Source organism: Lithobates pipiens, unplaced genomic scaffold (genome assembly GCF_037356315.1).
Source record: "Lithobates pipiens isolate NorthernLeopardFrog02 unplaced genomic scaffold, aLitPip1_a1.2 Scaffold_19, whole genome shotgun sequence".
NCBI lineage: Eukaryota > Metazoa > Chordata > Amphibia > Anura > Ranidae > Lithobates > Lithobates pipiens.
The window spans coordinates 467,354,108-467,597,979 of record NW_027507764.1 but is presented as its reverse complement, the minus strand read 5'-3'; the positions used below and the strand labels follow the sequence as shown (position 1 = coordinate 467,597,979).

The following is a 243,872-nucleotide window of genomic DNA, read 5'->3' as shown; positions in this document are numbered from 1 at the left end:
GGACCCTCAATTATGTTCATGGAACGCCCTTAAAAATAGAATAGGATGTCTGGGGGAACGCAGTACAGTAAACCGAAATTATGTAATGCTTTTCTCTCAGGATAGAAGCTTTTCATCATTTTTATATCTGACTGTGTTTATAACAGCAAATAGTATGTGGCCAAGTTATGCTTGCTGTATATCAGGTGCCACATCCATAAATGATTTCCAACACGAAAAAAGCTTTAATGGGACTTTAAAGGCACTAAGGAACTACAAATATAAAAATGTTTATTGCAGATATTTGTAAAATCACAAATTATAAAAGCTGACAACACTAATTATTGCGTTCTGTTGTCAGAGAAGGCTACCCACCAGTAGAATACAATAGAGCTTTGGGAGAGATTCTCCCATCAACATAGTTAAGCAATTTTCTTTCCTTCCACCCATGGTGGAAATAGAGACAATTGAATAATCCATGGCCTGCCTTAGTCTGGCCATAGACGGTTCAAATCTCGGCCGGTTTAGCAGGAACCAGCCGAGATTCAAGCTATGTGTGGGCAGGCTGAATGTACCAAGTTGATCGATCTCTCAACTTTGGTACAACCAGCCTGTCAGATTGACTTGCGACTATCGCTAGCGGCTGCTATATCACTGTCTACTCCCCAGCGGAGATGGCTCCCCCCTTCCCCCGGAGCAGACAATAGCTCTGCAGGAGGGATTCCCTGGCCAGCCCCGTCTCTGTTGATGGGGGAATAGTGCACATTTCTTTCCTGCAACTCAAGGCTGCAGGAAAGAAATTTGCAGTGTCTATGGCCTGCCTTAGGCTGTCAGTGGGTAGTCTACTATAATAGAGAGTCACAACAGGTAGAGTTAATAATTACTCAGAAAACAGTGTCCAGAGAAAATCACTCAATGCAAAACAACCAATCAGTACTCCTCTTGATCTGGTGTTAATTTAAAGTGAATTCTGATCGATAGCTATAAGTTGCAGTACTTCTCAACTTTCTGAGAATGGAAAGAGGAACATTTTTTAGCATAAACCTTGTTGGCAAAGGACTCACTCCTGCCATGCCCCTTGTTATATGAGCACCAATAATTTTCACCACTTCCTTTATATTCAGAATAACAAATGCAATCATTTATAGGTTGGTCTAAAATGTTTAGTTGTGCTTGTTAAATTGTGAAAGACATCAGTGCAAAAAACATGGGCAGAGGGGTTTGATTTCAAAAGATGGTTGGTTCCTCAAAATATGGGACAGTAGGGAGGTATAGGTTATGGAATTTTTCTTTTAAGCCCTTTGCTCCTTGTAGTGATTCTTAAAGTGTTTCTAAACCCAGGAACAAAAATGAAATATAATGTAGTTCACCAGTCCTTAGTTGTGGTGGCTGTGTTAGTTTTCTTTTTTTCAGGATTTTTTTCCCTTTGATTTTATCAGGGGATTTTGCAAGTAACACTCTTCCTGTCCTAGGGTGACAATGTTCATTTAACATATTATATCTATAGGGTTGTCACTCTTTTAGGACTACAGAACTTCTAACATTTAAAATTATTCCTACTATAATCTAAAGACCACTCTCTTTATACATTTAGGTAGAATATTTTGTTTGGATATATAGTTTTCAAACCTCCACTGCCAAACATGTGAATTCAGTATGGGCTGCCCTATGAATTGCTATCATGGCTATTGTCAACACAGGAGGTCAGCTTATCATGCAGCCCCTCTTCAGAATTGTGTCTTGCCTAAAGCCAGGTACGCACTGTTTTGGACAGAGCCGATGTACTAACCATGCAAGGTTAGTTCAGCGATTCCCACTGAGCTGTTGTGTTCTAACAGGGAGACGGCCCCCGGCCAGAACACTCCGATCTTGAGAGCGCTTGGCTGAGAGATCTTGAGTCAGTCAGCTGCTGGTTTTCCATGACAGAAGCTAGACAGACTGACGTAAACATGGGCCAAATGTTGGCCGGATTTTTTTGAACCAGTCGTTGTCTCCCCACATTTGGCCTGTATGTACAGGGCTTAAGAGAGGGTGCGTGTCTGTTATCCCGCTCAACATTACTCATGCTAAAGATTGAACTAAGATAATAAAGTATATGTAGGCAGATTAACCAGATTGTCCATTTAATTTTCCCATACTCAGGTCTAGACCACATAGGTGAAAATGTATAACAACACAATTTTAAAGCTAACCTAACCTTCTCATTACTGGTAATCCAGAAGCAAGGACTTGTCTGCACACATTATTCAATGTCAGAATATTCTTTTTTTATTCCAATAGTCAGTGGTGCTTTATTGCTGCCTACCCGTTCCTGTAGTAAATCACTAATGTTCAGCAAGAATATTCACTGGGAGGTGCCTGCAAACAAGTCCTGCCACAACATGACTACCAATGAGAAGGCTACAGATTTTCCTTTATGGGACTCCATTTGTTTATTTTGTCTCATTGCAAAATTTGTAAATTAGTGTCTAGACACATACAAAGATGTAATCAATGTATGATTTAGAGAACTGTGTAGCCACAAAGGTCTGTAGATCTGGACAACACAAATAGTGGCCTTGAACATCACAGAACCGTGAAACATCTATGTCCATACTGCACTGGATACTAGAAAAAAACAATGTTGAAGCCATGGGATACATTAGCACAATAGACATATGTTTGAAGTTTCCAGTGAAGGATAGCAGATCTGTCTCATATGGCCTGTAGTAGGCATCTGATCTGTTACCAGTTAACAGCATAATGCATCTTTACCCCTATAATTTTAAGGCTAAACTACATCTTTCTTGGAAAATGGTAGGTAAAATCTGGTTGGTTGGAAACCCTTTTATACCTGGTATCATAGTTTAAAAAAAGTCCATCCTTTTGTCTATAAACTCACAGGATTGGGTTGTCATATTTTAAGAGTGAATAGGCAAAGCTTTTTAATTCAGAAGTCTCTCGGCATCCTTGGAGTGCAACTTCAGGCTCTAATCCTTCTACACCCTATCCAAAACCTGGGAAAAAAGGTTTGGCTTTAATAACCACTGGCTAGAAAATCTTAAAAGTCAGCATTTATTTATTTAAATTAAGAGCAATTACTGGAACTCGACTTTTAAGACATTAAAACTGTCTATGAGATTCTCCAAGCCAAACAGGCAGTGTTGCTGAAAGAATACAATATTTTAGAGTAGTTTTTTGTATTTTTATGCAAAGGAAAGGACATTAAACATAAAGAAATGAAAACTTGTTCACATTAGCTAGTTACTTTTTTTTTTTCCCTCGGTGCATCGTATTAGAAAAAAAGTGGACTCTGGATGTTATAGGCATCAGGTACAGTTCTCTCTTTATCTAATAATGTGTGCCCCATATACTATTCCTACTGTAGTCAGCAATCATTCTGTGTTAAAGCAAACCTCTACTAAAAGAAATAGGAGGCTGCCTTCACTGACCTCCTTTTGAATTTGCAAGTTTGGGTGGCCCTCTGGCTTCAACACTTTCTGAGCCAATGACCAGGAACATATTTTTAAATCAGTAAAGTCCTTGTACTGTGTACTCAGGGTAGTGACACAAAGTATTAAATGAAGAGTCAGGCAACTTGCAGTTTCAGAATAAAAAGTCAGCAATGGCAGCCTTTTTGATTCTCTTAGTAAAACTGTGTCCAAACAGTGGCTGATTGGTGTTTCTGCACCTTTAACCTCTTCCCACCTGGCAACTGCACATAAACGGCCGGGTGGGGGCTTCCTCCTTCTTAGTGGATGTTCCTGAACGTCCTTCAGAAGGAGAGGGATCGCGCGATCCGATGCGCACATGTCCCCGGACACGCCACATCTCGGATCGGCAAGAGGGCTCTGTGATTTGCTCTCCTGATCACATGATTGCTGTGTCTAATCACAGCCATCATGTGATGTAAACAATGAATACAAAAGAGAAAAATATTCCCACTTCCCCTATCTCAGCGCTATGGTGCTCCAAATCTTCATAACAAAAAAAATGATTAAATCAAAAATTTTAGCTAGAATTTTTTTTACCACTGATGTAAGTACCTTTTATGCTCCCACTGGCCATAGTCCAGCCCTCATAAAGTCTGAAGGGCAGTAAACTGGCCCTTTGTTTAGAAAGTTTGGAGACTGCTGCTCCAGGGCCTTCAATAATGTTATAGGTACTCAGGAAATGAAATGTGTAATTTATGCCTTTAGAATGCCTGACAGTACTACTTGGATGTTGGGCCTCTCTATGTTGGCAGGCTGTGTAAAAGTCTTACCCATGTGGTATTCCCATACTCAGGACAAGTAGCAGAATGTATTTTGGGGTGTAATTTTTGTTATGTACATGCTATGTGTTAGCAATATCTTATAAATTGATAACTTTGTGTAAAAAAAAAAACACATTTTCATTTTCTTTCCACATTTTCCAAAAACATGGCATGTTCAAAAGACTCATTATACCTCCTAGAATATACATTTGCTTTCTAAAATTGGGTCATTTTGTGTGTGTTTCTATTGTCCTGGTGCTCCAGGGCCTTCACAAATGTGATAGGTAGTCAGGAAACTAAATGTGTAATTTATGCTCCTAGAATGCCTGATGGTGCTCCTTGCATTTTGGGCCTCTCTATGTGACCAGGCTGTGAAAAAGTCTCACATGTGGTATCACTATACTCAGGAGGAGTAGCAGAATGTATTTTGGGGTGTAATTGCAAGTTTATCTATGCCATGTGTGAGAAATAACTTGTGAATTTGACGTTTTTGTGGGAAAAAAAATCTTCATTATCCAAACTGTTGTTGGCAAAAAAATTTTACTTAAAAAAACTCACTATGCCTCTTGCTAAATACCTTGGACTGTTATCTTTTAAAAGATCATTTGAGGGTATTTGTACTATCCTACCATTTTAGGGCCTCAAGAAATGAGCTAGGTGGTCAGTACATCAGGATTAATCAATTTTCAATGATACGTAGTATAGCTTGTAGACTCTATAACTTTCACACAGACCTATTATCATACATTTATCAGGATTTTTTTTTACCAAAGACTTATATCAGAATACATTCTGGCCTACATTTATGATGAAGTTTGATTTTGTTGGATTTATTTTAAAAAAGAAAGTAGAAAATATTGTTTTTTTTTCTCAAAATTTTAACTTTTTGTTTGCTTATATTGCAAAAAATAAAAAACACAGTAGTGAATAAATACCACCAAAAGAAAGCTCTATTTGTGTGAACAAAATGATAAAATGTAATTTGTATACAGTGTAGCATGACAGAGTAATTGTCATTAAAAAGTGCGAGAGCACCGAAAGCTGAAAATTGGTCTGGGAAGGAAAAGGGTGAAAGTGCCCATTATTGAGGTGGTATATTAAAATCTAATCAATTAAAGTAGCTTGGAGACAGCAGGAAAGGGCTAAAAACTCATCCATTTTTACTGTCTCTGTTCTGTTTCGTAGACTTCTTTCACTTCCTGGCCCAGAGACAGAACAGGAAGTGGGAGCATAGCTCTAAAAAGGAGGAGGATTTTCCCTCTTAAACGATTTAACAGAGGCTATACATACACTTTAAATTAATTTGAAAATGTTAAGAAGCCGTACAATGCGGTATTTGCTGTTTATTATCAAATGATGCTAATTATTACAACACCTTTGTCCCTATCAAGATTATAGTTGTATAATATATGCCTGCTTTATATATATATATATATATATATATATATATATATATATATAGAGAGAGAGAGAGAGAGAGAGAGAGAGAGAGAGAGAGAGAGAGAGAGAGAGAGAGAGAAGAGAGAGAGAGAGAGAGAGAGAGAGAGAGAGAGAAGAGAGAGAGAGAGAGAGAGAGAGAGAGAGAGAGAGAGAGAGAGAGAGAGAGAGAGAGAGAGAGAGAGAGAGAGAGAGAGAGAGAGAGAGAGAGAGAGAGAGAGAGAGAGAGAGAGAGAGAGAGAGAGAGAGAGAGAGAGAGAGAGAGAGAGAGAGAGAGAGAGAGAGAGAGAGAGAAATCAAAATTTCATTTTTCTCTGAAGTAAATAACACCAAATTAGATGAAAATATAAAAATTGGTGGAATGGCTTTATTTACTCAAGTTAATGTGCTATTGCATTGGCAGTCTCATGCATTATATAATTATCATTCAAAGATACCTAAATCACAGTAGACCAATTAAAGCTTGTATGGTAATTTTTGATTTTAATAACAAATATCTGATGACAAATAAATATTGTTTTAAGAGATAATTATGTATCCAGGTTGAGAGTCCAATCAATTCTTTTTAAAAGTGCTGCTTACAGATAAAACTGTAGGACAATAACATCTAACCTATTTATGGGGGCAAATAGTATGAATACAATTAGGATACGTAGATCGTTTTTTGTGGTCATCACATATTTAAAAAAAATAACAATATAAGATAAGGCATGGTTACTGAAGAATGTTGCATGAACAAACATGTATTGTGCTCATTTATTAATGAAAATTAAGTCATCATACTCCTGAATCTAAGTTAGATGTATATGTGCTAAATAGTTGGGCTATATTTATTAGTATTTCTCATGCACCAGTGTTAATATAGTTCTCTATTTTGTATAATATAATATATAGGCTAAGAAGTATGGAACATATCACTTAAAAAGTGAATAAGAACAAAATCGAATTGTAATGCATTCTGTGAAAATTTGCCATCTGCAGAGCTTTATGCTAAAGTAAGAGCAATATATTAATACTTTGAAAAGATTTTATAGCATTTAAATTGTCTACTTAATATACAGTGGAGGAAGTCATTTTTGTGAGATTCCCTTTCAGCCTAAAAATTCACTTGGAGCTGCAGAATTATTGTGGTTCTACCAATATATTTGTTGAACTAGCACATCTGTTTTTAATACACCAATATACTCAGGTTTCTTGGACAGCATTTGCAGGAATATTAATTTTGTTTCCGCATTGTGACAATGACCAGTCCACTTAACGTGACCTTGCATAAAATAGCATTTTAACAGTATAATTTACTGAACACTTTAGGATGAAATTCACCTCGGCACTGCCATGCTAATAAAACTAACATTGTGCAATTGTACTAGGTTGCTGATTATGTGATCTATAACCTTCAATAATGGTTTGATATATAATGTTTAAAAATCTTATCCACTTGAGTTACTTACATCTGTGCATCTGATGGCTTTGCAGGAAGGTGCATCTAAGAAGTGATCTTTGTCCTTGCTAAGACTACCCATTATTGTGGACCAAACAGTGGCACATGCTTTTATCATAATGCAATGTCTGCTTTAAGTGTGACTTATATAGTAGTGCCCGCTTGATACAACAGTTAGCTTTGAAACTATCTAAAAAAAAAAGTTATCTGCACTCAAGTAATAAAACCCTAATGATAAAGAAATAAAAGGTCAGATTATCTTGAGACCTGCACTCATAAAGAGGATGTAGGCCCCAGGGGGTCTGATTTTGTTAAAAGTATTGAAGATAATAATGGTTGTTACTTGATGTAGCCAATTATTGGCTAGATTTGACTACTACTGTGTTTTTAGCCATTGGTTTAGCTTAGAGGACAACTGTGGATGCACACATGGAAAATGTGATTAGCCAGGTTGGATTTTTCCAACTGTTACTAATGTTCATCTCAGTTCAGTATGGTCCGAGATGTATCTTGGCTAGATATATGCAGTACATTGGCCAGTATGAGTGTACTGTATGCAACTTTTTATAGTTGGTGTCCACATATCCTCCTCTCATTCTCTGGTCCAGCAGCTAGATGTATGCAGCTGATAATATAAACATCATGGTTTTATATGATAGTACACTTTCTAAGCATTCGATTTTAAATTTAAGGTTTAATTTGAGTCTCTAGACATACACATTTACCGTGATTGTAAATAGAAATTCCAGTGTTAAAATGAATAATTATCATCTTTTGCACAATCCATAGTGGCTAGATGGTTGTGCGGACCATCTGTGTCTCAGGCTGGGCTATGGGGTATTTCTACGTTGAGGTGGAATATTACAGGCCAAACATAACACAAAATGCAGACAATAAGCAGCATTTTTATAGCTAGGTTTTGTGTTGAATTCTTGTCTGAGTACTAGGATCACCCTTTAGGATCTATTTTTGTGCTTAGTTTTGAAAGCATATACTACCAGTCAGAATGGAGATTTCCACATGTACTAAATCTAGATGCTGGTGAAGGTAGATGATGTGTATGTATAGCTTTAGGCTGGGTTCACACTATTGCAAATTGGATGTGTGTCCCCCTAATCCAATCCGCAATAGCTGGAGATTTTGACTGGCTCTCTATTGAATTTGTACAGGAGCCCTGTGCATCTTTTGGTCTGTTTCAGGTCCGAATTCGGCCCAAAATTCTGAAAGACTGAAATCATAAACAGTGAACGAGGACAGACCGGACCCCTACTGTGAGCCACATGCGAAGATAGTGTGAACCCAGCCTTACTGTTTCATAAATAGTAAGAAAATTGTGTAACTATGCTATTTTCTACAACAAACTTGGTTTATCCGAATAATAAACAGATCCAATGATGATGTTGCTAGTTCCTAATGTTCCACTTATCCAGATTAGGTGAGCAAGTCCACACAAACCTAAATTGCCCATTATACAGTCAAGTTATCTGTATACTGTGGATGTACAGCTGTCACTTGAAGTCTGGTATTTCAATAGGAGATGGAGGGAATGTCCAAGAATGTACCACCATTGCACCTTGTCCATCAGTAGGGTCAAATGGTACATACTAGTTTTAAATAGTTGTATTCTAAAAATTGGTTTGTCAAAAAATGTATATTGTACAGATTAAATGGTTCATTATTGCATACCCAGATCCAAATGGTATACCAGTGTTTTCACACTTGAAATTATATCAATTTTTGGAAAGGTGTAAGTGAGGAGGGATTAAAACCACTTTCAGGTTTAATTGCCATTTGTATCCTACTGGGGAGATCCATTTTTACTGGGATAAAAAGTGATGGGAAATCCAATGTTTTTCAGATGTCACCAGAACAAGATATGAGGAACACATGTTCTGGAGGCATATCTGCATAGCGCATTTTGCCTTACTTTGAAACAATTTTCTCTCATTTTCCCTTGTGTCTCTGGGACAGGAAATGAAGTCAGATCTCCTGATGTGACGTAAACAAATAGCAAATAGCATAGGCCTGACTGGGGTTACCCCAGTAGATTTTTGGATTTATGGCATTATATAAGGCGTGACAATTTAATTCCCAGAACACTGATGGCGTAGCACTATAGTGGTCAGTCACACAACCAGAGAGAGTAATGTCACCAGCACACCAATATCTCCAAAATGGATCCAAAGCTTTAATTAACAATCATTATCTTTAAAGCTTAAAGCAACGTTTCAGAGCCATGCAGGACCCCTTCATCAGGCATGTGATAAATTGTGATACAGAACAAACAATATTTAAAGAACCATGCACCAATGAGTGAGCAAAAAAATGACCCCAGACCCGCCCCATGACATCATAATGACATCATATTCCTGCCATATGCATAAACTGTTATAAAATGACATACTAGCAATCCCAGCAATGTGTACCAGATTAGCAATGGCTCAGTCCCCATTCATTGTTCTCCTTTGATGCCGATGTCAGCGTCATACATTGCCATGACACCGTGGCTTGCTCTGTATAGCTTAGATGCCCCTGGGTGCATGCGCACAGCAGGACACTCCATTGGAGGCATGATACATGCCCCCTACATTATCTAGCAACGCTATTATCCTGTTTAGCCAGGAACAGCCTCCCGTCCGGCTGATGTGTTTAGGCTGCTGTCCCTTATAGACATTACTATTCATTTTAGGATGAACACATCACCATCAGATGTATTCACTTTGTGCTGTAGTTAACCTGATTGCTGTTTTACTAAGTTGGTACACATATGGGATTGCTGTTATGTAATTTTTTTAACAGGTTATGCAGATGGCGGGAATATAACATAATATGATGTCAGGGGGCAGATCTGGGTTTGTTTCCTTGCTCACTGATTGGTGGATGGTAATTTAAATATTGTTTGTTCTGTATCGCAATTTGGCACATGCCTGATGAAGGGATCCTGTATGGCTCTGAAACGTTGCTCACTGTGGTAACAATGTGATTGCTGATTAAAGCTTTGGACCCATTTAGGAGATCTTGGTGTTCTGGTGACATTTCTCTCTCGGATTATATACAGTTCTAGCTGGTGTTCGCTTCAGCACCCACTTACAAATACAGCCATCTCTATTGGAATGCGTGCAGTCACAAAGTCATTTGCACTAGAATGTGTTCTGACATCTTCCAACTTGTACTCGCCAGGGTTGCAGACCAGCTGACTCAGTCTTTACATAGTAGTAGAAGAAATAACACATGTGGGCATTGGACTGTTGGCTGAAAATGAGCACTAGGAATTCGGCGCAGCGGATCAACATCAAATTTTATATGAAAATTTCAAAAGTGCAAGTGAACTTTTAGTTCTGTTACAAGTGATCATTTCATGAAGAAATCAAGTGTTTTTGAATGGCATAGGCACTTTAAGGAGGAGCAGGAAGATGTCAACTATGATTCAAGAAGTGGGCAGCCAAAAACGTAAAGGACAGATGTAAATGTGGACATAATGTGAACCCTTGTACACTCAAGCTGGTGGGTTTTTTTTCTTGTTCAAATATTTTATTGAAGTTACAAGAAAATCACATACATTTTAATCCCAAGGAGATAGTTTACTATTACTACGATTACACTGTTACTTGGAAATTCTGAAAAGGTTTTGTGAATCTGTTCGGAGGAAAAGACTGGAACTCTGGCATGACAAGTGGAAGGGGATTCTCCACTATGACAATGCTCCTGCACAAACATTTTTTTACAGTCCATTCCGGGTTTTAAATTGTCACAACTCATATATGTAATGGGAGGGGGGAGGGATATTGTGCAATAACCCATAGTAAGTCATTATTTTAGAGTTCTGAAAATCGATATAACGTTTTTGCAGTAGACTAAACCATACAGGTTTTTTGCACTATATTATTGAATAAGCACACATTTGTTATCCATGAAACTAGACTTACAAGGCTGCCCTGGTAACTCTCTATAAAGAACAATATCAGGAACCTCTAATAAAAAGTTATTATATGCATGCACGACTGAGGTGATCAATCTGCTAGCCAGAATACCAAATGAAATGCCACATATAGTCTTTTGTTAACTAAATTTTTGAGGGGTTAATGGCACACTGATACCTGGAGCTTTATTACTAATACTAATTAAACATCTTTGAGCTAAAGTCTTTAATAAAATGCAGGGCAAACTGAACTGACATTCTGAAAGTCACAAGATGCCCACTGCTTAGATAATGGAGTTAAAAAAAAAGGACTTAATGTCAGTCGCTGAATGATTTTTATTTTATTTTTACTTTACTAGTAAATGATTGCAGTATCTGTAGTAATTTATATATGACTGAATGTGTGTGTAAATGGTATATGTAGGGACATAACTGCTGATGCATTTTTGCTCAGGCAATAAATGGCGCCAATCTGATTGTAGATCAGCATTGGGGAGTGTGTTGTTAAGAATGAATATTATTGTGGTACAGCATGAAGGGTCTTTGTATTAGTGTGTTTTACTTGTAGTGCAAGAGTAATGCAGCTCTTGGGTTTGCCGAATTTAGGTTTGTTGTTACTTGATATTTATTTTTATGACTACACAATCATTTTGAGCTAGGTCAAACTGGCTTATTCAATTGAAATCTTCTGAAAATGTTTGTTTACAATCCTTTCGATACTTGATATATGACAATAAAGGAGAAATTGTTCATAATGTGTGTCTCTCTACATGTGTATAAGTTTTAGTCAAAATTTGTCATGCACAGCACAAATACATGGATCCATCCTTTCGTGTGCTAGCAGTTGAGGAAACTATTAAAGATGTAATGTTGTTGAGAATACATTCTTGCCACACATTAGTTGAGCATCATTGTACTGCCAAAGTGTACCTTAGTATTGTTGCTGGCCATGTTCATCCCTTTATGGTCACAGTCCACCCATTTCCATGTTGTTTTCAGGAAAATAATGCATCTCTTCAAAAAGCATGCATCATTTAAATCCTTGTCCACTAACAGATCAGTGACATCAGTGTATTCTAAAGGATACCACAATCTACAACTCTTAATCCAATCAAGCCCCTTGAGTGGAGAAGCTGCGTAATGCTTTTGTCAGCGTGGATCAAAATCCATGTTTCCAACATCTTTGTGAACCCATGCTGCCAACTATTTACCCAGTAGGATTTATACCAGGTACTGTATACTGTAGTGTATATGCAATCTGTTTTACCAGCCAAAAGATTTGTAACAATACTAAACCAGTTGTGATCAAGGAACCTTTGCTAGATTGCATAGTTGTGTTGGTGACCTCTCTTTCTTTGTATTGCAGTTAGGTTATGGTCAATAAACCTCCCACAATTTGGTGATTGGACAGCGAAAGAGGAAAGAGCTGTCCTTATATGGTCATCATTTAACTGAATTAAATTGTGTTCATTTCTATCTACCTCAAATTCAGCCTTTCAGACAAGAACCTTTCCCTTTGTTCTCTTTTCTAGGTCACAACCTTCTGTGCTCAACATTTCAACATTGTGCTTGAGTTACTGGTTTCAGCAATGCTTAGGCTATGTGCTCTATGGGTTATAGTGCCACCTGCAGGAGTAGGACACTAAGTGTAAACAAATTTACAGCCCGGATGCAGCCCCTGCTGGTGGCCAACCCCCCCTCCCCCCCTGCAACAACAAAACTCAATAGTACACAGCATAGCCAGAAAAAAAGAGGGTGGGTGCGTTGTTCTTTAATGAATGCAGAGAAAAGGATTTTATGGTCGGTATAAAAATCCATCTATTCCTCTTGTCCTTATTGAAGGACCTGGACCTTTAGATCTTGACTGATGAGACGGTCCAAAGCACTGCAAGGTGTAAAGGGAAGGCCCAATAGAGAAACAACAACAGATAACATGGAACCACAACCCAGCAGAACATTCACAATGCTGCCTGCAATACCTTGTGGTCATAACTAGCATCTGCAAATGCAGAAAAAATGTATATCTTGGTATGAACTGATCACTTTCTTGCAAACTTGAGAGACAGAGGCATGTTGATGAAAAGCTCAGGATGAACTCAGAACCATAGTAGAGTGTGCAGTACTGGGTAAAGGTGATTCCTGGCCTGAACCTGCGTAAGCTTAAATCATAGTCTGGTGGATCCATCTGGAAATAGTCAATGATGAGGCAGCCTACTCCTTCCTATGACTATCCGTGACAAGAAAAAAAGAAAGTTAGTATTTTGGATAGAAGTGTTGGCTTTCAGGTAGACCCTAACTGCTCTAATTACATCTTGATAATAGAGAGCCACTTCTTTAGGATGGGAAGGATTGGAACAAAGGAAAGGTAAGAAAATGATCTCAGTCCAATGACCGGCTGATGCTACTTTTGTAAGAAAGGATAAACCAGAGAACTCTCTTCCACAATTGATGGTGTCAGCAGGAAGTTTGGATAGTTTTAAAAGACTTTTGGATGTGCATCTTAGCCAAAACAATATACGAGGATATGGGAGATAATTTCCTACACACACATACACACACACCAACACCGGTTAAACTGGATGCACTATTGTCTTAATTCAACCTTACCAGCTATATAACTATGTAAAGCCCATTGCTGCCATTCCATATATACTAGGATTACTGGAACGACCTCCAGCTCTATTCTGCACAACCAAGTGGGGCATAAATCAAAGTGGATTCCTCATTAGACTCCGTATAAGCAAATGGAGAGGGAGGGAGGGCTTCACACAAATCCCTCCATAGCTGTAGTGATGGAGTGCAAGGCGCCCAAAGCTTAGAGTCCAGAGTCTGAGAATGTGATAGATGCCTGCAGGACCAGAAGCATTTTAAAGGCAAGGCAATTGGGTAATTTGAGAAAGTGGCATCACATACCTTATAACTCACATAGGTCAACAAGATAGGGTCTGTCCCTCATGTCCCCAGTTGCCTGTTGACCAGTCCATCATGGTTGAGCCATGTCTCCGGAGTATCCTGCCACCACAGTGATGCAGATAGGGAAATGACCCCAACAGGGAAAACTTACTACACCCAGCACAACACATGCAAAAGAGCTGCAGATCCAGGCTGAGTTCACTGCATGCTCTCGGCAGAAGGAACTGCCTAAAGCCAGCACCCAGGCTCCTCTGTTTCCTGGTTGGAACAGCAGTAGTAGAGGCAGATGCTCAAAAAAAAAAAAGATCGTAGTGCAGTAGTACCACTAGCTCAAGTGGTCAGGGTTCCCTGGTGGCATCTGGCTGTGACAGCACAGTGCTCAGGGGCTGAGACTGGGCTGCCCACCACTCTCAACCAGGGCACCTGTCTGTCCCCAGAAGCCGGACAGGGCCCAACATCAAAGTGGTGGCTGCATCAAAAAGGCTGCAGGAGCAGCTACAATCAAAGCGATTTAAACCCTCATGGGCCACTGTGCCAATGCAAAGCCATTGCAGCTGGTCCCACTGTGGCAGGGAACTTGATGCACTCATGGACTCTCATAGTGGATCTATAAAATCTACCCTGTCACCCAACACAGCCGTTGATTGGAGAACAAGATTCCATTAAAAGGAACAAAAAAAACTGGACATAAAAGACCATAAAAACATAGGTCCCAACTCATAAAAAACAAAGTTGTGTATTGCAGATTGGGAGTTTAACAAAGGCCGAATATTGGCCTGTATCAGCTGCTTCAATAGGAACTGGCCGACATTTGGTCAGTGTGTACAGCTGTCATTTTGACAGAAGCCAGTCTGAGGACAGGCTTTTGTCGAAGGGACATGCTGGAAAACCAGCATCCAACCAATTAGGACTCACAGCCAATGGCTGTCAGGACTAGTCAGTATATTTTAGCAGGGGGTAGTACCCCTATCAGAACACAAAGGCACATCGGGGAAGATTGCTAATATTGCGTGTGTTAGTACAGCGATCTCTCTGATTTTTTTTCATTCAGCCTGCTGGATTGAAGGAACAAAAAACAAAAAAAACTTTACATGTGTACCAAGCGTAAAGCAGGGGCCACCCTTCGCACCCTACTCTTGCAGGTGGGGCTATACCCCATCAGTCGAGATCTAAAAATATAGCAGTGTCCTTTAATGAACAAAGAAAATAATATCTTAAGTGTTTTACTTCTGTCTGTCATTTGAGTTCCAGTGCCAACCCTAAATTTAGCTCTCCTGCAACAGACTGAAGATAAGGACTGCTGCAATCTGTAAATGCAACGGTCTATCTTTGGCTGCACATTACACCTTCTGTCTTGTCATATACAGCTAGCCAGCAAAACACAAATTTTCAGAGCAGTGTCAGACCACCAAAGATAGACTCAACAACCTGCCCAAAATGTAACTCCCCTGCAGCAGGCCTATAATTAGGACCTCTGTGCTCACACAAATATCAGTGGTCGTTATCCAGCAGACAGAAGTTTAACTTGAAACTGCATTTGGGCTTTAAACCTAAACTTGCCTATTTATTATTATTTTTTCGTTGCCTTATTAAGTATCAAAAAAGGAAGCTTAAAGGAGTTGTAAAGGCAGAAAGTTTTTAATCTTAATACATTCTATTCATTAAGATAAAAAACCTTCTGCGTGTAGCAGCCCCCCTAATACTTACTTAATCCCCATCTCTGTCCAGCGATGTACACGAGTCCCTCAGCCATCTGGAACTGTCTCTTTTGATCGGCTGAGACACAGCAGTGGCAATATTGACTCCCGCTGCTATCAATCAAAGTAAGTTAGCCAATCAGGAGAAAGAGGGGACAGGGCCAAACGGCAGCTCTGTGTCTTAATGGACACGCAGAGCTGCAGCTCGGCTCGGGTGCCCTCATAGCAAGCTGCTTGCTGTGGGGGCACTCAAGAGGAGGGAGGGGCCAGGAGCACAGAAGAGGGGCCCGAGAAGAGGAGGATCAGGGCTGCCCTGTGCAAAACCACTACACAGAGGAGGTAAGTATAACATGTTTGTTAGTTAAAAAAAATAGACTTTACAATCACTTTAAAATGAAATTAAACCGATACATATATAGGAAGATAGAATATTTAACAACATATGCATGTATCAATCATAAAACACAAAAGTAAAAGGCCACTTTAATAAACTTTAAGAATTGTAAAAGTAAAGCACATCTTTATTTCAAGAAATGATGCTTCGTGACTTTCCTGAAGTCCGAATTGTTCTATAAAAGTATAACATGATTAAAAAAAAAACACAGAACAAAGCCTATTAATCTTAAATCTATTTACAAAAAAAGAATACTTTCATAACCATAAATATGTTTGTCATGTCATCACATAAGGTGACGCGCATAGCAACAGTTTTTAGTATATGTACATAGACCACATTGGGACTGCTCGGAGAAGAGAAACATTCAAAATCCCTTGGAACAAATGTGGTGCTCATGTGCATTTCTGACATGGAATACCGAAGAAATATCTTGACAAAAAGGAAGAAAAATGTATTCCTACTAGGATATGTAAAAACATTGAGGTAATTTGTAAATGGATGTAACATTTACAACTTTAGTCAACGGTATACTTATGACTGTGTTTATGAATAGGTTATGTGCCATGTTTGCTGTTTTTTGATGCCTCTAGCTGGACCTTCTTGGTAACCCCCATGTGGAAAAATACATTTATAGTACATGAATGTTGCAGCCAACAAGTTGACAATGGACTTCAAGTGTAATTGAGCTTAACGTGCACAAATCCTTTTTAGACTTTGATGCCAATCCACAACAGCCCTTGAAAGTCATATACTTACTTGTTCCTGATTCACCTGCTTGGTGCTGCACAGCCTTTATTTAAAAATTCTTAATATCAAGGCCACATTTTTTCCATACATGTACACCACAATTTATATTCATTGCAATGGAAAGTCCTTACTCTGCTTATCCCTAGCAAAGTAAGGTCAGGTAAGTCTATGGCTATCAAGGGCTGCTGAATATAGACATAGGAGCCCAGTAAATGCAAGTGCACTTTTAAAGCTCCTGGAACTGGCAAAACTTGGAAACTTCCAAGTTACCAGACTGTTGAAAAAGAAGCAAATGGGGAACTTCCACTAAAATGGAAAGCTCTATTTACATTGTGCATAAATCAGTAGGTATGTCAAGAGAAGAAATAAAGATACATATCACTAGAATAAAGCTGGATTAATGTGTTCTAGATTGCTCCAGCATGCCAATCATAGAACAATGGGAGAAATAAACCAATGATTCACGATTATGGGATACAATCACATTAATATGATACAAGATAACTTATTGGGAAAACAACTCCTCTTTTCTCTGGATTGCACTTCCAAAATATTACCCTCTCTATAAATGAAGCAATATCCTCTTGTAAGTCACTGATTTAGTAGATTCTCACCAACAGATCTATCATTTATTGGTCTAACATATTTTTGACAGATTTGGTCATCAATGTACTTATCCAAATCTGACAAATGCAGCCATCAGGTACCTCAGTAAGGCTGCTTTCACACTGGGGCGGGAGCAGCGTCGGCGGTAAAGTGCCGCTATTTTTCGGTCTGCGGGCGCTAGCGGGGTGGTTTTAACCCCCGCTAGCGGCCGAAAAAGGGTTAAACCCGCCCGCAAAGCGCCGCTGCAGCGGCGCTTTGCCGGCGGTATTGCCGTGGTGTCCCATTGATTTCAATGGGTAGGAGCGGTTTAGGAGCGGTGAATACACCGCTCCTTCACCGCTCCAAAGATGCGGCTAGCAGGACTTTTTTCACCGTCCTGCCAGCGCATCGCTCCAGTGTGAAAGCCCTCCGGCTTTCACACTGGAGTGAAAGGGGCCGGTTTTTTTCAGGCGCTACACAGGCGCTATTTTTAGCGCTGTAACGCCTGAATACCGCCCCAGTGTGAAAGCAGCCTAAATGCCTAGGTTTAGTAGCTGGCAGGAAAATTGGTTGTGCAATAATAATACTTAGATGGATAAAGTCACCTAACACTGTCTAATCACTGCGGACTAGGTATTAATCAGATTTTCTTTGCCCCACAACACAAGGTGGATTTTTCTCCGGATTTTCCTTATCTGTCACCATAATCTCCTAACGAATCAACGGGGCAACACTGATTTCCAATTAGGCATTCATTATAAGATTTTGAATTTATAAAACAAAATTGTAAAAAGCACCTTTCTGCAAATTGTTTTTCTAATCACAACACAATGTTTAGAACTAAAAGTAAAAAGGGAAAAAAAACATGGTGGTCAAGCTTAAAAGCTTTATAAAAGTGCAAAATTAGTTTACTAATTCCAGTGGTTAGAAAATAAAATATATATTTAGTGGGGATATAATTGTCTGTGGTGTTTAAACATTTGACACATATGAGCCCAAATAGTGAAAAAAAATAAAACTGTGTGACTTTAAATTTCATTAAGTATTAATGTTAATTATCAAGTATCTTATTGGAGTGATGTTTGAAGACTTCGTTGTCCATATTGTGAAAGGCAAAAAAGCTGGATGCACTGGAATGTCAAGTGCCACAGTCACTGGTTAAATTTAGCTTTTGTTAAAGTAAATTTGTTCTAATCAGAAGAAAGCGAGAACGAGGCACTGCCTTCCATATCTAAGTTTGTATCTGTTTCTCCAGAAAAATCTTTTGTTGGCCGGGCTTTTGTACTTTTGTGGTCTTCAGAATCATCTAAGTGATCCACAGTGGAAATATTTTTTACCTGGGGAGCCATGGAGTCGATAGGAAGATACATCTGGTCTTGAAATATATCTTCACTTACAAGACGACGTTGCTGAATTTCTCTAGGTGTATGACTGAAAGTTTGCATGTCTAAATTAATTTTAGATTCTAACTCTGTGAGTCCATTTCCACTGAAGTCCACATCATAGGTGTCTAAAGAAACTTGATCTCTCTGTCTTTCAGTTTTGCTATAGCTCCAGTGTGCCTGGTTCTTTTGTTTCTCCTTGGGGAGATTGTTTTCAAGTTTTTTCTTGTGATTAAATATCACTGTGCTCAAATTAACTTCCATTTTAGGTTCCCTTTCTTCTGCAGCTACGCCACTAAATTCATCTTCAGAGTCAGCAGAGGACATTTCCATCAGAGCCGACGCATCGGAGGACGCGTAAGTTCGTACAACCACAGTCGAATTTGCTGTAACTTTTTTAGGGATATTGTTCAGCAGTGCAAAAACTCTATCTACATCCTTCAAGTAATTAGCCCAATCATCTGGACTAAGTCTATACTTGTTTCTGTAGCCATACAAGCTTTCATTAACGCTGTACAGATCTTCCAGTCCTTTCCAGTCAACATCCTCTGTGAAATTGGGCAGGTTAACCTTCCCATCCATCCCATAGTTGTCCCCTGTAAAAATACAGATTGTTTAGGTCATTGCATTCTGGCTTCAATACAATATTTCACTTCTTCACACACTGAATTTTTAAAATTCTATTTAAAATGGAAATGTGTTAAAATGAGGTTAAAGTGTGTTTTTGTGTCAATTATTGTCCACTCAGTAAACAGAATGAATATTTACAGTCTATTCAAATAAATCATAAGCACAGGGAACCCATCTCAGCAAAAAAAAAGTTATATGCTTAAAATATGCAATTTTTACCCAAATTCTGTGCATCTAAGATTTATCTAGGCAAGGAAAAGCTAAGTTTAATGGTGTCTCCACCTCATCATCCACTCACACTCTCACTGCATAATTCAGCCACCAGAAGCAGAAAGAGTTAGGACCATGTAAGCTCAAGTTGGAATTTACACAAGGCTCAGGACTCTTTTCTTCCATGTGTAACAGTGCTGGGTGCCTAAGGGGCCAATCACTGAGCATTAGAACTGTCAAATGGGAGGAAGGGGAGGGAGTCACATGCGCCCTCATACCCAGAAGTACCAGGACTTTCTTATGCCCCGTACACACGAGAGGGATTAAGTCTGACAGACCTCCAAAGGAGTTCCGCCGGAGTTCCGACGGAGTTCCGACGGAGTTCTGGCGGACTTTTCGACCGAACGGACTTGACCACACACCATCACACCAAACTCCGACGGAGTCGAACGTGATGACGTACGACTGGATTCGACGTAGGAAGTTCATAGACAGTAGCCAATAGCTGCCCTAGCGTCGGTTTTAGTCCGTCGGAGTAGCACACACACGAGCGAATTTTTCGAAGGGGACCTGGTCCGGCGGAGTTCCGTCGGGAAAATTTGAAGCATGCTTCATTTCTAAAGTCCGCCAGACTTTTGCGAAGCTAAAGTCCGTTGCAGCCCACACACGATCGGATAGTCTGACGGACTCGGTCTGACGGACTTTGGATGTTGAAAAGTCCGCTCGTGTGTACGGGGCTTTACACTCCAGAAGCCAACAGAGTGTGGAAAGGGGAGAAAAGGTGTGGCTGCCATTTTAGTGAATGTTTAGCCTTACCCTGCATGAAAAAAAACAAAGGGCACTTTAGGAACACTGCCCATCATGAATCTATTCATTTCAACGTATATTTTACAAAGCTTTGCTTATTACAGACTGCTCTTTTGAAATATCATTGTATTTGAATCTGATACAATGCAATTTTAACACTTTCATAAAGCTAAATTTAAATGCCCATTCCACTCAAAACAAGCATGTCTTGGCTCAAACAAGCTCAATAACACATTAGATGAATATATTTCCTAGGGACTCTGGTGATGAGATATGTCCAACATAATTTGTTTTCTATATAGTTCTATAAGACATAACAAGATAGTGGATAATATAACACATTGATCACACCCATAAAGGAATGGTCTATCTCATGTGACATTGGAAATATTTCTCTGCTCATAAACCATAGCAGTATGTATTTGTCATACAGTAGTATTTGTCTTGTACTTTATTATCTGCTTTGTGCACCATCATATATGTTGCAGCTTCTATAGCTGCCTGGTATAGAAAACTGGAAGTTGTGAATTGCCAAAAGAATGATAATACAATGATTTCATCCTGTAGATAAAATGGTATTGATTTTGTCAGCGTGATGTCACTGCTGCATAAGTCGCAAGCGTTATTTTCTGTAGTGAGGTAGATCTGTGTTCATGAAATGGATGTTTGAAGTGTGGACAGGTACACTTATTTTCACACTTTAGTTAGCCGGGCCCAGGTTTACTTCACACTATAGTAAATTCAGCTCATTGTGTCTCATCTGCTCTGGTTCAAGTCGCCTGAAAAAATCCCATTATTTATCAAAAATGTATTGTTAAAAACAGTAGGACGAGGTGAATTAGATGGCAACAAATTAAAAGTACCATTTGATTTTTAAATCTAAACCTTCCATTTTTTCCTTTTGTATAGAGCCCTTGTCAGTGTTTTTCTAAATCTGTATCCCAATGGGAAGACTTTCTTTTACACCTTGAGCAGAAGATAAAAGGAAGTGAGAGACAATCTCTTTAACATAAGGTAAATTCCCTCTTCCCTACTGGAAAATGTGATGTTGTGACAACTTAAAATCTTGGATTTCCCCTCACTTTAAGTCCTAATGACAAAGGTCACAGGACAATTAGATGAACATAATTTCCCCAATGAGGATACAGACAGCAAAAGACTGCCAAGGGTTCTACACCCTCAACAATCTATCTAAAAAATGGCTTTAGATAAACTTTTAAGGCTAAGTTCACCTCTTTTTATTTTTTCTAAATTCCAGCTCCCCTATGTACCAATATAGCATTCATGTACTTTTTTGGCAAAAATATCAAAGCTTTCCATAAAATCTACAGACACGTACCTTACTGTCCTCCATCCATGATTCCAAACGCATCTATTGCTTCTGTCTTATGTCCTTACAGACTGTATGTTATGACACAGGAAGGAGTTGACCAACTGACCTCATTAGCACACACCCTGCATCATCCACCCTCCCATTCCCAGCTGCACATTTTTTAAATGAAATGCAATCAATCAGTGATCACCCTTCTCACTAAATACACAATCAGATTGCATAGTGTATGGCCATCTTTATACAAGTACATAGAAGGGTCGTGTCTGTAGATTTTATGGAAAGCTTTGATATTTTTGCAATAGGGGAGCTGGAATTTAGAAAAAAAGGAGAACTTAGCCTTTAACCACGTCCCGCCTGCCAGCCGTCAAATGATGGCTGGGCGGCGTGGCTCTCGTTCTGGGTGGACATCATATGACGTCCCTCCAGAACAACCATTTTTGCGCGCCATTCTGCTAGGACACAGCGCAACCCCAATCTGTGAAAAGAGCCACGGCCATGTGGTAAGTATGGGATCGACTGTGTCCAATCATAGCCTGTCACATGTAAACACGCAGATGCTGGTAATCGGCGCTCCTCGCCTCACACTGACAGAGTGTGAGGAGAGGAGAGCCGATCAGCGGTATCTCCTCACAGGAAACAGCTAGGGATGTAATCAGGGCACTCATCATCAGTTCCCTGATTGCAATTAAGTGCCCACCAGTGGCAGAACTGTGTGTCCACCACTGCCAGCAATCAGTGCCAAACAGTGCCCACAATTTCCACAAATCTCTGCCCACAAATGCCAATCAGTGTCCACAAGTGCCAGCAATCAGTGGCCATTAGTGATGCCAGTCAGTGCTGGCTATCAGTGCTGCCCATCAATGTCCATCACTGCTGCCCATTGATGCTCATCACTGCTACTCATCAATTCCACCCATCAATGCCAATCAGTGCCACTCATCTGTACCACCTATCTGTGCCCACCAGTGCCGCCTATATGTGCCCACCAGTGCTGCATATCAGTGCCCACCAGTGCCACCCATCAGTGCCACCTATCAGTGCTCTTCAGTGCCACATATCAGTGCCACCTATCAGTGCCCATAAGTGTGGCATATTTGTGCTCATCAGTGCCACCTAATCTGTCCATAAGTGCCGCCTCATCAGTGCCCCTAAGTGCCACCTCATCAGTGCCCATCAGTGCAGCCTATCAGTGCCCATCAGTGCTGCCTCATCAGCGCCCATCAGTGAAGGAGAAAAATTACTTATTTACAAAATTTACTGACTTTAAAAAAAATTGTCTTTTTTTTTAGGAAAAAAATTTAAAAAACAAGAATAATTAAATACCACCAAAAGAAAGCACTATTTGTGTGAAGAAAATGATACACATTTCACATGGTTACAGTGTAGCATGACCACACAACTGTCATTCAAAGTGTGACAGCGCTGAAAAAGTTTGCTCACCCTGGCAGAAATTGTGACATTTTGGCATTTATATTGAAAATATGACTAATCATGCCAAAAAACTGTCTTTTACTGAAGGATAGTGATCACATGAAGCCATTTATTATCAAATAGTTTTTTGGTTCCTTTTAAAATCATAATGATAACAGAAATAATCCAAATGGCCCTGATCAAAAGTTTACACACCCTGGAATGTTTGGCCTTGGTACAGACGCAGAAGATGAAACACACAGGTTAAAATGGCTATTAAAGGTTAATTTCCCACATTTGTGGCTTTTTAAACCGCAATTAGAGGCCATGTATAAAAAGTCAATGAATTTGTTAGCTCTCACATGGATGCACTAAGAAGGCTATATACTAAGCCATGGGGAGCAGAAAAAAACTGTCAAAAGACCTGGGTAACAAGGTAATGAAACTTTACAAAGATGGAAAAGGATATAAAAAGGTATCCAAAGCCTTGAATATGCCAGTCAGTACTGTCCAATCATTAAATAAGAAGTGGAAAATTTGGGGATCTCTTGATACCAATCAAGGTCAGGTAGATCAAAAAAAGCTTTCAGCCACAACTGCCATAGGAATTGTTTGGGATACAAAGAAAAACCCACAGGTATCTTCAGGAGAAATACAGGCTGCACTGGAAAAAGATGGTGTCGTTTTTAAGGAGCACAATACGATGATACTTGAACAAAAAAGAGCTGCAAGATCACGTTGCCAGAAAGAAGCCTTTACTGTACAAGTGCCACAAAAAAAGCCTGGTTACAATATGCCCAACACCTTGACATGCCTCATTAGGCTTTTTTGTGGCATTGGCGCAGTAAATGCTTTCTTCTGGTAGCTCAACCATGCAGCTCTTTTTTTTTCCAAGTATCATTGAATTGTGCTCCTTAAAAACAACCACACCGTCTTTTGGAGAGCAGCCTGTATTTCTCCTGAGGTTACCTATGGGTTTTTCTTTGTATCCTGAGCAATTATTCTGCCAGTTTTGTCTGCAATCTTTCTTGGTCTATATGGCCTTGTCTTGGTATCAAAAGAGCCTCGAATTTTCCACTTCTTAATAAGGGATTAAACCGTACTGACTGGCATATTCAAGGATTTGGATATCCTTTTCCATCTTTATAAAGCTCCATTGCTTTGTCACGCAGGTCTTTTGACTGTTCTTTTCTACCTCCTCATGGCTGTGTCTAGCCTGCTTAGGGCATCCAAGTGGGAGCTAACAAACTCATTGACTATTTATACACAGACACTAATTGTGATTTAAAAAGCCACAAATGTGAGAAATTAACCTTTAATTGCCATTTTAACCTGTGTGTGCCACCTTTTGTGTCTGTACCAAGGCCAAACATTCCAAGGTATGTAAACCTTTGATCAGGGCCATTTGGGTGATTTCTGTTATCATTATGATTTTAAAATGGGCCAAAAAACGATGTGATAATAAATGACTTCATGTGATCCCTATCCTGAGCACAACTGTATATCTATGACACATATTTAATTTGTGTTTTGGATAGATTGCTTTTCTCTCCCACAAACATTAATTAAAGATGTGGGTGGTGACATCTCTTCCCCAGAACTCTGTCACAAACATGGCCCAAATAAAGATGTCTCACTTTTCCTGTTGGAGTTTTCAATTTATGTGGGGGAATGCTTAGCTCTTCTCTCCAGTGGAGTGATTTAAGTATGGGCTCATATAGATAGGCTCTGTTTACTGTCAGAGGTTTTCAGTTGGCTTTAAATTTAGCAGTGTGGATGAACTCTAGGACTCTGAGCTTGACATGTATTTCTTTAGATGCATTAGATCCTATTGTAATTATTTTTGGTTGAGACATAAGCAGGTCATATGAGGCTCCAGCACCAAAACACATGCATACATGTGCTACATTAAAGTGTAAAACCCAGTGGTTGAAAATAAATCTTTCTATACAATACATACAGTACCTTGAAAATGTATTCATACCCCTTCACATTTTCCACATTTTGTCATGTTACAACCAAAAACGTACATGTATTTTATTGGGATTTTATGTGATAGACCAACACAAAGTGGCATATAATTGTGAAGTGGAAGAAAAATGATAAATGTTTTTCAAATTTTTAACAAACAAATAACTGAAGTGTGGCGTGCATTTGTATTCAGCTCCCCTAAGTCAATACTTTGTAAAACCACCTTTCACTGCAATTACAGCTGCAATTCTTTTTGGGTATGTCTCTACCAGCTTTGCACATCTAGAGAGTGAAGTTTTTGCCCATTTTTCTCTGCAAAATAGCTCAAGCTCTGTCAGATTGGAGAGCGTCTGTGTACAGCAATGTTCATGTGTTGCCACATATTCTCAATTGGATTTAGGTCTGGACTTTGACTGGGCCATGAATCTGCTTTGATTTAAACCATTCCATTGTAGCTCTGGCTGTATGTTTAGGGTCGTTGTCCTGCTGGAAGGTGAACTTCCGCCCCAGTCTCAAGTCTTTTGCAGACTCTAATGTCGCGTACACACGACCAGACTTTCCGGCAGACTAGGTCCGACGGGATCAGTCTGTCGGAAACAATCCGATCGTGTGTGGACTAGTCCGACCATTTTTTATAAAAAAAAAAACAAATAGACCAAGAAATAGAAAATGTTTCAAATCTATCCAAAGAACTTAAGTCCGACGGACTAAAAAACTAGAAAAACGTTTGTCGACGCAAGGGCAACTATTGGCTACTGGGGCTATTGAACTTCATTGTTTAGTCCTGTCTTACGTCATCACGTTCAAAACTAAACTGACTTAGTCCGTTCATGTGTGGCCAAGTCCATTCGTTCAGAAAGTCTGTCGGGAAGACCATCGAAAAGTCTGGTCCTATGTACGCGGCATAACAGTTTTTCTTCTAAGAATGCCTTGTATTTGGCTCTATCCATCTTCCCATCAACTCTGGCCAGCTTTCCTGTTACTGCTGAAGAAAAGCACCCCCACAGCATGATGCTGATACCACCATGTGTCACTATGGGTATGGTGTGTTCAGGGTGATGTACAGTGTTCGTTTTCTGCCACACATAGCTTTTTACTTTTAGGCCAAAAAGTAAAATTTTGGTCTCACCTGACCAGAGAACCTTCTTTCACATATTTGCTGTGTCCTCCACATGGCTTCTTTCAAACTTATGGCTTTCTTTCAGCAATGGCTTTCTTCTTCCACTCTTTCAAATAGGCCAGATTTGTGGAGTGCATGACCAACAGTTGTCCTGTGGACAGATTCTCCCACCTGAGCTGTGGATCTCGGCAGCTCCACCAGAGTTGCCATGGGCTTCTTGGCTGCTTCTCTGATTAATGCTCTCCTAGCCTGTCAGTTTAGGTGGATGGCCATGTCTTGGTAGGTTTGCAGTTGTGCTATACTCTTTCCATTTTCAGATAATGGATTGAACACTCCGTGAAATGTTCAAAGCTTGGTTTATTTTTTTACAACCTTACCCTGCTTTAAACTTCTCCACAACTTTATACCTGACCTGTCTGGTGTGTTCATTGGTCTTCAGGATGCTGTTTGTTCACTAAGGTTCTCTAGCAAACCTCCGAGGGCTTCAAAGAACAGCTCTTTTTTTTATTGAGCTTAAATTACCTCAGGTTGACTGGATTTTATTTAGGGGTATCAGAGTAAAGGGGCATGAATACAAATGAGCGCCACACTTTTCAGATATTTATTTGTAAAACATTTTGAAAAACATTTATCATTTTCCTTCCACTTCACAATTATGTGCCACTTTGTGTTGGTCTATCACAATAAACATGACAAAATGTGGAAAATTTCAAGGCATATGAATACCTTTTCAAGGCACTGAAACATGTTTAATATTAGAGCATGTTAAGAATATTTTTAACAGAAACCTATCACAAGAAAAACATGGAGGTAGCCATGAACTAGCTGTTCAGTTTTTTCTGGAAATGTTAGTTGCCTGTCTATTATGGTAACCCCCTTGTTTAGATAACATTGAGTCAGTGATCCAAAGCAATTCTGGGGATAAAAATTCATAACACTCCTCAGAATTTCCCAATATGCAGAACTGTTTTGGGGTTTTGACTCAAGGTAGTTAAGCCAACAAAAAACAGGCAACTAGTATTTTCAGAAGAGAGTCAGCAATGGCTGCCCCAAACATTCCTATCATGGCTGCTTAATTTTAAGGAATGCTAGGCATAGAAAAATCCAGATATTAGCACACACCTACAGTGTCTTGCAAAATGATGTACCCCCCTTGGCATTTTTCGTGTTTTGTTGCCTCACAACCTGGAATTAACATGGATTGTTTGAGGATTTGCATCATTTAATTTACAGAACATGCCCACAACTTTGAAGGACAAATAGGACAAAATAACGGAAAAAGACAATGTGCATAACTATTCACCCCCCTAAAGTCAATACTTTGTAGAGCCACCTTTTCGCAGCTATCACTGCTCCAAGTCGCTTTGGATAAATCTCTATGAGCTTGTCGGATCTTACACTGGCATTTTTGCCCATTCCTCCTTGCAAAACTGCTCCAGCTCCTTCAAGTTTGATGGTTTGCGCTTGTGAACAGCAATCTTTAAGTTTGACCACATATTTTCAATTGGATTGTGGTCTGGGCTTTGACTAGGCCATTCCAACACATTTACATGTTTCCCCTTAAACCACTCAAGTGTTGCTTTAGCAGTGTGTTTGGGGTCATTGTCTTGCTGGAAGGTGAACCTCCATCCTACCCTCAAAGCACACACAGAGTGGTACAGGTTTTTCTCAAGTACTTAGCCCTGTACTTGGCACCATCCATCTTTCCCTCAACTCTGACCAGTTTCCCAGTCCCAATTGCTGAAAAACATGGGGTTCTTTGGGTGATGTGATGTGTTGGATTTGCCCCAGACATAGAATTTTCTTTGATGGTCAAAAAGTTCAATTTTAGTCTAATCGGACCAGAGAACCTTCCTCCATACATTTCAGGAGTTTCACATATGCCTTTTCGCAAACTCAAAACGCGCCATTTTGTTTTTTACTGAAAGTAATGGCTTTCTTCTGGCCACTCTGCCATAAAGCCCAACTCTATGGAGCATACGGCTTATTGTTGTCCTATGTACAGATACTCCAGTCTCTGCTGTGGAACTCTGCAGCTCCTCCAGGGTCACCTTAGGTCTCTGTGCTGCCTCTCTGATTAATGCCCTCCTTGCCTGGTCCGTGAGTTTTGGTGTGTGGCCGTATCTTGACAGGTTTGCTGTGGTGCCATGTTCTTTCCATTTGGTTATGATAGATTTGATGGTAATTCTATGGATCATCAAAGATTTGGATTCTTTTTATAACCTAACCTTGACATGTACTTCTCAACAACATGGTCCCTTACTTGTTTGGAGAGTTCCTTGGTCTTCAGGGCAGTGTTTGGTTAGTGGTGCCTCTTGCTTAGGTGTTGCAGCTTCTGGGGCCTTTCAAAAAGGTGTGCATATGTAATGACAGATCATGTGACACTTAGACTGTACACAGGTGGACATCATTTCACTAATTATGTGACTTCTGAAGGTAATTGGTTGCACCAGAGCTTTTTATGGGCTTCATAAGAAAGGGAGTGAATACATATGCACATGCCAATTATCAGTTTTTTATTTATGAAAAATTGTTTTCTGTATTTATTTTTCTAATTTTACTTCATAAATTTAGACTTTTGTGTTCTGCTCCATCACATATAATTCAGATTAAAAAAACATTGAACTAAAGGCTGTAATGTAACAAAATAGGAAAAAACCAGGGGGGTGAATACTTTTGAAAGGCACTTTATATTCATTCATAAATCATTCAGTTTGCCTCTCAATAATGTACCATTAACTAAACTGAATCGCATACTGAATTCCTCAGATCTTCTGCACATAACAAATCAGAGAGTGAGCCAGACTTTATTGAATTACACAAAATTGTTCAGGCAGCTCATGATTGGGAAAAGTACAGAGCCTCAGCAATACAATGCTTCCTATTCCAGCGATTGTTGGTAACACAGGAAGCTGCTTGTGACCGCGGTTTAACACTCCCAAGTTGGGACTCGCTAGTAGCGCTCTCTAATGCCTGCACCTACAGATGGAGGCTGCCGACGTGTGAAATCATCATTAAGGCAGCACTGTGACTTAGAAGTGAGCATCCTCTACTCCACGTTTGGTTAATTCTCCAGACCCCGGTATGGTCACAGTACAATGCTTGCTAATGTCTGCACTTACAGGCTGAAGTCACATGAAACAGTGTTAAGGCAGCACTCTAACGTAGAAGTGAGCATGTTCCTCTTGCACAGTTAACCCTTTGTGTATGTTTCACTTTACAGAACTTCTCCCAATGGATGTAGCAATTCCACATGCCACCTAACTCCCAATAACACCATACGACTTTTCCCTGACACACAGAGATAATCTCTTCACATGTTCCTGAGCTTCTCCATTCCCGCTGCCTCTTACTTTTCTTCCGTAACATCTTAGGCTAGGTACCTGGGATACCACGTTCCAGGATGTTGGTCCCTGTATGTGGGGCACCAATTGCTAGGAAGGCAGACAAGCTCTCAAACCTTCTCACTGCCAAGACCCTCCGTCACCCATTCCATGTCACCAAGACACCCGTTGGCTGGCTACTTAAGTACCCGACACCCTAGCAATGACACTCCAGTTGCCCGGAGCAACCACAACATACCCTCTTTGGCTTCCACTGCAGGTTAGACTTTTCTATTGTGTCTGCACTAACTTCTCTTCACCCTCTTCTAAGCCCTCTTCTTTGATATGCTATGCATGCACCCCTTTTGTGACTTCAGACCAGGCAGATTGGCTTAACAATAAAGTACTTTACTGAAGTAGTTGAATATAACATGTGGACAGTTCTCAGCAACATCGTTCATGCACATTCCTATACATAGGCCTCTAAGTGCCCTTTTAGTGTGTCCCTGGTGCTCCCTTGTGCCTCATGAGTTGGTCATACCTTCATTAGGTAAGAATGTCCTAAAAGTAGAGATTACAACCTCAGCATCACTCTCCTTTTCGTCCCATGTGAGAGCAGCGAACAAGACCTCTGACCTAGATAGAGTTCCCCTTTTTATATTCTTTGTCCAGCAGACATTAATTGAATAATGCAACTCACACATTAGAAAATACATTTAACCCAGAAAATAATGAGCACAACTAACACAGCAATACCTCTATAAGCATCTGCTTACATGCTTAGCTATAGATATTGAACAGAGGTGTCCCCTTCTCACTACATTGTATGGAAGGGTTGTGTGAATTATAAGTGTGGTTGAACAGAATTAAAGATACTTAGTCAGGTAAACGATTCACAGATGTATATTTCATGTGTGTGCGTTGGTATGGCTGCAGTTTCGCCCTAAATCTTTTTTTAATTAATTTAATAACAAAAACAAAGAAAGGATCTCTGGCAGCTCAGTCAGTCTAAGGTCCTCTGGGTAAGTAAATCTGTATTAAACTTAAGTGGCAGGCGGAATGCATACAATGCAAAAAATGTTGTCTGCGTACAGGGCAAACCTCTACAGTGCGTCATAACCACAATAATGCTGCTTTCCAGGCAGATGTTTTGTGATTTTCCTATCAAAGTGTCAAACTTCAGACAAACAGATTTTCACAGAGTAGATACTGGAAGTGCAGAGCTTTAAAAAATGTAGCCTGGAGCAAACTCATAATGGATATTATTATGCAAGTGTCTCATCTGAAAATCCTATGACGATCACTGCAAACACCTTTAAAGAGCCAGATAAAAAAGTATTAGCAATGAACACTGTCATAAGACAAAGGCAAATGATTATTACATACTGTGCTCCCCAACATTCTACTGGCATAAAGATGTCGTGGAAACCTTCATAAAACTGCATTTATGCTTGAAGATAAAATAGGCCACAGAGGTCTACTGTCTTCTGATTTCACTGAATTGAGGTCTACTGTTCCCTAAACTCACTGGATTGAGGTCTACTGTCCTCTGATCTCACTGGATTGAGGGCTACTGTTCCCTAATTTCACTCGATTGAGGTCTACTGTTCCCTAATTTCACTGGATTAAGGTCTACTGTCCTCTGATCTCACTGGATTGAGGGCTACTGTACCCTAATCTCACTGGACCTGAGTCCACTGTTCTCTGCTCTCACTAGATTGGGGGAAGATTTTCGTCTCTACAGGTAACTTTAGATGAACTAAGGTTGAGTGGTATTTTCTGGGCAATTGTTACTCGGCTACTGGTCATGTAAAGTGACGTTTCCAATATATATAGATTGACAGCTAGACAGAAGTTAGCTGTGTGCAGGTCTGCAAAGCAGTGGCAGTAACCATCTGACCCACATCTAGAATAAATGGGCCCCTAAGTTTAAAGGGACTTTGTACAGCCACTCATTATGCACACATAGTATGCCTGCCCCTGCTTTTCACAATGCTTGGCTGCTCTTCTACTCCTCTCTTCTGTACACATGAACACGTTCCCTTTAAAGTTACCATTATCCATGTATTGTGAAATATTGTATGAAAAACTGTTCAGCACATAAGTTCCACCCACTAGCTTACGCTAATATTGGCCATTCACAAATGGTTTAAGCTACCATTCAGTCAATAAATAGCAAATTTTATCTCTCTTTTATCTCAATCTTTTATGCAGAATTTTGTTAAAAGAAAACAGATAAAAAATCTTTCTTCTAATACCATTGCAAGGAATGTCACTATGCTAAATTGGTCTCTCAGACAGTTTTATTGCATGTCATAATAACATGCTTCTGGCTGAATCAACAGCTCTTTTACAGAATGGGCAGTTTCTAGATCTTCTGCTATAAAGGTCAACCTATGGTCACATCTAAATGTCAACTTATGGTACATCAGTCACATTTTCTGCAGGAGTTGTAAAGTCTCATGGTTTTTCACCTTAATGCATTCTATGCATTAGAGTGATTGAAAATTCTCTTTTTTTTTTTTTTTACATTTTTTAAAATAACAAACATTTTATACTTACCTCCTCTGTGCAGTGGTTTTGCACAGAGCAGCTTGGATCATCCTCTTCTCGGGTCCCTCTTTGCTGCTCCTGGCCCCTCCCTCCTAGGTAGTGCCCCCACAGTCAGTAGCTTCCTATGGAGGCACTGGAGTCGACTCATAGCTCCGTGTGTCCATTCAGACACAGAGCCCCAACCTGGGCTCGTCCCCTCTCTCCCCTGATTGGCTGATTGACAGCCGCGGGAGCCAAAGAGGAGGAGTGTCCCGGGCGGCTTAGACATTCGTGAACATCGCTGTAGAGAGATGGGGCTCAGGTAATTAATTAGGAGGGTGCTGGGGGGGACTGATACACGCAAAATATATTTTATCTTAATGGATAGAATGCATTAAGATAAAAAAAACCTTCTGCCTTTACAACCCCTTTAAAGTGAAAAACCTTCTGTGCTGAAGCTCCCCTCCAGAGTTTCCCTTTTACGTACCTGAACCCAATCTTTCCAGTGACGAGAATGAGCCCAGCAGCTCCAGGCGTTGTCTCAGGTCCTCATAGGATAGATTGATAGGAGCACGAGCTCCCGCTGCTGTCAATAAAATTGGGGGCGGGGCCGAGTCCTGCTGTCTGTGTCAATGAACGCAGCAGCAGGACTAAGGAGCGCACCTGCACGAGTAACCCTATGGATTCCGGCTCTCTGTGGGGACACTCAATGCACAGGAGGAGCCAGGAGCGCCACCAGGGGACTCCAGAAGAGGAGGGTCAGGGCGCTCTGTGCAAAACCCTTGCACAGAGGAGGCAAGTATAACATATTTGTTATTTAAAAAAAAAAAAAAACCTTTGCAATCACTTTAAGGCTTCAAACACACTGGATGTTTTACAGCTGCTTCTAGGGGCATTTGGCGTTTTTTTTCTGGCTCAAAATGCCCCTCCATGTTAGCCTATGGGGTTGATTTACTAAAGGCAAATCCACAGTGCACTACAAGTTCACTGTAGATCTGAGGGGACAATCTGAAGTGAAGGGAAGCTCTGCTGATTTCTATCATCCAATCACGTGCAAGCAAAAATGCTGTTTGTTATTCTTTTTGCATGTCCCCCTCTACAGCGATCTACAGCGACTGCACTTCCAAGTGTACTTGTAGGGCACAGTGGATTTGCCTTTAGTAAATAAACCCCTATGTGTCCATGTACACATAGGCTTTTAGCAGCGTTTAGTGACAGGAAAAAAAAAACCTCTGCCAGTGCGACCACGAGCAGCAGAGTTTGGGCAAAAAAAAAAAACGCTTGACGCTACTAAAAGAAGCTAAAAGCTGCTAAATGCGCCTAAATGCCAGTGCTTGAGCATTAACTAATTTCAATGGCCAGAACAAATTATTTATTCTGGCCAATGAAATGAATTAACGCCAAAGAGCTTGACGCCTGTAAAAGCTCCTAAAAGCCCCTAAAAGCTTGTACAAGCTTTAGACACTTTTACAAGCTTCAGGCATTGTTTCTGAAAAACTGTTGCTGGCTTCCAGGAGAGTTAAATAAACGTCCTCTGTGCGTGAGGCCTTAGCTCTGTGTGTCGCTGCCCTGTCATTTGCCTGCCCTTGCACACTGTCTGCCAACTCCTGTTAGTGCATAACAATGTAAACAAAGCCTTGTAGTATAAGAGAATAAACAACTAAAGGATTCTGTTATTTGACATTGCTGGGCATTCTGTGTAGCTGGGTGATAGCGTGTGAGGTCATATTGTTGACAGGCAGCATCTGTAAGGCCGCGTACACACGGGCGGACTGTCTGTCCAACTTAGTCCGCTGAAACACATTTCAGCGGACAGTCCGCTCGTGTGTGGGCTTCAGCTGACTTTTTCAGCGGACAGTCTGGCGGACTAAGTCTTTCGGAATTTCCGTAATATTGTCCGTCCAACTTTGGTTTCAGCGGACAGTCCGCTCGTGAGTAGGCAAGTTGGACGGACTAAGTATGGCGCATGCTCAGAAAGGATTTACACGGCCGAAGGTTGCATAGCAGTGTATTGGACGTTGTATTTCTAGTCCCGTCGTACGTGCTGTACACGTCATCACGCAAGCTTTCAACGGACTGTCTGTTCATCGTGTGTGGTCAAGTCCGTTCATTCAAAAGTAGGACGGACTGTCTGTCGGATTGTCTGACGGACTTAGTTGGCCAGACAGTCCGCCCGTGTGTACGCGGCTTAAGACGTCAGCTTACCTCTGACCTCCTGACGCCATATGCCCTACTGTGATAGGTTGTTTTAAAAGGGCTACTTGTCCAACCTCTAAATATATACCTGAAATATATATACCTGAAATACGTACATTTAACTGTTTTACAGTGCCTTGAAAAAGTATTCACACCCCTTGAAATTGTCTACATTTTGCCATGTTACAATCAAATATGTAAATGTATTTTATTGGGATTTTATGTGATAGACCAACATAAAGTGGCACATAATTGTGACGTGGAAGGGAAATAATAATTGTTTTACAAATAAATATCTGAAAAGTGTGGCGTGCATTTGTATTCAGCCCTCTTTATTATTATTATTATTATACAGGTTTTATATAGCGCCAACAGTTTGCGCAGCGCTTTACAACACGAGGGCAGAGATTACAGTTACATTACAGTTTGGTACAAGAGGAATCAGAGGGCCCTGCTTGTTAGAGCTTACAATCTAAAAAGGAAGGGATTGATACAAATTGATACAAAAGGTAATAGCTGTGGGGGGATGAGCTGATGAAGAAAGTATGAAGGAAGTATGAAGTATGATGAAGGAAGTATTTAGGGGTATTTACTCTGATACCCCTAAAAGCTAGTGGAACCAATTGTCTTCAGAAGTCACGTAATTAGTGTCCACCTGTGTCTTACTTATTCTTAGTATAAGTACAACTGTTCTATGAAGCCCTCAGAGGTTTGTTAGAAAATCATAGTGCACAAACAGCATTGTGAAGGCCAAGGAACACACCAGGCAGGTCAGGGATAAAGTTGTGGAGAAGTTTAAGGTTAGCTTAAAAAAATATATCCCAATCTTTGAGCATCTCACATAGCACTGTTCAATCCAGCAAGAAGTGAATCAGAGAAGCAGCCAAGAGGCCTATGGCAACTCTGGGGGAGCTGCAGAGATCCACAGCTCAGGTGGGAGAAACTATTAGTCATGTACTCCACAAATCTGGCCTTTATGGAAGAGTGGCAAGAAGAAAGCCTTTATTGAAAGAAAGCCATAAGAAGTCCTGCTTGCAGTTTTCAAGAAGCCATGTGGGGGACACAGCAAACATGTGGAAGAAGGTACTCCGGTCAGACGAGACCAAAATTGAACTTTATGGCCTAAAAGCAAACCGCTATGTGTGGCGGATAACTAACACTGCACATCACCCTGAACACACCATCCCCACCGTGGAGCATGGTGGTGGCAGCATCATGTTGTGCAATGCTTTTCTTCTGCACGGACAGGGAAGCTGGTCAGAGTTGATGGGAAGTTGGATGGAGCCAAATACTGGCCAATCTTAGGAGAAAACCTGTTATGCCCCATACACACGGTTGGACTTTCCGACGACAAAATCTGTCTGATTTTTTCAGACGGATTTTGGCCCAAACTTGTCTTGCATACACACGGTTGCACAAAGTTGTCAGAAAATCCGGTCATTCCAAAACGCGTTTATGTACAAAACATACAACAGGAGTATAAACAGGCCAGTAGCCAAAAGCTTTCGTCTCATAATTTTATGAGCATGCTAGGCACTTTGTCGGAATTGTCTACTCACAATCGGAATTTAAATGATCGGATTTTGTTGTTGGAAAATTTTAGCTCCAGCTCTCAAACTTTGTGTGTTGGAATCCGATCGAGCCCACACACGATCGGATTTTCCGATGACATGATCCGATTGCACATTTTCCGTCGGAAAGTCCGACCATGTGTCCAGGGCATTAGAGTCTGCAAAAGACTTGAGACTAGGGTGGAGGTTCACCTTCCAGCAGGACAACAACACTAAACATACAGCCAGAACTACAATGGAATGGTTTAGAGCACAGCATATCCATGTGTTAGAATGGCCCAGTCAAAGTCCAGACCAAAATCGAATTGAGAATTTGTGGCAAGACTTGAAAATTGCTGTTCAGACGCTCTCCATCCAATCTGACAGAGCTTGAGCTGTTTTGCAAAGAATAATGGGCAAAAATGTCTCTCTCCAGATGTGCAAAGCTGGTAGAGACATCCCCAAAAAGACTTGTGACTGTAAGTGCAGCGAAAGGTGGTTCTACAAAGTATTGACTTAGGGGGGCTGAACACAAATACATGTCAAACTTTTCACATATTTATTTGTAAAAATTTTTGAAAACCATTTATAATTTTCCTTCCACTTCACAATTATGTGCCACTTTGTGTTGCTCTATCGCATAAAATCCCAATAAAATACATTTACGTTTTTGGTTGTAACATGACAAAATGTGGAAAATTTCAACGGGTATGAATACTTTTACAAGGCACTGTATCTATATGGGGGCATGTCATAAACAGGGTGACAATAAAGCAATACAGTGACATTGATATATCTTGTTTTTCAGTGGTAAATTATAATTTGCTTATTATTGGCTAACCTAAAAAGTACACCTGTGAAATACATGAAGGGTTGAAAAACCCACAATTTACTCTAAAATACAAAGGTATACTTCTGTACATTGTTTCATGCATTTTGCAAAGCATAAAATGGTAATACACATATACAACTTTATATAAATATATGGAGATGCAAAATAATAGTGTACACACAACACAGAGAAAACACAATGCACAGGCTTTCTTATCAGTGGCACATTAACCTAAACATTGTGTGAATTGAATGTTGAAAAATCAACAAGTCGCAAGCATGAAATGAGATGTATGAGCTCTTGCTGGGAAGATGAGATGGAGTGAATCATGGTAGCCGGAGACCATTGACCAATATGAGGAAACCATGGTTAGAATTTGCATGCACCAAAAGCTATGTCATGGGCCACATGACAGAATACACAAATTAGTCGGAATGGGCTGGATCATGCAATTATTTGGGAAGAAGCCGCTGGAAAGGATAAATAAGAAAAAGGACATATACCTGTGTGGATCATAGGTTCGTCCATCTTTACTCCCTGATATAGGAAAATACAAGAGTAATGGTTGTTAACTTCTAGAAGAGAAATCATTCACCAAATACCAGATTGCCAACTCTCCTTAAAGATGGTTAAGGTGTACCCATCATTGAAATTAATAACTCAGCAGCTATTCTAATATTTAATATCGGGCACCTGAAAGGGACAGTCCAACCAAAACCGATGTTTCAGCTTTTGGTAGATGCTAGAGAGCTAAAGTAGACAGATTCTTTTATTTCTGGGGCACTCTCATGGTGAAATTAGTGCAGCCATTATTTGCAGTTGCCACCGTCCCTGCTGGATTTTTAATTTATTTATACCATGGAGAATGGACAGGAGTTGCTGGGGCAGGAAAAGGTGGGTGAGAAAACCCAAACTCACATGTGGACAGGGACAGAGTCAAGAGTTAGGTAGGGAGATCATTCTTCTGGAGTATCCCAGGGCATAAAATAAGGCATGGACTGACTCGGCCCATCTAGCTCCATCTATAACATCACTTTTGGGTGAGCTAGGCTTTTTTTTTTTTTGATAATATGTAATGGGGCTTAGTTACTATATTGTCTAAAAATAAAAACTGTGTTGCTAATCAGACTGAGCTTTCATAATTTTGTCTCTACAGGACAACAAAGACAATTTTGGTTTTAAAAAATTTGATATATGAGGGATAGTGTAAGGATAGTATAATAATTGTGGCTATACCCTTGACCTGAGCCAGCACTGTCTGGCCCTTCTGCTGAGCTGGAATTTTTGCCTATTGTCGCCATTTAGTTTTCATGATGTTATCCAGATGGTGCTCCTTAGCAGTGGTTTTAAACCGCTTTTCAACTACATTTGGCAGATTTCCCCATTGAGAATCATTGGTATACTAATATCTAACTTGGCTAGAAAGAGCAAGCATGTTAGAGTTTACCACAAAATAGGCACCACCACTGTATGAAAGCAATGCTATATATTTGAAAATCACTTTAATGCATGGGTTTTTATAGCTTGTAGACTATAGAAACAAAATAAAGTAGTGTCAATCAAAATACTCATATTAATTGGTCTTAAATTAAATTAGCTAAAAATATGCAACACCAGCAAACATAAAATTAGTGACCCGCAAACTCTCTTTTACTAGGTACGGCTGATATTAGAAGGGGCACGGGCTGTGTAAGGGGTAAGCAGGTTAGTTAGCAGCCCCTGGCTAGAGACAGTCTAGCAGTTGTTAGCTCTGAAGCCAATGCTGTAAATAAGCTTTGCGGTCCATGTCGACCTGTTATTATTAAACCTGCAAGAAAGAATTGGTCAGGCCAGCAAGTTTTTTTTTTTTTAGCATGTAGGCATTTTTATAATCCAACTGCTGTAAATAAATAGGATGGCATAGCAACGTTTTACACTTAGAGCATATTAAAATGTCTTTAAAAAACCTTATATTTACTGAACATTTACCTGTTTCTAACCCTTTCGGCCTTAGGTTGCACTGTCGGTGACCCTGACAGCTTCTTAGCTCCATCAACTGTACATGAAGCTGATTCAAAACTCCTCTCTCCACAGTATGTACAGCATTTGTGAGCTGTGGGAAAAACAGCAATGCACATGAATACATTGTTAGTAATGGTTCAAAGGGCTGAAACTAATGAGCAAACTGTAGAAACTGTTGCTATTTACATTTTGTATAAAAATAATAATTTACTCTTGTCTTGACGATTGCAACTCCTTCCTAATCGGCCTGCCATTACACAGGCTATCCTCCCTTCAGTCTATCATGACTGCTGCTTCCAGACCATCCACCTTACTCGACTCATTTTTGTCTGCTCCCCTTCTCTACCAATCCCTCCATTGGCTTCCAGTGACCCAACAACATACAAAGTCACCCACAACTCTGCCCTCAGTAATACCACAAAACTTGTCCCACTATATCACCCAGACCATCCACTCTACTCTTCCCAAGTCCCCCTGCTTCCAAGACTTCTCAAGAGCTACTACCATCCTCTAGCACTCCCTACCCCAATCTGTCTGGTTGTCTCTTACTTTCTGCCTTTAGGTGATCCATAAAAACTTAACTCCTTTATTGCATACTTTCATAGTTTCAGCTTGGACCTATGTAAGTATACCTAGCTCATCATTGAGGGGAAGCTAACAATTACGGTTTCATAATTACTGATAGGTTGTTTCTTGAAGAATCATTTCCATTGTTTGGTATTATTGGAACATGACTGGGGCTCCTAAGAATAACTGCACTGTCTCTAAATATTTAAATACATTTGTGTGTTTACCTGGTAGGGGTCAATGTTCATATCGAAGTATTCCAAGAAACCCGTGGCAAATTCACAAAACAGAAAATTGTGAGTCTCGTTGACTGTTCTCAAACACCAATATGTGTTATTATTGGAACTGGTACAGGCACAGAAAGACCCCACTGTAAAGAAAGAGGAAATCCAGATTGCATTTTAATACTTTCTAAGCATTAAATTACAAGAAAAAAAATTGGATTTTAATAATAAGACACATGTGCACGTATAAGGCCTATGCTTTGATATGGTCATCATGTCAAACATACATCAGTTAATAAGGTCAGCACCATAATTGCAACAGTCATAAGTATCAGCACTCCAAATTAGAACCTGAGCAGAGTTTACATCACAAACGTGCAGGAAAAGAACATAGACTGGATATTCGCCCCCCATCTACATCACCAAACTCATCTACAGATATCGGCCAAATCATCCCCTCCGCTCCTCCCAGGACCTCCTGCTCTCTAGCTCCCTTGTTACCTCCTCCCATGTTCACCTTCAAGACTTCTCCAGAGCCTCTCTCATCCTCTGGAACTCCCTACCCAGTATATCTGACCAGCCCCTACCCTATCCACCTTTAGGAGATCCCTGAAAACTAATTTATTCAGTGAAGCCTATCCCACACCCACCTAACTGACCCCAAGCCACCCCCATCAAATCATTCTCTGCAGCTATTACCTTTTGTGCCACCACCCACTCCCTTTAGAATGTAAGCTCTACGAGCAGGCCCCTCCTGTACCTTTTGTATTGAACTGTACTGTAATTGGGTTGTCCCCCCTATACATTGTAAAGCTCTGCGTAAGCTGTTGGCGCTATATAAATCATGTATAATAATAATAATATTCCATTGGGGATATAAAATGCTGTTATATAGTGATGGCGGACTTTGCCTTCTACATTTGTCCCCTTTCCTCCTCAAAAAATAATTAAATTATTACAACAGGAGGTCTTTGACTTGTTTCTGTTTAAGGCAGGATTTAAAAAAATGCCACCACTGGATTGTGGCACCCACATCCACCATGTTATTTTACCAAGGGGTTCAATGAAGAGAAAAGCATCCAAAAGCCACTGGGACTTTGATGTGAGTTCATACAAAGTAGTGAGAGGACATACAAACTTTAGAGAACTCACTGGCTCAGGTTAGGCTGCTCACAACAGACTCTCCAGTGGGTACACCAGCAGGGTACCAGTAAAAAAAAGTTTGCACTAATGGAAGGAGTGCCAGACCAAATGATAAACAAGTCCAAATACATTTATTAGTTTATACTAATGAAGTAAAGTTGCACTTTGCATAATAATACCCTTAGCTTGAATATGGTGAAATGTGGTAAAATTTCACATTGCAAGGAATACCCAATCCTCTGCAAGGAAAATCAAGAAACAGCATTTTTGCTTGCACATGATTGGATGATGGAAGTCAGCAGAGCTTCACCTCCTTCATTAAACTCTGTGGGAAATTATTCAGGAAAGTGAATGATCTATTTACCTTTAGTTAATTCAACTCACTGACTCAGTACTTTCCACATGATCAATCTGGTCCTAGTGTAACAATCAAGAATACTGACTTTGGTGACAGCATTTGTTAGTGACTTAGACAGTCCCGAAGCTAGAGACAGCCAAGCAACTAGAATTGAAAATGAAAGCAACTGCAGCCTCTGCATTTTACTCAGTACAACTTTCCTTTAAATTGTTAATGTTGTACTGGAGTGGCTTTTACTTTTATATACTGTACTTGTGTTTCTCATGCTGACAGTCGCACTGATAATATAAATGTAAGGTTTTCATTCTATCTACATAGAATGAGAACCTCAAATACTGAAAAAGTATTCATACCCCTTGACATTTTCCACATTTTGTCATGTTACAACCAAAAATTTAAATGTATTTTATTGGGATTTGATCTGATAGACCAACACAAAGTGGCACATAATTGTGAAGTGGAAAGAAAATGGTTTTCATTTTTTTTTATTAGAGAGCCTTAGTGAACAGCATCATGAAAGCCAAGGAACACACCAGACAGGTCAGGGATAAAGTTGTGGAGAAGTTTAAAGCAAGGTTAGGTTATAAAAAAATATCCCAAGCTTTGAAAATCTCACGGAGCACTGCTCAATCCATCATCCGAAAATGGAAGGAGTATGGCACAACTGCAAACCTACAAAGACATGGCCGCCCACCTAAACTGGCAGGCCGGGCAAGGAGAGCATTAATCAGAGAAGCAGTCAAGAGGCCTATGGTAACTCTGGAGGAGCTTGCAGAGAACCAAAGCTCAGGTGGGAGAATCTGTCCACAGGACAACTATTAATCGCGCACTCCACAAATCTGGCCTTTATGGAAGAGTGGCGAGAAGAAAGTCATTGTTGAAAGACATAAGAAGTCCCATTTGCAGTTTGCGAGAAGCCATGTGGGGGACACAGCAAACATGGAAGAAGGACCAAAATTGAACTTTTTGGCTTAAAGGAAAAACGCTATGTGTGGCGGAAACCTAACACTGCACATCACCGTGAACATCATGTTGTGGGGATGCTTTTCTTCAGCAGGGACAGGGAAGCTGGTCAGAGTTGATGGGAAGGTGGATGGAGCCAAATACAGGGCAATCTTAGAAGAAAACCTGTTATGCCGCATGCACACGACCATTTTTTTTTTTCGACGGACTAGGTCCGACGGAATGAATCCTTTGGATATTAAGATCGTGTATGGGCTTCAGCTGACTTTTTTTTCCTGAAAGTCCCATGGACATAGAAATAAAACATGTTTCAAATCTTTCCGATGGACTCGAGTCCGGTCGAAAAATCAGTTCATCTGTATTCTAGTCCGACGGACGAAAACTGACGCCAGGGCAGCTATTGGCTTCTGGCTATGAACTTCCTTATTCTAGTCCGGTCGTCGTCATCACATTCAAATCCGTCTGACTTTGGTGTGCTTGTGTGTGGCCAAGTCCATTCGTTCGGAAAGTCCGTTGGAACTCCGCCGAAAGTCCGGTCGTGTTTACATGGCATTAGAGTCTGCAAAAGACTTGAGACTGAGGCTGAGGTTCACGTTCCAGCAGGACAACAACCCTAAGTATACAGCCAGAGCTACAATGGAATGCTTTAGCTCAAAGCATATTCATGTATTAGAATGGCCCAGTCAAAGCCCAGACCTAAGTCCAATTGAGGATCGGTGGCAAGACTTGAAAACTGCTGACAGAGCTTGAGTTATTTTGCAAAGAAGAATGGGCAAAAATGTCACTCTGTAGATGTGCAAAGCTGATAGAGACATTCCCAAAAAGACCTGCCGCTGTAATTGTAGTGAAAGGTAATTCTAGAAAGTACTGACTCAAACTTTTCACATATTTATTTGTAAAAAATGTTTAAAACCATTTATCACTTTCCTTCCACTTCACAATTATGTGCCACTTTGTGTTAATAAATACACTTAAGTTTTTGGCTGTAACATGACAAAACATTTTGAGGGGTATGAATATTTTTTCAAGGCTCCGTATAGATACAGTATCTACACATTATATTACACATGCACATGACCATAATCCTGTTAGTTAATTGCAGAAATATTTTTACTCTGATTATCCAAGTCATATTTACTTTGGCATTACATTTAGTAATAGTACGGCCTTCATTTCCCTCATTTATTTTTTTAATTAAGTCCATGTAAAGTACACACACTCTGTACAACCTGATTTCTGGAAAAGTTTATCACAAGACGTTTTAATCCCAGCAGTTGTACTGTGTTTAATTAAAGAAGGGTTTAAGCAACAAACCCCATGAACTGTGTAACAAAAAGCTGAACTTTGCAGCTAGAACTACATCCAGACCTTACAATGTATCTATACACACAACTTTTTTTTAGTTGTTGATAGATTGGGGAAAGCAAAGAACCCCTGTCACCTTTATCTGGGGTTTGGGACAACTTTTTTTACTAAACAAGACGTGAAGGAATCTTTTCAAGCAGAAGAAAAAGGCAAACAGGAAGGCAAGACATCTTTATTGCAGGAGCAACATATAATATCTCTTCTGCAATTAAAGAAAAAAAAAGAGAAAACAAAAAACAAAACGCAGCTATAGATCTACTTCAGGAAACCGTGATAAGGTAAGCCGAAAGCATGTTCAAGTTATCAAAACCATATGTTTAAAGGAAGTCACTACCAGAACATAGTAGACCTTTTAGGGCTGAACCGGTTTTAGAAAATACATCCTCTACACCCACAGAAGAGTCCTCCATGGACTGATGGTCTTTGGTAGGTGAATTATTTTTTAACCTGATCACTGTTACTAACAAAACATATATATCCCTAATGTATATATCAGTGATGTTTTAAATTGTAACTGAAAACTGATACAAAATAGAATATTATTTATATAAAAAAAAGGAGGAAAGCGAAGGCATTGCCTATAGCTGTCAAGTAGGCCTCATTCACACAGGAATACTTAAGTGTATACCTGTGCGAGGATCATGTTTGCCCCCACACGGATATCAAATAGGGTGTAGCTGCCATATGATATGAATAGGACTATATTCATGCCAATTTACAGGAACACTTATGCATCCTGTGTGGGTAAACAGGGGCCTCACATGGGTGTACGCTTAAGTATGCCCATGCGAACGTGGCCTGCGATTTTCAATATATGTACAGTACAGGTTTATGTTTTTTTTAATGTTTTTGTTCTTTTACAGCTGGGTCTTTGCTAAGCATGATGAAAGGTGTAATTTTAGAGCATTAATGAACATGTTCTTACAGTTCCAGAATGGTGCCGTCTGCCAGTGGTTGTTGTCATGAGTAAAGCAGGTGAGTCCAGGAAGGCTGCATTCTTCTCCTTTCCTTTGTCGTTTCTTCTCCTTTTTTTCCTTCTTTCTTCTTCGGTTGTCTTTAAAGATTTGCAACTTGTTGTCAACCTCCTGAGCACCTTCCCTATGTGGAGAAGTAATTTAAAACAAAAATCAGGAACTAAAGCCTAAATCAATCAAAATACAGCATAGGTTGCATGCCAATCATCATGAAGATCTATCAACTTTCTAAATAAACCTAATTTGATTTCATAATAGTTCATACAAACCCTATTAAAATGTTAGAGCTGAAGTTTAATCTGCTTATATTTTGCCTTCCCTAGTTCCTCCTTCATCAACATGCAAAAAAAAAATGTTTAAATAAAACCTTTTGGTTTTTCAAGACAGACTTTATTTTTGACCCACTGATACTATCGCTGGGTCTTTAGGCAATGCAGGCAGATCATGGCTGGTAAAAACCTTTAAGAGCCCTTAGCCATGATGCAAACAGCAGGCTGGCTCTTGGGAGGAGATATACAAATATAAAAATGCTTTATTGGGTGGCTGTCAGCCTGAAGAAGAGGGTATTCTACGCAGGATGCCTTAGCATGCACACTGACTTAAGCCGGGTACACGGATCAACTGTTGGGAGACATCGACTGGTTAAAAAAAAAAGGCAGACATTCTGGACATGTGTATGTCGGTCGGTCTGTCTGACAGAGGCCAGCCATTTCTGTTCGAAAATCATCCTGGAAAACCAGCAGCCGAACAACTCCTGATCATCACTCTCAGCCAAACGCTGATTAGAGCGTTCTTGTGGGGGGGCCGTACCCCTGTCAGAACACAACAACTTAGCAGGGGAGAATGCTGCACTAACCTTGAATAGTTAGTACAGCAGCTCCGACCGGAGATGACAGTTCGCTGGGTGGAATGAAAAAAGACTCATATTGTACACCAGGCTTTAGTTAATGTTAACACGTGATACGAAACCTATATGACTGAATGAACTAAAATCCAATTTGTTAAAAGGACAGGACAGGGACATCTCTAGGGTTGGGAAGGAAGGGGCTAGATAATGCTGGACATCCTAATGAGTGGAAATAAGGTAGATTCTATTTGACTTGCTGCAGCTTCTAATGCACACTGTGAGAACTTCACAGCATGCAAAGAAATCAGTGTAAGTTATTTCAGTACAGGTGGAGCGCCTGTCCAACTGTGCAAGACTAAAGGTAAGGCTGGAGTTAAGCTTTGCACAGGTACAATAATCTGAGCTTTTTGTGATACTTTTATAATATCTGTTATGGAACCAAAGAGAAAGTGGAAGCTAGTTTGGACCTTTTTGTAAAATCCTAAAATTACTGAGGTCCATCCCTCAGCAAGGAAAACCAGGTTCCCTCTTCACAATCCATGTCCTTGTATTATATGCATAAACATATAGCTATTTGTTATTAATTATTTGGGAACAATTTGAATTTCTTCATCAAAATTATTGCTATAGCATTCCCAAGATAAGTCATGTCTGAAAGATGGTGGGACCTTGTGTCTTGTGGTCCATGAATAACTTGGACCTTGTTACCTGCATGGGACCCTGTCCTGACATTAGAGACCCCTTTCACTTCTGGAGCCTGTTGGTGCAATGACGTCTTTTCGATGCAGTTATTTCACTGCACCGAACTTGATGATATCACCAAAGCTTCCTAAATTAAGTCATGTTGTTGCAGCTACAAGCATTGAAGCTCTGCACTAGGGACCATATAGATCACTTGTCACAGATGACCCCTGCAACCCACTTTTTCTATGACTGTGTTTACTATTTGTAAAATATGATCATCAGCATATATTTAGCAGTCTCAAATAAAACATAAAAATGTACTGAGAAATTCTAATCCTAAATACACAACTAAAGCTGAAAAAGAGCATTGCCAATTCTTTGATTGTTACACTTTTGAGTAGGAGAAATGTGTTTGGAAATATTTTACATAATCAAAGAAAGTAGAATAAACTGTTTTACTTGAATGGGTGAATATGACTCTTTATCTTGTCTTGAACCTTCACACCTTTATCTTTCTTGTAAAATCTGGAAAACAAGTGAATAGCATGTAACAAAAAATATACAAACATATATAAATGTAATTTGGTGCTGGGTCAGTGATTAAAGGATAAGTTATCCTTTGTAAAAAAAAAAATAATACATGCACATCTTCGCATGTTCATTTGTTATTTTTCATATTAGGAGCCTGTAAAGTATTGCATAATAAATAAATAATTATTTTGTACTTTTTTATAGTTTTCGATCATGTATGTCCCCTTTTTACCTTTTTGTCCTAAACCGTGTTGTAAACCCTTATACCAGGGGTCTCCAAACCTTCTAAGCAAAGGACCAGTTTACAGTCCTTCAGGCTTTAGGGGGCCAAACTGTGGGCAGTAGGAGTAAACCATGCGCCATCATTGGTTTTAATGGGAGGAATAGTACCCCATTGTTGGTATCAGTGGAAGGAGTAGTGTCCCATCAATTGTGTTAGTGGAAGGAATGCTGGCCCATCATTGATGTCAGTTGGAGGAATAGTGCCCCAAGGGCCACATACAGACAAGCAAAAGGCCACATCTGGTCCCTGGGCCACAGTTTGGAGACCACTGCTTTATACTATTACACCTGTATTGCAAATTACACTTTGCATGCCAGTTACATGCTGTTTTGGGTGTACAGTTAATGGTATCTCCCGTTTCCACACTAAATGTGACGTGTGTCAAATGCAGCTGAATGAATTGGGGCCAATTGTCATGACAGGTAAAATGCACAACGTGACTGTTTCAAGGATCTCCTCATCTATCGCAGCACCACCTCCATGTTCTCCTTGCATATTTACTCCACACCAGAGACAATAAAAATCCTTGAAATAACACCCAACATTATGTGTCACTCACCCAGGTTTGCTGCAGTCACATTCATCAGGTTTCCTCCTTTTCAAATGTCCTCTTACTTCTCTTAAATTCTTAATTTTGTCTTGTAGAGCTTCAATCTGAAATGCAGAAGCGTGCATTCATATCAATATTTGTATACCTCAAACTGGGTCTGTTGTGACAGTTAAATGGACAAGCCCTTTATAATGTCAGTGGCAGATGGGAACCGTTGACAGGGAGCATCGAGCATCAGTTTTGGATGGGCATTTATAAATGTTAACCACATTCCATCACATAAAAGAAGATGTTCTTATAATCACCTCCTGGCACAATCTGATTGGCCGAGAGGAGTATCACAGACACTTTCCTTCTGTCAATTGCTATCATTATCTCATGTAACGTTAAATTATTGTCTTGTACACACATAGCAGGAGAGCCAGCAGTGATCAGATTACCTCCTTGTCAATATAAGCTTTGTGGTCCTTCCAGGCTCTGCTTGAATGGTATAATTCCCTCTCACAGTGCACCGAGTCATTGGTCAGAATATAACACCTGAGCCAGAAAAAAAGATTCAATGACCATTTTACCTACTTAGCCAACATTTATTACAGAAATAAACTAAATTATACAAAACCTTTACTGTACTGTATCACCACTGTAATAAATGTGTCAATTACATACTGATTTTAAGATAACTAGAAGAAATATAACAAGGCCATTGAGAGCCGGTCATAATCTCCTGACATGCGAATTGGATTCGGCGAAAGCCACATCCAATTCGCAATAGTGTGAAACCAGCCTTAAACCTGGAAAACATCAAATCTGGCAAGACCCAAATTTGTGTGTCCTTGAATGATGACTTTAGAAATCATTACTGAAATCCTGTTTCATGGTTAGAAGGGTATGTACCTATTAGGAGTTTGATGACATTGCTAATAATTGTGGAACAGTTGCTAGCAAGCTACACTTTTGCACAATGAGACCTGCTAACCACAACAGGCGCAAACAAACTGGAACTCCATGTCTATCTGGTTATTAATACATGCACAGTTTTAGCAGTTAGCTACTAGAGCTGGCAATTCTGTAGCTAGAGTCACATTTTAAAAGTCAAATGTTCAAGCTACAAAGTGTTTAGAGTTCCTGTGACACAGAGCTATCATGAACTACAATGCATTTTTCCTAGCAACAAAAAAAGCTAAGGTGAAGGTACTACAAATTACTGTTACATAACCGCTACAAAGCAATCATATACTCTCAATAACTATGCAGGTTGTCTTGTATTTCACAACTAACATTAACACGGAGATCATCGATAACCATTTTCATTTCCCACCTTCTCTTTGATAACTGGCAACTCAGACTAAAAATTCAAATTACAAACATCTCATTTCAAGAGACAGATGAACTGAGAACAAGGTTATTCTAAAATGTGTGGAAATATCCTTATAGCAAGACATAATGATGTTAATTTTTTAAATCTGCTAATGCTGCCAAAACGAAGTCCACCAGATGCTTACTTATGCGTGACTTTCACAGATGCAGAGTGACTGATCCCCATCACGCCATCAGCCAACATTACATCATCATCCTCATTTGGGGAAGTAAATGTTTCATCCTCCTCTTCTTCATCATCATCAATATCCTCTCCCACTTCTTCTTCAGAGGCGTAATGTCTCTTGGCGATGACTCTTGTCTGTGGGGGCTCCACATTTTCTTCATCTTCTAAATTGATGTCATAAACTTCTCCTTCAAACTCAACAGCCAGGGAGCGGGCTTGTCTGGTGTGAACAAAACGGGGGTTGAATTCTGCAGAAACAGGAAAAAAAAACAGAGAACTCGTAAAAAGGATTACGGTTATACTGTATTAACATCATACGTTATAAAAGTACTGTGGATAAGAACACTTAATGTTCATTTAAATTCATAAAAACTATAAAAAAAGCAAACTACACTGTCCCACCTTTCCCAGCAGGCAGCAACGAAGGAACCACTACTTAGACGGTTCGAATTTTGGCCGGTTCATCAGGTACCGGGCAAGATTTGAACCACATATGGGCAGACTGAATGTACGAAGTTATTTCTAATGGCTGGGAGAATACAATTCCATGGTTGCAGGAAAGAAATTTGCTCAGTGCGTGGCCTGCATTAATCTTGCGCTGTTTTATCAATTATGAAGTTATAAGCCAACTCTAATGTTCTAAATAATAGCGTCAACCCATCCTAAAGTACTTCCGATGTACAAATCTGCCTCAACAACTGTAAGAAGGATTAAAAGTCTTAAAACTCTATGATATTTATAGTCACCGATTAAGCACTGTGGATAATTTATACTCTGGGGGGGAATTTACTTGTGCACACAGAATTTGGTGCAGCTGTGCATAGTAACCAATCAGCTTCTAGATTTTAGGCCCCTTTTACACAAGAGATCCAATCGGGTCCGGGTGTCCGCTTTTCAGTTGGACCCGATCGGATCCTTCATTCGCCTCTATGGAACATCAGATGTAAATAGACTTGTGTCCGTTTACACCTGGCTACCTCAGGGTCCATTCTGCCATCTGCTCACTCCGCTTAGTTTGGCAGGGGATCAGCGGGCGGATCCCCTGCTGAGCAAAAATGGATCCAGCTCATGTGAAAGGGGCCTTATTGTCAAAGCTTATTTGAAATAGCTGAAGTTAGAAGCTGATTAGTTACTTTGCACAACTGCACCAGATTCTAAGTGCACCAGTTTTAGTAAGCATAGTAAGCTATGCTACCCATGAAAAATAGATGAAACCTATACGTTCCTTGAACAGTGCAAACTCGAAAACAGCAGTGGCAGTACATAGAACAGTTCAACAATTTTAAACTTTCTTGTTAATACACACAGTGTAGGTTTTAATCAATGAAAATTAAGGGCATTAAATTATAAAGATACATAGATTCTTAATAGGATTGGCAATACTAATGTCAAAGAACAGTTTAATTAGCCTCATATTCCTCTGCTACCACTAATTAGGAATAAGAAAAATCTATAAAAAACAAATTAAAAATGCAAATATAAATTGGACACAGAAATAAAGTGAACAGACATCTGGTAACAGAGCTACACCCATGATACTAATAGGGACTATATTTTACTACACTGTACACATTTGACAAGCTAGGGAGATAAAAGCCAAATCCATTAACTAGCTCAATAACACTGTGTCTGAAAATAATTTGAAACAATAATTTTCCATAACGCTTATTATATTTAAAAAAATGTGCAATACATTCTCAAATCACAAATGAAACAATAGCACATGCCATTATAAGGTTTATGGACAAATTGCTATAATACTGATTATAATACTGATTATATTGAAAAAAACAATATGGGCAATAAACATTTAAATATCAAATGAAACATTAATTTAGTGTATAAGGGCTATAGAGAAATAATGCCCTGTACACACGACCGGGTTTTCCCATCAGAATAAACTCTGAAGGTTTTTCCAATGGAGTTCCGACAGAATTCTGCTGAAACTGTCTTGCGTACACACAATCACACCAAAGTCTGACTGTTAAGAACATGAGGCCTTAGGCACAACACTTGTTTCATTGGATTCAAAGTGAGATTAAAGGAGAAGTACAGCTAAAGCTTGTTTGTACTTTGTACTTCTATGGATCACATTAGTGCACTCCTGTGACCCATTTTCAACAGACAGCAGGCTGAAGTTCGCTGCCGGCTGATGTTGCAGAGCCAGTCCAGACTCGGAAAAGATTGCGACCATATGGTTGGAATCCGCCCACATGCCTGGACTGGCACCCAGCTCAGCCTCTCAGTGAGCTGCTGAGTTCCTGAGCCTCTCCCGCTCCCACCACAGCCCAGCGCTCCAGTGAGCGAAAGGGGACAGAGCAAAGAGCCGGTGACTGACAGTCACCGGCTCTCTGCTCAGGGAGCTATGAGAACTGAGTGATCCGTAGGGGTTTGATCGCTCAGATCTCAGCCTTAGAGCCAGCGGTGGACACCCCCCTAGGTAAGTATGATTCCAAACAAAAAAATTCCCATACTTCTCTTTTAAAATCACTTCCAGACCGCCCACTGTATATATACGTTGGCACTTTAAAGATGGATATCTCGGTAACGGATGCAGCTGCTGTCATAACTGAGATATCCATCTCTTCGGTGGGCGCTCCGGTTTACGATAATGGTGGGCTCTGTGGTGGATTCACTGTGAGATCACCGTTATCGGGGACATGAGAGGGTCCACCCTCCTACCCCTCTCCCACGCCCTCTGCCGCTTACCAAAGCCGTCGGTAGAGGCAGAGGCGATCTTCCTAGCGTTAGTGTTAGTGTTCAATAGGAGTTCAGTCATTTCTCAGGTTGCCAGTAAAAAATGTGCTCCGCCATTAAATTTTTCTATGTTTTGTCAGTAAAAAATGCTGCAGGAGGTTGGCAACCCTGCTGGGTATGGATACGAGTGAGGGTAAGATGGCCCCCACCTCGTCTCCGTACCGTAAAAGGGCGGAAGCGATGTCAAAACTTCACTTCCGCCCATACATCTTAAAGGGACAATTTTTTATTTGTAATTTTTTCAAATGACAATTTTTTTTATTGCATTTAAGTCCAAATATGAGATCTGAGGTCTTTTTGACCCCAGATCTCATATTTAAGAGGACCTGTCATGCTTTTTTCTATTACAAGGGGTGTTTACATTCCTTTTAATAGGAATAAAAGCAACCCAATTTAAAAAAAAAAAAACAGTTTTAAAATCAATAAAATAAAGTAAAATAAATAAGAATTTTTTTTTTTAAAGGGCCCGTACCAACGAGCTCACGCACAAAAGTAAACGAATACGTGAGCAGCGCCCGAAAAAACAAACAGTGTTCAAACCACACATGTGAGGTATTGCTGCAATCATTAAAGCAAGAACAATAATTATAGCCCTAGACCTCCTCTGTACCTCAAAACATGCAACCTGTAGACTTTTTTAAATATCGCCTATGGAGATTTTTAAGGGTAAAAGTTTGACGCCATTGCACGATCAGGCTCAATTTTTGCAGTGTGACACATTGGGTTTCAATTTACTCTGCATAACATTATCTTTCACAATATAAAAAAAAATTGGGCTAACTTTACTGTTGTCTTATTTTTTTAATTAAAAAAAGTGATTTTTTTACCAACAAAAGTGCACTTGTAAGACTTCTGCGCAAATACGGTGTGACAAAAAGTATTGCAATGACCTTCATTTTATTTTCTAGGGTGTTCAAAAAAAATTATAATGTTTGGGGGTTCTGAGTAATTTTCTAGCAAACAAAACTTGTTTTTAACTTGTAAACACTGAGTCTGAAAAACAGGCTCGGTCCTTAAGTGATTAAAAAAACAAATTTCCTGCTCAGTGATATAGTAAAGTGGAGCTCCACCCAAAAGAGAAAGCTTCACTTGTTCGCACTCTCCCTCTCTCCACTGCCACATTTGGCTCTTTTTGAGGAGGAGGGGGGATTGGGTACCTGGTTTTGACAATTACCCGCTCCCACTCCTAGGTAAGATCACCGATCAATGATCTATGACACTTCCGGCCTCTCCCCCCCACTGCCTTCTGGGACACACACAGGTCCCAGAAGATGGCGGGACCACTCAGAAAGTGCAGCGCAACTCGTGCATGCACAGTAAGAAACTGTCTGTGAAGCCTGGAGGCTTCACTGACAGTTTCCCTTACTTACAATGCCGGTGCCTGTCTCCGAAGCTGCTTGACCTATTGGCTCAGGATGCTGACATCGCAGGATTCCTGGATAGGTAAGTGTCCTTATATTAAAAGTTAACAGCTGCAGTATTTGTAACTGCTGACCTTTAATTGTTTTTTTACAGACTGGAGCTCCTCTTTAAAAAATAAATTACTGGCGTGCTGGTCACTAGGCTGATGTATGAATCTAACATCCACATTTAATTCAGACATTCCATACTTCCCTCCAAAAAGCAGGGTGAGTTCAACATGGGTAGGAATGGCTGTTTTTGCACAGTATATTCCCCATTGAAGGGGTAGCAAGCCAGATGAGGCAGGTGGAGAACTCCAACATGACTTTCTGGTCGGAGGAGTCTATAAGCACTATGCTATGAATGGTATAGTGTACATCTTTGAAAAATGTTATTTTCCAAGAAATACCTCCATGTTCCAAATAAAACTAGACTTGCAAATATATGATCCTTTCTTGCTGTCATATACATATACCTGGGTCAGGTTCCTCTAAGAACCAGAACAAGTCCATATCATTTATTAGTGTTTCCATCTGCCTGATTTTGCTATCTTTTCACATACAGGCCAGCTGCATATATATAAATCACATAGAACATCTGTTTCACTTTCAACAGCCATCAGAAAGGCCAATTATACTAATTGAAAAACAGCTTCAATAAAACAATTGTGTTTGTCCAAATTAAAGACCTCCAGTGATTTATGGTGTCAGCTGTATGAAGAAAGATAAACATACTTTAGGGAAGTGTGGAGTTATTATACAGGATGATGGTTACAAGTTCACTGCTGCCCAATGCCCACCTTCAGAGGAATAAATTAGGCCACAAGTACAAGCCACGACAGAAATATCTCTGCTGATTTTTTTTTTTTTTTGGAACACGTTGGCAGAGGTAAATATAATCAATAGGACACTGATCTTTTTCGATGAAGCAGAAATTTTTGCAAAAATGGATAATAGATAATTATGGATTTTTCACATGTAGTAAAGACAAACTAAAGAAAAAAAAAACACAAATGCCCAAAGCCTAATATTCAGTGAATTATAATTTTTATACACAGATATTAAAATAAAATGTTAACATTCTGCATTCTGATATGTGAACTGTCAACGTCCACTAGGGGTCACTGTGGCACAGTAGGATAGCGCTGGCACAATGACCCTGAATTGTGTGATCCGTTCTTTAATTCCAGATTTCATTAATTTAATTAAAAGCTCTAGAACAGTGATGATTAAGGATTCTCAGAGAATTTAAGATTATTTGGTCTTTTATGTAATAAAATCTTGGAAACTAAATTTATAGGATTTAAAGAGAGCATTTTTGGGGACCTAGCAGTAAAGCCGGTATAAGAGAAATTATAATTGCGGCTTATTTTTATGCCTGTACATCTGTAATTCATTTTAAACACTGGCTACTGGTTATTAAATACTAAACAAGGAACCTAGTTCTAAACCTTTTTAGTTTTGGGTGTATTGGTGCGTTGTTTGATTCTCTTTCTGTATTTTATTGCTTCCTTGGAGATGAGATCTAACCTTAGCGCTGGCTCTTAACCGAAGACCAGAGACTGTAGACTGGAGTGTATTTTCCACCATCATGGTGTTACTGGCCCTTTAGTGTCCTTTCCACCATAATATTTTTTATTAATTCTGCCATTAAAGCCTACATTTCAATAGTCAATATGCAAAGAAGCACAAGACATTTTTCCTATTTTCTGATGTTTCATTGAATTTTATTGTGGCCCTTTGAACTAATCCTTGTCCCTGATATAATATGTGATAGGATTTTTTTTCCTGTAAGGATTGGACAAAAGTAGAGGATCAAACCCACTCCCCACTGCCTAAACTAAAAAAGAAAACATTCTGCTTTAAATTAGATAACGATGTACAATATTGTGTTAAAAAAATCTAAATAAAAAAATGTTGCAGGTATAAAATGCAGGCAGAATGCAACCAACAAAGATCTTAGTAAACTAGTTGCTATAAAGCTCCCTATTATCTCTCATTTGGAGGGCTGTCCCTCTTTTTAGCCCTTGTACACTCTGTCGGATTTTGTCCGATGGATTTTGTCCGACGGATTTTGTCCGAAACTGTTGCATACACACAGTCGGACAAAGTTGTCAGAAAATCCGATCGTACTTAACGTGATGACGTTATTTCGTTAGGAAGGGACTACGTTCAGGCTAGTAGCCAATAGCTTTGGTCTAGGAATTTGATCTGAGCATGCGTGGCACTTTGTACGATCAGAATTCTCTACACATGATCGGACAAAGTCTGATCGGATCATGATGTCGGAAACTTTTATAGCCCAGCTAGAAAACTTGGTCCGTCGGATACTCCGACGGAAACAGTCCGATGGAGCCCACACACTGTCGGATTATCCGATAACACGGTCCTATCGGACATTGTCCATCGGAATGTCCGACCGTGTGTACAAGGGCTTAGACCAAGTCCCTCTGTCCCTCGTGCAGCGCCAGTTGTCCCTCTGTTTTTGCTCTGATAGGGTCATCTCTATACAAAATGTACAAATTTACTACCAAAAGTGTTCTGCTGCCCTAAACCTTTTATCCCACCTTGATATTACTACATTTATTATTTTTAAATAATCAATATAATGGAAAAATAGAGGTAAAAAAAGCACTAGCGTGGTTTAGCCAATTCATTTTTTTGCATATTAGATGTACCGGTATGTGGTCCATGGGATGTGGCAGGAACATGTCTTTTTTGTTGTTGTTTTTTTTTTTCAAATTGAAAGCTGGGGACAATTTTGACATTTGGACTAGACAAATTAAGTTTATATGCCAGGCGTAAAGAATGACACCATTATTTAAGAAATCAAAAAGTCAGTACACTTGTAATAGGCAGGACTAATGACCAAAAGATGCCTTCTCTTATGTTGATAGCCCTGCCAACTTTGTAAAAAATGTAAAACCCCTTGCCATGACAGTGCTTGTGCCTTGTGACTGATGGCTCAGGCAACCCATGTAATGCATTGTGGGAGGTAGGAGGTGGAGATGAATGGGATGCTTAGTATTACTAATTACTTAGTATTACTAATACTTAGTATTGCCAAGACTGTTTAGTTACATCCCCGCCATTACAGATCGACTTGTCAGTGTCAGTTGTTGTATGATCAGTTAAGGTGTTGTATTAAGGACTAACATAGTCAGTGGGAAGAGCAATAATCTACAGTTACAAAAGGTTACTGATACCAACTAATCCGACACCAGTTGCATTTTTTACTGATTGACGTAAATAGTTTTATTAATTGAGAAAACATAGAAAAAATATTTTCATTAACTTTATGTGACTGTGATAAAAAAAGCTTTTTCCAGGGGCCAGTTCACACCACATGCAGTCCAGTGCCTTTTTTTTCTGCATCCAAAACGCATGGATAATAGGCTATATGATTTTCAATGGCATAGTTCACACCAGTGCAGTCAGTTCCAGTGCTTTACAGTTCCAGAACATGCTGCATTTTGTCTGCACTGGACTGTACTGGAATGCGGTAAAACACACCAAAATGCACTGGACCACACGTTCTTATTTAAGGTTAAGAAAAAAGAGGGGGAAAAATCCACTGGACCGCATCAAAAATGCATTGGAACGCATCAGAAACGCACATGCAGAAAAGCATCCGGAACACATCCAGACTACATTTCTATGGTGTGAACTGGCCCTAAGTTTGTATGTACTGCAGCAATCTGAGGCCTATGCACTAACATGGAATTAAAGGGAACCTCTTAGCAGTGAACTCATCTTAAACTGGAAATTTATGCTAGGAATTGAAGATGGGCGAACAGGCAGAGCAAACAGGCAGGATCTATAATGCAGAAAATAAATTCTTTGTCTCTTCTGCATTAAAGCTACTTACCTACCTGTCTGCCCCCGTAAAGTAAGCTCACTGCATATATTTAGCAATGCAGGACTTCCGTGCATGCGTGGGAGTGATGTCAGCTCAGCCTGGCCAATAACAGTGGCCGAAGATTAAGACCCAGATGCCAGCTGCCTGAAGATGTCAGCGGCAAGTGCAGAGTTCCAGGATGGCACATCACTGGATTGAAGGTAAGTTTAGTTCAGCTTTAACTTTCTCAACAAATGTACCTCAAAGATTTGGTGTATAGTATAGTTTCTATTATGAAAATACTTTGAAAAAAATGGGCAGAGATTAGAGGATTCATGTAGCATTTACTCCCTGGAATCCATCTACCCTTAGTTCAGGTATACAGACAGGAGGGTGTGCTGAGCTGAGAAAGCCCCCCTCTCCATGAAAGAAAAAAAAATGCCCATGAAGACTTCGTATGACATCATTTTGGCCTAGGCCAGAAACCAGGAAGCAACTGAAGAAATGTAAAAAAAAGAGAAAGTTTATTTCTGCTTTACACAGGCATTTGTCATTAACATCCACTTGTCACTTACTTTTAGCATTGGCTGGTCTTAGGAAAATCCTCTGCTTTTTCCTGGGGTTCCTATGTGGCCTGTAGTCTGTTTCAGGACACACACAATCTCTGCTCCCATAGCCCTTTGAATTTATACTCCGTGCCCTTTTCTTCAGTGGTACAACATCTGCAGATCCTTTACACTTATGAATCCGAAGTTTACCAGACACATCTTCAATGCACTGCCATTTCTACGAGGAAATGCAAAACATTGTAGGATTAGTATTAGGTTTTTATTGATCAATCCACCTTCACATTCTAATGACTGAATATTGCTGTAACCTACTTATCCAGGCCCAAACACAGAAGTCACGTTCCAATCACGGCAGTTTAGCTTGTCTACACAGCTTGTATGTTTTTTTTCAAAGCCTCAGTTTAGGAAAAAATACAGCACAAGGGACTGAAAATTTAATTTGTTCCTTGTGCTGGTGTCCGATCTCAAAGTGGAAATCTTCAGTTTTCTGCCCTGCCCACATCCACAATGTTACAGTGCTGCAGTTTACCTGTTACAGACACACATCAAGAGTAACGATTATGCCGATCTTTTCCAACCCTTCCTTTGTTCACAAAAGTTGTACTATAGCTAAACGAAAAAGTGATCTATGAAGGAAGAAGTGGATGGAAAGAGTGAGCATAGTCAGCAATCTTAATGACAGCCTGTGACGAGTCCAGCTTTGGTATTAACCCCCAGAGTATCGGATGATTAACGCTGTAGGGGTGTGGGGGGCAAAAGATTGAAGGTTTCCACTATAACAGCCAAAAACAGCCCAAGGTACACTTTACATTAAATTAAAGTAATGTTCCTTTTGCTGATTTATACTTAAAAAAATATACAAATACCCACAAAAATTTTTTTACAATGGTTTTTAGAAAAAGGAGTGATAAAAAAATTTACTAGACTTACCTGAGACATCCAAACAAAACAAATATTCAATGCACATCTAAAATGTACATATTGAACACACATGATTATACTGTATGCATATTCTGAACATGCATTGCTATCAATAAGCCCATAGTCCAGAGTTTCTCTACCATGGAACAGCGTTTCCATGGAACTCAACTTCAGAGGTTGCTGGGGGTTCCTTGAGCAATAAGCAATTTCTGCCTCTCAGATAAGTTCCCACTGTTTTTTTTAGCTATCTGTAAGGAGGTAATTCTTCCCAATGACCACCATTTTTGCTGCAGCCGCAAAGCACATATACAGCCCTGAGGGATGCATGCTCTTTAGTTGGTTGGTCAAGGGGCAGTAACACCTCCTTTTATCAAACCCCTGGCCATTCATGTGAACAAGTTTTTATGGAGCCCCTGGATAGCAGTAAAAACCCAACAGGAGTTTGAATCCTTCCATACTCTATTTACAACACATTATACAGTTTATGGCTGAGATGTTTACATCAATTCTTACTCTTAAAGAAGTGTACATACTAAGGATGCTGCTAGAAAACTCTGTCTGCCTAATATCCCCAAAAACCTTCATAAGTGAAAGGGAAGGCAGGATCTATCTTCCTTACAGACTTCCTTAGCAGCATATCGTTTTCTCCAACCCTACAAGCGCTGTTAATGTAGGAATGTAAAATGAGATTCAGTAGTCATTTCACACTCCATAGCTGGCGTGCCAGTCTTCAAATGTTTCCTAAATAGAGGAGACTGCAAAGCACTGTTTATGTACACTGGACCAGATCAAATGTCTTCACGTTTAGCATCACATTACTACGAAGGGATCAAGTAATGCTTGCTCATGATATATTTATGTAGGGTGCTTCGGACAGGAACAGTCAACAGCTGATACATTTTTTTTGAAGGACAATCCAGCACACAACATTCTGTCTGCAGTGAATGAGCTGTTAATGGGAATTTTTCTCCTTCAGATTTCCAATTAGCAGCAGAGATTGATTAGAGCTGAAACAAAATTGGTTTTGTGGAAACTGACTAAAGGTATCTATATCCGTTACGGTTTTCTTGAAAAAGACGTCAGCATCTAGTAAACAGATGTTGAAGAGGAGGTGAAAGTGACTCAGCTTGGGAATCTTCATTCTCTATGTTTAATATACAACCTAACTTCCTTCCAGCTTACCAGAAGTGAGTGTAAACCAGGCACCGCACAGGAAGTGGTACAGCTTGTCTAAACTCAGCCCACCATGCGTCATGAAGAGACTTTTGTTTATAAAGCTTTAATAGATGAGTCTACAGTAATGATAAACAGTGAAACCTCTGACCTATTCATAGATAATGTAGAAAAAAAAATCAAACACCAGCAGTAATAGCTGTCCACACAGCTGTGTTGCAAGGAGGCACCTTGTTATCCACCAGTTTCTGTTGGCAACTTACTCTCTCACTGTCCTCATTTATAAGGTTTTTCCATTTTTAGCAAAGATAAAACTATTGAATGCAGCTATTCTTATTCACATTAGATAAAGTGATCTGGAATGGAAAGTCCGGAGGTGGTGTCAATACAACATGTGTAAAGCTCGAAAATACAGAAAATAATATAAGGATAACGGTATATTGCATCAAGGAGATATTTCCATGTGTACAACTTGGCCAATGCTTCCACCCTTTCAATGAGGAGTAAGAAAGACGATCAATGACAGGTAAAAAGGGATTTCTAAAGGGTTTGTTTAAAATGTCTTCTTGCATAAGTTAAGCTCAAGGCAAATACCTGCTTTGCCTATTTTAAGTCTATTAACAACTCCTCTCCTTGCACCCTGTTGATGGATCAATCACACTTCTGCAAGTGGGCCCTGGAGGTTTGGGCCCTGATGGTATTCACTCCAGAGTTCTAAGAGAACTTCGAGGTATTGTTGTTGGACTATTAACAGATCTTTTTAATCACTCGTATTATTATTATTATACGGGATTTATATAGCGCCGACAGTTTACGCAGCGCTTTACAACACTGGGGTAGACATTACAATACAATACAATTCAAGACAGGGGGGATCAGAGGGCCCTGCTCGTTAGAGCTTACAATATAGGTACTCTTCTAACAGAGAAGTTCCTCATTAATGGTGGACAGCTAATATTGTACCTATCCATAATAAGTACAGCAAGTACAGCAAGGTAGAAGCTGGCAATTACAGTCCAAGTTAATGGGATCACTACTACAAAGAAGGGTCGTAGATCACTTAAAGTGGTTGTAAACCCTCCCCCACAACTTTGTCCCATGTAAATCAGCATAAAAAACCCTAATGAACACTGCTTGTAGATATCTCCTTACTTGCTTAGTATTGTTGTAATCCTTGTTGTTCTGTAGAATGAAGTCACTGAGCATGCCCAGATCTCCCCTGATTTATGGCACACTCTGCTAATCACTCAGAGCTTCCTCCTACACACCATGTGATTATGTGACATGACATACAGTCTAAACTTGGCCATTACTGCAGTCTTATCAGCTGAAGCTGATGAGTCTGACAATGGGAAACATTAGACATCGGCACAAGTAAATACTATGAAATAAACAAGTCAGCTATGAACAGGGAGGCAGGGTTGCCATAGAAATGTTGGATTGAGAAGGAGGCTTGGTTAACAGTACAGGAAGTGCTCAATGTAAGGGCGGAAATACACTCCACTGTGGACTCAGAAAACAATACTTAAGATGGCGCTGCCTAACCCCTGGAAACAAGTTTTTTTAAAGTTTCTTTAAACAGTAAGTAATATGCGATTTGGGCTGGATTACAGTGGCTATAGTCTGATAATGACTTATTATAAAGAACTAAATGAAAAGAAGCATCAGAGTGGGAGAGTTTACTTCCTCTTTAAAAACACACAACTTGCTGGACCCAAAGCAGTATGGCTTTATTAGGGGCAAATCATGTCAGACTAATCTGACTGAATTTCTTTTTCTATTTTACTAAAGTTTTAGACCAGAGTGGTGTTTCGGACATAGACTATGTTGATTTCAACAAAACATTTGACATAGTTCCAAATAATAGTCTAATAAAAAAATGTGTTTAAGCTAGAACTTAACCTTTGGATGGTTCAGTGGATATGCAGTTGGCTAAAGCATAAATACCAGAGTGTGGTTGTAAACGGGGTTCATTTAGAATAGAGACCTGTCACTAGTGGTGTACAACAAGGCTCTGTACTAGGTCCTGTTCTATTTAATCTATATATAAGTGATATAGCTGAAGGGTTGGTGAATAAGATATTGCTGATGGCACAAAGGTGATATCCCTGGAGGGGTCTGTAACACGGAAATAAATTTGGCAGAGGAAAAAGATTTAGGATTACTTTTTCAGATGATTGCAAAATGAGCAAACAATGTGGCCAGGCAATGGGAAAAGTAAATAGAATTTTAGGATGCATCACTAGCGGGTTCTCCGACAGAAGAAAGGAGGTCCTGATTCTTCTATATAGATCTACAGTGTGCAATTCCGGAGAACCTCACTTACAAAAAAAAAATATTGATAAGACAGATCAAGTCCAGAGATGGGTAACAAAAATGGTGAAAGGTTTGGGGGATAAAACATATCAAGAGAGACTTCAGGAGCTCAATATGTACAGTCTGTAGGAAAGAAGGGAAAGGTGAGACATGACTGAAACATTTAAAACATTTAAGGTCCAAATCACCACAATGGTACACCAGGAAGAGGATCAATATTTTCAAATAAGTGACAATTAAATTTGTCTAAATCCAATAAAATTTGGATGAAAATAAAGATTCTTATTCTTGAGATAAAGCTTTGTGAATTGAGTCTAAAGTGTTATATTTTGTTTAAAAAAATTTCATAAATTATCAAAAATTATGCCAGTAGTTTGGATCAAAGTCATCATTATAACAGAAAAAACATTTGTCTAGTATTTGACTGTCAATATCTAGATCTCCATCTGACACCTCCAGCTCCCAGTCCCAGACATGTGTGGTTTTATTCAAAATCCACAGCTGGTCATAGACTGGAAGTTTACAAATGTATGGTCGAAAAATGTTTATTTTATGAGAAAAGTAGATGGCTGAGCCAAACCAGACTACATTAACTTTCATCTGAATTATTAGAAAGGCTGATTTTCTCTGCTTACGTGAAATTTGACATAGTAACTATTAGCAGCCTTATGTTATACAATTTTTTTCTCAAAAGGCAACCTAGGTCTGATATTAGCCATACATAAGAACTCAGAAAAATGTAGTCAGGTCCTTGTTTTTTTAATTTGACATGCATGAGTAGTACACCTTGAGTGAGATCTCCATAAAGTAGTACAAGTAGCCTACAGCATAAGTTAAGAAAAACAAAGAAACACATATTTTGTACATCTCTGGAATACATGCACATTTCCCATGTTTTTTCTGTTTCCTTTTTTAAATGTGACCAGAGCTTAGCTTTAACAGATCGTTCCTAAGTTTCAACAATCTAAAATGGCAAGCAAGGGTCCATCGGAGGTCTGTTACAGCATATCTGATTCCTACTTAGGCCCCACGTACACAGGACATTTTTTTCCTCCCTTGAACGCCTATGCTCCAGGGGAGGAAAAAGCAGTGTTAAAAACACATCTAAAGCCACATTTTGCAAACGCGTTAAGGCATTTCATGCACTTAAGCATTCATTCATTCCGTTGTCCAAAGTATTAATTTATTATGGTCATTGGAATGCATGTCTAGAACATGTCTAGATGGGTTTGCATGTGTTTAGACACGTCAAGCATTTTTGGAGGCTTGAAAACTCCTCTCCTGAACGTGCCTGTTTTTTTTTTTTTCTCCCAGTAAATGCTTCTGCCTCTAAACACCTGTAAATGCCTTTGTGTGCAAGGACATATAGGCTAACATTGAGAGGCATTTACAGAAGAGAAAAAAAATACATTCTATGCTGATCTTTAGAATATTTTTAATCCATACATTTTATACACAACATTCCAAAACACAATTTTCCAATTCTGAAAAGGGTAGCACAAAGAAAAAAAAGTCTTAAAAATACTACCCGTAGTGCTTTGTGTAAAAACCATTGCAGTTTAATGTTATATCCAAAATAAATTCCAGTGTCCATAAGGGTCAGTCATAAGGAGTGATTATGCAGCAGATCTCAGGGGAAACCTGAACTGGGTACAGCTCACATACATCACTCAGGTTCAAGGAGAACAGTCCAGGATGCACTTTCACACAGATTAACAACTAATCGCTTATGTGGCAAATAGGAAATTCTTTGCAGGGAGATTTGCGCTGTGCAATAGGCTTACAACTGGCCACTGGAATGCAATCCCATGTTAATCCGTATTGGAATTTATAAGAACAAGGAAAAATTGGATATATTAATAAAGGTATATGTCAGATGATACAAGCTTGAAATAAGGCACTGCCGTTGCCAACTCTTTCCAGTAAGTCATTTTTAATTTTTTATAGGCTAGAGAGCTCTAAGATTGAAAGATAATTAAAAGACTATTGTAACATCTTTTATAGAAACAGGATTTGCCGAAAAAACAACTTAGGAACCTAATGTACATTGTCCTTATTCAGTTGCTGTATAAAGGTTTAAACTATAAACTATAAACTATAAGTCAAATAGCACAGATAAGTTTAAAGGTAGAATGATAACCACAGTAAAAGTAATAACTATAAACTTTAAAGGGCATGTACACAATGTCAGGTTACACATAATTATTAAAATTTTTGTTCATCTTGAGCTAAGGATGCTCGGATCGGTGATCAGGCGAGTCTCATAGACTCGCCAATCACAGATCGCGCCGCGCGTGCCCCTCAGGGGGCGCGCAGGCCGCTCGTGCACAGGAGGAGGCAAAGGAGGTCAGCGATGTAGCCGTCATTCGGCTATAGCACGGGTCTCAAGTGGTTAAGCATTATTAAAATCACTGCTCCTGAAAAAACTTCAGTTTTTAAAACTTTTTTTGCATTGATACATGTCCCCTGGGGCAGGAGCGGGTCCAGAAACACTTTTTATGACAATAACTTGCATATAAGCCTTTTAAATTAGCATTTTTCATGTTCGTGTCCCATAGACTTTAATGGTGTTCAAGTGTTTGTCCAAATTTTTTGCCTGTTCGCATGTTCTAGTGCGAACCGAACCGGGGGGTGGCTGAGGTGATGCTACTGTTTGAAAATCTAAAGATCGCTATTTTTGCATAGGTGACAAGTGAAAACATAGAGTAGTAAAATAAGGGCTTACTATTACTGTAGAGATTTTCAGCCATGTTTGTAAAATTGCTGGGATGGATAAAGACCTTCTTCATGCTATGTTGATAAATTGTACTGATCCCTGATTACAGTGATTATAAAGTCTTATTTTTTTCCAATAAAAATAATAAATATGTTATACTTACCTCTGCTGTGCAGTGGATTTGCACAGAGCAGCCCCAATCCTCCTCTTTTCGGGTGCCTCTTCAATGCTCCTGGCCCCTCCCATCTGTTGAGTGCCCCGACAGAAATCAGCTTGCTATGGGTGCACCCAAGCTGAGTCACAGCTCCCTGTGTCCATTCAGACATGGAGATGTGGTTTGGCCCTGCCCCCTCTCTCTCCTGATTCGCTAACCAACTTTGATTGACAGCAGCAGGAGCCAATGGTACCGCTGCTGTGTCTCAGCCAATGAGGAGGTAGAGTCCCGGAGGGCTCAGGTAAGTGTTAGGGGGTGCTGGGGTGGCTGCTGCACACAGAAGGCATTTTATCTTAATGTATAGAATGCATTAAGATAAAAAATCTTTTGACTTTACAACTCCTTTAAGCATCCCACAAACAATCAATAAGTCCACATTGAGCTAAACAAAACACTACAAATGTCAAGAGTTGGCAAGTGGACTCTCACGATGCTATATCCTGAGCATGCCAATGGCCGCCCATTTTTATATTGCTTACCCTAAAAAGCTTCACTGTTAGCCCTTGTACACACGGTCGGACATACCGACAACCAAATCCGTCTGATTTTGTCCGACGGATTTTGTCCAAAACTGGTGTTGCATACACACGGTCGGTCAAAGTTGTCGGAAAATCCGATTGTTCAGAACGTGATGACGTAATTTAGTTACGATGGGACTACGTTCAGGCTAGTAGCCAATAGCTTTGATCTAATAATGTGATCTGCGCATGTGTGGCACTTTGTCCGATCGGAATTCTCTACAAACGATCGGACTTTGTCCGATCGGATCATGTTGTCGGAAAATTTTATAGCCCCGCTCTAAAACTTTGTCGGTCGGATATTCTGATGGAAACAGTCCGATGGAGCCCACACAATGCGGTCCGATCGGACATTTTCCATCGGACTGTCCGACCGTGTGTACAAGGGCTTAGACTAATACAACAAAACAGGTCATGCAAGAAACACATTATAAGTGAGGATTTAGCATAGACTTATGTTATTGCATGTATAGAGATACCAACACCAATATCACATTTGTTGTGCAGTGACCTGATCCTTCCATGGAAACATTGCCAGGTGCAGACTTATGCCCCATAAACATGATTGGACTTTCCGAGCATAAAACCGTGGATTTTTGATCGAAGGGTGTTGGCTTCAACTTGTCTTGCATACACATAGTCACACAAATGTTGGCCAACAATTACGGATGTGGTGACATACAAGATGTACAATAAGCCGATAAAAAGAAAGTTCAATAGTCATGTGATATCTCCATTACGAACGCTAGTTTTTCAAGACCGATCGCTTCTGGCTCGTACTTGATTCGGAGCATGCGTGGACTTTTGTGTGATTGACTTGTGTACACATGATCGGAAAGTCTGTCAACAAAAATTTGTTGCCGGAAAATTTGAGAACCTGCTAGCCAACATTTGTTTGATGGAGCATACACACGGTCAGACTTTCTGCCAACAAGCTCACATCCAATATTTGTTGTCGGAAAATCTGATTGTGTGTACATGGCATTATTCTTTACAAGGCTATTACATGTGGCCATAAATGCAAAGCAAGTCATTGATGTGTCCAGATCTATTTTTGGTGTGTTCTAGGACCTACTTTGAAAAAATAAAGATACATCTATATGTGGCCACTACATAGCATTGTTTCCTCCTAAAATGAGAATAACCACTGTGCTAAAATTTACAGAAAAACATCTTCCAAAATTGTAAATATGAAATGGGAGATCTGAGCATGTGTCATGCTGTCATGAGCATGTGTTAATAAAATCTAACTTGCTTGTAACCATAGAATACAGTACTAAAATATTGTAGATTGCTAAATACGCAAAACAAATTAAACATCAATCAATCCAAATGTAATTCTTTATGATTCTAATGCCTTGTACAAATGGTCGGACATTCTGACCACAAAATCCGTCTGATTTTTTTCCAATGGATTTTGACCGAAACTGGTGTTGCATACACACGGTCGGACAAAGTTGACGGAAAATCCGATCGTTCGGAACGTGGTGATGTTCGTTGCGTACGATGGGACTACGTAGAGGCTAGTAGCCAACAGCTTTGGTCTCGTAATTTGATCTGAGCATGTGTGGCACTTTGTCCGTCGGAATTCTCTACAAACGATCAGAAAAAGTCAGATCGGATTTTTTTGTCTGAAAATTTTAGATCCTGCCATCAGAATTTCCGACGGAAAAAATTTGATAGAGCCCACGCGCGATCAGATTTTCAGACAACATAATCCGATCGGACCTTTTCCGTCTGAATTTCCTACCGTGTGTACAGGGCATAATTCTACACTAATAAGTCCAACAAAGAACAGTTCTCAGTTCTGAGTCAACATTCGCCGGTGTCATTTACCATATCAGTAAAAGACAGAAAGCAGAGTTCCTATAAATAACTGCTCCAGCAATGAAGGAGATTCTTCGCATATTGTAATAAGATAGAGGATTAAGCCTCCATAATCCCCTTCATTGTTTTAGCATTGCTGTCCTCAGCAGTTCAAGTAGTGAGAAGAAAATTTATGCTCTACAGAGGTGATCCCAAAAAGGATGATTAGCAGTTGAGATTCTACTAACTAGTCACTACTTTTACTGTAAAGCGATATGGAAAAAAATATTGGCAACAATTATAAAACTATGGCAAGTTAGAGGCCACCACTGGAGAGGAAGGGGGGGTGCACAAAAGGGGAAATGCTGAGGCAGATGAGAGAAGAAATTCCTATGTGAGGGAGCGTGACTGCCAATATCTAGAGTCTGCAGAGTGGGAGGATCTAAACACACATAAATAACAACAAACTACCAATATATAAAATACATGCATCTACCCCTCCAGGGAGCATCATAAACCTAAAGCCCTATGTTTCAGGAGATTGTTTTAATCTAGTAAATGGCCACTAATAGACCACAAATAGACCGTTCACTTTACAAGGGATGTTGCACTGTGCAAGGGAATTTGCTCCAGAGCTTAGTGAATGAGGTGAAGCTCTGCTGACTTCCGTCATTCAATCATGTGCAAGCAAAAATGCATTTTTTTTTCATTTTCCCTTGCATGTGATTGGGTATTCTTTTAAAAGTGAAACTCCACCACTATCCCAAGCTCTGGGGAAAAAGTACCTTGCATTGTGCAACTTCGCTTGAAATTAAACAGTCAATTTGTCTATAGTAAATCAACCCCACTACGTCCAATGTCAACAAATATAAAGTGAGAGGGCCTACCTGACCAGATACAGCTTATCATGTTTAATTGTAATGTCTTGAAGGTTTTATTCCATTCCTGGAAGTGCAGTTTTAGGTTTGGAGAAATATATTGACGTGAATACAGTTGTTAAAAATGAATAGCTCAAGAATCTGTAGCAGATACATTTTCATATAACTAGCTGAACTCCAAAAGACACCAAATAACCAAACTAATTCAGCTCTATACAGAAACAAACGTTTGGCAGCTAAAAGAGATGCCTTATATGTATAAGGAACACTTTGAAAACACGTCAGATCTCAATGGGGAAAAATATCATGCTGGATATCTACACTGATATGGACTGGGTAATGTGTTAGGAATGAAAGGATGCCACATCGTTTGATGGAAATTAAAGTAATCAACCTACAGAGGGCTGAATTCAAAGACCCCCTGAAAATCAAAGTGAAAAAATTATGCAGAAAACTAGTCCATTTTGCTTAAATTTCATTGCAGCAACTCAAAAAGGTACTCAGTAGTTTGTATAGCTCCCACGCACTTGTATACATAAACTGATTTACAACCTCCTCTGCCCCTTAACTGACCAGATCAATATCCCAGGAATTTAACTGAACTTGATGCTATACTCTGATTAAAAAGTTTTAAATTTTTTTTGGAGCAGTGTATTTAGCTGCTAGAATTATCCTTTAAAATGTAAGGCCACCCTAACACTAAAATCCCTGCATCTACAGACATCCACGATCTAACACTAACCTATCTAGCCCGATAAAGAAGAAATCGCTATACATACTTTTTTTGAAGCCGATCTGATCCGGTCTCCAGCAGGGAAGCTCTGCAGAGGACACAGCCGACAACTGCTGTGAACTAACTGGAGTGTGACATCACCCATAGAGTTACTATGGGGCTTCCGTTGTCGAACCTGTCCTCTGCACAGCGAAGTTGCAGCTGACAGCTGATTTTTTTTATTTACAGGGCTAGATAGGTTAGTGTTAAATCGTGGATGTCTGTAGATGCAGGGATTTTAGTGTTAGGGTGAACTTCTACTTTAAGTATTAGATTTTTTAGATGACTCAGTAAAAAATATATACATATGTCCTACAATACAGAAATACAGCTTTTCATGCAAGGTTAACATTCATACCTGAGAAGTATCTGTACACATATAGTATGTAATTCATCCCTGCAAACTCCAGCTACATCATACAAAGGACAAGAATAAAAAATGGACACCTGCAAAATGAATTCAGTTTCCAGTGAATGGCCCTCATGGGAATCAGCTAACATGGCGTTAGAGTAGCTTCCGCAAAATACTGCATAGTTGCTCTTGATACCTAGCGAGGTATTTTGTTTGATGTTTAACTCTGATGAAAAGAAACAGATGTTTTCCTTACCTGTCCTGGCTGCTCACAAGCGGTCTGGTATCTGGCTTGCTGGCAAAGCTCCTTCACCCGCTCATATTTTGGCAAATGGTTAGACTGTGGTGCACTTTTGTTTGGCTCCTCTTTTTTTCTGATGAATTTTCTGGTAAGAGAGATGTTTAGGTGTTTAAGACAAATAGCGTTATTGAATAAAGGATTCAAGCATGAAGGTACTAATTATTAAGTGCAGCCAAAATTAAAAAAACAAAAAAAAAAACCCACAGAAGTCAGCACAAGGGACATAACTTACAGACAGTAGGACATGTCCCTTGTGTTGAGCCCCTGCTGCATCAGAAGAACACATAAATGTGGTAGTAACTGTAAGCGCAATACAAAAGATGCATACAATAATTGGACAATTATAGCTGACTGAGTATTAAGTCCATGGTGCTCAAGCTGGCAGTCCAATGGTTAAAATTTTATCTGGCAGTTCAGGGGTTTAAAACAAAGTATAATGGCTGATCAGAAAGGCGGCTGCTGTCCTCAGAGAGCTGGCTCTGTAGTAAGCATGAGAAGGGTAAAAAGGGAAGCGCCACCTGAGTACAGTATTAAAATGTATGTTTTAATGACACGATGTATGGTTACACTTACAGGACAACAAACATAAAAAGGCTCATCTGTTATTCAGTGGTCCATGGAGACTTCCTCAATTCCCAATCCAAGGCGTCCAGGCCTGTTGAAGGAGCAGCTCTTCCGAGCATGTAGCCTATCCGCCCATCCAGCACCAGCTTGTCTACTTGTTGGAAGCCCTCCCCCGGTAGTGTTCCATGCCGGCCCCAGCATCTTCCTGATGGCCACAGGAAGTACTCTCTGCCGATAACCATCTATCTGCAGCTCCACATCTCTGCAGCGTCACCCGGATTGGGAATTGAGGAAATCTCCATGGACCACTGAATAACAGATGAGCCTTTTTATCTTTGTTGTCCTGTAAGTGTAATCATACGTTGTGTCATTAAAACATACAATTTAATACTGCACTCAGGTGGTGCTTCCCTTTTTACCCTTATCTTGCATCAGAACACAGTGGTGTTGATGGAGGGGGCATAGACAGAGGAGGATTTCACCTAAAAGAAGAGACATCATCACAAGGGACACATCCTATTGACTTGTAAGTTATGTCCCTTGTGCTGATCTTGTGTTAGGCTTGCTAACTGCAATAACTTATAGAAATCAATCTAAATCAATGTACTGTTGGACTTTATGAGTGAATTCTATGGCTCCTATAGGTTATGGAACTTGAAAATTAACAGTTTGCTTTAAATATTTAGTCAAATTGGCTGCAATTCGTGACTATGTTAATCTGCTGTGTAATATGTTTGTGCTACTATATAAATAGCAGATTATATGCAATATTTTAGTCACTGAATTAACAAAGGCTAAAATGCAAGTGCTTGGTAAAACCTTAATAGTATGTATATAATGTAATGTAATTTAGAGTTCACACATAGTTTGGTGTGGAAAAACTTGAGCGGCTAAAGAGCTCTCATCTCAAAACACTTGAGATTGCAAACCAGGTCTTCTTGTCCAAAGTCATTACCTAATGTCACAAATGCTCTTTTTGCTAAATGTGTTCAAATTCCCACAGACATACACTAAATCCCCTGGAAAGCTTTCCTAGAAAAGTGGGGGTTGTTATAGCTGCAAAAGGGAGGGGGCAACTTCTTGATGTTCATGGTTTTGGAATAAGATGTCCAACATAGATGTTCACAAACTCTTGGCATATAGTGCATAGCAAATATCAGTAATTTTTTTCTAGCTCCACTGCAAATAATAAGCAACTCTAGTCTAAACAGCATTATTTATAAAAATTCAGTGCCACCATAAAGATAGTACAGTGCCTTAAAAAAGTATTCATACCCCTTGAAATTTTCCACATTTTATCGTGTTACAACGAAAATAGTAAATGTATTTTATTGGGATTTTATGCGATAGACCAACACAAAGTGGCACATAATTGTGAAGTGGAAGGAAAATGATAAATGTTTTACAAATTTCTTTACAAATAAATATGTTAAAAGTGTGGCGTGCATTTGTATTCAGCCCCCCTGAGTCAATACTTTGTAGAACCACCTTTTGCTGCAATTATAGCTGCAAGTCTTTTTGGGGATGTCTCTACCAGCTTTGCACATCGAGAGAGCGAAATTTAATTTTTCTTTGCAAAATAGCTCAAGCTCTGTCAGATTGGATGGAGAGTGTCTGTGAAAAGCAATTTTCAAGTCTTGCCACAAATTCTCAATTGGATTTAGGTCTAGGCTTTGACTGGGCCATTCTAGCACACGAATATGCTTTAATCTAAACCATTCCATTGTAGCTCTTGCTGTATGTTTAAGGTTGTTGTCCTGCTGGAAGGTGAACCCCCTCCCCAGTTTTTTGCAGACTCAAACAGGTTTGTCTTCTAAGACTGCCCTGTATTTGGCTCCATCCATCTTCCCATCAACTCTGACCAGCTTCCTTGTCTCTGCTGAAAAAAAGCATCCCCACAACATGATGCTGCTACCACCATGTTTAATGGTGGGGATGGTGTGTTCAGGATGATGTGCAGTGTTAGTTTTCCACCACACATTGCGTTTTGCTTTTAGGCCAAAAAGGTAAATTTTTGTCTCACCTGACCAGAGTAACTTCTTCCTCCTGTTTGCTGTGTCCCCCACAAGGCTTCTCACAAACTGCAAACAGGACTTACTATGCCTTTATTTCAACAATGGCTTTTTTCTTGACACTCTTCCATAAAGGCCAGATTTATGGAGTAAATTACTAATAGTTGTCTTGTAGACACATTCTCCCATCTGAGCTGTGGATGTCTGCAGCTCCCCCAGAGTTACCATGGGCCTTTTGGCTGCTTCTCTGATTAATGCTCTCCTTGCCCGGCCTGTCAGTTTAGGGGGACAGCCATGTCTTGGTAGGTTTGCAGTTGTGCCATATTCTTTCCATTTTTGGTAATGGATTGAACAGTGTCTGTGAAATGTTCAAAGCTTGGAATATTTTTTCATAACCTAACCCTACTTTAAACTTCTCCACAACTTTATCCCTGACCTGTCTGGTGTGTTCCTTGGCCTTTGTGATGCTGTTTGTTCACTAAGGTTCTCCAGCAAACTTGGGCGCTTTACAAAATAGCTGTATTTATACTAAGATTAAATTACACACAGGTGGACTCTATTTACTAATTAGGTGACTTCTAAAGGCAATTGGTTCCACTAGATTTTAGTTAGTGGTATTCGAGTAAAGTGGGCTGAATACAAATGCACACCATACTTTTCAGATAATTTATTTGTAAACAATTTGGAAAACCATTTATCATTTTCCTTTCACTGCACAATTATGTGCCACTTTATGTTGGTCTATCACATAAAATCCCAATAAAATACATTTACGTTTTTGGCTGTAACATGACAAAATGTGGAAAATGGGGTATGAATACTTTTTCAAGGCACTGCAAGTTATAACCACTGCTATTAAGATCACCTCTTTATCATGGCTGTTTAATTCCAAAGGGAAACTTCCCCTGGGTTTAGCCATGAAATATCACAGATCACTTAACCATAAGATATGTGGAGAAGAATCACTGCACAAGCCATTAGCAAATTATCTTCCCTGTCACCAGGGATCTTCTTCTGGCACCTCACTCTGTGCATGGCCTAATTATAATTTGAGCCTTTTAATTTTGCATGGTAGGAAGTGCACTTGGGGTTTGGCTCAGATCCCTGCACCGGTGTTGTCAAATTTTGGTGCTCACAAACCACACATTAATGACAATTCAATAGTTATTTATGGAAATAATAAGATCCCAGTGCTGCCCAACCTATATACTATGCCAGGAACTTTAAGTTCCCCTTGGGTTACAAAACTAGCTCTGCCATCACCTGATGACCCCCATTCAGCTGGACTCTTTATTTAATATACATTACAAAGACCACACAGTAGTTGTTAAACCATACTGCTTCACGTTCCTACACACAAAAAAATCAACATATAATTAATATTGAAGTTGTAAAAGTCCCTTGTATACCTTTAATTGCACTGAGCATACTAAACAGCTATGACCTTACAACATATCACTAGGTCTTATTTTGTACAGTATATTTTATATATTATAAGCTAGAAATTGAACCTTCTATTCCAGCCTGGTAGTTTTCTACTGGTTTTTGCTTCGGGGCTCTCTGGCATAAAGTCAGAAAAATATTCCACTGGAGAAGTACAGTAACCTCCTCTCCAATCTTGTGCCAGATGTAATTTTAAATCATGACACATGTTTATATTGTCGAGACATGTAAAATGAAGTTCAGTCATTGTATGAAATAATAAATGTAGCCTGTTACCCTCTTTCCACCAAGAATGTATCTCTCCAGATCTTGTTTTTTTTATTGGTCCGTAATCTGGAATAAAAGGAAGGAGAAGGAGTCTGAGTGAGAACCAGCTGTGTAAAAGTAGGCCTCACGTTAAAACAAAAGAGTCAAAAGTTTGCATTGCCCTTAGCAACGGGAAGTTTGCATTTTTTTTTTTAGCCAGTCCTACAAAGTGACAGAAGAAGCTTGCTTTATCACGAACTGAATCATTTTCTTTGCTCCAGTTTTATGGATGATGACTGATTACTAAAATCCTAGTAGCTTGTTCTTTTTATTTGAGATCATTTCAGTGTTTTTTTTTTTTGTTTCCTTAGTAAATGTCAGTTCACTGAAGGTTGAAATAAGAGTTGGTAAACTTAAAACATCTGTATGTCGGCTGCATAAATGACTCTATAATTTTAAGCTTCATCTGTGCTATACACCAGCCATTCTGGATGTGCATATGATTCCAGTGGTGTAATAGAATGGCTTGTATGTCTCTGCCCACTATGTAATCCCTCTTAAAATAGCCAGACAGAAATATGGGAACTGCCATTGCAGACATGTTTTACAGTGGTGCGTACCCATCACCCACTACTTGGTGGCGGTACTGATCTAAAAACAAGATTATACATATCTGGTGCCCCAACAATTTGCATATGCATACTTGCTCTGGGTCAATGACTCACTAAATAGTGAAGCAAGAATAGATATGACAGTCCAAGCTTGGACCCTTACTATACAAATGGGAAGAATCTTTGGGTGCCATATGAGATCATCATTGTTTTCAGTTAGCAATGGCAGCTTCCATTTTGCTTTTCTGACCGTTTTCTTTTAAACCCCTTTTTTCTGGACTGGTGATATATCCTGAAATATCGATAACATTGATGAAACAATCGTTCAATGCTTTACTACAGGGGGTAGGCAACCTCGGCACTCCAGCTGTGGTGAAACTACAAATCTCATCATGCCTCTGCCTCTAGGAGTCATGCCTGTGATTGTCAGGGTCTTGCAATGTCTCACGAGACTGTAATTTCACCATAGCTGGAGGGCCGAGGTTGCCTACCCCTGCATTACTACAAAAGGATTTTAGTTGCCAGCTGTCTATTTTATCATTACCTTAATCTGATATAAAAGTGCTGCTAGAAATTTAAACGATCAAATTTGTTTTCTTTCTTGAGAGTATAGCGGTGAGAACTCTGTAGTTGTGTCTCTAGGTCTTCATACCTGTCATGCCGTTACAAGGGATGTCTCTATCTTACAATAATAATATAGAAGGGAACTATGACAAGGAGATTTCACTGCTAGTGTCACTGTAACATATAAGAAACCAGTAAGGCCCGTTTCAGACTTGTGCGACTTCTCCTGCGACTTGGGACTGCAAAGTTGCATGACAAGTTGTTCCCCATGCTTTCCAATGAGTACCATTCATATCGGGGCGACTTCAAGTCCCACCGACTTCAAAGTAGTCCCTGTACTACTTTGGTCTGACTTTGATGCGAGTTGAGGTCCATAGACCTCAAGTTTATACAGGTATTCCCTGAAATCGTGGCAAAATCATGTCAAAATTGCGGCTGCAAAATCAAGCGACTTTCCAGTCACGGCAGTGTGAAAGGGGCCTAGCTGACACTGTCCATAAGAATCCATAAACAAACGAAAAAGGTGCCAATCTGTGTGATGTTTTCAGGGTTTTTGATGGTGTCAGTTCAATCATTTATATTAATTGGTAAATATGATTTAAAAAAAAGACACCTTATTAACTTTATTAACATTCTATCCCAGTGCTCAGAGCATTTTAAAAAGAGCACACAGGTATGCAACAATAGCCAAAATGCTAAAAATGTTATGAGGCCAAAATCATGTAATTTTTAAAGAATTATCCTGCCGATACACTTTTCACAAACAATTATGTAGTGTATGTATATCCAAAACTTTTTTTTTATTAAAGTAGGGAAAGAATGGGAGCTCTGTTAAGTTTTTACTGCTGCCTATGTCCCTGTTACCCTGTTTCCCCAAAAATAAGACCTAGCGCGATTGTCGGTGATGGCTGCAATATAATCCCTAGTCCTTGTAGGTCTTTTTTTTTAAGGTAGGGCTTATTTTCGGGGGAAACAGGATACGGCTTATTTGGGAGATAGAGCTTATATTGCAGCCATCACCAACAATCACGCTAGGTCTTATTTTCGGGAAAACAGGGTAGGTAGATTCACCCTCTGTATGTGTTCTGGTGACCACTGACAGGCATTGATGAGAAATTCAGCTTTTAACAAGCGTTCTCAGAATAAGAGGTGATCAGATACCTTTCAATAAGGACACCTGTTCCAGTGGAAACTGAAGATTTTTTGTTTACTTTGTAGAGATCCCATTATTATTACCTTATCCAGTGAACAGAAAAAACAGAGCTATATTCAGTCACTGTTTTTTCCAAGATGACTACTCCTCTCTGCAGAGATCACCATTAACAGGTTTCATTCAGAGTGAAAACATCACAGGCTCCACCTTTACTCATTACGTCCAACAGGATTCCCTCAGCAGGACTTCCTTCTGAGTTCTGTTGGATATAATGCATAAAGGTAGAGCCTATGATGTGTGATCTCTGCAGAGAGGAGTAGTAATCTCGGAACATATAGTGGTTGCATACAGCTCTGGTTTATCTGTTCACTGGATGCTTTAACACACTGCTTGTTTTACCTTTTTGTACGTTTTGAGTGCAGATTGCGCTCTAAGTGGCTGTAATAAATACTAGCAGTGAGCACTATTATATGGTTTCCGCTCCCTTCCATGAAGTGCTTACCACTGGCAGTGTTGTGAGATCAACCCATTACTACCATGTTTGTTACTACATCTGAACTATGCTGTGGACGTTGTTAACACTTTATATATCAAGCAATATTAGAACACCTATGCTTAAGGGGTCTATGCAGTTTGATTGCACGAGGTGGAGTCGGGAGAGCACCTGTTTTGAGCACAGCAAGAGTGTTTTTAGAAAGATCACGTGTTTTTGACACAGAAATTTTAATAAGAAGACCACTGTGTGAGGATTGTGATTGTATTCATACATGATCTTGGAATTTGGTCTTAACCCTGCTTCACACCAATGAGGCTTTGAAATTGTGCTACTTCAGTGTGAATTCAAAACTGCAGATCAGTGCGATTTGCACCTCCAATTTCATTGCTGCTTCATTTAGCAAAAGTCTATGGAAGTCGAAATGAAATCCCGAAAAAGTAGTCCAAGAACCTTTTTGTTTTTTATGATACCAAAACGCCAATGACCGTTTCCTTTTTTGCTTTAGGCAGTTATACTTTCTCTTCTATTTTCAGATACACTGCATACAAACAATATGTAAAGACAAAGACTGGCAAACCTGTTCCCTGGTCTCTCAATATCCATCAGGGGGAGAACAGACTTCCCATCCATGTCAGGTGGAGTATCCAAACCCGCAATATCCAGTATAGTTGGAGCAATATCCAAGTTCAGCACAATCTGAGGCACACTGCAAAACACAACCATACAGAGTTACAGATCTAATGTAACAGAAAGGTATCTGCATTCATTTTGAATATGATGAGGTTAATGACATACATTCCAATTAACAATTTGCTTTTGTATTCTATAAAAATTTAAAAAGAGTATTACAGCAGCATAATTTGATTCCTGAATGATAACACAAGACAGATTTTCCTTATCGTTTACTTCAGATATATTTACAAAAAGTAACTCTGAATTATGAAAAAGAAGAATTAGTGTATTGTGCTTCAGTATTTTGGTTCCCACTTGCCTTATTCGCTAATTCTGAAAATTAAAGTTTCTAAATCAATGATACTACAAGTACATACGTATACATCATACTAAAGTGTATACCTATTTACAGTATATCTCAGAACTGCAGATTTGAATTCCTTTTCTATCACCCCAATTGGTTCTAGGAGACCCAGTGGTTCTAAAAGACCAGACGTTGATAAGAGAAGCATGAACACTATTTTGCAATTTGCGGAAAATCATGTGGACAGCACTAACAGATGATCATCATTAGTGTTGCACATACTGAATCAATACAGCAGTCTATAGATGTTGCACATAACAGCACATCAATCCATAGCTTATATAAACGTTATATAACAGTGGAAGACATTCTGGTCATTCATCCCTATTTAGGATTATTTGCATTGAATACATCAGACACAAACATGCCTATATATGTACAGATGATACCCCCACACACACAATGTTTGGTCCGTAGCCAACTGGAAAAGCAGACAATATAATGTATATTCTAGTCACTGGAAATGTAGTTACAACCAAAAGTCATTACTCTGAAGACCATCGTTGGTCATTTAACCATATTTGTATGATATGGTGTTCTCATCCATCCATGTGTTGATAAAGAGAACCAGACAACAACTGCGGCAAAAACACAGAACAAAGCAGATTGAGTAAACTCCCAGACAGTTTTGTTTATAGTATTTGCTGCTGGTAACATGGCCTTAAGAAGAGTAATGATATTCTTAGCCCAAACAAAGCAGTTAGTGGCTGATGAAGGCCAGGACAGCTAGTCCAAGTGAGTATAAAATCATGTTACAATTTGGAAACTCAACAGATATAACAGTTTTGAACTAGACAAGAGAACATACACTGATCCTTGCTCCACATTTGGCCCACGCACAAAGAAAGGGACTCGGATATCAAAGTCATAAGGCATAGACTTCCCTTTGACCAGCCCAAACTGTCCTACATGGTAGCCATGGTCTGCTGTGTAAATGATGTACGTGTTGTCCAATTCTCCTGTTTCCACCAGCATGTTGTACAGCTACCGAAAGATACAAAATAAAATCCATAAACATATTATATTAAAACAGCAGTTATATTGTTTTACATATAAACAGAAAATATGGGAAAAGTAAAATATTAAGTTCAATGAAGCTTTCATCTTAAATCTGCTAAATACTGTCATTTCGAGGAGCATCAAAGCAAAAGAAGTGAAAAGTGTTAGCCCTTGTACACACGGTCGGACATTCCGACAACAAAATCCGTCGGATTTTGTCCGACGAATTATGTCCGAAACTTGTGTTGCATACACACAGTCGGACAAAGTTGTCAGAAAATCCAATCGTTCGTAACGTGATGACGTTATTTCGTTACGACGGGACTACGTTCAGGCTAGTAGCCAATAGCTTTGGTCTAGGAATCTGATCTGAGCATGCGTGGCACTTTGTCCGATCGGAATTCTCTACAAACGATAGGACAAAGTCCCATCGGACCATGTTGTCGGAAAATTTTATAGCCCAGCTCTAAAACTTTGTCGGTCGGATATTCCGACGGAAAAAGTCAGATGGAGTCCACACACGGTCGGATTATCCGACAACACAGTCCGATCGGACGTTTTCCATCGGAAGGTCCAACCGTGTGTACAAGGGCTAAGTGTTTGTTTTATTAAAAAAAAGACACATCCTGAGTAGGAAAGTTTGTCCCCCTGCCAGCACATGAAGGGAAGCCACCCTCATGGAAGTAGTGGTCTCGTGGTTTGCCCAATGCAGTGACTTTTTTGATTATAAACGCTTCATCTGGCCCTGTAATGGGGTATTTGGTACATTCAGTGTAATACTGAATGTAGCTGATATGCATAAAGCATACAACATTATCTATGCTTCAAATGAAGCAGAGAGGGAAAACCTACAGTATATTAAATTTGTACAGTATTAGTGATATTTTTACTAAAAATAGAGGACAAGACTATTTCAGTTAAAACATCTGAAAGACCATGCATTTAGTTTAATCATTATCATCGGGGAAAATAAAAGATAAACATAAAACAAAAATATACCTTTTCCATTGAATCGTCCACAGACATAAGTGTCTGCAACCTTTTCCTGTGCAGCACATTTGTAAACTCCATGTGTATAGGTAACATGGCCCCCGTGTACTGCATGATCCAATGCTTGTCCATGTTTGGTGCATAATTGTAGCTGGGAGTTCTGATTCAAGAAAGCAGAAAACACACAACTGTTAATACAGCTATGCATACAGCACGACCTACATAAACCTAATTTAATTTATAAATACCAATAAACTAAACGCAAGTTTGAACTTGACTATTTTTTTGTAAGCCTGTTAAGCCAATCTAGTCATCACTAAAACCCCTGCCAGACAGCACAGTCAGGTGCTGGACCTTTCTGGAGACAACACTACAGTCTAATGCCTGTGGAAAGCAAAATAGAATGTTAATGAGTTATCTTTTGCAAATCCCTTTCCGTAACAATGAGCACAAACTAAAGCCTAATACACACTACTAGTTTTTTTTCATTCAACCCAGCAGGGCTGAACGACAAAAAAAAACCGACAGCTCAGGAGCTGCTGTACTAACTATTCACTAAAAGTGATTGCAAAGTCTCGTTTTTTTTTTTCTTTTTAAATAACAAACATATTCTAATGCTCCATTGCAGTGGTTTTTCACATGGCAGCCCAGATCCTCCTCTTCTCGGGTCCCTCTTTTCTGCTTCTGGCCCCTCCCACCTGTTGAGTGTCCCCATCGCAAGCAGCTTATGATGTGGGAACCCAAGCTGAGTTGCAACTCTGTGTGTCCATTCAGACATGGAGCAGCCATTCGGCCCTATCCTTCTCTCTCCTAAATGGCTAACTGACTTTGATTGACAGCAGCAGGAGTCCCTGGCGCTGCTGCTGCTGTGTCTCAACCAATCAGGAGGGGGTGTCCTGGATGTCTGAAGGTCTTGTGGACATGACTGCACAGGGAGGGGGCTCAGGTAAGTATTAGGGGGAGCTGGGGCGGGTGCTACACACAGAAGGTTTTTTTTATCTTAATGCAAAGAATGCATTAGAAAAAAAAACTTTGACTTAAGGGTCGGTTCACACTGAGGCAGCATGACTTGCAGCGCGACTGCCTCAGGCGACCTGCATCCGACTTCAGCGGTGGCTTGCAAAATTACTTCTGTATAGAAGTCAATGCAAGTCGCCTTAAGTTGTCCCAAAAGTAGTACAAGAACCTTTTTCTAAGTCGGAGCGACTTGTGTGGCTCCTATTAGAATGGCTCCATTGTACAGAATGGAGCGCGACTTGTCAGGCGGCTAATTCGCCTGACAAGTTGTCCCAGTGTGAACCGAGTCTTACAACCCCTTTAAGCTGCAATACATTACATTTTTATTTTTAGGTTTAATACTGCTTTAATTTCTCATTTTATAAAATGAATGCAATATCTGTAGGATGGCCCCAACAGTTTCTGGGTAGTAATGATTTCTACATGAAAGGGAAGCAAGGCAGGTGAGCTCTGAACGTTATATAACCATGTTCATTAGATCAATGTTCATTCATTAAGTTGATGAAGGGGATGGAAAAGGCCTGCCACCAACACGAATATGAAAGCCAAAAATAAAATATACATCAAAAAATAAAGTCTGATGAAGATAATTTTTCTTGGAAGGTTTTGAGAGCCGAATATATCCACTTAACTTGAAACTATTTTAGCAAGCTTTATAAATTGGGCAAAGAGTGGCAGGCATCCAATAGCAACAACCGGAAAATGAGGCAAAGGTAAATCTTCCAATTGGTACTGGTGACAGCTATCTAAGACAGGAATTTCACTTACGTTTTTAACCCTTCCCTACTTTATGAGACAAAGCACACTGGACACAATCCCATTTTTGCAGTCATAATGAATAATGAATATTTAAAAAGGACTCGTGAAACCTATGTGTGCTTTTTTCACAACCACATTTTCTTTATACTGGCCTTTCAAAATAACACATGAAATGATTTAAACTCTGGAAGTTTAAAAAGTTAAAAAGAACATTTTTAAAAAAAGGTTTTAACATCAGACCTAAAAGCGGAAAAGAGGCATTGGTTCCAAAAGAGGGACATTACATCTAAATGAGGGATAGCTGGGAGATATGCATACAAAAGTAGTTAGGTGCAGAGTAATTGTGACTTCTTAATGCTCAAATTTGCTTTAAATTAATTATTTCAAATATTCTGGATTATTAGTAAAATCAAATGAAATTGAGAGGAACCTGCAGAACAAACGAGAGCTTAGGCTTGTCTGTGTTTTACCAATCCAGTGGGAACATCTCTTGGAAGGCAGTGCAGGTTACACCCCTGTAAAGTATCCCAAGTATATTATCACTTGGACAAATGTTCTTGGAAAGGCTCCTTACTTTTTTCTTTCCTGTTATTTTGAGCCAACGACACTTGAAATGTTTTTATTTTATAAAAAAAAAATAATAATACAGGAATGGGACTGAGAACATTTTTTCCGGCTCACATGGAAGGGCGGATAATATAATTAAAAGTAAAAAACAAATAACACTGAATGACTCATTCAGTTAAATGATTTTCAATAAGCAAAAAAAGTATTTAGGAATGATTCAACATACTTTGTTTAGAAATGTTATTAATGACTTAATGAGCTTTATGTTACCAAGTAAGCCTAAAGGCACTGATTCAGGCAAGCTAAGTAGTACAATCAGAAATATACACCCTTCGTCAAAAGTAAATAAAATTGAATTGCATTTTACTGTAAAGAGAAAAATGCTAGTGAAATTTGAACAGACACCAAGTTTAGTAATCTGTAAGTGATTGTAAGGCTAGCCATACAAGGTTCATTATCATTTGAATGAGAAAATCTGATACATTACAGTTCTTCAGGCCATAACAAAACACATAATTAACCACTACGTCCCACTTCCTAACAACCAGTACAATGAAGTTTCAACCTGGTGGGCTTTTCCCATTTTCACACCAAGTAGTAGCGCAAGCTTGGACTTTGTTAACCACTTTACATCACCATACAGTGGGGAAAATAATTATTTGATCCCCTGCAGATTTTGTAAGTTTGCCCACTAGCAAAGAAATGAAAGGTCTATAATTTTTTATCATAGGTGTATTTTAAATGATAGAGACCGAATATCAACCAAAAAAAAAACATAAAACAAAAAAACACATGATACAAATGTTATAAATTGAGTTGCAGTTCAGTGAGTAAACTAAGTATTCGATCCCCAAGCAAAACATGACTTGGTGGAGAAACCCAAGCACAGAGGTAAGACGTTTCTTGTAGTTAGTGACCAGGTTTGCACACATCTCAGGAGGGATTTTGGTCCACTCTTTTTTTACAGATCTTCTCTAAATTGGTTGAATTAACTTATTTTAGTGAAAGGTCAGTATATGAATTATCATCAATTGAGTTCACTAGGAACGAGTTTTATGTCATGACATTACCAACTAGAAATATTACTTAAACATTGTGTATAAAACGGAGAAGATCATTTTCAATACTGTGGTTTTAAGTTTTAAGTTGTTTTTAGCAAATCTGATGAAATCATCACTTCTCGGCCACTAACATGTACTATAAGTGTTTAGGATAATAGAAGTTAAAGCGGGAGTCCGCCGTTTTTTTTTTAAAAGCCAGGAGCTACAAATACTGCAGCTGCTGACTTTTAAAATAATGACACTTACCCGCCCAGCGCGCCCGCGATGTCGGCACCCGAAGCCGATCTCTCGATCGTCTCTTGGGTGCTGCCGCCGCCATCTTGGGTGTGGGAATCAGGAAGTTTCCCAGTTCCCTACTGCGCATGCGCAAGTCGCGCTGCGCAATAAGGATGTTTCTGGGATCCGTGTGTTTCCCAGCAGGCAGCGGGGGACCTTCGGAAAGGGGCATAGATTCTGCGGAAAAGGGCGTACCTTCTGCAGAATCTACGCCGGAAGTGGGTGCAGATACCTGTACTGTACAGGTACCTGCACCCCCCTCCCCCCTGAAAGGTGCCAATTGTGGCGCCGGAGGGGGGGAGGGTTCCAATGAGCGGAAGGTCCACTTAAGGGTTAGAACTCCTGTTGTGTTTGTCCTAGTGACAGAGAAGTGAGAGAGAATTCAAAATGTTAAGCTTCCAGTGGTGACACTTTTTGGGGGGGCAACTTCCCATTATGTCTACAGTATAGAACATAAAAGAAATCTTCCTAATGGTACAGAGCTAGTAAACAATCCATATTCCATTCGAAATGTAAAAAAAAGGTTATGGCTTCAAATATCATTTTCAGTGTAAAGTAGCACCCCTTCTTATATTAAAGGGGTGTTCCAGTGGAAAATGTTTTTTTTTAAAAGTCAGTAGCTACAAACACTGTAGCTGCTGACTTTTAATAAGGACACTTACCTGTCCAGGGCACCCACGATGTCGGCCCCGCTGAGGCGATACATCCCTCGTATCGTGTCCCGGCGCCGCCATCCTCACTAAGGGAGACAGGCAGTGGAGCCTTGCAGCTTCACTGCTCGTTTCCTACTGTGCATGCGTGAGTCAGGCACCGATTTGTGAATGGGGTGTGCTGTATTCTGGGACACACACATTTCCCAGGACACAGTGTGCCTTATTCCACAGAAGACAATGCGGGGAGGAGAGAAGACTGAAGATCACCGTGGAGTGGGAAGAGGCAGATTCGGAAGACTGCCTAGCAACAGGGGTTTCTGAAAAGTTAAACTTTTTTTTTTTTCAAATTATTATTTTTTTTTTTCAAGAATATTAATGCTATTTTTTTTTTTTTTAGGGTGGCCCTCCACTTTAAACTGCTTGGCATATCAAACTGGTCAAAACTACAAGGGTAACCCCCCACCCCCCACACACACATTTGATTAACATTTCCGTGCAAGCAATTATAGCATTTCTGTGAAAAGTCCAAAAAGGATCAATAGCTATGTTCCAGAAAACAAATTCCCAATGTTATCTGCACTGGATATAGTACTAAGTATTCTACTTACATATGCTGGGAAGCATTAGGGAACAGTTCTGAAAACTGTGGTGCAGAATCCTCAGGACCATGTGGTGCGGCGTGACTGATCACCATCATTATTGGTCGATGGGGGTATATGTTCTTTGAGTGTTTAAAATAACTAATGCTGTCATTGGTAATAAGATCTGTGAAATAGTCCTGAAATAAAGAAAAAATGAAACAATGTTTAAAAAATATTCCCCATAGTACAACATATAAAGAAAAAAGTGCGTACAGTCCAAACTTAAATTTATAGTTCTGAACAGCATAGAGCATACTAAACCCACAACAGTAAAATCAGTCTGTGTATGCAGTAATTCTTGCCTGTTATACCTAAGGGGTTAATCCTCCTCATTATGTAAAAAGACAGTTTGATCCTGTCTTTTCTGATCTTCCCCTTTTTCCACAGTCCCCAATCCATCTCCTGATAGAACAGAGCCTTGAGGGCAAGCTGCACATGCTTAGTTTGGTGTGTATCGCTAGAGAGTTTTTTTCTTTCTTGGCAGAGTGCAAGTGATCAGTACAGGGCCAATCAGCACTGTCCAGACAGAGGGTGGGGTCTTGCAGCCTCATAGGACAATCAGGGGAGAATTAAACTCCTCCTACAAGCTTTAACCAGACACTGATAGAAGTCATAGGACTGCTCTAACTGCAAACAAAAAAGGTATTTGGCAGTTTATATTTTCTAAAACTATTGCATTTCCATGTTCTGTGTACTGTGGGAGACCAGATATAGTGCATGCAGGGTTCTGGGTTTAGTAACAATTTAAAGCCTCATATGACATAGCTAATTTGGCGGGACACTAAACTAAAAATCCTAAAAAGTATACTATTAAAAAAAAGTAGCATTTTTTTTCAGCTGAAAAGTCTGCCTAAGTCTAATTTGCTGTCTGCACCCCATTGGGGAGATTTCACTTCCCCGGAGATGCAACAGGAATTAAGAGGAAATCTCCCAAAGTGAAAAGAGTGCCTCTCTTATATCGTTGTCTACAGTGCCCCAGCAAATTTACACTGTTATTATACAAGCTGTACAGTCACTACTGGTTCACTTCAAGCTGCAAGGTTGAAACATGCAAGCCGGTCTCATTCTTAACCCAATGTTTTAGGATTTTAACCCCATGTTTCAATCAAGCCTTCATAAATGTATTTGATTCCTCTTGTGTTTTGACTTTTGCTGGACTTTCACTTCAAGCCTCTGTCTTCTATCCCGGTGACCTGCTGCATGAATTAATGCCTCTGGCAATGCTAGTAGGATCCAAATGCAATCACGGACAGTTGTAAAGCAGATGCCAACAGTGAAAAAAGGAGATCCAAAAATTATAACACATTTCTGGCAATAATGTTGATGCTTAGCAGTCAACTGGAAGTGTTCCGATATTTTGCCTGTACAGCCCTTTTATGCAATTTACTGAAAGGTCACATCAATCCAATATGTAAGATTATGGAAATGTTTGACCTTTTAATTCCACTTTATATAATCTAGTAAAAGTGGAACAGACACATTTTAGTCAAATGAGAATAACATATCAGTACAGGGGGAAGGATATATGCCACTCTGATGCTTTCCAGATACCTTTCCCGACAAAACCTACATAATGTGCCAAGTCAAAGCTTTGATATCCTGGAAAGCATAAAGAAGGCTTAAAAGGCTATCAGTGTATTGTATCCTACTTGATTAATGGGTGACATGGCTAGTCTTTTATTTGCTTTTACTTTCTAAATTCCTTTTTTATCAAGGTACTCAGAGTCTAAAAAAGCTGGAACATTATGATCTCCAGAAATAAAGTTTAATTTAGAGTAGTGACAACTTCAACATATTATGCATATTAGGCTGCCGGAGGTTATTGCATATTTGCAATTTAACATGCAGGAAGAATTATTAATTGCAAGTAGACACCCAATCTGTTTCCACTTTTATAAATGAAAACTAACAAAGTAAGACACAAATAAAGCAAATTAAAAAAAAAATACTGAGGCTCATGCTAAATTAAAGGGAACTGGTGTCCAGAATTTGCATACTGAATATTAATATATTCTGAACAAGTGGTAAAAGCACTTAAAACAAGGCCTTGCTTCTATCGCTGTGGGCATTGTGGATAAATTCATTTTCAAAGTTCACAACACATGAAATTAAAGATCAGCTTTTTTTTTTATATGAGAGTAGATCTTTGCAGCCTGCTAACCCTCTAATGTAAACACACAGCAGGTGTTAGAGACCAACTGAAACACAACTTAAGAGTCTTTGTTGTGATCTTTGGTGATTTTTGAGAATTAATAATTTGATATGAAAAGGAGCTAGAAAGATGAATGAAAGTTTGTTGTACTGCTGCTTGTTATTAATATGTAAATAGTTTCATGTCCATAGTCTCAGGCCTCGGTACAGGTGCACTTTAAAGCAGAACTAAACCCTCCTATTCTTTACAACCAAGGAAGCTGCCATCTAAGCCTTTGTTTGATCTCCATTGCAAGAGTGATGCACATGAGATTAGCTATGACACCAGCCATTTGATGACTTGACAGTTTGGATAGCTAACATAAGTGCACTAGCAACTTTAAGGCCCCTTGCATACTAGGGTGTGTAACCCCTCTGTGTTAAATCCTAGAATTTTAGTGGCGCTGGTATTTAGATGCCCTATGAGTTCAGGGCATTCTTTCCTGAAAGCATAAAGCCCTAAAATGCCAGTATCACTCTATTCAGGTTTCAGCCCCATCCAGCGACAGCATGCATTATCCCGTCATTGACTCTGATAGGCTGCAGGTTGCAGGGCTGGATGCCACCTGCCACCTTGGCAAAACCCTGGGATTGAATGTACATGGACTAGACACACCAGTGCACAAGGGGAATAACAGTTGTCATTTAAGGCATGCCTTAAATGTTTTGGGAAACAGTTAAATCAGTGGGCTTAGTTCTTCTTTAAGGCATAAAGAAATCTGAAATGTTACACTAACCAATCAGATGTTTTTTTTCACTGCTCTAATCTTCATACATAGAAAACTGTTGGTTTCATATGAGTTACTGCATATTTCTCCCACTTCTTAGGAGGGGACATTTGGGAGAGGGGAGGATTTGCACTTGGAGGGGAAATTTGAAGGGTGTGGATGTTTGCTAACATGGTGCTTTTTTAGGGAGGGATAATTGTACTAGCATGGAATGTATGGCAAGAGAGAGGATTTGAGCTTAGAGAGAGGATGGGGAAAATATTTGTGCTGGGAGGGTGGATTTCAGCAGGGAGAGATTTGTATTGGGGGAGGGGGAATTTTGGCTTCAAGAGGGAATTTATGCTTAGGGCTAAGTATGCCGATTAGTGCTCAAACATTTTTTTTTTGAAGGGGGGGGAGGATTTTTGCTAACACATGATGCTCACACATCTTGTGTTTGGGGGGGGGGGGGGGGGCGCAGTTTGGCATCATCGCTCTGGGTGCTGAGTCTATTTGCCTTTAGTAAATCAACCCCTATGCCTCTTCTGCAATATCACACATTTGCCTGTCTGTTTTGCAGTCTTCTATTGAATGCACACTGAGCTGCGAATGCACAGCTCAGTATACATTCCCGGTGTTCTATCAAAAGAGCCAACTCGCTGCCTTGGAGGCGGCCATCTTGTTGGTTACTAGCAGGCGGACAAACAATGTTCACTCATTATATCGTATACCATAGGGCAGTGATGGTGAACCTTGGCACCCCAGATGTTTTGGAACTACATTTCCCATGATGCCCTGGCACTCTGCAGTGTAATTGAGCATCATGGGAAACCTAGTTCCAAAACATCTGGGGTGCCAAGGTTCGCCATCACTGCCATAGGGTATACGTTGCCGGTGTTCCGTGAAAACAGCCAAGTTGTCAAAATCTGCAATTGCTGCTGCTGGAGAGTCCCAGGAGGTTACGTAATTGGAGATTTTGACAAGCTGTTTTTTTTGACAGAACACTGGCACACTCCAGCTGCGCCAGAAAGACTGGCTAGTTCAGCTTCGAAAGTGAACACTATGCAAATATAAAAGACACAAATGAATGCACCTCTGTAATCATGATATACATTGAATCTTTGGACTGAAGGTAAATGATGCAGCAAAAGGTGATTTTGTTATTTGATCTTTTAATGGGGTAGCCATTTTTAGCTTGTTATTTTTGGCTAGAGTTCTGCTTTTTAAATATTACTGAAATAGCAATGCTTGTGTGTGATTTGTGAAGCACTTTATTAAGGCACACTGGAACATCTGGAACTGATAGAATAATAGCTATACAACATATTGTGAGATGTGTTTATAAAGCAACATCATTACAAATTTCACAGACATACTGAGGATAATCTACTAGGAATGATGATCGCTGTACTTAGGGAGTGAATGTTCTCTAAGTTTAGTAAATAAGATGAAGCTGTGTTCACTTCAATAAATGAATCATGATCAACAAAAATTCTGGTGTTTATTTTAACTTCCCTAATCATGATTAGGTGTTCAAATTGAACACAAGATTACCCTATTTATTATCTTACAATATTGAAAGCAAATGGACAGTTTTCAAACTGAACAATCTTTTACTGAATAGTAAATCTACCCTACTGTGTAATTTTAGAAGACTGCAATATATATATATATATATATATATATATATATATATATATATATATATATATATATATATATATATATATACATATCTGTCCCCTGCAGATGTTTAAAAGAGATCTGTCAGGACAGAAATCTAGGAGTTGCCAATGCTGACACGTAGAAGATAGAAACTCTAGGCTACTCATCCTGTTCCTTGCTTCACTACCCAGAGACTCACCCCAAACATGTGGATATATCAAGTATCACTGCACCTGACAGGCACATACTTGTTTCAGGTCAGGAACTCTTCAAGCAGTGAGGTCAATATAATGATGACATCCTGGGAGCATGCAACTTAAAAATAAAGTCAGCAATCCCATATTCCTACCGTTGCGATTCCTGGGGTGCATTTAGGAAATCAGTCATATTTTAGGCTCATTTACCCCAACCGCTTCCCCATAAGCTACAAAGACAGTGGACTAGGGTGTACATGTCACAGTCGTGATGATTTGCTTCTCTGCAAAAATGAAACCCTACATTGGCCAAACACAACCCATCAAATGAAGGGGGCCAGGTCGCAACCGCATGAAACATACATTTTAGCTAAGAGGTGGTATGGGCTTTTAGGGGTTAAAGCAGGAGATAAGGAAGCCCCTGTAAAAAACAATACACCGGGGATTGCTCTTCAGAACGATAAGGCTAGTCTAAGCTAGCCCTTAAGCCTAGCACACACAATCAGAAAATCGGACGAAAAATACAGCTTTCGAAGTGGACATATGATAATCTAATCGGTAGTACACAGCTTTTGAGAGCCGATCACGACAGTTCATCCGAAATTATCCAGGGACAAACACAAACATTTTGCTTGTACGATTTTAATTTAATCAGTACAGTTTTCTTCTGAGAAAAAAAATTTGAAGCACAAGACCACACATGCTTGGACGCTCAAGAATAAATTACAATACAATACAACACATTACATCACTTCTGAAGTTGTAAAATTTTCGTAAGTTGAGTAACCTCTTCATTTTCGATAAAAGACTAGCATGCAAAAAGAAAATGGACCATCATTTATCTGATAGTCTCATTGTGTGTACGAGGCTTTAAAGTTAGGGCTTGTTCATTATCTTCATTGAGCTGTGTTGATCTACAAACACCAATGCAGACACAACAAAAGGACACATAGAAAACAATGTTTTTTTTCATGTGCCCTGTTCACATCACAATGCTGTGTCAAGGTGGGTTGTCAAGGGCTTATAAAAGATTAGAATACTAAATGTGCTCTTTACCTTGGCATGATCATTGGGAAGTGTAAGTAGTGTTAAAAGTTAAAACCATTAAAGAGGTCGTAATAACTACGATCCTGCAGCTGTCGACATTTAAGAGAAATGTAACTTGCAAACAAGTAGGCTTAACCTATAGGCAAAATGGTTGCGGAAATTGTGCTTCTCAGGAAAGCCGAGGAAATTAAACAAAAGCAGAGGGGGGGCTAAGGATGAAGATGAATTTTTAAATTAAACCACCTGCCACCAGGAGCAGCCTGTAGTCTCTAGCCGAAACCACTAGTAAGCCGTGTAGGGACAAGAGGTGATCACATGACCCATAGAGCTCAGAACAGATGCGAGGGGGGGGGAGAGAAGCTGTGCTCTACTCCTCCAATAAAACAAATGAATGAAGTGTAACCCCAGCTTTATTTATAACACATAAGACAGCCACTGTTTCTATTCAGACAGAAGTGGGGTGTACGGATTGGAATGATTTATTTTATGAGCACCGTGGAATCATTGAGCAAATCCATGCAGCAACAAAAAATAAAACTGCTAATGCTTGACAAGAAAAACTGGATAGTAGATAAACCCTAGAAACACGGTTCTTACATGTGCTTCTGGGTAAGACCGCGGTCTCCTGTCTTTACAGTGCAACTATTCTCTCATGCTGCAGTTTGTGTGTGTGAAGGGTGCAGTGGGCAGTGCTGAGACAAAGTCCTCTAGGATCCAAGGCATGGATGCAAATGTGTCTTTAATCAGCAAGTTAAAGCAAGGCCAGGTTTCCAAAACGATTATCAAAAGCCATAACTTGTTCTTCCATCTGGGAACAAAGTGGTTTACTCACTCAACAAAAATGCTAATTATATTCTGAAATTTTCCCCTTTTATAAATGGTACTAGAATTATGTTTCTTGCACATGGCATTTTTTTATTGCAGTACTACAAAAGAAACACACGCAAATTTACCAAATGAACATATGAGCAGCAAATACATTAGCTCAAGGGAAGAAGGGGAGCAAGGTGTTCTGTTAAAAAATAAAATGCTGTCAGCATTCCTGATACAGTCTAACTTGAAGGATTGAACTGTCATTTTTACAGCTCAGTCCTGCACAGTGCAGTAGATGGCTGGGGCGATGCAGAGGCAGGAGAGGCCATAATCCAGATGTGTGCCCCCCCCTCCCAGCAACACAGAACTCAAGGTTTCTTTGCATTACTCTAGCTCTGGCAGTAAACTTAGAAAAAGGTACATGAACCAGCAACTACTCAGGGTTAAAGGATTCAGAAAACGACATGCGGATGAGGTCACAGTCAGCTGTAGATTTGGCAAGCAGGACAGTTGGGTAGAAAAGTCATTTTTTGTACTGCCACTCTGCAACTGGGGGTGTACAGCCTTTCTTATGAGTAGGAGAATAAGTGACTTTTAAGCCACTATGTAATTTGAAGTACAATCAGCACAGCTTTAGAATTGAGAAACTATATAAATTTGGGATTTCAAGTAACAATTCAGAATTGGTACCTCAGGAGATATATAGAAGCTGATTTACTAAAACTGGCAAGGGCAAAATCTAGTGCAGCGGTGCAAGGTAGGCAATCATCTTGAATTTTTTTTTTCTTGGTCACAGTTTAAGTCCCCTTGGAGACGGGGTGGACTCCTTCAAACGCATCTGCCTGCTCAGAGGGGGATCTGTCCGCTGAGCAGGCAGATGACAGGTCCATGTCCGCTCCACTGTTCTCTATGGGGTGGTCAGATAGAAACAGACTATCATGCGATCCGATCTGCCAAACAGATGGGGAACAAATCCCCACCCGTCTGTTTTTAGTGGACCAGATCGGATGCCGGCAGGTGTCAGCTGCTCCATAGAGAGCAATCACCATTGGCTCCCGCTGCTGTCAATCAAAGTCAGTGAGCCAATGAGGAGAGAGAAAGGGCAGGGCCAAGCCAAATTTCTGTGTTTGAATAGACACAAAGAACGGTGGCTCGGCTTGGGTGCCCCATAGCAATCTGCTTGCTGTGGGGGCACTTAACAGAAGGAAGGGGCCAGGAGCGCCAGCGAGGGACCCAAGAAGGGGAGGATCGAGGCTACTCTGTGCAAAACCACTACACAGAGCAGGTAAGTATAACATGTTTGTTATTTTTAAACAAAAGTAAACCAATACTTTAATATCACTTTAAGTCTAGGTTAACACTGGCCATCATGCTAAAACACCAGGTTTTACTGTGCTGGCAGCTATCATGTGCATTTCAATATACTGCATTCTTTTTTTGTAGTGGGGGGGTTTAACTTTATTTGAAGTGTCATTACATAGCAGCACAGGGTACTGTATTGCTGTGCGGTGACCTATGGTCGGAAATGCGGAAAATGCAGACATGCTGAATTATGCACATCACACCAGCATTGTAGTGTGGATGGGGTACATAGAAACAATGGTTTTCTATATGCCCTAGAGGTGACCTGCGATTTTCCAGCATTGAAACATGCAGGTCACTGCACATACTGTCAACAAGCCCTTTACTGTCTTTATGTCATTCACCTCATCCCTTGTTTAAGCTATAAGTGGTAAGGCTCCATTCAAACCTATGCAGGTGTAATGTGCACATGAGTATGTGCAATTTTGTGTGTCGCATTTAGGGAAGCTGGCTGCCTTACATGTGAAAAATCACAAAAAAGAACCACTGTAAAAAAGGATCATACATAGTCAATTTGGTACACAAAGAGGAAAAAATTTGCCTACACAATTGTTACAAATCAGTAAAAATAGTCATTGAAATCGGTTTATATTAAAGTGATTCTGCAAATCCTATAGAAGTCACAAATCTGCCAAAGCTTAAGGAATAAAATATATCAAGGAACACTGAAGGATGGTTACGGTGAATTAATTTGACGCCGTATATCTTCCAGGACCTAAGGGGATGAGCACCATTAAGCTTGTAATCTTATGTGCAATCCTATTACATGGGTCAAATGCCATAACTGGAACATCTGTGTCACTGTCTGAAGAAAACCCAGCATGCGGCAGGCATGTTGAAAAGGCTCATGGTTTGCAGCAGTTAGCAGCTCTGTGAAATCTCACGGCTGTAGGCAAGTCACCTTGGCACACTTTCCGAGCTTTTTGTTAGGATTGAAGTCTTCATTTCAGAAATCTTCCCAGAACCTTGTTATTTCTCACATATCCATTCCAATTGTACTGCCCTGAGACTCAACAGCACATTTTTTTCCAAAGCGTAATGAAAACAGCATGGACAGAGGTCCTGTTTGTGGGTTTTATAGATGGAAATACATGGTAACATCATTTATCGTAACATTACAGATCCCAGGAACGCCACATGTTGCCCCTTCCTCTCTTGCCTGATTGAAGTTTCACAGGATTAAACCTTTTCTTTTATCCAGATGTCACCATCAGTTGAACTTTCACATGCAAAAATAACTAATTTTGTGATAACAAACACACTAAAAATATCACATTCCAAGTAGACATCTATGACGTTGATTAGGAAAAAAAAAATTGGCGAAAATCTATAGCGGAGGAGGGTGACATCAGGAAGAGGTCAAAGCTTGCAATACCAAAAGTAGTTTATGAATCAGCATTACGGTTAGTAAGTCATAGGCTATCCAGACCTCCATGATTACAATTTCCAGGAAGATTTATTATCATCTGTTCTAAATATCTTTAACAGATTCTCTGTTTAGATTAAATATTTATCTAACGTGTCCCTAGGTTAATTAATGTAAAAGTAGTCATAGATTTTAGATATTTTGTCAGATAAATAAACCAATGGAAGAAATAGCTATCTACCTTCTGACCTATAAGCATGCATTATATGACTTTAAGACACCTCAAATGCCCCAAGGATGTGAAAACCACAACTCTAATAGGGTAAAAATCTGTTGGCCATATTGAAATTATTTGGTTGAGAAACTTTGCTGGGCATTGCTGGTAAAATTGCACATATGCCTGACACATTGACTATTATTTGATTCTACTCAATATATCCATATCAGAAGAAAAAGCATGTAACAGCTGCGTGTACCTACACTACGTTGACTTTTTTACTATGGAATGTACTGGTAACATGCGTCACTGTAAAGCTTAAATAATAGTAACCTCTAATGCTCCTTATATAACTTAGGAGACACATGCAACAGCAAAGGTTCACCTAATCTCATTCATTTGTCATCCTTTGTTGTGGTGCAACACTACTGGTAAACTGTATTGGAATTGGCAAGCTCGGCTTCACCCATAAATAAAGTGCACCTGTGCCCAGACTTTGGACATTCAACTATTTACATATTGAACAAGCAGTACAACAATTAAACTAAACCACCCCTAATCTTTTAATGTAAAATTATTCCATCTTAAAGATAAAAGGCTCTAGAGTTGAGCTGTTAAGCTGATAGACTGCCAAGATACTGATCTTACAGAATATTCGCAAATATTTCAGAGAAATTTGAAAATACAATTCTCCCCAAATCTATTGTATACAGAGATTAATGGGGTTTTCACTGCTCTACTTGCTCGGAATATGTAAATGATTATTATTATTTAAGGTACTTATATAGCATTTTCAATTTACGCAGCGCTTTACATATACATTGTACATTCAGCTCAGTCCCTACCCTTAAGGAGCTTATACATTAGTAGACATAGCCTGGGCACTCTTTCACTTTAACATAAGGGTCATTGGAGTCATTGTAATACCATGGCAGGCTGTAGCTGGGACATTATGGAAACCCTTAAAGCAGGGGTAGGCAACCTCTGCCCTCCAGCTCTTTTAAAACTACAAGTCAAATGAGACATTGCAAGACCCTGACAATCACAGGCATGACTCCTAGAAGCAGAGGCATGATGGGATTTGTAGTTTCACAACAACTGGAGGGCCGAGTTTGCCTCTCCCTGCCTTAAAGGATAACAAATTTTGCATTTAATATTCAGTCACTGGGTAATCTGCATATTACGTGGTTATATGGTGAATTTTCTGAAAGACCACTAATGATAGTTTATAAAAGAGACACAATTAAGTGGCCATGTATAGCTATTTTTGATATAAAATTATAGTCTTTTATTACCTTTTTATTAGTAATATAAATGATCAACTTAATGTAAACCGCATAATTTATATAAAGTATGTTAATAGTTTAAAACCTTGTTTCTATGTATAGCCTGTAATTATATATTTAGAAGTGGCAGCCACTTGTACATATGCACAATAATATGTAGTTTCTGCTTCTTCCTTTGTATTGGTGAACAAAGGCTATACCATGCTGATGCTGTTTTCACACTGCCAGTCTACTAGGTAGATGTCAGTTTAAAAATAATAGACTCTCGGCAGTCTCCAAATATCTAAAAATACCCACGATTCTCTTGGTAACCAGAGATCATGTGATCATTTCCTAGACTTTAGGTCAAACAAGCAAAATTGGGAACAGCAGTTCAAAGCAAAAGGGGTCTAGAAATAATAACACCATTTGGCAATGCTAGCGTGTACCCTGTTGTATTATGCAACATGGGGATGTTAATAATAGGTCTACTTAGCAATCTGACTAACAAGCAGTTGTTTATATGCTATTAGTGCAGAATGTCCCTGACAGGTGCAATAAAAGCTCTGTCCCTCAAACAATAGATTTATTTCTATCAATAGCTCAGTAGAGTATCATATGAACACATTCAGAGATACAATCATTATTGACAGTAATGGCCTTGTTCAAGAAACATTTCTTATTTGTAAGTGCCAATTCTTAAAGTGTATGCTAGGGTAAAGAACAAACATATGCAGTACATCTCAGCACTGCATGACCATTTGCACACGTTTTATGCTCTTAAATACCCTGCAAGTCTCAATATAATTTAGTTTAAACTACAATTCACGGTTTCCTGCAGTTTGGAACAAACTAATTATTTGCATGCCAAAACAGACTGGCTGCTGCTTAGTCTGTAATATATAACAGTAGGGTGTGCTATGTACAGTAAGCAATGCTGTGTTCCGGCAGCAGTATGAAGACACTTCCCCTCTGTTGATGTATTTAAAGAGAGTTGGTCTTGGAGCACCTCCACCATTTAGGACAAGCCTTATATTTTTTCAATGTATACAGGGCTTCCTCTAACTTGCCGAGGTACAGAGGACATCACAATCTACATCTTGGCCAATCAGACTAAGCCTTCTATTCATTAAAAAATACAACTGAATGGTGGAGATGCAGTACAACTGACTTTCTCAATATCCAGCAGAAGAGGGGAAGCCTCTAGTACTGCTGTCACAACAACATGCCACGGTGTGTAACCCTACTACAGTATATTAGAACCTAAGCAGCAGATAGTCTCTTCTGGCATGCAAATAGTTTGTTGAGTCCACGCTGGACCCAACAAATTATTTAAATTGTCAGGAAACTGTTCTGGTCTAAATCAGCTACACATATACAATATGCTTTAAAAAAAAAAAAAGTACGTAAAGTCTTAGCCCTTGTACACACGGTCGGACATTCTGACAACCAAATCCGTTGGATTTTGTCCGATGGATTTTGTCCGAAACTGTTGCATACACACGGTTGGACAAAGTTGTCAGAAAATCCGATTGTACATAACGTGATGACGTTATTTCGTTACGATGGGACTACGTTCAGGCTAGTAGCCAATAGCTTTGGTCTAGGAATTTTATCTGAGCATGCGTGGCACTTTGTCTGTCGGAGTAGGCTACACATGATCGGAGTATGTCCGATCAGAGCATTTTGACTGAAAATTTTACGGACAAGTTGGAAAACTTGGTCTGTCGGATACTCAGACGGAAACAGTCCGATGGAGACCACACACAGTCAGATTATCCGACAAAACGGTCCGATAGGACACATTACGTCAGAATCTCTGACCATGTGTACAAGGGCTTACAGTTTGATTTCTTTAGAAAATAGTCAAACAAAGCCCATCGCTTGCCAGCATGCTGTAGAGCCCTGGTGCTGAACTTGCAGTCACTTGACATATTGTGCAGCCTTTGGGGCCCCTTACAACAGTAGCCTGTGTTTACCTTACCAAAGGATTTTTTTTCTTGAATGAACAAATTTTGAACAGTCCATGTAGTTTTCAATCAGGAAAGATCATAGTACTAGCTTTACTCAGCCCAGCTCTATTAATAAATGGCTTGATTTCTTTCTTTCACACTACCTTAGTATCTGCTGTGCTGCCCATCCCTTTTCTCTTTCTAGGTTTCCTTTTTGACAGAAATGGCATGGCAGTGGCTCCTAGCATTATCATGTAATGTGTCTCCAGTCTATATCAGTCTCCTAAAGCTTAGACTCAGTCTCCAACAACACTCCAATAGCATGTCTGCAGGCCTTGTCCATCTCCTGTGGTATGCCCATAGTTTCTAATCATCTCATCTCATGTCTGCAGTCTACTAGAGCTTTCTGTAGCTTTAAATTCACTGAAAATGTATGTGTGGTCCGTTGGTGCTGTCACAAGCCCCCTCTATCAAGAAAGGTAACCACCACTGCTGTAGAGAAAAACCCTTGCTCTTTTTGTGGGAGCAGTGGTTCGAAACGCCCTACTCTTTAGACCAAGGGTTTCTAAACTATGGTACAGGGCCTACTGCATGTATAGTACAATTTTTTTCAGGTACAGTCTCCACTCTGATGGGGACCCCAAAGACTCCGATGTAAGGGAGGGGGGCTGTGATGAAAGGGGGGGGGGCTCTTATGGGAACCCGAATTCAAAGGGAACTGAAATAAGAAAGGTGCAGACTAAACATATTTTTGTTCACCCTGAAGGCCTCAGGCACATTGAACGGTTGCTGTTTTGGGCTCCGGGTGTTTTTTTCTGCAGCCAGTAAACTCCCCAGCATGTTATCCTATGTGTCCATACACACATGGTCTTTTATCTGCATTTTCTGTCTGGAACCATAAGCCATAAGTTTTTGTGGGAGTACAGTCTTGCTAAAAAAAAAGCTAAATAAGGCTACTACAAAACTGCAAATTCTACAGCTACAGCTTACGCTACTGGCTTTTTTTATAATGTCCTGTGTGCATGAAGCCTTAATAATGGCTCAAGCTTATTGTGAATTCCTTGGCTCTGTTTTACTGAAGTCTTTTACTTTCTCTGGTGTTCTGAATCATATTATACTGATTACAAAAAGAGCTCCAAATAAATTGTATTCATTCATTTATTGGAGAATATTTTTAACATTTTTTGCTGCCCATGAATATTTGTACAATTTAAATTTACGATGTAACCCTTGTACTGAACAATTTGGAGAGCCCTGCTCCAAACTGCTGTATATCACTACCCCTACCTCATGATATTAAAAGAACCTGAGGCTGTTCTTAGAAAACATTAGAAACATACCTTTTCATATTCAAATCCATGCTTTTCCTTGTATCCATTCCTGCACATAGTATAATTGTAGAAGCGTGAGTTCTTAATTAGTCCTAGCCATTCTCTCCATCCAGGGGGGATATAACTTCCATTGTATTCATTGAGGTACTTTCCAAAAAATGCTACCGAGAAGAACAAAAGACACTATAAACAAGTTGTTATAACGTGTTCATTTTTACACTGCTCAACTAAAAGCCAATTCAAGACAAACATATGAAAAAAATATGACACAGCAAAGTTATATTATACATACCGTAAACCTGGAGCAAGGCTTTTTAGTTTTTGATAGATAAGAGTTAGAACCTCTTTCCAATTTTTCTCTCTGCTAGAGAGAGATTTTTCCTCACTTCCTGTCACATTACCAAGAGAGGAAGTGAAGGAAGATCTGTATAAGGGGCACGGGGGGGAGCAGCTGACAGGGGATCTACTGAAAAAAGCATTTTTATTTCTGTTTGTGTCCCTGTTACAGATTTTTACCTCACTTCCTGTCTGGTGAAACCATTGGCACTGTAACATTTAGTGAGGAACAACCTGTCTATAGGAAGCCTAGTTATTCTTATATTACACATACAGTATATTATATATTTCCTGTGACTTTCTTTCTCCTTACTTAAGATGCATTTTTCAGTCTTTATTTTTCCATCTCCCGTTTGATGATTTCTGAGGAAAAGAAAATAATTAAGCTGTTGGCTTGGTGTGTACGGTTGGCTGCAGTGACAAAATGACTAATTTGCATGTCTTTTCCCCTAATTCCTCGAGGAATTTGTATGAAAGCAGATCACCTTTTGATAGCTGTTCCTCTGCTGAAACTTACAGGAGATTCCCTCTTTTTTTTAGCCCCACATTGACACTGAAGCCTAGTACACACAGGCCAAATGTCGGGTGACATGGGGAGGTTCAATAAAAACCAACCAACATTCAGCCTGTGTGTATGGCAGCCTGGAAAAAAAGCAGCCAACCGGCAGCCAAAAACGTATTTGATTTTATTGGGATTTTATGTGATAGACCAACACAAAGTGGCAGATAAGTGTGAAGTGGAAGGAAAATTATAAATGGTTTTTAATTTTTTTTTTACAAATAAATATGTGAAAAGTGTGCTGTGCATTTGTATTCAGCCCCCCTGAGTCAATACTTTGTAGAACCACCTTTTGCTGCAATTAGAGCTGCAAGTCTTTTTGGGAATGTCTCTACCAGCTTTGTGCATTTAGAGAGTGCCATTTTTGCCCATTCCACTTTGCAAAATAGACTCAAGCTCTGTCAGATTGGATGGAGAGCGTCTGTGAACAGCAATTTTCAAGTCTTGCCACAGATTCTCAATTGGATTTAGGTCTGGACTTTGACTGGGCCATTCTAACGCAGGAATATGCTTTGATCTAAACCATTCCATTGTAGCTCTGGCTGTATGTTTAGGGTCGTTGTCCTGCTGAAAGGTAAACCTGGACCCCAGTCTCAAGTCTTTTGCAAACTCTACCAGGTTTTCTTCTAAGATTGCCCTGTATTTGGCTCCATCCATCTTCCCTTAAACTCTGAACAGCTTCTCTGTCCCTGCTGAAGAAAAACATCCCCACAACATGATGCTGCCACCACCACATTTCATGGTGGGGATGGTGTGTTCAAGGTGATGTACAGAGTTAGTTTTCCGCCACACAATGTTTAGTTTTTAGGCTAAAAAGGTCAATTTTGGTCCCATCTGACCAGAGAACCTTCTTTCACGTTTGCTGTGTTGCCTACATGACTTCTCATAAACTGCAAATGGGACTTCTTATGACTTTCTTTCAACAATGGCTTTCTTCTTGCCACTATCCCATAAAGGCCAGACTTGTGGAGTGCACGACTAATAGTTAATAGTTGTCCTGTGGGCAGATTCTCCCACCTGACCTGTGGGTCTCTGCAGCTCCTCCAGAGTTACCAAGGGCCTCTGATTAATGTTCTACTTGCTCGGCCTGCCAGTTTAAGTGGATGGCCATGTTTTGGTAGGTTTGCAGTTATACTATACTCTTTCCATTTTCGGATGATGGATTGAACAGTGCTCTGTGAGATGTTCAAAGCTTTGGAAATTTTTTTGTAACCTAACCCTGCTTTAAACTTCTCCACAACTTTATCCCTGACCTGTCTGGTGTGTTCCTTGGCCATCATGATGCTGTTTGTTCACTAAGGTTCTCTAACAAACCTCTGAGTTTGTTAGCTGTATTTATACTGAGATTAAATTACACACAGGTGGAGTCTATTTACTAAGTAGGTGACTTCTGAAGGCAATTAGTTCCACTAGTTTTTAGTTAGGGATATTAGAGTTAAGAGGGTTGAATAGAAATGCACACCACACTTTTCATATATTTATTTGTAAAAAAAATTATAAATCATTCATCATTTTCCTTTCAGTTCACAATTATGTGCCACTTTGTGATGGTCTATCACATAAAATCCCAATAAAATACATTTACATTTTTGGTTGTAATATGACAAAATGTGGAAAATTTCAAGGGGTATGAATACTTTTTCAAGGCACTGTAAATGGAAGCTCTTGAAAAACGCATGTTAACAAGCGTTTTTCACTTACTCCTAATAAAATTTATGGGGCTTAAAAAAACATGAATCTGCCCCAAAGAAACCCATCAACTTGTTTGTGCTTTACATGACAGGAGACACAACAATCAAGTGTAAATGGGCTCATTGAAAATAAGGTAATTTTTACCTTGAGTTTTGGAAATTACGTGCAAGTGTGAATTGGGACTTAGTATTTTTTGATTGACTGTCTCAGTTAACAAGCCACTAAGCAGGAGACAAAATCAGTAAAATTGCTATTGTGTACTGTGGCATGCACTTGTTTCAATAGAGTTTATTTACATCTGGGCAGATAAACCCTTAAAATACTATGTACAGTTGTGCTCATAAGTTTACATACCCCGGCAGAACTGATGATTTCTTGCCCATTTTTCAGAGAATATGAATGACAACACAAAAAAACACAGGTGATTGATAATAAATGGCTTCAGCCAAACACTAACCATGAGTGAAAGAAAAGTTTTCGTGTTATCATTCATATTCTCTGAAAAATGGGCAAGAAATCATAAATTCTGCCAGGGTATGTAAACTTATGAGCACAACTGTATATTGTTTATGGTGAACAGTTTTTTTTATTGTACAAAGTAAAGCTGGCTATACACTAGTAGATTTTAAAATGAACATTTGTATGAAAATTCTTTGTATATTAAATGACTGGATGAATGTAATTTAAAAGTACTACAAAATGTTGTTTTCTTTTAACATTTGTTTTTGGAATAATTTCCCGAAGGAAAAACACATACATTGTCTGAAATACATTTGTTAAAGAAAAAATGTCTATCCTGCTCCTTAGAATTTTCTCATTACTGTGGTCAAAAGCAAACATAAATTTGACCCCACTAACAACTAGAAAATTGGATGAAGGTTCCTAAGTCCCACCCCATTGCCAGCAATTGAACCGTTCATATCACCGCGACTCATGTCGCGTCGATTATGAAAAAGGTTCATGCGCTACTTTTTACTGATTTTGTTGCAACTTGGCGTCTTCCCCCATAACAGATTTACTGCTACAGGGTGGCTCTCCTGTGCAAGATCATATATATATGGATGTGGACATGGATATAGGGATGCGCGTGCCGCCAGCAGGCTGCTTTTGCTGAAATTATTAACAGCAGAAGCCGATCTGCGGGTGCCAGGCACTGAATGTCCTCTGGCACCCGCTGATCATCAGTAGAAACACAAAGAACTGGGATCTGTCTATGTAAACAAGGCAGATCTCCATTCTGACAGGGGGAGAAGGGATGGATTTTGTGCTCCTTCAAAGCAGGGAATAAAATCCATCTCTTCCCCTAGTAACACACCTCATACAGTACACAAAAACACTGGCTAGGCAGAACGTTAACCCTTTGATCGCCTTAGACGTTTAACCCCCCTCACAGCCAGTGTCATTAGTACTGTGACAATGCATATTTTTAGCACTTATCACTGTATTAGTGTCACTGGTTCCCGTAAAGTGTCAAAAGTGTCAGTGTCTGATTGTCTGTTGCAATATCTCAGTCCCGCCATAAATCACCGCCACTACTAGTATAAAAAAATAAATTCCATAAATATATACCATAGTTTGTAGACGCTATAACATTCACTTACACGATTGCGTTTTTTTTTTTTTACCAAACAAGTGGTAGCAGAATACAAATTGGTCTGAGTTGATGAAGAAATTAGATTTGTTTTGTTGGATGGGTTTTATAGCAGAAAGTCAAAAATATTGTCTTTTTTTTCAACATTATTGGCATTTTTTTGTTTAAAGTGCAAAAAAAAACAAAAAACAAAAAAACGCAAAAACGCAGTGGTGATCAAATACCACCAAAAGAAATCTCTATTTGTAAGGAAAAAAATGACATCAAGTTTATTTGGATACAGTGTCACATGACCATGCAATTGTCAGTTAAATTAATGCAGTGCTGTATGGCAAAAAATGGCCTGGTCATGAAGGGGGGCACATCTTCCGTAGGTCAAATGGTTAAATAAACTCGCACGCAGCAATGAAATCAGCAGTGAAAATCACACTGATATGCGGCTTTGAAATCCCGCTGCTTCGGTGTGAACCAGGGCTAAAATGAAAAATTTTAAACAAAATTTTACTAGTGTATAGGTTGCTTTAGTTGTATAAATGGTAAGTGGATTAATAGCCCTGCTCCATCTGCTTTGCTACAAATTAATTATCCTAATATACCCAGAACACAAATGAACATACGCAGTAAAATATTATGTTTCCAATTCTATAAGCCCTGTATAGAATAGCTGTCACAATGCTATTACCTGTCCGGTATCCTGTATTATTGAGGTACACTGCAAATGTACGAGGTTCATGTATAGCTTGCCAAGATGGAGAGGAGCAGTTCTCATTGTTGGTATAAATATTGTGGTTGTGGACATATTTCCCAGTCAGCATAGATGAGCGCGAGGGACAACACATGGGAGTGGTCACAAAGGCATTTATAAAATTCGCACCTCCTTCCTCCATTATTTTTCTGGTCTTGTTCATCACCTGCAACGAACCTGAAATAAATAAAATTCTTTGCTAATGTATAAACCATTTATGTGCCATACCAGCTTCAAGGACAATCGTAACACAGTTCTAACTTCAAACAAGGATACTCTAGGTCCACTAATTGCATATCCCTGCTCTAGGGGCACGTAATATAGCCCTTTGAGAGAATCACTGTTGGTTCTCTTAGCCTTTAAAACTCCATCCCAAACCAAATCTGCACTCAGCTATTATCAATAATGAAACCCAAGATAAAAGTTAGTGGTGGCTGACATCACTGCATCCTTCCCCTTCTCTTTCGATTGAGACAAACCTGCATGATCGGCAAAACCATGCATACAAGTTTATGAAGCCATTATGAAAGTTATTTATTTTTCTTAAAATAAAAAAAGAGGTTATACTTACCTGCTTTGCACAAAAATATTGCACATAGCAGTCTCTTACCTCTTCTTCAGCAGTCCCCCCACTGGCACTGTTCGCTTCTTTTCCTTCGGGTGCCTTCTTAGCAAGCTACGTGTTATGGGACATTTCAAGGTGGGATCCATAGACACACACAGCGCCAGTCACACCCCTGCACCCTCCTCACAGGAGTTTGTATGACAGCAGCAGGAGTCTATGGTTCACGCTGCTCTCAGTGTCCCCTACGAGACCAGGAAGAGGAGAAGTGATGCTGCAGTGAGGGACAGTGCTGGAGCAGTGAGAGGAGTGAGGTAGGTGTTTATATATGCGGGTAGGTAGGGCAAATAATGGGGAGTTTTTTTACCTTAAAGGCGGAAGGTTTTTTATCTTAATGCATTCTATGCATTAGGATAAAGAACCTTCTATGTGTAGCAGCCTCCCCAGCACCCCCTAATTACTTATCTGAGCTCCATCTCTCTCCAGAGATGTCCACAAATGTCTAACCCGTCTGGGACACTTCTGACTGTGAGAACTATGTGATTGATCAGGATGTAATTAAGTAGGGGTAAGGTTCCGTTCACACTTGTGCGCCTTTGGACACACAAAGTAGTAGCCCATTTATTTAAATGAAAGCCATTCAAAAGACTTTAAAAGGGTCCCTGCCCTACTTTGATTCAACTTTGAGTGCCATAGACTGCAATGTATACTCTCAAAAAGTCACGTGAATTTTGCATCTTAATGTTATCAATGCGACAGATGTGCAACAGTAAAGGCCAAAGTCACACCAATGAAAGTTACATCAAAGTCACAATGAAAATCGCATGACTTTGGAGTCGCACAAGTGTGAATGGAGCCTTACACCTCTATTTTTAATGCAAAATTGTTAGACAGCGTACTTTGTTTTTTAGTGTTAATTTTTTTGGCTGCCTTTCTCTAGATAGATATAAATGGGGGTGGTTGCCACACATCGGGTTGAATGGAAAAACCCCCCCACTAATCAAGAAAAACTATTTCCAACTTATCCTCTCCACAGAAGTCACTTAAACCCTGATGGACTTCTGTAGGGCAAGGATAGCCACACACTGATCAAAATTCGAGCAGAGGCTTATTTTGATCACTGTATGGGTCGCTTTACTCTTGTTCTAAAGTACTAAAGAAAGAAAACTCTCTAAATTTTAAGAAAAACATGTATCAGTAATGCAGTTCACAAATGTAGTGCTGAAATCCAGTACACAACAAGGGTGGTTACAATGTAGCCTGTACTTCTTTGATCACAACACAAACAGCAATGTCAATTTATATAGAATGGGCAAAATATTGTGTATAAAAGGTCCTCACCTAACTCTACATCCTGGTCATCAGTCAGAACTAGAATAATATTCGGCCTGATATTCTTCCTGTCTGCTGGCAGACGTCCTCTAAGTCTTCCCGCTTTCAACGTTGAAGCGTGGCTTGCTGGAAGCTCCATATCCAGCATCATGAAAAGAAGTGCAAGACAGTAATACTTCATTGTAGAGGTGACGGTGGCTCTGCTGTGACCAGATGATGCTGAATGTCCCTTCTGCTATTTGGAGGCAATCTTTTGGCTGCAATGCAATTAATAAAAAGTCATTTTATGCCTGAATATGCCCAATTATATCAGCATAAATTTACATGAATTAAGATGTGACATAAATGATCTCCTGGCCAGACCAAGAAATAGTTTTCTGCGATGATTAGCTAAGGGAATAGCTAAAGCACTTGGGAGAGCAAAGTGTAAACTGCGCTCATTACAATAGGTAGACAACATAACATACCTGTATGATTACACATTTATAGATGGAGCTCCATGTAAGTTAGCTAAAGCATAGCCATGTATTTTTCTGTTTATATTCAGTGATAAAATATTCCTAGAACATCTTCACAATAGATAGATTTACACTAAAGCCCCGTAATACACCATTCATCCGAAAATACAAGACAAAACATCACTTCCAAAGTTTTATTCTGTCATACGAGAGTTTTCATACTTTAGTAAGCTATTTCGTTTTTGACATGAGACTAGCATGGGAAAAAAAAAAAAAAAAAACGGACGATCATTCTTCCGATAATCTCGTCATGTGTACTAAGCTTAATAGGCTTATTCCAAAAGAGTTTGCAGAGAACAATAATAAGTTGCAGCCCTCCTCAACCAATGAAGTTTAGGCCTGTAGTGTTTTGATGCTATTTTATGTTAAAATTTACTGAAAAATATGCAATTGCAATAGGACCCTGGCAAATATTGCCATTTATACTAAGCAATAAAAAAAGCTTCGTATAAAAAAGCTTTAAGGGGTGCATTTATCAAAACAATTTTCATAGCTAATCATCCTGTGAAACTGCATATACAGTTCTGTGTGAATGGGGCAAAAACAAATATTATTAGGCTTTTTTCTCCCCATGTCAAATGATATTCTTTGCACAGAATACAGTGAATATGAATATTATACTTGTACCAAAATTCAGTCCAACAGAAAGAGCAGGGAGCTTGTAGACACTGCTACTCCAGCAATCGTCCAAGCCATGGGACTGACCTCCTATGTTCAGAATGTTAAAAGTGGGCAAAAGCATTGGGGCCCGCTTTCTCTGGACTGGGGCCACCTGGCTCCCCTTTTAGGTAGTAAGGGGTTAAGTTAGGTATGGGTAAGGGTAGGTGGTGCTGTCCCTTTAATTAGCTCAGGTACAGGTGGGGGCTATCCAATGGGGATCCAGGGAAGGTTCTGGTTCCCCAGGGGAAGCTATTTAAAGGCTGCAGAGGGTCCAGGACGTCCTCTGCAGCGGTCCAGGAAGAAGAAAGAAGAACTCCCTCCCTCGCTTCCTGTCATGGCATCTTATGTGGTAGGGTCACCCCGGAATCCGGGGGAGACATATTCGGCATTGTTACAGTGAAGCTGCCCGAGTTCCAAAAACTGGGCAGAGATTTTGTGGTGATTTATGGTGTTATTATAAAAGTGTTTTAGTTATATATGGTTGTATAAATATGTGGTAAACCAATAAAGTGCAGCGACCATTTCTACCAAATAAATTTGGTTTGGTGTTTGATGTGTGGGTTGTATCTGGGGAATAGGTGGGGGCGGGTGTGGCCTACAGTCCCATGCAGTAGGGCAGGTAATCGACGCAGGACCCGGAAAACAAGTGGAGATCACTAGAGTAGTAGTGTCTGCTTCAGAGATTTCCAGTTTCCAGGGGCATCAGCCAGGTATGGAAACTATGTATTTAATATCCATATCTGGAATTCCTCTTTAAAATATTGATAGCAAAGACAGCTAAGCAAAAAGCATTTTCAGAAACCAGTCAGCAGTGGTAGCCTAGGTATTAAACTCAGTGCAGTCTTTGCTTCAAGATATGCAAAGGTATAACAAGGTAACTTGACAAAGGAAATCCTTTCTCCTAAACGCAGTTAAAGAGGGTAAGTAATTGTCCTATTATCCACATCTGATGTCTTCATGACAGGTTTCAAAGAGCAATGTGAATGTGCATACAAACAAGCAATCCAAAATCAGTAATCTGACTACTAATGATTAATGATGAACATATAACAGTTATCCCTTGGTGGTTGATATGTATAACTGACAGTTCATCACTGCACTTTGTACTCTTTGATGGAATAAATCTCAATCTAATGAATGTGCACAACCCCTGTCATGGTAAAGGGTAAGTTTCATTAGATGGACTCTGGGGCAAAACAGTTGCTTGATGATGTGATCTGAGATGAAATACTGTCGGCCACACACTGATTGACAGCACTGATAATCACCATTTACACTACAGAAACCCACGAACTTTCAGAGCTGTCACTCATCTGTCAAGATTGGCAGAAACTCCAGCCTATACATAACCCACAGAGCCCCAGACCATCCCATTATGTTCTGCATACAAACCCACAATTTTCTCTGCATGCCTCCTTGCTGCTTGTCACTCTGGAAGGCGTATAACAAATTGTGCTCAATGGGAAACTAACTTAAAAGTAAGGGAGCTGTTAAAAAAGTTTTTTTTTTTTTAATTACCTAATATAAAATAAAGAATCTAATAGATGTGAAATAAATCTATTCCAATGAATCTCATCTATGTTACATGGGTAAAAGTTGTGGGGAGTAGCCTACCTAGGAGCTGGCCGGGATTCATTACATGATCAGCACTTCAGCACCTGAGACATTCTGCAAAGCAGTGTTTTGACATGCAACATTAACCCGAATCAGACAAGCAAGCAGAACTAATTAAGTGAGAAATATCCATCGTTGGAATACTGAGGGGGTTTGGGATCATTGTAGATGAGTCCTGTCAGTCAGGTAAAAAAAAAAAAAAAACACCCTTCCTTAAATTTCCAAACCCCAAATTAAGTTTTAATAGAGTGCTATTTGGCTGTTTGCATTAATCAGTGATGACCATAAATCCAGGCCAACAGGCAGATATAAAAAAACATAATTCATTAGAAAATGTGTTTTTATCTATAACTATCATAAATACTCAAATCTGTCTTAAAGCTGAACTCCAGCCACAAAAAAAACATTATTTAAATATATTCTCCAATAGCCGCAAATGATATAAATCTACTTTGTGATTACCAAATGCCTTTGTTCATGTATTACGCTGTAAAAGTAGCAGTGACATCCTGTATACAACCTGTGTAGACAGCAGAGCTGTGGGAGGGACCCAGCATGCCCCACCCACTACAGGCTGACTGTAGAAAACTACAGGAAGGGGCAGAGACTAGACCAGTCACTCTGCACAAGGAAAAAGAGCGTTAGTGACTGGTCTTTATCACAGGAAGCTCCTGCACAGAGACATATTTTCATGCAAGATTACTGAACAGCTCTGAAATAAATACACAAAGTACACACAATTCATCTAATGCTACATATGCCTCTTGTAATTAGACAGTATATGTGTTTGTCCTGGAGTCATCTTTAAAATCAGTTTCCAGTGCTCACGGTTCTGGACAGTCCAATACTGAAAACATGCTTACAGACAGTGGAAGCAGAGGAAATACTTAATCAATTTACAGCTGTTTTTTTTTTTTGTTTTGTTTACAGTAATAGGCTTGGGCAGGTTGTTGTTCACGAGAAGATAAAAAGCCCATCAAATCATAACTCCAGCATGGAGGATAACATAATAGGGATTATTTACTAAAGGAAAATCCACTTTGCACTGCAAGTGAAGTGCACTTGGAAGTAAAGTCACTGTAGATCTGAGGGGGACATGCAAGGAAAATAAAAACCAGCATTTTAGCTCGCACATGATTGGATGATGATAAAATCAGCAGAGCTTCCCCTCATTTCAGAGCTACCCCTTAGATTTAGAGTGACTGCACTTCCAAGTGCACTTGCAGTGCAAAGTGGATTTGCCTTTCGTAAATGACCCCCAATGTCTGCGATTGAAAAGTTGACGCATTTCAGGAGACAAGCCCCTTTCCTCAAAATGTGGATTAGCACTGAGGAAGGGGGCTTGTCTCCCGAAATGAGTCAGATTTTCAATCACAGACACCAGGTTATCCTCCATGCTGGAGTTATAATTCGATGGGCTTTGTATCTTCTCGTGTTTGTATTTTTTGGCTTTTTAATAAATTGATTGGTGTTAAAGGTAATGCACTATGCATTTGCTCCCTCCTTTTTTATTTGTAGTATTTTGGAGTTTCCCCACTTGAAGCATTGCCACAGTATTGTATGTAGGACATAATGAGTACTGAGGGTCGACTGTCATTCTTAACTGTTGTGTAGTCTGCAGGACTTGGACCTGGCTATCCTATCTGGCAGGATGTGTGAACCACAAGACCAACTGAATAGAAGGAGGATAAGTAAATCCCTCAATATGTCCTGGCTATTGTTTTTATTCTCACGATGAATTAAAGTTAAACTGGACTGAACATACATCTGTTCCTTTCTTCATTCTAAATACCAGGGTTCTTCAAAATGTTTCTGCATTTTTTCAAACTAAGTCATATATATATAAAAGTACGGAAACTTTTTGAAGACCCGTCGTATATAAAGAGATGACAAAGGGTACTATTTACAAAATGAGAATCAATAAATATTCACATCTTATATGCAGTCTATTTTCCTCCCTCCACTATATTATCCTGATTAATTGCTGATTGATAATAAAAGCTCCATTAAATAATAGGAACAAACTATATTTTTTGGCTCAAATCTTCTCTGTAAATGACATGCTAAGGAAATAGAGTAGTAAAGCACTGGTCCTAATTTTTTTAAATTCCTGTTCATAGACAATGACATACATGTGTGTGTTTAAGTGACATTTCTAAACACGTATAAGTACACATAATGATTTAAATTGTATAGGTCTCATTATGTGTTAACTTGAGTTTAGGTGCATTCGGTCTAACTGCATTTAGAGAAGATGGAATTCTGTATGCCCAGGGGCGGACTAGATACTCTGAACACATGTAGACGAAGGTACATTTAATTGTAGGAGAAAATGATCTGGGAAGTATAAAGTTTGTTCCCAGATCAATTCTCCTGCATTTAAATAAAATAAACCCATGTGAATGTAGACAGAAGCATGGGAAACTGGTTTACAGTAGAATGCTTATAGAAAAAAAAGCTGCAAAGCTTTGTAACAGTCTTAATTCTTTGCAATGTCTAGTGTAAGGTTGGTTTCTCCAATGACCCTAATAAGAGCAATAAGGAAATATATATTCTTATGCTCCATTCACAGTGTCATCATCACCAAAACCAGATTCACTCAGTCTTCCAAATTTTAAGAGTTTTCTTTTTTTCAATGAAGGCTTCTAGTTTTATTGAAACTGATCTCGGGCAATGTTTTATGACATAGGGGGTTATTTACGAAAGGCAAATTCCCTTTGCATTACAAGTGTAAACTACAAGTGCAAAGCTCACTTGAAATTGCACTGAAAGTGCACTTGGAAGTGCAGTCGCTGTAGATCCGAGGGAGACATGTAAAAAAAAAAAAAAGCAGCATTTTAGCTTGCACATGATTGGATGATAAAATCAGCAGAGCTTCCCCTCATTTCAGATCTACCTCTCAGATTTACAGCGACTGCACTTCCAAGTGCACTTTGCACTTGTAGTTTGCACTTGTAGTGCAAGGTGGATTTGCCTTTCGTAAATAACCCCCTATGTCTTTCAGAATATTATTACATGGGATTTTCAAGCCAAGTAAATTTTTACTTACCAGAAATATTATTTTATTGCACAATAACATCTACAAACAGGCATATTTTAATGCATATCATACAATGGCAATTATTAAAAGAGCAACAAAAAAGTAAGTGAATTTACATACAGTAGTAGTGACAGCATTTAAAAACTTAAAGTACACAGTATTTAAGGGAAAGGTGTAAGGATATAAACATGGAAGCTACCGTTTTCAACTCCAAAACTATCATCCATGCTTACTACCAAATTACTTTTTTGCCTGTCACTGTTGCTAATAAGCTGAAATTTCATGGTCTGAAGCCAGCAATAGACGGTGCCATTTTCTTTCCTGCGAAGGGTTGCAGTGGGAAAAATTGATTGATTCCCCCAATAACACAGTCAGTATTGAGGGAGGAATCCCTCCCACTGTGCTATTGTGTTCTCCAGGCAAGAGGTCAGCGAAAGCCATCCCAGACCGTAGAACACACAGTGATTGTTCCTAGAGGCTACAGCCAATGGCAATAATAGCATGAAAAAACAAGCTGGTTATTTGCAAGTTGATTGATCAACTTAGGTACAATCAGCCTCCCATACATGGTTCCAATCTTGGCCAGTCCTCGCTGATCCAGCTGAGATTCAAACCGTCTATGGCCAGCTTAAATCTTTTGTATAAATCTTACCTAGAAAATGTACTTTGTATGATGGTTTTTGAATTAATTTACCTTGCCTCAGGAACAAAGGTTCCATACAAACAGCCCTGATGCAGGGGTCACTGTAATTGTCCTGAAATGTGTTGGGCATACAATTCTAGGAAAAATAAACATATCTGTTTTCAAGACTGATATGCCTGCCTCTTGTCATTGGGGTCCTCTGACATGGAGTTAAGTGCTGGTTATACAGATTTTTAATGCACTACTTAAGACAGCCATACATGGATTGAAATTTGTTCGGTTCAGCAGGGACTGGTCAAATTTGGTCCATGTATGAGGTATTGATCAACGTGTATTGATCTATCGATCGACTTGTGTACAACCAACCTGTTGTTTTTTTCCCCAAATGATCAGTATTTCCTGGCTATAGCCAGCAACACTAATCATTGTATTCTGTGAGTGGGGGAATAGCACTGTTGGGAATAGCACTGCTGAAGTCAGTACCTTTTTATTTTAATTCAACCCACCGGATGAATGAAAAAATGTATAATGAATGGCCTGCCTGTGACAAGTGTGCAGGTTAGAAATTCAGACTTCACATTAGGGTAATATCACAAACAGCAGCATTAACCTTGAAAAACAACTCAGCAATAACAGCTCCCATATTTCAGTCCTGACAATTTCCCCCAAAATGCCGTTTTATCCTCATTTTACATAGCATATTGTATTTTTTTGCACTCAGGAAGGTGCAGTACTTTGCTAATTCTGGCAAAGTGTCTGTTGTATTACAGAGTATGAGTTTGGCTGGATATGCAATGAACACGATACCAATTTTTATTATAAAGTGTTAGGAGATGAGCACTGTCCACTTGTGTTATGGAGTACATTGTACTATTTAAAACTGAATTTCAGTAATCTGCACTACTACAGTGACAGCAGTGATCCTCTGGGTTCTCTACTTAGCGGCTTCCTCTCTGCACACTGACCACAGGGGATTGCTCTCACAGCACTGACAGCATTCACAAAAGTCCTTGTATATTTCTCAATAAACACAAAGCGTTCTAATTAGAGATGATGATCATGACATCACTGCCTTTTTATTTTACACCTCATCCAATCAAAAAATGCCTTGCATTTATTGAAAAATTTCCAAGGTGTACTGTGATTGGTGATGGTGCCAAGCAAGGGACTTGCTGAGGTGAGTGTGACCAGTGTAAGGCCAGTTCACAAATAGGATATCGAGGAACTGGAGAAATTGTAGAGAAGGGCAACCAAACTGATAAGAGGCATGGAGGAGCTCAGCTATGAGGAAAGATTAGAGGAACTGAATTGATTCTCTCTTGAGAAGAGGAGATTAAGGAGGAATATGAGCAACGTGTACAAATACATAAGTGGTCCATATAGTGAACTTGGTGTAGAGTTATTCATTGTAAGGCCATCACAGAGGATAAGGAGACACACTTTATGTCTGGAGGAAAGGAGATTTAATCTCAAAACACGGAAAGGTTTATTCAAAGTAAGAGCTGTGAAAATGTGGAATAGACACCCTCCAGAGGTGGTTCTATCCATCTCAGTAGATTGTTTTTTTTTTTTTTTTAAGGCCTGGATTCTTTCCTAAATGTATATAATGTTCATAATATAACTGGATACTAACATTTAGAGGTAGAGTTGATCCAGGGAACATCTAATTGCCTCTTGCAGAATCAGGAAGGATTTTTTCCCCTGCTGGAGCAAATTGGATCATGCTTTGCTCTTTTTTTTTCCTTCCTCTGGATCAACTGTGGGTATGGGATTATTTATATAGGATTGTAAAAATAAAATGATGTTGTTATTTTTCCCCTTTTTATGGGTTGAACTAGATGGACCTGTGTCTTTTTTCAAACAGACTAACTATGTGTAACTATGTAACTATGTGTGCAGAGGTGAAGCTACTCAACACAGGACCCAGAAGATCGTGGCTATCACTGTAGTAGAGCTGGCTACTACAGTGATTGTCAGTTTCTCTAACAGTCCCTTAGGTAAGAAACATGCATACTTACATGGGTCCAAGCTGGACCCATGTAAGTATGCAATAAATATCATACCTGGGGTTTAGCTTTAACATTGGCAGACATTTCAGACTAGAGTGGAGAAACCAATGTCTTTTATCTAGATTACTTCATGGGAAGTCATTCATGCTTAGAAATTACACCCCTCTCCCCAGAACCACAAAATCTGCTCCAAAATCTTCTCACTGCCTCGGGTAAAAGGTTTTAAAAAGTGAATGTTGTTTGAAGCGCTTTATTTAATGGAACTTGTTCTTTGATTGTATTTGTCTTTTTTAAGGTAAAATACCTGTACAGACAGTGGTAGTCGGTACTGTAATAAAGATCCCTTGTAATTAACTTTTGTCTAGAAAAATAAAGATACATAAAGACATGATGGGTCTATTTGATTTTGTTTTAAAGCTGTAATTTCTGCTAAAAGCCCTGTCAAATAACAGAGCATGAGCTTATGAAGGATAATACAGGAGGATTTAATTACATTTTTCTCATAATCTCAGTGAGAGAAGGTGGGGAGGCCCTCGGGGCAGACAGGTCAGTCTTGTAAAACTGGACACATATGAGATACAATACTCACAGTGCTGCCGGCAGCACAAATACTTCAGGAACATGCCTTCAATATGCTACACTAGAACGCAAAGTCACATAGGTAAATTTACTTTCTTAGAGAATAAGTTCCTTGCACATTTTTTTTTTTTTGCCGCAGTCAGGATCAGACATTTTCAGAAATCGCAAACTGATCTTTTAGTCATTACCTGAACGGAACTGGTTTTTCTGCATACAGCCTACAGAACACATTTGGCAAAGTCTAGGCACATTTATTGCCTATTTTTTTCTAACCCTGCACATTTGTGGAAGTTTTAAACTCTCCCAGTTCTTGGTGTAAGGATAAAATTCTCATTAGCAGGGTAGCAAATGTCCAGAGAATGTGTGCAGTGGGGAGTAAGTGAACATCAGTTGGCACATCAATAATAAAATCAATGATTCGTCATCCTAAAATAGTGAACGTTAAAAATAGGCTGGGGTCAGCAGCTGCACCATTCATTGTATTATTTCTTGTGCTGGCAAGCAGAATGTGAAAAAGATCATGGGCTTGTGGTGAGGTTCAAGTGGCCCTTGAGTTATAAATAAGTTTGTATGTGGCATACACAGCACCCTCATCACTGCGATTCAAGTTTATGGCATGAGTTGCAAGACTGTTCCTTGGTTTTTGTTTTTTTCATAATGACCAAATGTACCATCAAATCTCTATTTTTCTGCATGTCAGATCTAATTTGTCACTTACTAATGTTCCTTGACATTTAATCTGTAGTGAATGCCAGGCAATAAAATGCAAAACAAAGCATTTCCATTACAATTTCCACTTTCAGGTATAAAATGTTACATGGCCCTTCTGCCAAAATAAAAATAAAAAGTTAAAGTTGGCTACTTTAACTTGACAGCTCCAACTACTTGGCCAACCAAAACTTTTCATTTTACATTGTGTGGGTGTGGATGGGTGCAGCATGGTGCAGAAGCAATAATACGCACACAGTCCAAGTGCAATTAGTAGAACTTGTATTGTAGTAAAGGCAAAACAGTTCACCACAAACACGGTGGTACAAAGCCCAACTGGGAACACTCACTCACAAATGACAACAGCATGTAGCGGAGTAGATATCAGCCAAACTGACAGCGTCTGTCTGGAGATGAAAAATGCGATCTGGCTGTCTCTTACCCAAATAGGAAGATGTCCAAGGAGATTGGGAGCCCTAAGCTTTCCCTTCTCATCTGGAACCTTGGATGGGTGACCTGTCCCTACAGCACCCACATGTGAATGTGCACCAAAACCAGGGGCAGGGACTTATAAGCAATCTGCTAACCCAAAGGTGGCTGCCAGGGGTCACCTGGATGCATCGTAGCCAGCTGGAACGCTGCCTCCAGGAACAAGGGAACCACAGAGAACCCGAGCCCACCTACAGTGGAGGAAGCAGACTGTACCTGCCTACATGGGGAAGGGTTAGAACTGCCACAGTTAAATACTTTCTGTGTCCCATTGACATGATTTTTCTCTGTCAAATTTGAAGGCTGTATGTGCCCCCATAGAAAAGAGCTCTCTTCTTACACCTCTGAAATAGAAATCCCCCAAATGGGGACACAGAGAGCAAAAATAAAGGATTAGTTCATGTTTACAATAAAATCACCCATGCACTATGGAGCCCCTATATTTCAAAATATTTCTTAGGTTTAATAAATGCAGCGCCCCCCCTCCCATCCTGTCTACATGTCAGGACAGGAAGACTGTCACAGGGCAAATCCAGCATTGCAGGTATAAGTGCTCAGGCTTGTTTGAGTCCCATGCATGCACAGTGCGATCTATCTGCATTGTTCAATAAAGAAGGGGCACTTTGCTCATGTTGAACTTCAACAAGCCATACCAAGTCCTAAAGTGCTGGGAGTATGACTGCAATGATCGCCCCATCCTGCCATCTAGACAGGACAAGATGAGATCACCTACTTTTTTTGAGAAAGGCTTATGAGACTACGAACAGCCTACAGTTTTGACATTTAAAAAGTACCTTCATTTATCAAACCAGTGTTTTGTACTGGGGACACTGGAGTGCAATTTTATTGTCAAGCTGAACTAACTCTTTAAGACATTATAGAGGATCTAAGCCTTTTGAAAAAAAATGGCTAAAGTTGGGCTTTAAAGATTAGTCGGACTAGTGGCTGTGAGAAACTTCTTAATTCTGATATTTTATTTACTTCAGTAAATGAGAAAAACAAAGGGTCTGCAGTGGTTGAGTTTGTGAATAGCTCTCCTGTACGACACTCAGGGTTCTCAGCTCCCCCGATTACTGAAAAATAGGGTGGACTGGTGTCCTACAGTGATGCTTGGATGAAGAAGTGAAGGGCTGAGCAGATAGGCTGAACTCCCAGAAATGCTTCATTCGGGGGGCACCATTAACTCAGAAATGTTATTTTTCAAAGCTTTGCTCCAAACAAACAATCCCCGACATTCCTGTAAAAAAAACATAAAACTTCCTTTTCTGGTAACCACAAAAATTTCCATATGTGAAGAATGCCTCCAGGAAAGTAAACTGAATTAATAGAGAATGTTATAAGAAGACTGCTATTAAAGCAAAGGTTTCACTCAACATAAAGCCAGGTTTCACTCACTGAAAGGAGATAATCCCTTCAAACTGCTTGGCCATGAAATGCAAATATCAATAAACCTCCCACTGCCTCATCTAATCCCAGGGAGAGCTGCGGCATTGTCATTTCAGGAGCTGATCAGAATCCAAGGGAAATGGATTCATTCATAATGCAATGGTGCTGTAAAAGAAACTGTACTGAGAGAAATGAGTACTCTGACATGGATGACCTTCTTCTGAAAATGGAAAGTGCCTGGTTGCCCCAACTTCATCACTTCCTTAGGCACTGATCTAGAACAAATATGCAGAAAGTGAAATTAGTCTGACCTGCTCTGTGTACATGCTCTAGATCAGTGACTCAGAAAATGTTGAAGACACTGCATTAGCATAACAGGTAGGCAACTAATATTTTCATGAAGTGTAGTCAGGAATAGCAGCCAGTACAGGCTTCCTTTAAAGTGTATTAATCATATAATAATATTCACTAAAATACAGCATATACAATCAGTATATCAGTAACCCAATAAAAAGTATCATACCAGAGCTATATCTAGGAAATAGGACCTGAAATGGCAGTAATTGGTAAGTGTAATGTGTTAATAACAACTATCTCTTTGCCCTTTCCCAGATTCAGCTTTTCCTAAAACTGTGCCTGGAATATATTACTATCTTTAAGCTAGCTATAAACTTCTATATTTCTCTCAGACTGAACAAGAGAAAATCAATAACATGAGTACTGCATCAATGCTAAGCAGCTTGGATGGAGGAATCTGTAATGTCGGCTATTGTATTCAGATACCCACAGTACAAGTGGCTGCCTGCATACCCAGTGACTGCATCGGATAGGGTGCAGTCACTGTTTGAAGGATAATTCTCCACCTAGCCCAGTTGATTTTGAAAAGTGTTGTTGCCAGGTAGTGCCCAGGGGACCACCAACAGCTCGAATTTAGCCAGTTCATCAGGGCTTGGCAGAAACTGGGCCATGTATGGCTAGCTTTATGTCAAAGCTTCATGCACTTTATGCTCTAGTCTCTATTTTATGAATCACTATTTTATGGGGGAAAAAAAAATAATCACTGCAAAAATCATCCCTATAGACTTCTATTGACATGACTAATTAACTTCATAAAAATTGCAGAGTTCAAGTAGAAAGCACATGGTATTGAGGTAATGGTCCAGTTTTTGGATGTCATGTTAATTTCCTAATCTGTATGCTCCAGGTAAGTATCAAAGTCAAAGCCAGGCTGGAACCAAACATTAGAAGGGGGTCCGCAATGGCAACTAACGTCTTTTGCTTACTACAGGTTCCCTTTAAAGTATACAAGCATTTGTAGTGCACTTTTCCCTTTCCTTTTCTGAAGACTAACTAAAAATGATTAAACATAATGTTTTGGAAGGGAAATCAGCTGGGTAAGCTTTGCGGCTTAGGCAAGGCATTCAATTACACATCTGAGTGCTGCACTGCCAAGACATGGGTATGAAAAGAAAAAAAATAGGTAATGGTAATACAGAAAATTATTTTTTTCGACAAATTGGGGCTTCTACTTAAAAACATGAACAATAGCGCCTATTGTGTTAAATCCACACCAGAGCCTGTTAGGTTCAAATGCTTTTACATTAAAATTCAAAAGTATGCTTCAGCAACTGGTTTCTTATTGTCTTTATACTTCTAGGATAAAATAAGTAAGTACTCTTGGACTCTATAACCTGTGGTACTCTTATTTTCTCTACACTTTTCAGAGTTCCCCTGAAACATCCATGAGACCCCTTTGAAAGCTGCATAGGCAGACCTTGTATCCTACAGTAGAGACTTACCTTTACACTGAGAAACCAATCCAATTTTGGATCCAGCACCTTCTACCTCCATCCTTTTGAGGTTTTCATAGCTGTCTATATCTTCCAAGTACACCCTCACTTTCTGTCCAGATGACACCCTGTGCGTCAGAGCATGAAGGTGTGTCTGCCTGAAGAAGGGGTCGTTAGTGGCCTCAAAATATCGCTTCTTTTTCTGTTGGTGAAGTGCAGTTAATAAATACTGCAGCAAGGGGGCTTTGGTTAGCTCTGAGGAAGAGGACATCACCCTTGAAAAGTATAAGCTGCACCCTGTTGGGTGGCCGCTTTTACAGCATTGGGACTGCATCATGTTACATGCACTTTTTCTACGGTGCACCTTCTTCTTTGTTTACATTTCAATTTTGGTTTCCCCGATCTGAAGGGGGCAGAAAGGCCAGTGTGGTTCTGGGCTCCCAGTGGTGGTGGTCTACTCTTTGCAACAAGATTAAAGAGGTGCTTGCTCTGGACCTACACTTTGACTAATTTTTTGAAAACCTCTTTCACTTGTAGTGCTGATAAGATTGTTTGTACACAGCAAGAAAAACCTGGCCAAAGTTCCTATCCTTTCCTGCTTCATATTCTCAATAGAAGGGTTGGGCAACTTAAAAAATCTCCTGGGTGTATTTCAAAAAAGCACTATTTTTTAGGTTAATCTTAAACAAACACCCGCATGTGCAAACCAAGGTAAATCAACTTTTTTTTCATACCCTTTTTGTCACTTTTTCTAATTTCTGAGTCTGATCCGTACAGCAAATTAAAGAGGAGAATTCACAAAATGACCAACATAAACTGTACATTAAAATTAGCATTTACTATATTTTTGTGTGGATGCAGGCCAGTAAAATGGAATTCTGTATCATATATTTCTAATTAACTAGCAGCATGTTTTGCGCTATCATACATTCTCGCTCCCAGTTGAGGAGGTACAAAGACATGTAAAGACCCATACACACTATCAGATTTTCTGCACATTTTTTCCTTCGGATTTACCAAAACCATGTAGTGCAAGGGCCTGCCCGATTGCATGCAAATTGAAACCCCTAAGGTTTGACCTCATATTATATGGTTTTGGTAAATCCGAAGGAAAAAACTCTGCAGAAAATCTGATAGTGTGTATGGGGCTTTAGACATGTTATATATGCAACAAAACTGCTTTGATGTTCTATAAAATAGTATGAAGATCACATAATATAACAAAAGTAAGGCTTTGCACAGAAAAATTAATAAGCCTCTCCCACAGTACTGCGCTTATTTAAAATAAACATCATTGTATATTATTCCCACAGGAAAAGTTAGGAGTTTAACTCACCTCTGTAAAATTGCATGTGAAATATCCCACAGTGTTTTCTGTTATGAAGTTTAGAGGAACGTTTTAGACAATGTTGACCCAGAAAGTGCAGCCATCCTGACTGCATTGAGCAAACATTGGCAGGCAAGTGTTTGAATAACCCCCATAGCTGACAACTACACCTCTGTGTTAATAAAATTCACACCCTTACACCGTACTAAACACCACTACAAAGCCCCTTTTTCTTTATAATGCAATCAATTCCATACTAATTGCACTTCTATGTTTCCTTTATATGCATAGTCTTAAGTATAATGTAATGTAATTATGTAAAATATGCTAATAGGAGTGCAACAACGTTGTTGAATCTACTTGCATATTGATTAAACAGTGATGTTTAGGACTGATTAATAAGAAAGTGAAAAGAGCAATGATCAAGCTCATTAACTATGACAATCAGTAAGCTTACTAAAATAATACTTTTGATTGGCTGGCATTGTTATTATACGTTGCTTACCATTATTGCTTTCTGAGCTGCCTAAAGCTAGCCATACATAGCTTAAATTTTGCTCCAATTCTGAGTGGGGGTGGCCCTGTCAGTGCCAGCTCAACAAAAGTTGATTGAAAGTATATGTAAACCCCCCTATCGTTTTCAGCAAAGGAAGCTACCATCTTTGCCTCTGTTTAATCTACAACTGCCATGATGCTGCACATGTGATTAGTTATGACACCAGCTATTGGAGGGGCTGACAGTTTGGTTGAGAGCACAACCAATGGGAGTGATACATTTCCGTCAAGAATATGAAACTGTTTTATGGATGGATTTTACGTCTGCTTTAAAGGAGATGTTGGGGTTCCTAAAAAAACTAATATCTGTGCTGCCGAAGTCCCTCCGCTGGCTCTAAGACCAAGAACTGAGCGATCATATGACCACTGGTGGCTCAGGTTTTAGACAGCTCTGAATAGAGAGCCGTAACTGTCAGTCACTGTTTTCTGCTCTGCATCTCCAGCACTCACTAGAGTGCCAGGACTGGAGAAGGGGTGGGCACAGTTGGTTTTGGCTCTTAGCCATGTACTGAGCATCGGAGCCATCTGCCAATCAGGTGGCTGGGGGGATCCAGACAATATAGTTAGGATCCTTCCAGAGCCTGGAGTGACTCTATGACATGCTGATTCTGGGTCACAGGAGAGCACAAGAAAATGTGGCCAAAAAGTCTACTGAGCTGAGTGGAAAATTGTTGGCCAAGCACTAACTACATTCTAAGCAGTGACTGTTCAAGTATTCAGAGCACTGTGGGTGTAGCATCTGCACGAAAAAAATAGCTTGCAAACGTGATTCCTCCATCCACACTGTTTTGAAGGCTGAACAAGAGAAATATAAGTGTTTATGGCTATCCTTTCTGAATGAGGCAGTGCACTTGTATCTTTGTATGCTTTACTGAGCCATGTGTGGACCATATTCATCAATACTGAAACTTATATCAAAATGGCGGTAAAAAGCACTGAGAAGTATTACCAGTAGTGCTTTTTTTTATTTTAATTCCACAGGACTGCCCACCTTCCAGCCATCAGTACCTAACATGGGCAGGGGGGGGTGTTCTCTTCTTTCTGAGTAATTTATGGATTGTACATGCATATGATGCCGCCAAGACTAAGCCAACAGCCAACAGTAGGACCAAGGTACATATACCATTATTTAGTGCACTTTATGAGCACTTTATGAGCAGGGTTGAATTCTGCATAGGCAACACTAGCAGTAGCCTAGGGTAGCACATGCCGCCACCCACACGTTTTCTCAACCATCTGTAATTTGTTACATACGTGGTAAATGGTTACCGACTGCTGCCCTGCCTACATGTTGAGGTCATCTAAGTCCTTGCTGCTACCCTGCACAACTTGGGCATTTTTATTGCTGGATTATTGCTCTGTAAACCTGTAGTTTAGCCACTCTCGATCATGTTATAGCTGAATTGCTAGCAAAGTATTGTGATAGTTTGCCTTTCTCTTCTAGCCAGTGTCTCCAGGTGTTCTAATGCTGAGAGGGCAAACTGTGTACATGTTGGAGGTTGCAGGAAGTGTTTCTACAATAAGTTGTGTATAAGGAATGCTATAAAATTTACTTTATTTTTAGCAAAAAAAACACTGCAATCTTTATTATGGGAAATATTAATTCTTCTGTCAAAAATAGGAAAAATAAAGTCACAGAAGACATCATCTAGGTTAATATTACGAGGTCATAAAGATAAACATAGATAATAAAGATAAGCATAGCTACAGTATGTAATCTAAACAATGAGACACCCCAGCTAACTGCCTTCTGGGGTTATTCAGATGAATTCCATACTCATCTACTGTATGTCTGACATCTTTCTATCATCTAAAAAAAATTCTGTGAACAAGGGAATAGAGCAAGAGGGAGTGCTGCTACTAGTGAGTAAACTTTTCAGTCGCACTCTCCTATCAATGCTCCTTCATAAACTTTACTGTAGAACCTCTAGTGCACTTAGTCACTGAATTGTGGTCAATGACTAAGCACACCAGCATGAAATCTGAGTCTGTGTCTGAGTGTCAGTGGTTCTACAAAAAAAGTTTATTAAAGGATCTTGACTGGTGAGTGTTAAATTGCTGATACTAAGGAAGACTTAAACTTACAAGTCAGCATAGCTTTCTCACACTAAAGTAGGTGGATCGCTTTAAGAGGCTTTTATGATATGAAGTGATGCTACTACTACTATGTAATGTTTGAGAAGATAGCTAACAAGCTATATAAAAGATTCACATGCATTAATGTCAAAGTGAATTTTGAAATCTTTATGCTAAAACATAAATTGGGAAATAAAATATACAAGTTCTAAGCAGCTTCCACAAAATATATACTTATAATTAGGAAGGTTTTGCTTGCAGTTCCAGATTATATGTACTTTGTACATTCCTGCATTTTCCTGCTTAGTTTTAGTCTATCAGATTTTCAGCAGATTTTTGTCTTCAGACTTACCAAAACCATGTAGTGCAAGGGCCTGCATGATTGCATACACATTGAAACTCCTAAGGTTTGACCTCATATTATATGGGTTTGGTAAATCTGAAGGAAATAATCAGCAGAAAATCTGATAGTGTGTATGGGGCTTTAGTCTTTAAATAAAATGGTCATGTCAACCAACAGACCAAATATTTAGGGACTGCTATAGCAACGATTACATTCTAAGATTAGGGTTATTCCCTCTTCACAGCCAATCGGATTCACACTTTCAGGGCAGACTTGAATCTGTTTAGTGGATGGAAGACAAAAAAGGCCAGTCCTTAATGAAAAAACTTGGATAATTTAGGTCTTAAACACCAATTTCAGGCAAATAAAGGCAATCAGTAAACTTTTTACACAATCCAGTTCACCTAATTTCTCATTATTTGAGTTTTGTGTTGTCAGAATCCAGAGAGCAACTCAAATTGTCACTATGAGTGTACTTCCTGAACCTCCCTTCCTTAAGCCTACATCGTGTAATGTCCTCTTTTTGCTTCATATATCACCAATCACATTCTAAGCAAGAATGAGTTTGACTGGTGACTTTGAGACACTTCTTTGTACCTGAATTTTTTTTACTATGCTTTTTGTTTGGAAAAGTTAGCCATGAACCTGCAGTGGAAGTGTTTGGGAATAGGTCTTCTCCCCACATGTAGGGGTTCTCAAGTCATCGGACAACTAACAAAAGGTAGTAGGATGATATTGAGCACTACAGCAATGAGGAAAAAACTGAAGTATTGACCAAGTAGGCACTACCCTCTGTATGCTGGCTTGATTTTCCATTTTGATTGGAATGTTCTTTTATGTCAGCTAATGTACTCTACTCCTACATCTTTATCCAGTCAAAACAAGACCTGGCACCATAGGTATAAATCCCAGTATAAAAATAAACATATTATGATTTAATCAACACTGCGCTTATCTCTATCCTGACCCGACGTAAAAATAATGAAAGTAGCTGAGCTGGATCCAAAAGTGGGGAGTGTGTAGGAGGCTTTAGGATGCACTTCAGTGGAAGTGAAAGCAGAGATTTACTTATACACCCATGGAAACCTTTTCTTTCTTGAGCAGAGATTTCCTATGGAACATGCTTTATACATGATAAAATGAGAGATTGTACATTGGTACACTGCTTATTCTTAAAGTAATTGTAAAGTCTATTTTTTTTTCCCTACAAAAAGAACAAATATGTTATCCTTACCTGCTCTGTTGCAGTGGATTTGCACAGAACAGCCTACATCTTGCTCTTCTCGGGTCCCTCTGCTGTGATCCTGGCCCCTCTCTCTTATTCAGTGCCACCACAGCAAGCAGCTTGCTATGGAGTCACCTGACCTGAGTCACAGCTCCCTGTGCCCATTCAGATACAGAGCCCCTTGACCCAGCCCCGCTTCCTCTCTCCCCTGATTGGCTAGCTGACTTTGATTGACAGCAGCGGGAGCTAATGGCCCCACTGCGGTGTATCAGCCATTCAAAAATGGCTGAGACACATGTTAACATCGCTAGACAGAGAGAGACCTCAGGTAAGTATTAGGGGGGCTGAGGGGGGCTACTGCACACAGATGTTTTTTTATCTTAATGCATAGAATGCATTAAGATAAAAAAAAAAAACATTCTGTCTTTACAACTACTTTAAGGCAAAGAAAATTAGAACACAGAAAAAAACCGTCATATATGTCTTCACACAGCCACACTGCACTCTTTGGGGCTAATTTTCTAAAGGCAAATAAGACTGCTCACTTTTGCAAAGTAAATTGCACTTTGCAAGGGAATTTGCCCCAGGGCTAAGAGAATGTGGTGCAGTTTCACTTTGCATAAAATACCCTGTCGCGTGCAAGGGAAAAAAAACTGCTGTTTTACTTGCACACGGTTGGTGAATTGAAGTCAGTAGAGATTCACTTAATTTACTAAGCTCTGGGGAGAATTCCTCTGCAAAGTGAACAGCCAATTTGCCCTTAGTGAACCCATTTTTTGTCCAATATGATTGTTGTAAAACTATGCACAGGGTGATATCACATAATCTTAAATATTTTAGAAGAGTCTATTTTACTTTTTTACTTAGCATTGATTACACAGCTCTGCTTATTGACACCAGTCTCTACTGCAAAGCAGCTTACAGTCACATATAACAGTGAGAGTTTATTTAGATGCAGAAGAACCTCCTAGTATATTTTGTTATATATATATATATAGTGGAAGAAAACTGAAAATCTGCAGAAACAGAAAGACAATATACAAACTCCATGCAGTCACATTCATGTGTACAGATCAGTTATGACTTCAAAGAAATTTGTGGGACTGGTATTGCTGCTTTAAGGACTCCAACAGCTGTGAGATCCTTTGCAGTTATTCATTTCATAACACCATGGAGCAGTGCCAAACAGGCAGTAATAATGAGATTCCATGACATGGTGTATATGAATGTTGTGTGAAGGAAGGTTGAAAAAAATCTATTTGTTTTCAAGCTGACAATACACTACTAAAACATGTGTACAAACAATGATAATTCTTTGTACATTCAATGACTGGATGAATGTTAGTCGAAAGTACCTCAAAATATTGTTTGCTTTTAACATTCAATTTTGGAATGAATGTAATTTCCAGAACAAAAACCGCATTCGCTGTTAGAAATTCATTCATTTGAAAGATTTACATCCTGCTCCTTCGAATTTTCTTGTCACTGTGGTTAAAAAATAAAACATTGCCCACTAACAAAAATTCTTATAAAAATAAAAATAATTTGGAATAAAATTCTGCTATTGTATGGCCAGCTTTCAGACCCCCTTTCACACTGGGGCGGTGCGGGCGTTAGCAGTAAAGTGCTTTGCAGGCGCTTTGGGCGGGGGGCGGTGGAAGAGCGGTGTATATAAAGATGCTACTTGCAGGACCTTTTTTCACATCCTGCAAGCACGCTTGAGAGGCGCTTTACAGGCGCTATTATTAGCGCTAAAACGCCTGAAAAGTGCCCCAGTGTGAAAGGGGTCTAAAGTTATCAGAACCCCCTTAATGTGCAAAATTCTAATGTCCAGGAAAGGACTGATTCTTGCTAATGGATTTGCAAAAGACAAATTGAGCACATCTAGGAACATTGGACAATTTCAATGTTTTTCAACATTATTAACACTGTGATGTCAAATTCATGACCTGTATACATTTTTTTATAACTTATGATGCATGCTAAATAATGAATATTATTAAAAAGGATCTATATAGCACCAACAGTTTGCACAACACTTTACAAAATAAAGGGTGACAGAACAGTTACAATAAAAACAAGACAAAAGGGTTAAGCTGGCCATAGATAATTCTTTTTTTTTTTTTGGATCAGCCAGAGGGCTAATCGAAAAAACAAAAACAAAAACAAAAAACAAAAAAACAGGTTCCCCATCCCCACACTCAAGGATGGGGGAATCCTCCCCGCTGTGCTATTGTATTCTGACAGTGGAGACCTTCCATGTCAGAATATACAGTTCAGTAAAATTTTCACTGACTGGCTGCAGCTGCTGATCAAATTTTAACCACTTCCCGACCGCCGCACGACGATGTACGTCGACAGAATGGCACGGGCAGGCATAAGGGCGTACATGTACGTCCCTGCCTTCCCACGGGTCGGGGGCCCGATCGGTGCCTGCGGCGGTCGGTATTCGTTCGGGAGCGATCCCGGACGAGGGGGCGGCCATTCATTCATGGCCACCCCCTTGCGATCGCTCCCGACGAATAGAAATCGTTCGTGACATCACTTCCTCTCCTGTAATGTAAACACAGGAGAGGAAGTGATGTAATCTCTCCTCCGTGTCGGTATTTTTCGTTCCGACACCAAGGAGAGAGGATCAGTGAGTTGCACCAACACGACACTACACAGTAGAACATGCCAGGCACACTCACACCCCCCGATCACCCCCCCAATTACACCTGCCACCCAGTCACAGTGACACCAATGTCATTTTTTTTTTTTTTGCATTGGTGTCATTTGTGACTGTAATAACTGTTAGGGCAGTTAGGGTTAGCCCCCTTTAGTTCTAATGTACCCCCCTAACCCCCTCAATAAAGGTTTAACCCCGTGATCACCCCCCGTCGCCAGTGTCACTAAGGCTGGGTTCACATTGCAGCGGTTTATGAGAACGAATGTGATTCGCACCGCACTGCAGTGCAAATCACATCCGATCTCTGTGCGATTCGAGTTCAGCCATACAGATAGTAAGGCTGAATTCGCATCGCACCCGCCGCACCCGCCGCAAATTCGCACGGGACCCTTTTTTTGGCCCGCAGCAGAATCGGATCGCATGGGTGTTCACACCATGCGATCCGAGTTTGCAGATCACACTGCGATATGCAAACTGATCTGAGGGTGTCATTAACATTTCACTGACACTCCCAGCAGTTCGCATAGGGCAGTGTGAACTGCCGCCGGGAGGCATGCGATGCGGGAACCCGCCGCGGATTCGTGGCGTTCCCGCATCGCTCCAGTGTGAACCCAGCCTAATAAGCGATCATTTTTCTGATTGCTGTATTAGTGTCACAGGTGACGCTAGTTAGGCAGGTAGGTATTTAGGTTCGCCGCAGCTTTTTATAGCGCCAGGGACCCCCATATACTACCGCATAAAGCCCCCTGATTGCCCCCTAGTTAACCCTTTCACCAGTGATCACCATATAACTGTTACAGGTGACGCTGGTTGGTTAGTTATTTTTTTTATAGTTTCAGGGCACCCGCCATTTATTACCTAATAAAGGTTTAACCCCCTGATCACCCGGCGGGTGTCATTTGTGACTGTAATAACTGTTAGGGCAGTTAGGGTTAGCCCCCTTTAGTTCTAAGGTACCCCCCTAACCCCCCCAATAAAGGTTTAACCCCGTGATCACCCCCCGTCGCCAGTGTCACTAAGGCTGGGTTCACATTGCAGCGGTTTATGAGAACGGATGTGATTCGCACCGCACTGCAGTGCAAATCACATCCGATCTCTGTGCGATTCGAGTTCAGCCATACAGATAGTATGGCTGAATTCGCGTCGCACCCGCACGGGACCCTTTTTTTGGTCCGCAGCAGAATCGGATCGCATGGGTGTTCACACCATGCGATCCAAGTTTGCAGATCGCACTGCGAAATGCGAACTGATCTGGGGGTGTCATTAACATTTCACTGACACTCCCAGCAGTTCGCATAGGGCAGTGTGAACTGCCGCCGGGAGGCATGCGATGCGGGAACCCGCCGCGGATTCGTGGCGTTCCCGCATCGCTCCAGTGTGAACCCAGCCTAATAAGCGATCGTTTTTCTGATCGCTGTATTAGTGTCACAGGTGACACTAGTTAGGCAGGTAGGTATTTAGGTTCGCCGCAGCTTTTTATAGCGCCAGGGACCCCCATATACTACCGCATAAAGCCCCCTGATTGCCCCCTAGTTAACCCTTTCACCAGTGATCACCATATAACTGTTACAGGTGACGCTGGTTGGTTAGTTATTTTTTTATAGTTTCAGGGCACCCGCCATTTATTACCTAGTCTCACTAGTGTACCCCTAAATTTAGGGGTGTCTACTTTCCAAAATGGGGTCATTTGGGGGGGGGGGGGGTTTGTGCCATCTTGGCATTTTATGGCCTTCAAAACTGTAATAGGTAGTGAGAAGTGAACTCAAAAATTTACGCCCTTAGAAAGCCTGAAGGCGGTGCTTGGTTTTCGGGGCCCCGTACGTGGCTAGGCTCCCAAAAAGTCCCACATATGTGGTATCCCCGTACTCAGAAGAAGCAGCAGAATTTATTTTGGGGTGTCATTTCACATATGCCCATGGCATGCGTGAGCAATATATCATTTAGTGACAACTTTGTGAAAAAAAAAAAAAAAAGTTTGTAATTTTCCCGCAACTTGTGGCAAAATATAAAATATTCCATGGACTCAACATGCCTCTCAGCAAATAGCTTGGGGTGTCTACTTTCTAAAATGGGGTCATTTGTGGGGGTTTTGTGCCATCTTGGCATTTTATGGCCTTCAAAACTGTAATAGGTAGTGAGAAGTGAACTCAAAAATTTACGCCCTTAGAAAGCCTGAAGGCGGTGCTTGGTTTTCGGGGCCCCGTACGCGGCTAGGCTCCCAAAAAGTCCCACATATGTGGTATCCCCGTACTCAGGAGAAGCAGCAGAATTTATTTTGGGGTGTCATTTCACATATGCCCATAGCATGTGTGAGCAATATATCATTTAGTGACAACTTTGTGTAAAAAAAAAAAATATATATTTTTTTTGTCATTATTCAATCGCTTGAGGCAAAAAAATAAAATATTCAATGGGCTCAACATGCCACTTATCAATTTCCTTAGAGGGTCTACTTTCCAAAATGGGGTCATTTGGGGGGGTTTTGTACTGCCCTGCCATTTTAGCACCTCAAGAAATGAGATAGGCAGTCGTAAACTAAAAGCTGCGTAAATTCCAGAAAACGTACCTTAGTTTGTAGATGTGACAACTTTTGCGCAAACCAATAAATATACAATTATTGACTTTTTTTTTACCAAAGACATGTGGCTGAATAAATTTTGGCCTAAATGTATGACTAAAATTGAGTTTATTGGATTTTTCTAATAACAAAAAGTAGAAAATATAATTTTTTTTCCAAATTTGCGGTCTTTTTACGTTTATATCGCAAAAAATAAAAATCGCAGAGGCAATCAAATACCATCAAAAGAAAGCTCTATTTGTGGGAAGAAAAGGACGCAAATTTTGTTTGGGTACAACATTGCATGACCGCGCAATTACCAGTTAAAGCAGCGCAGTGCCAAATTGTAAAAAGACCTCTGGTCATTGACCAGCAAAATGGTCCGGTCTGAAAGTGGTTAATTTTACAACATTCTGTTTGGCAAAAGTCAATCATTAGATCAACTTCTGTCAAGCAGGAACAGTCATAGATGGATCAAAATTTGGTCGGTTCCTGCCAAACCAGGCAAATTTTGATCCATCCATGGCGATCCATGGCCAGCCCTACTTGTTGCAGCTTACAATCTAATGTTAGTACAATAAAGATAAAAAATCTGCTCTCATAGCAATTTGCTAATTCATAACCCTACAATCCAAATTTTCATCTTGAAATCTAACAATCTGATTCTTGGATTTCTGCATGTGGTCATGAAGAGGCTCTTCATGTCTGCCAAAAACCTTTTTTTTTAAAGTAGCAGGTCCACCTCACTACTTTTTATAGTGTTTGTCAGATATATAAGGTAACTCAATCCGCACATTCATTTCACATTTCATCACATTTCATACTGAAATAAGGAAGCACAAACAGAGGCAAATTATTGGAACAACTTAGATAAACAGCATCGCTTAAAGTGGTTGTAAACCCTTACAAACCACTTTGACCTACATGTAAGCCTAGATTAAGGCTTACCTGTAGGTCCAAGAAATATCTCCCAAACCTATACGGTTTAGGAGATATTTACAAAAAGACAGCCACCGATGTCTACCGCTCATGCGGCGCGCAGGCGCACTGGGCAGGCCACAGATCGCGGCGACATGCCGCGAGTGTCGGCTCCTCTGCGCATGCGCAGGAGTGACGCCATCGCTGCTCCGGCAAATCACAGCGCCGGAGCAGCGAGACCCAGAAGTCACTCCGGGATCCATGGCAGCGGCAGACATGAAGACGGAGGACCGCTTCTGGGGCTTCGTTTTCAGGTAAGTTATTCATATGGAGCTGGTATGCTATGCATACTAGCTTATTATGCCTTTGCCTTGCAGGTTGCTTTTTTTTTTTTTCCCCATGGGTTTACAACCACTTTAAATGACACATGGCTATGCCTACTTCATATAAACCTACAGATGTAAGTGCAGCTCCCAGCATCACTTTTTATGCTCCTCCAAGGAAGGACTGCGATCCTTGGGGAATTTGCATCCATGTCAGATTTTAAACTCAATTCTTACACAGATTTGGCTGAGTCTTAAATATGTTCTAAATTTAATTATGTTAATCATGATGCAATTCCAAGAACTGCATAAATTCTCCCTCAATGCTCTATTCACTTCTAGTGTGACTCTGAGTTACGATATCCAAGGAAAGGAAAAGAGGCATAAAGCACTTCTTGATGATTTAGACAATAATGTAACACTGGCTCCGCAATATGAGCAGAACCCAACAATATCCTTGGAAACAAGACAGGAATTAATGAAACTTCAGAATGCAGCCTGAAAATTCAGAAAAATACTTTTTGAGATTTAGTGAGGTGATGCACAGCAGATAAGCAAACAAAGTGACTTTCATAAATCTTCAGTCCTAGGAATTCATAAAACATACATATGTAAGTATTTGTGTCTGTTTCATTACTACTTTCTTAAAAGTTTTTAATATGGCCATACATACTTCAAGATAGTATACATACTGTAAGGAGTGACATTTTGTAGAGATCTATTCTAAATAGCAAGACAATACTACATTTAAGCCAAAAGTGTGTTGTCCCTGTTATGGTCATACAATATAAATATGTTAAAGTGGTTGTAAATCCTTACAGACCACTTTGTACTACAGGTAAGGCTATAATAAAGCTTACCTGTAGCTACCCAGGATATCTCCTAAACATGCACGGTTTAGGAGATATCCCCTGTATTTGCATGTGCCGACTTCATCGCCACATGCACACTGACACGCACTGAAGCAATGGCAGGTATGTGCTGTTGCTTCAGTGAGTGTGCTGTTACCGCGAGCATGCACGGGAGTGATGTCATCCGGCCAATCACAGCGTCAGAACCGCGATACCCGGAAGTAACCCCTGGGAGTGATGTCAGGCGCTGGAGCGGTGTACGGGCACCACAGCGAGGGCTTGGATCTCAGGTGAGTATTAGATAATGAGCTAGTATGCTATGCATACTAGCTCATTATGCCTTTGTCTTGCAGGTGTTAGTTTTTTTTTTTTTTAAAGTGGGTGTATAACCACTTTAAGAAGTACAAGTATTATGCATAAACGCTCAACTCCAGCCTTACCTTCAATCCTGCACAGCTGTATATGTTCCTCTCTGGTACTAATATTATATAATTACATGGTTAGTCTAGTTGAAAAAAAGACACAAGTCCATCTAGTTTAACCAATAAAAGGGAAACAAACATTTTATATACACAATCCTATGCCCACAGTTGATCCAAAAAACCCAGCAAGTATGATCCAATTTGTTCCAGCAGGGGGAAAAAGGCATTCCTGTTCCCCCGAGAGGTAATTGGATTTTCCCTGGATCAACTTTACCTATAAATGTCAGTACCCAGTTCAGTTATATAATGTACATTTAGGAAAGGTTCCAGAACTTTTTTAAAGCAATCTATTGAGCTTACCAGAACCACCTTTGGAGGGAGTCTATTCCACATTTTCACAGCTCTTACTGTGAAGAAACCTTTCTGTATTTGGAGATGAAATCTTTTTTTCCTCCAGACATAAAGAGTGTCCCCTTGTCCTCTGTGATGACCCTAAAGTGAATAACTCTACACCAAGTTCACTATATGGACCACTTATGTATTTATATATGTTTATCATATCCCCCCCCCCCCCTTAATCTTCTCTTCTCCAGAGAGAATAAATTCAGTTCCTCTAATCTTTTCTCATAGCTGAGCTTTCTCCAGTTCCCCGTTATCCTTTTTGTGAACTGGTGCCCAAAACTGAACTGCATATTCCAAATGAGGTCTTACTAATGATTTGTACAGGGGCAAAATGATCTCTCTCTCTCTGTTGTCCATAACTCTCTTAATACAAGAAAGGATTACTTACTCTGATTTTACAGCACCCTGTGAGCATCTCACAGTGTGTATTTGAAACAAGTCAGATAGAGCATTTCCTGCCACCATCATCTAGCCCATTCCTCCCCAATTGTACTGTCCCTTTCAATTATTGGTTTTCACTTCATCCAATCACGGAGGCTCAGCTTCACATGTGTTTACTGAGGATGGTCTGCATCCAAATAAAGCCTGGCTATAAACAACCACTTTTCCACACTGATGTCCGTCAAACAAGGCATTTTGAAAATTGCATAACTTTTTATCTACTGCTTTTTTTTGTAAATCAAAACATACATAATGTACATAAAACTCCAATGTTGGGCACTGGCATGCTGAACAAGCCAAACCTTTCCTATATTTAGGATTTTAATATTGAAGAATGATTGTGAATGCATTTTTTTTCAAGCCATGCAATTTTTTTATATTCCTTCATTTTGAAGAAACTCTCCTAATTTGGCAAACCATGTATGAGCTCGTATTACCAAAAAATTTGAGTATTGAAGAAGATGAATTTAAGTTAAAATCAAAAATGATGTAGTTTATAATTAAAATGGATGGATGGCTTTCCTCTTCATCTAAACTAGGAGCACAGAGCTGTTATTAAATCTGTTTTAGAAAAACATCTCACATGAAAAAGAATTCCTAATCAAAGAAAGAAATACTGGAACAATATCAATGGATAGTCCGGGACACATGACTTACGTCAATTTATCTTGAGTGTAGAGACAGTAAAATGTGACATGCAAGTGCCAGGTGTGAGAATGCATTTCTCTGATCTGCTCCATATGTAAAAGTGCTGACACAAGTTTATTTCCTATTGACTAGACCACAGGAGATTAAGGATGGTCTTGAGAACATCAAAAATAATGGAAACAAATCCCAGTTCAATTTCCGGGAGGATTTCTAGATGGAGTGCAGAAGGACAGAGAGAACAGTAACTGTACTAAAACCACAAACCTTTCCTCCCATGAGACACTGTCCTCAGATCTGAGTATGCTGCTTGTAAAGTGCATAGAAAACCTAAGCACCCATTAATGCTTGTAGTACTGGTATAGGCAAACTCTAATGTCAACTAACAAACTAACCTATCTATTCATTCTGATGTTCACTGAAATGGTAAAGTTTTTCTTAACAGTAAAACACAACACCCAGGGTAAGCTAAACCTCCCAACAAATTACTGCATCGTTCAGGTACATTAAAGCTGATTTCCAGGTATGGATATAGGTATATAGATATACAGTACAGGAATGGATATTTTTGCATAGTTACATTGGTCCAGGTTAGACCAGTAAGACCAGTATATGCATGTATGTTCCATACCTGGCTAATCCTTTTGAAATCTGGAAATCACTGTAATGGGCACTGCTACTACAGCAATCTGTGCTGCTTAGTAGACACGGGGTCACTCGTTCGGCAAGGGCATCAATCAGCAAACACTTTGTCTTTCCTCAATGAAAGATGATGAAAGTGATTGTAATTTCACAGCCCCACCCTGTCCAATCAGATAATGCTTTTCATTCACTGAGAAAATGCTAAGTATTCTCTGAATTACTTGCTTTTTGAGCAAGCAATTTCCTGTGATCAGTAGGCCGCAGAACAGCCACTCAGCATGAGACCCAGATCCAGAAGGATTGGCTAGGTACGGAACATGCATACTTACATTGGTCCAAGCTATCAATGTCAAAAGATCCATCCATGCCTAAATTTCAGCTTTAAAACAAAAACAAAAAAAACCCTACACCTAACATCCTAGCTTTACATTGTTTTACAACTCTCACTCTGCTTATTAGATGCTCCTTTCACTTAAAGTGGAACTTCACCCAAAAGGAAGTTCGGCCCCCTGCAGCCTTCTGAGACACGTCACAGAAGACTACAGGACCATTTACGAAGCGAGCAGGACTCACACATGCACAGTAGGAAAACAGCCGTGAAGCTGCAAGACAAGAGTTTCCCTAACTTATGATGGCAGCGCCTGCACTCAAAGCAAATTCAATTGGCTCTGGTGAGGACATTGCTGGTTTCCTGGACAGGTAAGTGCCCTTATATTAAAATTCAGCAGCTACAGTATTTGTAGCTGCTGATTTTTCATCTTTTTTGGGGAGCTTGGAACTCCACTGTAATATTACAGAAAATACATCAGTAATACAGAGACCTCTCTGCTATAGTAGAAGAAGCAAGTATCCAGTGTTGGGGGAGGGGGGGGACTGGAACTATGATGGCACCACTTCACAAAAGGTGGTTAGCGAGAAAATTTGTCAGCATTACCCAAAAAACTGAAACATCTGTTACCAAAGGATTGATCATTTTCTACATAGTCGAAGATAAATGTATGTATGTAAAATCAATATTTTTATCTCTCAAATATTATAATTATAAGATAAAGCCTTAAGCATAGCATGTTGCATTCTTCTGGTGATATGGATGATACAAAGGGGTGTATTCAGAAAATATAAATAGGGCTAACACTGTCAAGACTGAATAGCCTGCAACCTTACAGCTGTAATTTTATTACACTTAAATGGCATTATTATGACTCATGCCTCAACAGATTTCAAAAGATTGCTATTTAGATACTAAGCTCAACTCAACTATGACCCAACAGTGTGAGCTTGGAAATCGGTTTCTTTTAATGGATTTAAATATTTTTTTTTCCTTACAAGTAATAAAATATAAACTGCTCTTTTTACAGGAATAGTACAGGATAAAAACATAAACAGCACAAATTTGATTGATCAGAAAATGTGTTTGTTTTTGTTACTTGGGCCATTTTACAATAGATTTAGTAAATAAAAAAAATCCTAATTCATTAGACATTCACAATACATATAATACACAATGATAACTATTAAATGGAAGGTAGGACTCAATCATAATATAACTGGATACTAATGTTTATAGCTAAAGTTGATCCAGGGATTGCCTCTTAAGGGATCAGGAAATAATTTTTTCCCTGCTGGAGCAAATTGGATCATGCTTTATTGTTTTTTTTTTTGCCTTCCTTTGGATCAACTGTTAGTATAGGATTGCGTTTATATGATTGTATACTTTCCCTTCTATTGATTGAATTGGATGGACTTGTGTCTTTTTCCAACCAGACTAACTATGTATACACTCAAAACCTTTTTAAGCTTTAAGCTTTATGCTCCATTCATACTTAAGTGTTTTAAGGGGATTTGAGGAATTCTTTTTTATAAATTGTACACGTTTTTGGGGAATTTTCAGGCTTAAATGTTTTATTTTTGCAAATGTAGTGGTAGTTACTAGGAGGAAGAGAGGCAAGAAAAAACATGAAAAATGCACATGAAGTACATTTTCCCGCCTTTTTCAGGCGCTTCCATTGAAGTCTACAGGAGCCAAAATTGACTCTGATCCAAAGAAGCTCATTTACCTTTTCTAGCTTTAAGTGGCCAGCTTCAAGGGACAAGTTGCTCAGGTGTGAACAGGTACAATCAAATATAATGGGAATCTTGATGTTGAGCATTGAACATGCTTCAAATCGCTCAGGTGTAAATAGGGTCTCACAAAGAACAGGATAACTAAAAATCCAAGGGCTAATTTTAAAGGGGACCCTTTGTCAGTGACAGAAGACCCCTAATGCTTTACATGTGGCATATTTTGGTTCTACTTTGTCAAGAATGGTTCCAATTCCCCATCTTCTATTATTATTATACACGATTTATATAGTGCCAACAATTTACACAGCACTTTACAATGTATAGGGGGGATCTTCTAAGGCTAAGCTCAACCACTCAGGCTAAACTCCAGTGGTGAGACCTTGTTCTGTATAGGCTGGTCATTTGTTATTACAATAGGGTTTCATTATTTTAAAGGACTTTTCATTTATTTTTCATTTATTTCAGATGCAGTAAAACTGAGAAACCAAGGCATGGTAGAACAGTGCTGGGTTCTCCAGAGGACACACCTTGCCAGCGGCGTTTAGACAAAATCCAATGATTCGTTCCTCAAAAAGTCCACACATAAGTTAAACATCAGTTTTTCATAAACTGACCCTTTAATATTAGGTAAACAAACTTAGTGCAGAGCTAAGTCCTTCTTCCACCGAGAGCATAATATGCACACCAGATTTGCTTGCACCGTTTTCCTGCAATATGTTGTGGCCTTCGTTTTCTCTTCACCGCTCATTTTGTGCTAAAAATAAACTTGTCACACAAAGCAGGCTGATATAATTAAACCAGATGATTTGTCGCTGAAGTAAAATCAGCCATTCATGAATGCTGGTCACCAGAGGCCATTTCAAACAATGCATATTTCAGAGGAATCTGAGGTAATCCTTGCTCTGGACTGATTTGGTTTCCTGGCTGTCTGAGGCACATGTGGCCCACAAACAGATGCTTATTGAACCCTGATGGTTTACAGAAGATTATAAGAACTTTGAGTTCTGCTGTAATTTCAGACTGAAATATTACTGCCTCGGTAGTGAACTTTAACGAGCACTTCACAGCAATCGTGCCAATGTTCACTGGGAATCCTGGCAGTTACTGAAAGATAAATTTGTATGTTACAGTCATACTAAAGTAATATTCAAAATACATGATCAGAACAACATTCTGAGGGGAAGGAGACAAAGGGTTTAATTTACTAAAACTGAAGAGTGCAAAATCTGGTGCAGCTGTGCATGGTAGCTAATCAGCTTATACATGCAGCTTGTACAATAAAGCTTTGACAAAAAAAAAAAAACTGGAAGCTGATTGGTTTCTATGCAGAGCTGCACCAGATCTTGCACTCTCCAGTTTTAACAACCCCCAATGCATACAAGCAGTTAGTTTGTCTGTCGGCAGGGTGAAATAGATGACAGGCATGGCGATCTCTGGTAGGACATGGCAGCAACCCCATGTGAACCCCATTGGGAAAGCCCCAAGAACAATAACATATATAATTCAGAAGTTCTGTGTGCACTGTTTCTATATAAATGTTTTAAAAGCCATTATGAATTAAAAGAGACATATGGGATTTAGAAAAAATATATATACTCAACTAGGTGGATGCAGTTTCGATCCAATGCTGCATCTGTACCCCACCGACTCTGCACTGAGAACTGAGCGATCAAACACCACTGATCGCTCAGTTCTCAGCATTCTGTGAGTCACTGGCTCTCTGTTCTGCCCCTCCAGCACTCACTGGAACGTGGATCACCGAGAGGCTGAACCAGCTCTAGTCCAGACTTCTGAACAGATCCTGACAATAAGGCCAGATTTTTTTCAGAGCCTGGACCAGCTCTGTGATGTCAGCCGACAGCGGGCTGCACTCCTGTGACCTATCGGATGAGTATAGACAAATAGCTTTAGCTATACTGCTCATGTAAACAGTAGTTATGTTATCCATCTCTCTTTACTAATGTTAAAGCTTAACTCCAGAGGAGACAGAAAATTACTAATGCATGCAGGGGGTTACCCCTGACTGCTTAAGGCTTACATTAAAGTCACAAGGACGCTCCTTATGTCTTAGATTTTATTTAGCAATAAAGCACAGCATTGCTGAAGTTATGAACATTGTTTCCTGTCAATGGGAGATGCTCTTCCAATCTTCCGGATGAATCAAGGTCTTGTGCAACCCTAGCCTGTAACTTGAAGACAATTCAATATTGAGTATACAGTGTTAACCTTGTATGAAAAAAAGAGGAAAAACTGGGTTCACATGTGGGCTTTAACACAGTTTTAAACCTGTAGGTCTTCATTCAATCCTAACATGTTATAAAAGCCAAAGACAAAAATGTATTATTGCTGTAGTACAGTACAGTGTACTGTACAGTGTACCATTTTTTAGATGTGAGGGCTGCATTCATTTTCTTTTTTAGGCTTTTTTCTTTATTTTCACCTAGTTATCCTGGCATTATGTTATTTTTCCTTTACGAGACCAAGATGTTCAGCAAAAGTGGCAGTTAGACGGTTGATAGAAATCATTTGCCACTGACAAGCATGCTTTTAATGGTAAGCTCTTATTCGTTTAAGTAACATTTTTATTCTAAAAGGGATAACTGCTTAAAAAAGTGTTAGTCAATTCCATCTAAAACTGATAGTACATCTAGAGCTATCTTGTGCACAGGGTGACAATGCTGCTGTCCAATGGTGTCTCTATTGCTCCTTTATCCAGAGTATAGCCCCCCTAAAGCTAGCCATAGATGATTCCTCCATCCACACAAATGAGGTGGATGGAGGAATCCTTTACGCTGGGACATTGTATTCTGACAGCAGGACTCTGCTGATCAACAAAAGTTTTCCAACTTGTTAACAAACTGCTTCTGTTGAACAGGGAGGGCCACACACTAATTGAAATTCGCCTGGTCCCTGCTGAGTTGGCTGAATATCGATCCACCTATGACCATCTTAAGAAAGAGAGTGTATTACTGGCCAGATCACCTGGTAAAAATAAAGGAAAAAAAGCCTAAAAATAAAAAAAGCAAATGCAGCACCCACATCTATTGGTTGATAAGCTGCAATATATTACATTTTTGTGTTAGGGATTTAGTGCCACTGTATCATGGCAAAGTCACTTATTTTTACTTGTATGATGGTGGAGCTGCTAAATGCAGTTTAATATGGTGGGAGGGAAGAGTAAAGCAACCCATAGAATAGATGATGGGAAAAAAAATAGATTCCTCCAGCCACATATTCAATGGAGAGGCTTTCCCACCATCAGAAAACACTGATCAGTGCTACTGGCTGTAGCCTGTGCCACTGATCGAGCAGGGGTACCCCTGACAAAGTGTCCATACATGGATCAAATGTGTGATGTGTCCAGTTCAACAGGAATTTAGATCCATATATGGCCAACTTAAAGTAGAAGTACAGTCAAAGGTCATTTGGCTGTACTTCTGTGGATCACAGGAGTGTAGTTCATTCTGCACTCCTGTGACCCGTTTTTAGCAGGCAGCAAGCTTAAGCCCACTGTCGGTTGATGTCACAGAGCCTGTCCAGGCTTGGGCAAGATTGGGACAATGAAGTCAGAATCTGCCTTGACCAGCACCAGGCTCAGCCTCTCAGCAAGTTGCTGAGAGGCTGAGCCAGCCTCTCCTGCCCCCTGCACAGCCCAGTGCTCCAGGTGAGTGGGAGTGGTGTTGAGGTAGTGACATGAGCTCTCTGCTGTGAGAACCAAGTGATCGGTAGTGTTTGATCGCTCAGTTCTCAGTATTAGAGTCAGCGGGGGGACCGGTGCTGCATCCAACTGGGTAAGTGTCATTCAAACATAAAAAACAACCCCATACTTCTCTCTTAACACTTATGTCTAGTACACATGGGCTCAATGTCGGAAGACATCGGTTGTTTCAATAAAATCCGGCTAACATTCGGGCCATGTGTATGACAGCTGGTCTGACTGTCGAATGAGTATATGGGAAAACCAGCAGCTGACTGGCTCCCAGTCAGCGCTCTCAGCCAATGGCATCCCCCTGTCAGAACACAACAGCTCAGTGGGGGAGATCACTGTACTTATGTGGGACTGTTAGTACAGCATCTCTGACCAGAGCTGTCAGTCTTAGTGTGTACCAGGCTTCAATCCTCCTCTAAAGCAGTGTTATCAGCCCAGCATGATGAATTGAGACCATGTCATAAGATTAGGGCTGACTGAGAGGTTTCTACACCAGCATGTTTATTCCTGTGATCCTGGTCAGATGAGACATGACTGTCTTCAGAAATAAGCTGGGTGTCTGACAGGATCAGAGTAATCAGAGATCAACTCACAGAGGAATTTTCACACTATCAATTAGGAAAAGTCATTGTCCTAAAGTGCTCTTGTGTGACCTTTTCTTAGAGGACACCTATCAAGAGAGGAATTTGTCACTGCAGACCTCTCCTTCTGACAATGCAAGTTAAGCAGCCCATACAGTTAGCCCATACACAAAGCAAATTTATTTCCTGCAAACACGGGCTGCAGGAAAGAAATTGGCTCGATTCCCCCATCAACACAGACAGTGTTGACATGGGAATCCCTTCGGCCGAGCCATTGTATTCTCCTGGCGGGGGGTGGAGGGAGTGGGGGAAGCTGTACCCGCTAAGAGAATACAGTAATTATTGCTAGCAGCTATGCTATCCGTTAGAGATAAACAATCCGGCTGGCTGGTTGTACCCAAGTTGATCGATAGATCAACTTGGTACATTCAGCTTGCCCATATATGGTTTGAATCTTGGCCTGTTTCTGCCAAGATTCAAACCGTCTATGGCCAGCCTTATACTGACCCAGTGGCTTCAACTCTTTTGAGTCAATTCCGTGAAAGATTCCCAGAAACTACAAGTGGGTCAGTATAGAAACCAAACAACTAGCAGAAAGAGGTCAGCAATGGTAGCCTTGTATTTCTCTCATGATATGCTTATCTTAGAACTGAAATAGATTTAAAGTATATCTCAAGCCAAAAATTTTTCATTTCACATTTTGGATAAAAACTTAATCGTGAACCAACCCTGTCAGTTTTTTCCCCATTGCCCCATTTCAGGGATTTTCCTTAATTTCCTGTCCGCCTGACACAACAGGAAGTGAAAAAAAAATCTTTGCACAGGGAATAAAATCCCCCCTTAGAAAGTTGTCACTGCAACAAGTGTCCCCAATGGAAGATTTCCCATCTATTCCTGTTTCCCCTTTCTTTCAGTCACCATGACCAACAGCGACAGTGAATCTCCCCAACTGGAACATAGAGCACATTTCACAAATGAGAATATCAACGACTCAACTCAAATATTTGTGGCCACGGCTAGTTTATTTGCTGGTTTTTATGTTGTATATACACCTTTGTTGGAAAAACATTTTTGTTGAAATATACTGTAAAACAAATTGAAATAGATTTTTGCAGACTCAAAGCCAAAAAAGTGATCTGCCATTCATAAAACACATCTATGTATAAAGTAGCCCAGCTGTCTGTACGGTCTGTATGCTTCATGAGGGTCATCTCTGCACAAGGCTGGCGCCCAACTAATGCATAAAAATAAGTCAGCCAAAACAAAAAACTGCAGGCTGATGTAACAAGGAAGACATTAACATGTTTCTTAAAGCCAAATGCGCCCACATTTGTTTTCTTTTCCCCTTTCCACAGATCCTGACACGATGAAAGCATGTAATTCAGTAGGCCAACATGCTGCCTGGTGTACACTGATGAGCCACTTGCTAACTGAGCATGTCAGCAATTCATTACACCCGCTCAGGAAACCCTGGGGGTTTCCAAACAAACCTTTTCACTCGGAACATGTTTACAGTGTACACTAAAAAGTGTCAGGAACTGGAAAGAGCGCGTTAATTAGCAGCCCCCCCCCCGTCCTGGTATGTCATTTAACAATAACATGAAATGGAAAAGAATTTGGATTCACGGGATTGTTTTCAAAGGGCTTGTTAGAGGCTGTGCTTTCTAATTCTGATCTTACAGTGAATAGAACTATATATTGTATACAGTATTTTATACCAGATAAAATGTACTGTATGGAAATATTGCTCGAGATCTATTCCAAAGTTGAACTCAGGTAGCGAAAAACAATGTTAAAATACATCTAGTTACCAAAGGGCTTGTATTCTTATTCATCGAGTCATAAAATTGACAGCCCCATTACACAGAACAGCTAGATGGATGATACCACCTACAGTAGGGGCCCATTCACACTATGTGCGGTTCCAGACCAGACCAATACCAGTCACTCAAACAATTGATTTCTATGTACTCTGATCACTCTGCAATGCTGCATTCAGGGGGTTGCAATTTTTTACTTTGCATTTGCACTTTTTGGAGGTTTGACAAAGGAGCTGATTGGCGTTTTGAAACACATTACCATACATAGACACGGCTGATGTTACATTACAGGCGTTCCTTCTTGTGGATTTATGTGAGTGCACATTTAGCTGGCTAATCAAACACTGTTTTTGTTTATGCAATGTATTGCTTTATGCAATATCATGGACTTCTTAAAGCGGAGTTCAACCCAAAAATGGAATCTCCGCTTATCAGCCACCTTCCCCCTCTGGTGCATTTCGCACCGTTCGGGAGGGAAGGGGGATGGGTACCTCAGCACCCCTCCTTCTTCCCCCGTCACACAGTAGGGAACCGGTTGTGAAGCCATTACTACGAATGGCAGTGGTACACCCGAGAGCTGATGGAAACATCGGTTGGAGTGTCAACATAGCTGGATTCCAGGACAAGTAGCTGCTGACTTTTCATTTTTTGCTGGGGGGGGTGGTGTGGAACTCCTCTTTAATTTGTATAGCACCTTTCTATACTGAGGGTTACTGTGTTTGTGTGCATCTGTGATTGCGCAGTATACCTTGTGGTTCACACTGCAATGTTGCCTTTAGGTGGGTTGCAATTTTTCACTTTGCATGAATTGCATAGATTTTTTTTTTTTGCAACGCACCAAAGCTCACCTGGTGTCAGCTCTGCTAACTACACTGTGGTAAACCTTGTCTTGCTTTGTTACAACACTCCCTACTGCAGGTGAAGAATGCGTGAAAGAACCCCTTAAGGCTGAGTTCACATCTATGCATGTATGGTTGATGCAGTTTTGAGGCACATTTTCTGGAGCATCCAGCGTTTTTCATGCATTTTGCATTTTTTTGATGTGTTATTGTTGCTAGGAGATTGTGTCTGTCCAAAAAACACACAGGTGGAAACTGCATAGATGCACGTGTCCCATAGGAACTATTGTTAATTAGACTGTAAACAAAATGCAAAACGCATAGGTGTGCACCTAGCCTTAAATACAATCCTCTTTCCAACCCCAGCCTGATGACCAGACAGTAAACAATTAGCAGAAGGCTGATGAGTTCATCCGTCTGCTCACTCTCCTCCAATCAACATGCTTCTTTCCAACATATCTGCATGAAGGACACCCAATTGGTTCCCAGTCCAACTCGCCATTTCTATCAGCTTTTAAACAGAGCAACCTGCCACCCGCCATTACAATTGTTTTGTAACAATTGAATCTAGTGTGAAAATAGACTGAAGGGAATTTATTTATTTTAAGGACTAATGGGATGCTCAACAATTACTCACAAGATAGCCAAGTGTATGCAGTATTTGGCTTTGGCTCATATGGGCAGAGACCTCATATGTATGACAGCTGGGGAGGATCCTGCCACACTTTGAACAGTGCAGAGACTTTTGGGAATTATATCATGTGACACCCAAATAGACATCCTTTCTTCTCTTGGTCCCATTGTGCATGCATTACAAATTGTAATATTTCTGAAATTGTGAATGGGTTGTTTCAATGTAGAAAGGTCCACTTAGTGATCATCCTTATGTAGTTCACTATAAAGTATGTAGCACACACGGTGAATGGCTCTTATTGCATTCTTTACGAAGAATCACAACTTTGTCATGGCCTGCTGTGAATATTCTAATCAAGCTGCAGTAAATTAAAGGATATCTAAACCCAAGCACATAATATATTGCAGCTTACTAGTCCTTAGATACGATGGCTGATTTCCTTTTTCAGGGCAAAAACACTTTCTGAAAATAAATATAAATACCCATTGATTTATCAATAATTGTCCTTTTAACTCCCTGTGGACTATACAGATATCTCAAACAATGTTCAGGTTTTACAGTACACTTCCTTTCTATTTATTGGAGACGAGGAGATGTTTCTAGTTGAAATCAGGGTAGCAGCCTGGAGTGAGAACGCTGCTCCTCAATAGATACAGTACGGTGAGGGGGAGTTGTCACCTTAGGACAGTAAGTGTGTTAGTGGTAGAATCACCAGGTGAAAATAAAGGGGAAAAAAAAAGGAGGAAAAAGGAAAATGAATGTAACCACCACGTCTATGGACTGACAAGATGCAATTGATCAAATTTAGATGCACTTTAAAAAACTCAGGCTGCGTTCACATCTATGTGTTCCAGGATTACACGAAAAAATATGAGTTTAGCTTAAAGTGCCATTCATTTTTAAGGGCACCCCAAACATGGCCTGCAGACAAACGTTTTCCCATGCAGAAAAACACACAAAGCTCTATGCCCAAAAAGGTACAGGAGCTTCTTATGTTACACGTAGGGAAGCCCACTCAAGTGAATGGGCTGCCCTTTGCCAATCGGGTAAAAACACACAAAAAACTAGCAACCCCCCCCCCCCACTCATAAAAATGCATGTTAATGGGAAGATGTGTAAATTGGCATGAGGGTTTATTATCACTTTAATACAATCCGAAAAAATTGGAGACAAACACTAAGGCCGCGTACACACGCGGGGACTGTTCGCCCAACTTTGTCCGCTGAAGAGTGTTTCGGCAAACAGTCCGCTCGTGTGTGGGCTTTCAGCGGACAGTTTCAGCGAACAGTCCGCTGAACAAGGTTTTTCGGAATTTCCGAAAAACTGTCCGCTGAAACCTTGTTTCAGCGAACAGTTCCCTCGTGTGTAGGCTTGTTCGACAAACTAAGTTCCGCGCATGCTCAGAAAGGCTTTACACGCCGAAAGTTATAATGCAGTGTATAGGACGTCGTATTTTTCGTCCCGGCGTACGTGCCGTTCACGTCATCGCGCACGGTTTCAGCAAACTGTTCGTACGTCGTGTGTGGCCATGTCCGTCCATGCTAATTTTGAGCGGACTGTTTGCTGAAACTGTTTGACGGACAAAGTTGGGCGAACAGTCCCCGCGTGTGTACGCGGCCTAAGAAAAGGGAAAAACAATAAAATAAGGCCTCATAGTGTTTCTTTTCCCCATAAACCTCAACACAATAAATCTATATAACTATATCATGGAATTTGTAAATAAACGCCAACTAGACATCACATTAGGTCTATATAATCAACATTAATATCATTATGTTCCATACTTGTCATCTGAGTCGGCAGGAACCAAAGTGTTCCTATATGTCGGCTGCTAAAGAGCCTTTTCTGCTACTTAGCCAACAGCAGGCAAAATTCCTCCCAGGGTTTGAGCTAAATGAAGCTATAGACTTGAGCCTGCTGGTTACACAAACCTCCTGAGCAGAATACTCTGAGGGATACTACATCTCAGACACACAGAGCAGTTTGCCAGCTTTACTGAATGAATGCTAAAAAGACCCCGACTCAACAGAGGGGCAACTTGTCATTTATGTACTGCCAGGGTCTGCAGCCATGGGACCTTTGCTGCTGCTGAATAGTACCTTACAAGCCCAAAACTCCACTAATGTACTTTCAGCAGAATCCTTCTGACACAAGCATTAATCCAGAACTCACAGAATCCGTTCAATCATAAATGCCTTCTTGTAGTCTCCGGCAGATTAATCCTTCCATTTATGCATAAGAAACCTTTTAACCTCATGAAAAGTAATACTAAGATGTTAACCTAACTCAATGCACAGATTGCTTGTATTAAAAAAGATTTGACTGTAATCCAAACGCTATGTAAATAATGCATTACAAATTGACCTAAAAGTTAACTACAATTCTCCAACTTTGCACAGCAAGTTTAAAGATCTCTATCCTAAGAGTACTTATGTTCAAGTCATTTATTCCATATGAGGCAGATAATTGATGTATCACTGTATTACATGGAGAAAGGTCACTTATTATTTCAATTCCACCTCCTGATTCCAGTAACACTAATTCTTATTATATCAACTAGTATGAAAATCATCAACCCTGAATGGCAAACAGCTAAATAATAGATTGCACCGTTCAATTCATTTTGGGAGTCATGTAGAAGTTCAGGAGAATTAGAAATAGGGGAATTTTCAAGGGTAAGCACAACCGATGGGTTATTGTTAACACTGTACTCAACTGAAGTAGGGAAGTATAGATGTTAACACAGGAGGTTGTTTATGGATTAGTCTATTCTCCTGTCCTCATCTATGGCCATACATTTTGAGATTAAATAAAAAAGATTAAAATCCAATGAAAAAATAAAAAAATCCAAGTGATAGGAGTTAGGCTTCTCCAGTGATGTGCATCTTTTGCTCCTCATTCTACAAAAATGCTGGACCTACACCTGCGGAATTTTGTTCAGATGATAAGGTATAAAAAAAAATAGCTGGTCTGGCTTTTCAATGGTGCCTCCCTAGAATCAACTAATTTCAAACATCTTTTCATTCAAGTACCATGTCAATTCAGTGATTTTCATAGAACGAATGTTCTACTTCTGGATTATCTTTGACAAGTGCACAAAACTAGTTATGATTTCATTTGGATGGGAGCAAGTTCAATGATTAGAAATGTGTTTGTTTTCATTTGATTCGACAAAAATTTGCCATTCTTGTTCTTTGATTTTTCACTCACTTTGGTCTAAAACTTATAATTGAATTGTCTCTTTAAATCAGTGATGGCAAATATTGGCACCCCAGATGTTTTGAAACTACATTTCCTATGATGCTCAACTATATTGTAGAGTGCATGAGCATCATGGGAAATGTAGTTCCAAAACATCTGGGGTGCTTCATTGTTTTTAACTCTTACATAATCAAATGAATGTTCTGAAATTGACAACTTTTTAATGAAATTCTACCGGTGTAAGGCCAGCTTATGACATTTAGCAAACTCCAAAGCCTGTAAAGATGAGTTGTTCTACTAGAGTTTATACATGGGTAGGGGACCTGGGACATACCTCAAAAACACTGAAAAATATATATCTAACATCTGGCCTCGAAACTATTACTGGAATACTTAAAATGCTGGACTATTTATGGAATAATTTAAATATACAACCAGGCAGAATAATCACGGTTAACCAGTACAGCTTGACTTACCAATTTTAAAATCCATTCTCTGCCAATATACGTTTCAGACAAAGATGGCTTCTAGCTTTTGGTGTAGTGTTTGCTATGCTAGTGATTCTACAAAATAAGCCAATGTCTATAAATATACCTATAAAACAAGTAAACTATTTGTTTGGTGACATATATTGAAATGATCTGTCCTTTTTTATCTCTTTCAGGCAAAAAAGAAGTGCTGTAACCCATAGAGCCACCAGTGGCGTAACTAGAACCTTCAGGGCCCCGATGCAAGAAACCATGAAGGCCCCCCCCCTGAACCCCAGCCAGGGCCCTTCCCTCCGAGTCCGGTGGTGGAACTCCAGGGCGTGGTCACAGGTATGCCCTTTGTGAGCCCTGTAGTTCCACCACTGGTATCAGTAGTTTTTTTTTATTTTTATTTTTAGGTGTCCCATTGGGGGACTGTCCCTAGGCAGGATGGGGTCCCCGTCCCCAGAAGAGATGAGATCCTTTTCTCCAGGGCAGATGAAGTTACTGCCCCCGGGTGAGAAGGGGTCCCTGTCCCCAGGGGAGGTGGGGTTCCCTGTCCCCACGTGAGAAGGGGTCCCTGTCCCCAGGGGGAGATGGAGGGGGTATGTAATGGTGTGTGGGGGATGGGGTCCTCTCACTCACCATGACCAAGCTGTAGGCCGTGCACTCGTCCATGTTGGCCTGGGCTCCATCCAGTGTGCTCGACGGGCAATCAGCATATCTCCCAGAAAGACCTTTCATCATCTGTGTATGACGGGGGAGGAGGGGGGGCTGGCAGACAAGCCTGCAGTGTCCTCCGGGGAGCCGGCTCTCATAGGGCTGCACTGCATCTGTGTGCTTAAAGTTTGTTTACCAGGGAGAAGTATGCAGTGCAGTGTGGGCCGGACTCGGGGTGGGCGGGACTCTGGCTGGGGAGAACAGACATCGGACTGAGCGGCAATGCATGGAGCAGGAGAGGGGTACTCTGAAGAGCCGGCTGAGGACACAGGTCATGCGGGTAATGCACAACTAAAGAGCAGCCATATGTAGAGGGGGCTGCATGGGCCCCCTGCATCACAGGGCCTGGTTGCGGTCGCAACTGCTGCACCCCCTATAGTTACGCCCCTGAGGGCCACTCAAAATTCTTGTGAGCAAACTACCTTCAACCCATCCCACCTTCTCTCCTGAAATGGTCGCTAGAAATATAAATATTAATGGCAAAAAATACTGCTCTTAAATATTTTAGTCCCCCTTCATATTAATTGTGCACAGCATATAGCGAAACTGCTACTTGCTACTTAGAATTCGTAAATGTTTAGAGCCATTAGGCTTAATATTACTTATCAAATGAACAAGGGGGGCACTGGCAAAGGCATAAGAAATGCTTCCTTTTAAATGTGAGTGCCTGGCTTAAATACCACATTATGCCATGTACATAAAGCTTATTGTGACTACACATTTGCCCTTAAATGGCTTCAGGGTGTTGCACAATCACTAATTGCTTCCTAATTACAGAACTACAGTACACCATGTAACAAGTCAATGAATGGAAGATATTCTTAACCAGAGCACACGGGCTATTCAGCTGAGTCACAAGCACCAAACCGACTTGTCAATTTGATGAAAACTCTGTGTTTTAACTACTATCAAAGCATATGGAGAGATAATCGTGAGACAGCAGCAAAACCTTTGAAACACTTTTACAAACAATAACCTTCTGTCACCGGAGGTGAATGGATAAAAATGATAACATTAAAGCTATTAGTGAAGTTTTTTTTAGTAACTATAGAAAAAAAGAAGCTTGTTTAAGCTGACGGAACCTTTTTAAACTTTGTTATACAAAAATCCATTTGCACAGTTTATACTTGGTCGTTGCACAATCCAGACCTTTTTAATAGGTTATTATGACATGGATGTTTAAATGCTCCATAGATTTATGTAGGGCCATTTTTTTTTAAAATAACAGGATTATGTAAATTGTTTCTTCTGTAGTTTTTTGTTCTCTTGTACAAAGGAAGGTAATTCTACTTGTCTTGTAAAAATATAACATTTCTCACGCATACAACATGATGAAGCATGGAAATGCTGGGCTTTATAAGGTAGAAGTTAATGTTTGCTAATAATTACAGTGAATACATATAATGGCAAACTTTTTTATTTTTTTGGTTAGAGTATGGAAGTATACAGTATAATCCCACGTCAATTCTTTTTGTAATTGTTTTTACATATGTTTTTACAGTGTATCTAAACCTGATAACAAAAATTAAAAAATATTACAGTTTCTTAAAGCAGAGTTTCAGGCAAAAAGAGAACTCTGTCTCAAACAATTGAGTACCCCATCCTGCCTTTTTTTGGATATCATTTTTTTTATTCTGTTACCTTTTTTTGTATTTTTCTTTCAGGGCTTCCTCCTTATGTCGCTGCGATACGTCACTTTTGAAGTTGCATCTGGCCCTCCCCCCGACTGCCTTCTGGGGCCTGTGTGTTTCCCAGAAGACAACAGGACCATTCAGAAAGCACCACGTGACTCGTGCATGCGCAGTAGCAAACCGGCTGTGAAGCCTCAAGACTTCACTGCTAGTTTCTCTTACTTGCAATGCCGGCACCTGCACCAGAACCCAATGGTTCAATTGGCTTGGGATGCTGACATTGCGGGCTGCCTGGATAGGTAAGTGTCCTTATATTAAAAGTCAGCAGCTACAGTATTTGTAGCTGCAGACTTGATTTTTTCTTTCCCCGGGCTGGAACTCTGATTTAAATGAGGTGGATACATCAGTTTTAGGCAGATTTTCTCTTGCCAATCTTGTGAATAACACTCATTTCTGTTGTCTATGTGTCTACACTAAGCCCCAGTTCACACTAAGTATAGGCTCGGAGCTTAGGGGCAGCATAAGCATAGGGCCTACATGATGAGGCCTGTTCTGTTAGTGTCATCATGGTTGTCATTGCATGTTGTCATAGCAGCAGGCAGAGGTCGTAGGGTTTTTGAACAACAATGGGTTGGGCCCATCTCTTGTATGGGTGTATCTGCCCTAATAAGGGCGGAAATAATAGTTGGCTGTATCGGCTGGTGAATTTGCCAAACAATTGTCCCAGAGCTGGCATAAGTTACAGCTGAGGGCCGTGGAAAGGTAAGGTGGTGCCAGAAACAGCTAGTTTGATCAGTCAAGGGTGCTTTCAAAAATCCTATCCTATTCAGTCAGGTTATGGTATATTTTTTGCTGTTTATTACTGTTTTTTTTATTATGTAATAAAGTGTTTCTATGGTGAGTTTATTGTAATAAAGTGCTGCTATGGCCATTTAAACCCAAAGAAGTTGTCCGACTTTAATTACTTAAATAAGGTAAGGTTGTATTTGGGTAAGTGGTATATCAGCCGGTACTTGGGCAATACCCCAGACATGCAGTGCGGGGAACTGCATGTGATTTTGAACAGGAATTGCACCACATTCCTGTTCAAATCACATATACAATACAATTTGAGACATTATTCTGTATGGCTGAAACTACACAGAATTCTCACCAAGAATGGATTGCCTGGGTGTTCTGCATTTTGCAAACCGATTTTTGGATGTCGTTAAGTTTACATACACACCTGCATCGATTGGCATGAACAGGGTGCGATTTGCATGCGGTGCAGAATCTGCACAGAACTCGCTGCAAATTTGCAGTTCACAAGTATGAAAGGGGCAAATTCCCAAATACTACTACGATAAAATAAAAACCTTGGTTTAGTCCCAACCTCCACTACTATTTTAATTGTAGCCACAACCTCTATGGGCTGGTAAGCTGCAATATATAGTTTTGTTCTTGGGTTAGATATCCTAGATTAAAAATGTATGTTATTGTGTATTAAGTTTCATGTACATGAGCATATTTAAAATGCTTGCTTAGGTGCGTAATTACATGTGTTTGTGCGAGTTTACAGGTGTATGTCATTTATAAGGGTATGAGTGCACGCTCATTCTACTGGCCAGAATATTAATCTGTTCTAGCCAATAGAATAAATGTATGTGCATTAACATATGTTTAGGTGTGTTAATGTGCATACCCATGTGAATTATGCTCATAAACTCCTCTCCAAATGCAGCCTTTGAGCATTTTTTGATGCCCCTAAATGCTGCTCTTTAAATTTGGATCTAAGCTCCTAATGTGAATGGGAACATAAGTTAACATTGAACTGCATTTAGAGGCATAAAATAATTCTGGACACCTGTAAACGCAGCATTTTTATGATCCCTAAAAATATAGATTAACAGTCCTTCTATATATATATTTTATAAATATACATATGAATGTACAGTGCTGAGGTATTTACTCATTACATCCAGTGCTACACAATATTTGTGCTTTGCTGCTCCTTCAAACGATATAGATTGTATGAAAACAATGCACTCCTTGTGGGGCTTACTGCTTATTTCAATGGTAGTTTAAGAGGCTGCTTCAAGCTTTTAGTAAATTAACCCCACTGTCACCGTTTGAAGGGGTATATGCATAATTTACTTTATATCAGGAGTTTAAATAAGGCTAAGCTTTTGATGAATCTGCAAATCTCTGTATTTAATAACAAACTATGGCAGATAAAGCATTAGAATGAACATTGCAATAATAACTAACAATATGTGCTCACTGAAAACAATTTACGATTTCCCTTTAAATAATAATCCTGGATCCAGGCATTATGACTGGGTAGTCTTGTCTGAAGACCAGGTCCCATACAAGTACTGCACACATATGTTTTACATTAACAATTAATTAAAACCAGAAGCTGCAGCACAGACACCTGAGCTTGTTCTAGCTTTGTGGCAGGCCAAGTTGCACAGTCCCTATGACTAAGCTCTTTTGGCTAAAATAAAAGCATGTCTGGCAGGCACCAAGACTCCTATAAAAAGAGAAATACTGGTGTTTCCCATAACAACCAATCAGATGTGTTTTCAATGATTTCATGTGAACTGCCCTTTAAGCCCACGTTCACATGGAGCCGATTTGACATGCCAAATCGGAGCCTATTGCCTGCAATGACAAAGGGGTGATTGCAATAGACATCTGTGCATGAATCCGCACAGATATTTGTCAAATTGCCCCCCTAAGTCGGACTGAAATGACGGTTTGAAATCGTGCAAGTTCAGCTGAACTCGCACAATTTCAAATCCCTCATTGTAACGAAGTTCGCCATAGACAATGGTGGTGAATTTTATTTTGTGCTTGTTTTAAAAGGAAATGGAGGTCTTTTCAAGACTTTTATTTCTTAGATAGAAAAATGAAAGTGATCAGCCTAATGTAAAATCTTATCATTATGGGTTAATATTTTACAAAATGGTGTTTAGTGTACAATTAGATACAGTATCTACCTAGAAATCTTTTTTTTCTTTCTATAGTTTCAAATGATATGCTGCATGTCCTTGAGGACCTTCTATCTTTTAATTGTTTGTATTTGTGAACCTTTTTTTTTTAGATTGTAATTATATACTGGATGTACTTCAGGACCTTCTTCCCCTTCATAGTTTATATTTGGTAATTGTTTTTTTCTATAGTTTTTTCTATAGTTTTCATTTGGGACTTTGTATATTTGTATGGTTTGCAATTATATACAGTATATACTGTACATGAGGACCTTATTTTCTACTTTGATTTATATTTTGGAGACCTTCTTTTCTTGATCCTCTCTCTTTCTCTTTCTCAGTGGAAGTGTTTTTGGCAGTCCCAGTTGAAAACAACATAACTCTCTATGTGATTGAGGTCATTCATCTTTTTATACTCTCAATACCGATGCATAGAGGCTGTTGTATGCTATTTATTGCTCCCTCTCTATTGTCACATCAATTCCTAAATAGCAGCTGTGAAACTCAGTGTAAAAACTGAGCCTTAACCTTAAGCAATCAAATAACAAAAGAGGTCAGTGAAGTACTGATTCAATAATCAGTGATTTATGTAGGATCAGTCACAAATCCATCGCATACACAGCTAATATCTATAAAAATTTTACACCAACAGGTAATTACCAATAAAGCAGCCCTGGATTTGGTGTGGATGTAGAGTTGCCACCTTTTCCCCAAGCCAAGCGGTGCATTGCTACTTATTAGTATTAGTATTGTATTGCTACTTCCTAAACCTCTTTTCTTATTTGATTGTATTGGTGGCCTTGGGCATTGCTGAGGCTTTCGAGAGCAGCTTAATGCAGCTAGAGCTTGAATCCCTGGTATCAGTGGCATCATTTGGTGTATATGTCTAGGTCAGAAGTACCCAACTGGGACTATTCAAAATATCCTTAGTACATTATCTTTCAACTAGTAATTAAAAAAGGTCCAGATTTGATACTTTAATTCAATGCTCTGATTAAGTTATGGGGCTCATAGAAAGGAAAAAGTATGTCCTTAATAAAATCATATTTCTTACAACCGACTTTTCATCCACTCCTTACAATTGGCAGAACTAGCTATATTGGGAATAGTATGGGTTAAAGCCAAGAAGAAAAGTTCCCATAACTCATGCTAACCTAACAGGGGTTTTATGTTTAAAAGGCCGTCATTTATCCTATTTTAACAGTTTAGCCATTTAGACCTGAACATTCACAAACTGGTTTAAAAAACAACTCATTCTGACTCTACTAACTTATGTGCAGAGCCCAAACAAGTCTATTGCCCTGAACACATGGTCGGATTTTTTCAGATTTTGTCGATAAATTCCGAGCGTGTGTAGGCTCCATCAGACATTTTCCATTGGAATTTCCAGCACACAAAATTTGAGATCTGGTTCTCAAATTTTCTGACAAAATCCGTTGTCGGAAATTCCGATCGTGTGTGTACACAATTCCAACGCACAAAATTCCAGTACCACGCATGCTCGGAATCAAGCAGAATAGCCATGGCTATTGAACTTCATTTTTCTCGGCTCGTCATACGCGTTGTACGTCTCCGCGTTCTTGATGTTCTCAATTTCTGACCAACTTTGTGTGACCGTGTGTATGTAAGACAAGTTTGAGCCAACATCCGTCTGAAAAAATCCATGGATTTTGTTGTCGGAATGTCCAATCAATGTTCAATCATGTGTATAGGGCATTGGTCATAGAAGATAGCCAATATTGAAAAAGAAATGTGTCACTTTAGCCATTTGCCCTATTGCAGTGTATCAGCACATGCCTGTTAATGGACATTATGCAGTGGGATAGCATGCATTGAGGTAAGCCTAATACCAAAATGCCCTAAAAAGCTGCATGTAGTATTTCTGGCAGAGCACTTTAATATACATACGCATTGCTGCCCATTGTGTGGAGCTACAGCCAGCACATGTCTGTTGGGATTCGATTCAGAAAGAAAGGCACTGCAATGCACAATTGCAGGTAACATGCTTTGCATTGCAGTTGTGTGAATGGGCCAGGTAATTTGTAAGTTTCTTGGCAGTAAGTGGGTTAAATTATTAATACCTCTCAGATGTGCCTTATACATGAAGAGTTTTGGGTTCAAATAACTTTTTCATGCTGATTGACTGCTGCTGAAAATATTTGAGCAGGGTGGAACACATAAAATATGCCTAAAATTTTTGTAGATTATTAAGACATCTTTTTTTTACATTCAAATGTGTCTTAGTTTGTGTTTAAGGCCTCATGCACACGGACGTTTTTACAGCCACTTTTTTGAGCTTTTTTTGCAGCTTAAAAACGGCTGTCCATGTTAGTCTATGGCTTCATGCCCACCTAGGCGTTTTTGAGCTGCAAATGGCATAGGCGTTTTTAAGCTGTAAAAAAAACCCAGGACCAGTGCGTTCCGTGGCGTGGAGCTAGAGCTGTAAAAACGCGAATCGCGGGAAAACGCGCAAAAACGCGCATAAACGCGCAACATATTTTCTTTGTTTTCTGAGTGCTATAGCCAAGAGATGTGTTTCTTAAAAAACGCTACTTAACGCTAACGCTAAAAAACGCGCAAAAACGCCAATGCAAAACGTGGTAAAAATCACGTTTTTAACAACGATTTTTCCAGGCATCGGAGCTAGCTTTGCAGCCAGTTTTTTAAAACGTCCGTGTGCATGAGCACTAAGAGTAGCGTGGGCTTTAGTAGTGTTTTTTTTTGGTATATCTATACACAAATGTTTTGCCTCATTTCTTTTTTAAAGTGAATTTTTTTTTTACAAGGTTATGGTTTACAATCACTTTAAGTGGGGAAAATTATATCAATAGCTTGAAATTTACTGGCCCTTCTGTAGTCATACAAATGTCATTCACCCATCTCAAAGACAAAAATTACTGAAGAGCCAATAAAGTGATTCTGTACATTTACCACCCATCACCATCAAATGAAACAAAAGATGCTGAGGCAAGTAAAACAATATGGCATGATCCAGAAAAAAAGGATCAGGAGGTATAAAGTATGCAGGCAATTGTTAGTCAGGTTTGGGTTATTGGACACCTCTATTTCTGGGACTACAGATAAAAGAAAAAAAAGGGGGCACAAATTACAGTGTCATGGAAAATAACTTAAAAGGGGGTAGCTGATACTGGTTGGGAGGTCAGCTGGGGCCAAGATCAGAACCAGAATATCAAGCAGAGATCAGAAAAAAAATTACGAACCCAGTTGTAGGAAGATGACCTGGAACCCAAGTGTGGTTAAAGCAGTATTAAACCCAAAAACAAAAAAATTATTATATTGCAGCTTACCAATCTTTAGATATGGTGGCTACATTGGTTTTTGTTCTTTAGGCTTTTCCCTTTATCTTCACCTAGTGATCTGGCCAGTAAGTCTGATATTTTTCCATTTTCTTTTAACAGACCAAGCTGTCCATCAAAAGTGGCAGCTAGAGGATTGATACAAACCATTTAACGGTGAGAAAAGAGCTTACAGTGATCTGTTTTTATTCATTGATGTAAAACCTTTATCTCAAAAGTAAAAAAAAAAAAAAAAAAAAAAAAAAAGAAGCTGTACCTGCTTAAAAGTGTTAGCTGTAATTTGGCTTTAATTTTTTAGTCAATTTAATCAAAATCTGCTAGTAAATCTAAATCTGGCCATATACGTATCCGTTTTTCTTTTTTAAAGGGTAGGGCCAGCTGAAAAATAGTTTTTTAAAAGTCAGCAGCTGCCAACACTGTAGCTGCTGACTTTTAATAAGCAGACTTACCTGTCCAGGGTGCCCATGATGTCGGCCGCCCGAGGCCGATCCGTCCCTCGGCTCTCGGGTCCTGGCGCCGCCATTCTATCTAAGTGAAACAGGCAGTGGAGCCTTGCGGCTTCACTGCCCATTTCCTGCTGCTCATGCGCGAGTTCCCAGAACACACAGCACCCCATTACCCAGAAGACAACGAGAGGAGGAGAGAAGACTGATGATCACAGCGGAGTAGAAAGAGGGAGATCAGGACGATATGACTAGCAACAGGCATTACTGGTAAGTTAAAAAAAAATATGTCTTCCTTTTTTTTTTCAGATTTTTTGCAACACTTTAATGTAGTTTTGTTTTTCAGGGTGGCCCTCCACTTTAAATCACAGACAGCAAGATGATAAAAAAAATTTTTTTTAAATGAACCAATTCCCCCATCCACACATTCAGGCTGGGTTCAAACTTTTGCGAATTGAATGTGACTTTCACCGCATCCAATTTGCTTGTCAACAGATTGTGACCAGCTCTCAATGGAGCCGGTTCACACATCTCCGGAGCCGCTTCTGTGTGAATTGCACAATGAATTGCAATCCTGTGTGTATTCTAGTCTGTTTCTGGTCTGAATTCAGCTGAAAATTTTAACTAAAATCAGACCTAAATTGGTGAACAAGGAAGCACCGGACCTGTGCTGTGAGCCGCTACATACGGCAGTGTAAGCCAAGCCTCGGGTGGATGGGGGAATCCTCCCGGCTGGGTCATTGTATTCTGACAGCAGAATTCCTCCACAGCCAGAACACATTTATCAACATTTTTCAACCAGCCAGTTTGAGAGCAGTTAGTCTTTAGATTGACTGCTCCTGAACAGGAATGGCCATAGATGGATCAAAATTTAGCCTGTCCCTGACAAATTTGAATCCATCTGTGGCCAGCCTAACACTAGCCTTTCCACATGCTGATGATGCTGCTGTCCATTGGTGTCCCTATTGTTCTTCCATCCAGAGTGGAGACTTCCTAACACAGGGAGTGTATTACTGGCTGGATCACCAGGTGAAAATAAAGGAAATAAAAGACTAACAATAGAAAACTAATACAACCACCACATTTAAAGCCTACGTGCAGCCACAATCAAAAACAAGTAGGATGTGTCCCTTGTGCTGATGGATCTTCTTTAAGTGGAAATCCTCCCCTATGAAATAGATTTATTTTGATTTTTATTAACAAAACCAGAGTTTCATTTGAACTTTGCTGTGATACGTTTAATCTGCAATGGACTAATGCTGCCATAAATTATAAATCACAACAGTTTAAATGTTTATTAGTTCTGTACAGTTATCACTAGGATTATGCCTTGACATGCAATAGATGGCAATTGCTTCTGTACATGAATAGCTTCCCTCTTTTATCTCTTAGACTAAAAGCAACGTCTCTCCACTTATCAATACTTCTGCTTTTTTTGTCAGCTTCCTTCCTTTTTTTTTTTTAAAACTTGACTGACCTATAGCTTTCTCTACGTGACAAAAGACTACAAAAGACTACAAAGAATAGGTGCATAGGTCATTCTCAAGTAATTCATCATTATGTCTTCCTGTTGCTACAACACACATTAACACATAAAACATTTAAACTTGTGTTCACACAACTGTGATGCGATTTTGCGTCAGTTTTCAGTTTGATCATTTAGTGCAACTTTGATGTGACTTGACTGCATTTTTGCATATTCTATGGTGCCAAGCTGCACTAATCACACCAAAGTAGCACAGGAAATGCAGTCGCTGTAAATCTGAGGGGTAGATCTGAAATGAGGGGAAGCTTTACTGATTTTATTATCCAATCATGTGCAAAAATGCTGTTTTTTATTTTCCTTGCGTGCCTCCCTCGGATTTACAGCGACTGCACTTCCAAGTGCACTTTCAGTGCAATTTCAAGTACACTTTGCACTTGTAGTGCAAAGTGGATTTTCCTTTCGTAAATAACCCCCAGTGTGTTGGTTTGCATTGCTGAGAACGGGCACCACTGATTATAATATTTTGTTTGTCATGCGATTCTATGCATCTCATACCGCATCAGAAATCACACTAGTGTGAACCAGCACGGACCTGAGTAGCTCTAACTTAACAGAGCACCGAAACCCCCCCTAAAATCTTTAGGCTTTAAGGGTAAGCTGTTTGCTTAAATGATCTATTAACCCCCCTTCTTGCTCACTGCACCAATTCCAATAGCTGTCTAACACGCATGCTAGACATATAGCTGCAGTCGCTCAGCAGAATCATTGGCTGACCCTGCCTGAATGTCACCCTTTGACACCATCCATGTGCCCCTCCTCCACGGCTGTGCTCCTTTGTTGGCAGCTGAACAAAGTTTGGAGCTGCTGTTAGGTAAATGTTAGACAGCTGTGACCATCAGAATACATGGTAGGGCATCAATGTGGGAATTTTAAAATAGATTATCTTTAGAATATAATTAAGGCATTAAACAACCCTTAGCAAAAAAAAAAAAAAAAAAGATATATACAAAAAACTCAATTATTCCTGCCAGAAGAGGCACCAACTTGAGATCCATTAAAGATGAGCATCTGCCATGGCTTGGGGTTTTAAAGAAAAGCTTATACTCTGTGTGCAGTACAGCAGATGCTGGTGAGTACTCATCACCCGTTCTTGTAAGGGCTGGTGCTTTTGTTTCTCTGATAGGGTCATTTTTGGCTCAGTACCTCTGTTAACATGATGAATCATAAGCATGTGATAAGTGGGGACAATGCTTAACAGGTAACTCCTGTTTATGTATTGGACAATCAGGCTTTTTTTTTTTTTAAAGCCTGTTCAAAAAGTTATGACCAATGGCAACCCACAAGAGTTCTGCCTACTGCATACATTACTTATTTCCAAGCTTGGCTAGAGCCACTGGCATTTGACATACCCTGGTGTGGGATTATGCTTCCATACGTCCCTGAGACACAGTGAGTGGTCACTGGTGCTAGGTGGTTACTAGAGCTCAGTGAATAAAAATCCCATTGCGCCAATCAACACCATACAGGTGACCTCACTGCAACTTTTTCATAATAGTTTGCACCCTGTTGCATTTGCTAGTGACGAAGTACGGGTGTCTCTGTACACAAAACCAATCTTATTCAATTTATATTGTTTGCAACGGAACCTTTATTAACCAGTCAGAACCCATTTAATACTGGTCTGAATTCAAATTCTGATAGGGTGCTACAAGTTGCTGCATTAGATATGGGAATGAGCAAAATGGAGAGTTTTAATTTACCAGCAATTTTCCTAAATGGATTGAAGTCAGTAAGGAAGGCAATTTTTTTTTTTTTTGTGGTTGTTAAGTGTGCAGTTGACTTTAAATGGATTCTGAGGGTTAGAGAAGCTTCTTTTAACTATCCTGTACCTGTTCTTGTGTCCAAAAATGGCTACTCATTAGCCTTGTGAGAGTACATAAATACAAATACACAAAAAATAAAATAAAATTCAAATCACCCCAACCAAAAAAGAAAAATGTTTAAAAACTATTTTGCCTAAGCAAATTGTAGCTTTAACGTGACAGTGAAGCCTTGAGAAAAAATCAGATTATGCGCTTTGGCGAAATCTCAGTATTGAGTAGACAGAAATTCTTAATTGACTAATGCCGCGTACACACGAACGCACATTTCGACAACAAACGGATGTTGGCTCAAACTTGTCTTGCATACACATGGTCACACAATGTTGGAAATTCTGAACGTCAAGAACGTGGTGACGTATGACAAGCTGAGAAAATTGAAGTTCAATAGCCAGTGCAGCTCTTCTGATCTCAAATTTTGTGTGTCGGAAATTCCGATGGCAAATGTCCAATGGAGCCTACACACGGTCGGAATTTCCGACAACAAGCTACCATCGAACATTTTCCATTGGGAAATCCGACCACATGTATGTGGCATTAGGCTGCTAATTTTGCAGTGCAATGGGGCAAAAATAGATTGTATAAACACAGATCGACAATGTCAATACCCAACAACAAAACACACTGTACTTGTTAAATACAACATAAAGCAGCACTTACCTCGCTAGAGGTGTCTTTTGACTGGCAAGTTCTTTAGGAAAAGCATGATGTTGGCATTAATAAACAGCGTTTTCCTAAGGGGAAAAAATGGTTTTCATTAAAAATATAAAAAAAGACAGAAATTGTCAATTGCAAATGTTATGTCTTTATCTAGAAAATGTGTTTTATTAATGCCCTCAGTTTCAATACATTTCTGGATAAAGGTGAAATGAAATTTTGAATGCACAAACCAATGTACCTTTAAAGTGTATTTTTATTTAATTTTAATATAATTGAATACCAGATAATGGAACTGGTCAAATAAAAATCAGAGCACATATTGATTAAACTTCAGTAATCCAGCCCACAGATAATACTCAGTGGCTGCCACATATGAGCATTTCAGCTTTTTCACTAACCCCTTTCCACTTTTTTATATAGTAGATAGCACTTATGCTTTGCAGAACTGGGATCCATGGTTTGCATCTTGGCCAGGACCCTACCTGCACGGAATTTGCTTGTTCTCCCTTTTCCTCCCACAACCAAAGACTGAGGGTGAATTGGCTCCTGTATAAAGTGGCCCTATTGTGTGAATACAAATTGGTTATGAATAAGTTATTAAATTCTGCATGCCAGTCACAATCTGAGCTATATGGAAGGGTTGAGAAAAAACCTGATGATTTATTTTGTAAAAATGATATGGAAAATAGCTTTCAAGCGTATCAGGCACGGTGCCCAGCTGGCCCACAGAATTGAATGGATATATACTTGCATACATAAAAACCCCTCTTTTTCATGCATGCATAGGGATTTAGACCTGTGTCTCATTCAAAGTCCCAACCTTTCTTCTATAACTCCTTCCATACATACGTATATAGTTTTCAGCATATGAGCTGCCCTACTACTTCTTTTTATTATTATTATACAGGATTTATATAGCACCAACAGTTTGCGTAGCGCTTACTTTTCTAGGGGTGGTATGGTTGTGTGATCTGCGGGTTTTTGATTTTCTATAGCCTGCTGTCAATCAGAAACCATCAGTTCTCCAAACACACCCAACCTATGTGTACACATACTGAGAAAAGGAGACGGTGACTGCTCACCCTTTCGCTTCATAGTGATGTCTAGTAACTTGTATGCTGTGTATGCTTTTAGTATCCCTGGAAAAAAAAAAGTCACGAGTGACTTCTGTGCCAGGGGTATACAAATAGTAAATATTTACCCATGACTGAACACTTATACGGGAATGTCGAATGGATCTGAGATTTACACCAATAAAATTGGAACCATTGTGTTCTCCCTGCCCCACAGTAATTACTGCTAGAGGATATAATAGACGATAGGAATAATCACATGTAAAATCCGACAGGCTGGTTGTACTCAAGTTGATCGATTGATCAACTTGGGTACAATCAGCCTGCCCATACATGGTTTGAATCACGGCCGGTTCAGAGTTCAACCATCTATGGACAGCTTAAGAGGGGCATTTTTTCCAATGACCCCCGATGAACTGGTTTTATCTGGTATACTCCAAAACCTGAAAATTATTTGTAAGGGTTCCTCTAGGGTAAAAAGGTTGAAAAGGGCTGGCCTAAATAAAATTATTTTATATTTATTTTTAATGATCGTTGCACAATAATTACAAGATAACAGTGAGCATTAAATATATAAACCAGAGTTTACATGGAGCATTAGATGTATCATAACAAGCACTGCACAAGCCAAGAAAGTAGCTACGAATAATAAAACCTTCTGGTTTTCTAGATAATAATTTTATTCCAATGTAAGATCAAATGGAAGCCAGCACGTTTTGGTTGCCAGACCTCACCCCTTTCATCATGGTTTAAAGTGAAATTAAAGGCAAAACCTAACTAACCACTAAACCTACTGCCACCCCCAATCTAAGTCTAATCTATCTAACCCTGTAAAGGAAAGATTGCTATATTTACCAATTCTGAAGCCACTCCAGTCCGGTCTCCAACGGTGCTTTCTGTGTGCAGGAGAAAGGCGACAATGACTGGGAAATGCCTGGGAAGTAAAGTCACCCATAGACTTACTATGGTGCTTCCATTGTCGGCTGACTCTCCTACACACTAGGATAAGAAAATGCTGTTCCAAGTAAGTGATGGAACCCAGTAGGCTGGGGAAAAGGACTCCTCCCAAGGGTACTAGCCTCGGCTCGCCGGCCGCGCAATATGGATAAAAGGAATGGATGGATGCACACCAAGGTAGTGATGGATCTCTTTATTGTAAAATACGTAACATGAATAACATCACAGGACAGGCAAACAGGTACAGGTAGACGCGTTTCGCACAGCGACGTTGCACTTATTCATTACCAAGCGCAGCATCGCTGTGTGAAACTCGTCTACCTGTACCTGTTTGCCTATCCTGTCATGTTATTCATGTTATGGGTTTTACAATAAAGAGATTCATCACTACCTTGGTGTGCAGCCATCCATTCCTTCTCTCCTACACACTGAAGCCGCTGCTGACAGCTCGCCCTGGGTCTGGACCAGAGTGACTTCAGAATAGGTAAGTATAGCAATCTTTCCTTTACAGGGCTAGGTATATTGAGCTTAGGATGGGAGTAAGTGTAGGTTTAGAGTTAGGCTGGCCGTACATTATACAATTTTCTTATTCATTTTCCTTTAGATTTACCTTAAAATATGTAGTACAAGGACTTGCCTGTTTGCATACAAATTGAAGGTGTTTAGGTTTGACCTCATATTATATGGTTTTGGTAAATCTAAAGGAAAATTGAAATATAAAATTGTAAAATGTATGGCCAGTCGTTAAGTTTTGCCTTTACTTCCACTTTTAGGATGGGACATATTGTAAACAGACTGGACTGAATTAAAGGATACAATATATGTGGTACAAATAATAAAAAAACTATTTATCAGCAGTCAGCTGGAGCACCAAATAGTAAATCAGTATTATTTCTCAGATATACAGTAAAATGGCATAGTTCTGAATGATCGAAAGGCAGTGCCCTGAGGCTAAGATGGTGATTCTCTTTAAGATTGTACTGTTCTAGCTTTTAGAATATCATTCCAACAGATATATTTTAGCTTAAATTTGATTATATTTTTGCTCAATTTTCTTAAAATATTTTACTTGCATGTGTGTACACAGCCTCTTTAAATTTACATAGCATCTTTAGTTGTGGCCACCATAAAATTCTGCCTGAAAGCCATCAGTCTTGGCCGCTCATTACTGTGTGCTTGTGAATTCCCTAGTGATTGGTGTAACTAAACCATTTGCCACATTATCACATTACACCTAACACAAGTTTAGGAATAATTATAGGCGTCGAAACATTAAAAAGTTGTTAGAAGTAATCACACTATCACTTAGCTCACTACTTAATTACAAGGTAGATTTAATATCCTGAAATTAGGATTTTGTCTGCATTTAAGGAAATAAAAGCGAAATAAAGCTGAATCAGGTAATTGCAGAGAAAAGAAAAATACATTTATACAGATGTTCTAATATTAGAGGAGAAAGCCTAAACCTTTCAATCGTAATCATCTTTATATACTTTTCTGGATAAGATGATGTTCTAAACCAAATCAGAAAAAAATAGCTTTATAATTAAAATTGACTACATATTATGTTCAATTATGTACAGAAAGAGTTTTGAAGTTTCAGCTGTGCCAACTGAGAATATTGAAATTTTATTTGCTGCCGTGCAGTAATTCTAAAAGTAATGAATGCAAGGCTCTGTAAATGTAAACATTTCAGAGTTTAAAGGGTTAGATCACCTTTTCATAAAACTTGAAAAGGAGAACTAACTCACAACACCCTCGCCATAGTCCCTGTCTCCGCTGCACTTACCTCTATGGATGAATATGTTCTGCCACCCATACCTGCCGGTGTAGCGGTCCGGGTATTTGAAAAACTATCTCTTCTGCACCCAACTTTCTTGTGTAACACCATCCTGGAGGAAAGAGGGCTCTTATTGGTCTGCAAGGCCATGTGGCGGCCCTTGTTAATGCCCACAAACCACTGGGAGCATTATGATACTACACAGCCACCGGCTGTATACTGCATTTTTTAATTGTCTTGACCACTACACCAGCAGACATGGGTGGCAGAAGATAATCATCCAAGAAGGTAAATGCATCAGGGACCGGGGGTGTAAGATGGGTGTTGTAAGGTAGTTCTTCTTGTGTTGTTGTTTTGTGAAAAGGTGAAGTAACCCTTTATATATGTTAAGCCTTGGAGAAAAAAAGGGGGATAAATATTGTAGTCCTATTTTAGGATGACAACACTCCCGCCCCAGCCCCCCCTCCCCCATAGATATAGTACAGTGTGGGAGCGTTATCGCCCTATTTCTCTTTGGGAAGCAAAAAAGGATGTAAAATTGAGAAAACAGCATTTTACTGAAAAACATGGCAATTGTTTTACTAGTTGTTATACGGTTAGGGTTTACATCCACTTTAAAGCTCAACAATTCCACATCCTCCTCCCACCCCACAGTAAGCGTTAAATGCTTGTAAAGTCTAGGGTTTTGCAAACGAGGCTGTATTACCTACCTGACTTCCCGCACCAGCATGCTCTGATGCTCTCCTCCTCCTCTCCTCAAAGATCCGGCCTGTGGGTGGAGCCTTGGTATTACTATGTACAGTGCAGGAGCTGAGGAATCTCTACCGGGTCTTTATCATTGATCCTAGGATAATGGCTGCCCTACCTTGGGGTTTTATTGTTGCCCATGTTATATGCTATTACCATGTGAACATTTCAAGTTAGTTTCCGGAAAAAGATCCTTGGCTTCCCATGTGAAATCTCTTAAGTGGTTTCTTCAGCAGTTCATTCAATATAATTTTTAGCATTTGGATGATTTTATATTTATGAATCTGTTCCCCCTATGGCCTACCTAGTTGGGGCCAGATCCATTGGTGCATGAACCTCAGTGACTCCCTGTTGAATGCTGTTTATTCAATTTTTGAATATCAATGTTGTGACAATATATATAATTCTTTATGGCTCCTGAAGAAGCCGACTGTTGAAACTTGTCGAACAAAGAGCATTTGTCAACAACATAAGAATCTGTATTCAATATTCTTTGTTTGTTTTTAATATCCATTTGTACTTACATATTTTAATGTTACAGTATAATAAACAAATATTTTTATAACTTGTGTGTTATGGCAGTTTTAAAGTCCCCTCTTTACTGTTTCTAAAAATGTACAGTGAAGAGCTAATAACCCTGCATTATACCTGGTGGAGGATGGAGTGCGGCAGACCAGTCAGACGGCAGATAAATAGAAGAAGCAGTGGGTCAGGTAAGTAATAGAGCATCTTCTCCAATGCCCTAGGCTTAGAAGCATTTAACATTTAATGTGGGGGGGGGGGCGGGGGAGGGGGCACTGCAGGTTTTTTTTTTGCCCACAGTTGGGCTTTAAGCATTGCAACAAATAAGTGTATTCCACCAAAAAACAAGAAGTGTCTGGATTTTAATTATACGAATCTGTTTACATTTCTCTCAGCTGCTTGGTGAGGAAGAGTGGCCAAACTAAATATTTAACTAATGTTTATAGGTCACACTTAGCAATTTTCCTTGAAATATATACCTCCTACAAGGAAGCACACACTGTAGATACAGTGACCTACAGAGTTTGTCACACAAATTATTTTGGGGTTGATTTACTGAAGGGGCATACATTATACTGAATCTCAGTGAGCTTGTGTTCTCTATAAACATCATGTCAGGTTAAGCAACATTTAAACTTGCCTCAAAGCGAACCTATCAAATAAGATGCAAGATCCCAGCCTTGTACTGCCGACAGAAACTATGGAAAAACCTTCTTTCTTTAAAGTTTAAGTAAGCCCAAAATTTATTTTTCAGTATGTTTGAAATCATCTCTCAATGTATACCATTTTCTTAAGCAAATCCCTTTTTTGTGACTCAATTTCAGGATTTCTTGTTTGGAGATCCAGTAACAACATTTGATGACAACACTAAGCTGCTGCCTTCCAATAAGCAGTAGCATTGTCAGCTCCGTGTGAGCTCCTTCAGTTGGCCCTGGGGCTGCCTTTAAGGTTTATCAGATAGGCAGCACAATGGCCAACTGAAGGAGCTTAAATGGCAGGCTGACAACGCCACCACTGATTGTAGAGCGGTGGCTTAGCGTGGTCAGCCTGCTACAGGAAGTGTTGTTACTGACAGAATCTCCAGATAATTTAAAACATATTCACAAAATTTTTTAAATGTTAAACATACTGAAAAATAGATTTAGGTTTACATGCATATAAACGTATGTTTTTTCAATGCAGAATAGGGAGCCTTCCCTTTGTTCCTTTTTACCTGTTGCCAAGCGAATGTGCACAGTTTAGTAAATAAATTGAAGCTGTGTTCATTTCAATCATCTAATTATGCAAAAGCAAAAAATTCAGCTGCTTTCATTTTCTTTGCATATCAGCTTTACCAAGCTTTGCTAAGTTATGTTACCACTAAAGTTTAGGGACCAATTTTTTTTGCATAGGTCCAGCTTGATCAGTTTATTAAGAGCTTCTTCAGTGATAACAGCAGTCTTCTGTGTCCTGTGCCGAGTGGCTGCCCTTTTACATGGTGGGGGGTCGCCCACTAGGCACTGCCTCTATTAAGAGAATGCCTTATATTTCCTTCAATAAATATATATATTTATATATATATTTAAATATATATATATATATATATATATATATATATAGGCATTCCCTGGTTGAGTGAGGTAGAGAGGTGACGTCACAAATGACACCTTATCCAGTTATAGAACACCTTCATTCAGTATTGATTGAAAGAAATAAAAGGCATTCTGTGAAGGGTAGCAGTGCTACGTGAGCAACCCCCTGTAGCTACTATGCAGAAGGGCAGCACTTGCCACTGGACCCAGAAGACTACTACTATCACTGTAGTAGCGCTGACTACTACAGGCATTGCACAGGTATGATTACATTGGTCCAAGCTGTACTAATGTAAATGTACATGAAAATGTATGCCTATGCTTCAGGTTTAACATTTGCTTTGAGAGACAACCTTTACTACTCCTTTGGTAACTCAACCCCAATAAGAGAAAGTAGCATAGAGATAGCAGCTCTGATCATTCTGCAGGTTGTCACTGATAAAGATGGAAAACAGTTTGCCACAACTTCCAAAAAAATCCCCAAAACTCAAAATAAATCCCCCCCAAAAAATAGCAAAAACATGCCACTTGAGCAGAGATTGATTAAGGTCAAATTTGGCTATAAGCAAGGTAGCAGCTTTGGTCCTCCCCATCCCTCTGATTGACAGCATAAGGACTGCAATAGGTACAAAGAACCCCTCCCCATTTGCATTGTCTACACTGGCATGTCCTCATCTGACACCAACTGCCTACAAGTAAATCCTCCTTTGTGAAGTGACAGACAGATGTGCAGCTTTTACCAATTGTGCCATCCACCTGGTCTACTACAGGAGCAAGAGAGATGTAACTGGGTCCCCTGGACATCCACTAGGCCCTATGCGTCTGCCTAGATTGCCTTGTAGATAGCAGGCTCCATACTTGTTTTAACATGCAAGAACTTCTTCAGGTCAAAGTACACTATTCTTCATGACAGATCCCCTTTAGAGTCACACATCATAAATATAATGAATATATCAATACTGGTCTCTAATTTGTACATAATGATTCCCAGATACAGATCTTGACATATTTCACATTATTCTGACATTGGAGTAACATTTGTAACTAAAACAACCATTTTTATAAATGTTATTGTCCTTGACCTTGTGGAAGCAAAGTAACAGAGTATAACAAAATCTCTCCTGGTAGCTAGTAATACATAATACATATATTCAGTTCTGAGAAGCTTCTCATTTCTTATTTATACAACCAGTGTGTACTTTTGGTTTATTCTGACTTTAATTTGACTGGACAGCCTGTGTTTTAGGCCAAAACTCCAGCCAAAACTTTTTCTTTGTTGTTTTAGTTGGTGTGAAGGTTTTTATTGCTGCCTTTGTCACTGTTGAAGAAGTGTCTATTAACTTCCTGTACCAAAGACAGGGTGTCACAGGAATAAAGTAATTTTCTGCAATAAAGGCAGAGTAAAATTTAAAAGCACCATATTAATGTAGCCTTAAAGGATTAGTCCATTGCTAAAATTTTATTTTTAAACAGGATTGAGTGAGACAACAAAGCCACGTATGAACAAGCCCCAAACACCCACCAGTTCTCCTGAAGAAAGCAAGAGCTACCTGTTCACTGGTCTAGTCTAGAGGTAAGATAGTCTGCCGCACTGCCGCTGCTAAATGTGGGCTTTTGTAACGCTCCAAGCTTCAAAGCTTGAAAAATAGCTCTTGCAAGAAGAGCATTCCAAATTTTCTCCACATTGTACCTCCCTGCTCCACTCTAGGACTAAACTATTTTAAGTGGTATTAAAAGTTCAGCTTTAAAAAAATAAAAATAAAAATACTTATCTGCTCTGTGTAATGGTTTTGCACAGTGCAGCCCTGATCCTTACCATATGGCCTGGAAATGCGCATCAATATGAGCCTTTTGGTCTGAGGTCACTAACTTTACCAGTATGATTCTACAGCTCCTCAATATATGTAACCTATTACTTTGCTTATTAGATTATGTGGAAAATGACACTCTCCCTAATGGAATGAAAACAATTCTATGTTTACTATTTTTCTATGCTAAGAAATGAATAATGTTGCATTGGAAATCTACCGTCCTCCCCTCACTATCTTTATGGTTTGCTTGTTAAAAGGGCAATTCCCATTGACATTTGAGTCGAGGGGATGCCCTAAGAAGTTTGGTCCCCCTGGATAGATTCCCAAGATACGGTTACTCCAGAATAGTGTCCTATGCCTACATGTAAATAATTACTTACTCACATTGGCTCTGAGGTCATTTGATATACCTATGCCTTCAAAACTTTTGTAATGATATATTTCCTGTGCTGTGTTTCTGTATCAGGACACAGGTATTTGGTCCTTTTCATTAATCATTGCACTAGTATGTATGGATATGCTCTTGTTTTGTAAACTGCTGAGCAATGTCTTGGTTTAGAATTTTTGTTGGTTTTGTTCACTTTCTTTTGTATGTTAAAAAAACATGAGAACATTTCAATATAATTTACCCTTTAAAAATAATAAAAGAGGTAAGATAGACTTTAGGTACAGTATGTCCTAATACCTGTGACCTACACATGTCCATTCACATGCCTTCACACCTTTGCTTGTGCTTCAATACTTGTGCTCTTGGACTGATTAGTCATTTTTGGAGGTAACAAAGCACTAAAAAAGAAGTTGCACGTACTCTACACACATACTATCTAACGGGAAAAAACGATATACCAGATTCTAGCAGGTGGTGTAGCGGTAATAGAGTGTATCGCTTTCCAAGGTGCAGCTAAGTTAATGAGGTGTCAGAATTCAAATAGTTTCAAGAGTAAGTACACTCTGCAGATATTTTTTTTTTGTATACTCAGATCAATTTATCTTTTTAAAATCCTATATAATCATATGATAATGTAAATAATAGCCTTCTCCAACAATTGTTTTTCTCCAAGAAATTTTTTTTTGCTAACACAACAAACTGATGTGTTTGGAAAACTAAACAGAGCCTACCGCTAGAGCTAAATCACAAAAAGATAGACCCTATCATATGAATTCACTAAGACAATGCAAAGAGCAGTAACACAGGGCTAAGTATTAGTTTACCATTACTATAGTCAGATTAGTGGAAGGTAAAATCTGCATGGTAGTGTGTAGACCACTACTCTTTGCACATTCATTTTTACACATTGTCCGGCTTTATACTAAGCCAGTATTTTTGAAGGCCTTTCAAGTTAATGTTTAATGTTTTTTTATCCTCTTCACAGTGTAAAGATAAAACTTCCACACTCTGCAGAATGCTGCTAATTCTTGTATTTGCACATTATAACTGACTCCTCTTCCAGAGTTTCATTCTTCCTGCATATGGGAGAACAGATCAAGCACTTCAGAGTTCTTCCAACCTTGACCCTAGGGAAAAGCCAGTAGAAACTCTATCTATAATAATATTACATCTGACCCAATAGCAATAAGTGTGACTGCTGTGGTGGGTGACATTCATATCGGTATGCAGGCTCGCACCAAAGGTTTGTAATGCGAATCTTGAAGACCACAACAAATGGGTTACAAATGTATACTTTATATTTGACTTTTTGTGCAATATGTGGTAGCCCCCACATTCTCATGCCACATAAAAGCACCATGGAGAATTAAAGCTTACTACAGATCATTCATTCACCCTCTCTATTGATGGACAGAATTTTTGCAATCCGAAAGTCACCCACATTTATCCTATCTTATTTGGAATGGCAATGTCAATTGCCCCAACACTATTCAATTCAACCAACTTCTGTCATCTGAGGGCTGGGGGTGTTTGGATGACTTTTGAAGGTGGACACAAACAAAAGGACTGTTGTTTGATCTGGCCAGGTGTGCAATAAGCATGTAAATGTCTATTGTAGTACAGTATTTTGATAAAAGATAATGTTCCAACATGGGAATTTGTTTTATGCATTAACATCAATGGGAAATAGTGAGGGCAATGTGCTGCACTTGTGCACCCTCTACCATTGCATTATCCTCACTAACCTGGAAATCATGGGAAGGCAAGGCCCCTATGTTTGTAAGGATGGGTTTTGTTTTCTGATTTAGTCCTTCTCAGCTGTAGCATGACACACGTGATTGTACGTGTACCCACCCATTGCTTTTATGAATTTTCAATAAGGAAATCTTATCTTAATTTTTGTGTGGGTGTGCAGCCAATCCAAAGTCTTCCATTCCATATTCACTGCTGCAGTGGCAGGGCGTGTACCCCACCTCATGGGATTCATCTTGGATCAGTAGCCGATAACTACTCACCTGGAGCAGGGATCTTTTTTCATTTATTCACTCAGATTTCACTTTGGCTCAGTGAATAGTTGGCTCATTGTATATATTCCAAATTTCCATGTAGACAACATGAGCATTTCTTCGGATGTGGTTAGTAACATAACAGGGGAAAGATATAGCAGGACTTTGAGCACAGCACATGAGAATCCTCTGCAAACAGCGGCCAGCCAAAGTCTGCACACCATTGTGGATGATGGGATGGGTTCTCTTAAGTTTTTGTTCCGTAAAATGGAAAGCCTCATGGTTAAAGAGATGAAATAATTTTGGGACAAAAACACATTGAATGAATACCTGTCTCTTTAGCAAGTTCCTCTGGGTCTTAGAATTAAGAAGTTCCTGACTTTTGAACTTACAGATGAGGACTTAAAGAAATCATGGGCTGATGCTTTTACGACATACTCTTTGTAACTCATGAGAATTATTGTTAAATCCAAATCTAACAAGATTGAGAGACTGCAACAAGAGATCTCAGACATCAAAAAATTATTCGTGCCATTTAAAGATCTGGATCTGATATTGAGAGAAAAGTTGGGCCGTATAGAGAGAGGAATCATTGAAATAAAAAAGAGAAATTACTGAGAGATCGGTTTGATTATGAGTCCAACATTGTTTATGTTTGGAAAAGACCCCACTTCCAGTACAGACACAGGAAATGATTCACAGAGGGTAGTACAGGTAAACATGTCAGTTTTTCTGACAGAGACAGATCTTTGACCACACTCTAAGTGGCTTTACCTCTGACTCATCTGTGGAAGTAGCCGTTAGAGGATTAGCTGAACTGTGTTTAAATTCCCAAACGGGCCTCCGTGGAAAGAAAAAGAAAAAGAAAGGGAAAAGAAATTCCCTCCAAAAAAACAGGAGAGGGGGGTAGGAGAAGAAAGACGTTTTTACAACCTTAGGGACCAGCAGCAGAAGACGGTTCAAACGTCTTAAATTTGTCTACAAGATCATTAACTACGTCAGAGATTTCACTACTTTCGTGCGATTTAAATATTTTGCCCCATTAGACATTTCAGTTTGTTCAATACGATCTTAAATGTAAACAAATATGCATGCAATATCACCCTTCAGAAACACTACTATCAAGATACTCAGGACGTGATCACTAATGATTCCAGTGCAACTGTAGAACCACAAGTACCCATGGGCTTTAGAGAGCAGTGTGCAGTTCAGGATTTAGAAGAGCTACAGGATGAGTCAGTTGGTGGGGAGGTATGTGAGACCACCCTTCCTGTGGAGGTCTCTTTCAAACTATGTTCTGACTATTATCCTGTGAACTCCAGAGGTAAAGCTTTAGACACCTTTCAGAGGAAAATTAACTAGATTGGCTTTACACTCTGGGAGTAGGGGACATGTCTTTAATGATAATCTCTCCTCTGAAGAGCGCTCTGAGTCTCTTAGCCGTGATTCTGCTATTGTGATTAAGAATTCAGAATAGGGAGGTCTGGTGGTGATTCAAGATGCCTCTATGTTTAAAGCAGAAGCTCTCCGACAATTATCGAACACAGATATATACGGTGAGCTTAGAAGTAACCCCACTGATGAGTTCAAGTGGGTTTTGGGTGAGCTTGTACTAAAAGGGATACGTCTGGACATTTTATCACAGAAGGAGGGTGAGAACATGATCCCTGAGGCACCAATAGTACCCGTGTTTCCAAAACACAAAAAGGTTTAGTCCCTTTTAAGGGACGTCCTAAAGTGGCTGGCATAGGTTCATTCAATTAAAATCTTGGGCTATGGGTTGATTGTCCGCTACAGCACATAGTGAGGGGCCTCCCCAGCTATCTAAGGGACACAAAGCAATTACTACAATGTTGCAATAAGCTAGTATGGGAGGATGGTGACACCTGGATCACTTGCGACATCTCTAGACTTACTCTTCTATACCCTACCACATTGGGCTTACAGGCAGTTGAATTTTTCTTGGCTCATGTCAGTCATTTTTCTTCCATACATAAAGAGTACATCTTGAAATGTTTGGAATTTCTGCTTACCCATAACTTATTTTCCTTTGATGGTAGCTTCTATCTTTAGAGGTGTGGGGCAGCCATGGGGGCTTGTTTTTCTCCATCTCTCACCAACCTCCATATGGGTTGATGGGAGAGGGGCTGCATCTTTGAAGATAGGAACCCCTTTCGCCTGTACAGATACTGTGGGTGATTTGAATAACTTTCTTGGTTATTTAAATGACAATAATTTGAAACTGCAGTTTACTGGACAGATGAATAGTGAATCAATCTCTTTTTTAGATGTCACGCTCTCCAAAGGGGATGGCCATATAAAATCTAGTGTATACAGAAAACCAAACTCTGGAAAAACGTTGTTTCATGCGGACTCAGGACATCCCCATCATGTTACCCGCGGTTTACAATTTTGAATGGGACTTGGCTCATTTCTATGACTAGGTAACACCACTATTTGCCCTTCGGATGTTTACAATTATATTATTATTGAGGGTCATATATATCCTTGGGTTTTTTTTTCTGTCCGTGTGCTAATTATTGTAGTACCCATCTTCATGGTGTGTATTTATCTTTTTATCTTTTCCGATATTGGGAAAAATGTTTTTCCCTTTATTGCTAATGTTGCTATATTGTATAGAACCTTTTCTGTTTTTAATTTTTGTTGTTTGTATATCTTCAAATACTATCTTTAAACAGGAGTGTTTTCATATCTATCTGTGCAATCACTTAATTTAAACTAATGGAATACACCTGAACTGTCATGTGATTAACTTGATATAAGAGAGTGTATTGTGTTTGCATTTGTGTGGTTTTGACAAAGCACTTTAATAGTGTGAAATGCGTCAACCTTACCTTTTCTTTCCCTGCCTGTACCCATCCATTGCTTTTATGAATTTTCAATAAAGGAATGTTATCATAATTTTTGTGAGGGTGTGGAGCTGATTTGAAGTCTTCCCTTCCATGATTTTACATGTGTGTGACTTTGGAGTAAATAAAGATGCCTGTTTTACCACAAAGTGTTGCCAATGTAAGTGCAAATAGTACCTTATTAATTTCCCAAACTCCAGGACATGGATAAATACACAGATTAATAACATGTATGGGAACCTTTGCACATGCCAAAGGATTTGCATTCCCATCTATCCAGTCCTGAGATTTTCACAACTCTGTCTGGAAGAACAGGAGGCCTGATTTTTCTTTGCTGCAGCTAAAGTGGAATTTCCCCCTAAAGGCAAAGTCCCACTTTATACCCTCTTGCCCTCCCCCCGCCCCTTTTCTGTTGTTGGCACCTTTTGGAGGTTTTGACAGGTACCTGTTCCCACTTCCATAAAGTGCTAACCACCCCCCCTCCCCCACAACCTTCTGGGAAACATGACAGGTCCCAGAAAGCTGCAGGACCATTCACAAAGTGCAACACGGCTTGCTATGACGCTGCAAGGATTCACAGCCAGATACCCACAGTAAACAGGACCCAAAGACCGGCAAAGAAGTAGTTTAGATGAGCATGGCGCTGGACTCCTGGACAGGTAAGTGTCCTTTTATTAAAAGTCAGCACCTACAGGATTTGTAGCTGCTAACTATTATAAATAAAAAAAAAGGCTGAAGAACCGCCTTACGTAACACTTATACAGTAGGTCTTGTCCCTCCCTAAGCCTGTGACTGGACAGTTAAAGGAAATACAGTAGACTGCTGAGTTCATCCCGTCTTATATGGACATACAACTAATTGGTTTCTTGTGCTGTTTCTCCCTCCCCCAACCTGAGCATTGCTGTACAGGCACTGCAGGAGGCTGATACCAAGTTAAATTCAAGTCATTACTTTGCTTGCATGAAACATGCTTTAAGTTTTGATTAATGAATAGAGTTGCAGACTTGCGTGTTTTTTTTTTAAACGTGTCTGGAGTTTAGCATTAAGCGTTCTTCATCGGAAAGAAAAATGGTGCTAAAATAGTCCCATTACGAGCAATCAAATTCGTATTTTACAATTGTACAATTTTAACAGAGACCCCCATATTATCCAAGTCCCTGTGATTTGAACTGTATACTTATACCCTGAAAACTAGCTGGCTCATGTTCCTTTAGAAATGAGTCATTATGTTAAACAAACAAAATGCACCACAACCTACGACATGGTCTGTCTATTCAAATCGCTAATTATACAGACACATTAAATGCTCATTATGCTGTTTTGAGCAATCACTTCTATATTTAACTTGCTGCTTTTGATTTATGCATTCCCTACATTTACACCCAGTGACAGACTTACATTATACTGGCCTCGAGGCCACACAGCTCCTTAAAGGAATTCAAAAGACTTAAAGTGGACTGTAAAAACAATTGTGTGGGAAAGCATATGATACTACCTATGTTTATGTATATATGTCATTTTCCATAGAATATGCTCAAACGTATTACTTGCATTTCTAATTAGGAGTAACTGTCCTGAGATAAACCCACACAACATGTTTTCTTTTTGAAAAAAGACTGTTTAAATGTAGATACAGGAGATGCCAGCTACTAGCCAGAAAACTCCATTAGTAGGATTTGCCAACTGAAGTTTCTGTGTCCAAGAGGGGACTGCATTAGGACCTGTAAGGGCACGCTCAATAGGCAGGGTTGTGCCATTCGGTGGAGCCTATCCATGATGGCAGCAATAGGCCCTTCACAGGCCCCTGTGACAAACTGAAACTAAATTGGGAAGGGGCACAGAAGAAGACTGTATGGATCATAAGGCAGTTAGTGGGAATCTTGTGATGTCTGCTCTTTGTAAGGACTGTGAGTTCTAAAATTTACAGGTTTATCTGTAGTCATCCAAAAGTCTATTTTTTATTTTCTGGTTTTTGGAGGCACTAGTTTTTTTAACTACCCAGAAAGAACCCCACCAAAACTCATACCTCTTTCCCAATTAACCATCAAGGTATAATATATTAAATGAGTTTCACACAGTCAGTTGAGAATCTAAAGGTAAAAACAAAGCCCCCTTTTAATAGCTGACACAGGTGGGTGTAGAAAATTCTGTAGAAGAATACTCAATTCTGGAGTCTTTAAGAGACATAAAAAAAACAATAATACCAATATTACCAATATAATTGTATGTCACTTGCACTACTTTGCACTCACGCAATACTGCTTGATGAATCAGGGCCAATGACACAACAGCTTTTCTTCTGTAAATTGCAGCCTATGGACAAAGCTTAATCAATAACTATGGACAAAGCTTTATCAATACTTTACTCTCTATGAGGTTCCAAAAAGCTGTACTATGTCTGCTTTGTGCTAATTTTTTTCTCTCTTCACCAGATGTAGATGCAAAGAATACGTGAAGGTAAAAATCCTTGAGCTTTTACAACAACTTTAAACTTTAACACCTGTGTTCCTGTTCTAACTGGGCATCATGTTGTTCATCACTAGTGATGGACGAACTTCCGACGGGACGTTTCGCGAACGCGAAACGCGAACGGACACAAACGTTCGCGAAAACGACCGTTCGCCGCGGGCTCCATTGACTTCAATGGGAGGCGAATTTCGCAAACCTTTAGGTCGAATTTGCGGCCACGGGGTAATTATTAGGGGGTAGCACGTAGTCCCACCACCTGGACAATAGCATAATACATGTATGAGGTGAATTTGGGATCGATAACTACAAGCATTTTTTTTTTATTTGGGAAATTGTTCTGACAATTCAGGACTATGGAGCTAATGAAGGCAATGGAGGAGAGGGAAGGTCAGGGACCAGGGTAGGCAAACAAGAGGGTGCAGGAGATACAGAGCACTGACAGCAGCACCGTAATACAGAGCACTGACATCAGCACCGTGACATACAGCGCTGACAGCAGCTCCGTGACATACAGCGCTGACAGCAGCTCCGTGACATACAGCGCTGACAGCAGCTCCGTGACATACAGCGCTGACAGCAGCTCCGTGACATACAGCGCTGACAGCAGCTCCGTGACATACAGCGCTGACAGCAGCACCGTGACATACAGCGCTGACAGCAGCTCCGTGACATACAGCGCTGACAGCAGCTCCGTGACATACAGCGCTGACAGCAGCTCCGTGACATACAGCACTGACAGCAGCTCCGTGACATACAGCGCTGACAGCAGCTCCGTGACATACAGCGCTGACAGCAGCACCGTGACATACAGCGCTGACAGCAGCTCCGTGACATACAGCGCTGACAGCAGCTCCGTGACATACAGCGCTGACAGCAGCTCCGTGACATACAGCGCTGACAGCAGCTCCGTGACATACAGCGCTGACAGCAGCTCCGTGACATACAGCGCTGACAGCAGCTCCGTGACATACAGCGCTGACAGCAGCTCCGTGACATACAGCGCTGACAGCAGCTCCGTGACATACAGCGCTGACAGCAGCTCCGTGACATACAGCGCTGACAGCAGCTCCGTGACATACAGCGCTGACAGCAGCACCGTAAGCAGCCCCAGGAGGAAGTCAGCACAGCACAGGGATGGTGTGATCCCCTCATAATAAGAACCCCCAGGAGGAAGTCAGCACAGCACAGGGATGGTGGGAGCCCCTCATAATAAGAACACCCAGGAGGAAGTCAGCACAGCACAGGGATGGTGGGAACCCCTCATAATAAGCAGCCCCAGTAGAAATATGACACCGCTCAACCTCTTCAAAGAGGAGGGTAGGGGCATATAGTACGGTGTGCTTTTTTGGGTCAGGGAAGTGAGCCAAATGAATTAAGAAGGTCTGTGTGCTTGATTCCAAAAATTGTTTATAGACATATACATGGTCTACTGATCACATGTGTTGAATTCCTCCGAGATCCATGCCTCATTCATTTTTAGAAATGTGAGGTAGTTAACACTGTGGTGAGCTAGGCGAGTACGCTTATCGGTCACAATCCCCCCTGCTGCGCTGAACGTCCTTTCGGACAGGACACTGGATGAGGGGCAAGCCAACAGTTCGATTGCAAATTGGGCAAGCTCTGGCCAGAGGTCAAGCCTGCCCACCCAGTAGTCTAGGGGTTCATCACTCCTCAGAGCGTCCACATCGGCCGTTAACCCAATGTAGTCGGACACCTGACGGTCTAGGCGTTCCCTGATGCTGGATCCGGATGACACCTGTCGATGGGTCGGCTGAAAGAATGACCTCATATCCGAAGTCACCAACACATCTTCAAACCGGCCTCTTCTTGCAGGCGCTGTTGGATTGGTACCCGCAAATCCTTCTCTGGGAGTGGGAATTGCTCCTCTGCCAGCGCACGCAAAAGCAGAATGCAGCATTTCTCGAAGCAAGGCCTGGAAGTGCTGCATTCTGACAGCCCTCTGCGACGGCGGTAACATTTCCGCCATTTTGTGTTTGTACCGGGGGTCTAAGTACGTTGCCACCCAGTACTGGTCCTTGACCCTCATGCTTTTTATACGGGGGTCCCTATTAAAACACTGGAGCATGAAGGCCCCCATTTGCACTAAAGTGGAAGCGGTGTGGTGGCCTGGCTCCTGCTCATCATCCAGGATAATGTCGTCCTCTTCATTCTCCTCTCCCCATCCTCGCACAACAGGGATCCCAGAAAGGTTTAAAGCATGCTCTTCTTGCTCCTGCTCATCCGCCCCGGCACCATCCTCCTCTGACTCCTCATCAGACTCCTGTTGTTGACTTGTCTCAGATAGAGTAGCCCCCCCTGGGAATTCATCCAGCATTGCGACTTCCTCATCTTCCCGCTCCTGCTCCTCCACAGCCTGATCAATGACACGACGCAATGCACGCTCCAGAAAGAAGGCATAAGGTACCATGTCACTGATGGCGCCATGGCTGCGACTGACCAGTTTGGTGATCTCCTCAAATGGCCGCAGAAGTCTGCATGTGTCGCGCATGAGCAGCCACTGGCGCGGTGAAAAAAAACCCAGCTCCCCAGAACCGTTTCTTTCGCAGAGTTCATACAGGTAGACGTTAACTGCACGTTTCTGCTGGAGCAGCCTATCAAGCATATAGAAGGTTGAGTTCCATCGCGTCGGGCAATCGCAAATAAGACGTCTGACCGGCAGATGGTGTCGCCGCTGAATGTCAGCAAGGCGAGCCATGGCCGTGTAAGATCTTCTGAAATGGGCCGAGATTTTCCTTGCCTGCCGCAAGATGTCCTGGACCCCAGGGTATTTGACAAGGAATCGCTGCACGACCAAGTTTAAGACGTGTGCCATGCACGGCACGTGCGTGATTTTGCCCTGTTTCAATGCGCTAAGCAGATTGGCACCGTTGTCACACACCACTTTACCAACTGTCAAATTGAGCGGTGTTAGCCACTCATCTGCCTGTGAACGCAAAGCTGAAAGGAGTGCCGGGCCAGTGTGGCTCTTTGCTTCCAGGCACAACAGACGCAGCACGGCATGGCAACGTCTCACCTGGCATGTGGAATAGGTTCTGGGGAGCTTGGGCGGTGCAGTGGAAGAGACGCTAGCAGCGGAAAAGGAGGAGGCAGCTGAGGAGGAGAGGGAGGAGGATGGAGTAGGAGGAGGAGAAGAAGAGTCAGGCCTGCATGCAATCCGTGGCGGTAAAACCAAATCTACACGGGTGCCACGGGTTACATGCTTGACGGCCGTCAGAAGGTTCACCCAGTGGGCAGTAAAACTGATATACCTTCCCTGCCCGTGTTTGCTAGACCACGTGTCTGTGGTCAGATGTATCTTGGCACCGACACTGTGTGCCAGAGATACATTCACTTGCCGCTGAACATGGCCATATAGCTCTGGGATGCCCTTCTCTGAGAAATACTTCCTTCCTGGGACCTTCCATTGTGGTGTTCCAATGGCCACAAATTTGCGAAAGGCCTCCGAGTCCACCAGTTTATATGGCAGTAGTTGGCGGGCTATGAGTTCTGACAAGCCAGCCGCCAACCGTTGGGCAAGAGGGTTATCCGGCGTCATCATTTTTTTACGCTCAAACATTAGGCCCACGGAAGCCTGCCTTTTTGCAGAAAAATGTGAGCTTGGCGTGATGGAAGGTGGAGTGGAGGACAATTGTGAGGAGAGAGGAGAAGGAGAAGTAGAAGACGAGGCTGGACGGTGAGAGCCTGCAGTGTGGCTTTGTGTGTTCCGTTGCTCCCACTGGGCTCGGTGATGGCTGCTCATGTGCCTTCTTAAGGCGGTCGTCCCTAGGTGAGTATTGGGCTTACCGCGACTAACGCGTTGACTGCAAAGATTGCAGATGGCAACGCTATTGTCAGCAGCGGACACGTTAAAAAAAGCCCACACTGCGGAGCCATGTGCCGGTGTCCTGGGAGCGCCAGATGTGACCGTACATGGTCGATGACTCGCTCCTGATACATTTGCAGTCTGCTTTGTCCCTGCTGTGCAATGTAAGTCATTGCTGCTTCTCCTCCCTATCTGCTGGTCCATATCTCCCTCTGAACTCCCCTCCTCTTCCTCTCTTGTGGGCACCCACGTGACATCACTAGACACGTCATCATCAACGTCACCTTCCCCACCGCTATAAGTAGAGTAGGCAGCAACACCGGGGACCAACCTCCTCCTTGGGCTGATCTGGGTACTGGCGTCAGACTGCTGAGTAGCGCTTGTTGCTACCTCCTCTTCCTGATCCAATACCAAGAGTGGCTGCGCATCAGAAATGTCCTCTTGATATGGATCGGAAAATAATTCCAGTGACTCAAGCGGAAGGTATGTGGTGGTGGTGGTGGTGGTCGTGTTGTTGGTGGTAGTGTCTTTGGGGGTGCACATAGCAGAGAGTGAAGAAGAGGGTGCAGATCGAGAGGATGAGGAGGGTGCAGAAGAGTAAGGCTGAGCGAGCCACTCAACCAAGTCTGGTGCATCCTTTAAAGTAATTGAACGCACCTTCTGCAACTTCCCACTTTGGCTCAAGCCTGTTGCTCCTGCCCTACCCCTACCACCCCTGCGGAAGGGCCTGCCTCTTCCTCTGCATGTCATTTTTTAAATGACCCTGTGACAAAACTCTTAGTCCCTATACCGCTGAAGGACTGCTGCAGTATAGGTGAGCGGTCAGCAGTGGTGCACGTCAACCCTATCTATTGTGGACCGATAGCGGTCCTTACAGAACAGCAGACTGTACCGCACTCAAGCCTATGTACCGTAGCACCCTATACCAAGTTACCAGTCCTTATAAGAACTTTTGTGGACCAAGCAGGTTGTGTATTAGTGTTTAGCAGACTGTACGTCAGTCCCTATACCGCTGAAGGACTGCTGCAGTATAGGGCAGCGGTCAGCAGTGGTGCACGTCAACCCTATCTATTGTGGACCGATAGCGGTCCTTACAGAACAGCAGACTGTACCGCACTCAAGCCTATGTACCGTAGCACCCTATACCAAGTTACCAGTCCTTATAAGAACTTTTGTGGAACAAGCAGGTTGTGTGTTAGTGATTAGCAGACTGTACGTCAGTCCCTATACCGCTGAAGGACTGCTGCAGTATAGGTGAGCGGTCAGCAGTGGTGCACGTCAACCCTATCTATTGTGGACCGATAGCGGTCCTTACAGAACAGCAGACTGTACCGCACTCAAGCCTATGTACCGTAGCACCCTATACCAAGTTACCAGTCCTTATAAGAACTTTTGTGGACCAAGCAGGTTGTGTATTAGTGTTTAGCAGACTGTACGTCAGTCCCTATACCGCTGAAGGACTGCTGCAGTATAGGGCAGCGGTCAGCAGTGGTGCACGTCAACCCTATCTATTGTGGACCGATAGCGGTCCTTACAGAACAGCAGACTGTACCGCACTCAAGCCTATGTACCGTAGCACCCTATACCAAGTTACCAGTCCTTATAAGAACTTTTGTGGACCAAGCAGGTTGTGTATTAGTGTTTAGCAGACTGTACGTCAGTCCCTATACCGCTGAAGGACTGCTGCAGTATAGGGCAGCGGTCAGCAGTGGTGCACGTCAACCCTATCTATTGTGGACCGATAGCGGTCCTTACAGAACAGCAGACTGTACCGCACTCAAGCCTATGTACCGTAGCACCCTATACCAAGTTACCAGTCCTTATAAGAACTTTTGTGGAACAAGCAGGTTGTGTGTTAGTGATTAGCAGACTGTACGTCAGTCCCTATACCGCTGAAGGACTGCTGCAGTATAGGTGAGCGGTCAGCAGTGGTGCACGTCAACCCTATCTATTGTGGACCGATAGCGGTCCTTACAGAACAGCAGACTGTACCGCACTCAAGCCTATGTACCGTAGCACCCTATACCAAGTTACCAGTCCTTATAAGAACTTTTGTGGACCAAGCAGGTTGTGTATTAGTGTTTAGCAGACTGTACGTCAGTCCCTATACCGCTGAAGGACTGCTGCAGTATAGGGCAGCGGTCAGCAGTGGTGCACGTCAACCCTATCTATTGTGGACCGATAGCGGTCCTTACAGAACAGCAGACTGTACCGCACTCAAGCCTATGTACCGTAGCACCCTATACCAAGTTACCAGTCCTTATAAGAACTTTTGTGGACCAAGCAGGTTGTGTGTTAGTGTTTAGCAGACTGTACGTCAGTCCCTATACCGCTGAAGGACTGCTGCAGTATAGGGCAGCGGTCAGCAGTGGTGCACGTCAACCCTATCTATTGTGGACCGATAGCGGTCCTTACAGAACAGCAGACTGTACCGCACTCAAGCCTATGTACCGTAGCACCCTATACCAAGTTACCAGTCCTTATAAGAACTTTTGTGGAACAAGCAGGTTGTGTGTTAGTGATTAGCAGACTGTACGTCAGTCCCTATACCGCTGAAGGACTGCTGCAGTATAGGTGAGCGGTCAGCAGTGGTGCACGTCAACCCTATCTATTGTGGACCGATAGCGGTCCTTACAGAACAGCAGACTGTACCGCACTCAAGCCTATGTACCGTAGCACCCTATACCAAGTTACCAGTCCTTATAAGAACTTTTGTGGACCAAGCAGGTTGTGTATTAGTGTTTAGCAGACTGTACGTCAGTCCCTATACCGCTGAAGGACTGCTGCAGTATAGGGCAGCGGTCAGCAGTGGTGCACGTCAACCCTATCTATTGTGGACCGATAGCGGTCCTTACAGAACAGCAGACTGTACCGCACTCAAGCCTATGTACCGTAGCACCCTATACCAAGTTACCAGTCCTTATAAGAACTTTTGTGGACCAAGCAGGTTGTGTATTAGTGTTTAGCAGACTGTACGTCAGTCCCTATACCGCTGAAGGACTGCTGCAGTATAGGGCAGCGGTCAGCAGTGGTGCACGTCAACCCTATCTATTGTGGACCGATAGCGGTCCTTACAGAACAGCAGACTGTACCGCACTCAAGCCTATGTACCGTAGCACCCTATACCAAGTTACCAGTCCTTATAAGAACTTTTGTGGAACAAGCAGGTTGTGTGTTAGTGATTAGCAGACTGTACGTCAGTCCCTATACCGCTGAAGGACTGCTGCAGTATAGGGCAGCGGTCAGCAGTGGTGCACGTCAACCCTATCTATTGTGGACCGATAGCGGTCCTTACAGAACAGCAGACTGTACCGCACTCAAGCCTATGTACCGTAGCACCCTATACCAAGTTACCAGTCCTTATAAGAACTTTTGTGGAACAAGTGAGTTGTGAATGTTTAGCAGACTGCAGCAGAAGGGCAGCAGTCAAGTATAATATCCTTTCTATATTTGGAAGAAAGAATATTATACATGTACAAGCCTATTACTGTACCACTGATACCAGTCCTGAAAAGAACCTTTGTGGAACTAATAATAACAGCAAGTCTTTAAAATTACCCTCACTGCCTGACAACACTGCTTCCTTCCTGTCCCTATACAAATTGGCAAAAAAAGAGAACGATTAGTGGTTACTGGAACAGCTCTTTTGTGGACCTTGATAGTAACAGCTAATGATGATGATGATGATGATGATGATGAAAGACTAATCTGGCTGTCCCTGTAGCATACACCGTCCTTTCCCTTTCTCTAAACTAACAAAAGACACTCAGGCTGCTGCAAGAATCAGCAGCACAGCAAACCTATCAACACCTAACACCTATACCAGTCCTGAAAAGAACTTTTGTGTACCAAATAGCTAGTGGTTTATCTCTCCCTACTCCACACAGGAACCTGTCCCTATCTTAACAGAAGAAAGAATGTAAAATGGCCACCGGATCGGGTGTATTTATAGGTTAGGGGGAATGTACAAGTGTCCATGTGCTGTCATGTCTCAATTGGCTGTCCTGTATCACATGATAAACGTGTCACCAAAGGTTAAAGTTCTTGTATACATTAAACACGTAAGTCCGCCGCGGCGAACGACGGAAAAAGGCGTTCGAACGTGCGGACCGCGAATGTCGGAAATTCGCCGCGAAACGACCGCCGGGCGAACCGTTCGGCCATCACTATTCATCACATTGCGATGGTGAGGTATGTCCCTCAGACACAGCACATCACCGATCAGGGTAAAGAGCCGATGACGTAGGCTCTTTACTATGTCATCAGCTGTGTCCAATCACTGATAATCAGCCCCATCAGTACAAAATCAGTGTCCATTAGACATGTGCAGAGTAAAATATTTCGTTTCGGAATTTCGTTTTCGTCCGAAAACTTAATTTATTTAGTTACTCCCGAAAATCGTTTTTATTTATTTCGTTTTCGTTCAAAAATTTCATTCGTCCGAAAATCCACATGAATTACGTTCGAATCTGTCTTAGAAGATTTGACGGAGCTAACTATATAGCATACTTTAGAACCTTATTAAAGTCTATGGGACTCCAACGTTCAAAATCTAAAGTGCTCATTTTAAAGGCTAATTTGCAAGTTACTGTCCTAAAAAGTGTTTGGGGACCCGGGTCCTGCCCCAGGGGACATGTATCAATGCAAAAAAAAGTTTTAAAAACGGACGTTTTTTCGGGAGCAGTGATTTTAATAATGATTAAAGTGAAACAATAAAAGTGTAATATTCCTTTAAATTTCGTAGGGGGGGGGGTTGTCTATAGTATGCCTGTGAAGGGGCGCATGTTTCCCGTGCTTAGAATTGTCCCTGCACAAAGTGTCATTTATGCAGGAAAAAAAGTCCTTTAAAATCACTCGCGGCTATAATGAATTGTCGGCTCCGTAATACAGAGAACACTCATTGAAAGTCATTGATAAAAAAATAAATAAATAAATTAAAAAAAAAGCGTGGGGGTCCCCCAAATTCAATTACCAGGCCCTTCAGGTCTGGTATGGATATTAAGGGGAACCCTGCCTCAAATTTAAGAAAAAATTGACGTGGGGTTCCCCCTAAAAATCCATACCAGACCCTTTATCCGAGCACGCAACCTGGCAGGCCGCAGGAAAAGAGGGGGGGACAAGAGAGCGGCCCCCCCTCCCTCCTGAACCGTACCAGGCCACATGCCCTCAACATTGGGAGGATGCTTTGGGGGTCTGTGACCCCTGAAAGCACCTTGTCCCCATGTTGATGAAGACAAGGGCCTCATCCCCACAACCCTGGCCGGTGGTTGTGGAGGTCTGCGGGCGGGGGGCTTATCAGAATCTGGAAGCCCCCTTTAACAAGGGGACCCCCAGATCCCGGCCCCCCCCTGTTTGAAATGGTAAGGGGGTACAAAAGTACCCCTACCATTTCACAAAGAAAGTGTAAAAAATGGTTAAATAAAACAAACACACTTTTGAAAAATTTCTTTATTAAAAATAAAAAAATAAAAAAAAGATTCCAGCGGCGGTAATCCACTCTTGCTATCCAGCGACGGACGGTCATCTCTCCAGCGATGTCTCATCTCATCCAGCGCAGCGCAGCATCCTTCTTCTGTCTCCGTGGAGGAGACACTGCAAGGATTCCGGCGGCTGACGTTTGTTATATACGGAGGGCGGGGCCACCCGTCACCTGACCCCGCCCCCCTCTGACGCAAGGGGAAACCCGGGGTTCCCCGTGACGTATAGGTGACCCGCACCCCTCTGATGTAACACAGGCAGGTTTCCGTTACATCAGAGGGGGGGCGGGGTCACCCATACATCACGGGGAACCCCGGGTTTCCCCTTGCGTCAGAGGGGGTGACGGGTGACGGGTGGCCCCGCCCTCCGTATATAACAAACGTCAGCCGCCGGAATGCCTGTAGTGTCTCCGTGGAGGAGACAGAAGGATGCTGCGCTGCGCTGGATGAGATGAGACATCGCTGGAGAGATGACCGTCCGTCGCTGGATAGCAAGAGTGGATTACCGCCGCTAGAATCTTTTTTTTATTTTTTTATTTTTAATAAAGGAATTTTTCAAAAGTGTGTTTGTTTTATTTAACCATTTTTTACACTTTCTTTGTGAAATGGTAGGGGTACTTTTGTACCCCCCTTACCATTTCAAACAGGGGGGGGGGGCGGGATCTGGGGGTCCCCTTGTTAAAGGGGGCTTCCAGATTCTGATAAGCCCCCCGCCCGCAGACCTCCATAACCACCGGCCAGGGTTGTGGGGATGAGGCCCTTGTCTTCATCAACATGGGGACAAGGTGCTTTGAGGGGTCACAGACCCCCAAAGCATCCTCCCAATGTTGAGGGCATGTGGCCTGGTATGGTTCAGGAGGGAGGGGGGGCCGCTCTCTCGCCCCCCCTCTTTTCCTGCAGCCTGCCAGGTTGCGTGCTCGGATAAAGGGTCTGGTATGGATTTTTAGGGGGAACCCCACGTCAATTTTTTTTTAAATTTGACGCGGGGTTCCCCTTAATATCCATACCAGACCTGAAGGGTCTGGTTATGGATATTTAGGGGGAACCCCACGTCAAATTTTTTCTTAAATTTGAGGCAGGGTTCCCCTTAATATCCATACCAGACCTGAAGGGCCTGGTAATTGAATTTGGGGGACCCCCACGCTTTTTTTTTTATTTATTTATTTTTTTTTTTTATCAATGACTTTCAATGAGTGTTCTCTGCATTACGGAGCCGACAATTCATTATAGCCGCGAGTGATTTTAAAGGACTTTTTTTCCTGCATAAATGACACTTTGTGCAGGGACAATTCTAAGCACGGGAAACATGCGCCCCTTCACAGGCATACTATAGACAACCCCCCCCTACGAAATTTAAAGGAATATTACACTTTTATTGTTTCACTTTAATCATTATTAAAATCACTGCTCCCGAAAAAACGTCCGTTTTTAAAACTTTTTTTTGCATTGATACATGTCCCCTGGGGCAGGACCCAATCTCCTATTCTATATCGAACTGTTGTAACAACGAAAACGAACGAAAATAAGCATTTATTTATGTCGGATTTTCGTTTTTTTCGGATTTTGTGCTTTCGTTATCGTTTGTCAAAACGAAAACGAAAATAGCTGAAATTCGGACGAAAATGCGTTCGGACGAAAACGAATGCACATGTCTAGTGTCCATCAGTGAAGCATATCAGTGCAGCATATCAGTTCCCATCAGTGAAGCCACACCTGTGCCCATTAGTGCTGCCTAATCAGTGCCCATCGGTGCAGCCTCATCAACACACATGAAGAAGAACATCGAAGAAGAAAAATTACCTATTTGCAAAACTGTATAAAAGAAACGAAGGAAAGGGTTTTTAGGTTTTTTTTTTCAAAATTTTGAATCTTTTTTCGTTTGTTTAGAGAAAAATGAAAAACCCAGTGGCAATTAAATATCACCAAAAGAAAGCTCTATCTGTTTCAAAAAAATTCAAAAAATGTAATGTGGGCAGTGTTGCATGACCGGGCAATTGTCATTCAAAGTGCGACAGTGCTGAAAGCTGAAAATTGGCCTGGCCAGAAAGGGGGTGAAAGTGCCTTGCATTGAAGTGGTTAAAGATAAATTCCAGATATGTAATATACATAGTTGCACTGGGCCAAACTGGACCAATATATCTATGTAAATATGTATCATACCTGGAATTTATCTTTAAACTTTAAAAGTGGGTGTAAAGGCTCAAGGCTTTTTACCTTCATGCATTGCATGCATGAAGGTAAAAAACCTTCTGTATGCAGCAGCCTCCACGGCCTCCCATAATACTTACCTAAGCCCAATCTTGATCCAGTAATATGCATGAGAGCAGCGGTCTCTTTCTCCTCATGGACTGAGACAGCCAGTGAGCCAATGAGGAGACACACAATGAATGGACAAACAGAGCAGCACCTTGGGAGTGAGCAGCCTGGTATGGGGGCATTCGGCAGAAAGCGAGAGGCCAGGAGGGCAAACGGGGCACCTGAGTAGAGGAGGATCAGGACTGCTCTGTGTAAAACCACGGCACAGTGCAGGTAAGTATAACATGTTTATTAACAAAAAAAAATCTGCCTTTAAGTTAGGCAGTGCAGCAGTCAACTGATGGAACATGCATGGCACACCGACAATGCTGCTGCTTATTCCAGGTCAGTGGTTTAGTGGTGTCAGCCTGCAACAGGAAAAGCTGCTACTAGCAGAATCTCCACGTATGAAATTTTGTATCAGATTAAAAAACAAACGATTTGCTTATGAAAATTGTTCACAGTGAGGCATGATATCAAACTTACTAAAAAGTAAAAGCCTGGTTCACACTAGTGCAATGCCAGACATTGCATGTGATTCGCATCGCATTGCTGTGCAGATCACATGCGATGTCTGTGTTATGCAATTTCAGCCATTTGGTCCGCACTGGAATCGGATCGCATGTGTGTTCACACCTATGCAATCCGATTCCTGCACCGCTTCACAGTTCGCACTGCAATCAGCAAACCAATCTGGAGGTGTCGTTAACTTTACACAGACACCCTCTGTAGCTTGCCGAACTCAGTGTGAACCAGTGTGCGATTCAGGTGCGATGTGGGAGCCCGCACTGGATTTTGCAGGGTTCTCACATCGCACTAGTGTGACCCGGGCCTAAGACTTACAGTCACTTTGTGAAAAGTAATCATGAACATACAACAAAGCAAGTAAAAAGGAGGTGAGATGACTTCAAGAAAAAAAAAAAAAAACACTGAAAATACTAAAAATAGTTTCTTTAATAGTTTCACATTCACAGGTTAGAATATCCAGAAAATGAAGTGTTTAGTCACCCTTTCATTTCTATAATGAAAGGTAGATAGCGTTTTATGAACACATGCACTGACTGTTTTACGCACTTGCTGGTAGTAGAACAGTGCATGTTAGGAATGTCGAACGCGCCATAAATATTTCGCCTGAGTGTCCGCCACCTGGAGCAGTAAATTACTCTTTGACAACAAGCCGGTCCTCCCCAGAGGCAGAGATATTAAACTGCTCTATTTATTGTGCTGGGACAATTACTCAGTTTCTTTTAAGTTCGCACAACAGTTTTACTGTAATTCTTTTAATAAATCTCAAATAAGTTACTTTTTGTTTCCTGCACAGACCTTGAAATTGGATTATGTGCTCAGTGGCTGTATTACAGGGGACATCTGTGAATAATAAGACTTTTTAGGACACAAACACTCTAAAGAGAGTTTTTATCAAACATCAGCATTGCTTCAGTTTTTTTTTTTTCAGAAAAGCAGCAAGGCTTTCTAATCTACATTGGATATAGAAAATAATCACCCCCTTTTAAAGAATCACATTTTGTTACATTGCAGCCTGAAATGAAGTTTTGTTTTCATCTAGTTAGAGTTACTATTACAACTTATAACATCCAAGTAAAAGATAAAACACCAACATGTCAAAAAAAATCAAAAACAGAATCACTGAGTTGGAAAAAGGATCACCCCCATGATGTCAGTATTTTGTTGAACCACCTTTTGCTTTAAAGCGGGAGTCCACCGGGACTCCGCGTTTTTGTTTTTTTTTAAAAGCCAGCAGCTACAAATACTGCAGCTGCTGACTTTTAAAATAGTGACACTTACCTGTCCAGCGCGCCCGCGATGTCGGCACCCGAAGCCGATCTCTAGATCGACACTCGAGTGCTGCCGCCGCCATCTTGGGTATGGGAATCAGGAAATTGAGCCTTTCGGCTTCATTTCCCGGTTCCCTACTGCGCATGCGCGAGCCGCGCTGCGCAATGAGGACGGTCCCCGCTGCCTCTGGGATCTGTGTGTTTCCCAGCAGGCAGCGGGGCACTTGCGGGAAGGGGCGGGCACTTGCGGAAAGGAGCGTAAGTTACGCCCCTTTCCGCAGAGAGCTATCCCGGAAGTGGGTGCAGTTACCTGGATTATCCAGGTAACTGCACCCCCCTCCCCCCTGAAAGGTGCCGATTGTGGCACCGGAGGGGGGGAGGGTTCCGATGAGCGGAAGGTCCACTTTAGGGTGGACCTCCGCTTTAATTACAGCCTTTAGCCTTTAATCTGTCTGCAATATTTGCCCACTCTTCTTTGCAGAACTTTCTTTTCATTAGACATACAGGCTTTGGCCATATGACATCTAGGATACAACCGTATATTATATTTGCTTTCTGCCATACTGTGCACAGCAATAGTGGCTCCACCTTTTGGATCCTCCTTGTTTTTAGTCTTTAAAGTGGAAGTAAACCCATCAATTTAAACAGTTAAAAAAAAAAGGCATACCGGGAATGCTAACTGCACATTGGCTGTGCTCTCAGCCAAACTATCAAATCATCCATTGGCTGGTGTCATAACGAATCACATGTGCAGCACCATAGCAGTTGAAGATTAAACAGAGGCAAAGATAGCAGCCTTCTTGGCTGAAAACGATAGGGGAGTTTACTCCCACTTTAATCCAGTGAGTACCGGTGGTGTTTTGATGTATGTGTTGTGCGCCTGCACTTGTGGTTACATTCTTTGATTTGTACTGATTTTCATATCATTAGGCTCCCATTCCTTGAGCTATCTATCAGTGCATGGGTACCTGGAGACCTCCTGGTGGATTATTAGATGCTCAATCCCTTGCTGATCCCTGTAAATTATCACTATGAAATCTATACAAACCATTTGCAACCATTTATGTTCATTCTTTGTATGAATATATTTTGTATTTCTTATGTGTGGTTATTTTTTCATTATAGAACCTACTACTATTTCTGTCCACCATTGTCGTGATCTTGCCTAAGCCTGGACTGGCTCTGTGAAATCAGCAGGCTTCAGCCTGCTGTCTGCTAAAATCAGGTCACAGGAGTTCAGAACAAGCTGCATAATTACAGCCAAATAAGAATTGGCTGTAGTTCTTAATTTTCCTAGGCTGCGATAAGGTCATCAGTCATCAGTCTGCTACAGGCTGGAGGAGGCATTTTCTCAGTCTCTTCTCTCCCAGGCATCAAACAGCACCATCTGCAGCAAGTCTCGGGGTGCAAGACTAGGGGGCTGATCTGTGCCAGATATTTTCAAACACAGCCAAAAACTGCACAGTCACCAGGATTTACATGGGTGTGTCATTATCAAGCCAGCATCCAAGCCCTGGAAGTAAATACTGACTCTAGACTGAGCCTGAACAAAGAAGGCTTCATACTTCTGGAGAGAAAAAAAGATCCAGGCATCGTCAGGGAGACTAGTATGATATTTGAGTTATCCAAGGCAATGACATTTTGTGTTAAATGCACGTCATCAGGGGCTGGCTGCAAAAAAAACTGTAAGAGGCAGCTGCCCCCCTCCTGGGAAGCAGTAGTGTAATGGTGATCTACTCACAGTTCTGACACATGGCTTTCAAGCTGTCAGCAGCCCTGCAGCTGCTCCAGTGGTCTGGGGATTTGAAATGCCAACTCTTTTCCATCAATGTGATGGCGTTGAGCAATCAGAATCCATCTGGTCCATCCTAGAAGTGCTGGGAGAAGAGCAGGGATTCCAAATCCCTGGACCGCTGGGGTAGCTGGGAGTGCAGGAGCAGCTTGGCAACCTCGGAGGTAAGTACAGCAGGGAACAGGGGGCGGACAAGAAGGGAAGGGTGTCATTTTTTGTAAAGGTGAATGAACACTATAACTTTTACCCTACATTGTATATCCTGAACCCTTTTCTGTAGATAGTGGCAAAGAATGTTGTTTATAATCAAATCCATCACATAAAAATTTGCTCCTTTTTTAGCCAAAATAAGATTCTGTTAACGCTCAGATCCTCCTCCAGCCCATAGAGGCCTTATCTCTGCTGTTCCTCCAAGGAGTAGGAAGGCCTATATGGTATGACCTTTCCTCTGACACTGGAATATCAATCATACGTGTCTTCATGGTGGTCCCAGTACTCTGTCCTAGCAGTAAGCATTTCATGTACTCAGCAGACCTCGATCTTGGTCAAAAGCACAATGATCAGAATTTGTTTATTATTTATCATGGTTGTATGGGGAAGGAATTTCATATTTATCACATTCAGGGAGATTTGATGAAAAGTGAAAGTGTTCTCTATGGGGCTGAATAACTCAGGAAGGAGAGAATGATTACTCTGTAAAGTGAATGATCGCTTCACTTAGTGAATAGGGTGAAGCTGTGTTTGAATACTGAAATAAGTGCAAGGGAAATTTAATTGGATGATTCAAGTGAATACAGATTTGCCTTTTTCATGATGCTAAGTGAGCATTCACTTTGCACTGTGAGCCAGATCACGTGCAAATCGCTCCACAAAATCACTTAGCGGGAACACTTGTTCCCACTATGCAATGATGTGAACAGGAATTTAATATTGATTGGACCCTGGGCAAACACTTTTTTGGGCCCCGATTAGTTGGCAGAGGTTACAATGTATCATTACTGCTCACTAACTGGCGGCTTAGAGGTTATAGCACACATTACTGCTCACTGATTAGTTGCTAAAGGTTACAGCACATCGCTCCTGCTTGTTGATTGGTTTCTAGAGATTACTGTACATCAATACTGCTCACTGATTGGCTGCTATAGGTTACTGGACATCCTTACCACTCACTAATTGGTTTCTAGAGGTTATTGCACATTATTACTGCTCACTGATTGGTTGCTATAGGTTAGCGCACCTCATTACTGCTCATCGATTGGTTACAGTACATCATCTCCTCACTGCCTGCACTGGACTGGGGATTTGAGGGGACCCATCAATAGACAGAAAACATCTAGGAATCCTAGGACTCCTGGGATCAGTGGCAGTGGTGGGGGGGGGGAGTGGGATTAGTTAGGAGGCAGTACACTGTGGCAAATTCTGAATCATGCAGAGCAAAGCTAGAAATCTTTGGCAAGTATGTAGTGAAGGGCACGGCAATAGGGCAGAGCTGGGCAGCATTAGTAACAGCACTTCACACTGAGATATTGGGACACAGCACATGACTAAATCTTCAAGGGACAAAGGAATATAAACCAGGATAGTTGGCAAGTATGAGGCAGCTGCTTTGGGCCCCACCACAATGACAGGGCTCAGGGAAACTGCCTTTTGCCCTGCCTTAACCTCCCTGGCGATATGACTATTTCAGGTTTTTGATGCTTAAAGCGATACAATTATTTTGCATGGAAATTTGGCGTTTTATATTGTAGTCCTGTAATTCTTAGGAATAACTCACTTAAATCTGTCCAAACAAGAGTCTAGTAGACATCCTGGGTATGATAAAATTGGGTATGAAAAACAAAATCATGAATTAAAATATAATAAATAACTATAAATAATTATAACAAATAATAATATAATAATAATAATAAAAAATATTCAATAATGTAATCAAATCAAAAACACTGAAATTTGCTCATTTGCAGAATTGTCACTGTCATTACTTTTCAGTATTTGATGACGGATTTCCCCACAAATCACTATCGCTCAATTCTGCGAGTGATTCTAATTTATTATCGCTGTTTTCTAGCTGGTTTAAAACCACTTTTTATGTAAAGGGACAGTTTTGTTGCTATGGACAATCTCCAGTTTCCAGGCAGAAAGAGTTTTTATAACATAAAACTACATGCAGGGCACTGGACAGACCACTAGGGACAAAAGGGATGTGAAATTATTTTATACAGTAATGTAATCTGTAAGATTACATTATACTGTATGTAATGTGTGTGTTTCACTTTTTGAGTTTGGCGCTGTTCTCCGTCCCTGTGCGTCGCAACGCTCGCAGGGAACGGAGCTCAGCTCCATGATAGATCGAGCGGAGGACGAGCCGCTCACACAGCGGGGGGACATCGCTGGATCCAGGGGATAAGGTAAGCACACTTTTCCTGGATCCTGTGATGCGATCCCGACTCTGGCTCGGGGTTACCGCTTTTGGTTCTGAAATTCCACCCCAAGACAGACTCGGGAATACCGCCAGGGAGGTTAAAGATGGCCCTGAACAGGACCCCATATTTATAAAGGTTCCATCGTACAGTTGGACATTTAGCAGGAATTTACATTCCTTGCTGCCCAAAACCCTTGTATATAATACTAGCATTGCTGGACTATTCCTGGTCACACCACTGGGGGAAATCCTCTATCAGTCACCTAGTGTTCTGGGAACACTTAGGTCCCTATAACATGGGGCGGAATCCATCCAAGTGGATCCGCTGCCTATGCAGAGTAGACATAGCCCGCTGTTCTCTGTGGGCGGTCGGATGGAAATGGGCTGCATATTCTTTTCCATCTGATTGTCACCCGATCCAATGGAGGGATGGCCAACATATCCCCATCCATCTGTGTTTAGTGGACTGGATGAGATCGGATGCCAGCAGGTGACAGCAGACACATGTCCACTGACATCCGTGGCCCCATAGAGAACAATAGGTGGTCCAATCGGGTCTACCTGAAAAATTGACAGGAGAACCCAATTGGTCTAATGGTGTGAAAGGGGCCTTAAAGTGTTACTAATCCCACAACAGTAAATTCTGTATATGCAGTAAAGAATACTTGTTATACTCACTGTTGAACCTAAGGGGTTAATCCTCCGCATTCAGTAAAAAGTCTGTTTAACCCTATTTTCTCTTATCCTCCCCTTCTTCCACTGTGCCCAATCTATCTCTTGATAAGACAGAGCCTTAGGAGTCATTCTGCACATGCTCAGTTTGGTGTGCATTGCTAGAGACCTTTTTTTTGGGGAGGTTGCATGTGATCAGCACAGGACCAGACAGAGAGTCAGAGGTCCTGCAGCCTCATATGACAGTCGGAGCAGAATGAAAACTCCTCCTACAAGCTTTACCAAACACTAATAGAAGCCACAAGACTGCTATACAGGCATACCCCACTTTTAAGTACACAATGGGGTTATTTACTAAAGTTGGAAAATGCTAAATCAGGCTTATTTATGCACAGAAACCAATGAGCTTCTAACCCCAGCTTGTTCAATTAAGCTTTGGTAATAAAACCTGGAAGCTCACTGGTTTCTATGCAGAAGTGAGCCTGATTTTGCACTTTCCAGCTTTAGTAAATAAACCCCATTGTGTACTTAAAAGTGGGGTATGCCTGTATATTGCTGATGAGAAAATGTATTTAGCAGTTTACATGTACTAAAATGATTGCATTTCCATGTTCTGTGTACTGTGGGAGACCTGATATAGTGAATGCAGGATTTAGTAACACTCTAAATTTTTAAGATATTAAACCCTCACTACTTTCAGCAGCTGATTTAATCACTTACTGAGTAAGCAGCTTCTTTATCTTTTAATCCTTGCCTAGGTTTCTTGTTTCGGGGTAGCTCTCCCGCAGCATCATGGAGCCACCCGTGCATGCAAGGACTAGAGTTGCATTTCCCTATGCTGTGTGCATCAATAGAAACATACAGCCCACAGCTTAGGATGGCAAGGCACTCCCTTGCTCCTCCTTCCCCCTCCAAGCTTACAGACTGACATCAGACTGCACTACCCAGTGTTAACTCTTTCCTTGGAAGGCCGGACGTTCAAGGAAGCAATTTTAATGAATAGTTTATTGGAGAATGTTTGTTATTGTGTTCAGAGTGTTAAACTAAAATAAAAATGAGGGCTTAATACTACTTTTATTGTTAACCCCCCTGGCGGTATTCCCAAGTCTGGCTCGGGGTGAAAATTTTGTACCATTAGCGGTAACCCCGAGCCAGGATCGCATTGCTGGATCTAGGAAGAGCTTACTTACCTTATCCCCTGGATCCTGTGATGTCCCCTCCGCTGTAAGAGCGAACCGTACTCCGCTCAATGTATCACATCACCGGGCTCCATTCCCTGCGAGCGTTGCGACGCACGGGGACGGAGAACTGCGCCAAATTCAAAAAGTAAAACACACACATTACATACAGTATAATGTAATCTTACAGATTACATTGCTGTATGTAATTATTTCACATCCCCTTTGACCCTAGTGGTCTGCCCAGTGTCCTGCATGTAGTTTTATATTATAAAAACTATTCTTTATGCCTGGAAACTGGAGATTGTCCATAGCAACCAAAACTGTCACTTTGTCAAAAATGATTTTAGACCAGCTAAAAAACAGCGATAATAAATTGGAATCACTCGCAGAATTGAGTGATAGCGATTTGTGGGGAGATCCGTCATCAAATATTGAAAAGTAATGACAGTGACAATTCTGCAACTGAGCAAATTTCAGTGTTTTTGAATTTGATTCCATTACTGAATATTTTTTATTATTGTTATATTATTATTTGGTATAATTATTTATAGTTATTATATTATAATTTATGATTTCATTTTTCAAACTTTATCATACCGGGGATGTTTACTAGACTCTGGTTTGGACAGATTTAAGTGAGTTATTCCTAAGAATTACAGGCCTACAATATAAAACGCCAAATTTTCATGTAAAATAATTGTATCGCTTGCAGCACCTAAAATCTGAAATAATCATAACGCCAGGGAGGTTAAACACTGTGATATAAAAGGCCACAGGTCCAGTCCTGGCTTCAGCTATAAACAGGGATGCTTGGGCCGCATAAGCTCTTCTGTTTATGGCTATGAAGCTGAACACACTGCAGAAATAGCAGTCAGAAAAAATCTCCCTTTAGGGATTTTGGGTGTGATTGGGAGATGTGTATATACAGTATCTATACTTACATTTTATACGCATTTAAATGTAAATCTTTCAAGCACTGCTGCAGTGTTAATTATTTACCCTCCTAATGGCTTTCTCTAAGTGATTAGATGGCCGCCTCTCTGCAGTGTCACTGCCGTTCAGACATTCCTTACAGGGACAGGAATTTACTTAGTACTTATACTTAGTATTCCATTATAAATGTAAAGAAAACTTGAGAAATAAAATCAAGCGGTAGTTTGCTAGGCATATCAAAGAATGTCCTGATAAGCCGATTTGTACAGGGATCTTATTTATTTAGATAAACAGTTCTTTGCACACAGCTGTAACCAACTGCAACCAAGCCAAATTATCCTTTTCTCAATCTAGCATCCCTACGGTTACTATGGGTTACTGCATTTTGCACATAACTACTGCCATATTAAATATCCAAATAGCTGAGATATGTTGCCACTGTTATTATTTCACATCACCATCAGTGAAACCCAATACACGCTTTCTAAGCTTGATTGACAGAGACTTAGCTGATAATAAAGCAGTATCACAAACTGAAATACCGGTAGCACCAAAACAAAGTACTAGGCAGTAACTGAGAATTCCAACTTTCAGTAATGGATGTCTGACAATGACAGTTCAAAATTCCCAACTAGCCAAGCGTCCCGACTTCGCAGAGCTAGCAGCGATTTGGAATAACACGACTGATCCCTTCCACCAGATTCCAGAATGGGAGCGCTGCGGAGTAACCTAAGCTAATAATTACACTTTAAAGCAAACTCTGTTAAATCAGCCACATAAGTATCTGACATTTGTCTCTGCTCTGGGATTTAGCGGCTATGCCAGGGTATGATTACCAGCGATAACTCTGGTTCAGATCATTGGGTTTAAACGGTTGTCTGCGAATATGTCTGGCGTTTTTCTTATTCATCGACAAAACCACAAGCTTTTAAATATCAGTCAAAATCATTCAGGCTGGCAGGATTCCTAACCGTGCTTTTCTGTGTGCAGAGAGCGAATGGGGTGGAATGTGGGCTGTATTAGAAAAGCAACAAGTGGAAAAAATTAAACATTCAGACATGTACCATGGGCTTTCATAGATTTTTTTTTTAGATAGTGCTATGTTAGTACTTCTATCAGATAGTGCTATGTTAGTACTGTTAGAACTATGTTAGTACTCCTATCAGATAGTGCTATGTTAGTACTGTTAGTGCTATGTTAGTACTCCTATCACATAATGCTATGCTAGTACTCCTATCAGATAGTGCTAGGTTAGTACTATCAGATAGTGTTATGTTAGTACTCCTATCAGATAGTGCTATGTTAGTACTCCTATCACATAGTGCTATGCTAGTACTCCTATCAGATAGTGCTATGCTAGTACTCCTATCAGATAGTGCTATGTTAGTACTCCTATCAGATAGTGCTCCTTTCAGATAATACTATGCCACTATTCCTATCAGATAGTGCTATGTTGGTACTGATAGTGCAAAATTAGTATTCCTATCAGATAGTGCTAGTCTAGTACTGATAGTGCCATGTTAGTACTCCTATCAGATAGTGCTATGTTAGTACTCCTATCAGATAGTGCTATGTTAGTACTGACAGTGCTAAATTAGTACTTCTATTAGAGTGCTATGCAAGTACTGTTACTGCTGTGTTAGGCAACACTGTATCCTGGCCTAGGTCGACAAGGCCCAGGCCTAGAGAAGCACTTTGCAGGGGGGCAGCATGGAAAAAGTCCCTGCCGGCCTGCGCTACACTGTTGGGGGGGGGGGGCGCCTCTTCTAATTTTAATTGTCCTATAATCCTGGACCACAAACCTTCTTCACTGTGCTATATGTTTTCTGCTGCACCATTGGCATGATTTTATCTTCTTAGTCCTCTCCATAAAATTATCAGACGTTTGTGCTTAAAGTAGAACAACACTTTTTTTTGGCTAGAATAAGGGAGGGTTATAGCCCCTGTCAGTTTATTTTTTACCATCCCTGTCCCATTTCAGAGATTTCCCTTCACTTCCTGCCCCATAGCCAAACAGGAAGTAAGAGGAAATCTATGCTAATCTAAGGGAATCCATTGACCCCCCCCCCCCCCGGCCCTCCAAACTAGTGTCCCCATTTGAAAATGTCAGAGCTCGTCTTAAACAGCAAGGGGTGTGGCCTTGACAAGAAGAGGTGGGCCATATTTAAATTAGGGGGTGCACAAGTTTAGTCAAGCGTAGGGCAGCACAAACCCTAAATACACTACTGGTTATAGGTCCTCTTCATGGAGAGATCTGGGGTCTATTATATCCCAAATCTCTCCGCTGGCCTCCAATGTAGCTGATTAGACAAAGATCGGTCTGATAAGATACTTCCCTGGGTGGTAACGGCCAAGTAAACAAACAATCGAAACAGGAAGTGACAGAAATCTCATTACTTCCTGTTTCTGACATCACACAGTGGGAGGAACATCATCCTTTTCTCACTGTGTGCCCAGAGCTGGATGCCATTGGTCGCATCCTTACCGGGCTCTCTGATTACACGGGAGATGCCGGTAAAGGCTGAGATGGTGGGATCCCCTTCCGCCGCTTGTAAAAGTAATGCAGCAGCTCATTAGCCACGTGGATTCATTTTACTTATAAAAGTTGCAGCAATAATGACCTCGATATCACCTTTCTTGTCCAAGGACATTTATAAATTTACAGCCCACAGGAAGTGGTTAAAGTGACACCAAACATTATTCTTATTCTTCAAAAAAAAATTATTCCCATCTCCAAAGCCCCATTCAGGGGCAGTTCACACCGGAACGCGGTGCAAGAAAGGTGTGTCCTGTGCGCCATTCCAAATGATTGGACTTCCAAATTGCTCTCCAGGGAAACGCGCAGGAATGTGCGTTTCTATCCATGTTTTCATGGATAAAATACATGCTAAAATGCACGTTGCATTTGTAGTGCCATCATTTCTTAATTCCACCTCTAACTCAGGTAGCAGTTGCACATTTTGTCATGTGTTTTCCCCACCTCAAAACACACAAAAATGCTTGTCGCCAAACATGCTTGGCTCAGTGCTTGAATCAATGGCGCGTGACAAATGCGCCAAAACATGATGCAAAACGCAAGGCATCACTCAGGTGTGAATACAGCACAAAGAACAAACTTTTTAAAGTTTTGGATAGAGTGGAGAGGATTAGACTCCCTGTCATGCTTTTTACTGCTGTCTGTGTCCCCATTTGGGAGATTCACCCTCTCTATTTGTGCTAGTAGAGACCATTATCACTGAGACTGAAAATAAAAGAAAATCTCAGATTTTGGGTTATTACCAGAATGGGAATAGAGGGGAAATCTTCCTATTGGGACACTAGTTGTGGTGACACCATGGAGGGATTTCCTCTCACTTCCTGTTTAGGCTATGGGACAAGAAGTGAAGATAAATCTACCCAACTTGACACAGAATATAAAAAAAAATAAAAAATGACAGGGGTTATAACTTCTTTACTGTAGCTAAAATAAAACAAAACATTCCCTTTTGTTGTTCTGTAATCCATTTATCATGAAATAATTTCTTACTGTGTTTTCTGCCTCCTAGTAATGTCCTCTATGAGCTCCATAACCTATCCTCATAGACGGAGCACATTTCTTTTCTGCAATCGCTCGATTCCCCCATCAACACAGAGAGTGATGACAGGGGAATCCCTCCTGCCGAGTAATTGTGTTCTCCCCGCAGGGGGGCAGGGAAAGCCGTCTTTGCCAGAGAATACAGTGATTATTGCTAGCGGCTATAACAGCCGCTTGCAATAATCGCATGTAAATTCCTGCAGGCTAGTTGTACCCAAGTTGATTGATTGATCAACTTGGGTACACTTAACCTGCCCATACATGGTTCAAATCAGCCAAGACTCAAACCATCTATGGCCGGTGTAACAGGAATTTGGATCACAAATGGATAGGGACATTTGGAGGAGGCTGAGAGCAATAGAAGTTACTTTTTGTCAGTTAGGAATACATACTTGGATATCATTTTTTTAATCCAGAGATTAGTGTCACTTTACCAGGCTAACTGGCTAATGCGGGAGCCAAATTTTAGGCACTCATATTCACACATATACCCACTAGTACAAGACACATTCTGATAGGAGGAAAAAGCAGAGTGGCAAAGACATGAGCACATTACTATGCTGCTTCTCCTTTCACTGTCCATTCACTGGCCAGGGGCAGGTCCAGGACAACCTGGGCTCAGAGGAAGTGGGTTGAATGCTGCTGGCCATTAGACTGAAGACAACAAGCAGCAGGAAAAAGAAAATGCAGGGGAAATCTCTGGACTGGACATAATTATTGCAGCAAAGGCTGCTTTTCTTATTTGATCCTTTAACAGGCTATTCATTTTTATAGCGTTATTTGTCACTGGAATTTTCCTTAAACCATTTTTAAGTAATTATTGGGAAATATGTCATCTCTGTGTGGGAAAATAGGAATTCCCATTAATTATTATTATTATTATACAGGATTTATATAGTGCAGACAGTTTGCTCAGAACTTTACAGCATTCGGGCGGATGTTACAATTACAATAAAATTCAATACAGGAAGAATCAGAGGGCCCTGCTCGTAACCATTACATCTGCTCTTCTAATATGCTTTAAGATACTGAATCAGGACTTTTCAAACGTTTTATGTTTTATTCCTTACAATGTATGTTACCGTCTCTTACAGACATATTTCTGGGTTTGATCAGCAAAACGGTGTAAACAGCAACAATGTGCAATGGGGGTTGATTTACTAAAACAGGAGAGTGCAAAATCTGGAGAAGCTATGCATGGTAGCCAATCAGCTTCTAACTTCAATTTGTTCAATTAAGCTTTGAAAATAAAACCTGGAAGCTGATTGGTTTCTATGAAGAGCTGCACCAGGATTTGCACTCTCCGGTTTTAGTAAATCAACCCCAATGCGTACTAACCCATGGCAACCAAGCCCTTTCAACTTACTGAGTTCAGACTACTGAAAGGGGAATTTTGTTGAGTCTTTGATATTCCGAATAAGTTCATTTGTGCTGGGAATAATAGTCTTCAAAAATCTTGTTTTCATTTGATATGTACACACTGTACAAAGACTATGATCCGCCATGATGTGGACAGCAGCACAATGCTTATCTCTGGAAGTGTGATATGAAATAATGGGGAATCAAACCAACGTGTGCGCCCAGTCTGGCTCTAGGTGAAGAGAGTGACACATGTACTTGAGGCTACAGCTGTACAAATACAACATATACTAGCATTTAATGACACTGAACTGCATTTGTTTTTTTGTTTTTTTGGAGTCTTTAGCTTTGCTCCCAAAATAGGTGCTTTATTACATTGACACTAAACGATACCCTTTTTCTCCCATAAAAATGCACACTCATCCACTATTTAAAGGCCCTGTAATCTATTTTTCATGAAATCCTTTCTTACCGTGTGTTTGCCTCCTTGAAGTGACCTTGATAAGCTTCCAAGCCTCTCCTTTTCCCCACATCACTTAGCTGTGCTCATGTGCACTGTACAGCCCATTCATTTGAATGGGATGCAGATCACACTGGAACACAGAGAAAGCAGTGCATACAGTACAGCAGTACAGCCGTTATGTGTTATTTGATTCCCACAATTGCGATTTTCATTTGGGATGTCATTAACATTACATTGGCATCTGCGTGCAGATTGCAATGTGGTGCAAGAAAATGCACACAGAACATGCCTTTTCTGCACTGCATTCTGATGTGATCTGGCCATAACTTTGTCTTACTGCGGAACAGATATAGCATGTTTCTTCTGCAATAAAGAGTCGCCTGCTTTCAGTTTTTTTTCCAAGTTAGAATGAATTCTTGTTTCAAACCCTAATATATAATAGGCCATCATGCAACCCAACTTTCCAGATTTTCCCATCAACACAGTCAGTGTTGATGAGGGAATCCCTCCCCATGGAGCCATTGTGTTCTCCCAGCAGGGAAGCGGGGGGTGTCGTCCCCCCTTCTTCCCACAGGGAGAACACGGTGGTTATTGCTAGCAGCTATAATAGCCATTAGCAGTAATCACATACATGTAAAATCTGACAGGCTGGTTGTACCCAAGTTGATCAATTAATCAACTTGGGTACATTCAGCCCACCCATACAAATTCAAATCTCAGTCAGTCCCTGCAGAACCAGCTGAGTTTCAAACCACCTATGGCCGGCTTTAATCTGTTAGAACAGGGGACTTTCTAAACAAAAGGCCAGCTTACTGTCCTTCAGACTTTACGGGGGCAGTGGGAGTAGATAATGTAAAAAAAAGATGTAAAATGGTGTAAAAAAAGTACATAGTGCTCTTGTGGTTAGGTGGAAGAGGAATAGTTCCCAATCATTGATATTAGTGGGAGGAATAGTGCCCCATTCTTGGTGTCAGCAAGAGAAATAGTTCCCCATCCTTGGTCTCGTGTCTCAACGTGCCTCATCGGTGTCAGTGTGAAGAATAGTGCCCCATCGTTGGTGTTGGTGGGAGGCAGTGGCGGCCAGTCCATAGAGGGCACATGGGCCCCACCTCCCCATCCATACATCCGGCCCCCTGATCTACGTACAGGGATGCCGAACCATGTATTCCAATGGGGAAAAGTGTGGGGGGGGGTTGAAGCATGTGAGTAGAGTCAGAGGCTTTAAAAAAGGGTGGGCTCGGGTGCAGAGCACTACACTCCGAGCCAACCCAGTTGTGTGACAACAGCAAATAAATATTCACTATTTTCACACTAATCCTCCTATTGGGCCAAAATGCCAGGTGATCCTATTGGACGCCTTGGAGAAGACCTGCCAAACCATCAGCCGTCACTGAAATGGCTCACCCCCAGTGGTGCCCTCTGGCTTGGACAGGGGAGGGGAGTTGGTGTGAGGAGGTAAGGAGGCCATCTGCCTCGCCGGGGGACCACATTCCCCACATTCAGTTCCCCTGGGAAGGGGTGGACCGACGACTCTCCCACCGTGGGGGTGAGGGAGTGCTGGTTGACGCCCCTGAATTATTGAGCAACAGCCACCACTGGTGGGAGGAATAGTGCCCCATCATTGGTGTCAGTGGAAGGAATAGTGCCCCATTATTGGTGTCAGTAGAAGGAATAGTGTCCAATCTTTCGGTGTCGGAGGAAGAATTTATGCTCCATCATTAGTAATGGTGGGAAGACTATTACCCCATCATTGTTATCAGAGGGAGGAAGATTGTCCCAAGGTCCAGATAAAGGCAAGCCAAGTGCCGTATCCGCCCCCGGGCCGTAGTTTGGAGACCGCTGTTCTAGAACATATAATACTCCCCTTCCCCAAGACTGAAAATGCTACTGCCTGCTGTGCCCCCTGTGCTCCTTCATCCAGAGTGGGAGCACTGTAATACAGGAGGTGTGTTACTGGGCAGATTACCAGATAAAAATGGAGGAAAAATGCCCAAAAAAAGAAAACGATCATCTAAAGATTGCCAGCCTGCAATATATTATATTTTTGGTTTCGGGTGCTTTGACTACATGTAATGTCCCTAAAGTTTACAGCACATTATAGGAAAGTATGATAAAGTTTACAGAAAATGTCACTACACCCACACAAAATGTTCAAACATCTGATATTAGTGCTTCCCCATTAGATAGTGACAGCAATTTTCATTTCTACTCAAAGTGTAATCAATTTGGTTTGAGGAAGAGCCCCTGAGCTATAGTAAAACAAGCCCTGACAGAGAGGAACACATGCCGGTATATCCAGTGACAGGCATTAATAATACAGCCAGATTACCTACACAGCTTAGGTAATATGCCACGCTCCATGTGTTCAAGCAATGTTATTTTTTGGATAATGAAACCTTCGGGATTTTGTATCACTATCATGGTAACCATCTATAGCTTGACAAGCAAGACAATACCAGTTTACTGTACATACTGTCTATTATAAAATGTATCCCACAAGTTACATTATATACATTTCCTGCCATCAAAGCATATCAGTCTGCAAAGCAACCCACAATTCATGGGGAAACCTCAATTACATTAGGAAGCACATTGACACTGAGCATTGTCACAAAGAATGTTTTTCACTTTGCAGCTGAATTAAACAAATACACAATAACCCATTTTATGTCTATTTTTTTTCTGGCTGGAAATATAATACCATTCTAATGATGTGCGACGCCCACACTCCACCACGATTTCCTCTCTGTACAAATGCAATTGTTGGGGGACCACCGAACTGATGACTTTTAAACTTTGCAAGTCAACATCCAAGATAAAGCACAATAATGTCAACATTGTATAATGTAGATTGCAAGCTTATTGGTCCAAGGTTTCAGTAGCCTTGGGGGGAAAAGTGGGGGGTCAGCAAAGTTTAGGAAGAGCTGGAACATGTATTTTTGTACATGTGGTGTCAGTTAAAAGTAAATTATAGCTCCTCTTGTATTTACAGTAGTTAGTAAACTTTGTACAAAGTCACTTCCTAGAAAGTCTTCTAAGAAAACATCAGACACATGTGATACTTGCTAGAATAAAAAATGATGCCTTCAGATTAAATGATGCAAGGGCTTCCTTTAACTCTTGACGGATCTATCCAGCATAATCCAATAAGTAAGCTTCAAAAGAGGTGATCTTTACAGCATTTGCTTAGGGCACCGCTGCTTGGGGAGCTGCGATAAATTCTCACCATAATTACAGAATGGTTATGGGACAAAAAGGAATGGGCTTATGGAGCATCCACTGATGAATGTATTACAACATGCTACTGAATGAGAAGCTTCATGGTTCAGCTGCATACTTTTTAATTTTTCAGTATAATGAAATGAACCTCTTCTAGAATGTTTAATTTGCAATATGTTGGCTTTAGTGTGTTGCAGAAAAGTTGATAGCTTTATAAAGATTTAACAGATGCTATTAAACAAATAAAAACTGCACATGTAGCAGCTTGATTGGGTCTCAAGCACATAGATATTCACCAGGCACTGCTATTAAGTCACTGCGTTGTCTTTCACTAGGGTGACCTGCATTTAAAGTGTATCCAAAGCCACTTGCATTTTAGACAGAGTAGAGAATAAAATCAGGTTTTTGTTGCCATCTGTGTCCCACTGGGGACATTTCCCTTTACTTACTGTCTAGTAGACTAAGTTTCTATAAAGTGAGTAAACTTCTTTAAAGACAGTTATCATTGGAACACATTTTTACTGTTCTGGTGGAAACTCAGTCGAAGAGATTTAATTTACTAAAACGAGGTTTGCATAGTAACCAATCAGCTTCTAGGTTTTGTCAAAGCTTAATTGAACAACCAAGTCAGAAGCTGATTAGTTACTATGAATGGTTGCACCAGATTCTGTGTGTACCAGTTTTAGTAAATCACCCCAATATGTTGGACCTTCTCTAACATTCAGTCCCAGTGAAACAGGTCATGAGGACAAACAGAGGAAGTGAATCACACAGACAGCAAAAAAAAAAAAATGCTGGCAGGGGTTCTAACCCCCAGACCACTCTATTTTTTTTATCTTTAGATGTGCTTCAAGCCACATCTAGTACAAGTAGCCCTCTATCCCCAAGATAGCCGCACAGGTTCTGTAAAACACTGAGCTCTAATAAACCTCCATCAACTCAGATGGACACTCAAGATCATGATTAGGGTTGATGCCAGTTACTTTGTATCCATTCTATGCCAACATAATTTTGCAGACTTCAGCCAGGCAATAGCTTGCTGTCATGGTCCAATAGGAAGGACATAGTCTGGACTTTATAAAGGCCATTCCATGGGAAATAGTGTAGACTTTTAAGTCCTTTCCAAGGTCCTTCCATGGAGAATAAGCCTGGGAACAACAGTATAAAAAACCTGGCCTCACACAAGTCAGCATTGGTCAGCACCAGCAGGACTTTGCTTCCCTTTAGATTCATTCAACTTGTTCTCTAAAGTTGAAGGTGTTCTGTAGCTTGTCCAAGCCTCTTCTATCAAATGTATTCATGACCTGGATAAATGAGAATCTTCAGAGACTCTAGTCCTGAAGAAGCATAAAAACATCCCCTGTATCTATCAAGTGTCAGAAAAAGAACCAAAGAAGTGGCTAGGATAAGAGCTATGAAACCTCTTAAATATTATAAAACAAATCCAGATAAATGTGGCCAGCTACTACTAGCTACACCATGACCTAGATAAATGAAATAATTCATGAACTCTCCTACTGAAGATGCAGGAAAGCATCCCCTGTATCTATCAAGTGTCAGAAAAAAAGGAACTAAAGAAGTTGCTTCGATAAGAGCTACAAAACATCCTCAGCATTACCGAACAAGTCCAGATAAATAATGGATACTAATAATAGCTACACCAAGACCTGGATAAATGAGAACCTTCACAAGCTATCCTCTTGAAGAAGTAGGCAAGCATCAGGTGTCAGGAAAATGAACTAAATAAATGGCTTGAAAAAGCTACAAAACACCTTCAACGTTACAGGACAAGTCCATATAAATGGGGCCAACTGCTACTAGCCACACCATAGCCTAAATGAGAATCTTCAAGACTCTCTTCTCGAACACGCAGGCAATCATCAAGTTCCAAGAAAATTAACTAAAGAAATGGTCTGGAAAGAGCTACAAAACATCTTCAACTTTACAAGACATGTCCATAGAAATGTGGCCAACTACACCATGCCCTAGATAAATAAGAACCTTCACAGTCTCTCTTCTTGAAAAAGCAGTCAAGTATCTCTCATGTGTCCCAAAAATTACCTAAAGATGTGACTAAGATGTGAATAAGAGGTATGAAACATCTTCGACATTACAGAACATGTCCAGTTAAATGTGACCAGCTACCAGCTATATCATGGCCTGGATAAAAGAGAACGTTCAGATTCTCTTGAAACAGACATGCATCAAATGTCAGGAAATTGACTTGAAAAGGTGGCTTGGATATGAGTTACAAAACATCTTCAACAATACAGGACAAGTCCAGAGTGTCCAAGTGTCAGGAAAATTAACTAAATAAATTGTCTGCAAAGAGCTACAAAACACTTTAAACTTTACAGGACAAGTCCATATAAATGCAGCCAACTGCTACCATGACCTGGATAAATGAGAACCTTCAAAGACTTTCTTCTTAAGGAAGCAACCAAGTATCTATCATGTGTCCCAAAAATGACCTAAAGAAGTGGCTTGGATAAGAGGTATGAAACATCTTCAACATTACAAAACAAGTCCAATTAAATGTGACCAACTACTAGTACTAACTATATCATGACCTGGATAAATGAGAGCCTAGACTCTCTTTAAGCAAGCAAGCATCAAGTGTTAGGAAAATGACCTGAAGAAGTGGTTTGCATTAGAGCTAAGAAACATCTCCAACATTACAGGACAGGTTTAGGTAAATGTGACCAGCTACTTCCAGCTACACCATGACCTGGATATATGAGAACCTTCACAGATCCAAAGCAAGCAAGCATCCCCTGTATCTATCAAACATAAATTGAACTGAAGAAATGGCTCACATACCAGCTAGGAAACATCTTTAACATTATTGGAGCCAGGAAACATCTTCAACACTCCAGAACAAGTTTAGTTAAATGTTGCCAAATACTACTAATTATACTATGACTTGGACAAATGAGAACCTTCAGACTATTTTCTTGAAAAAGCAGGCAAGCATCTCCTGTAGCTATCAGGCATCATAAATTGAACTGAAGAAGTGCTTTGTATAAGAGCTAGGAAACATCTTCAACATTCCAGAAGACGTTTAGTTAAATGTAACCAACTAGTACTAGTTACATCATGACCTGGACAAATGAGAACCTTCCGACTATCTTTTTGAAAAAGCAGGCAATTATCTCCTGTACCTATCAGGCATCATAAATTGAACTGAAGAAGTTCTTTGGATAAGAGCTAAAAAAAAAAAAAAAAACATCTTCAACGTACCAGAACAAGTTTAGTTAAATGTAACTAACTACTAAGTTACACCATGACCTGGACAACTGAGAACCTTCAGACGATCTTCTTGTGGACGCAGGCAAGCATCCCCTGTATCTATTAAGCACAATAACAGCATTGATAGCAGAGAAGTTTCTTCACAAGAGTTCAGCATTCCTCCCACCCCAGCACAGCGACTACTCCCAAGAAACATTCCCCAACTTTACCTGAAGGCACTAGAGTGGCCCCTGATGTGTCCTTGCGGCTCCCCCTCACTGGCTGAAGAGCTCACAACTCCGGTTGCGGTGCAGCCTTGCTGCTCTTCTAATCCCCACTCCACAGTGATGACACACACTAACCCCAACCATCTGTTGAAACACGTCCCGCAGCACTCAGCACAGTCCAATGGCTGGATGTCTCCTGTAACAGGCAGAGGAGGGGAAGAGGAGACACCAGGCTGCAGGTCTGCACACTCTTCCCCAAGTAACCTGAGAATTGGAGAGGGGAGCGCTATAAAAAGGCTGCCAGTGGGAGGAGGAGGTGCTGAGTGTGTGTGCTGGGAAGGTAGAGAGGGTGTGATCACATCTGATGACCACTTGTGTGCATTCCCACTGCAGAGCCCCCTGACATCCCCGGGGACCACCAGGACCCTCATTTCACACCATCCTTCTTCTATGGGATCGGGGACCATCTGGGATCAGTGCCCCAGGACTGACAGCAGTGCATGTTTATAGTCTTCTTTTTCATGTTTATTAATTGCAAGGTGTAGATATATATATATATATATATATATATATATATATATATATATATATATATATATATATATATATATATATATATATATATATATATAATTTTTTATATATATATATTTGTGTACGGAAAGGTGTAAGTTTATATTTTCTTTTTAATATTTGTATACAGAAAGGTGTATGTTTATATTTACTTTTTAATATTTGTATACAGAAAGGTGTATGTTTATATTTACTTTTGTAACAATTATATGTAGTAAGGTGTATGTTTCTATTTCAGACAGATTATGTAAGCAGTGATTTCTCCATGCGATGTGAATGGATGGGGGGGGGGGGGGGGGGGGGTGGTCGATGATGTGAAAGCCAGGAGCAGAGAAAAGCTGTGCGTTCTGTTCAATGGGCTGAACTGTGAACTTGCATGCACCGGCCATGTGCTGTGACATGGAATCCCGCTGCTCCCTATTGTCTGCCCGCTCCCAGCACCATGTTCAGCCTGTAATAAAGAGCTGAATGTCCGCCGATCTCACATGGGCTCCATTCAATCTCTGCCTTTCAATCAATTCAAGTTTTTTTTTTTTTTCTCTTTAAAGTGACAGTAAACTCTTGTTAAAAAATATTCTAATAAAGTATGTATTCTTAACGTGAAAAAGTCTCCTCTGTTGCTCTCAGCCTCCTCCAAATGTATTTATTACATAGCCCTGACAATTTACGCAGCGCTTTACGTATTTACATATACAGTAAAACCTCGGTTTGAGAGTAACTTGGTTTGAGATCGTTTTGCAAGACAAGCAAAATTTTTAAATTCATTCTGACTTGATATACAAGCGATGTCTTGATATACAAGTAGTGTCATGTCACAGCTGGGTATAAAGGAGAAGAGGGCACACTAAGTGTAGCAATATGGTTACATTTAATGAAGGTACAATATTTAGAGTCCATTCACACAGGGGCAACTTCGGATCCGACTTGAAGTTGCCCCCAGTCGCCTCAAGTCGCTCAACATGATAAAATCAATGTAAGTGAATGAGAGACGTCTTAATGCACACTACTGAAGTCGCCCCGGAAAAGGTTCCTGTTTGGCTTCAATCCGACTTCTAGGCGACTTGTACCCATTGATTTCAATGGAAGTTGCCTCCAAGTCAGATCCCCTGTCTTAACTGAAGCAACTTTCCAGAAAGTAAAAAGAGTTTTCTAGGCAAACCCCTCCCTCCCACAGAGCTGATTATTATGTGATTGGCCACTGACAAAGTCCCCTGTCCTGGAGGCAACTTCAAATTGCATTGTAAGTTGCCCCAAGTCGCACTGTGATTCATACTCAAGTCGTGTCCAAGTTGCAGGGCTGGACTGGGACAAAAATTTGGCCCTGGACTTCATCCAGACTGGCCAACTTTAATTTTGCAAACAAGCACAAAAACAGTATATAAAACTATACGCAATTGTGCAAAAAAAACATAAGTAGCATAACATAAGGAGCCCTCACTAACCTCTTTTATTATTTCACTTATTCTCCTCTGTATTTTTCTCTCATCTTTCTCACATCACTGCGTGAAGTTGAGGGGCGAGCCGCGCAGCCATTACTTTGTCACTGAAACCGGCCCACTGAGCCATCGGCCCACCGGGAAACTCCCTGTAGTCCCAATGGCCAGTACATGCCTGCCAAGTTGCCTCCTGAAGTCATGTTGCCCCTGTGTGAATGAACTCTAAGAAACATATTGCTACACTTAGTGCTGGTTCACACTGCAGCGACCTGAAAGTCGGCATGGCTTTGCCAGGGAACTTGGAGGCAACTTTAAGGCAACTTCAAGGCAACTTCGAAGCAACTTCAAAGAATTCCTGGGTAATCTTCCTGTAATGTCGGATCCAAATCACATCAATTAAAGCGGGGTTCCACCCTAAAGTGGAACTTCTGCTGATCGGAACCCTCCCCCCCTCCGGTGTCACAATTGGCACCTTTCAGGGGGGAGGGGGGTGGAGATACCTGTCAAAGACAGGTATTTACACCCACTTCCGGGCATAGACTCCCGTGGGAGTCTACGCCATTTCCTGTCCTGCCACGCTGTCTGCTGGGACACACACGGGTCTCAGAGACAGCGCGGACAATTCCTCTTGCGCTGTGCGACTCGCGCATGTGCAGTAGTGAACCGGGTAGTGAAGTCAAATCGCTTCACTTCCTGATTCCCTCACCTAGAATGGTGGCGGCCGCAGCCGAGAGCCGAGTGGTCGATCGGCCTCGGCTGCCGGCATCGCTGGAACCCGGGACAGGTGAGTGTCCATTTATTAAAAGTCAGCAGCTGTAGTATTTATAGCTGCTGGCTTTTAATATTTTTTTTGTAGGTGGAATCCCTCTTTAAGATAAGGATCCGACTTGGAGGCAACTTCCATTGAAATCTATGGGTACAAGTCAGCTAGAAGTCGCCTTGAAGTAGGACAGGAACCTTTTCTGAGTTCGGAGCGACTTCAGTCGTGTACATTAAGACGGCTCTCATTCACTTCAATGGAATTTCTTATGTCCAGCAACTTGGGGCGACTTGAGGTCGGACAAGTCGGATCCCAAGTTGCTGTAGTGTGAACCGGTATTTAGAGATGCCTCTCTTCTCTTTTATACTCTGTAGCTCTTGCTAGATTTTGCTTCTAATCCCCTTGTGGAGGCTTCCATTTGTGGATGGACATTTTATGGCTACACAACCTATCACATTGCTATAATCTTTTTATATGGACTATAAACTGAGGGACCTATGAATAAATGGTTGTGGTACTAATCATTTGAGTTTCCATGATTTCTTATGGGGAATTTTGCTTTGATATACAAGTGCTTTGGATTGCAAGCATGTTTCTGGAACGAGTTATGCTTGCAATCCAAGGTTTTACTGTATATTGTACATTCACATCAGTCCTTGCCAGTGCCAGGACAAGGTCACCTAGAGTCCAGGGCGAACATGCCAATTTGTGCCCCCCCACCCCAGATGTATGAGCATTATGTGTCAGAACCCCCCCCCCCCCCCAAAAAAAACAAACAAACAAACCAAACACTAAACTGCATGCATACCCCTATGCATAATTTCCCCCTCCTCCCTATACATTTCCGCCATCCCTTCTCAAATCCCCCCTCCCAGCACAAATCTTTTTTTCTCCCAGGTCAAATTCTCTCTCTCCCCATATGCCCCTATCAAATCCCTCCCTACCAAGAAAAAAAAATCCCCCTCCTAGAACAAATCCTCTGCCTCTCAAATTCCCTTCTGAGCACAAATCCTCTTCTCCCCACTCCAAATCCCCCTCCCAGCACTTATTTCCCTCCCTTAATCCCCCATCTTAGCGCACTCCCCCCCCCCCCAAAAATAATAATAATAATTTCCCATCCTTGCACAAATCCCCCACCCCTCACCACCATATTACCTTTTGTAGCGCAAACCCCCCAAATACCCCCTTCTAGCACAAATCCTCTTCCACCATTCGCGTCATAACACAATATTCTCCTCCTAGAACATCTCTAACCTCCTGCCACTCCCAAATTCCACCTTCCAACACAAATCCCCTCCCCCCAGTCTTCTCATGGTGCCCTCCCACCTCACATGATGCCACAGTCAGTGCGCAGGGCAGTTGCCCCTCCTGCCCACCCGTTGTCCTGGTCATGGTCCCTGCCCTCAAGGAGCTTACAATCTAAGGACCCAAACTCACATTCATACATATTAGGGCCAATTTAGACAGGGGCTAATTAATGCATCAGCATGTCTTTAGAGTGTGAGAGGAAACTGGAGTACCCAGAGGAAACCCAAGCAGGTACAGGGAGAACATGCAAACTCCAGGCAGGTTGTGCTCTGGTTGGAACCAAGGACCCTAGTGCTGCCAGGTAAGTGCTAACCAGATAGCCACTGTGTTTCCTCCAAAGCTACCAATTCCTTTTTTTGGTTTTGTTTGCTGCTGCGATCTGACTTCCTATTAGAGGGTGGCTATGTTTACTCTCAATAGGCCCCTGTGATTAGAAAAGTAGCCACCCTCTTATGTTCACTCCTGAAATGGACTATGGAAATTGTAGAGTACATAGAGCAGTACACATGCCCTCCACAAACGTGAACAGCCCATTAAAAAAAAAAAACAGAAATGAGGGGTAAAGGAGAGGTTTGGGAACCAATGGGGGCATTACAATGAAGCAGGGGGAAAATACAGTAAGAAATGATTTAAAGGAGAAGTATATGACCAAACCTTTTTTTGGCCAAACCAGAGTGTAGTTTGTTCCTGCTTCTGATAAAGCCCACTGTCTGCTGACGTCACTAAGTGGGTTCAAGCTCTGAAATGATCCCAACCATATGGTTGGGATCATCCTAGAAGCCTGGACCAGCAGCATGGTCAGTCAGAATGGCTGCAGGGGAGAGGAGGGAGGGCCAGGCAGATGAGCCATTGAAGCCTGTGGGTGATGTCACTGCTCCAGGCATACCCAGTTGTTGTTGGAACGCTCTCTCCTCCCTCTCCCCTTTAGCTGACACTAGCTGACACAGGGGAGATCACATGACTAGACCGCAATAGGCTGAAAATGGGTAAATACAGTATATACATCTTTGTTACACAAGTTAGTTAGCATAGGCCTTAAGAGGAGGGAGGGGACAGTTTTATGTCTAGTTAGTATGAAGCTGGAATTCCACTTTAACTTCAACATTCAGACTCCATTTAGAAATTGTCTATATATCATTCTGATCCCAAGGATTCAAACTGCTAGGCAGCACTAATAAAGATGCTTCAGCTACAGACAAGAAGAGATACCGAGGGGTTGATTTGCTAAAGGCAACTAGACTGTGCACTTTGCAAACTGCAGTTACACTGCTCTAGAGCTTAGTAAATGAGGTAAAGCTTTACTTTGCAAAGAATACCCAATCACATGCAAAGAAGATAAAAAAAACAGCATTTTTGCTTGCACATGATTGGATGATGAAAGTCAGCAGAGCTTTTGCTCATTTACTAAGCCCTGGAGCAACTGCTCTTGCAGAGTGCAAGTGCAGTCAATTTGCGTTTAGTAAATAAACCCTAATGTTCCTTCTTTTGATATGGCTTAAGGCAAGATTCACACTACAGCATTCTCTGAAAAGTGATCAAGGGTAGATCGCTTTTTCACAAAGTGGCTATAGCTTATCACATGTTACAGTTTGATTGTGTCCTTTAGGCTGGGTTCACACTATTGTGAATTGGATGTGGATTCCCGCATCCAATTCGCATAGTAGGAGATTGTGACCGGCTCTCTATGTAGCTGGTTCACACATCTCCAGATCGGCTCTGGTACGAATTGCACAGGAATCCTGTGTGTCTTTTGGTCCGTTTCAGGTCCGAATTCATCCCAAAATCCATGCTGAATTTGGACCTGAAACGGTGAATGGAGATGCACCAGACTCTTGCTGTGAGCCGCTGCGTTCTCCAGTGTGAACCCAGCCTTAAGCTCACCACAAACATTACAATGTGTTTTTACTATCCCCTTTAGATCTACCAACAAGTATCTAGTGAAAGAGTATGTCTGATTACATACAAACTGTTTGGATATCCTACGTAGGTCCCCATATTACATAGTTTTAGTAGATCTAAATTAGATTGTACAGAAATTGTACTGTCAGATTGTGACACCTACATTATGGTGAGTCCAGCTTTGACCAATGTAACTATGTACATACCATACCTGGCCGATGCTCCTGGAAGCTAGATATCACTAAAATAGGCACTGCTACTCCAGTGATCTTTATTTGCTTCTGGATCTTATGCTGAGCAGCTGGCTTGATGTATTGTGAACACAGGAGGTCGGCCGCTCAGCACTGACTCAATTCAGAGAATGCTTTGCATTTTCCAAATGACTGCAAAATGTTATCTGGACAAACTGGGGTGCATGATGCCGCTCCACCTCCTCCAATCAGAGAACACTTTGCATTCATTCATCAATAGGTGTTTTCTGTACTTGCTGAAAATGTTCTTAGCCTGAAAAGTGATGTAGCCACCACATCTAAGGACTGGTAAGTTGCAATATCCATTTTTGTTTTTTGAATACAATTAAAGGAATTATTGGATTTTCATATGCACTGTAATTATTACACTCAGGACTGAAAATACACTTAGCATTGATAGAATACACTGACAGCCTAATTGCAATTTTCTAATATTGAGGTAAAGTTAGAGGAATTTGGAGATCAGGTCTTTGGATCAGATAAGCCTGTTATTTATGACAAGTTCACTTTTAGTCCAGATAAATATGGCTCAGTCAGTGGGGATATTTTCAGGAAGCTGCACAGGATTGTACAGAGGAGATTGCTGGGATATGCAGAAATATAAGTATTTACCATGGCACTCTGCACTCTGGAAAATGATTTAAAGCAGAACTCCAGGATCTGCTGCCTCCTCTGTTTTTTTTTTAAACAAATCTATATACACTGTATGTGTATATACAGTATATTTATATATACACACACCTGTTTACCTGCAGTCTTCCAGCCGGTCAGGTGATGTCACAGCAGCTTTCTATTCTTCCTCTAGCATTGCAAGGGGAAGTTGGTGACAGCACTGGAGCATGGAGAGGGTAGAAACTGAGTTCTGAATTAACTACTGCATGTATTTTTACCATATGTTTAATACATTTTATATGCTTATTTCATGAGGCCAGTGCACTCTGGGTTTTCTCTTTAATATGAAATATTGTCAGACCAACCTTGTCTCCAAATATCTCCCAAAATGTCCTCCCGCACCTCTCAAGATCTCCTGCTCTCAAGCTCCCTTGTCTCCTCCTCCCATGCTCATTTCCAGGACTTCTACAGAGTCTTTAAAAGAGTATTTAAAAAAGATAATGTTAATGCTCAAAAACACTTTGCACAATTAAAGGTTATTGTCAATAAATCTGCCAACATCCTGGGTACTTGACTATATTTGAACCTAGCCATAATGAAATCCTGGCATTGATAAAGGGGTAAATACTATAGGGAAGTTGAAGCATATTGGTCCTCTAAAAACTTGTTACATACTCAAAATAGCAGGTTATTATTTCTACACATTGCCCCCCCCCCAAAAAAAAAAAGTAGATTTTTTTTTTCCATCTTAGAGATTGTTTTCCTTTAAACAGAAGCTAAAAGATACTAAATGGGATAAAATCCTAGGAACAAAGAACACAGAGGAAAAATGGGTGTGCTTTAGGAGTATATTAAATAAGGGTATTAGCCAGTGCATCCCAAAGGGTAATACATTTAAAAGAGCTAATAAAAGCCCTGGGTGGCTAAACGTCAACGTAAAAATCATATAAAAACAAAAGAGAAGGCCTTTAAAAAATATAAGGCTGAGGGATCATCATCAGCATTCCAAGAATGCAATAAGAAATGTAAGGGTGTAATCTGGGCGGCTAAGATAGAACACAAAAGCACATAGCAGAGGAGAGTAAGAAAAATCCCAAGAAATTCTTTAAGTATATCAATAGTAAAGGATGATGAAGGGATTCTGGTTACAAAGGATGGTGAGATGGCGAAGGTTTTGAATGTATTCTTCTCCTCAGTTTTCATGAGGGAAACGGGGGGCTTCAGTAACCAAAAGTGCAATGTTTATCCTCATGTCACGTCACAGGAAGCACCCCCATGGTTAACATAGGATATAATCAGAAACAAACTTGAAAAACATAACATAAATAAGTCACCAGGACCAGAATGCTTGCAACCGAGGGTCCTTAAAGAGCTCAGTCAAGTAATTGCCACACCGTTGTTCCTAATTTTTACAAACAATCTACTGATTGGTATGGTACCAGCTGATTGGAGAAAAGCCAAAGTAGCACCAATCTTTAGAAAAGGGCCAATATATATCACTGGGAACAACAGACCAGTTAACCTAACATCAATAGTATGCAAGCTCTTGAAAGGGATGATAAGGGACTATATATAAGATTTTAGTAATGAAAATGGTATTATTAGCAGTAATCATCATGGATTCATGAAAAATCATTCTTGCCAAACAAATCTATTAACCTTCTTTGAGGAGGTGAGCTGCCATCTAGATGAAGGAAGGCCTGTAGACATAGTGTATTCGGATTTTGCAAAGGCATTTGATACAGTCCCTCACAAACTTTTACTATACAAGCTAAGTTCTGTCTGCATGGACCAAAGGGTGAGAACGTGGTTAGAAAACACACTTCAAGGGTGAGTTCAGAGGGCAGTGATAAATTAGGAGTACTCAAAATGGTCCAATATGGAAAGTGGGGTCCCTCAGAGTTCTGTCCTGGGACCAATCTTATGTAATTTATTCATAAATGAACTGGAGAATAGGATAAACAACTCACTCTCAGTATTTGTGGACAATACTAAGCTAAGCAGTGTAATATCTTTTCTGCAGGATGTGGAAACCTTGCAAGAAGATCTAAACAAATGAATGGGGAGGGCAACTACATGGCAAATATGAGGTTTAATGTAGAACATTTTAAAATAATGCATTTAGGTGGCAAAAACATGTATGCAATCTACTCACTAGGGGGAGAACCTCTGGGGGAGTCTAGGATGGAAAAGGACCCGGTGGTCCTAGTAGATGACAGGCCCAGCAATGGCATGCAATGCCAAGCTGTTACAAGCAAAGCCAATAGAATATTGCCATGCATTAGAAAGTGAATTAATTCCAGAGATAAAACGATAATTCTGCCACTCTACAAGACTTTGGTCCAGCCGCACCTGTAGTATACTGTCCAGTTCTGAGCACCAGTCATCTGGAAGGATGTGCTGGAAATGGAGAGAGTACATAGAAGGGCAACAAAGCTAATAAAGGAACTGGAGGATCTTAGTTATGAGGAAAGAGTGCGAGCACTGAACTTATTCTCTCTGGAGAAGAGACGTTTGAGAGGGAATATGCTTTCAATGTACAAATATCATATTGGTGATTACACAATAGGGATAAAACTTTTCCATGAATCGGCATTAAAAAAGACTTGAATCCATTCACTAAAATTAGAGGAAAAGTGATTTAACCAAAAACCGTGAAGAGGGCTCTTTACGGTAAGAGTGGTAAGGATGTGTAATTCTCTTCCACAAGCAGTGGTTTCAATGGCGAGCATAACTATTAGATAGGCACCTAAATGACCACAACATACAGGCATATACAATGTAATATTGACATAAAAATGCACACATACAGGTTGGACTCGATGGACTTTTGTCTTTTTTCAACCTTACCAACAGAGAAGGTAGGTTTATAGAGGTCTGCTCCACTAAGGTGGAGGTAAAACTAAGTTTTTGGGGAACCTTACCTCATTTTGTGATTGGGAAGAAAGGCATTCTCTGTATTAAGGTAAAAAACGTCAGTATGCAGTTTCCCTCCCAGCCCCCCAATATTTACCTAAACCCGATCTTTATCCATCACTCAAGCAGGGCCCCCAGTGAAAGCCGCTTGCACTGGGGACACTGCTGCTTGCTTGCTCCTGAGCTGCTGCTCTATGTGTCCATAATATGCAGGCTGTTGTGAACATTGCTGTATCAGAGGGAGCTCTAGTAAGGATTTAGGGGGTGCCGCACAAAGAAGGTTTTTTACCTTCATGCATAGGATGCATGAAGGTAAAAAACCTTCAGCCTTTAGAACCACTTTAAGCTTTGACCAAAAACTGGAAGCTGATTGGCTTCTATGCAGAGCTGCACCAGATTTTGCACTCTCCAGTTTTAGTAAATCAACCCCAAAGCTTGTAATACTAGTGTACTGCTTTGCCTAAAGCATTGTAAAGCATTTAGAGTGCACTAAGAAATGTTTAATTAGCCATGAAATTGGGATATCAGTTGTATGAAGCTTTTTTTGGAAAACTTTTAACAGATGGGAGTAATGCCAAAAATATAGTTGTACATAATCATGGGCAGATTCCCTAAGTAATAAACAGTAGCAGTAGTTTACTGCATGAAGTATGTAACTATATACATATATGAATTGCTTGTCCTAAAAACCCAGCTACCTCCTTATACCAGGTCCCTGACCTCACTCTTCTCTATTGCAGTTAAAGCAATACACATGGTCCAACCTCTGATTACATAGTTAGTCAATGATAAGGCCTCCCCTATGCTTCCTGCTGTCATCAGATTCTGTGAGTTAAGCCTCATGCACACAGGATGTTAAAAATTTCACTTCTACATGCATTTGTCATTTTTTCTTCAGTCTCTAAATGCTCATTCATGTTAACCTACATGGCCATATGTTTACAGGCATATTAGAAAAGGAGTGTTTATATACTGAAAAAACTCTGAATGAACTTTAGGCGCATTTAGCTCATGAGCGTTCATTCATTCCAATGGCTAGAATAAATTATTACATTTATATTCTGGCCAATGGAAAGAATGAATGTCCAAATGTTTGGCATCCCTAAATGAAGTTTTAAATGCGTTTGCTCAGCCATTTTCCCCCCCAAAGAAGTCAAGGGGGGGGGGGGGGGGCATCCTGTGTGCAGGAGGCCTTAAAGCATAAGTTCACTTTAAAAAAATAAATAAAAATAAATGCACATCTTTTTTCAGGTAAAAAAAAAGTGCATTTATTATTTTTTTTCTTTTAGAAGCCTGTAAAGCATTGCTCCCACAATGAAGGCTCATTCAGACTGTCAGTGTAGCTGTCTGCCTGTAACTCATAGGGACAGGCAGTTACAGAATGACAGGACAATTTAAGGAACTACCAAGAGGGCCATTAGAACCCTGGTAGTTAATTGAGAGCTACAAGCCATCAGCCGTAATAGCTGACGGTAGTTGAAGTTCGCCCATTCACAGCACTCTGCTCCGCTCACATATTTTTTTAAAATTGTGACAGCGGGTGCAAGGAGAAGAACCCTGGCTCGCTGTCACAATGGGGACTCGTGGGAGTGGTGTTCGGGTGGGCGTGGGGGATGCACTACCGTTCAATACCGTAGATTCTAAATTGATTAAAATTGTGGATTTAAAAAAAAAAGGAACATAGATCTGGATTAAATTGATAATCCCATAAATTTGCCTGTAGTTCTGCTTCAATATATAGGAGTCAAGTGGTTGGCTCATCATAATAAACACAATTTTTGTCTTCTATTAATATATTTGCCTAATATTAATGCAGACACATATGAAATAAACATTGGTTCGTCCATAGAATAAACTGCATATCTGCATTGTGAATACACAGCTTGTGAGTCAGCACAATGTTCATGTTGCAGTAATCGATAACATTCATGAAATATAAAATGTCCTGGTCGTGAGTATACTATGGGACTATATGATGCTTTGTCTTACCCCATGCAAGCCTGCCTGCCATTAGATGCTTATAGTACAGCTGCAGAGTCTTGGATGACGTAAAGGAAAGCTTCATCTGTTTTCTATAATTCTAACACTGTGAAAATTACTAAATTACCCAAATCACTTTTACTGTGAGACTTTAGTAACCTGCAAAGATCATCCTAACTATATGATGTGGCACAGCAGGGTCCCTGCCTGTACAAAATGCATCAAATCTTGCAAAACATTTCTTCAATTAAAGTCAGGTATGTGTAAGAATTAGGGAAGGAAAAGTGAGGGAAAATGTATATAGACAGTAGAACAAAACTGATGGCAGACAATAATTTTTGAAAAAGACAGAACTCCAACATAAGCTGGGCTGAACTGGCTGCCTTTTCAGTCCATGTGTTTAGCTTGTTTGTTCAACTGAAGCTTGTCTAAGGGTCTAACAACGGCTCTTTTTTATGGACAACCATCAGAAAAGCGAGGATATCCTACGGAGGCAGAAGACATGAAAACATAACTAAAATGGCTGTGTTATTATAGCAGGATTCATATAGGGGTCTATTGATAAAACAAATGCATGGCTATACATCAAGGAAAACGGCATGTTCTGTGTGATTTAGCCAGCATCGCAAATTAGTTTAAGGGATTCTTCTCACAATGTATAAAGCTGTGGTTGTTGTGCAAATGGAGCAAAAACAAATGTTCTTAAAGCGATTCTCCACTCTGGAAAAAAAAATGTAAAGTCAACAGCTACAAATATTGTACCTGTTGACTGTTAATAATAATACGACACTTACCTGTCCATGAATCCAGCATTCTCCTCACCTGGGCTAGTTCTTCACTAGCCTTTGGTTGTCCGGCGCTGGCATCTTAACTGTGGGCAGCCAGCTGCCCACTGCTCACGACACTTTTGTCAATTTTTCCGCAGTCTTCTGGGACCTGTGATGTATCCCAGAAGACTACAGGGAGGGAGGGAAAGAGGAGAACTTCTGCTTAAAATTGCCTAGGCCGGGGTCTCCAAACTCTAACCACTTTATTGGAGTAATAGTGTCCCATCATTAGTGTCAGTGGGAGAAATAGTGCCCCATCATTGTTGTCAGCGGGAGGAATTGTGCATAGCAATCACATGATCACCAGGTCCCAAGTACAGGGATCCGCAGTCCACTGTGTCCAACACACAATCACACACACACGCAGCATACTCCTAAACCTGGTGCAGGCACATGACCTATAGGTACATGATTGTGCCTGCATGTTCCAATCTGCCACAGTAAATGTACTGTGGCAGGTTGGCAAGTGGTTAAAAGAGAAGTGCTGGTTATAAACAAAATAATCATATATACTCACCTAGGTGAATATAGCATCGGTCTGATGCTGGTTCTGTCCAAGAATGAGAACAATTGAAGACCGCTGATCCCTCAGATCTCAGTCTTCAATGAAAAGACAGTGGTGACTGTCAGTTTATGACTCTCTGCTCTGCCCTCTATCTCTCTATGGAACACTGGGCTGTGGAGGGGGCAGGAGTGGCTGACTCAGGCTCTCATTGATGCACTGAGATACTGAGCCAATTGCCCCTCAGGCATTTGGGCGGATCCTGACATTAAAGCTGGGATCCTTCCAGAGTTTGGGTCGGCTAAGTGACCTCAGACGACAGCAGGCTTTACCCTGCTGTCAGCTGAATACAGGTCACAAGAGTGCAGAATGAAGTGCACTCCTGTGACCTAAGGGAGAAATTAGGCCAAATAAACATCAGCCCTACTTCTCTTTTAAGGTATGTTCTCTTCTGGTTAAATGTTCTTTCAGGCTATTTCATATCTGGTTGAATGCTTTTGAGCTATTGTTTTAGATTATTTTTGGTTGAATATTGTTTGGCTTTTGTGTTAGATTATGTTCTCTTCTGATTGAGAATTTTTTTCTTAGGATTGAATGTACTTGGGGTCCTTAGGGAATTATATATTCTCCCCTAGGAAGAAATGTAATTATCAGAAAATAACATTTCATACATAATAAAAACATTTGCAATGGTATTATTTTGAACTTTTATGCAAATACGGAAACAATTGCATTGCAAATTTTTACTTTAAATAGACCACCTCATCGTGTTCATACAGCATTTATTCCAGAAAAGTTAAGTAAAAGTAGTGTCTGTCCATGGTGATAAACATATCCCAGATTAAAATACTTGTACTGTTAAAATATTACCTCTATCACTGGCTGGCAGAGGGGTGAAAGGGGTTGTTGAGTACCAATGTACCATATATAATAGGTCTGAAAGCCTAACATGACTATTCTGATAAATTCAATAGTGTAAATCAGCAGTAAAATGATCATGGGGTATGATTAAATATAATAAATAAGAATGAACAGAAGAGCATTTCATAGAAACTCCCACATTCTGTAAATTGTCCTGCTGTAGTATTGAAAACAATTAGATATTTCATTAGGCTCAATAAGCACAATAATTTAGAGCTAGCCATATACTGTGCAAATTTTTATGATTCAGCTAAAATTCGCTTAGTGGACAGTCAAGTCGGGCCCCCTCTGCCTGACATCCTTTGATTTAAAAAAAGGAGCCAGGCAGAAAATTGTCAGCCAAACAGTAGTTGCATTCAATCAGGTGCAGCCACTGTTCAGCTCTGCCAACTGCCAGCAGTGGCTCTCAGAATACAATGGCCCAGGAAGGGTGGAAGGAATCTATTAGATTTTTCTTACTCAGCCTTCAGGCTGAACAAAAAAATAAACTATCGGTGTATGGCCAGACTTAGTAATAAATACTATTTACACTTCGGGGCCAGGCAGCACCAAATGTGTCAAAGGGGGATTTATTTAAAACTTGCTGCTGGAGCTAAACGAGGAGAGTTTGCTGCACCTCGCAATACTCACTAAAAGATCAATACAGTACATGTTCTTTTTACTGCATGTTGTGTCTCTGCAACACCTTGCTTCACTGTGACAGAGAGATAAATTGGATGTTAATGTGAGAATATTGAAAAGAACTTGTGTCGGGTACACTGTTCATCTAACACTCATATGTATAGGGCCAATGCTAATCAAAGGAACAGTTCATGTATGGAAACACAGTATACATTTGTAAAAAAGAGGAAAAGTGTATAATGGACGTTAAACGGTCAACTTCAGACATATGTATTTCAACACAGATATACAGGTGTACAAAAGAAAATATATATCATACATATACATAAAAAGGGGAGCGCTAACCCCCAAACATATACAGTATACATGTGATACTCGAAAAATTTTAATATTGTGCAAAAGTTAATTTATTTCATTAATGCAACTTATAAGGTGAAACTAATATATGCGATATACTTATTACATGTAAAGCAAGATAGTTCAAGCCATGATTTGTCATAATTGGGATGATTATGGCTTACAGCTCATGAAAACCCCAAATCCACAATCTCAGAAAATTTTAATATTACATGCAATCAATAAAACAAGCTGGAGAATGAAGTCAGCATCCCCATAGAGCTCGTCTGTGGAAGGAAGCATGAAGTTCTCCAAAATCTCCTGGTAGACGTCTGCGTTGACCCTGGACTTAATGAAGCACAGTGGACCAACACCAGCAGATGACATGGCTCCCCAAATCAACACAGACTGTGGAAACGTCACACTGGACTTCAAGCATCTTGCAGTGTGTGCCTCCCCATTATCCCTCCATACTCTGGGTCCTTGGTTTCCAAATGAGATGCAAAAAATTTGCTCTCATCAGAAAAAAGGACTTTGGACCACTGAGCAACAGACCAGGTCTGTTCTTCTTTAGCCGAGGTAAGGCGCTTCTGACGTTGTTTGTTGTTCAGGAGGGGCTTGACAAGAGGAATACGACATTTGAAGCCCATGTCTAGGATCCGTCTGTGTGTGGTGGCTCTTGATGCACTGACTCCAGCCTCAGTCCACTCCTTGTGAAAGTCCCCAACACTTTTGAACGGCCTTTTCCTGACAATCCTCTCCAGGCTGTGGTCATCCCTACTGCTTGTGCACCTTTTTCTTCCACATTTTTCCCACCAACATAACTTTCTATTAATGTGCTTTGATACAGCACCTTGGGAAAATCCAACTTATTTTGCAATTACCTTTTGAGGCTTTCCCTCCTTTTGGAGGGTGTCATTGGTGGTTTTCTGCACAACTGTCAGGTCAGCAGTCTTTCCCATGATTGTTCCTGCTGAACCAGACTGAGAGACTATTTAACCACTTAACAACCGCCCATTGCCGATTAACGGCTTCAGGGCGGTTGTTTAACTCTGAGAGGCCGTTAATTAACGGCCTCCCAGAATTCTGCTCTCGCGCGCCCCCTGGGGCGCGCACTCGAGAGCATCCGTGACCGCCGGGTCCACAGGACCCGGCGCATCACGAATCACGGTAAACGGCCGCTCAGCGCGGCCGTTTACCACGTGATCGCTCCGTCATATGACGGAGTGATCACTTGTAAACAAACCGGCGTCATGTTATGACGCCGGTTCCTCCCTCCCCCTCTCTGTACCGATCGGTACAGCGGAGGGGGAAGAGATCGGTGTCAGCAGCGATGTGGGCTGCATCTGCAGTGCCCACATCGCTGCGCACCGAAAATTAACCCCTCAATTCCCTGCCAACACTCTGCAATACCCTGCCATTACTCTGCATTACTCTGCAATACCCCCATTACTCTGCATTACTCTGCAATACCCCCATTACTCTGCAATACCCCCATTACTCTGCATTACTCTGCAATACCCCCATTACTCTGCAATACCCCCATTACTCTGCATTACCCTGCAACACTCTGCATTACCCTGCAACACTCTGCATTACCCTGCAGCACTCTGCATTACCCTGCAGCACTCTGCATTGCCCTGCAACACTCTGCATTGCCCTGCAACACTCCGCAATGCCCTGCCACGCTCCGCAATACCCTGCAACGCTCCGCAACACCTTGCAACACTCCGCAACACCTTGCAACACTCCGCAACACTCCGCAATACCCTGCAACACTCTGCAATACCCTGCAACACTCCGCAACACCTTGCAACACTCCGCAATACCCTGCAACACTCCGCAACACCTTGCAACACTCCGCAATACCCTGCAACACTCCGCAACACCTTGCAACACTCCGCAACACCTTGCAACACTCTGCAATACCCTGCAACACTCTGCAATACCCTGCAACACTCTGCAACACCTTGCAACACCCTGCAACACCTTGCAATACCCTGCAACACTCTGCAATACCCTGCAACGCCCTGCAACACTCCGCAACGCCCTGCAACACTCCGCAATGCCCTGCAACACTCCGCAATGCCCTGCAACACTCCGCAATTCCCTGCAACACTCCGCAACACCCTGCAACACTCTGCAATACTCTGCAACACTCTGCAACGCTTTGCAATACCCTGCAACACTCTGCAATACCCTGCAACACTCTGCAATACCCTGCAACACCCGCCAATACCCTGCAACACTCTGCAATGCTCTGCAACACCCGCCAATACCCTGCAACACTCTGCAATGCTCTGCAACACCCGCCAATACCCTGCAACACTCTGCAATGCTCTGCAACACCCGCCAATACCCTGCAATGCAATACTCTGCAACGCCATACTCTGAGATACCCAGCCATAGTCGGTGATACCCTGCAATACCCAGCCATAGACATCCCCCCCCCTCCCGCCGCCCTCCGGTGCTTCTATCGAATCGCTAATACGATCAAAGACAGAATCTTTTTTTTTTTTTTTTTTTTCAGGCTTCCCAGCTTAGAGGTGAGATGTGGGGTCTTATTGACCCCACATCTCACTGTAAAGAGGACCTGTCATGCCATATTCCTATTACAAGGGATGTTTACATTCCTTGTAATAGGAATAAAAGTGATCAAAAAAATTATTTTTGGGGAAAAAAATGTCAAACTAAAATAAATAAAGTAAAATGAACAATAAAAAAAATGTTTTTTTTTTAAAGCGCTCCTGTCCCCATGTGCTCGCATGCAGAAGCGAACGCATACGTAAGTCCCGCCCACATATGAAAACGGTGTTCAAACCACACATGTGAGGTATCGCTGCGAACGTTAGAGCGAGAGCAATAATTCTAGCCCTAGACCTCCTCTGTAACTCAAAACATATAACCAGTAAAAAAAAATTAAATTGTCGCCTATGGGGATTTTTAAGTAGCGACGTTTGGCGCCATTCCACGAGCGTGTGCAATTTTGAAGAGTGACATATTAGGTATTTATTTAGTCAGCGTAACTTCATCTTTCACATTATGGAAAAATTGGGCTAACTTTACTGTTTTTTTTTTTTTTTTAAGCCCAAAACTGTTTTTTTTTCCAAAAAAAAGCATTCGAAAAATTACTGCGCAAATACCGTGCGAGATAAAAAGTTGCAAAGACCACCATTGTATTCTCCAGGGTGTTTGCTAAAAAAAACATATATAATGTTTTGGAGTTCTATGTAATTTTCTAGCAAATAAATGATGATTTTTACATGTAGGAGAGAAATGTCAGAATTGTCCTGGGTGATCCAGAACACCTGATGGCGCTCCCTGCATGTTGGGCCTCTGTATGTGGCCACACTGTGTAAAAGTCTCACACATGTGGTATCGCCATACTCGGGAGTAATAGCAGAATGTGTTTTGGGGTGTAATTTGTGGTATGCATATGCTGTGTGTGAGAAATAACCTGATAATATGACAATTTTGTGAAAAAAAAAAAAAAAGTAAAAAAAATCTTGATTTTGCAAAGAATTGTGGGAAAAAATGACAACTTCAAAAAACTCATCATGCCTCTTACTAAATACCTTGGAATGTCTTCTTTCCAAAAAGGGGTAATTTGGGGGGTATTTGTACTTTTCTGGCATGTTAGGGTCTCAAGAATTGAAATAGGCCGTCAGTACTTCAGGTGTGATCAATTTTCAGATATTGGCACCATAGCTTGTGGACTCTATAACTTTCACAAAGACCAAATAATATCCACCAATTTGTACTTATTTTTACCAAAGATATGTAGTAGTATAAATTTTGGCCAAAATTTATGAAGAAAAAATTACTAATCTGCTAAATTTTCTAACAGAAACAAAGAAAAATTCATTTTTTTACAGAATTTTCGGTATTTTTTCCTTTATAGCACAAAAAATAAAAAACCCAGCGGTGATTAAATACCACCAAAAGAAAGCTCTATTTGTGTGAAAAAAAGGACAAAAATTTCATATAGGTCCAGTGTTGCATGACTGAGTAATTGTCATTCAAAATGCGAGAGCACCGAAAGCTGAAAATTGGTCTGGTTATTAAGGGTGTTTAAGTGCCCAGTGGTCAAGTGGTTAAAGGTTCATGAACTCTTTGAAGGGACTATGGCTTAATTAGCTGATTAGAGTGGGAAGCTTTGAGCCTAGAATATTGCACCTTTTCACAATATTCTAATTTTCTGAGATTGTGGATTTGGGTTTTTCATGAGCTGTAAGCCATTTTTTATCACAATTATGACAAATCATGGCTTAAACTATCTTGCGTTGCATGTAATGAGTCTATCTCATATATTAGTTTCACCTTTTAAGTTGCATTACTGAAATAAATTAACTTTTGCACAATATTCAAATTTTTTGAGTATCACCTGTATATTGCATAAGAGAAAATCATGGCCATCCCCTTTTTATGTATGATATATATTTTCTTTTGTACACCTGTTGTGGTTTCAAGTAAAATTTCTCATTTTTATATACTGGTATATCTGTGTTGTAATACCTATGTCTGGAGTTGACCGTTTAACGCCCATTTTACATTTTTCCTCTTTTTTACTATATAATTAGGGTTGGCACTCCAGGACATATCTTTTTGGGTGGGTCTTCACTACATGTTTACGACCCCAAACTACCTTACTACATACTATACACATTTGTCTGTCAGTATCTGTCTATGGTAACCTGAATCAGAAATGCTTTATTCAATATACAGGGATTTATTTACGAAAAGGAAAATCCACTTTGCACTGCAAGTGCACTTGCAAGTGCAGTCCTTGTGGATCTGAGGGGGACATGCAAGGGAAAAAAAAAATTTTGCTTTTACATGATTGGGTGATAAAATCAGTAGAGCTTCCCCTCATTTCAGATCTTCCCCTCAGATTTACAGCGACTGCACTTCCAATTTCACTTGTAGTACAGAGTTGATTTTCCTTTAGTAAATCAACCCCACAGTGTCTTGAAAAAGTATTAATACCCCTTGAAATTTTCCACATTTGCAAGAGGTATGAATACCTTTTCAAGGCACTGTAAATGCATTATCCTAAAGATGACAAATAATTTTTTATGCAACTATACCCTCCATGTTCATTCACTCCATGAATCTACAGGATCATTAATTGCTATGTGTTTTTATATGTGCATTTTATATGTGCTCCTTTCTAAGGATCCCATTTAAAGTTACACTAAATTCTGGTTCAAAAAGAGGAAAATTCATTATATAATACATTAGTTCTGCATGGTTCCACTTATAACCTATGTCAGATCTTAACTTCTGTGCCCCAGTTGAGGGCATTTCCCCTCACCTCCTGTGATACAATGGGAAGCAAAAACATATTTTCTGAGAACACCACTTTGTTCAGTGTCTAGTTATTGTAAACTCATAAACGTAGATGCACAATAGATGCACTCAAATATAAAATAGGGAAAGCTAGTGCGCTCAACCTAAGATAACTTACAGAGAGGAAGTAATGTATCTAGGAAGCAGCCAGCATAAAAAAGTGTTCTCTGCACCAAAATTAGATAAATGAAAATGAAAATGCGGCGCTACCAAAAAAGTGCTAAATAAAAATGAGTGTATGGTAATCTCAAAATAAATGTGGATCAAAATGTGATCACCCTTTGAAAAAGTTACGTTCTGTAACGCAACGCGTCAGGGAAGGAATTCGGTGTCGGACCCATCACTTCCGGTTTACGGCCGAAACCGGAAGTCCGCGTCTGCTGCACACTCTGCTGATATTTTAAATGTAAGTGTGGATTTTACTGTTGTTTTCAATAAAATAGCCAAGTTACTACACATGAGAGCCCTCTGTGTTTTTCCACTCTTTATGGCCTGGATATCCTGGAGCTATTGGGAGGGCATGTAACATTTATCCTCACAGTGAAAAGTTAATCAGCGGTGAAGCAGTGGGAACGAAATAGAAGCCAGCAGTTACCCCTTGTACACAGTGCCTGTATACCAGATATTGGAGGTGAGAGGCTGGGGGAAATAGGTGGTGCACCCATTAAGCACTGAAGTTTGCAGTGATCTATCACTTGTGGGAATTGCCTCTTCACATCTTTTGCATGAACTCTATTTATTAATTTTACAATGGCATTAGTCATTAATGCACTTTAAATTTATGGACTATCACGTGTTTGCATCATATGTCTAAATATTCATTTTTTCACGATATTCACTATTTTTTATTCTTCATATGGTTATTTTATTATGTTTGTTTGGATTGGGATTGTCTATGTGGATTGTTTAGGGGTTTGAATATTTCTCCACAATTTTTTATTCACTAATTTTGCATATATTTGCATACACGCATATTTGTTTGAATTTTTGATATATTTATTTTCCATTGTATTTATATTTAGTGAATAACATTTTGATCCACATTTATTTTGAGATTACCATACACTCATTTTTATTTAGCACTTTTTTGGTAGCGCCGCATTTTCATTTTCATTTATACAATAGATGCACTGTTCAATAAAGATATGACAATATAAAATGCAGTTGGTGTGTTTATTATACAAAAAATATATAGTCATTTGATTAATAGAGAATTTCATGCAGAAATCCAGCAAATTCCTAAGGGTCCTTTCACACTTTCTAATACACATTTAGGTAGCTCATTTTGTGTGTAGAGGTGTTTTTGTATGCATAGTAACTTGCATTGTCTGCACGTGTGTTGGGGATTGGGGGGTGATCATTCGCATCTGTGTGTTTACCTGAATGCTGAATGCTTATAATGTAGGTAAAATGGGCTATATATCTTTTAATTGCAAGATCATTTATCCCATAGGAAGGACACTTGAGGGAAAATTCAGATAACCAGTGGAAGGCAAGTGTTTGAGAACCTTTCTGTCTAGCTCTCCTGAGCTGAGTCATAACTACCTCCTTCCTCCAGCTGCTTACTTTCCCCAGAAGGTAAGATAAAGAGCATGTATCCATCCTGCAGGGGCATGTCTAGGGTCCAAATAGATCAGGAGACATAGAGGGGCTGGTAGAATACCATGATGACCAATTTGGGTTAAATCTAAGACTAATATAAACTTTTCAACTAAACAAAAATGAATTGGCCTAAACACTGTGATGTCATAATATTATGACAAAGTAGTTAATAGATGGAATAAAAAGGAGATACATTGTACAATGTTCCAAAACTATATAATATATAGAATGTTTTATCTCCATGCCTCAAGTGGGCACTTAGTACAAGATCTGGGACATGTGCCCTGGGTGCCAAGGGCTAGCAATAGCTGCCATCCTGGATAGTCTTCGCAACATCAACTAAAGATAGCCACACACTGATCAAAATTCAACAGAGACCAGACCTACAGCAAACCAGCTAAAGGTGCTGATCAGTGTATTCTGTCAGAATGCAGTTCTGAAGTGAAGAATACATTGTCCTGGCAGGTGGATTTCTCCATCTACCTCAATTGTGTGAATGCAGGAATCTGTCTTTTTTTTTTAAACTAGCCGTCTATGGCCAGCCTTAACTCAGACAGGCTTGGAGACATGCTTGTTGCATGCCTGTCTACACATATGCACTGCTCCAATAGCCCATTGGTTGAAAATAAAACTAATCTTGTATGGCCAATTTAACACACCTTCTCAAGTTCTTCAGCTACTTACCTGAGTAGGACACCCCCAATCGATCACAGTGTGTCTGTACAGTTGTGTTCTCATTGGCTTAAAGCAATTGTCAACCATAAAAAACAAAAGATCATGTTCCTGTTCCTCTGTGCTCTCCTCCGTCCTCTCCCCCCTCCCCTCCTGCTGCTTAAATTAGAGTTAAATTTACACTATCCTCTCTATTTATTCATGTAATGTCCCCCTGTGACTGTGCTTTATAAAATAATGCAGCTATATACCTGTTTACAGAGCGCTGATTGGTGATCATGTGACCCACAGGCTCTCTCCTCCTCTCCTCCTGACTGAGGTCAGCGGGGGTTTCTCGGCCCTGCCTACTGCAGCTGCCAGGCTGAGAGAGAAGAAAGCCGGTGGGTAGGGGTTAACAACCACTTTAACCACTTGCTTACTGGGCACTTAAACCCCCCTCAGTCCCAGACCAATTTTCAGCTTTCAGCGCTGATGCACTTTGAATGACAATTGCGCGGTCATACAACACTGTACCCAAATGAAATTTTTATCATTTTTTTCCCACAAATAGAGCTTTCTTTTGGTGGTATTTAGTTACAGCTCGGAGTTTTATTTTTTGCTAAACAAACAAAAAAAGATGCAAAAAAATAAAAATAAAAAATCATGTTTTAATAGTTTGTTATACAATTTTGCAAACGGGTCATTTTTCTCCTTCATTGAAGTGCGCTGATTAGGCGGCACTGATGGCTGCATTGGTGGGCACTGATGGGCTGCATTGGTGGGCACTGATGGGCTGCATTGGTGGGCACTGATAGGCTGCATTGGTGGGCACTGATAGGCTGCACTGGTGGGCACTGATAGGCATAGTTAAGGCGGCACTAATAGGCACAGATAAGGCGGCACCGATCGGCACAGATAAGGCGGCACTGATGGGCAAAGATGGGCACAGATAAGATGGCATGGATGGGTGGCACGGATAAGTGGCACGGATGGGCACTGATAGGTACCACTGATAGATGGGACTGATGGGCACTGATAGGTGGCACTGATAGGTGGCTCTGATAGGTGGCACTGCTGGGCACTGATGGGCGGCACTGCTGGGCACTGATGGGCGGCACTGCTGGGCACTGCTGGGCGGCACTGGGGTGCAGCACCTTTGCGGCAGATTGTGGGCACTGTGGGTGGCACTGTTGGTGGCACTGCTGGATGGCACTGTGGGTGGCATTGTGGGTGGCACTGTGGGTGGCGCTGGGGGCACTATGGGCACTGCTGGGTGGCACTGATGGGGGGCACTTACTTTCATTCAGGATGGCACTGCGGTGGGCAGGTGGGCACTGGCAGGGGGCAGGTGGTCAGCTGTATTGCTGGCCGTGATCGGGACTGATGTCCCGATCACGGCCGCCGGTGATCGGCTTTTTTTTTCTCTCCTCGCGCTGTCAGCGCGAGGAGGAATAATAGCCGATTACCGGCTCCGTTCTGTCACATGATCAGCTGTCATTGGCTGACAGCTGATCACGTGATAATGGGTCGGGATCGACCCCTTACACGGATCGGTGATCAGGCGAGTCTCATGGACTCGCCGATCACAGAGCGCGCCGCGCGCGCCCCTCAGGGGGCGCGCAGGCCGCTCGTAACCAGGACGACGTCAATAGACGTAGTCCTGGAAATGTAGGTCCGCGCTAATGCCGTCATTTGGCAATAGCGCGGATCTCAAGTGGTTAAATAGGTCTAGTTTCATACCATTTCTAGTCTCAGGGTACAAATCTATGGGAGCTCATTGTGCAGGTCAAGCAAAACATTTTGGCTGCAGGATGCACACATCTTTCCTACTCATGAAAGTAGGCAACAGTTTTGTTAGTTTAGGTAAGGAGGACAGGTAAGGTGGGTACAATTGGCCATACACTAGTAGAATTTTGTTCTAAAAATCTAATTTTCAGAAGATTTGTTTGATAGCCTAATCATTGACAGGAAAAAAATCAAAGGAGCAGGGTAGAATTTTTTTTCATTCTTTATTTATTTATATTTTCTCAAGTTATTTGGGACCAAAACAGGTCAAATAGGCATCTGGAAAATCCATGTTCTGGTTAACTAGCATATTATATATATCTTATAAAGATAAGCTGTAATTTCTACACAAGGAAATATGTATTTATCCAGGTCAAATCACTATTTCAAAAAAATTGTTGGTGTTAGGTGCATTTTGTCAAAAATAATATAATTCAATATGCCTCTAGGTAGCTACTTAAGGCTAGTCCCATGTTATTTGTAGTAACTGGTTTGATTAGGGTTTAAAAAAGATATGGTTTGAAATAATTAGGAATAAGGTAGATAAAGAAGAGGAGTAGGATAGGGAGAAAGCAAGAAAAAAAAAGTGAAGAAAAGGGGGGAATGTTAATTTCCCTTATGGGTAGCGCCATACTATCAGATTTAAGGTGAGTTTCTATATAGTAACCAGGATATCCTAATTTTTAAATGTTTGTTAAGCTTGTTCTTTAGAAATGCTGTAAGTTGTTCCATTAGTTGAATTTCAGAAACTCTTGTTTGCCATTGTGTTAAGGTTGGTGGGTCTGTTTTTATCCAGAAAGCTGGAATGCAAGTTTTCTCCACATTTAAGCCCTTGTACACACGGTCGAAGATTCCGACGGAATGTGTCCTAGCGGACCGTTTTGTCGGATATTCCGACTGTATGTGGTCTCCATCGGACTGTTTCCGTCGGAATATCCGACGGACCAACTTTTCCAACTTTCCGGTAAAAATTTTCCGACGGACAAAGTGCTACGCATGCTCAGATCAAATTCCTAGACCAAAGCTATTAGCTACTAGCCTGAACGTAGTCCTGTCGTAACGAAATAATGTCATCACGTTATGTACAATCGGATTTTCCGACAACTTTGTCTGACCGTGTGTATGCAACAGTTTCGGACAAAATCCGTTGGACAAAATCCGTCGGACAAAATCCAACGGATTCGGTTGTCAGAATGTCCAACCCGTGTGTACAAGGGCTAAGAGGTGTTTGAGTAGTGAGGTCTTATAATTTTTTAATGATATTTGTGTATTGTGTAAAAGATAAGCGGATAGTGCATTCGGGAAAGAACAGCCTGTCAAATTCTTAATGGAAGTTTTGATACCAGACCAGAAGACAGTTAGTAATGGGCAGTCCGAGAAAATATGCAGGAGTGATCCTTCCATTTTTAAGCATCGCCAACATAGAGGGGATATCTGAGAGTTTCTAACAGTAAATGTGTGAGAGAAACTATTCACTCCGATATCAAATGCTAAAAGCAAATGGTTTTTGAAGTACGTTCGAACAACATTCGTCAAGTCATCAAATGTACTGATGGGAATTTGTGTATGAATATTCTTTAGAAAGTCTAATAGTGTATGGCCAGCTTAAGTGTACTTTGTCCTGAGGTAGGGGGTGTTTTAGTTTAGCTCAGCAGGGCTTGACATTCTGGGCAAGTGTACTTTGTCTGAAAGTACATATACCCTTTCAAGAATTTACCATCATTCCCTATAAAGACTTAGTGAAGTTTGTATAACATTAAGTAAATAAATTGGCATTTATTGAAAACACTTATGATTTTTGAGTAGCTGTGATGACCAGAAGTAATTCAATGAAAAGAAACATGCCACTGACACAGGAAGCACTTTAGACTTCTCTGCTTTTGTTCCAGAGGACACATTTAATGGAAATGTGCAATCATTGTTACAATGGACAAAAACAAAATAGAAAGATTTGTTCAGAAAAGGCTTTGTGAATCCTTTTAGATTAACACAAAACATAAACACTTGTGATATACACAACTGTAGCAGAAAACACATGAAGTGAACTAACAGGAAATAAAGGGTGGGATTCAGACAAAGGGTCCAGCAGCGGAAATTCATTTCTAGTTCTATTTTCTGAACTATTTATTATTGACACCTACTGGGTGGTGACTGTTGATTCCCACAGGTCTCTTCTTTGGTAAGTCTGTCTTATATATTGTACACAGGGACCTCACAACATGTTATTGTATGTCATTATTTAGGCCAAGTAAAATATTTGAAATCTGACCTGCTTTGCCAGACTGGAAATTGAGAAGATCCCTAGGAAAAGTGCTGATCATTAATGATTCAGCTGCTCATCTATTCCCATCACAATCTATGGGCTTGACGCTGCCTAATGGATCCTTCCAGTTTTCCCCAAGCTCCATATTGAAAACTGGAAAAAAGCTCACTTTGATTGTGGGTAGAGCTGCAAAATGAGGTTTATTCTCTAAAGAAGAAGAGTATGTTCACTTTGAAAAGTGACTTTTCACTTAACGTAGCAAATAAGATACAGTTATTACATAATATTAAAGACAATGATTATTTTTATAAAGAATACTCAATCATGTGCAAACTAAGTTAAAGAGTATTTATAGCCAACAATTATTTGAAAGAGTAGGAAAGAATTAGAATCTCTGTCGAATCTATATTTATGTTGGTTTCCTCGCTAAGGAAATTCACCTTCTATATTTGCATTGGTGACCATAGCCACTGAGACAGAAAGTGAAGGGTAATTGAACAAATACAAGCCTCCGGAGGTAAGGCAACGCACACTTACCCACCTGGGATAGTCTAAACTAAACTAACCTCTCCGCCTGCTTACAAGTCCAGTCTGTTATAATGTTTATACTCTTCACTGCCTGTACAACCTTCATAGTCTTCTAAACAAGAGAAAACGTTTTGACTATAAAAACCTAAAAAAAAAAAAAAAATAGTTTTTGCTTGCACGCAATTGGATGACTGAAGTCAGCACACCTTTTCTTTATTCACTAAGCTATGTGAAAATTACTTTGCAAAGTGCACGTGCTCTATATCTTTAATAAATTAACTCCAATGGCTCAGTGCAAACCTTATTATAAAAACATCTCAAAGGTCCTTAGAGAAAGTTCAGTGGAAAACGTCAGCTTTCAGCGCTGTCGATGTTTAAATGACAATTGCGTGGTCATGCTACACTGTACCCAAATACATTTTTTATAAAATTCCCAAAAATAAAGTTCCCACAAATGTTTTTTATTTTTTGCTAAACAAATAAAAAAAGACAGAAAATTTTGAAAAAAAAAAGTTTTTCTTTTGTTTCTGTTATAACATTTTGTAAATAAGTAAGTTTTCTCCTTCACTGATGGGCACTGACAGACACTGATAAGGTGGCACCAATGAGGTGGCACTGACGGGCATTGACGATGGGCATTGATAGGCAACACTGATGGGTGGCACTGAAACGCTGCACTGATGGGTACTTATGGGTGGCACTGATAGGCGGCACTTCTGGGCACTGATGGGCACTGATAGGCAGCACAGCTGGGCACTGATACGCGGCACTGATGGGCAGTGATGGGCAATGATACGCAGCACTGATGGCACTGGCAGGCTTTGCTGGGTGGCATACCTTTTGGGGTATCTTTGTGGGCATCCCTGGTGGTCTGTCAGCATCCTTGGTGGTCCTGGGCAGGCATCCGCGGGGGGATGCGCTGATAAACAATCAGCACAGACGCCCCTGTCAGACGCGACTGAGGAAAAGCCAATCAACCGCTCTTCCTGTACATTGTGATCAGCTGTGATTGGACCCGACTGATCACGTGGTAAAGAGACTCTTTACTGAGAACGGTGTAGCGGTGTGTCAGACTGACACGCCGCACCACCGGATGCCGGGATGTGCGCCCCCACACGCCGGCAGTTATCCTGCTGGACGTCATATGACGCCCAGTCAGGATAACTGAACCACTCTAACCACTCTGAACCACTCTAACCACTTCCCGCCCTACCTATAGCAGAATGACGGCCGGGCAGAAGTGGTTAGAGTCCATGGTGCTGTATTATAGAAAGAGTGACCAGGCCTCTAATGGTTACTGTGTAGTCCATACTTTCCTATACTCCTTGCTTCCCTATTGGTAACAACTGTGATGGCTGTCTTTACTGATCATTAAGAAGAACAAAGGGTAGATTATACGCTGGCTAGAAGAGATTCATCATGGATTATAAAGTGTAACTAAACCCATCCATTTAACTATTTCCCATCATTCATCAAATGGCTGGTGTCATATAGCTGATCACATGTAACTGTAAATCAAATACCGGCTAAAGTAGCAGTTTCTTCTGAGTATAGAGGAATAAGTAACTTTTTTCCTCATCTTACGATTAATTGCCAAGTCTAAGTGCTGTCACATAAGAGTTTGCTTATTATTATTGCTTTTTGCACTTACTGAACCAATCAGATGTTAATATTACGAGCAAGGACATTAAAGTGATATTAAAGTCTCCTTTTTTTCCTATAAAAATAACAAACATGTTATACTTACCTGCTCTGTTGCAGTGGATTTTCACAGAGAAGCCTGGATCCTCCTCTTCTTGGGTCCCTCCTCTGTGATCCTGGTCCCTCCCTTCTGTTCAGTGCCCCCATAGCAAGCAGCTAACTATGGGGACACCTGAGCTGAGTCACAGCTCCTGGTGTTCATTCAGTCAAGAAGCCTGCCCTGGCCCACCCCCTCCCTCTTCTGACTGGCTACCTAACTTTGATTGACGGCAATGGGAGCCAATGGCGCTGCTGTTGCATCTCAGCCAATCAGGAAGGAGAATCTGGATGGCTTAGACAATTGTGGAAATCGCTGGACAGAGAGGGACCTCAGGTAAGTATTAGGGGGGCTGAGGGGGGGGGGGGCTGCTGCACACAGAAGCCTTTTTATCTTAATGCATATAAGCATTACAACCCATTTAACCACTTCAGCCCTGGAAGATTTGACTGCTCAATGTCCATGGCATTTTTTGCGATATGGCACTGCGTATGACAATTGCGTGGTCATGCAACGTTTTACCCAAACAAAATTGTTGTTCTTTTTTTCCCACAAATAGAGCTTTCTTTTGGTGGTATTTGATCACCTCTGCGGTTTTTATTTTTTGAGCTATAAACAAAGAAGAGTGACAATTTTGAAAAAAACACAATACCTTTTACTATAATAAATATCCCACATTTAAAAAAAATATTTTTTTTCCTCAGTTTAGGCCGATATGTATTCTTCTACATATTTTTGGTAAAAAAAAAACGCAATAAGCATATATTGATTGGTTACCTTCTACAAAATAGGGGATAGATTTATGGCATTTTTATTATTATTATTTTTTTTTACTAGTAATGGCAGCGATCTGCGATTTTTATCGGGACTGCGATATTGCGGAGGACAAATTGAACAATTTTGACGCATTTTTGGAACCATTGACAATTATACAGCGATCAGTGCTATAAAAATGCACTGATTATTGTATAAATGTCACTCCCAGGGAAGGGGTTAACACTAGGGGGCGATCAAGGGATTAACTGTGTTACCACACTGTGTTGTAACTGTAGGGGGGATGGGACTGTCTAGGAGGAGAGAAAGATCGGTGTTCATACATAGTATGAACATACAATCTGTCTCTACTCCCCTGAAAGAACCAGGATTTGTGTGTTTACACACACAGATCTCAGTTCTTGCTCTGTCAAGAGCGATCGCTGGTGCGCGGTGGTAATCGCACCCATCGCACTTGCATCGGCTCCAGGCACATGATGCGGGCACGCACGTGCCCCTAGTGGCCTAAAGTAAAAGTCATGCAAGGTAACGTTGATTCGCCCAGCCGAGCTAACCTGCTGCAGTAAAACTGCGACGGCTGGTCTGGAAGTGGTTAATCTCCCTGGTGGTAATCCCGATGGGGCTCTGGCTTAATTTTCAGTACCAAAAGTGGTAACCCCAAGCCACACTCGGGGTTAAACCATAGTATCCCTCTAATTTACTTATCTTGTCCCTACGATCCCCCAATGTCCTCCCACTGTGTCCTCCGGCTGTGTCCTCTGGTCAATGCATCTGTCTTCTGGATTTCGTTCCCTGGGAGAGCCGCAATGCATGGGGGCGGAGGCAGCGGGAAATTCTAAAAAGTTCAAAACATAACATACACACAATACATTGTAATATGTAGATTACATTACTGTATCAAACCATTTCACCTCAGTTTTGTCCCTAGTGATTTGTCTGGTGCCCTGCCTGCACTTTTACCATTCTTTCTGCCTGGAAACTTGAGAATGTCCATGGCATCTAAAAAGCATCCCTTTAGGTCAAAAATGGTTTAGACCAGCTACCCTGTTTCCCCTAAAATAAGACCTAGCGTGAGTGCCGCTGATGGCTGCAATATAAGCCCTAACCCCCAAATAAACCCCACCCTCTTTCCCCCTAAAATAAGCCCTACCCTGAGAATAAGACATAGAAGGACTTTAACTAGGGCTTATTTGGGGGGTAGGGCTTATATTGCAGCCATTGTCAACAATCACGCTAGGTCTTATTTTAGGGGAAACAGGGTATAAAACAGTGATAGTGAATTAGAATCACTTGTATAATTGAGAGATAGTGATTCTCTTCTCTATTTATACCTCCTCCCTTGGTCACCTGATAACCGCCCACGGCTTCCAATACCACTTATACGCCGATGACACCCAAATCTATCTGTCTACTCCTCACCTCACTCCTTCAGTCTCCTCTCGCATTACTAACCTGCTAACTGACATATCAGCATGGATGTCACACCATTTCCTTAAACTAAACCTCTCTAAAACTGAGCTATTAATAATCCCCCCTGCACATGCCCCCCTCCATGGCTTTTCCATCAAAATCAACAATGCAACCATCAGGCCCTCCCCTCACGCCAGGGTACTAGGTGTAATCCTAGACTCTGACTTGTCATTTCAGCCCCAAGTCCAATCGCTGTCAAAAGTTTGTAGATTTCATCTCCGTAACATCTCTAAAATTCGCCCCTTTTTAACAATTAAAACTACCAAGATCCTCATTCACTCCCTTGTTATATCTCGCCTTGACTATTGCAACTCCCTTCTCATTGGCCTGCCTCTCCATAGGCTATCTCCTCTTCAGTCTATCATGAATGCTGCTGCCAGGCTTATCCACCTTACCAACCGCTCAGTGTCTGCCAACCCTCTCCTCCAATCCCTACACTGGCTCCCAATCACCCAGCGAATTAAATTCAAAATACTAACCACCACATACAAAGCCATTCACAACTCTGCCCCGAGCTACATCACCAATCTTGTCTCCAAATATCACCCAAACCGTCCCCTCCGTTCTTCTCAAGACCTCCTACTCTCAAGCTCTCTCGTCTCCTCCTCCCACACTCGTCTCCAGGATTTCTCCAGAGCCTCTCCAATCCTCTGGAACTCGCTACCTCCACCGGTCCGGCTATCCCCTACTCTTGCTACCTTCAGACGATCCCTGAAAACTCATCTATTCAGGGAAGCCTATCACGTCTCAAACTAATCTCCTACCACTTCCATAAACTCATTCCCAACAGTTATAACCTTCTGTACCACCTGCCCCACCCTTTTAGATTGTAAGCTCTTCTGAGCAGGGTCCTCTTAATCCTTTTGTATTTAATTGTATTGTAACTGTATTGTCTCCCTTTTATATTGTAAAGCGCTGCGTAAATTGCTGGCGCTATATAAATCCTGAATAATAATAATAATAATAATTCATGGGGGAAATTCGTCATCAGACACTGAAAGTGAAAACAGCAACGATTCTGCAACTGAGTTCAGTGATGTGCGAACTTGGTGCTCTATTGACCAGGGTACGGATCAGGCAGCACCCCCAAGACTCCCATTTGCTGGAGCACATGGTATGAAAGTAGAGGTTGAACACGACAATCCCTTGGCATTCTTACAATTATTTCTGACCGATGAGGTTATTGAAAAAATTGTTACTGAGACAAACCGGTACAAAGAGCAACAATTAGCTACTACGCATCAGAAGTTTCTAATAAGCAGAAAGTGGGAATCAGTGACCAAAGGTGACATTTGGAAATTGATGAGCCTAATAATACTTCAGGGAGTTTTGGGGAAACCCCTGCAGAAGTGGTATTGGACAACTAATAAATTACTTGCCACTCCACTTTGGCACGGTCATGTCAGAGTACAGATTTTCTCTGATCATCAAATATTTACATTTCGACAACAAAGAAGAATTTGATGAAACTACTCATCCTGCAACAAAAATAAAGAAGATTTGGGAAGTATCTCAAATGATTCTAAAGAATTTCTTAATTTGGAAAGTTGCCGAATGTATCTTTGTGAACCACCAAACACCATCAATGGCTGTGAATAGAGCTGGATGTGGAGCAGTTTACGTTGTCAACCCGGAATGCCTGACTGGTCATCATTTCATGGACTACACCCCACCAACCGAGAAAAAAGTCAGCACCTACAAGGATGTGCGTGGTTTGATGCTCAAAGCGAGAAGACAGTGGAAAGAAAATCAGAAAGGAAACCAGGGTCCATTGTCCTGAATGTGACATCTGACTTTTTGCAGTCCCATATTTCAAAAATGTTCATACCCGGGATGTTTACTAAATCAATACGGAGTGTCCAGTATTACAGGGAATAGTAATATTGCACCCTTGTTTTGACACACATTTCAGTGTTTTTGGTTTGATTACATAATTGAATAATATGTATTATTATTACATTATTACTTTTTATAATTATTATATTATAATTTCGTGTTTCAAACTTTATCATACCCGAGATACCTACTAGACTCTTGTTTGGACAGATTTAAATGAGTTATTCCTTAAGCCGCGTACACACGGGTGGACTGTCTGGCCAACTTAGTCCGTCGAAACACATTTCAGCGGACAGTCCGCTCGTGTGTGGGCTTCAGCTGACTTTTTCAGCGTGCAGTCTGGCGGACTAAGTATTTCGGAATTTCCGTAATATTGTCCATCATACTTTGGTTTCAGCGGACAATCCGCTCGTGAGTAGGCTAGTTCGACGGACTAAGTATGGAGCATGCTCAGGAAGGATTTACACGGCGAAAGGTTGCATTGCTGTGTATTCGACTTCCTATTTCTAGTCCCGTCGTACGTGCTGTACACGTCATCGCGCAAGCTTTCGACAGACTGTTTGTGCATCCGTGTGTGGTCAAGTCCGTTCATTCGAAAGTAGGACGGACTGTCCGTCGGATTGTCTGATGGACTAAGTTGGCCATACAGTCCGCCCGTGTGTACGCGGCTTAAGATTTATAGGCCTACAATATAAAATAACAAATTTCCATGCAAAACAATGTACCGCTTTGACATTCAAAAATACTGACATAATCAGACCGCCAGGGAGATTAAATCTGGTATGATATTCCATTGAATGTCCAGTCTCTTTCTGCTAACAAGTATGGAGGAGATTGTTGCTTCCTGGCTGGCAAGGTTGCAAAGTACATAAAAGATTACTACATAAAATGATGTCATTCTTTCAATTATGATATCCTTTGATGGTGGATAAGATAAATGTTGTTTGTGCTTGCACCCGCATAAGGGTCTGTTTGTTTTGGGTCTTTCTGAAGCGCGTTATAGATGCTTTGAAATCACAGAATTTGAACTTTTAACCAAGCAGAACAAGCTGAAGATTGACATATGCCCCATTCTACCCTATTCAGGTAAGGTGACCACTGCAGCTTACTTGTTTCACAATGAATCTCAATCTACTATGGTTGATAAATTCTTTTATCCTGTAGCATGGTGACAGTGGGGAAACCTGCAGGAAGAGTCAGTGATGTGGATTGATAGTGGTGCTGCTAGGTTACACAACTAGTCATAACAGTTTATATTTATAGGTGACTTCAGGTATAAATAATATGTTTGGATTATCACGAAAATAGATTTAAGTTTAATGTTTTCATAATATTTTTAATGTATATCTGTTGGGAACTTTTCAGTTTTCAGTTATACTGTATGTTTAATTACTATTTGTTCACTGTTTTCCAAGCTTTCTTAGTAAATAGTGCGTACTTTACCATGTATTGTTATATTGCAACATGGAGCAGCTTTAGGTGTTCAGTACATGTACGGTAAACTATTATATGATAATATGGGATAAAGATGTGATGAAGGAAATAATGAAAAATTTAATATATACAATTCTAAGGAAGAAATCATGCCCAAAATGAATAAAAATGAAAACATTACCTCAATGAAGTAGTATATATATATATATATATATATCAGTGGTGGCTGGTGCTAAAAAAATTTGTGAGGAAGCAAACAAACTGAAAAATTCTGAAAGAAAACCCCCATCAATTGCAGCCTCACACTTTACCATCAATCGCAGCCACTGAGCCATCAAACGCAGCCACTGTGCCATCAAACGCAGCC

General features: G+C 40.6%; 1 protein-coding gene across 2 annotated transcripts; it reads right to left on the bottom strand.

Annotated features, from left to right (window-relative positions):
• Window positions 1-16,120: 16,120 nt before the first annotated feature.
• On the bottom strand, window positions 16,121-209,419 carry SULF1 (sulfatase 1). 2 transcript variants are annotated; one of them, XM_077492845.1, is made up of 21 exons: window positions 209,137-209,418; window positions 160,479-160,552; window positions 105,233-105,480; window positions 103,267-103,506; window positions 98,416-98,567; window positions 84,265-84,434; window positions 79,333-79,483; window positions 78,143-78,318; window positions 76,876-77,004; window positions 73,505-73,561; window positions 69,165-69,294; window positions 57,249-57,459; window positions 48,638-48,926; window positions 47,576-47,672; window positions 47,145-47,239; window positions 46,231-46,296; window positions 44,192-44,364; window positions 39,441-39,583; window positions 38,614-38,737; window positions 37,149-37,182; window positions 19,157-19,327 (listed from the first exon to the last, which is right to left on the bottom strand). In XM_077492845.1, exons 3-21 carry the CDS (start codon window positions 105,402-105,404, stop codon window positions 19,297-19,299), a joined length of 2,640 nt encoding a protein of 879 aa, XP_077348971.1. In that variant the 5' UTR covers window positions 105,405-105,480; window positions 160,479-160,552; window positions 209,137-209,418; the 3' UTR covers window positions 19,157-19,296. The 2 variants fall into 2 exon arrangements, with proteins under 2 accessions (XP_077348970.1, XP_077348971.1); XM_077492844.1 differs by lacking the exon at window positions 37,149-37,182 and having other exon boundaries at window positions 16,121-19,327; window positions 209,137-209,419.
• Window positions 209,420-243,872: the final 34,453 nt, after the last annotated feature.

Excerpts from the sequence above, each read along its gene's own strand:
- SULF1 (XM_077492844.1), bottom strand. The coding sequence starts at position 105,404 with ATGAAGTATTACTGTCTTGCACTTCTTTTCATGATGCTGGATATGGAG. Across the intron at positions 84,435-98,415 it reads ATGGATTTGAATATGAAAAG|GACTATTTCACAGATCTTAT; the intron begins GTATGTTTCTAA and ends TCTTTATTTCAG. Across the intron at positions 73,562-76,875 it reads ATTGAGAGACCAGGGAACAG|ATTACGGACCAATAAAAAAA; the intron begins GTTTGCCAGTCT and ends CTTTTATTCCAG.